Source organism: Ahaetulla prasina, chromosome 2 (assembly GCF_028640845.1).
Source record: "Ahaetulla prasina isolate Xishuangbanna chromosome 2, ASM2864084v1, whole genome shotgun sequence".
Classification (NCBI taxonomy): Eukaryota; Metazoa; Chordata; class Lepidosauria; order Squamata; family Colubridae; genus Ahaetulla; species Ahaetulla prasina.
Genome location: NC_080540.1, coordinates 39,661,541 through 39,949,898, shown reverse-complemented (window position 1 = coordinate 39,949,898; position 288,358 = coordinate 39,661,541). Strand labels below are relative to the sequence as shown.

Sequence of the window (288,358 nt, the reverse complement as noted above, 5' to 3'; positions counted from 1 at the left end):
TGAATAAAATGTCAACAAGCTACAAATTATCTAATCCGTGGGCAAAAATTACAGGTTTGCTTACCATGGAAGATTTGAAACTATATGCAAAATCATCTAGCAAGACAACTGATTTTAGAATCAGTTCAAATCTTTAGTTGCAACATCCAAACAGAATTTGGAATGGAAATAGTAGTTATTTACAAGAAAGGAAAAAATGAATATATAGATGGAAAGACACTATCAAATATGTAGAATTAGAAAATGTTACAATCAAAGCTAAATTCGAAGCTTGTAATACTTGGGCTGTAATGTAATGCTACACAACAAGTCTTGTTAACTTTAGACATGTAGGAATAGATGCTTTAGACCACAAGAGATGAAAATTTGTGACAATATATCATGCAGAACACCTTAAAAAGTGATACAAATTGTTTGTATTTTCCAAGGAGGATTGGTGTTATGGTTTGCTGCATATGAAGCAGACAGTGGGGAATAAATTCAGAGATTTAAATGACTACACAGTAATAAGCCAAGAAAGGTGACATACAAAACTGAACAATTCCAACAGCAAATGAAAAATTGGAAATATAAACTTGTATATGGTCCATACCTGAGAGAAACTGAAGAATGATGAACAACAGCAAAACTTGGCAATAGCATCACATTGCAGCCATTGAGGGGAAAAAAAGCTTTTATATATGCAGCACAAGAACAGGCACTAGCAAGACATGCCATAAAAATGAAAGTCCAAAAATGAAAGAAAAAGAAAAAAAGAAACTGTGGCAAATGTAACTTTTGCAAAGAAAAAAATGAGATTGTTGACCGCCTCATAAGCGGTTGCAGCAAAATTGTGCAGACAAAATGTATGATATTGAAACTGAGGCAAAAAAATTCAGTGCACAAATATACTAGCATAAAGTTGAATCATAAAGTTGAAAAAAGTGCTCCAAAATGACATGAAATTTTTAATGGGATTTCCCAATTTATATGAACTTGCATGATGCTGGACATTACAAAACAACAGCAAGTTTTAATTATAGTTGTAGCAATATCAACAATGTTATACATTTTCTAAATAAATATGCATAAATAAATAACAGCTACCTTTGGAGGGTAGCTCCAAAGGATCTAAAAACAATGGTAAAATATGAGGACTGAGCACTGAAATGTAATTTAATTTATTCAATTTAAGCACCTTGCAACTCCAAAACAACTTTGGGTGGCTCAAAATAATAATAAACAATAATAAAATTATTATTGTTTATTATTGTAAAGTTGTTATCCAATATGTGTAATTGGAGACCAAAGAAATAAAAAATAAACAGAAAGAACAATTGCATAAACATACAAAATACAACTTACAAGGGCTCCATTCTCCCTAACCCAAGAAGCATTTTGGAGCCCATGACTGTCACCATAGATGTCCATGAAATAAAGTCCTTCTCTTCTATAAAAAAATCTCTCAAAAAAGGGGAACCTCATTGGCTGCCAGTGCATGATTATTTCTTGTTGCTTTTATCCATTACCTCAGCAGATCAAGCAATTAAAGTAGAGCCTCTGGTCACAACCAAAATTTGTTCCATAATTTTGGTTGCAAACCGATTTGGTTGTGATCCGAACCTAATTTTGGAAATTTGGGCTTACAAAGAAATGGTGCGGAAACAGGAAATCAGCCACGGGGAAAAAATGTAGATTTTTTTTGGTCAGAACTCGATTTGGTAGTCTTTCGTGGCCCACTGGCGGCCAGTGGAGCAGACAGCAGAAGTCAGGCAGTGAGGAGTTTGGAGAGGAACTTGGGCCAGTCCTGGAAGCTGGGCAAAGCTCGGACGAGGGCTCTGCATCGGAATAGAGAGGGGGCCAAGGCCATCTGATAGTTATGTGCAGCCTCTGGAGTCTGACAACAGCGAGGCAGAAAAACAGTGGTAGCCTCTTCCCAGTGTGCGTATGCGCAGAGCTGTCAGATGACAAAAACTATTAAGAAAACAGGGTCAACTTGGGAGTAAGGCTTGGAGATGATTGGCCCCTCCCATAAGACATAAAAGAAGAGCGAACGGGACGTGAGCTTTTGCAGGAAGCAATTAGTTCATCTGGCTGATTCAAGATTTGAAAGTTTAGTTTCTGACTCTGTGCCGTTTGGCCTTGTCCTGCATCTGGAAATCAGCTTTCTGGCAGCATTCCACATGAGATAGGTGGGTTTTGATAACCATCCTCTGAAAGACTGTTTATCAAGCCTTGCGGACTGTAAATGAAAGTAATTTACAGCTGTATAAATTAAAGAGGTTTTGCAGGACTAAGATTGTGCTTTATACTTACTAAGGAAGCCTAGGTCAGAACATTGTCATCAGAAGTGTTCGTGAGCAGAGGTTCTACTGTAGCTTAAAGACTTGTGGGCTTCAGCTCCCAGAATTCTCCAGCCAACATAGTTGGCTAGGAAATTCTGGGAGTTGAGGTCCACAAGTCTTCACTTTGCCAAGGTTCAACCTAGCTCCTTTAACCTTTTCAGTGTCTAGACTTCCCTGAAGTGAAATTAAAGGAGAATCTTTATTCTCCTACAATTTACAAACTTTAATATAAGGAACAAATCGGTTGATATTTATTTCTTTATTGCCCCTCTATGACAATAAATTCCACAGTATGAACGAATACATTATTTTTTCACGTTTTTGAGGAAAAAGGACAGGTGGGGAAGAGAGAAGTCCTTGTCAAGGAAACTAAGTTAAAGTGCTGCACCCAATGCCAATACATATTGCTACATATACATACACACAGAATGTCACACATAGAGAGATAAGCTGTTTAAAAGACCTGCAATGTATCCATTGCAGTATGTTCAGCCAAGTTTCTAGGCCCTTTGACTCCGGGTCCCCTTGGAACTGTGGGGTATGTATGTGGCGATTTAATATCCTGCAGCTCCACATGTTTGATTGAAGTGTTGCACTTTGCTATGTCCAGCTGTGGAGACAGATGGGGAGGGGAAAAAATAAAATTTCTGAACTTTAAAAGATATACCACCTGAGAACCTAATGGGGAGAGAGCAGAAACTGTAATGTAATAGAATATTTTATCTCCCACAAAAGGCTTGAATATTGGGAAAAACGCCATTCCGTGTAGGGTAGTTTGGCTGGGCTTCCTGATATTCTGTTTGGCGCAGTAACAAAATGCCAATGGCACTTTTTCCTTGGATTCAGACCGAAGCAGGATTTTACATTCCGTTATGCCAGATGGTTGCTTTCCATTATGTTACAGTCTAAGTAATAGCAAGGCTAACTAACCGTCCACAGAAACTTTGCCAATTACGGCATTTTTAAACTCAGAAGTTGCTGCCGTACGTTAGAAATTCATCCCCTAAAATATTAGCACTCTTAAAATTATTAAAGTCATCATTATGCCCAGTTGGCACCTTGACAGTCTTGTGAGAAATATAATTCTGTGGTTTACATATTGAGTGTTTTAATATGGCAGTTTAGACTGAGGTAAAACTCCTACTTCCTCTCTCTCTTTTATTACTCCAGGCAATCTGGGTTACATTTTCCTTCCTGATTGCCTATTTCTAACTCTCTCTTTGCATCGTGTCAGGGGGTAAATAAGTGTCAAGCTCATTGATTTCTGAAAGAAGAAGGAAAATGGCATAATTTATTGGTCCTACTGCGCTGGTATTGCTGATTGTTTGTTGTTAGGTGCCTCCTATGGCAACCTTAAGAAGGTGGGAGGAACCACGATTTCTTTTTCTATTTTACTTACTTTAAATATTCAGTTTTAAAGGTTTTATCTGATGGGCAGCTAGAATATTTTAAAGCATGGAAGTTTTTTTCCCCACTGCTTTTTCTATATGACACACTGCACTATTCTCTGAAAATGTCCATTTTGAATGCCCTAAGGCAACCATTTTATGATAGGTTTGTATTTGAGAAAATTGTTCCCATTGCCAAAACGGTGGCAGTGATTTATAATTGGCAGTTTCATATCAACCAAATTATTAGAAATATATTCAGGAATGTTCAGTGCAGGAATATTTAATCTTTTTGTTATGAATGGTCTTCCCAAACACACCGTCAGCTTTATTTTGTCATGTAAAATATATGCCTAGCTCATATTATATATGTGTGTAACACATTGTATATAAATGACATGTAAAATAAATTCATTTTATGGATGAATTCCATCAGTAACAGAGTTCAATAGCAAATAACAATTAAGGAGTTGTTTAAACCTAAAGTCCTCATAGCTAATGCTGTGTTCTTAGTGATAGGATCTGGGATGAAAGACTAGGTGTCGTTTCTATAATATTTTGAAACACTAATTTATAGTGACAGAGGTGTTCAAAAATGTATGTGCTGATCAGAAAGAACCCATTTCTTTCTCCCCAATTCTTTTCATCAGGATTTTTCATCAAGGGTAGTAGAATTGACAAGAAAGAAAAATGACTAGTATGTGTAGGTGTGAAACTGAAGTAGATATTATTCATATGTGTCATGGTGAGTTTTTCCAAGTGGGGGTCATTACTTATTTATTCATAGTTAGACTGCCATCTCTGGATGGAAGCATCTCTGGGTGTCTGCATAGGAAAAAGAAGAAAAATGAAGCCTTCTCTGTCTTATGGCAAAAGGATACAATTGGAAAAGCCGAACCTTTGGAGATCTCCAAACGTTGATATTATATAGTAGCTTTTTAATCTATCAGAAGGAGAAAATTATTAATACTGAAGAGCAATCATACTAACGATGCCATTCATTTTAACCAGCTGTAAATGTAAATGATGTAAAATAACGTTTTATGTTAATATCCTGTCTTCATCTATGGGTTGGGGAGGGTTTTTTTTGGGTGGGGGTTGAGTCTGGTCTCGTTACTCAAATGCTCAGTGCATCCTCTGATTAAAAGAAAATGGTAAAGGTAAAGGTTCCCCTCACGCATTCGTGCTAGTCGTTCCCAACTCTAGGGGGCGGTGCTCATCTCCGTTTCAAAGCCAAAGAGCCAGCGCTGTCCGAAGACGTCTCTGTGGTCATGTGGCCGGCATGACTCAACGCCAAAGGCACACGGAACGCTGTTACCTTCCCACCAAAGATGGTCCCTATTTTTCTACTTGCATTTTTTACGTGCTTTCGAACTGCTAGGTTGGCAGAAGCTAGGACAAGTAACGGGAGCTTACCCCGTTACGCAGCACTAGGGATTCGAAACACTGAACTGCCGACCTTTCGATCGACAAGCTCAGCGTCTTACCCACTAAGCCACCGCATCCCATATGAAAAAGAAAATGGTACACCCAGCTTTAAAATTATAGCAATAGCACTTAGACATATACCGTTTCATAGTGCTTTATAGCCCTCTCTAAGTGGTTTACAGAGTCAGCATAATTGCCCCCAACAATCCGACCCCTCATTTTACTGACCTCAGAAGGATGGAAGGCTGAGTCAACCTTGAGCTTGGTGAGAATCCAACTGCTGGCAGTTAGCAGAAGTAGCCTGCAGTAAAGCATTCTAACCACTGTACCACCATGGTTCCATGAGTTATAGGAAATACAGTGGTAAGGTTGTTGTTGTTTTGTTGTTGTTGTTACTTTTGGGCCTCCCATGCATTTTAAAGAATGATATCTGTCATCCATTCGTTTTTAAAGTCTTCCTTCAGTTTTTATGTAATGTTACATTCTGCCTTTATCAACCTAGGCTGGGAAGGTGAAGTTAAGCCATGACATGACTTCGCAACTAACAACAAAAAAAATTTGGGGTAAAAAGTGTCTGAATTTCTCATGCTGTAGCCTGTCCAGTTTTCCTATCTATTTTTAGCACACTTTATAAAAACAGTTAAGAAAAGAAATTCTCAAATGTACCACACTGTACTATTTGTTGGCCATCTTGTAGAGAGAAAAATAATTATCCTTTAGGATTGTTGAATCACACAGCTGGGTAAATACCCAATGCATTAAAGTAGGTACTATTTTTTACATTTCCTACAAATATCTTAACAAGAAGAAGTATCTTTTGGTTCAGGTATTGGAGTTTGTGGGTGAAAGATAATTATTAAAGTAGAAATAATATTTCTGGTGTTCTTTTTTGAGGGTAGACAGGAAAGATAAATAGCTGTTTCTTAGGCCCCTATCTGCTGTTTCTTACCTAGAGACTCTTAACCTCTTTACTGCAATGTGGATATATACTTCATTTCAAAGTTTACTACACCTCAGGTGCTGTGTGTGGAATATGCGTGCTCCCATTCTGCTTTTTGTAACCGCAGTATAGCTCACAGTGGGAAAATCCTCTAGGCTGAGCTACTCTGAATACTTTCATTTCTCTTTCTTAGCTCTAGGAGCGATTTGGAACCATAGCAAAATATTCGCTTCTGGGTTTCCTTTTAAAAGCACCACTCAAATACTGGTTTAAGATACCTGGGCATCCTTCAGGCTGACAACCTCAAGCACACTGAAGTCAAGAAGAAGGTCAGAAGTTAATACATCATAAGAGCAAGTTTTAAAGTCCAAACTCAGTAGAGGAAATACCATCATGGCAGTTAACAGCTGCACAATTCCATACATTAGATACACAGCTGGTGTAGTGAACTGGGCACAAAAAGAACTAAAAGCCCTGGATAAGAAGACCAGAAAAATAATGACAATGAATCATTTATTTATTTATTTATTTATTTATTTATTTATTTATTTATTTTATCACAACAATATATATGAGTATCATACAAAAGGTTATATAGTATATAAACATATATGAGTAAATATTAGGAGGTATAAGCATATATATATATAAGAAGAAGAAAAAGAAAAACAATAGGACAGGAATGGTAGGCACGTTTGTGCTCTTATGCATGCCCCTTATGGTGATTATTATTATCATGCCTTTCATCCTCACACTGATATTTACAGGTGCTACTTACCAAGGAAAATAGATGGGTATGGAATGGTAGATAGAAGAAAAAAAGAAATTGGAAGAATACCTGAAGGACAGCGAAGAAGGTGCACTGAAGCTAGTAAACCTTGAGGGCTTATTGAATACTTAAGAGAATAAAAAAGAGGCCCACAAGAAAGACCAAAGGAAGAATGGAAAATAGACATGGCAAGGCAACATATTACTTGGCTAATACATAAAAAATTAGTGGACAAAGGAAATAACAACAAGACCTGACAATGCCTAAGAGTAGGAAAGTTGAAGAAAGAGACAGAGAGGCTAATTCTGGCTGCACAAGACCAGGCCTTAAAAACAAATGAATACAAAGCCAGAATTGAGAAGACAGCAAAAGAAAGCAAAAGCTGCCTCTGAAAAGAAGCTGAAGAAACAGTGGACTACCTATTGGCTGTTTCAAGAAAATCACGAAGTCCAATTACAAACAATGGCAGCATGGCAAAGTAGCAACAATGGTGCATTGCAATCTCTGCAATAAATAACTATTTGCTGCAAGCAAACCTGATTCTACACAAAGTAATAGAAAATGAAGAAGCTTAAGTGCTCTGGGATTTTAGGATTCAAACATATAAGTACCTGCCACATAACATCTCAGACTTGGCAATTATCAATAAGACAGTTTTTTTTTAAAAAAATCGATATTGCAGTACCTGAAAACAGCAGAATGAGAGAAAGTTCTGGAGAAAAGCTCAAAATATAAAGACCAAAATATAAATAGAACAACTATGGCAAAAGTAAGCAAAGATAATACCAATAGTAATAGGCAACTTGGGTGCAATCCCAAAACAACTGGGTCACCCCTTGAACACCATTAGCATTAATTAAATCACCATCAGTCAATTGCAAAAGGCAGCTTTACTTACAACAGCTTACATCATTAAAGCTTACTTTAATACCATCAAATAACACTGCTTGTCCCAGATCGTTGGGAAGGACTCAATAAATGGACAGAAATGCCAACTCCAGTCTAAACAGCTGGCTGGCTGTGCAACAGATCATAATAAAATATAAAATTTATATTCCGGTGAATCTATAATATTTGGGAAGCTGCTAATTCTCTCATTCGGTTTAAGATTCTTTTTCCCAAAAGTATATATTCCCCACTACTATCTAGTGTAGATTTTGTCAACCTGATGCCCTTTGATGATCCTTAGTCTACAAGGGCATTGAATCCAATATATCAGAAGGATAACAGATTGGGAACAGCTGCTATCATGTCACTGAAACACACAGAAGTGTAGAGCATAAACTGGAATGGATAGATGGATGGCTCTGATAAATGAGTCTAATCAGTCTTCCCCAATCTGATGCCTCTCAGGATTACAACAGCCATACATTTTCCAGACTAACAAAGGTAGAGAAAGATCTTTCCTGATATTCTCTCTTACAATTACATTACATAAACCAGGAGAGTGTGAGTTCTAGTTTCTCATAAGACATGAAAGATAGCTTCATAACTTTGCATCATTAGCTTTCTCTCAATCCATCCCACCCAACTGGGTTATTGTGGGGAAAATAGGGGAAGGAAGAAGTATTAGCTATGTTTGCCACCTTAAGTGATTTGCTAAAATAATAAACGTGAGATATTAAATAAATAAATAAAATTATATTACAATTTAAGGGAGAAATCACATGATCACAACTGCACTTTCTTGCTAGAAAGAAACAAAATTGCTTGTCTCTTTGTTTCACACCCTGGGATCTTATTTGCTTCCTAGCCATTCCTGCCCTTTGAAATACTAAGGTGCCTGTTTACTGACTTGTACACATCAAAAACAGTGTCATTCTACCACAGCCCAAGTTTGGGAGCCGTTAGCGTGCTACGCAACAGCTTACTCTCTTGAAATCCCTTTCTGTTCAATCTGTCTGTATGTGGTAGTGGGGAAGGAGAAAAAACAAACAATCACTGTCTCATTTCCCTGATCCTTTCCCACTGCTGGTGCAATTGTATTGCCTTCAATGTGTAGAAGAACAAACAGCTTATTCTCTTGAAATCTTTTCCTCTTCAATTTCTCTATTCTGAGGATGGGAGGGGGGAGACAAAGGAGAGATTGCCTAGAGAAATTTCTTGTTTTCTCCTTCCCGGAGTGGAGAGAGATATAGGCCATAAAGCTTTGGCTGCTAAGATAGGAAATCCTAATTTCAGGCTGGAGGCCTCCAAAACTATATAGCCATGGCTGCAATTCTTAAAATCAGAAAGTAATGTTATCACTTTAACATTAACTGTGCCTGTCCACATAGTTGTAACTTGATGAATGAATGTTTGCTGTATTTAGTTTGAAAGCGTGCATGTGTGGCGTTTGAGTGTGTCTCTGTGTGTATTCCAGAGGTCGGTTTCAGCAGGTTCTGACCAGTTCTGGAGAACCAGTAGCGGAAATTTTGAGTAGTTCGGAGAACCGGTAGTAAAAATTCTGACTGGCCCCGCCCCCATCTATTCTCTGCCTCCCAAGTCCCAGCTGATTGGGAGGGAATGAAGATTTTGTAGTAACCTTCCCCTGGATTGGGGAGGGAATGGAGATTTTACAGTATCCTTCACCTGCCACACCCACCAAGCCATGCCACATCCACCAAGCCACACCCATAGAACTGGTAGTAAAAAAATTTGAAACCCATCACTGGTGTATTCTTTCTGTTCAATCATGTCCAATTCTCAGAGACTGCCTGGACAAGAAGCAATATAAAAATGATATATAGTAGGTAGTTAGCCAAACCCTGGAGAAATCAGAATGCTTTTCAATTGACAGAGGGAAAAAATGACCCCATCATGGTGAAGGAATCCTATGGCAAATTGCAAATTTGTCTGATTTATGCCTTACTTTTTCTCCTTCTATAAACATGCAACATGCTTATAACATGAAACCAAAATGCAGAGTTCAAAACAAACATTAAATCAGTGACATGAAAAATGGATGGTGAATCAAAAACTTGGCAAAGGACTTTATTGTACCATTTCCTATGTAAGGGCCAAACAGGAGGTGAATATTGTTCCTTAGGCCTCAGGAAAAGATCTTTTCCTCAGACAAGAAAGTTGCACGACATTAAAAACCTGCAGAGGAGAAGCCATTCTAGGAGTGATATGGAACTAGCTTTGAATTCAGTTGGCATAGCAGTTCTTCCAGTGCTTATAACTGCGGGGGAGGGAAAACCTTTGAAACACCAATCAACAGGAAGTGAACTGCTTCATCTTGATCAGGAAGTGTTAGCAAGCTTATGGGTAAAAGTGGAGCCACTAGTTACAAAGGATATGGGAGAGCATCTGGTTGGAAATTATGGATGCATAACTATATTTATTATTGAGTTGCATCTATTAACGTATTAATTTATATGCCTTGTTATTTTTCTTCTCCTGGCTCTGTCCATATTGTCCTTTCGTCTCCATGCACTTTTCTATTTTTTCAATGAAGCTCTTAGCATTAAAAACTATACTCACCCAAAAACAATTACCCAAACTTTTTAAAAAGCTGAGTTTCATTTTCTTTTCCCAATGTTCATCTTAACAGTCTTGGTACTGAACCTTTTACTTGTGTTAAGAATAAAATCATGACTTTTTGGGGGGGTTAATATTTCTATTTGATTTTAATAAAACGTAATAGAAACACACTAGCCCCCCTTAGACAGAGAATAGCAGGAATATGATTTCTTGATATTACTCTTTTTGCCTCTTATTAAGGGATAGCTCACAAGCACTAACTCAGTCTGCGGTGCTGTATTTCTACAGTAGAAGGGCGCTCTATCGACAATAATGGAGCATAGTCAAATAAATCATTTAATGGTGTAAGAAGGTAAAAGCTTCTATGCCACCCTTGCCACTCAGATCACTTGACCTTGATCATCCCTGACCTGTCAGTAATCCCTAAGCAGTAAAACAAAAGGACAGCTTTCCTATCTTATTTATTTATTTATTTATTTATTTATTTATTTATTTGTCAACAAGAACAAAGAAACAAGTAACAGTATAGACATAGACATGGACACATGAAAAAAATGGCTCAAAAAAGGCAAAACATAGCCATAAACACATAGAATGATTACATATAATTGGGAACAGTAGGACAGGGATGGTAGGCACGCCCCCTTAGGGACCTCTTAAGAAACATGAAAGGTCCACGGTAGACAGTTTAAGGTAAACTTCCATTGAGGACCTGTATACTGCACGAATCAAGAAGAGGGCCGTGAAAATATTTGCAGATCACTCGCATCCTGGACATAAACTGTTTCAACTCCTACCCTCAAAACGACGCTATAGAGCACTGCACACCAGAACAACTAGACACAAGAACAGTTTTTTCCCGAAGGCCATCACTCTGCTAAACAAATAATTCCATCAACACTGTCAGACTATTTACTGAATCTGCACTACTATTAATCGTCTCATAGTTCCCATCACCAATCTCTTTCCACTTATGACTGTATGACTATAACTTGTTGCTGGCAATCCTTATGATTTATATTGATATATTGACCATCAATTGTGTTGTAAATGTTGTACCTTGATGAACGTATCTTTTCTTTTATGTACACTGAGAGCATATGCACCAAGACAAATTCCTTGTGTGTCCAATCACACTTGGCCAATAAAATTCTATTCTATTCTATTCTAAAAGGTATGGGGATTAGAGAGACTAACAACAGGATCAAATAAAGTGTTCCAGACATTTACTACTCTATTGCAGAAGTCATATTTCCTACAATCAAGATTAGAGCGAATTACATTGAGTTTGAATCTATTGATAGCCCTTGTGTTATTATGGTTGAAATTAAAGTACTCATTTACAGGTAGGATGTTTTGGTAAATAATCTTATGAACTAAGCATAGGTCGGTACATAGACAATGTAGTTCGAGGCTATCCAGACCTAAAATTTCAAGCCTGGTGGTATAGGGAATTTTATTTGGAATTTTTTTATTTTTTATATTGACACTTGAGCTGAAATTGACTAAGCACATCTGTCCCTGAGAAATTAGCCAATAGAAAATAACATAAATAAAATCTTAAACCATCCCTTCAAGATATGGAAATTCTTCACATACACACTAAAGATTCCCCAGATCTGGTCCCATCACCCAAAGCTAATACTTGGAAGCGCAAAATAGATGAAGATCATTTAAACCATCTCGTAGATGAGAAGATCATATTTCCTCCAGATTGGGCGCAGCTCAACCTCTTTCTCTGAGACAGATTATGTGCATTAATAAAACCTGAACTTTCCTATAAATATTTCTAACTTTGCTTTTCAGTGTGTGCCTACTGAGCTGTTGGTTTTTGCTGTCAAATAAACTGCACTGCTTCTACAAGCAGGTGTCCTGCATTCATTGACCTGACCTGGAATGGAGTAGAATTTTCTTCTAATAATTGCAAGAGCAGAATTCCCATAAACTTTCAGGGCTTATTTTCTTCTGTTAGAATTTCATATATGTTCATATATGTTCATATACAGTAAACTAATTACTGTTATTCAAAGCTTTTCTTAAAGGCATATTTACCTATTCTGTTTGCTAAGTATACTAATAAAGTGTCCCTCTAGACCAGGGGTGTCCAAACTTGGCCCTTTGAAGAATGGTGGACTTCAACTCCCAGAATTCTCCAGCCAGCATGAGCTATAAACATGAGCAAGTTGCTTGCTGGGGAATTCTGGGAGTTGAAGTCCACCACTCTTCAAGGGGCCAAGTTTGGACATCCCTGCTCTAGACCCTGCCAGCTCTTTATATTTATTAGTTTTCCTAGCAAAGAAAGGTCTAACTCATTAAAGTTTCTAGGAAACTAATTTTTGCTGTATAGGTATTTCTAAGCATCAGTATGCTTTTGCTGAGTTCTCATTATCTTCTAGGTCTCCACCCCAATTTCTGTGATAAAGTAATTCCTGAAATTGAACAATTAATAAATAATGATCACATCTGCATGAAGCATAGGATATACTTTGTAGATCTCTTGCAACAGAAGCAAGTTGCAGTAGTTTGCTGGTTCCCTAGAAGTTTGCAAAAGGCTCCAGCAAAAAGAACAGTTTTTGATTTATCATTAACAGATAATTAAATGAGGTTAGTAGTGAGAAGAGGGGAGGGGAGTTAGGAAATGCAAATGCAGAGCAAGTGAACCAGATATGGAGGTTGACTTTGTAAAGGATAGTTTTAGAAGGTTATTGAACAGTGTCATCAAGCTATATATTCTTCTTCTGTTGTATTTCCAGTTTGATTTGAGATCCATACAAGGAGCTCCATTAATCTTAGGGCTCCAATGTTCTGAAGAAGAATGAGGAGGAGCAGGAGGAGGGTGTGGAGGAGGAGGAAGAGGAGAGAAGAAGAGGAGGAAGAGGAAGAGGATCATTAATGGTATATATTGAGCCTTGATTTAAATAATTCCAGTTTTTTAAAAAATGAAGTAGGTGAAGCCTAACACATATAGAAATAACTAAAGCACGACAAATAAAATATGTCTTAGTGACATTCTTTGTAACCTGCCAAAGCAAATCAATTCCACATCTACTCTAAAGATGCATATTAGCTCCCATGCCAAAAATGACATATATTTACGTGCTTCACAGTCCACTCCTTTACTTTGCAGAAAAGCAAAATCTTCCTTAAATTGACTTTAAACTGACATGGCACCAAGCCAGAAGTTTAGGGAAGGATGTCAAATACATTTATTGGAAACAGCCACCAATAAGAGGGGACCCAACAACTAGGATTCTGACAGTGTCCCAATCTATTATAAAAGAATGTTTTATCAGTCTGGCTGATGTTCAAAATATAGCTGTGAGTCTACAAAATGGTTGATATACACACTGTGTCGATACATACACTCCTGAGGATTCCCGTATAAAGTTAAATGTTTCTGACCAATGTAGTATATAGAACAGTAGTTCTTAAACTGAAGGTAATTTTGGCATATCCTGGGGTAATGGAGCAATTTGTAACTGCTTGTTTGTGAGTTAAGGATCCAGTATGGACCTACTGCTGCCAAGATGCTTGTGGAAAACAACAGAATCTATTCTTTTTGTGGAAGTAATGACATTATTTGAAACCACAAAAAGGGGGGTAATTGGGTTAAACAGTTTACAAATCAGTGGTATAGTGATTAAGGTGGGAAGTCCAAGGAAGCTTACTTTCTTTTCAATGCAACCTACTACATGCCATTTCTTTCTGGTGATAAAATTAAGAAAAAAAACCCCACTTCATCTCTAAGAAGAAAGATGGGGTGTTCCTGGAACAAAATATTTTAATTTTTCCACATTTCTTAATTTGCATACTGAATTTGTGAAGTGGAACTACTGTAGTAAGTCTGTGATAACACAAGCATTCTTCCTTGTGTCAAAAACATGAATTTAAAGGTTATTTTAACCGTCCATTGTTTCCTCAAGCTAAAATCTGGGCATTGTATACATACTTATATTTTTATTTATTTCAAAGCCATTCAAGTAAAACACACACACACACACACGTATGTGTGTGTGTGTGTGTGTGTATAGATATATATATATTTTCTGAGGTTTTCACGGGTGTTTGTATGTAGGTCTTTGGTTATAACTCAGACTAATCTGAGCACAACCAAGCCCCCACCCAAACAGGACACACCCCCAGCCAATCAGAGCACAAAAAAAATCCATCCAATCAGAGCACAGCCAAGCTCCCACCCAATCAGTTCAAACCCCCACTAGCAGTTAAAAAGGAAGAAACAGCTGCAATCACACATTGCTCACAGAAGCACGAAGCTGAAGCCTGAAGATGATGAATGAGACTTCATCAAAACGTCACCAAGACACTTCCAATTTTACGCGGGAGAAAACCCGAATAACCAAAGACCTACACACACACACACACACACACACACACACACACACATATATATATATGTATATATATGTAGGTCTTGGCGTATTCGGGTCTTTTCCTGTGTAAAGTTGAAAGTATCTAGGCAACATTTCGATGAGGTCCCACTCGTCATCTTCAGGCTGTTGCTTTTGGCTTCCTGCTTGTGCTCGCATTAAGTTATGAACTTCACATTAACAAATGTGGTGAGAAAAGTCGTAAAACGTAAAAATCCACTTAACACATTTCTCACTTAACATAAAATTTGGATTCAATTGTGGTAATAAGTTGAGGACTACCTATGTAGGTCAAACCCAGCAGGGTATACCAGAGGGTGGAGAACCGCAAGGATAAGGTAAATGTGTCTTTACGGCCTTACACATTAAAGAAATTTTGTTTCAGAAAACAGCAGTAGGCATCCAACCCAAGATACTCAAAGGAAGCAGAGTGCACTGACTCTTATGGTCTATGACACCCAGATGGCCTGAGGCTCCCTGCTGCCACAGTGGCTCATAACACACTTGTGTGATTTAAGGCTCTTTCAATGTTGCACCGAATAGAAAACTAGCATTTAATAAAAAAAAACATAACTCATTTACCTGGAAAGCAGGACACTTCATTCTATCATAAATTCTCCTGATCATCTGAAAAACAGAGAAGTAAATAATATTTTGTTTTTACTTGCAAGAAAAAAACAGCAGCAACGTCAGGCCTGCCTCTGTTCAAAACCCAATAAAGAAACCCCCTGACTCCATTGAAGTAGAGAAGGGGTACTTTTACTGAGTTTGAAATGATAGCAGCGAAAGCAAGGCAAGATCTGATTCAAAAGTTACAGGTTGAAAGTTTCCCCAAATCCTTGCCCCCAGGGTTCTATGCTGAGTGTCCAATCAAGGTCCCGCATAATGTCATGTGAAGCTCATCTTCAGGTATTTCGCCCATCTGCAGTTCTAGGACAGTTGGCCTTGACAGGGTATAAACAACTCCACTCAGCAATGCAGTAATTTTTGAGAGCAAACCTCCCTTTTAGTTCACATGGGCCTTCAACTCACCAACTCACTTCCCCATCCCAAATGCCATGCCTCCCCCCTCCCCATTATTATGACAGCCGATAGCAAGCATGCATCAAAGGAAAGTCCCATGCTGGATATCCGGCTAAGGAAGCAGCCTCATCTTGGATGCACTTTTGGTACAAAATCACCTTCTTCCACTTGCATTTTTCATGCAAAATTATGCCACTTAAGCTAAAGAAAACTGCCGTGGGTTTCTGAAGATCCTTAGGATCTGTACCAAAGTGTTGAGGCAAATAAAGGATTTTTCCAGATTGGTATTGCCTAGAACTACCAAACAGAAGAAGTTTGTGAGCTGTTCTACTTTTATGGATTTTCTGAGGCTATTAACAAAGGAATTGTATTTTCTTTTCTTGAAGGCTAGCAGAAAAAGTCCACAACAACGCAAAAGTTTCAGAATATTTATCAATAAGTGGCATTGCTTTTATAAAAAAAAAAACTCTTCAGAAACTTTACAGAAGTCTCTAGCCTACTTGTGCTTCCAACTTTAACATGCTGTACCCAATTGAGGCCTGAACACCAATTTAAAAATGATTTATGGAGTTTTTCTAAGGTTGAATATTCCATGAAGCCTCAAAATAGCATGAGCTTGTGGGGAAGTTTCAATGATTATTATTTGGAGGATATTGTCTATTGGAGCTAAAATATCACAGTCCAGGATAATATGAGTCAGAGGTATAGTTTCCTAAATATATCATTTAGGGCAACCAAAGATGTATAAAGGACAATAGAAATGATGGATGAAGCAAGGAAGTAAAAAGTAACTTCCAAAAAGTACAGTTCAACTTAAGCACCATCCTAACATAACCTACTATATATACTAGGATTTGTGCAAAATTTTGAAAAGGCTGGGGTGCTTCAGTTCAGCGCATGTTCACATGAAGCATTCCTTCAAAAGTGCTTCACAGAATAATACAGGGCTCCCATCCCGCACTTTTAAAAGTGTAAAATAGCTGCTATTTTATTTTGCTCTGTGAGGCCTCATTCTGCAATTCTGGTAGCTGAAAAGAACTACTAGACTCAACTAGACTAGACTACTACCAGTAGTGCTTCCTTAATGACCATAATTGGAGCTGGCAACTCCATTGCTAAGCAATGTGGTCATTAAAGGGGGGGGGAAATCACATCACTATAGCTGCAGTTGTTAAATGAATCACCTGTGGTTCTTAAGGGAGACATCACATGATGGCAACTTGTGACTTTGCTGCCAGCTTCTCCATTGATTTTGCTTCTTGGAAGCCTGTTGTGAAGTGTGACTGTGGGATGCTGTCACAGTTGTAAATGTTCGCTGGTTGCAGAGTGCCCAAATCTCAATCACATGACCTTGTTTCAGGTCATAAGTGTAAGGACTCATACAGTTACTCTTTCAAAGCTATCATAACTTTGAACGGTTGCTAAGTGAGTAAGTGTAACTCCTGGACACAATGGGGTTGACAAGGGGAATCACATCTCATCTATACTCTGTAAAGATAGTCATATCATCTCTATAGTGCTTCCTTAGGAAAAAGGTAGGCCAGCTAATGGTTACAAGAATTGGGTATGTTTAGTCTAATGAAATGAAGGACTAGGGGTGACATGATAGCAGTTTTCCAATATTTGAGGGGCTTCTAAAGGATGAAAAGGTCAAACTATTTTCCGAATCACCAAAAGGCAAGACAAGAAACAATGGTTTGAAACTAACCAAGGAGAGAAGCAACCTAGAACTAAGGAGAAATTTCCTAAAAGTGAGAGCAATCAACCAATGGAATAGCTTGCCTTCAGAGGTTGTGGGTGTTCCATCACTGGAGGCTTTCATAAACAGATGGACAATCATTTGTTTGAAATGGTTTAGAGCAGTGGTCAAATTGGAAGCCAATGGGCCAGATGCAGGCCACGCCCACCCCAGCTCTGCAAAGCCAAAAAATATTGCGATATGTCACAATATGCCATGTGACACAATCGAGTTTGGCACCCATAGTTTAGAGCATGGGTAGTCAACCTTTTTATACCTACTGCCCACTTTTGTATCTTTGTTGGTAGTAAAATTTTCTAACTGCCCACCGGTTCCACAGTAATGGTGATTTATAAAGTGTATTGTCGTCTGCGCATGCCTCTCGCGCATCATGGATTGGGTTGGGGGAGTGCGCCGGCTACCAGCTCTGCTTGTCTGTTACAGCTGGGTGGTGTGGAGGGAGATGCGTGAGCTATTCTGGGACGAGGCTCTTTTGTTTGCGGTCGCACTATAGCACCATTTAGTTTCACTTACGTAACATGAACTAAACTTATGCGTGGGCGATACATATAATATATTTTCAGAAATTTCAATTGTCACGGGTAATTTTATGAAAACCTAACGAAAATGTTTTTAAATAATGCTATGAAAATTTTTTAAAAAGTCAATTAAATTAAAAAAAAAAGGAAAGTGCTTCAGTATCAGACAAAACCCCTACCACCCACCATGAAAGCTGGAACGCCCACTAGTGGGCGGTAGGGACCAGGTTGACTACCACTGGTTTAGAGCCTCCTGCTTGAGCAGGGGGTTAGAATAGAAAACCTCCAAGTTCCCTTCCTACTCTATTATTTTATGTTCTATGTTCTATAAACTCATTATTTAAGTACGGATTATTATCTAATAGAAATCCTAGAGAATGACAATGGTTGGAAGAATTCAATGCTTTGAAGATGTATAAAATATATTTTACAAATAAAAGATGGATTGTGGAAACTGAAAATCACTCAAGGAGAACTGAGCGTGGAATGGGATGGTATTTCTAAAAAAGAACATGTTGGACCATGTTAGACCACTTCTTACATCAATATTGTGCTGGCCAGTCGCTAGCTTGAACTTATTTATGCTGAGATGGTGCCAGTCAATAATGTGCAGGATCCCACATATGGCTTAGGGGGTGAATGTTAACTTTTATGACTCCTGTTGAAAGCTACTTTATAATTTCTTTTTTTAACGTGTCAAGAGTAGCCTCTCCATGGTTGGCTTTGGAGTGGCTGAAAGCCCTTTAAGGAATTTGTCTTCAGTGAACCATCAATAATCTGACATACTATCTTAGCCAATGTCTATCTTGTGGATGCTGTCCTGGGTGATTTGTCTTCTCCACCAGATTCTAGACTAACATCTTCCCTCTGCACATGCCATTTATTTTGTATTTTTTCGGCACTTCCTTAAATGTGCCTCCCATGGGCAAGCTGAAGGTAACATTCAAAGACTGTCACATTTTGCTCTGCTATAAATGACATGCGTGCTTTAAAAAGGGAGCAAGAAAGAGAAAAAAGGAAACAGCTGCAAAACTAAATACAAGGGTGTACCTAGGGTTGTCCTTAATTATTAGGAACACAAATTATGTGCATTGATTCATAAAGCAGAACAAATTAAACTCTAGATGTGGGAGACATCTGTATCAGGACAAACAAAATTGGTTGCATAAATTATCCTGTTTTGCCAATGATCTTGCTCTCTCTCAAAATGTTTAAAATAGCTAAAGTATTTCTGTAAAATACAAACAGTCTTATTGGAGAGTTATCAAATCTCAGACGAGAGAGAGAGAGAGAGAGAGAGAGAGAGAGAGAGAGAGAGAGAGAGAGAGAGAGGAGTCCTGTTCTTTCCATCCTGACCTCTCAAGCTGATGGGGAAGATCTGTAAGCAAGTTTTAGTCCTCTTTGGTTAAATGTAGTTCTGGGGTTCCTGACTCTGCAAAGCTGCTGCTTGGAATGAGTCGCCCTCTATCTTTGTTTACAACTCCTCCCTCCTGAGATGCTTTTAACACCATTGTGATACAGCAATAGGAAATCAAGATGACAGCTAAAATAGGTAAAAGGCATCACACGGAGCCATGGATCAGGGCATTGATCTTCACTGGATGCCTGACTTATTCATTACGTTTTGAAATTTCAGTTTTGTATCTTGTTTGGGGCTTGTTTACATGGCAGAATTTCTTCTTTTACAACAAAGATATATTTTTCCACTTTTTTTGTCCACTATTGACATGCCTGGGGCTTATATAAATTTAAAAATGGCTTTATGCAGTCAGTCCAAGATGGATCTATATTGCTCTGTGTCCCAGCTCAACACAGAGTGTCACAGGGTGGCTCAGAAGCAACAACTACATTTAAAGCTTTATCACATGTGAGAGAGAAACATACCCACCCACCTAGAGGTAGACCTTGACTTACGATCAGAATCATTGAGGCCAAAATCGCTTTGCTAAGTGAGACAGTTGTTAAGTGAGTTTTACCCCTTTTTAATGACATTTCTTGTCCTGGTTCTTAAATGAATCACTGCAGTTGTTAAGTGAGTAACACAATTGTTAAGTGAATCTGGCTTCTCCATTGACTCCATTGACTTGTCAGAAGGTCACAAAAGGGGATCACATGATTCTGGGACATCCAACCATCATTTATATGAGTCAGTTGCCAAACTTCCCGATTTTGATCATGTGACTAATGGCGATGCTGCAACAGCAGTAATTGTGGAAAATGGTCATAAGTCACTTTTTTCAGTGCTCTTCAAACCATCACTAAATCAGGGGTGTAACTTGTAACTTCAAACCGTCACTAAATCAGGGGTGTAACTTGTAACTTCAAACCGTCACTAAATCAGGGGTGCTATTCAGCAGGTTTTGACAGGTTCTGGAGAAACAGTAGCGGAAATTTTGAATAGTTCGGAGAACTGGCAAATGCCACCCCTGGCTGGCCCCAGAGTAGGGAGGGAATGGAGATTTTGCAATATCCTTCCCCTGGAGTGGGATGGGAATGGAGACTTTGCAGTATCATTCCCCTGCCATACCCACCAAGCCACGCCCACCAAGCCACACCACGCCCACAAAACCACGCCCACAGAACCGGTTCTAAAAAAAATGGATTTCACCACTACACTAAATGAACGGTTGTAAGACGAAGACTAGCTGTACTTATTCAGCTTGGCATCTACTCATTGGTGGGATTCAATTAATTTAACAACCGGTTCTCTGCCTTAATGATTTCTTCCAACAACCAGTTCACCAAACTGCTCAGAAAGTTAACAACCGGTTCTCCCGAAGTGGTGCGAACTGGCTGAATCCCACCACTGCATCTACTGCATGAAAGCTACCATATGACTATTTTTTTTAAAGAAGCCACGTTTTTTTTTTTTTTTTTTGTTTACATTTATACCCCGCCCTTCTCCGAAGACTCAGGGCGGCTTACAGTGTATAAGGCAATGTCATAGCTAAAGAATCCATGTAATGTTCATTTGAGAGAAAGAAAGCATGGCATCAGACAACCTAGCAATTGATGGGAAGAGGAACCATTCTCTCCACGAATGCTGTGAAGGTGAAGATTAATCTATGCTGCCCTTTGCTGAACCCAATAGCATCCCAATACCAGACGCTGGAGTCTCCATGCTGTGTCAGCTTCTATCATGCAGGTAGTGAGTGAAAAGCTATTCAAGGATGGTGTTATGAAGCCTTCATGAATTATGCATCTTAAACAAACTTACTTGATCTGAAGCACTCGAGTGGAAGCCTTTTAGCTAGATGCTGGCCACAGGAGAGCTCAGCTACAGATCTCTGCCAGGGTATGCTAACTCTTGGACTGTCTGACGCCGTCTCTCACTGTTCGTTTCATTTACTTCCTAGCACGTGCTACTCTGCAGGTCCTTTTTCCTCCTCTTTTAAAACTCCCCTAGATAAAACGAACTTCAGTCTCTTCAGAAGTTACAAGCCCTTCTTTCTGCTGAAGCTTTGTCTTTCAGTGATGATTTTGTATGAAGAAAAAAGCCCCTATGGGGTCTTTTTATAAGGATTCCACAAAGAAATATATTTTGGGGTCAGTCAAGAATGTTTCCTCTCTTTCCTTAGGTCCACTGGAAGAATATAAAACAAACAAACAAAATGTGGCTTGTTTAAATTATTTCTCCCTTTATGAAATTATTAGCCATGAATTGTCTTTTTGAGGTCCAAACTATATATTACTATAAATCAGAGGGTTGACCCTAAAAACTTTTATTTTATGTCCTTTTCCAAATAATATTTGAAAATGCTTCATCCAAATTTAACCACTGTAAGATCATTCAGGAAGTTCTCTCTTTCGTATTGGTTCTGTGCTTTTCAGTAAATTATAATATGCTGAAAAGGCATTATTTTGGCTGGATTATCACAAACAGAGACTCCAAATCATGTCAAATAGTTGTGACCAGTGGTGGGATTCAATTTAACAACCGGTTCTCTGCCCTAATGACTAGCTGGGTGGGTGTGACCATGGTGGGCGTGTCCAGGGGAGTGACAGGCAGTACTCGGCCTCCTGCACCCCCCTGGAGCAAAAACGGGTCGCGGGGGGATGTCCTGCACCCCTGCATCCTGGTTTGGGTCTAGTAGGACTCCCTGCAGCCTAGGAGCAAAAATGGGCCCGGGGGGGCACACCATCCGCTGCCCCCATTTTGGGCCTAGGCAGCTTCCCTGAAGCCTCCTGGGAGCAAAAGCGGACCTCATTTTGGGCCTAGGGGGAGTCCCTGCACTTACCTGGAGATTCCTGGAAGGGGCGGGGAGGGGCAGAGCCAGCCAGCAATATAACTACCAGTTCACCCAAAGCCAGCCTGAACCAGCTAAATCCAACCACTTAGACTCACTTAGAATAATGTGTCAAATTCTGGGTGCCAATGTTCAAAAAGTACAATGAGAGAAACAGCAGGTTCAGAGTTGGGCTACCAAGTCAGTGTGGCATCTGGAAGACCTATGTGGAAAGCTTAAAGAATCTGGGTATATTTCATCCCACAAAAGTGATGACTCTAGGGAGATATGAAAATAGTCTTCAAATATTTGATGAGTGGCTACATTGAGTGAAAATTTTCTATTTCTATGACAGCTACTTCCCTTGCAAAACAAAATCAAAGTATAGCACAGCAATCACCGATTACAGCAACTACAAAAAGGGTCATATTCTACTCTGTAAAAATCTAAAGTCCACGATGAAAGAAAGAGACATTTTATTGCCTATTGCCTATCTATGAGAAACCTTTGCAAATATAGTTTTTATTTTGTATTTTTAAGTTTGCATTTTACCTGTTAAGCGTCTCAGTTATTTAATAGATCAAGACAGTGGAATATAAACAGAGCACATGAATGAATGCATAAATGAAGTCAGCTGTCCATATTCTGGACACACATAATTGCTCCAATTTGTAGGATATAAATAAATGGGAGCCTGGCAAAATTAAGGCTGCAGTCTTACCAATTCTGGCTCAAGGTTACAAAAGAAGACAGAACAACAGAGTTGGAAGGGTCCTCGGAGGTCATCTAGTCCAACCCTCTGCTCGAACAAGAGACCCTATACCATTTCAGACAAATGGTTGTCCAGTCTCTTTTTCAAAGCCCCCAGTGATGGAACACCCACAAATAGCCTTCCATTAGTTAATTGCTCTCACCTTTAGGAAATTTCTCCTTAGTTCTAGGTTGCTTCTCTCCTTGGTTAGTTTCCAAATATTGTTTCTTGTCTTGCCTTTTGGTGATTCGGAAAATAGTTTGACGCCCCTCGTCCTTCAGAAGCCCTTCAAATATTGGAAAAGTGCTATCATGTCACCCCTAGTCCTTCTTTTCATTAGACTAGACCAGTGATGGCTAACCTTTTTGCCATCGCGTGCCAAAAGCACCCTCCCTTCCTCTTTCCTAAGGAAGCACCATAGAGATGACATGTCTGTCTTTACAGAGTATAGATGAGATGTGATTCCCCTTGTCAATTCCATTGTGTCCAGGAGTTACACTTACTCACTTAGCAACCATTCAAAGTTATGACAGCTTAGAAAAAGTAGTTTCTTGTCTTGCATTTGGTGCTTTGGAAGGAGTACCTCAAATATTGGAACAGTGCTATCATGTCACCCCAGTCCTTCTTTTCATTAGACTAGACCAGTGATGGCTAATCTTTTTTGCCATCGAGTGCCAAAAGCAGGGGGAGTGCTGGGGAGTTGTGAGCATGCATGCCCACATCCATAATTCTATGCACCCTGTCCCCCGCGCATGCTCGTATGATCCGCCCCCCCGCACTCTCCCCACTTTTGGTATGTGATGACACAGTGGGCCTGGTAGGCCCGCTTTTCGCTATCTCCAGGCTCTAGAGCCTTTCTAGGAGCCTGGGGAGGGTGAAAACGGCTTTCCCCACCCCACTCAGAGGCCCTCCAGAGGCCGGAAACAGTGTGTTTCCTGACTTCTGGTGGGCCCAGAAGGCTCAAAAATCAGCTGGTCGGAGCTGAGGACATGTGCCCACCAATATGGCTCCACGTGCCACCTGTGGCATGCATGCCATAGGTTCACCATCACGGGACTAGACATACTCAATTTCTGCAACCGTTCTTCGTATGTTTTAGCCTCTAGCCCCTAATCATTTTTGTTGCTCTTCTCTGTGCTCTTTCCAGAGTTTCCAGGAAGCCATTCAGGGTGGCTTACTCTATTTGCCTTTCACACACAAAAAATGTTTTTTTGTTGCTGTCTTTCATACTCATTCAAATTAACATAACATAACATAATAACAGAGTTGGAAGGAACCTTGGAGGTCTTCTAGTCCAACCCCCTGCCCTGGCAGGAAACTCTGAAAACTCAGAAAAATGAAGTGACAATCTGTGTAAGCAGATGATGTTTGGGTTCTGTGACCTGAACAGAAGCGATAATCACAGAAGACACAGAAAGAGGGAGAGAGAAGAAAAATTCTACTTTTTTGGACACTACCAGAGGTGGGTTTCAGTGGGTTCTGGCTAGTTCTAGAGAACCGGTAGCGGAATTTTGAGTAGTTTGAAGAACCGGTCATAAAAAATCTGACTGGCCCTGCCCTCATCTATTCTCTGCCTCCCAAGCCCCAACTGATCGGGAGGAAATGGGGATTTTGTAGTATCCTTCCCCTCTAGTGGGAAAGTAATGAAGATTTCTTTCCCCTGCCATGCCCATCAAGCCACACCCACCAAGCCACACCCACAGAATGAGTAGTAAAAAAAATTGAAATCCAACACTGGACACTACATACAGTATGCTGTATTCTGCCACATCATTTTAATACAAATTTCAAAAGGCAGGAAGAACCCAACAAATATTTAATTGTCAACATGTACTCAAAAGCCAAACTAACTTTATTGAGTGCAAATGCATCTTTTTTTTTTTAAAGAACAGAACAGAACAAAGGAGTGCAGTCTGACCCTTTATGCTCCCTCCTTAATAATTTCTTTGATCAAAAAATCCCGGAGGTACTTTATCAGTCTGCTGAAATATCTTCTTTGGCACGCAAGCTGTGTCTCCTTGCGGAATAGAATGTAGTGATCAGTCAAACACCAAAGCTCTGGTATTTGTGTTCTTTTAAATGATTGCTTCTCTACTCCTGGCCTTTCTCTAACTTCCTGATTGTCCTTTTAGAGTTCTTCACTTTTCCTGCTTTTAATAAGGACAGTTAATCCATACCATCTCTTCCAAGCAATACTTCTCAGCTAATGGGCTGGTTAATTAATAAACACTAGAACAGGATGTCCTTTGCTGCAAATAATTTCAGTGAAAGTTCAGAAGAGTTTAAAACATTTCCCAGCCATGGAAAGAGAGAGCTCAAGAAAGAGTCAGATCAAAACACCCAACCATGGTTGAGACTTGGAGCTATTTTTACTTCTTCTGAAGCTGCTATTCTCAGGTTCAGCCTATTTTGCAAATAGCTACTCACAGGCAGAGAAATTCTTCATTTCTTTCTTCCAAGTCTTCTACATCTGTTGATGAATGTGGACTTGCTTTAGAAAAGACAAGAGAAATTTAGAGTTCCCCAACAATTATATCTTGATATTTGCACGATGTAATCCAACTGCTCCATCACATGGACGTTTGCTACCTTGTATGTAGTGTTTCATAAAACTGACCGTACTGAAAAGTACTCAGTTGGTGATTCTTTCTTTCCTATGGTCATATAAAGTGGTCCGTGAACACCATGCATACCAAATAAAGCTCTGTATTCCTCTTTTTTCAGAGCCTGTCCCAGGGGTGGGTTTCAGCAGGTTCTGATCAGTTCTAGAGAACTGGTAGTGGAAATTTTGAGTAGTTTGGAGAACCGGTAGTAAAAATTCTGACTGGTCCCGCCCCTGTCTATTCTCTGCATCCTGAGTCCCAGCTGATGGGGAGGAAATGGAGATTTTACAGTATCCTTCCCCTGGAGTGGGGTGGGAATGGAGATTTTACAGTATCCTTCCCCTGCCACTCCTGACAAGCCAGCCCACCAAGCCATGCCACGCCCACCAAGCCACACCCACAGAACCAGTAGTAAAAAAATTTGAAACCCACCACTGTCCTGTGCCTTCATGATATAAATCTTCTGAATTTCTCCTTTCAGCCTTTACCAATTAACACAAAGTATTTTCACAACAAACTTATCAGTTTTTTAAAAAATATATTTTTATTATTTACATATAAATATAGTGAATACAATGTGACTGTCCTGGCATTTCACTTGCCATGAAAACCAAGGTGAAGACAAATAACATATATACTACTTAAACAGTGCTAGTGTTCTACAATTATTTTTGACCATCATATTCATTCTAATATAACAATACATATATAGTATCTCATTCCAGGTCCGCCTAGCCTGGAATGAGATACTTTTTTTCGTATTCCGACTTCCACCTCACACTTCTAGCCATTGATAAAATCTGTTCTATGTGTCATAGTATTCCGTCTCTCCTTTGTCTTTTGTTTTTAACATTAGTCTATCCATTTTTGCACAGACTAGTATCTTCCTTATTATCTCCTCTTCCGAAAGGGTGTTTTCACTTTTCCACTGCTGCGCATACACCATTCTTGCTGCAGTCAAGATGTGTAGTATTAGGTATATTGTCTCTTTATCATAGCTATCTGTTATAATGCCTAATAGAAATAGTTCTGGCTTGAACTCTATAGGTTGTTTAACCATTTTTTCTAACTACATGCAAATTTGTAACCAAAATTTCCTTGCTTATTTACAGGTCCACCACATATGGTAGTATGTGCCTGGTATTTGTTTACATTTCCAACAATTTGGGGACATGTTGCTAAAATTTTTAGCCAATCTTGCCGGGGGGAGATGCCACCTATAGAACATTTTATAAAGATTCTCTTTATATGATGTGGGCAATGTCATTTTCCGATTTTGCCAATTGTCCAAATCCAAAATATATCCAAAATATTATATCCAAAAATTTTAACCCATACAACTATTGTCTCTTTAACTTCTTGTTCTTCCATTTTATAATCTAATAGATATTTGTATAATATCCTTTTCAATTTGTCATCGGTCCCCACTAATAATTTGTCTAATGCTGTTAATTGTCTATAAAAACCACATGTTTTCACATCCTTCATGTAACATGATTGTATCTGCAGATATGACTACCACTCAAATTTCACCCTATGGTCTTTTAATTTTAATCTGATTTTCAATTCACCCTTCTCATTTAATATATCCTTATAAGAAACAATTTTGTTCATATTTATAAGATTTGGGTGTATCAACATTTCTAAGGAGTTAAACTCATCAGTGTTAATCACAATAATCAATATGAACTCTTAATGCAATTCATAACAATAATTGCAGCTCCAAACTTATTTGGAACAAACATTTTATTTATTCAATGTGAAAATTCTACATCAGATCAGTGATGGGATTCAAATAATTTAACAACCGGTTCTCTGCCCTAATGACCAGCTGGGTAGGTGTGGCTCAGTGGTCATGTGAACGTGTGGACGTGGCCAATTCAACGTCACTCATGTCGATGGGTGCTTCGCCTTAGCTGTTACAATGTAATAAGGGTAAACCAGAGAGGCAGTTTCTGTAAGCAGGGGAATAAAGATTAGGCTAGAAACACCACCAGAATGTTTCCTTCCTGCCTGCCTTACAGGATTAGCCCTGTAAAGTGAAAAAAAACAAAATAAGATTTCTTCCAACAACTGGGTCTCCAAACTGCTTAGAAAGTTAACAACCGGTTCTCCCGAATAGGTGTGAACCGGCTGAATCCTACCACTGCATCAGATGCATGCAAAGATTTGACACTCTGAAGAAGGCTCTAAAAGGTGTTTTGTTTTGTTTTTAATTTGAATTTATATTCCGCCCTTCTCTGAAGACTCAGGGCGGCTTACCTTGTGTTAAGCAATAGTCTCATCCATTTGTATATTATATACAAAGTCAACTTTTATTGCCCCCAACAATCTGGGTCCTCATTTTACCTACCTTATAAAGGATGGAAGGCTGAGTCAACCTTGGGCCTGGTGGGACTTGAACTTGCAGTAATTGCAAGCAGCTGTGTTAATAACAGACTGCATTAGTCTGTTGAGTGGAAGGAAAATGACCACCAGAAAGGTGTATGGACTCAATTACAGTGGTGATGAGTGCACCATTGGAAAACCTGAAGAACCAGGTTAGGGGACAGATAATCATGGAGAAAATCTATCTACATGGTCACTAAGAGTCAAGCATGACTTGATGTCACATAAATAATCAGGATGAAGAATAGTAAATCAGTCAAGTGTGCTGGAAGAACTACACTATCCCAAATAGAACCTAGGGACAATTTGGAGTTTCTTCTAGACACACAGCTCCTGTTCAAGGAACAGATGTGAGATATGTCCAGGGAGGTCTTTGAATAAAATTTGTGTTGTGGGCCCTGTATGTTTCTTCATGGATTGGAAGAGCTGCTCAGTCAATCATACCTTGGTCATCTCCTGAATGGACTATTGCAATGCGCTTTACATAGGGTTGCCCCTGAAGAATAGTCAGAAGCCTCAGCTGGTAAAAATGGGCAGTCTTCAATCAGTACATATACTTCTCTTCTCTGCAAGCTGCATTAATTGCAAGTTTTCTGCCACATTCAGTTCAAGATGCTGATGTAATAGTATATGGCAGGGCTATAAAATTCCTGGCTCATGGGCTGGATGTATCATGCACTGGCCATGCCCACACCCGGTTTAGTGAAGGAGGAAAAAGTCCCAATATGTCACATGACAATGCCATGACGACATGAGTTTGACACCCTTGGTATATGGGAATGACCTTGAGGTGGGGTGGGGGAGATTTGACAAGGGAATGGCCAGATAAGAGAGGGCATAGCCTGCAGATGCATAAGAGGAAGAGAATAATTCAGAAAGGTTCTCCCTAACTTATCAGATTGTAGAAAGAGATGGCAAGAGAATTGTACTTTCAAACTTCTAGGATTCTGTTACAATGAAGTTGTAAGGCTGCATTAAATCCTTATCTGGTTTAGGCTTTCTGCCTAGACTAGTTGAGAAACTGACAGCTGATGACTTATAAAGCCCTTCATGGAATAGACTGGGTTATTAGAGAGACCATCTTTCCCTGGTTATATCAATAGCACTTAGATTTATATACTGCTTTGCAGTGCTTTACAGCCCTCTCTAAGTGATTTACAGAGTCAGCATATTGCCCCCAAAGTCCTCATTTTACCAACCTTGGAAAGATGGAAGGCTGAGTCAACCTTGAATCAGTGAGGATCAAATCCCTGGCAATCAGCAGAACTAGTCTGCAATACTGCATTCTAACCACTGCGCCACCATGGCTCCTGCCAGAATAGATCTGCCAAGATAGGCATGTTTGGGGTCTTATGTATTATGGAACGCCATCTGATGGAGCTAAGGAATATGGCTTTTTGTCATAGAATCCTTCTTTGGAACATCCTTTCTCCAATCAGATTGGCCCAGACTCTTCTGATCTTTTGTAATGCCTTAAAGGACTTTGTCATCAGGCTTGGAGATCTGGGTGTGTATATAGAACCTGTAAAGTGATTAGGCCAGTGATGGCTAACCTTTTTGCTGTCACATGCCAAAAACAGGGGGACTGCGGGGTGTAATGTGCGCGCATGCCCACACCCATAATTCAAAGCCCCCCGCACCCCTGCACATGCGCCCTTGACCTTCCCCCACACTGCCCCTGCTTTGGAATGCAACCCAGTGGGCCTGTTTTTCGCCATCCCCAGGTGTCAGAGGCTTTCTAGGAGCCTGGGGAGGGGAAAAACAGCCTTCCCCAACCCCGGAGGACCTCCGCAGTCTGGAAACAGCCCGTTTCCCAACTTCCAATGGGGCCGGAAGGCTCGGAAATCAGTTGGCTGGAGTGTGCATGCATGCTGGAGCTGAGCTAGGGCAATGCTTGTGTGCCCACATATATGGCTTTGCATGCCACCTGTGGCATGCGTGCCATAGGTTCACCATCCCAGAACTAGGCTTTTCTTATGATACCTTCACTATTGATTGTGTCATTTTAAATTTTTTATGTTGTTTTTATGTAGGATTCTTGGGTTTTTTGTTTGTTTGCTTGCTTGCTTGCTTGCTTTTGTAGTTGTAAATACTGTATGCCATGCATGTTTTTTGAGATTTACTTACTTATTTATTTATTTATTTTGTCAAATACATATTAAATTATATATATTTTTTTTATTTACATTTATATCCCGCCCTTCTCCGAAGACTCAGGGCGGCTTACAGTGTGTAAGGCAGTAGTCTCATTCTATTTGTATATTTACAAAGTCAACTTATTGCCCCCCCAACAATCTGGGTCCTCATTTTACCTACCTTATAAAGGATGGAAGGCTCAGTCAACCTTGGGCCTGGTGGGGCTTGAACCTGCAGTAATTGCAGGCTGCTGTGTTTTAATAACAGGCTTCTTACAGCCTGAGCTACCACGGCTATATATACATATATATATGTATAAGCATGAATTGAATACATAAAATGAATACAATTAAAGGGAACATTAGGACAGGGACGGTAAGCACACTGGTGCTCTTATGCACGCCCCTTACAGACCTCTTAGGAATGGGGTGAGGTCAACAATAGACAGTCTTAGGAAGTTTTGGGGATTTTGGGATGAGACCACAAAGTCTGGTAGTGCATTCCAAGCATTAACAACTCTATTACTGAAGTCATATTTTCTGCAATCGAGATTGGAGTGGTTCACTTTAAGTTTGAATCTATTGTATGCTCGTGTATTGTTGTGGTTGAAGCTGAAGTAGTCATTGACAGGAAGGACATTGTAGCAGATGATTTAATGAGCTATGCTCAGGTCATACCAAAGGCGGCCTAGTTCTAAATTTTCTAAATCCAGAATTTCAAGTCTGGTGGCATAAGGTATTCTGTTACGAACAGAAGAGTGGAGGACTCTTCTTGTGAAATATTTCTGGACGCGCTCAATTGTATTAATGTCCGATATGCAGTGTGGGTTCCAGATAGATGAGCTGTATTCGAGAACTGGTCTAGCAAATGTTTTGTATGCTCTGGTTAGTAGTGTAATCTTACCAGAGAAGAACCTACGCAAAATTAGGTTTACAACTCTTAATGCTTTTTGGCGATGTTGTTACAGTGGGCTTTGGCACTTAGATTATTTGATATGAGTACTCCAGGGTCCTTGACAGAGTGAGGGTCATCTAGAAGGTCATGTCCACCTAGCTTGTATTTTGTGTTCTGATTCTTTTTGCCAATGTGTAAGACAGAGCATTTGTTGGTTGAGATTTGGAGTTGCCAATTTTTTGACCATTCCGACACAAAGTCAAGGTCTTTTTGAAGGGTAGCAGCATTTTTGGTAGTGTTAAATAGTTTAACATCATCAGCAAAGAGAATGAAGTTACTTGTAATATGATCAGAAAGGTCATTTATGTATAATATGAAGAATGTTGGTCCTAGAACGCTGTGTTGGGGGACACCGTTATTGACAGGAGCATGATTTGATAGGGCACTGCCTATTTTGACAACTTGTTGTCTGTTTGACAGGAATGCAGTTATCTAATTGTGGAGGGGGTCCCGAGATGCCGTAGGATTTTAGTTTTAGAAGTAGTTTGTCATGTACTACTGAATCAAAGGCTTTACAGAAGTCTATGTAGATTGCATCTATTGCTTTTCCATGATCAAGATTTGTAGGCCATATGTTTTTGCAATGAAGAAGTTGTAGATTACAGGATAATTTTTTTCTGAAACCAAATTGTTTATTAGAGAGTAGGTTGTTTGTTTCTAGGTGTAGGGCAATGGATTGGTTGATGATTGATTCCATTACTCTGCAGGTGACGCAGCATAAAGAGATTGGTCTGTAATTTTCAACTAGGCTGTGGTCTCCCTTTTTGAAGACAGGGATGACCGTAGCTAGTGACCACAGATTGGGAAGGGAGCTGGTCCTGAAAGATTTTTCAAAGATTATGCTTAGGGGTTCTGCTATAACAGTGGAAAGCTTTTTAAAGAAGTATGTACATAGTCCATCAGGTCCAATAGATAGAGATGGTTTCAGTCTACGTAATGCAGAGATCGATGTCTCTGTCAAAATTTGAGTCAATCAGGGAAAAGACAGTTTGGGGACTTACATAATCTAATTGCTGACTGTGCTATCTGTTTCTGACCTCAGTCATGATAGAATGATGGCTTATGAACAAATGCAATCAAGAACTCTCATTTTCTTAACAAGGAGCGCAGTGTGATTTGATAGAGAAGATTTAAAGAAATGACCTTGAAAGCCACGAGTTAAGTCACTCAGCTTTTTTATTATATTTCGGAACAAACGTTATAGTTAATGATTCCTATAAAGCCTGTTAAATTTATGCTTGGTGGGGTTACCATTAGCAACTGCTTTAATAAATCGGCACGAAATCTCTGGTAACAAGAGCACTTTGGCAGAAGTAGTTACATTGTTTGATTGTCAATGGAATGTATTTAGTTGAGTGGGGAGGCAAGTCGATTTACCTGGGTGATGGAAGAGAAAGAAGCCAGAAGATCTGCTGGGACAGAGCTGCAACTGCTAAGAAGCAATAATTAAAGCGCAGGCATATAAATTGTGTTAACTCATATGGCTAAAAGAAGAAAAACCCATTATGGAAAGGTTTATTCCCCAGGTTAAATTTAAAAATTCAGTCTGCATTCTATTTCTGTGCAACCCGTTATAATGTATTCCCTTATACGTGGTATAGGACAGGAGTGTCAAACTGAATTTCTTCGAGGGCCGGATCAGCACTGTAGTTCTCCTCCGCAGACCGGCAGGGAGGGGGGGAGACAGGACAGATGCCTCCTGCAGCACCCTGTTGGCCGAAACAGGGTCCCCGCGCCCCGTTTTCAGCCTGGATGGCCTCCTGCAGCACTTTGCAGCCAAAATGGCTTTTTTGGCTGGCAGGGTGTTGCAGGAAGCCATCCAGCCTGAAAATGGGGCACAGGGCAAGATTTAAGCACCCCACGGGCCAGATGCAGCCTGCGGGCCTTGAGTTTGACACCCCTGGTATAGGATCATCCTATGCATGCATTTATTGATGTTACCTAGTTTGGGTAATGAAACGTCTGCAAGAAAAAGCAAGCTCAGAGAGCACCAAGAACTGTTTGTTTGTTTGTTTGTCAAATTTCTACACTGCCCATCTCACTTAAGTGATTATACTTATGGGGAAAGTTAAATGAATGGATCCTCTTAAGAATTTGTTGAAGGGATATTCAAAGTCTAAGTTGACTTGAAAATTATTGTTTTGAGAACCATTTGCTAACTTATTTACCTACTTACCTTTTGGGTTAAGGAATTTGAGTGTGAAATTAATCTAATTCATTTGGAAATCAGTACCTCTGACCACAATGGATAGTCATAAGAATATGTTCTAATGAGCACTTAGATCTAGTGGATCGCTGATCCTTTGAGTCTCCCACTGGAGAAAGAGAGAAAGAATCTCTAGGTGGCCTATTGATCTGTTCTAAAATGTTGGTGGAACTTCCAAAACAATGAAAGGACAACCAGAAGTTCATGAAAGCACTAATGAATAAAAATCACTTTCCCTCTTTTTTTGCATGACCATTTATATTTCATGAAAATAATTTCTTCCTTTCTTCAGAAGGATGGCTCTTGATATATCCCATTTTATTTTGCAAAACATTTTTCATTTCTTTCATAGAAGAGTGCTGCACTGTATATTATTTTCCAACAGTCCAGATTTATACACTGTGCAGGCCTTACCCTGCTACCATCTCATACTGCCAAACAGCTTATAGAACAAAAATCTGCAATTTCTTAACAGTAACTTGTAAAATATTTAAACAGAAGTGCTAAAATATTATTTTAATGCTCTTAGATGTAATCATTAAACTGCAGATCGGGAAAAAGAATGCTAAATAGCAACCCAGCATATAACCATCTTTTAGACAGTTTGTTAAAGTATCAGTAAATCCCTTAAGTAATCAACATATCACTGATTACTTAATCTAGGCAACCGAAGGGGATGTTAATTTATTTATTTTTTTTATTTTTATTTATAATTACATTTCTATACCGCACCATCTCCCGAAGGACTCAGGGCGGTGTACAGCCAATATTAAAATACACACACCAATATAATATAAATATAATAAATAACACTATTTAAAAACAATTAAAAGCAAATATTTAGTGGCCGAATCACTAAAACGGTCAAAGACCGATTAAAACCCATTAAAATTTCGCTAAAATATGTCTTAGGCTAGTCCCGCTCGATGAAATAATAAAGTCTTCAGTTCACATTTGAAGGCCCGGAGGTCGGGGATTTGGCGTAACCCCGGAGGTAGCTTGTTCCATAGGGCTGGTGCCGCCACAGAGAAGGCCCTCCCCCTGGGGGCCGCCAACCTACATTGTTTGGTCGACAGACCCTGAGGAGGCCCACTCTCCATATCTTTCTTAAATGGAGGGACATGGGCAACTTTATGTTGGCAAGGTATAGTTTCTACTCGAAAAGCCCTGGCTTGCATAGAATAATATTGCATTGGAAATATGAATTCTACAACCAAAAGGGAGTAAAATTGAACTTTGATTGTAATTATGCATGCTGGCCACAATCTGCCCAAACTGGCCAGTTTTGTTCTTAATGCTAGCAGAGAAAGCTGTATGTAATACAGGTGTGACTAAGTCTGGTAATCTAATCACCATCTTCTCTACCTCACTAAAACAATTATATTTAAATTTCTGTTGATCACAATGGGCAGTAATTGGTGATTTTATCTGATGATGATCATGACATATGGAAGACTTGGAATGTGGGGCCTTCCGGCTGAAGTTGTAGCACTACCAGTCATAAGAAATGGAGCTCTTTGTTCCTGTGCTGGCTTCTCCTTGTTTGTGGGCTCCAAAAGGAGCCAAAGCTGCCTTGTAGGGGCAAAAAAGCTAAAGAGGGGCACTCTGAGAGGTCGCAGGAGAGATTGCAACTCTCCTGCTGAACCCTAGAGCTTTTTGTCCTCTATGCCACGGCAATGAGAAGAGGCAGTCTAAGATGGCTGCCACAAAGCTGGGACAGCCAAGGAATATCTAAGAATTAAGCTGGAGCAGAGTTGGTGAACAGTGTCTGAAACTGGGTGAGAAGAATCCTTTTTATTCAAATTTTAACCCCAAAAGAATATCCAGGAAAAGAGAGGCTAATAACTATTTTTAAAAGCAGCAGCAACTTGACACTCTGAGGAACATTTCAAAACTGAAGGAAAAAGAATTAAAATGGAAAAGGCAAAAAAAAAATCTTTAAAAATACAGAAAATTAGACTTTAAAATTAGACAGGTGTTGTTTTGGATAGGCATCTTGAAATGCTTGAATTATCTAATTTAAAAATAAATATTATTTTTACATTGTGGAAAACTGGAAAAATTGGTTAATATTGAAATCTAATCGAGATTCATCCTGCTGACGAAAGGAAGTATAATACGTTCCCAAAATCTTGGAAATACTTGATTACTGGAGACTTAAAGGTGAGAATAAGAAAGACACTATCATTAAAATGACCCCTGAAGATTACAACACAAGACAGGATCTATAGAGGGACTTTTTTTATTATTATTATTTCATTTTGTCACAACAGTATATACAATCATCAACATAAACAATAACCCATCATGAGAGAAAAAAAGTATATATAAGTAAAAGTATGCATATAATACTATAATGAAGGGAACAATAGGACAGGAATGGTAGGCACTTTTGTACTCTTATGCACGCCCCTTGTAGTCCTCTTAGGAATGGGGTGAGGTCAATAGTAGACAGTTTTTGGTTGAAGATTTTGGGGTTTTGAGTAGAGACTATAGAGTCAGGTAGTGAGTTCCAAGCGTTAACAACTCTGTTACAAAAGTCATATTTTCTGCAATCAAGTTTGAAGTGGTTGACATGAAGTTTGAATCTATTGTTTGCTCTTGTATTGTTGCGATTGAAGCTAAAGTAGTCTTTTACAGGAAGGATATTACAATAGATGATTCTGTGTGTTAAACACAGATCATGTTGGAGTCGGCGGAGTTCTAAGTTTTCTAATCCCAGGATTTCAAGCCTGGTGGTATAAGGTATTTTGTTGTTTTCGGAGGAATGAAGAACTCTTCTAGTAAAATATTTCTGGACACGTTCAATAGTATTAATGTCAGAGATGTGGTATGGGTTCCAGATGGATGAGCTGTATTCAAGAATAGGTCTGGCAAATGTTTTGTATGCTCTGGTTAGTAGTGTAGAGTTTTTGGAAAAGAAGCTACATAAAATTAGGTTTACAACTCTTAGAGCTTTTCTGGAAAATTTATGGGACTATCCAGAGGAACAGGTGGATCAATTGTGGGATACAAAGAATTAAGAATATTGGATTTTTTGAGAAGTGTCTTTAGGCTTGAATATATGGTTTTTGGATTATTGACAAAAGAGGGACACAAAAAAATTTAACAAGATGCTTCATCAAGAAGAAATGAGTATAATTTGGGAAGAGATTGTATTATTAATTCAAAGTACAAGGGAAATACTTATGAACCGAGAGCATAGATCTGGGAAATATAATACATAGAGCTGGGAAATATAATACAAAGGACAATGAGTGATCAGAATGCCCAGGAAGAGGAGGAGCCAAATGAAAGAGTAGATGAAAAAATAGAATAGACAAAACAAATGAAACAAGATAATAAGAAGGAGATAATAACAAAAATAATAAGGATTGATGAAATAAGCCACGGGGAGAGTATTCTAAGGGAATTAAAAAAGGAACCGGAGAACCAGGAAGATTTTTCTGGAAGAGAGATAGGGGCAAGAGTAGATATTTTGAAAGCTAGACAATGGAAAAGGGCAGAGAAGGGAGAAATTTTTAAAATGAGTAGTCAAGATGTGGAAGTAGATAGAAATAAAGATCCAAGAGAGGAATATGGGAGGCAAGCTAAGAAATGAACAACTAAAGTTTTTGAAGCGGGTAAGAGACAATGGCTAGAAAGGGAATATGTTTAAATACAGTAGTGGCATAACCAAAAGTTAGAATAGGGATGGAAACTAGAGGGAAGGGGGTTAATAAAATACTCATTTTTATATAATAAGGAGAAGTAATAATAAGAGGGAAAATCAGAATTTGAATGATGGTTTTATCAAGTATGTTAAAATAATATGATGACTAGCATAAAAATAATATATTGAACTATTGAATAACCAAACAATGGAAAATTATAATCCAATATGAATATGTACATGCTGTAGATATTGTAGATAATGTAACAAATATGATTATAATATTTTATTTATATTAAAATGTATGACATGTAGAATATGGTGATTGACATGAAAATAACATATTGAAATATTAAATAATCAAATAATCAAGGATTATAAATTGAATAAGCAAATAATGTGAGATTATAATTTAACATAAATGTTTGTATTATTGTTAGAATTGATTGGCATAAAAATAATACATTGAAATGAAAGTAATTTAACATAAATATGTGTATTATTATTAAAATTATATAAGAGTGTTAAGTGAAACAAATATGATTAATACTATTTTATCTGATAATATTTTATCAGCATTAAAATGTAGGGCATGCAGGTTATGGTGATTGGCATAAAAGTAGCATATTGCAATACTGAATAACTAAATAAAAAAGAATTATAATTTGAATAACTAAATAATGGAAGACTATAATGTAACTTAAATATGTGTACTATTATTAGAATTATATAAGCTTGCTAAATGTAATAAATATGATCAATACTTTATTTGTATTAAAAGGTATGACATGCAGAATATGGTGATAAAAATAACATATTGAAATTTGGAATAACTAAATAATGAAAGACTATAATTTAACATTAAAATGTGTATTATTATCAGAACTATATAAGCTTGTTAAATGTGATAAATATTGTTCTATTTGTATCAAAATGTATGACACTCAGGTGCCATACTGTTCATGCATTGATATGCTTTTAAAAAATAAAAAACTTGGGGAGGGGGAAAGGAAGACTTGAAATGTAACAGGAGTAAATGATAAAAAAATAAATGAATGAAAGAAGTTAAGAAAAAGTAGGTGTCCCGTGTCTCTGTAAAACTGAGCAAAAATAGATTTACTAGAGCGAAATAAAACTGGTCTAATCATATCAAGTGGGGAAGAGGAGGAGGAGGAGGAAGAGGAGGAGGGGGTGAATGCGATAGTTTTAATTATTGTAAAAAGGCTAAAATGTACATCAGAACGTAGAAATTTGTGTTGCTGCAGGTATGTATGAAAGTAGAAATGAATAATTTGGTGATATTTGCATGCACATTCCAATGAACAGTGAGTTTAAGGGGGGAGGTTATACATGATCTGTATGTATGAGATACAAGAGAAAATTATTTTAATAGGTAATATACCTACAAACAAGGTAAATGGGTAAAAAAAACAATATTCACCCATTTAGAGGCTGATGACAGATGTGTATCAGCTTTAAAAAAAAGTTGATTTCAAATACATGGTTTTAAGAATAAATCTATTCATTTGTACACATTGCAAGGAGATTAGTATACATATAAAAATATGAACAATTGTTGAGAGATTCTGAATGTGAAATAGACCAGTACTTGATAAAGCCACACATAGATTTTGGAACAACTGCAGGGAGAAAAGTATGAAACAGTATTAGGGAAAAAAATATCCTAATAAATAAATGTAAAGAAAGAGTAATGTAATTCATTGTGAAAAGAAATAAGTGGCATAATGCTACAGAAATATATGGGTTACACTGATGGGAAGTATGAAAAAGGATGCTTGCTGGAGTGAAGCGAAATGTGATTTTTTAAAAGATGTATGTAAGAGAATGATTACTGCAAAAAAGAGTCTAAAAGAAAACTACTGCATAATATACATAGCGACAAAAAGAGAATTGGAAAGAGCAAAGTCAAAGAGAGGAAGGAATGATGAAGATTAAAAGAGACAGAGAAAATATGAAAAGATTTTGACGGAAATTTTAAAATAATACTTTGGAAGTAGGTGAAAAGAACTAAACAAGAAGACTTCAGCAGAGCAAATGGAATTAAAAATAAATATGACCTGAAGAAAGCGAAGTGAGGGAATGATGAAAAGAATAATTTAGAGATTTTACAGGAATTTGAATGAAGAATGTAATTAGACTGAATGCAATAAATGTTAGTGTTTACTGTGTTTTCCCCAAAATAAGACCAGGTCTTATATTAATTTTTGCTCCAAAGGATGCATTATGGCTTATTTTCCAGTTAGGTCTTATTTTGGGGGGAAATACAGTACTAAACGCCTCCATCTGGTTGACAATCTTAACTGGGGCTTATTTTGGGGGTAGGGCTTAAATTATGAGCATCCTGAAAAATCATGCTATGACTTATTTTCCGGTTGGAACTTATTTTCGGGGAAACAGGATAGTTATAAAACGCAAGTGTAATGTCCTGTTGTTGTTTGATGGATTCATGAATGAATAGACAAGGAATGCTTTGTGATAAAGTTTAAAATGTTTTGGTTTGGAACATGAATACACAGGTATGCTTTGGCACTGTCTGAGGGCCTGAATGAATTGCAGTGAATATTAATCAAAGTATATAATGCAACATAATTATGGATCTAAAAATTAATGCAGTATATCAGAGGCCAAGGAACTGGTTTTGAACCAAGAAACCTAAGTAAAGGAGTGTAGGCTATATATAAATAGGAAAAAAACTAAGGCAAATTATTATTATTGGACTTTTATTGCATGTTTATTACTTTATAAGTAACTCAAGGCAGCAAACATATATAAGTAACTCAAGGCAGCAAACATATTCTACCTCGTCCTAATTTTGCAACAACCACCACCTGTGAGGTGGGTTCCACTGAGAGTGGGTGGCCCAAAGTCACCCAACCAGCTTCAAGGTGGAACTAGAATTCATAGTCTCCCAGTTTTTAGGCCAGCACCACTACACAAACTGGCTCTGAATGGATGTGTAAGAACGATGGGAAAATAGATTAAAAATCACAGTAAATACCTGATGAAAAGATCATATTAGTCAACTACAAACAATGAATATGTGTTCATTCAAATAAAAATGGCTATGTGTAAAAGTACAGTTCTGTCTTCTTTTACACGGAAGTAACAGTGGGGTATGTTATGAAACCATAAAATTATGTGGAATATATTGGCAGTGGTATTTAAGAAATGTATGCACAGTAAAACCAAAATAGGTGGCATCGAGAATGAATGGGGATTGAATACATAAGTGGGTGACCTATATAGAATCAGATTTTTTTGAAGTGGTTTGGTCATAAAGAAAGAATAAATAAGGCTATTAAAGGTAAAGGTAAAGGTTCCTCTCGCACATATGTGCTAGTCATTCTCGACTCTATGGGGCGGTGCTCATCTCCGTTTCAAAGCCAAAGAACCAACGCTGTCCGAAGACGACTCCATGGTCATGTGGCCGGCATGACTAAACACCAAAGGCACACAGAACGCTGTTACCTTCCCACCAAAGGTAGTGTTGTGTCTGCGCCCCCCGAGCTGCCAGAAAGTGACTTGGAAAGTGAGTGGGAAGGGCCATCAGGACTAACCTTGGGAGCACCGGATTCCCTGGCTCAGCTCCAGGAGCCAGAGGCAGGCCAGGTGGAAGAGATAACGAGGCCTCGGTCCCCTGACTCTTTCCCCCCCCAGGCCATGCCTCCAGACCCAGCTGATGGCAATCAGGCCTGGCTGGACCCTAGGTTTCGTAGGCAGGAGAGGCGGGAACAACAGAAGCAGGGGTGGGGCAGGCTTAGGAAGTGCTGAGTCATGGAGCCACACCCCACAGGATATAAAGGCAGCAAGAGCTGCTGTGCCTCTTCATAGCAGGCAAATCAACTGATTAACTAAGAGCTGAAGTACTGCTTGTTCCTGGGTGACTCATCGGTGTCGAGGGAGATAACAGAGACACTTGGCAGATGCTTGTTAGTTTGCTGCCAGAGCTGATAGTGCCGGCTAATTAAGCCATCGCTCGGACGGAGGCGAGGGGGTACAGAACAGGTAGTCCCGATTTTTCTACTTGCATTTTTAGGTGCTTTCGAACTGCTAAGTTGGCAGAAGCTGGGACAAGTAATGGGAGCTCACCCCGTTACACGGCAGTAGGGATTCAAACCGCTGAACTACCGACCTTTCGATCGACAATCTCAGCGTCCTAGCCACTGAGCCACCGCATCCCGGTAAATAAGGCTATTATAGCCCAGCAAATATGCAAAAGACAAATGAATGGGTTGAGACAAAGACATATTTTCTGGACAGAGTTATGATCCTCAAAAGACAGAGTAAAGGGTGAGGTATGAAAAAATTATCATGGAAACAATCTTGGTTTGTAAAGAAAGTTATGAAGTGGAATTGTGAATAGTATTGGTATATGGTTGATAAGTGAGAACTAATTTTGTCTAGGGGTTAAGGCACCAGCCTAGAACCTGAGAGACTGTGAGTGATTATCCTGCCATAGGCATGAAATCCAGCTGGGTAACTTTGGTCCAGTCACTCTCTCTAAGCCCAAGTCACCTCACAGGTTTGTTGTTGTTTGTGGGGAAAATAGGAGGAAGGAGTATTATAGGTATATTTGCCAGTTTGAATTATTTCTAAAATAACTCAAGGTAGGTTACAAGTAAATAAACTAATATTAGTTATATTTCATTTTCTTTTCTTATCTCATGCCTTTAATATTTTTTTTTCGGGGGGGGGGGAATAGTGCTTTTCTGTACTCTGTATAATATTGTTTACTCCAAAAGGAGTAAGGTATGATTACTCATAAGGTATGAACATATGTATAGATGTGTGCACTTTAAGCCAAATGAAATGGGCAAGTAAAAGGGAAACTTACAATTTCAAGCTGCAGGTGGAGGGCCAGTTGTGGAGGGTGCTGAAATCAGTCTGAAGAAATAGTACAAAAGTTGCCAATCAAAAGAGGAAGAACCTCAAGTGGAAATCAGTGGCTTCTGCTTTCAGCTCCAGCTGTGGATATTGTAGTGTGTCAAAAATTGAGGTGAAGCCTCGACATCCTGCTGTGAGGTTTATCATCTAGAGGATCAAGAATGACAAGGCGATTTTCCTCTCCAGAAAGTTTACAAAACTCTAAATGTCTTGTTTATTAGTTTGTTTCACGGACATATTGACATCCCACTTTTCGAGCTTGGCAAAGCTGGCAGGATTTTTTTTTTTTAAAGCAACATAAAAAGTTAAAAAAAAATACTGATTACCATGAACAACATGTATTAAAGTTAAAAATAAAAAGAAACACATCTTTACAGACATCCTAGGCAGTGAGATTAGCGGCATCAAAGCACAGCTTCCAAGAGAAGGAAAATATACCCTCCCCATCGTGTGTGTGTGTGTTTCACTTACCTTTACTACCGGTTTGCATCGTGGCTGCATGCACTTCTGTGCATGCACAGATCACTTTTGATGACATTTGGGTCAGTGGGCAGAGCCTCCCTCTGGTTTTACTACTGGTTCTATAGAACCAGTCGGAACCGAGGGCAACCCACCACTGCTCCCCTTGCCAAAAGGGTAAACAGCTGACAGCAAGAGCATCTTCAAAAGAACATTACCTACACTTCATAATGATTGGACAGATTTGTAATGAGAGAAATGGTTCCTTTGACATTCAGGTCCTTAAACATTTTAAGCTGCATCCAGTCAGAACACTTCTCTTGGGGGATCTTCTAGGATCACTCTGCCATCCTGAAAACTTGTTTGCCATCAATACATAAGTGAGTGACCAACATAAGATAATTTGAGCCTGGTCATTGTGCCTTGAGGGAGAACTCTGGATTAATTTGTTCAATGATCCATCGTTTTGTTTTCTTGGTTATTCATGGAGTATAAAAGTAAGTTATCTCAGATGCAGGAGTGAAATCCAACAGGTTCTGGAGAACTGGTAGCAGAAATTTTGAGCAATTCAGAGAACCAGTAGCAGAAATTTTGAGTAGTTCGGAGAACCGTCAAATACCACCTCTGGCTGGCCCCAGAGTGGGATGGGAATGGAGATTTTGCAATATCCTTCTCCTGCCATGCCCACCAAGCCACGCCCACAGAACCGGTAGTAAAAAAAAATTGGATTTTACCACTGCTCAGATGCCTCCACTCCTAGGGAGTAGTATTGAGAACAGTAGCTTTTAGAACAATATGAATAGGTGGCGATGTGAAATTGTAAATGGGCTAAGAGTTTCGTGATACTATCCATCCACCCATACAGTCCGCTGCTCAGTACATGATCTGTATAATGCCAGAAATAACTGCAGTAATTTTGACAGGATGGCATCCTTCTTCTACCTAAAATCCTCACGGAAAGGGACAGCTCACCTTGCTCAAGCAGTCAGTTCTGCTGTTCTGTCAGGAAGCTTCTCCCAGTCTATTTTCCTACCATTTCCACCCATTATTTCTCCCGCTGTCATCCGGCAAGTGCCCCTCAGAATTCAAGGTAAACAATCTTTTCGAAAACACTATCTTAGCTTTGGCGTTGTCTTTTAACAGTGAAAATATAGGATTATAAATAAACAGAAATATATTGTCACGGTGTACTAGAACACTACAAAATGACAAGCTCGAGAATGTATAGCATGCTATCTCCGTTGAGCAAAAGTTTATGTTACAAGGCCAGTGCTCTGTGTAGCATCTACTGTATTTCTTTTCAGATAAAGAAATGTATTTCTTTCTCTCTCTCTCTCTCTCTCTCACACACACACACACACACACACACACAGAGAGAGAGAGAGAGAGAGAGAGAGAGAGAGAGAGAGAGAGAGAGAGAGAGAGAGAGAGAGAGTGTTCAGCCATCTCAAGAAAGAATACTGTCTCTGATACTCAGAGCTGCTGATTGATTCTTTTTTAATTGCACTGAGAATATTTTATAGCTTTTGTAGTGGGTATTAAAAATTAAGTAAGTTCAGTTAAAGAATAATTTATCTGGTTTGGGGCAGGCAGACGGTCCCTCAAGTAAAAGAACAGACAGGGGACTGAGCCAGAGATATCATATATTAGGCTTGTTTTCTAAAAGCCAAGGCACCTTGGACAATTCTGGAGGGTGAAAAATAGACCTTTGGATGCCATTGTTGCCACTTATTGATCCTATTAACATTATCTCACAGTAAAATGAATGTGGAAATTTCAGTCTTCCAGGAGACATGTAAATGAGGAGGTGAAAAATAAGCCAGAACAAATGGCTTCCTTTGCACAGAAAATGAATTATGAAAACGAAACAATGAGGCGTATGAACAACAGCATGTGTATAACAGAGAATCAAGCATATTAAACATGAGACCGTCCCTTTTAGTTGCAAGGAAAGATCACTGAAAGACACAAATGGGAGTTCCAGCTGAAGAACAAAAGAAACTGAAATGGATGAGTCCTGAAGAACCTTCCCATAAGTCAGCTCCTTTTAGCCTTGCCCCATACCTCTTTATTTCTGTGTAGGTTTTCAATAACACATAAGATTCTTGCTAAAAGAAAAACACTTGAGGAGCAGACAAAAATAGAGCTGGAAAGAAAGGAGCTTCTGCTTTTGTGTTCCACTCTTGGAGCACTTTAGAACTTCTTTTGGGGGTGTTTTGGGGATTATCTTGTTACTGCTTTCCTTTCTGAATGCATCTCTCCATTCATTGTGCTGTATCGTTCTAGACATCTATGGGTCTTCACTGAAGAAGCAAAAAATGTCCTCATTATATTTTTCTCTGAGGATGCATCTGAAGCCAGAGTGTTAAGTGTGTGTCTGCAGAATGCCAGAAAAACAACTTTATAATTATTGTAAAAGTCAAGACACAGCTACACATACAGATACAAACAGAAGGAGGGGCAACTGTTCATAAGTCCTACCTAAAACATTTGCATCAGATTTCTTTTTTCCTTCACAGTTTGCTCAAATTAGAATCTTCAAATATATGTAGACAAAAGAAAGAAGGTTGCCTGGAGCAAATCTTGTTCTCTAATTCTATTTCCATATAATGAGAGCTGTTTTCTATTTTGATATATGAAACTGCTACCATCCAATCTAGTTGTCACCCTAGGTATAGTTCTTTCTGGGTCAGCTTAGGAATTCAAATAATAGCAGGCCGATTCACATACCCCTAGCAGCTTCATTTAGCCCAGCATTTTCTCAACTTTAACAATCCCAAAATGAGCTAGCTGGGGAATTGTGGGCATTGAAGTCCACCTGTCTTAAAGCTGCTACAGTTGAGAAACACTGATCTAGAATCTCAATTTCAGCAGACAGCTAAGTATGCAACCAATTAATATCTGAGGCTGGATCCAGCAGGTATACATTAATATATTAATATCCCAGGCAAAATCTAGCAGGTATACAAAAAGATACTGAAACTCTAAAAAAGAGTGCAGAGAAGAGCAACAAAGACAATTAGGGAACTAGAGGCTAAAACATAAAGAATGGTTGCTGGAATTGGCTATGTCTAGTTTAATGAAAAGAAGGACTGGGGTGTCATAATAGCAGTGTTCTGATATCTCAGGGGCTGCCACAAAGTAGAGGGAGTCAAGCTATTCTCCAAAGCAGCTGACGGCAGGACAAGAAGCAATGGATATAAACTAATCAAGGAGAGAAGCAATCTAGAATTAAGAAGAAATTTCCTGACAGTTAGATCAATTAACCAATGGAAAAACTTGCCTCTAGAAGTTGTGAATTGTCCAACACGGGAAGTTTTTAAGAAGAGATTGGACAACAATTTGTCTCAAATAGTATACGGTTTCCTGCCTGAGTTGGACTACAAGAATCTTCAAGGTCTCTTCCAACCTTGTCGTTGTTATTATCTCTTTTATTCATAAAACATGAAACTCCATCAACTGAACATTTTAAAATGTATCACAAATATCATTGACTGGCGCTGATGGTTAATATGGGTTGCTGCCAGCATCCTAGGTATTGACCAAGTATTGTCGTCGTTGTTATTATTGTTGCTGGTGTGTGTGTGTGTCTATCTGTGTGTGTGTGTGTGTGTGTGTGTGTGTGTGTGTGTGTGTGTATCTGTAAGGAGTATAAATCCTTCCATTCCCCACCATCCAGTCAGAGCTGAAGAAGATTCTTGTATGAGAAGCAAAACATCTTCAAAGAAAAAACAAGAAAGACCAGTTGCCTCCTGAAAAAGCACCTTTGGACAACCATAACCTGGATGACTGAGAATCTCTACAGACTGTCAGATTAAAACTTCCATCATCTCCCAACTACCTGTTTATTGGGAGACGTTAGGTTGAGGAAAAGACCTAATGGTCCTTGGTCTTGCTTCAGTCTCAGAACAACGCCCCCTGGGGGTCAATAATTTCAGTCAGCTAATTGAAACTAATGGGACCCAGCTAGTCTATTTTATTTCGTTTTACTGTGGATCACACTCTATGTTCTAAAATGACATTAGGAGTTTACTTTAAGCTCACCAGCTAAGTTGTATGTTTGACGTTCACAGTCTTTTTTATCCTTGTAAAAATATAGATGTGTTCTCTCTTAAGTACTTTGTAAGGTATTTGAAAGCCCTACCCAATAGATTGCTGACATTCTAGCGTTTGATGTGTGCATGTCTGTGCGTATTTATTGCAAAGAAAGACAGCAGCTAAATATGTGGTCTGTTCAGCCAAGTAACAGCTCAGAGTCAGAGCAAAAGCAATTCTATTTTATTTGATTGGTCCATTTCTGTTCCACAGTGGCTACTCCCATGGGCCAACTGTTGTGTGCACCAGCTGGAAAACCCATGTTTGCTTTCGCCTAAATCATTTCCTCCCCCCCTCCTCCCCCTTTCGTCTCCAAACAACCACCGTGAGGAGCAGTCTTCTTTCAGAGAAAGGTCATGCCTGCCTTAGAAGTCATCCATCAGAGAAGACCATTTATTACTTTGATTTTAAAATGAAACACCATTTTGCTGCAAGCACTCCATGGCTTTATCTAGCGCTGACAACCACACAAGTAAGTGATGTTAACTTGTTACTAACACGTTTTGTGCATTTGGCCTGGGAGAGATTCGGGAGCTAAGAAAGGTCTTGTACAGACACTCACTCCTTTAATAATCCTCTTAATAGAATGAAGGAGCAAAACAGGCTGTGTGTGTGTGTGTGTGTGTGTGTGTTTGTGTGTGTGTGTGTTAAAGCTCGATCATAAACACAATATCACACTTTGAAGAAAGAGAAGTAATGCTCGCTGTTTTCCAAAGGGGAAAGCTGGCCTATGAAGCCCAGCTCTTAAAAGTTATCCAGGTACATCATCTCAGTCCCCAGACTCTTACATGGCTTCCCAAAGGGATTACTAAAATGTTAATGTGACAGGAGTGATTAAACACATGACTGAGAATAATCATATCATATCATATCAATTATCATTTAGATTAGAAGTAAATGAAATGAAATGCATTTTAAAGTTTTGCCCTGCCACATTCATTTAGGCATGGCCTCAGCAGATCTTTCAAAGGCTACATGCTGAGTCTTTTCTTTGCTGCATTGTTTCTTGCTGTTTCTAATGTCTAGGACCCTCATCAAGTCAAGCAACTTTATACATTTGATTAACAAACAAACAAACAAACAATGATTTGAAAAATGGAGCAGGGCATGTCTAGTTTAATGAAAAGAAGGACTGGGGAGACATGATAGCAGTATTCCAATATCTCAGGGGTTGCCACAAAGAAGAGGGAGTCAAGCTATTCTCCAAAGCAGGGGTTTCCAACCTTGGCAACTTTAAGCCTGGTGGACTTCAATTCCCAGAATTCCCCAGCCAGCAAAGCTCTGTTATTGGCCATGACAGCCTTCTGTCAGTGAAAACTAATCACCCCAGCCACGCCTACCCCAGCCACACCCTTCCCGGCCCCCTGAGGTCAAACACGACTCTGATGCAGCCCTCAATGAAATCGAGTTTGACACCCCTGCTCTAGAAAGATGAAAACGCTACTATTCATTTTTTTGAAGCTGCACAAAAGCCCTCCCAGTGGCAATAATTTTTGCATCACCGGCAGACATGATCTTGCAGAGCGTGGGTCCTCATGCAATTTTATTTCTCCCGAATAACAGAGAGTGAGTTGCCATAAGGAAAGACTGATTTGGTTCCAAAATATTTAGTGCAGAGTGCTTTCTGATTGCCAGGCGCAAGCAGGGTTCGTTTTAAGACAGGATCGCTTATATTGCAATTATTGTGGGTTTTTTTAGCTACTAAGAATTCTTCCACATCTGCTTTCTCTGCTCTGATCCCAACATCTCACTACTTCGTTTTTTGATGCCATCATCCCTAACCTTTTCCTTCAGGAGCTATAGCAGATGATCCATTGTTGTCGTGTCCCACTCCTCCGCTGACGGCCGGGTCAGGGAAATCCGAATCAGGCTTGCCTCTGCAGCTCTGCCCAAAGTCCTAGCAAAGTCCTCAGAGCAGGCAGGAGACCAGTAAGTGACTTCAGCAAGATAAGTTCGACTTTGCCTGACTCAGAGACTGCCAGAAAGCAGATCCTTTATATAGGCCATGGGGTGTGGTTCCATGACTCAGCACTCATTAAGGCCTGCCCCTCCCTTCCTTCTGTTGCCTCCGCCTATCCAATCTTCTGATGCGAGGGTCACTCCAATCAGCTGTTGTTGGAAGTAAACTTTCCTCAGGCTCACATGCTGTGGAGGAGGGGGAGGGGTCTAGCTGCTCCGTTTGCCTGGGCATGGAGCCAGGGCTGGGACCGGGAGGTGCCCCCTCCTCTGCAGCTTGTCTGGGCATGGAGCCAGAACTGGGGCCGGGAGGCATACATTCCTCCGTGTTCGGGAGCAGATAAGCAGACCCTGGCTGCGGTGAGAGCGGACAAGACACAACAATTGTTTTCATCTTCTCCAAAGGTAGTTCTCTACCTGGATTATCTCACACTGATAGCTTTTGTTCCAAATGTCATTGTTTTCCAAACCAGATCAATTTATCTTTTGACGGGGCTAATGCAAATATCTCAATGGCTATTGGAGGATACCAAAGAGATAAAGATCTTCAAGAACTTGTTCCTGCCATCTCGCGATCATCCAGCAATGATACAAGTAGTCCTTGACTTACAACTGGTTGCTTAGCGACTGTTTGAAGTTACAGTGGACCTCACAGTAGTGTTCGCTTAACCACTGCCACAAAAATAGTCATAATGAGCCATGGTGGCGCACGGTTAGAGTGCAGTACTTCAGGCTACTTCTGCTGACTGTCAGCTCCCTGCAATTTGGCAGTTCGAATCTCGCCCGGCTCAAGGTTCTCCAATCTGATTGGAGAAAGGATGTTCCAAAGAAGGGATCTGATCTCCACTGGTTCAGGATGGACTCAGCCTTCTATCCTTCTGAGGTGGGTAAAATGAGGAGCCAGACTGTTGGGGGCAATTATGTTGACTCTGTAAACCACTTAGAGAGAGCTGTAAAGCAATGTGAAGCAGTCTATAAGTCTCAGTGCTATTGCTATAATTCAGATCTGTCATGTAGGACCATCAGTATTTATGTCCATAATGGACAAGGCCCATTGTGGATGTAAGTCAAGGACTACCTGCATAGTTAGATGAATTTCACTCCAGGTCTTAATCATCAGTTTGTAAAAGGGAAAACAAGACTATTATTCTGAGTAACCAATGGTCCTGTTACATTTATTTGTACCCCTGTTAAAGTTTGATGCATTTCCAAGATATTGGTTACATAGCAGCTCTGAGAAATATCCAAAAGTGGAAAACAAAACAATATAAAACTATTTTCAAGACAATCTCTTGAGAAATTTGCCCACAATTGCTAGTTTTTTTCCAGTCTTCCTTTCTTTTGGCATCTTGGAAAAATTAGGTATCTTAATACACCCACTGGCAATTTTTCACCTGAGCCTCACTTTGTGCCCAATCAATCACTTTGCAATTTCTGACTTTGTCTGCATTATAAGAGTCCTATTTTCACACAACTGGGCAGATCTTGAATGAGATCTCCCAAGGGTTGAATGGGGGGGAAGTGTTCCACCACATAAATTACAGCCTCTCTCATTACCTTTTGCTGTGATATGTCTCCCCCTTAAGAAAAAATGAAACTGGGAGGAAAAGCATTGATACCTGGCAAGTAGAGAGATACTAGGTTGATGTTTGGGAAATTGTGGTGAATAATGTTTGTGATTATGTGCTTTTCATAAATGAATGAATGAATGAATGAATGAATGAATGAATGAATGAATGAATGAATGAATTCTGTGTTCTTCTCCACCAAAACTATCAGTGATTCTATAGGGTATGTCACAGAGGTGCTTTTTCAGGAGGCAACTGGACTTTCTTGTTTTTTTTCTTTTGAAGATGTTTCACTTCTCATCCAAGAGGTTTCTTCAGCACTGACTGGATGGTGGAGAATGGAGGGATTTTCATTCATTCATTCGTTGCAGACAGCTGGTAATTTGCATCCCTTTTGAGGGTCCTTGAAGCACTTGGAGGTTTATTATCTGTGTGCTCAGGGTCACCTGAGTAGGGCTCCTGGTTCCTGTAGTCTGCAATTTTTTCCCCTCTGGAAATCCATTCCTACTCACACACCATTCAAAGAGTGTTCATCCCAAATTGTACAGCTAAAAGCCTAGATAGGAATGGATTTCCAGAGGGGGAAAAATTGCAGACTACAGGAACCAGGAGCACCACTCAGGTGACCCTGAGGACACAGATAAACCTGCAAGTGCTTCAATGACCCTCTAAAACAGTGGTTCTCAACCTTTATAGTGCTGCGACCCCTTCAATACAATTCCCCACAATGTGGCGACCCCAACCGTAAAATTATTTTTGTTTTGAATTTATCGCGCCTGAAGCCGTATTGGCTAGCGATCTGAACTGCTTGCGATTACCTTGAGGACGGAGGCATTAAAGCGGAGACTCCTCCCCTATTAAGTTTATCACGTCTGAAGCCAGTTTAGGCTAGTGATTGGGAGTGATTGCAGCTGGCTTGAGAGGGAGACATCAGAGCAAAGATTTCTCTCTTTTTTAATTCATCGTGCCTGAAGCTGAATTTGGCTAGCAATTTGAAGAACCTGTAGCTGGCTTGTGGAGTCAACCATTGGAGCACGATTCTTCAACTCGCAAGTATACTTCCCATATTTCCGATGGTCTTAGGCGACCCCTGGCAAATCGTCATTCGACCCCCAACGGGGTCCCGACCCACAGGTTGAGAACCGCTGCTCTAAAAGGATGCAATGACCAGCTGTCTCCAAGGGGTATAAATCCTTCCATTCCCCACCATCCAGTTAGAACTGAAGAAGCTTCTTGGATGAGAAGCAAAATGTCTTCAAACGAAAAGACAAGAAAGTCCAGTTGCATCCTGACATCCCAAAAGCATCTTTGGGACAGCCATGACCTGAATGGCTGAGAATCTCTACAGATTTCTATTGGGTATCATTTTTTTAAAAAGGTCAAAATGGTAACCTTGATGATGTAATTAAAGCTGTATCTATTATTAATCTAACACGTGATGCATATAAAACTCAGGCAGAACTTGGATGTTCTATCATGGACTCCTAACTTTTTTGACCACCTTCTGCAGCCATACCTGCAGACAACAAAGGAAAATCTCAGATTTCTGCCTTTCTAACTGATACTCTGCATGTCCTGGCTGCTGAATAGGATCAATCCTTATGGGATGGTTTTGAAACATGTCCTAGCCCTAAGGATCATAATGTTAAACGAGCTCTAATCCATTGTTTCAAAAAATATAAGACGTGTATTCTTTACGAAATGGAAACAGAAGGATATAAAAGATTACTGGCTAGGAATATTTACAGAAAGCTACCGGAGCAATACCCTTATTTTAAATACCTTTCATTGGCTTGCAGGTGAGTTTCTGGATTTTAAAAAATGGCTTAGGGCCATGATGGCGAACCTATAGCATGCATGCCAGAGGTGGCATACAGCACCCTCTCTGTGGGCACGCCAGCAGTCGCCCCAGTTCAGCTCTGCCACGCATGCACCCATGCCTCCCACACCAGCTGTCTTCAGGTCTCTGCCGTGCATGCGTGTTGGTGGGGTGCATGCATGTGTGGGATGGGGGAGACATGCATGCATGGGGTGGGGCATGTGCAAGGGCGGGGCACATGCATACGTGGGGGTGGGGCAAGTGTGGGGGCCATTCATGCATGCTCAGGGGGTGCGCATATGCACGGGGGCTGATGCATGCTTGGGGGCCGCACACACATTGCATTTGGGGGGTTTGGGCATTCGGTCTGGAAAAGGTGAGCCATCAAAGGCTTAAGGGGAAAAAAAAGAAGTTAAATTTTGGCATGTAATAGATTTCAGTCCTTTTTACAGAGAGAGAAAGTTGTTACTGTAATGTGCTTTAATTATGTTGAGAAGAGTATGTTTAATCCTGACTCTGACCAGGATCCTCGTGTTTTAATTTACAATATGCTAAGAGAGTCTCAGCCCATCTTAAACAGTATCCCTTTGAACTATGGGTGAGACCTATAATTTTATTTTACACTGAGCTGTCTTGTAAAAAATATTATCTTTCTGTCTATCTAATTAAAATAAAGATGTAATAAAGAAGTTACAGTTTTAATTAGAGCATAGATCTTAAAGCTATTACAGCTTGATTAATAATCCTTTAACAAGAGATGAGGAATAAAAGGTTCTAGTCTCGTGAAGAATCAATAGGCATTACTCAATTATGCTAACAGAGTTATACAGAGTAATCTGTGTCCCAATTAATGACTTTTCTTGTTAAAATGGCTAGTGGAGTTAACATTTATTAATGAGTCCTGATTTGTTTGTTTGCTCATGTTTAAACGCTGCTTGAAGCAAAACAAATACATTTCAAGAAGCATAGTAGGATGAATGATGTGTGTATGTATGTCTTCTCCTTTACATAACGTCAGTACGCCAGTTTAAAATATGGTTCAATAATTTCGCTTTTGTGTACCACAGAAGCAATGGGCATGCCATAAAGATATACATCAAGCTATTTATTTGAAATTATTGTAGCCCAGGGGGCAGAGATGTGTCTGCCACTGAAACCTGACAGATCTCGTTCTGCCATCTTCATAGCAATAGCAATAGCATTTAGACTTATAGACCGCTTCATAGTGCTTTGCAGCCCTCTCTAAGATGGAATGGGACATTTAGACTCTGGCCATTGGCTGCACCTTCTTTGCCCCCAACTATCTGCCAGCTTTCCTCCTCTGCTGGCCCTCACCTGGAGATTTTCATTGGCCATTGGCCCTCTGACTGTCTGCCCCGGGCCCTTTGTCCCTGCCCATTCACCCAAACGCCATTTGTCCCAGGCCTTTGGCTGCAAAGTGCTGTGGGGGCAGCCTTTTGATGCAATATTTTTTAAAAAAGAAGTACTGTGGCTGCTCCACAAGTTTAAGGCCCTTGCAGATCTGTCACCAGGACCAGAGAGAGGGGGAGTAACAGCCACTGGGGACACTGGGGGGCAGGCAGACAGGTGAGAGTGTGTTGGGGGGGCAGGAAGGGAAGGAGGGGTGCTTCAAGGGGGCTTCACAAAGATAGCTTGGCTCGCAACTCAGTCAGATGCAATGAAAGAGGGGAGGCGAAGCAAGATCAGCATGACTTCTGGTGTTGCGGGGGGGGGTTGGGGATTGTACAAGTGAATGACAAGGCTGGCACTGCTTCTGGTGTTGCATGCGGGAGGCTGAGTGGGGTGGGTCATGCAGGTGAATGGCAAGGCCACACTGCTTCTGCAATTGCAGGGGGCCTGGAGGAGGTCATGCAGAGTGTGCTGGAATGAAGGGTGAGTGGCAGAGGGCCAAGGGCCATTCACCATGGAGAATGGCCAGATGAGGTCCAGCGGAGGAGGAAAGCTGGTTGTAAATGGGTTGAGACGGGTGGCTAGAGGTGAAAGAGATGCAGCCAGTCCATATCTAAATGTCCTAAACCCCTCTAAATTGTTTACAATGTTAGTATATTGCCCGCAACAATCTGGATCTTCATTTAACCAACCTTGGAATGATAGAAGTCTGAGTCAACCTTAAGCTGGTCAGGATCGAACTCCAGGCAGCAGGCAGAGTTTGCCTGCAATACTGCACTTTAGCCACTTCAACACTAGGTTCCTAAGTCTTCTTCATCCACCTCTATACTTTAGTTCTGGAGTATTTCTGTATAGTTATGTAATTCTAGTTATGTTGCTATTATCTGTTCTTAAATGCTATTAATCTGCTCCATCTTGAATCATATTGGGGCAGAATATAAAATCCCTCTTTCCCAAGAATAAGCTTTTAAATAAAAGGCTACATTCCTCTTATTTAAATATGGTTACTAGGCTCAAGTGGTATTTGAACACACTGTACTCAAACTGAGCACATAAAGCCCAAGAAAGAACAAATAATTTTTATTATTATAAAAGCATCTGGAAAGGATATTAAAAAATAGGTTAGCTATACTCAAATTATATACCAAGGGTCCTAAACTATGGCTCATGGGCCGGATACGGCCTGCCAAAGCCATTAATCTGGCCCATGCAGGACCACGAGTCTGCCCGGCCCACATTGCCCAGCCCAGCCCCACCCTTCAGCCGAGTGCAGGACTTACCTCTGCAAGCCCCATGGGATGAAATTGGAAGGTAAGGCCAACATTTTTGGTCTGCAGAGATGTTCTGGAGGCAGGGGAGGTGAAAAACAAGGCATGCAGACAGCCAGGAGGCCAAAAATGGGCCATTTTAGCCACTTTTTGACCAAAAAACATGCCATTTTAGCCCATTTTGGCCTGCAGGGACATTCTGGATGGTAGTAAATATCCACCATCCTAAGAAACCCCAAAGACAAAATTGAGTTAGAAAATCAAGGAGTATATGAAATCCCATGCACCGCCTGCCCCACCACATACATCGGACAAACCAACAGAAGAATAAGTGCACGCATTGAAGAACACAAGAACTCAGTCAAAAAAGAGGAACCAACTTCTTCCCTGGTCCAACACCTTAAAGTCACAGGACATGATATTGACTTTAAAAAGACCAGAACTATCGCCAAAACTGAACACTTTAACAACAGAATAATCAGAGAAGCCATCGAGATAGAAAAACGCCCACACAGCATGAACAAACGAGATGATACCTCCTGCCTACCAGCCATTTGGAAACCCGCTCTTATTGACAAACGAGTCCCTAACATGAGGAATGACACCAGACCCACACTCACAAGGTCCACACAGGATGTCACCACCGCACATCCACCCAGAAAGCAGACCCAAACCCACACTGATCATGAAGCATGACCAAGGACCAGAAGTCAGACCGCAGCTGCAACATTATCCATTTCAAACCCCTCCAATCCATACATGCAGCAGACTGACACCCACTATGAAGATGTAGCACGACCACGAAGCCAAACAACAGCAATGTAGCTCACCAGCTCAAATCCCCCTGCAACACAGACTAAACTGAGCACAACCAAGCCCCCACCCAAACAGGACACACCCTCAGCCAATCAGAGCACAAAAAAACCCCATCCAATCAGAGCACAGCCAAGCTCCCACCCAATCAGTTCAAATCCCCACTAGCAGTTAAAAGGAAGAAACAGCTGCGATCACACATTGCTCCCAGAAACACGAAGCTGAAGCCTGAAGATGACGAATGAGACTTCGTCGAAACGTCACCAAAACACTTCCAATTTTACGGGGGACAAAACCCGAATAACCAAAGACCTATACACACACAGACACAGACACAGACACACACACAGACACAGACACACACACACACACACAGAGGAAGAGAGAGATACAGAGGAAGAGAGAGAAAGATAAACAGAGGGGGAGAGAGAGAACAATAGACAGAGGGAGAGAGAGAGAAAGAGAGACAGAGGGAGAGAGAAAGAAGAGACACACAGAGAGACAGAGACTTGTTGCTTGTAAGCTCCTTGGGGCTGAGAAGAATTGCTGCAAAACTGAGTTTCCTGAAGTGGACCACTAGACTCCTAAACAACTGAAAAAATGATCTAGTAAAAAGAAAAGTCAACCATAAGAGCAATATGCAAAGAAAAGCAAAAAAACCCACCCCCAGGAGCAAAACAAATTAAAGTTTAATTTGTGTGCATTATTTAATGGACTGTTAAATTGGCCACGCCCACCCAGTCACATGACCACCTATCCACGCCCACCCACCCAATCCAGCCTCTTGTTTAAACAGTTTGAGGACCCCTGTTATATACTATATACTATATGATTTGCAGTATACATCCAACCTAGTCTTCTATCAATCTAAGGAAACTTTTTCTGGATTTTAATCTCTGATGAGCATTTGGTTATAATGTGTTAGCTCTTTGGTCCATCTTGTCTGATAATGGCAGCGCAATTATATTCTTGAGATGATCTCCTTGCAAATGCAAAGGCGTTCTAAAAACTAAGGGTAAAATATGTGCTCTACCACCTCCTGATACATAGAATCATGGGTTTCAAAACCCAATGTGCATTTTGGTCAGTTTTAACTAAAAATGACCTTGTCTAAAATAATTGAGTAGAAGTCTTTGCAACAGCTTCTTACATCGTTGAAAATTCAACTCAAAGCAACAGAAGCTTTCATCTATCATTTCATCTGTTTTTGACTCTTCCCCCTTTGTTTGGTCATTTCCAAATGTTTTAGCAAGTCAATTGTGGGCAGATGTTTTTTTGTGTGTGTGTTGCAAGTATCTCATTTTCTGAGCAGCCTCCTTTAAATCAAATATTGGTGACCTACAGGCCATTCTTCAAGACACACTTATGCTCTGCAAAATCTATGATAGATTGCTTGAGAACTGCCATGGCTAATGCGCATACTAATCTTTTGCAATTCAGCACCCTCGTTGCCAGCTGATTAAGTACCTTGGAAACTAGTGTGGCCAATGAACTTATGCCTCCCCCCTCCCTCCCTCCCTCCCTAGATCTATAGGTAATTTCTTTGAGCTGAGGTAGAGATTTCATTTATAATAAACAGTCTGGGTAATGACTCTCACTGTTAACTTTATGTGGTTTCAGTTTGCAAGATGTGAATGAAATATATTCTCAACTTCTGTCTGGTATGAAGTTTCTGTTAAATGGAATTCTGCTCCTAACAATAATCAATGGCTGTTGATGTACTACTGCCCTTGTGTGAAGAGGCGGAAGATTCTGAGCCTTGGCTGCAGAATCCCAGAGTGGTCCTGTATTATTTCATTTGCCATCTCTTGACCTCCAATTCTTATTTTCTGAAAGAGTATAATGAAGATTAGCAAGGTCAGCTTTTAAAAAGGAAAGCTGAATACCAAGAGAGTGATGTGGCACAAAAAACACTGGGAATTTTTTTTTTTTAAATCATGGCACCTCCATTTTAAAAACTCCAAATCAGAGATGTTTAATTTCCAAAATTTAGACTCGATTGTCTTGGAACGTTGCAATGTGGATTGTACTTAGAATATTCTTACATTTTTCTGCTTGAATCATTACCGAAACTAAACATTGCCTAAATAATTAAACTCTCCATATTGTCTCTAAAAGAAACTCAAACCTGGGTAAATGCCAATGGTAGGTTTTCTTACTAGCCTTTAAAAAATTGTATTATTTCTTTTTCTTGTCATGTCTTGTTCAAATTTGTAGGCTGAGTGGCCTACAGCTTCAGTTATGGGACTATGGTTTTCTTCAGTCTCAATATAGAATGTTGGAATTAATGAGAGGGCAGTAGTAGCTGTGCTGCAAAACGTCCAACAACCACCAATGGCAGCAAGAAGAAATACAGGAAACATTAGTTCTTTGCTGCCCCCTAGCAGTGGCCTGAGGTTTTTCCAGTACAAATGAAAAGAACTGAAATCAGAATGGAAGGACAGAAAGTAAACACGAGTCCTTTGTCATATTGCTTACTAGCACAGAGTCAAGCTTTGTATTCCCAATTATTCATTCTTATCAACAATATGAAAGGAAGGACATATTCCTGTGCTAGATCACATTGTAACGCAACCACTTCAACAGGACCTGCCAATGATTCCCAGGTACCAAAATCACAAACCCTTGCATTCCAAAATCAGAAAATTATTTATCTAACCATTTCCTCTTTCCACTCCCTCGCCTCCCCCGCTTACCACAGTCTAGCAGTCCCAGAAAGATTAAATGCTGTTTATCTACTGTTAATGTCACACTCCATTTAATAGCTCTCCAGGGATCATGAAAAAAATATCTACATGCTATTGCGCCCCTTTTTCCCTCCCAGAAAACCCTGCCTACCAGACCTAATTAATGTGTCTCACAGTTAACAAAGGCACACTTACGATTATTAGTCTAATTAAAAGGATTTCAGCAACTGCAGTCATCCCCTCTCGCTTCCTCCCAATCCATCTTGACATATGCAAGTCAAGTAAATTAGACCTATTAATCACCATTGGTACCAATGATATACATTCTTGGAGCGCTGTCACGTCTCTGAAAGTAAGACTCTAACAGCCCTCATTAAGTCTAATTTTGTTTCTCAATAAAGGCTAATAAATACAAATGGTAACATCACAATAAAACATTTAATTATTCAAGAATAGGTATGGAATGTGACAATTAGTATTCTGCTGGGTTGTCTCTGTTTATGCAGTAATGGACTCAAGGGCTTTCTAGTCAAAACAGAATCTTCTGGAACTTCAGCTGATTAGAAGAAATTGATTATCTCAAGAAATACAACCTCTTCTGGTTTGGTATAGGCCATGCAGAGAGAGAGAAAAAACCAGGATTTTTATGCGCTAAACAATAAGCAAAAATAGCAGTTGAAGGCCTCAGGGTAATAACATTGATTACAAGCAAGAGCCATAAACTTAGTTTCCTAGTTATAGCTTCTCTTCCAAATGAATGAGAGTCAACAATACAACTTCTGAGGGCCGCACAACACCCATATGATCTTCAAGGGACATCCACAGGTACTCTCCAAGTAAAATGTTCCAGCAAAAGGTTGCACCGAAATTTTACAACATCATACAACTGTGTGATATTGAAATCTTGTTCTATTCTGTGCATTGGCACATTCACCAATAACTTTGGTGTTGGGAAAGGTTCCTGTCATGTCCCACCCCCACTCCGATGAACGAGTCAAGGAAGTCTGTAACAAACTTGGCAACGAAGCCTCTGCAGCTTGCCAAGTTCCTTCGAGGTTTATCAGGGCAGGCAGGAGTCCAAGTTGTGACTTCAGCGATAGGGCCCGGTATCAGCAAACTAGAGAACACTTTGGAATGCTAAAAGCAGGTCCTTTATATAGGCTGTGGGGTATGGCTCCATGACTCAGCATTTATCCAGGCCTGCCCCACCCTTCCTTCTGCTGGCGTCGCCTCTCAGATCTCCGGAAGTGAGGGTCCACCTACTCTGAATTGTCTTCAGCTGGATCTGCTGTCAGCGTCTGAGAAAGGGAGGGGTCAGAGGGAGTAGGCCCGGGTAATTCCATCACCTGGCTGGCTTCCTGCTCTGAAGGCTGAGCCAAAGGAACACATGCTGTATGAGTGAGGTTTATTGGGCTTCTCCTTTCACTCCTTGAATCCTCTCCGGGCATGGGGCCAGGCCGGGGGCTGGAGTAATGACAGGCCGTTTATCTTCATTATCAGACTCGGAGTCTGATAAAAGGCCCGGTTGGAGACGGGAGGGGCCCGGCTGAGGAGAGGAGGGAGTGCGAGTCACAACAGTTCCTGAGAATACCTCGGACACTCGAGATAACAGAGTGCATCACTGAGCAAATCAACCAAGAATTTTTTTTCAAGGCAAAATGACCAAGCTCAAATTACCCTACTTTAGACCAGGGGTCTCCAACCTTGGTCCCTTTAAGACTTGTGGACTTCAACTCCCAGAGTCCCTCAGCAAAGCTGGCTGAGGAACTCTGGGAGTTGAAGTCCACAAGTCTTAAAGGGACCAAGGTTGGAGACGCCTGCTTTAGACAAATGAAGTAAAGAGATCTCTGAAAAGGCGCTAATGCTGGGAAGGGAAAAGGAGAAGAGGATAACCAGAAGTGAGATGGATGGTCTCAGTTAAAGAATTGCAGAGTTGGAAGGGACCTTCTAGTTCAACCCTATGCTCAAGCAAGAAATCCCACATCATTCCAGACAAATGGCTGTCCAATCTCTTCTTAAAAACCTCTACCCACAATATCTGGAGGCAAGCCATTCCACTGATTAATTGTTCCCACCCACAGGAAATATCATCTTAATTCTAAGTTGGATCTCTCTTTGATAAGTTTCCATCCATTACTTCTTGTCCTCCCCTCAGGTGCTTTCAAGAATAGGTTGGCCCTCTCTTTTTTGTGGCAGCCTCTCAAATATTGACAGACTATTATCATGTCACCCCCTAATCTTTTTCTTTGTTAGACTAGACATAGTTTCCGCAATTGTTCATTGTATGTTTAGCCTCCAGGTCAGTGGTGGGTTTCAAAAATTTTTACTACCGGTTCTGTGGGTGTGACTTGGTGGGTGTGGCGTAGCTTGGTGAGCATGGCAGGGGACGGTTACTGCAAAATCACCATTACCTCCCAATCAGCTGAGACTTGGGAGGCAGAAAATAGATGGGGGTGGGGCCAGTCAGAATTTTGCTACCGGTTCTCCCAACTACTCAAAATTTCCACTACCGGTTCTCCAGAACAGATCAGAACCTGCTGAAACCCCCTTCTGCTCCAGACCCCTAATCATTTTTGTTGCTCTTCTCTCCACTCTTTCTAGAATCTCAACATCCTTTTTGTCAAAACTGGTCACCAGTGGATTGGTCTTACCAGTGCATTGATGCATTCTAGTGCACTGGTCTTACCAGTGCATTGATGCATTCTAGGATTGCATTGGTGTATACAGTGGTGATGAGTGCACCATTGGAAGACTTGAAGATCAAGTTAGGGACCATGTACGAGACAGATTGTCATAGAGGAAATCTATCAGGTCATTAATAGTCTACCCTGACTTGATAGCATGTAAACAATCACATGGGTTCAGGGGTGATTTTATAATCTGAGCAACTTGTTGCTGTACCAATGCAGCAACAGGCTGTATCCTTGTCTTAAAACATTCTGACTATTGTAATTCTGTGACATGAGTTAATTTGGATAATCTCACATCCCAGTCCAACTTTCTAACAATTCTTTGTGAAAATCTCTACTAGAGTAACTATGCTAGAAATTTGCTATATGCTTCTGTGATTCTATAGCTTCTGTGATTATTGATTCTGTACTTCCAGATTCTGAGTTCTGGTTCTGGCTTCTGCTGTATGGTATTGTATATAAAGACATTTCTTATATAAATGAATCCTGCTGAATTATTTACTTATGTGCTGATTGGATTGCTGCAAACGCTAACAGTTAATTACATGCAGAGTTACATACTAATTTCCTACTGCTGTACATAAGAGACCCCTAAAGCATCTTAGAATTATCAGAGTGATTGAAATCCTAATAGTTTAATCTCTGGTGTGGGAAATATTTGTATGTAGTTCCATAACCATGATCAGAACAGAAACATAAATTAATTCCATACCTTTATTAGAACTGAACCTACTTCAGAACTTGTTCAGAAGATTGCTTAATTCAATGCACAAATGTCAGTCCAGAACCTATTTGCTATTCATTGAAATAGCCTATATTTTTTTCAGACTTCTGTGTAAGTCACACACACACACACACACACACACACAAAACCCACAGTTGCAGCTGCTTCAAAGAGTTGATTCTTTAAAGCAGCCATGATTTTTTTCAGATTCACACAGAAGCCTGCAAGGAGCGAGGAGGCGGGGAGTGTTGCAAACAATGACTAGCAGAAGTGTGCTCCATGCTTCTTTTGAATTATTTTCACAGTTCACATCTTTAGAGATTTTAAAATGTTATTCGGTTTTAAAAAATGGAATTCAGAAAAGAGTTTTAAGCAGGGAAGTCACTTTTTAACTTAAGTACATTTGTGAATACCAATTCTTTCTTCAGAAAGACTTCATTGATAAAATGTGAATGCAAATGTAAGAGAATGCATTGCTGAACAAATCACGTTTCCCGCTTCAGGTTGTTATGTATCTTATGGGAACTAAACAGCTTAAGAGAGGGATTAATGCTCAGACAATACCTGAATTTGAAAATGTGTTTCCAGTGTACATGCCTGACATCTTAGCATTCTAACCTTTGTTAAAAGGAAAAGCCTTGGATATCTCATGCTGGGATAAATACTTGAATAAAAATAGGGAATTATGTAATTCAGCCTCCATAAGCAATTAATACTTAGAAAACTGGAAAGATCCTCTTGTTCACAAGAAAAAAGAACAAAAACGAGACATAGAAAATCTGTCCATAATTGAGAAGGACTGCAGTTTGAGGTCAAACGCAATTGCCAAGAAGACTTTATGCATAATTCTTGGAAGTACATTTTTTTTTTCAGGACAAAACAGATTCTTGCAGTTTATAGGCATGAATGATAATATATTTTTGAAATGCGCGGCTGAATTAACCTGAAATAGTATGAATGCAAATAGCCAATCAACATAATAAATGTTGTATAGAGGTAATTTCTTCCTTCACTAAGTTTTCTCAACCAAGGCTTACCCTATCTGGAAAACTTGAAAATAAATTAAATATAATGAGAACTAGATACTTGCTCATAGGGAATACCTGGTTTAAGGGCTCATTAATCACTAGTTTAAATCCTAAATTCCCTAGTCATCTTAATTAATGGTATATTGTTGACATTTTGGACTCACTGTAGAAGCAAAAATGAGGTTTTGCTGACCCTGTTTATTAGGTGTTGTTTTTAAGGAAAATAAGTTGTCAATTTAATTTAGATTTCCAGAAAAATAACTGTGTTTGGAGTCCCTCTGCATTATGAGGCCTCCCTATTTCATTGATTTTCTTGGGTCATTTATGCCTGCCCTCTAAATTCATAGAATAGATGTCTTCTTTGGTTATGTCCATTTATGTTCCTACTGATACAGCACATCCTGCACAACCATCTAATTATGGCAAAGCTCAGGCAATTCTTCATTTGGAATAAACTACAGAACCTGAGATGCAAGCAGGTTGGGGTTCACTACCTTTCAGATGCTGTGCCCCACATGATTTCCTTTTCTTATTCTTTACCGTATTGCAGTTGTTAACCAGCACAAGAGAATGGATATATAAGAATAGAATAGAATAGAATAGAATAGAATAGAATAGAATAGAATAGAATAGAATAGAATAGAATAGAATAGAATATTTTTATTGGCCAAGTGTGATTGGACACACAAGGAATTTGTCTTGGTCATACGTTTTCAGGTACATAAAAGAAAATATACATTAATCAAGAATCATAAGGTACAACACTTAATGATAGTCATAGGGTACAAATCAGGGGTGAAATGTAAAATTTGTTACTACCGGTTCTGTGGGCCTGGCTTGGAAGGGGATAATGTGACTAGGTGGGCGTAGCCAACTTTTTTTTTCTTTTAAAAGCATTTTTTCTACAACTTCTTCGGCCGAAGAGGTTGTTAAAAAATGCTTTTAAAAGCCTGTGATGATCAGGCAACTCAGGTGGGATCGCCAGAGGAAAAAACCTTTTAAAGGATTCTGACGATCCCAGCTGAGTTGCCTGATCACCAGAACCTTTTAAAAGCACTTTTTCTACAACTTCTTTGGCCGAAGAGCTTGTAGAAAACATGCTTTTAAAGGGTTCTGACGATCAGGCAACTGAGCTGGGACTGCCAAAGGAGCTTTTTAAAAGCTTTTTTTTTTTTACAATTTTAAAAAAATGCTTTTAAAGGGTTCTGATGATCCCGGTGAGCTGCACGATCATCAGAGGCTTTTTTTTTTTTACTTTTAAAAGCATTTCTTCAGCTGAAGAAAAAATGCTTTTAAAAGTAAAAAAAACACCTCTGATGATCGCGCAGCTCAGCTGGGGCGGGGGGAGGGCAGGGATTTTTGCTACCGGTTCTCCGAACCACCCACCACCATCCCTACCGGATCAGGCAATCTGGTCCGAACCAGGAGAATTTCACACCTGGTACAAATAAGCATAAACAAATAATAAATGGCCAACATATTCAAAACTAAATGGATAATCTCAAGGTACTTGAAAAAAGCACATGCAGACAAAACACATTGACTAAAAAACAATATTAAATCAAAATACAGTAAAAGGTTTGCTCAGGCTACACAAAGCAAGAAGTTATTTGAAGGTGCTTTTTTCAAGAGGCAACTGGTCTTTCTGGGTTTTTTTTTGAGGACGTTTCACTTCTCATCCAAGAAGCTTCTTCAGCTCTGACTGGATGGTGGGGAGAACCATCCAGTCAGAGCTGAAGTAGCTTCTTGGATGAGAAGTGAAACATCCTCAAAGTAAACAAGGAAGTCCAGTTGCCTCTTGAAAAAAGCACCTTTGGGACAACCATGACCTGGATGACTGAGAATCTCCATGGACATTTGATGGAAGTGTGTTTCTGAGGGATACCTAATACCTGACATTTATAATATGACAACAATAATTTATTGTTTATCAATTATGATAAATTTATCATAACTTATCACAATGTGTGATAATCTATACAGGATGATAATCGCTGATTTATTATAATTTAATAAATTGTTTGGTACAATTAGATTCCATAGGGATATTTAGGGGGGGGAACATAAAACAGCAAGTTATTTGCATCCCAGTGCTCAGATAAAAAATGTGTCCATTTCAGGAAAAACTACAAATAAGCACGTTAGATAGTTTTACTAATTTAATGGTCTAAAAATGTGGGGTTTTTTCTAAAATTGCCCAATCCTTCACTTTTATGTCTATGCATTTCCCTTTTTCTGTTACTTTATAGATTTGCCAGGCCATCCCACAGCAGCCATTTTTTGAATGAACTATAGCATAGGTTCAACCTGTCAGACCTGGAAGCCATCTTTCTACCTTTTTGCCTTCAGGCCTGCCACATATCCTACTGTGGGAAATTGGGAGCAGGGATTTCATAGAGGGAAGAAGATATGTAGTCATAATAAAATTCTTTATAGAAAGTCAAGGCCATGGTGCCCTGCAGCTGCGTTGAGAAGAATGAGGAGTTTCCGGACGATATCTGATTGGACGTGTGGTGGAAATGTGGGAGAAGGGCAAGGTCTTGAACTTTATTTTGGGTGTGGAAAACCCAGAAACTCTCAGATTCAGGTTTTCCCAGATGTGCCAATATGACGTCTCTAATAAAAGTTAGCTTTGAGGAACTTCAGGCCTTGGAGTTTGATTTCGTTGGGGGTGTTATTTGGAACCTTGACACAACCCTCCCAATGCATCCCCCAAGCCCAAATAGGTCCTAAGTTATTTTGACAGCCATTTTATTGCCACTATCCAATTATCTGAGTTATTAAGCAAAGGGCTGGATTTCGTACTCTACACCTTGGCATCATTTCGTTTCCTATTAACAAGATCCCATAATGTTGGTGTCAGCATTACACTGCAAGATCCTGTCCTAGGCAAGGCAATGCTAGGATTGATTCAACTGCAGAGAAGAAGGTTTCTTCTTTCTTATAATGCTGGCACCAAAGATTGTATTGCTCTTTGCCTTTCCCCGGCACCCTCTTAGTCCCTGGGCTACTGGTGACAACTCTACAAGGAGAAAATTCTATCACCTGTGAAATGGAAGAGGAGCCAGCAGATACTAACAATCTCCAGAAGTCATTCCTGAGCAATTTCAGTCCAATTGTTTCCTCTCCAAAAGAGCTTTTTCAGCCTCAGAAGTAAAACGTTTCCCTTAAAAGAAGTACCCTTTTCACTTGACTGTGTAAAGACTTTTTGTTCTGACTTCCACCGGGCAGAGGAAATCAATATGTACTTTAGATGAAGCCCTAAGGACACCCCCCAGAAGAATTGGGCCAAAAGGTATAATTATGAAGCTGTTTGGTTTTATTTTCTTAGCTCCTGCTGGCTGGTTTCTTGGACAGCTTCTTCTTAATGTTGAATATCTCCATCCCTCCACACCAGGAAGGTGGAAATCTAACCCGTGCTAGAATATCCAGGTCAAATAAATCCTGTGCCAATGGTTATTTAATTCACTTTATTATTCTTTGTAGGCAAATATATCATTTCCAATATTATTCATTTGTTTGCAAGCACATGCAGAGAAAGCAAAAGCTCTCCAAAATGAAAACAAGAACAAAATGTGCTATTTTTGAAATATTTAATGACTTCAGTTCCAGGAAGAAAAAATGTAGATGATTTCGTTTTGGTATGATTGGTTCAAGGCAGCAACAATGCTCTGGACATTTCACAATTTATTCGAAAGTGGAATGGAAAGTAATTATGAAACACCAATCCATTTTTTCTTCTTTCTTATGAAAATGAATTTCTTGCGAGAACATGGAATACAAATTTAGCTCGTTGTTTTCAAAACTACAGCAACAAGTGTTGGAGTCAGGCCTAATCCTGCATGAAACAAAACCACTAAAATCAAACTTAATAAAGATGGGTTGAGAAGATTCCATTGATAAAGACTGGATCTTACTTGACATAACAGGTCTTGACTTTACAAATCTAGAGCACATCGATTGTTTGTGGGTTTTTGTTTCATTAATCACAAAACTTTTATTTTAGCACCACTATTTATTTTTTATTTATTTTGTTGAATACATATTAAATAATATATATAAGTATAAGCATGAATTGAATACATAAAACGAATACAATTAAAGGGAACATTAGGACAGGGATGGTAGGCACCCTGGTGCTCTTATGCACGCCCCTTACAAACCTCTTAGGAATGGGGTGAGGTCAACAGTAGACAGTCTTAGGCTAAAGTTTTGAGGATTTTGGGATGAGACCACAGAGTCTGGTAGTGCATTCCAGGCATTAACAACTCTGTTACTGAAGTCATATTTTCTGCAATCTATTCTGAATATTTTTTGACAATTCATTTGCCAAACTCTTGAAAATAGGCACCTACTGGATTATATTACTTGAAGGACTATTTCTTTCACAGAGTCTCCATCTATCAGGTGAGGTTATGTAGAGTGGGCATACTACATGTTTCATTGTCTATGAAGAGCCTCAATCTTCAGGTCATAGTTGCCCCAAAGGTGCTTTTTTTTTTTTTTTTCAAAAGCCAACTGGACTTTCTTGTTTTTCCTTGAAAATATTTTGATTCTCATCAAGGGTGAGAAATGAAATGTCTTCAAGGAAAAACAAAGAAAGCCCAGTTGCCTTTGGTGGGGGGGGAAGCACCTTTGGTACAAGTTTCATTGGTCAAACAATGACAACATACAGGATCCAGGGAAAACCATTCCCACCACTGAGAAGAGACATCCTACCAGAGATCCATATTGCTTCTACCTTAGTGATCTTCTGAAGACTATTAAAAATCTGGTTGTTTACCCAGGCTTTGGGATAAGGTAGTTGTGAAAAGAAAGTAACAAAAATTGTCTCTCTGTCATAGGAAGAAGTCATCCATGAACAGAAGATCATGATCATATAAACTCTGATAAAATCAGCATTTTGCATTGTATCCAAATTCCAGGGTTTAAAATTTGACTCTACACACCTGCGCAGATTTTTTTCATAAGAAATGCCGTCATTACCTATGAACTTTTACATGTAATGATGTACCGTATCCTAACTCAGCCATTCATACACCCATATCCATCATACTATTTTCTTTTAGAGTAAGTAATACTATCCAAAGTTCATAAAGAGAATAAGCAGTAGCAATAGCACTTAGGCTTATATATCAATCTGTAGTGCTTTCTCTAAGAGGTTACAGAGTCAGCATATTGCACCCAACAATCTGGGTTCTCATTTTATCGACCTCGAAAGGATGGAAGGCTGAGTCTACCTTGAGTTGGTCAGGATCAAACTGCTGGCAGTCGGCAGAATTATTGCAGAATTAACCTGCAATACTGCATTCTAACACTAACCGATAAGAAGCAAAAAGAAGAAAATAAAAGAAAGGAATAAGAGAAAATATAAACAAATTATCCAAGCTACTTTATACCATATCCAGGATATCTTCCATATTTGTTCATCCTTGCAAACCATTTTTTCCACAAAACCATTCACAACTCCATATACTATCTTTTGTTCTTTAATGTTTTGTTGTATACACCAAACTTTCTCATATACGTCTCTCAATAACCCTTTGAATGGCAAAAATCTGGTCTGCACGTCCCTTCCTAGAATTAAATCAAACTGCACATTTCACTTTTCCTCTCATTGTCCCCATAGAATGGAATGGAATACTTTATTGGCCAAGTGTGATTGGATAACACAAGGAATTTGTCTTGGGTGCATATGCTCTCAGTGTACATAAAAGAAAAAAGATACATTTATCAAGAATCATAAGATACAACACTTAGTGATAGTCATAAGTTACTAAATAAGCAATCAAATCATACTAGGAAACAAATAAAACAATAAAAATTGTAAAGATACAAGCAACATGGTTATAGTCATAAGTGAAGAGGAGATAGGTAATAGGAAAAATGAGAAGAATAATAGTAATACAGTCTTAGTAAATAGTTTGACAGTGTTGTGTGAATTAGTTGTTTAGCAGAGTGATGGCATTCAGGGAAAAACTGTTTTTGTGTCAAGTTCTTTTGGTGTGCAGTGCCCTATAGCGTCATTTTGAGGGTAGGAGTTGAAACAATTTATGTCCAGGATGTGAGGGGTCTGTAGATATACTTTTTGTACCTTTTCAATCAGAATTCTTTCAAACATTTCCCAAGGCACACTTAACAAACTAATAATTGTCCTGTTGTTTTTACACTTGCTCTTACTGCCTTTTCTTTTGTTTAGCCTGGCAATCTATAAAAGGACAAAATTCATAGCTGATGTGCACACTCCAGACAATATTTTGCACTAGAAATGGAAACACTTAGAATCTTCACATTCCCCAAAAAGAGGAAGAAATGTTTTGGAACTCGTGAAATAGTAGTCCCTCTTTGCTGTTCATCAAAGCAATACAGGTAATTTTATTTATTTATTTATTTATTTATTTTGCCACACAGTATATATGAGCATAAGCATGAAATAACTATACAGTATATAAGTATATATATATAAGTATGAGTATGTAATAACTAAATTAATTGAGTATAAAGAAAGGAGACAATAGGACAGGAACGGTAGGCACTCTTGTGCTCTTATGCACACTCCTTATAGATCTCTTAGGAATGGGGTGAGGTCAATAGTAGACAGTTTTTGGTTGAAGATTTTGGGATTTTGGGAAGAGACCACAGAGGTATACCTTCTCAGGTAGTGTATTCCAGGCATTAACAACTGTTACTGAAGTCATATTTTCTGCAATCAAGATTGGAGCGGTTAACATTAAGCTTAAATCTATTGTGTGCTTGTGTATTGTTGCAATTGAAGCTGAAGTAGTCTTTGACAGGAAGGACATTGTAATAGATGATTCTATGAGTTAAACTCAAGTCATGTTGGAGACGGCGTAGTTCTAAATTTTCTAAACCCAGGATTTCAAGTCTGGTGGCGTAAGGTATTTTGTTGTATTCAGAGGAGTGGAGAACTCTTCTTGTAAAATATTTCTGGACACGTTCAATTGTATTGATGTCTGAAGTGTGGTATGGGTTCCAGACAGTCGAGCTGTATTCAAGAATTGGTCTAGCAAATGTTTTATATGCTCTGGTTAGTAGAGTAGTGTTTTTAGAGAAGAAGCTACGCAGGATTAGGTTTACAACTCTTAAAGCTTTTTTTGCGATGTAGTTGCAGTGGGCTTTGGCACTTAGATCATTTGAAATGAAAACTCCAAGGTCTTTAATAGGGTGTGAGTCATCTGTAAGGTAATGTCCATTAAGCTTGTACTTAGTGTTTGGGTTCTTTTTCCAATATGCAAGACTGAACATTTGCTGGTAGAGTTTTCGAGCTGCCAAGTTTTAGACCATTCAGATACAAAGTCAAGGTCTTTTTGAAGGGTAACTGTATTATTGGTGGTGTTAAATAGTTTGACATTGTCAGCAAAGAGAACACAATTACTTGTTATTTGGTCACAGAGTGTTGGTCCAAGAATGCTGCCTTGGGGAACGCCACTTTTGACAGGAACAGGATTTGATATAGCATTGCCAATTTTGACCACTTGTTGTCTGTTTGTCAGGAAAGTTGTTATCCAATTGTGGAGGGGTCCTGAGATGCCGTAGGATTTTAGTTTTTGGAGAAGTTTATCATGTACTACTGAGTCAAAAGCTTTACAGAAGTCTATGTAGACTGCATCTATTGTTTTGCCTTGATCAAGATTAGTAGTCCATATGTTTTTACAGTGGAGAAGTTGTAAGTTACATGATAATTTTTTCCTGAAACCGAACTGTTTATTAGAGAGTAGGTTGTTCGTTTCTAGGTGGAGGGTAATGGATTGGTTGATGATTACTTTGCTGGTGACACAGCATAGAGAGATTGGTCTGTAATTTTCAACTAGGCTGGGGTTGCCTTTTTTGAAGACAGGGATGACCATGGCTAGTGACCAAAGTTTGGATAGGGAACTGGTCGTGAAAGCTTTTTCAAAGATTATGCTTAGGTTCTCGACTTATGACCACAATTGAGCCCCAAACCTGTGTTGCTAAGTGAGATATTTCTTAAGTGAATTTTGCTCCATTACGACCTTTCTTGCCATAGTTGCTAAGTGAGTCACTGCAGTTGTTAAATTAGTAACACAGTTGTTAAGTGAATCTCATTTTTCCATTGAATTTCCTTGTCAGAAGGACACAAAAGGTGATCGCATGATTCCCGGAAAAACTACAATGGTCATACATGTAAGTCAGTTCCCAAGCACCTGAATTTTGATCACATGACCATGAGGATGCTGCAGAGGTCATAAGTGTGGAAAACGGTCTTAAGACACTTTTTTCAGTACTATTGTAACTGTCACTAAATGAACTGTTGTAAGTGCACTTAATTTTTTTTTCAGTCTTCAATGCTATTTCAAGGCCTCAATTTATCAAAGTTACTGAGACTCTTAAAGCAGCTATATTTTTTTTCTTTTCAGGATTGCATAGTGGCCTAAATAAAGTTACTGTCGTGTCCCACCCCCCACTCTGACGAACGAGTCAAGGAAGTCCGTGACAAACTTGGCAACGAGGCCTCTGCAGCTTGCCAAGTTCTTTCGAGGTTTATCAGGGCAGGCAGGAGCCCAAGTTGTGACTTCAGCGATAGGGTCCGGTATCAGCAAACTCAATAAGACTTTGCTTGACTCAAGGTTGCAGTGCCAAAAGTAGGTCCTTTATATAGGCTGTGGGGTGTGGCTCCATGACTCAGCATTTATCCAGGCCTGCCCCTCCCCTCCTTCTGCTGGCGTCGCCTCTCAGATCTCTGGAAGCGAGGGTCCACCTACTCTGAATTGTCTTCAGCTGGATCTGCTGGCAGCTTCTGGGAAAGGGAGGGGTCAGAGGGAGTAGGGCCGAGTAATTCCAGCACCTGGCTGCCTTCCTGCTCTGATGGCTGAGCCAAAGGAACACATGCTGTATGAGTGAGGTTGATCGGGCTTTTTTTTTTTTTTGTTTACATTTATACCCCGCCCTTCTCCGAAGACTCAGGGCGGCTTACAATGTATAAGGCAATAGTCTCATTCTATTTGTATATTTTTTACAAAGTCAACTTATTGCCCCCCCAACAATCTGGGTCCTCATTTTACCTACCTTATAAAGGGTGGAAGGCTGAGTCAACCTTGGGCCGGGCTCGAACCTGCAGTAATTGCAGGCTTTGTGTTCTAATAACAGGCTTCTCTATTGCCTGAGCTATCCCGGCCCGGCTTGTCCTCCCACTCCTGGAATCCTCTCCAGGCATGGGGCCATGGCCGTGGGCTGGAGGCATGACAGGCCTTTCATCTTCATTATCAGACTCGGAGTCTGATAACAGGCCCGGTTGGAGATGGGAGGAGCCCAGCTGAGGAGAGGAGGGAGGACGAGTGACAACACTTACAGTGCTTTAATGACTAGCACAGAGGTTGTTTGCTTTCGGTTGCTAGACATCCAAAACACATTTTATGAGTTCTTTTCAACACCAATTCTGATTTCTACAGAGAAGATAAAATACTTGTTTGGGAACAAAACATCTTTTGGATAGTCCTTGACTTACAACCATTCAGTTAGTGCTGTTCGAATTTAGAACGGTGCTGAATAAGGTGACTTATAACCAATCCTCACATTTACAATGGTTGCAGCATCTCCAGAGTCACATGATCAAAATTTGGGCACTTGGTAACCAGCATGTAAACCCCAAAAGACAGTACTGACCTGGTTCCAAAGTTCTGATGGCCGCTCACCCTTCCTGATCATGTACCTAAATTTTGGGCACTCGGCAATCAGCCTTCATTTATAGCTGTTTGCAGCTTGTCCAGTCTTGGGACTGCAAATTACAAAGTTTTTGCCAAAAAACAAAAAAAACACCGTTATAGATTTTTGACAAAAATGTCCCATAGCAAACAATGGGTTTGCTTAACAACCGTGGCGTTTGTTTAATGACTATAGCGGTCACTTAATGATCATGGCATTCACTTAACAACCACTGTAAACAAAGGTAATAAGATCAGGTTGGTCAAAGGCCACTCAGTAATTGATTTCACTCACATGGGCTTTTTTTTTAAAAAAATATTGACTGCGAGCCCCACAGGTGAGGAAATCGTACTCTTTCATTATGCTACTTGCAGCAAGGGTGGGAAATGGCTTTACATTTGAATTAAGAGGACACAAGGCTAATATGAAGCAGTTTACAAGGCGTCTGGGCAGCAATCGATAAAGTCACCCGCTGCTTAAAAGAAAATTACATTCAATCACTGAGCTCAGCCTCCGAAGCCACCCCTTTAACAAAGGAAATCACAGAGGAGGGATGCTGAAAGAGAAAGGCGGGATTCTCCATGCCTTTCAGAGGCAGCAGGCGGTGGACGCAAGAGGCCAACCTGAACCCACAATTCTGTTTGTCACTCCTGGCTGATAAAGAGAGGAGAAAGAGGAAATGAGTCACGAAGAAGCTACGTTCGTGCGCTACAGCAATCTGGGCAGCAGCAAAACTAACTCCAGCAGTTACCTGGATTTTTGCAGCCCAGATAGGATAGGTGTCAAGCCCACATTGTCATGTGATATATCACAACTTTTTTCCCCTTCACTAAAGTGGGTGTGGGTGTGGCCAGTGTGTGATGCATCTGGCTCACGGGCCGCGAGTTTGATACCCCTGGTAGACCTATTGGAATAAATAAGATAACCACGCTTTACTCCCAAGGGACTAAATTCCTTGTGGGGTTGATATCTCTGTAAGCATGAGACACCCTGTTCTCTTTTTGTTTATATGCCACAAAGCTGGCACTGGGAATCAGAGCTTGGTGATTGCTAAGGCTTTCACCCAGGAAGCTTAACACCAGAGGTGGGTTTCAGCAGGTTCTGACCAGTTCTGGAGAACCGGTAGCAAAATTTTTGAGTAGTTCGGAGAACCGGTAAATGCTACCTCTGATTGGCCCTGCCCCATCTAGTCTCTGCCTCCCGAGTCCCAGCTGATCAGGAGTGAATGGGGATTTTGCAGTAACCTTCCCCTGGAGTGGGGAGGGAATGGAGATTTTACAGTATCCTTCCCCTGCCACGCCCACCAAGCCATGCAACGCCCACCAAGCCACACCCACAGTAAAAAAATTTGAAACCCAACACTACTTAGCACCAGCCCCATTGCCTGCCTGCTTTCATTTGCAAGCAGGAAGATCAGCCCTACCTGTTTATGTTTACCTTTCTGTTTGGTACTGGGAAGGCAGGGATAAATGATAAGGACACACAACCAGGCACTGGAAGTAGCCAGGTAGAAAAGCCACTCAAGAAGACCAGTGAGGTATTATCAAGGCAAAGATGCTCTCAGTTTAGACATGAATTCTGGTGGCCACGTAGACACAAACATGGAGGTTTTTTGGGAAATATTGAAGCCATCTGCCCTTTTCAACTATTAATCAGAACTGTCCTCTTTAGCTTCTGGATCAGTCATACTCAGTCAGGTAAGTTGAAGCTGGCATATCCATAGCTTATTTGAAAAGCGTATGCATTTCATACAAAAGAGCCCAGATTTGGTATAGAGACTAAGGAAGATAACCTGGATATCCTTTCCTGTTTCCTAGGAAAGAGGGTTAAACATGTTTATGTCTGAAGAAAGAAGGTAATATTCAGAAGCAGCTTAGGTAGGGATCTTCCTAATTCACTGGGATGTAAGAAAGACAAAAAGTATAGAATAATCAAACTTGCAAGATTTTATTATTATTCTTACAATTAAAAAATATTATTTTTATTATTATTGCAGCCAATCCAATGAGAGTGATAGTAATCTTCCTCTGGTATAAATTTTCTGGTCTGGTTTACCTAGTGAGGTGATTCCATGACTAACAGCTGCAGTAAATCGGGTAGAAGGGCTGAGAACATTTCAAAGAGTGTCCACTGGATAGGAGAGGTGAATAGACATTCCTTCTCATTTCATTCAACCACAAGAAGCTGATATTTCAAAAACCAAGATGCAATCGTTCCAGCAAAAGCGATACATCAATAATAAAACACAGGATTGTATTTAAGGCGGTACAAACACAAAGGCTATTCGTACAATGGAAAATTTCCATTCGTATCTCTCCCACATCCCAGGCATTTTTTGAGAATTTTAGGATGGACAGGGGACTTCTCGAGATAACAGGTCTCTCACAAAGAAGGGAAGGAGTAAAGAATTATCCTAGACTTTAGGGCAAATGTCCTTGTGCAGATGGTGCATTGGATTCAATTTTGTAAACACTGTGCTAATAATAAATCAGAAGTAAAGTCCACTTCAGTGACAATTTTGAAATGTGCTGAGTTATGTTAAAGTTTATTCAGTGACTCCAATACTCTGGAAATCACCTTTGGAAATGAAGCATCTGAATCAATGTTAATCATCTCTAAAGAATAAAGATGTCCTTTCGCTTAACATGATTTCCCCCCCAATATTCTCTTTTTGGTCAATCCACCATTTATTTCTCTCTTGCCCAACCCAACCCTAACTTGTAAACAGAGGATGACAAAATGGCCCAATTAAATGCATCAAGTTATATAGGCTAAATCCGAATTTAGAGATTTGTAGCGGACATAAACTTCCCGTGAGACATTCTTCTTATAAAAACTATAAAGAGAACAGAATGATGGCATAAAAATCAATCCACTTTCATGAAAGAGGCCATTCATTAGGACAAGATAAAAATATATACTTCATTCCCGTTTACAATCGTTGAAGTTTATGCATGCTGGAGCTAAGTGAAGATTTTCAGATGCACAGAGACTTAATTGGTCTTTAGTTCAATATTTGGGGGGCGGGGGTTCTTAAGAAATATAGCTGCAATTTTAACTGAACTCTTAAGAGTCACGGCAGTTTCTAAAACTGCTAGCATGGAATAATCTTATGGTGGGTTGCATGTGTGTAGCACAGTTTTAAGCAAGCAAACAAGCAAGCAATAGTTGTTGATTAAGATTGTGGGTATCTAAATTCTTGCATTTCTGGATCAGATATAGGAAACTTGGGGCTTTCCAAGTATTTCTGAACTTTTAAGACTCAGAAATCCCTACCAGCATAGCTTGGAGAGAGGAGCAGAAAGTTTTTGTTCAGTTACAGTTTCTGGAAAGGTACAGATGCCCCATCTGTGCTACAAATCAAGGCAATCAAAAAGCCAAAAAGGAAACAAAATGGCTAACAAAAAGGAACCATCAATACTGACAGGACAGGCCACTAGTATATAAACAAAGAGAAAACATCACTCTCTTTTAGCACTGATGATGTAACCTAGTTGGGTAATGAAAAGTCGGCAAGAAAGCCATCAATCTCAGAGAGCACCAAGGACCCCACAAAAGGCAGTTTCATGTACAAAATGATGAAGGAAGCGGTAGGTTGCATAGAGCGTTGTGTGAAAATAGAAGAGTATAAATTCCTGCCTTCAATAGCTGTTAATGGCTACTAACAATTTATTGACAATGGCAGTGCTTTATTAGTGCACTCTGGATTTGCCAGTGCAGTATTTTTCAACCTTGGCAACTTGAAAGTGTGTGGATTTCAATTCCCAGAATTCCCCAGACCACATGCTGACTAGGAAATTCTGGGTGTTGAAATCTACACATCTTCAAGTTGCCAAGGTTGAGAAACATTGTGCTAGAGAGTAGCTCAGAAGTCTGAATGGCTGCATGGGACTTCTAGTCTCCCTATTCCTTATGTACAGGAAGTTGCTTTTGATTGATGTATGTGTTTATTACTGTGACTTAACTTTTATGACTATGATTCAATTAGGAGAAGAGCCAGCATGTGTACAATCAGAGTCCTCATTTCCAGATGACGCTAAATCTAGCCTTCCAGGACAGAAAGGAGGTTGCCAAGATGTGCAAAGGTAGGATTTCCAATCCTGCTGAATTTTTCCTGATCTTACACTTAAAGAGCATAAACATAAAGAAAGGTCACAAATTCATTTTCTGATGCTGCCCCCCCAAATGGCATTGCCTGGAAAAGGTTTCAGAACATCTCCTTTAGACAGTGGTGGGATTCAAATAATTTAACAATCAATTCTCTGCTCTTATGACTGCCTGGGTGGGCGTGGCCAGGGGTGGGTGACAGGCAGCACTGGGCCGCCTGCACCCCCCTGGGAGCATAAACGGGCTGGGTGGGGGGCATGCCGCACTCCACCTTACCCCATTTTGGGCCTAGGAAGCCTCCCTGAAGCCTCCTGGGAGCAAAAACGGGCCATGGGTGGGCGCAACCCCACCCCCGCGCCCCTTTTTGGGCCTAGGAGGCCTCCTTGCACTTACTGGGAGCCAAAATGGGGCATTCCAAAGCAGCTATTTTGCACGCCGGTATGAAGCCCTGCACATCTCTCATACATACTGCTCATTGTGTCAACAGTGAACAAATGCAATTCATTTCAGAGATGACATTTGGTGCTGTCGGAACATGTAGCTGGTGCTGCTATGTACTGTGAGCTGAATATTCAGATTGTGTTTATTGGAGATGATTGCCCTTACTTAAGGCCTAGTCACCTCAATCTTTGAGTTGCATATTAATGCAGGAACTTTGCAGCTGAGTGCGTGTTTGGAATAGTCAATGAAAGTAGGAAAATACGCTTTTTAATTTGTTTCCTAGGTAAACATTTGACATGAGCATATCTTCCTTTATCTGATAGACAAGGTAAGGATTAAGGGTTCATAGTTAAGGCTTGTGGGATTAAACTTCCAGAATTGCCAGCCAGTCAAAGGTCCTAATAACTAAGAAGGCTGGAGTAATAATCCCAGCAATAGTTTGGTGTAGTGGTTAAGGTGCTGGCCTAGAAACCAGGAGAGTGTGAGTTCTAGTCCTGCATTAGGCATGAACACTGGCAGGGCTACCTTCTCTCTGAACCCAGCCCACCTCACAGGGTTATTATTGTGCAGAAAATAGGAGGAGGAAGGAGAACTAAGTATATTTGCTGCCTTAAGTTATTTATACAAATAATAAAGGCAAGATAATTTTTCTAATAATAAAAAACACATCTGAAATGCATCAGAATAGTCATTTTAGGTTAATGTGAAGGGGATAAGGAGAAACAGGAGACAGATATAAGTCTGTAAAGATATTCAGTCATCCAGATCATGGTTGTCCAAAGGTGCTTTTTCAGGAGGCAACTGGACATTTTTGTTTTTCTCTTTGAAGATGTTTCGCTTCTCATCCAAGAAGCCTCTTCAGCTTCTTGGATGAGAGAGAAAAATAGAAAGAGAAAAAACAAACAAGTTGTCTCCAGTTGCCTCCTGAAAAAGCATCTTTGGGACAAAGAGACAGATATCTAAAATCACATGAAGATAGAGAACATGTTTTATTCCTCTCTAACAAGATTAGAACTCAGAATCCAAATATGGAGGAAATTCAGGATGAATAAAAAAAGAAAGTACTTTTACACAAAGGGCAATTAGATTATAGGTAATATGCCAACAAGATCAGAAAATCAGACTCTCAATGGCTGGACTGATTATTGCAATTTACCTCTTGAATTATAGGAGGAATGTCTTAAATAGGAACTATTAAGAAGCAACAGTGGGAGGGAACTATTGATTCCACTCTTCATTTAGCTTTCTGAATTAAAGTGATTGGCCACAATGCAATAGGATGCTTAATTGTGGACCTTGGGCAAAAATATAAGTGCACTCATTAAAAATAATTTACTATCCCAATCCTGGATATGCTATTTGTGTGTGCAGTGATCCATGAGCGCAATTCTGATTCCTGCTAGAGGGTTTGAACCCCATAAAATAAGAACTGGCTATGTACATCTAATGATTCCCTATAAGGATGAAACTACTGTGGTCATATACTGCCTCCCGATGATTGATTTAATTGGTGAGAAGTGAAATTCAGGATCTATATTTCTTCCTACACTCAGCTCATCTTTAATCACTGACATCTCTAATTGCCAGAATCTTATGGAAGAGGGATGGCGGTTCAGCTTCAGATTTTGCATTTTAGGAAGTTATCCTTTATTAAGTCAAACCATTTCTCTGTCAAAATATGTGGAACTGATACTGAAGATAGTTCAGAAACTTCAGTTAGCAACAAAATACTGCAGAAAAAGTTAGAACTGGGGGATATAAACATCAGCCTATTTCTTTGTGATTTTTACTTGCTGCTACTATATTTAAGGTTCCGTTTATTGATTGATGTTCTCCATGAAGTGTCTTGGGCAGCTATCTAAATTTGTTAAATAAAATTTTAAAATCCATCACCCCTGGAACTGATTTCATCCGTGTTGCTTCTTTTTATCCTCTTCTTCAATTTCTTTTCAGGTCCCAATTTCAGATGTTGGTATTAACTTCTAACACCCTTCATACGATCATATTATCAAATGACCTTTTCACATTCCTACTTATATCCTAAGGTCAACTTTAAAGGATCCTTTCTTGGTGTCTTCACAGTCTTTTGCAAACTGTCGACTTTGACAGTTTGCAAAACAACTAGCAGGAGAGCAGACACATTGCAAATACATATTAAAAAACCACTAGGAAAAGATTGAAAAAAACCAAATAAGCTGAAAAATAAATTGGGTTCTAAAAAGAATCTAATTGTTGAGATTTCCATAACTATAATATGTTAATTTCCTCTGATATTTTCTAATTCCTTACTGCTGTTTTTATTATCTATTTAATAGTTTTATTTTATCTTGTTTATTTTGTATTTTACCATGTTGTCAGTATTAATTTGCTTAATTGTTTTTAATTTTATTATAAACTTGTGGGTTTTTTAACAGGGAACAGTATATTGATTTATTCAGTTTTTTTAATCACCATCCAGCTCTAATATGTATAATTTTTATATACACTATAAGTATATAATTTTTTTAAATATTAAACAGCTGTCAGATCAATATCCTGAGGGAGCAGATATGCATCGCAGCAAGGCTGAACTTGCATCACAGCTTAACTAGAGTTTTAATATTAACAACAGAAATTAAGACAACAGCAAATGCTTTTATAAAACGAAACTTCTGCACTGCCAAGGTATTGCGGGGTTGGTACAAGGTTACTGGAAAGGCAGGTTAAACAGCCTTTTTTGGCAACAGATATATATTTGCTTTGTGGGAGTTAATGTGAACTTTGGAGCCACTTGAAACCTTTGTACTACTCTTGAATCAGTTTCTGCAGCCACGTGATCCGAGGAGATCAGTTCTCTTTGGCAATTCAGCCCAAGTTCTACCTGGGCTGAATCACCTTGACCCTATTAAGGAAAGCAGAAGCACCATGCGCAGTTTTAGAATGTTATTTCCATTGGCAGAAACACATGCTTTTCTCTTAATTTTCCTGTGTTCTCCCTCCTCCTTGCGAAGATTAAGCTGCCTGATAAAACCCCAAATATTTCAGACTGGGCAAAGGAATGGTGCCCTCCTCTCAATGTTGAACGCCTACGTTTTTCCCCCAAAGCACGACATGATAAACACAGCATGAATTATAAACATGAAAGAGGATGAGATAGTGATCAGATATCTTTGGTGTGCCTCTTTCTCCTGATGAAAGAAACACGAGTTACCTTGCATGCTGTTTTCTGCAATCCAACATTGGAAAGAGTGAGGACAACTGGGTTGCATTGAAGCAGTTGCTCAGGACTGTGGGAGAGTGTAGGGGAAAAAAGGGTGTAGAATTCTAGAATTCTAAAAGCTGAAAGCTTAAGAGACCTAGAGATGTAAGTAACAATAAATATTGTAGGATTCCAAATAATGATACAGATACTCCATCAACTAACCAGCTTCTCCCATCTTGGCACCCTCTTGGTGGGTCATTTTTCAATGCCAAACATCGCCAGAATCAAAGGCAAAAGAAAGCAAAAACAAGGCTGTGTTCATACCACTTGTTCATTATGAGTCTTATAAAAATAATAATATTTTATAGGATATAAAAAAATAAAGTCAATAAAATAAAAACTCTGGATTTGAGAGGAACTGCAAACAATCCTATCTTAACACAGTCTGACGATCTGCTTCCAAACAAACCCACACAGGATTATGCCATTAGAAATTAAGGAAAGACTGGGGAGAACTTGATATTCATTCATTCATTCATTCATTTTCTATAACTTGCCATCTCAGTCAATGACTCTGGGCAGCTTAAAGGAGTCCCTAGGGATTTTACTGTGGTGGTGCTCATCTCCATTTCCAGGTCATTGAGCCAGCGCTGTCCAAAAATATTTCGAGAAACACTTTAAAACAATATGGGATTATTTCTTGATCACAAACAGAATTTGCAACCAGGCCTACTCTTCATTTAAGTTTTTAAATTGCCATAGAAATCTTATCTTCTTACTCCTTGTGTTGTATACTGAACTTCATATAGTCCCTCACTCTCAATGGTACTGACTCTGAATTTTAGTACTGACCTTTCTAAGGACAGCTGTGACAAAATTATTGCCATTTCTCATTGAACTGTGCATGAAAAATGTTCATGGAAAGGATTATGCTTTCTTTTTTTAAAAAAAAACTCCTTTCGTTTTATGGGGGGGAAAGAACAGAAAATCATGTTGCTGACCTTTCTTTGGTCTTAATGAGGTATTTTCAGAACAGGAAAATAATTATGATGAAAAGAGGATGTCTACTTGTATTTGGCTGCAGGGTGATTTCATTGTGGAGGGTTTGATAGGAGCTACCTTTCATATATTAGAGCAATACAAATATGTCTATGGAGAATGCCATTATCCTTGGTGATATGTACAATACATTAAGTCATAGCAGCTAATCTAAAAGCAAAAAGCTAAGCCTGATTAGTATTTAGATGCGAGACCACCAAAAAATACCAAGATCAGACAGGAAAGTCAAAAGACATATTGGAGAAAGGCATTCACAAAGTACTTATTTATTGTTGCTAAGAAGGGCATTAAAGATTTAGCATTTTCCTTCCTCAGTATGATTGTATTGGGTAATTTTTTCCCCAAAACTTTGTATTCTTTTGTTGACTGATTCTGTTTTTGATTTCCATTTTATTGGATTTTATTGCTATTTTATTGATGATGTATGCCAACCTAAGCAATGGGTGGCTATAAGAATCAAATAAATAAATCAACCAGCACAAAATATATATCTATGTAGTCACCAAGAGAGAAGTTCAACTCAAGGAGATTTTATTTAAGTATATTAAATGGCATTGCTTAGTGCTTGAGGAACATTGTGTTGATATTACCATCCCTTGATTGAAATTGAATTTATTTAATGCTGAGATTGATCTAACTGCTGACACAGAAATGGATGGTTCACTTTTGAATGAGGCTATCAAATTTTATGTCAATAGCATCATTTTCCAGAAATAACTAAGTGTTACACACCATTTTCTGTCTCTGTGGAAAAAAAAACCACAAGTTTAAAGTTGCGTTGAAAGTTAGAATCAAATCTTGACTGCTGCTACATATTGTCCAGGTGCTCATCCTTAGCATTCATAGTTAATTTTAATATTACATATTTTGTTTTCTTCTCAATACCCAGCCCCTACAAAACCAAACAGAAATCACACCTGGGCCAAAATCTTTACAAAAATCATTAAATCCTGAACACTCATACAAAATTGCATTTCAATTTTGCAATGTTCAAGAGAGAGATTGGATCATAAGAAAAAGGTAATACTAACTGGAAATGCTGGGGATTATATATATAACTGTATATTATCTGTATATAATTACAAATTCATACCTGTGTGAATTGACCTAAAGCAAGGGGCAATTTGGCCACTGCCATTTCTGCTGTTACTATAAAAAGCTAACTTAGCTTTGCAATTAAGGATACTATCTCCCACTTCAGTTCACAGTAAGATCGCAAACCTTAGCAACTACATTTTTAAAAGAAAAATAATACAGGTTGATTTCATCATCTGCATTAAACACATTCAAGAGGCCTTGCATAACCATCTGTTTAAAAGATAGGTACTTCATCTGACACCTTTAACTAGATTTGTGGCCCTCACTCCACTCCTATGTAATAATCAAAATGATTAGCATTTAACTACTCTGGGAAAAACTGGTTAAATGAAGTAAATTGGATGTTTAAAAAGCCAAAGGTCATGTAATGAATTAAAAGGCAAAGTTCATATACCAAGGAGAATGTCTAAGACAGCACAAGATTGAACTCTAGTGGTTCTTTTGAAACATTGCAAACAGCTTTGAGCATTGTCTCCCAAGAACAGATATTTTGCTTTCCAGCTCTTGAGGAAGACATCAAACTAGTAGTCAAAATGCTTATGGAGAGGAGTAACATATGTTTTCCAAAATAAAGGTAGTGAAAGAGAGGTTTTCTAGCACTAGACAGAAATCCTCTCTATTCGGAAATCAAAATCAAAGATGTCTGTGTTTCATTCAGGCCCTGATGTCTTCCTTTGTTCTTTCCAGGTGATCAAAAAACAGTATTTCCCCCTTGCATGCATATTAGATTAACAGCTAGAGGGGTTCTTTAATTCCTCATCCCCAATTTTATTGACTCAACTTGAATGAAATAAAGGCATGCCTTTATCTACAGCTTTCAAGCTTGTGAGTTGTTTATTGTACTGATATCGTTTTCCCAAGAGCTGTAGCTACCTTATACTGGTACAGGGATGTCTGCAGAGTGTAAACTTTAAAAAAAATCCAAAATGGCAGCCACAACAGTGCAATCAAAGCAAGTGACACACATAAATGAAGCAGTGGAAACGTTTTGAGCTGAATAGCAAGGTTTACATCTGCTAGCAGCCCAGTCAGTCAGTGTCATTTGCCTATGAGTTGCCCAAAATTATGCTACAAATATACTAATTGTAGTGACGCGGGTGAGACGGCTGAGGGCGGCCTTGGTGACATTTTATGGGATGAGTTTGACCCTGTGGCTCCCGAGGACATGGACAGGTTGTTGGGTAGGTTGAATGCCACCACGTGTTTACTGGACCCGTGCCCCTCCTGGTTGGTGCTGGCCACTCAGGAGGTGACACGAGGCTGGCTCCAGGCAATTACAAGCGCTTCCTTGGTGGAGGGAGTCTTCCGCCGCCTTGAAAGAGGCGGTGGTGAGACCCTCCTCAAGAAGCCTTCCTGACCCGCTGTTTTAGGTAATTATCGTCGTCTCCAACCCGCTCATGCTAAGGTTGTAGAGAGTATGGTGGCATATCAGTTTCTACACCTGGATGAAACTGTCTATCTAGACCTGCTCCAGTCCGCTTCCGCCCGGTTACAGCACTGAGACGGCTTTGGTCGCTGGTGGATGATCTCTGAGGGCCAGGATAGGGATGTTCCTCTGCCCTGGTCCTGTTAGACCTCTCAGCGGCTTTTGATACCATCGACTATGGTATCCTGCTGCGCCGATTGGGGGATTGGGAGTGGAGGCACCGCTTATCGGTGGTTCTCCTCCTATCTCTCCGATCGGTCGCAGACGGTGTTGACGGGGGCAGAGGTCGGCCCGCGCGCCTCACTTGTGGGTGCCGCAGGGTCGATCCTCTCGCCTTTTGTTCAACATCTATATGAAGCCGCTGGGTGAGATCATCAGTGGCTTCGTGTGAGGTACCAGCTGTACGCTGATGACACCCAGCTGTACTTTTCCACACCGGGCCACCCCAACGGTTATCAAGTGTTGTCCCGGTGCTTGAGGCCGACGGGTCTGGATGGGGAGAAACAGGCTCAAGCTCAATCCTCCAAGACAGAGTGGCTGTGGATGCCGGCATCCCGGTACAGTCAGCTGAGTCCTCGGCTGACTGTTGGGGCGAGTCATTGGCCCCGATGGAGAGGGTGCGCAACTTGGGCGCCCTCCTGGATGAACGGCTGTCTTTGAAGATCATTTGACGGCCGCCTCCAGGAGAGCTTTTACCAGGTTCGCCTGGTGCGCCAGTTGCGCCTTTCTAGACCGGGATGCCCTATGCACGGTCACCACGCCTCGTGACGCCTCGCCTGGATTACTGCAATGCTCTCTACATGGGGCTCCCTTGAAGGGCATCCGGAGGCTGCAGTTAGTTCAGAATGCGGCTGCGCTGGTTATAGAGGGAGCCCTCGTGGCTCTGTGATGACACCTATCCTGCGCAGACTGCACTGGCTACCTGTGGCCTTCCGGTGCGCTTCAAGGTGTTGGTAACCACCTTTAAAGCGCCCATGGCATAGGGCCGGGTTATCTACGGGACCGCCTACTGCTACCGAATACCTCTCACCGACCTGTGCGCCTCACAGAGAGGGACTCTCAGGGTGCCGCCAGCTAGACAGTGTCGCCTGGCGACGCCCAGGAAGGGCCTTCTGTGGGGCTCCCACCTCTGGAACGAACTCCCCAGGACTCCGCCAACTTCCGGACCTCCAACCTTCCGTCATGAGCTCAAGACGATTTATTCATCTGTGCAGGACTGGCTTAGATTTTAAATTTAGATTTTAAATTTATAGATTTTAAATTTACAGGGTTTAAATTTGGTTTTAAGATTTATATTTATATTTTTAATATTTGGCATTAGAATAAGTTTTTTAATAGTTATTTTAATTGTATATAAATGTTTTATGTGCCTGTGAACCGCCCTGAGTCCTTCGGGAGATAGGGCGGTATACAAATTTGAATAAATAAATAAATAAATAAATAAATAATTCTAGGCCACAGGCCTATAGTATATTATACTAGGCCAAAGGCCTAGCAGAACAGACAGGTTTTACAGGGCTCATTTGAATGAGGGTAGGGGGAAAATGGGTATTTCAGAAGAGATGCTATTCCATAGACCAGGTGCCTCTGGTGGCTCAGCAGACTAAGTCTGTCTGTTATTAACACAGCTGCTTGCAGTTACTGCAAGTTCACGTCCCACCAGGCCCAAGGTTGAATCAGCCTTCCATCCTTTATAAGGTAGGTAAAATGAGGAGCCAGATTGTTGGGGGCAATAAAAAGTTGACTTTGTATATAATATACAAATAGATGAAGGCTATTGCTTAACACAGTGTAAGCCACCCTGAGTCTTCGGAGAAGGGCGGGATATAAATTCAAATAAAAAAACAAACAAAGAATGCCCACTTCTGGAGTCCTGGATGCCACAAGAAGACTCAAAGCTGTTAACTATGTTGAATCAAATACAGGAGTATAGGGGACAGAAAAGTCCCTCAGATAGCTATTGGGGTCAATGTCATGTAGGGATTTATAGGTATAGCCATCACCTTGAATTGTACATGGAAGAATACTGGTATGGCATGCTATAATAGTATAAATACAAAGACGGTTAGGGGACCGGAGGCTAAAACATACAAAGAACAGTTACAGGAATTGGGTATGTCTAATGAAAAGTACTAGGAATTACGTGATGGCAGTGTTCCAATATCGAAGCAGTTGCCACAAAGAAGAGGGAGTCAAGCTATTCTTCAAAGTACCTGCAGGCAGAATGAGAAGCGATGGATGGAAACTTAAGGAAGGAGAGAACCAACCCAGAACTAAGGAGAAATTTCCTGACAGTTAGTGGCCTGCCTCCAGAAGTTGTGGGTGCTCCAACACTTGAGGTTTCTAAGAGCTTGGACAACCATTAGTCTGAAATGGTATAGGGTTTTCTGCTTAAGCAGGGAGTTAGACTAGTCCAGAGGTCTTCAAACTTGGCAGCTTTAAGACTTGTGGACTTCAACTCCCATTCTGGGAGTTGAAGTCCACAAGTCTTAAAGCTGCCAAGTTTGAAGACCTCTGGACTAGATAGAAGACCTCCAAGGTCACTTCCACTTCTTGTTATTCTGTTAGTATGCACTAAAATGCCTGTGCCACCACATTCTGTAATTTGTATCAGCTGTAGCTTCTGAATAGTGTTCAAAGGGACTCCTTTGCAGAACATGCTTCAACAATTTCAACGCAACAAAATTTGAGTGACTATCTGGAGGGCCTCTCAGTCCAGAAATGGCAGTACAATTGGCACACAAGATGTAATGTTTGTAAGAATGCTCCCTTGCTATTTTTAAAATTAGGTATGGTGCCATCTGTGTGAACCAGTAATAAGAACATGGGGTCTTTGTTCTGTTCCTTGAATCCTGGTCATAATAAAAGAAGCTAGCATTTCATTCTAGTGTTGTCTACTACTGAAACTCATAAAGAACACCAGCGTGCTTTTTCTTTGATGCTTGCATAACAGCTGTTGTTTTCTTTGAAGTCTCTTAACTGATATCTGCCCAGGTAGCAACATTAATTGATAAAAGATCTGCAAAGGCTCCTTTCTGTTAGCACTCAGAAACATTTGCATAAAGAGGGGAAAAAAGATTGATGTATACATTACTCTATCAGGTATATTCTACTTCTTAGACTGTTTCTGTGTGTGTGGTATGCGTGTGAGTGCCTATGGATTGCATTTTTATTAAAGTCAGGCCATTATGTCCTAATGCAACAAATGTAGGATCATCAGTAACACTCTAGTACTGACAGAACCACCACTATACAGATTACACAACTCCTGGGAAGCCATTTATAAACTACAGCTGGCAACCATCGAGGGGGGAAAAAAATACTCTACTTGAACAGCATGTATACATTAGATGGTGAAATTTCATCAGATGAGGAAGATAAACATTATTTGCCAGTACACCTTCGCCTCAGCAAGCACTAAGATTTAGAGCTACAGGAGGTTTAAACCCCCTATAGGGAAACTGTATTTACCTTCTTGGAGATTCTTTTGAAATGCTTTGATTTCCTGTTACAGATCGTATCTGATTTTGATTATTCATTCTATGCAAATACATCAATTTTTCAGTCGCTTCAGACGTGATGAGTACACAGTGAGTATCCTAAGAGTAATTAAACATTACAAAACATGGAAAGAAATCTCCAGTAAAAAGAAAACTTGCGGGGGAATTTATAAGAGGGTTTAATTTGAACAAGGATACTCAAAACCCAGAATTAATTTTGAATATTACAAAAATATTCCAAGCAGTTAAAAATAATGAGAATATCAACAAATGTGTAGGGAATACATTTTCCCATTTTGGGATAAGAAGACAAATTCAAAAACTAAGAGCAGCTCTTGCAAATTTTAAGCCAACTGGGATTCTAACTATTATTGTTATTCCTCATGGCAAAAGTATTTCATAAAATTCAGCTTCTATGTTAATTAATTTCATAACAAAAACCTTCACCATAATAAAATCCATAGTTGCATTAAAAGTATATTTCATTTGTAATAACAATGTTTATAATTTGTAGAGTTACATAAAACTGTTCTGGAAAAGACTCAGTGGAATGAATATTTCGCAAATAAGATTTATTATAAAACACATAATGGAGTTTGTTTTAGTCATACTATAATAATAATAGGGCAAATTGTGTTAACCAACTGCACTAGAACTATGGGCTATTCCTCACTTGTACCTATCAGTGGTATAACATTAATCTTAGATGGTTGACTCAGCTTAAAGGCTGCTCTGCTGAAAGATGTGGGACTGGAGAAGAAGACGGAGTAAAATGGTAGATATCAGAAAATAATAACAAAGAAGCTTGCAGAGAAAGTACTGGAAATTCTATTATTGAGGCCTGTATAAACAGACATTTCCATCTGTCCTTACTTCCTAGTTGGAACCCAGTTCATTTGTCAAGCACTAAATGAATCGATGTATGAATTGATGCAACCACTGCATCAGGGCTGTGGTTGACCTGAATGGGTGGCTGTGGCCAACTGGGTGGGCGTGGCCAGCTTGATGCCACTCCCCAAACTGCTGGCATGTTTCCTCTTTGCATTGGGTAGACCACATCGAAGCCACGTTGGCCTGATCTTTCCTCTTCACACTGGGTAGACCAGGATGGCCACGTGGGCTGGATCCAACCATATCACAGACCAGATCTGGCCCACGGGCCTTGAGTTTGACACCCCTGCTCTAATGTAGTGTTTCTTAACCTTAGCAACTTTAAGCTAGGTGGACTTCAACTCCCAGGATTCCCCAGCAACAATTACTCGCTGGGGAATTCTTGAAGTCCATCCTGTTTGCCAACACTGCTCTATTGGAAATCCTTGTTTAGTGGTAAGGAAGGAGCCAGTCTTCCCAAGTGAGGAATTAGCTGTTTGCTGAGGCTGGGATGCCCATTCAATCTGCTGGTGGAAAGGAGAATAACAAGTCTCCAGTTACTGCTGTGTATCCCGTTACCGCTGCGTATTACATTTGTCTTCCTTGCTTTGAATATTTTTTTTAAGAATTTTTCTTTAGCATGCTTGGCTTGGACTACTGACACACCAAAGAGTGGAGAAAGAGGAGAGAGAGAAGAAAAAACTGCAGCAGGTTTTCTTCATCTTTGGAGTCTAATGTTTGTTTGCTGGCTCTCTGTCTACAAGGGACTTTGCCACATCTTGATAATCACTTTTTTGTTTCTGCAATGTCCTCATAATGTTGACTTGGTCTCTGTCCCAGAACATACCTTTCTTAAGACTTGGGGCCATCTGTGCCATACAGGACATTGGGCAGCAATTGTTCTTCAATAATTTTGATCTGCCAATCTTGTTGAATTGCACTTGTTGCAATAGCAGAGGGATTTTTTTAAAAAAACTGGGATGGATTGCTCGCCCAGTATCCAATCTTGCTCTTTTCTGGTCTGAATATAGGGCTGGCAATGATAGAAACCATACCTGAAGCAACTTTAAGTCATCCTTTAAAGATTCTAGCTTTAACAGAGTGGAGGAAAATAAATTTTATGCTGAACAAAGAGTGGTAAAGATTTTTTATCATGGATATATGTTAATTCTCTAAAATTGCTTAAAAAAACCTACTGAATCATTTTTTTCATATTTGGTGGCAATGTTGTGCATTTCAACATTTCTGGAAAAGGATTTGAACTAAAATGAAGCAAAATTTAACAGCTGAATTCCCATTTTAACCTGAAGTAGCCTTATTAAGGCTACTTAACATATTCCTCCTAGCTATACTGAATTAGCTTTGTATATGTTAACACAGGGTATTATATGTTTCTCACAGAAAAGGATGTCTAATTCCCTCTTAACCAACATTTAATTAACATAGGACACCAACTCTGGTCTATAACTCAATATAAGGATTTGAACCTCATCCAAAATTTGATTTTTTTTATGTATACAGTGAATATTTCAGTCCTATGGGATATTTAAAGTAAAACAGATTTTTAATTTTGATTGAATATATTGTCGTTTATGATTTTATTTGGTGATTTATACTTGTTGATCATTATTCTTAATTATCCTTGCTTGAAGCTTAATTACGATTTTAGTCATTTTTAAATGATATATTCAATCATTCAAAATTAATTTACACCAGGAAACTACTATCTCTTTGATATTTTAGGTCCCTTTTGGTTCATTTTGCTTTACTCTTTTAATCTCTTTGTGTGCTTTTTTTATGTATGTTTTTTTCCTCAAAAGCTTAATAAGTAGGGGTGGAAAATCAAGATTATGGCTTTAAAGAGCTTTCCCTCTTCTTCCAGCTTAGATTTTGCAGTGGATTTGATCTGCACACTTCACTGATTCTTTGGCAGCTGATGCAGCCAGGGGCCAGGATCTGCCCAGCTTTTATCAGATACAGACCTCCACTAACATTTTGGCTTGCAAAAAAAGGAAGGATAACACTTATCTGCCTGTGTCATGCCATCTGGTATATTCCATAACATATAGCATATTCTACATGAGCACCTTGTAAATACCAGTATTTATAAGAGCTCTGTACCTAATTTCAGAAATAGACCATCTGAAAGGTTGTAGGCATGAAGGAGAGGTTATCAAGAGCAACGGAAAGCTTTTTGCTCTGCCAGTTCCAGTCCCTTAGTAGTTGCCCCTTGTTTGCTAGGCAACTTGTCAAGAACATAAACCCACCATTTTTAGCATCTTCCTAGTTTTGGATCTCAGAACTCTGGGTTCAGCCTGACCCAACTCCAGGGCCGCAACAGCTGCAGCCGCTTCAGCCCCATGATCTATAACCTCCCTTCTTCAATTCCTGGGTCATCTGATTCCAGGAAGGCTTTGTGTTCCTCCACATAGGCCGTAGCCTCCGCAATTGTACTGATTTTTTCGTAATGCCCTCCCGGAAAATCATCAATCCTCTGGCATCAGCCATCTGAAGCCCACTCCTTCTGGTACAATTTGCTTGACAAAAATAATATTTCTTTCTTTTTCACGCACCTGTCTGGGAATCTGCCTCAGAATGGCTATCTCCTGCCCCTGTAAATCAGTGCCCCACTCCTATGTTTTCTAAGAATTTCATCTCGCCTCTTCTCACAAATTTGACATGAACCTCTCTGGGAACTGCATGCGTGCGTGCATATTGTAATTAACTCTATAAACTCGATCCACATCCCAATTCATGAAATCAACACCTCTCCCAAGAAATTCTCCCAACAATTTAGTCACAACATCTCTCAAGTCTTCTTGGTCCACTTCTTCCAAATTTTGAAACCTAAGGAAATAAGACATTTTATCCATCTGTAGTCCAAGCACAGCATTGCCTGTCGCCTCCTCTCTTTCTGCACTGCCCGCATCTCACCGTCCAGACTTTCCACTTTCTGCTTGTTTTCTGCTGAGACTTGTTGAGTATCCTTTAAATCCTTTTGGATAGTCACAATTTCTGCTCTTATTTCCGTTTGGCCTCTTTGCAAATCATCCAGTTTCTTGTCCATATTAGATAACTTTTCCAGAATTCTCCATCTCTCCAGCAGTTGGTCTCTGACCTTTGCCATTTGAAAAAAAAGAATCAAAATCCTCAGGCAAGCACAGTATCCTTGTAATTTCCTCCGGATCCACCAGGGGCACTCACAGGAGCAACGAGTCCAGAGTACAGTTAGTCAACCAGGAAGTCAAGGGAAGTGATGTCATCAAAATTCTCATAGTGAAGGCGGAAGCTGGACGCCACCACTGTTCCCCAGAAGGAGGGGGCCTCAAACCTTCCCTCCTAAATTTCTCCATCACCTCTTCTCCAGAGCTCCACAAAACCGTAATCTTCTTATTTTAAGTTCTCCTCTCTCCAGAATAACTCGTGCTCCTTCCAACCGCAGGGGAGAAAACCCCCGCACCGGAGCAGTCCACCACGCCACCGATATTCCTTCCTTCCTTCTCCTCCTCAATTCTTCTCCGCTCCTGTTCACCACCAGGCTGCTGCAGTTATAAATCCAATGCCCCGGTGTCACCGGGCACAGCGGCCCAGGCGACGACCAAAATAATGGCCGCGGCCTGTGGCCTCCGAACCCCGCCGAGCCTAGGACGCGCCAGCATCGGTCCCCACAGTCCTGTATGTCGGCTGGGAGACCCCTGGCGAGCCGTCCGTGCGGCAGGTGTCCTTTTCGGAACACCTGGCCCCTGGGGGCCTCGGCGGCGGCCGGATTCGGGCGCTGGAGGCAGGAGAAGCCTTCCAGACGTCCGTTGCCGCTGGATACCGGAAGTCGTCCCAAATACATCAATTTTTCAGTCGCTTCAGACGTGATGAGTACACAGTGAGTATCCTAAGAGTAATTAAACATTACAAAACATGGAAAGAAATCTCCAATAAAAAGAAAACTTGCGGGGGGGGGGAATTTATAAGAGGGTTTAATTTGAACAAGGATACTCAAAACCCAGAATTAATTTTGAATATTACAAAAATATTCCAAGCAGTTAAAAATAATGAGAATATCAACAAATGTGTAGGGAATACATTTTCCCATTTTGGGATAAGAAGACAAATTCAAAAACTAAGAGCAGCTCTTGCAAATTTTAAGCCAACTGGGATTCTAACTATTATTGTTATTCCTCATGGCAAAAGTATTTCATAAAATTCAGCTTCTATGTTAATTAATTTCATAACAAAAACCTTCACCATAATAAAATCCATAGTTGCATTAAAAGTATATTTCATTTGTAATAACAATGTTTATAATTTGTAGAGTTACATAAAACTGTTCTGGAAAAGACTCAGTGGAATGAATATTTCGCAAATAAGATTTATTATAAAACACATAATGGAGTTTGTTTTAGTCATACTATAATAATAATAGGGCAAATTGTGTTAACCAACTGCACTAGAACTATGGGCTATTCCTCACTTGTACCTATCAGTGGTATAACATTAATCTTAGATGGTTGACTCAGCTTAAAGGCTGCTCTGCTGAAAGATGTGGGACTGGAGAAGAAGACGGAGTAAAATGGTAGATATCAGAAAATAATAACAAAGAAGCTTGCAGAGAAAGTACTGGAAATTCTATTATTGAGGCCTGTATAAACAGACATTTCCATCTGTCCTTACTTCCTAGTTGGAACCCAGTTCATTTGTCAAGCACTAAATGAATCGATGTATGAATTGATGCAACCACTGCATCAGGGCTGTGGTTGACCTGAATGGGTGGCTGTGGCCAACTGGGTGGGCGTGGCCAGCTTGATGCCACTCCCCAAACTGCTGGCATGTTTCCTCTTTGCATTGGGTAGACCACATGAAGCCACGTTGGCCTGATCTTTCCTCTTCACACTGGGTAGACCAGGATGGCCACGTGGGCTGGATCCAACCATATCACAGACCAGATCTGGCCCACGGGCCTTGAGTTTGACACCCCTGCTCTAATGTAGTGTTTCTTAACCTTAGCAACTTTAAGCTAGGTGGACTTCAACTCCCAGGATTCCCCAGCAACAATTACTCGCTGGGGAATTCTTGAAGTCCATCCTGTTTGCCAACACTGCTCTATTGGAAATCCTTGTTTAGTGGTAAGGAAGGAGCCAGTCTTCCCAAGTGAGGAATTAGCTGTTTGCTGAGGCTGGGATGCCCATTCAATCTGCTGGTGGAAAGGAGAATAACAAGTCTCCAGTTACTGCTGTGTATCCCGTTACCGCTGCGTATTACATTTGTCTTCCTTGCTTTGAATATTTTTTTTAAGAATTTTTCTTTAGCATGCTTGGCTTGGACTACTGACACACCAAAGAGTGGAGAAAGAGGAGAGAGAGAAGAAAAAACTGCAGCAGGTTTTCTTCATCTTTGGAGTCTAATGTTTGTTTGCTGGCTCTCTGTCTACAAGGGACTTTGCCACATCTTGATAATCACTTTTTTGTTTCTGCAATGTCCTCATAATGTTGACTTGGTCTCTGTCCCAGAACATACCTTTCTTAAGACTTGGGGCCATCTGTGCCATACAGGACATTGGGCAGCAATTGTTCTTCAATAATTTTGATCTGCCAATCTTGTTGAATTGCACTTGTTGCAATAGCAGAGGGATTTTTAAAAAAAAAAACTGGGATGGATTGCTCGCCCAGTATCCAATCTTGCCCTTTTCTGATCTGAATATAGGGCTGGCAATGATAGAAACCATACCTGAAGCAACTTTAAGTCATCCTTTAAAGATTCTAGCTTTAATAGAATGGAGGAAAATAAATTTTATGCTGAACAGAGAAGAGTGGTAAAGATTTTTTATCATGGATATATGTTAATTCTCTAAAATTGCTTAAAAAAACCTACTGAATCATTTTTTTCATATTTGGTGGCAATGTTGTGCATTTCAACATTTCTGGAAAAGGATTTGAACTAGAATGAAGCAAAATTTAACAGCTGAATTCCCATTTTAACCTGAAGTAGCCTTATTAAGGCTACTTAACATATTCCTCCTAGCTATACTGAATTAGCTTTGTATATGTTAACACAGGGTATTATATGTTTCTCACAGAAAAGGATGTCTAATTCCCTCTTAACCAACATGCTTTAATATGCAAAATAATTTTAAATTGACAAACATTTAATTAACATAGGACACCAACTCTGGTCTATAACTCAATATAAGGATTTGAACCTCATCCAAAATTTGATTTTTTTTATGTATACAGTGAATATTTTAGTCCTATGGGATATTTAAAGTAAAACAGATTTTTAATTTTGATTGAATATATTGTCGTTTATGATTTTATTTGGTGATTTATACTTGTTGATCATTATTCTTAATTATCCTTGCTTGAAGCTTAATTACGATTTTAGTCATTTTTAAATGATATATTCAATCATTCAAAATTAATTTACACCAGGAAACTACTATCTCTTTGATATTTTAGGTCCCTTTTGGTTCATTTTGCTTTACTCTTTTAATCTCTTTGTGTGCTTTTTTTATGTATGTTTTTTTCCTCAAAAGCTTAATAAGTAGGGGTGGAAAATCAAGATTATGGCTTTAAAGAGCTTTCCCTCTTCTTCCAGCTTAGATTTTGCAGTGGATTTGATCTGCACACTTCACTGATTCTTTGGCAGCTGATGCAGCCAGAGGCCAGGATCTGCCCAGCTTTTATCAGATACAGACCTCCACTAACATTTTGGCTTGCAAAAAAAGGAGGGATAACACTTATCTGCCTGTGTCATGCCATCTGGTATATTCCATAACATATAGCATATTCTACATGAGCACCTTGTAAATACCAGTATTTATAAGAGCTCTGTACCTAATTTCAGAAATAGACCATCTGAAAGGTTGTAGGCATGAAGGAGAGGTTATCAAGAGCAACGGAAAGCTTTTTGCTCTGCCAGTTCCAGTCCCTTAGTAGTTGCCCCTTGTTTGCTAGGCAACTTGTCAAGAACATAAACCCACCATTTTTAGCATCTGCCTACATTCATCTAACCCTGCCGCAGCTGTTAGAAAAAGTGATTGATAGTTTCATCTCCACTAGCAGATGACAATTGGCAGGAAGAAAAAGATGCCAGGGAAATCAACTAATCCCTTTCTTTAAAATGCCTTACAACAAATCAGTAGGAACAGAACCATCCACTGACTTGGTTGTAGCAGAAAGAGACACCAGCAGCGGGGGCCCGCACAATTTATACCACCATTTTTTTAGTCAGCCCAAGGATTGATGGTTAGCACTTCAGCTCTGCCTTGAGAAACGGTTGTGCAAAATATCTTATTAGGACAAAGAATCACTTGGAACTTTTAGCTTAGCAGTTATTCAAATATGTCTTTTTAAAATTAGAAATAGTAAGTACTTTACAACAAATACCTTATTATTATAGCAATAACAATAGCACTTATATACTGCTCCGTAGTGCTTTACAGTCCTCTCTAAGCAGTTTACAGAGTCAGCATATTGCCCCCAACAATCTGGGTCCTCAAGGATGTAAGGCTGAATTAACCTTGAGCCCGGATGAAACTCTTGGCAGTGGGCAGTTAGCCTGCAATACTGCATTCTAACCACTGCACCACCATGACTTCTATGATTATGGTTAGTGACAGTCAGCCAGATGTTTACACTGAACTTGGCATTTCTGTCCATCTATCATCATGTCCTTCTTAAAGATGTGGAATTGTCAGACGTTGGTGTCCAATAATACTAATGCTATTGTCACAGGATGTGAGCTGTTCTGATTCAAGATGCCTTTTGCAATTGACTGGTGGTGATTTTTTTAATGCCAATGGTGTTCAAGTGGTGCTTCCAACATTTTGGAATTGCACCCAAGACACCTATTATCATTGATACTATCAGTGCTTTATTTTGCCACAGTCGTTCTACTTCAATTTGCATGTCTTTGTATTTTGTGATTTACCCCAGTTCTTTTTCTTCTATACTGCTGTCTTCAGGTACGGTCAGGTATCTAGATTTTTTTTTCTTATCTTTCTTTTCAACAATTGTTAAATCTGGGCCGCTATTTGGCAGGTATTTGTCTGTTTGCATTCTAAACTCCCAGAGCACTTTAGTTCTTCATTTTCTATTATTTTGGCTATTTTGTGGTTTTACCAGTTCTTGCTTGCAGGCAAATGTTATTGACTGTTGATGCAAAGTAGAATCCTATCATACATATATGGCTAGGTATAAGATTCACTCCTTTGGGAAGTGAGAAATTGGGGTATTCCCTTTTTTAATCTGCAGTTCCCATATGCTAAATTCCCTAAACTAACTCACTGATATTTTGGCAACTATGGTTGATGGGGTCCTTTAAGGGTTTTAATTTTGCCAAACCCACCAGATAAAAGTCAGAAGTAAAACAGAATGATTAACTCAATGCTTAGATATGAATATTGTTCTTTTTTTAGATAAGTGCATTATATTAAGTTCTTGCAGGCTTTGGTCTCTATGTGTTTGTTCAAATCAATGGACGTGTCAATATTCTGAAAAGGCAACTGGACATGTCTCTGTGAGTTCACTTTCAGCAAGCATATCTTACTATTTTATTCTATGTACAAGCTTACCTTCAAATACAAAGCAAATAAAAATACCCTGAAAGAAAAAAAAATTTTTTTACACTTCGCTGAGATTCTTCTTATAGAAACTTTTTGCAGAAGTGGTATTTTTTACTGGAATGTTGAGGAGCAAATCTTGGATCTTCCAGTGTAAAAAGTGCTGTGGGTTGCTGTGCGGTTTTTTTTAAAAAAAAAAAACCTTTATTTTCTATTATACAACATTTCTCTACTCTTCTAGTTTTGCTACAACAGAAACAGGAGTACAGGTCAAAAATTCAAGTATAAATGATCCTAAAAAATTTTTTTTTTCATCAGCTAGGACAGGTATACTCTCAGTTCTTTGGTAAAAACAAGATAAGGCTTAGATTTGCTGTAAAGCCAACTCTAAGTAATTGTCATGTATCCATATAAAATGTGACTATTTTAAAATCTAATTTCATACTACAGGTAGTCCTCGACTTACGACCACAAATTAAGCCTTTGCTAAGCAATTTCCTTAAAATTTCCTTTGCTAAGCAAAGCAGTTGTTAAGTGAATCATGCCCCATTTCACAACCTTTTTTTGCTATGCTTGTTAAGTGAATCGTTAGTCTTTAGGTGAATCATGTGGTTTTTAATCTTTTGATCTGGCTTCCCCCATTGACTCGGCTTGTCAGAAGCTTCCTAGGTATGGTTGCAAATGACAATCACAAGGCCCTGAGATGGTGCAACCTCTGTAAATACATGCTGGTTGCCAAGCAACCGAAATCTGATTATGTGACTATGGGGAATGTGTAAAAACTGCTCATAAGTCACTTTTTTCAGTGAACGGTCATTAAACAAGTGGTTGTAAGTTGAGGACTACCCTGTATATTTGTAGTCACTTTAAGGAACAATTTTTCATTCAGAAAACTTCGAATTAGATTTAAGGTTCAGTTGGGAGGTTTGCCCCATTCTTTAGTCCATTCTCATCATTCTTCAAAGGAGCTGTTTCATTAACATCTTGGATTTTTTCTACTGCTTTTAAGTTTCCTTCATTCTTTTCTGTCCTTGCATCCTCATGATCTTTCTTTTCTCCATCTTCCTTCATCTTTTTCTTCTCTTCTTTTGCAAGCATTCTGTAGTTGTAGTAATTCATGATGAAGAGGAATGTCCCAGCCAAGACCATCACTGCCCCGCATTTAATGAACATGTATTTGTAGTCTCCAAAGGTGTCAATAAGAGTACCTGTGAATAGAGAAATGACATCTTAATTATTAGTGACACTTATTGATCAAAATAGAATAAAGCTAAGCAGATTCCAGGCAAATTTTTACTCTAGATTGCTAAAATTATTAGAGAAAATGGTATCTACTTAATCCCACAATTAAAGATGGGCTTTTTTAAAAATAAGAAATATCAGCAAATCCTAGGCTAATTTTGAATCAATATTTTGCCACCTTTTTCGTCTTGCAGTACATGCATTTCATCCTCCAAATTAATGTGCAATCATGGTTTTCTTTGACCATTTTCTTGTCCTTGAGATACTGTGCATTTAATAACCACCATGGTGACAATTTATTGAAAGCATGGTACTTAATTATTCTAATGTCTAATCAAACAAACCATACATTTTGTAACAAAGATGAGATGCTTCCAGCTTGGGTGGATAAAAATACTGCACCAAGGAGCAACATAGCCCACGTTCATGCTTTAATATGGTGGCATTAGCAAAAACATCAAACAGAGGCTAATTGCAGCTATTCTCAATTTCTGCTAATCAGGATGACCTTAAGATCTGCAAAATACATTTCAATGAGAGTTTTAATGAGAAGAGTACTGGAAAATTCAACAGTAGAAGAGTCTTTCCACCTCTTCCTTTGAGAATAAGAGAAAGTCATAAAACACACCAGGAAAAATTACTTAGTCCATTAAAGCAAAACCCAGTAGTAGGTTGTTAAATGCCAAAGAACCAATCAATTTACCACTTATTAAATAGGGAGCAACATACTGAACTCATATCGCAAACTATTATAAAGCACTTTCTAGCCTCATTAACAGTCTTCAACAATTAGCCCTAATCTGCTTCTTAAAACTGCATACTGAAGAAAACATGCATGCTGACCTCTCGCTCTAAGACAGGAAGAAAGAAGCGGAAGTCCTTGCATTAAAAAAGGATAATTGAATAATAAATGTTTTTTGTAAAGACATTGAAAACTGAGGTTCCTTTTCACTTTTTTGACAATTAATGGTCATCTGGTATAAGTTGAAGTATCATCATCCACGGAACATCTGGATTTCAACGATTCTCATTTACACCACATGTATTTAAGTGTACAACTTTTTGTCCAAAGCCATTTTAGTTCCACTACAGTCAACAGGGTTAAGTCAAATTAAATCCTGTGGAGCAATTATTTTCTTAACAGCAAACCACAATAACTTAATATAGGTTGCAGTAATTTTGAACCTGCCACACATGGTCCTTAACTTCCTCGATTCAATAATACTGTTCTTCTAAAATAGAAACAACAGATACATTCTATATCTAGTACTTGTGTAAGGATTTAAAATCTAGCTAAATCATCCTAAAATAATTCAAAAGGAAATGGGCGCATAAAAGCTGTTAAGCAGTGGATTCTCTTTTGCTGGCAGTTTTCAGAGATGATTTAATAGATTCCTGCAATGACCAGAGAATCAGATAAGCTGATCTGTAACACAAACGTTCTATGATTCTAAAGTGATGCTGTTACCAGCAGTGATCTCCAAAAATTTATTAAGAAAATAAACATTTACCTTTGTCCCGGCTGCAGCTATTTCATCTTATCTTAGCAATATCCTCTGATAAAGATTTCAAATGTTTTATGAAATTGCTAAACGTGTATTAAATATGTCTTCAGCACATGAACCAGGGGTGAAATCTACTTACCTTCCTTACTGGCTCGGAAGTGCACGTGCCACATGCATGTGCCACATGCGCACACAGACCTTCTGTGCATGCGCAGAAAGTAAAAAACACATTACTTCCTGGTTAAAACCAGGAAGTAATGACACCCGGGCGGGTGGGCGGAGCTTTGCTCCACCATCGCTACCGGATCATCGAACTACTGGCCACAATCATTACAATCCAGTCCAATCCGGGAGCATTTTACCCCTGATATGAACAGTATTGCTATAAATATTCACATATTTATTTGAAAGGCGCCCCGAGATATGTTATCAGTGAGATAGAAGGCATCTCACTGTAATCAATAAAAATAAATGAAGTGTAAAAATCTGAATGATTATTAGATGGTCATGAATAATTAGAACTATCCATATATTTTAATGTTACCCATTTATTTTAATGTTATCCCAAAATCTAGATTTTTGCCATTCAGATGGTGAACTATATCTGTGCAGTCCTAATCCAATACCTTAGCTATCTGAAGACTGGTTTTATCTTGACTGCTGCTGGTTTTAATCTTATGACAGCTGTTTATTTGTATAGTTTATCTGTTTAACTTTATATTAAGAATAATTAACTATTCAGCAGTACAGAAATATAATGAATGAACTGAGATCCTATTTATAAATCTACTAAATTCATAAATTTACATGAATATATGATGTTAATCTTTATCCAAAATCTAACTATTAACTTGCCAGCAAAGAAATTTGAAGTTTTGCAAGGCATAGAACATTTAGTTAGCAAGGTTCGTCCAAACTGATTTTTAAGCAGCCTTTGGGTAGTTTTAACAGTTTAGTTCTGCAACATCCATTTTAATGAATAAAAATTCCAAGGGAATGAATTTTCTTGTTGAGTGATAGTTTTATTCCTTGAGGCATACTTCTGATGAACCTAGTTTAAATGAAATTTGAAAACTTCAGAGAATGTGGAATTGATCAGGACAGTGCAGAATCAAGAAATCAGATCTTAAGAGTAGGAGGGAAAGTGTTAACATGTAAAGCTTCTTCCTTGAAATTAAAAGTAATGATTGTTTTTTAAATTGCTGAGCAGACTAATGGAAAAAAAGAGCATAAATATTCTTACCGCCAATAGGTGGCCCAAGTAATATGGTGCAACATTCCACTATAGTCACTAGTCCTACAGCACTTGTGAAACGGCTGGCACCAACAAGATCCATGAGAGTTTCAAAGAGCATTGCACAAACCATACCAAAGGCCAGGCCAAAAAAGATAGAATAGATGACTAAGCCCATGTAACTCGTTGCCAATGGACACAGCAGGTGGCAAACACCATTAAAAGCTATGGAGAAGCTGAAAAAATACTGAATCCTTGGCCTCACCCATTTGCTATTTGCAATGATCCCAGTAGCTGGCCTGGCTATCATGTCAACTATTGCTAGAATGGAAAGGAGAAAAGCTGCTGAATATTCATCAATCCCACGGTGCTTTGCGTAAGGAGCCAAAAAGACAATCGGTGCAAAAAATCCTAAAAACATCAGCACGTTCCCTATCAGATAGATCAGGAAGCCTCTGTGTTTAAAAAGCGAAAAGTCAAGGAACTTGTTGATGTTTTCACAACAATCTCTGTCTTCCTCTGTATCTATATCCTTGTCCCCCATTTCAGCAATGCCTTCATCAGGTTTTCCTCTTATGGCCTCTTTTGCATCTTTGTTTTTTTGCCTCTTGGGTGTTGGTCCAATTGGTCTGAAGAGGGCTCCAGCTACGCAGCAGTTCAACAGAATTGCCCCAAGAATAAAAAAGCTCCCCCTCCATCCAAAAGTGTCAAAAAGGAACTGGTTCAAGGGTGCAAGGGTGCAAAGCATGACAGGACTTCCTGCCATGGCAAGTCCATTTGCAATGGGACGTCTTTTCAGGAAATACTTCCCAATGATGATTACTGAAGGCTGGAGGTTCAGGGCAAGACCAAGTCCTGTAGTGAGAGAATAAGAAAGAGAAATGTTACCTCATTAGGATTAAAAAAAAAACATGCTCTATTATCATAGAATATAATCAATTAAGGGAGCTCCAAATAGTTCTGCGGCAGGAGCATATTACTAAATCTACTTCGTCTTAACTCAAGATTTCTTAGTGGTCTACATGTTTTGAAATTATGGATCCCAAAAATCCACTCAGCATCACCAAGTCTTGGAAGGTTGGCCCATTTACCAGTCAAATATTTTTTAAAACCTATCTGCATGAAAACTGATGTGCAGATTTATTTTTAATAAACTTTTCAGAAGTAAACAATAGGTTTGCTAACAAAATCTGTAACCAGAATCTATACGCAGTGGTATTTTGGACAGCCCTATCTGAAGAATAAACTGCTGTGAAAAGGGCATTATTTTAAAGTCATGACAAGAGCCAGAAATACATATAAGTGGATGAACATTTTATAGGAGAAAGTTCATGACTGTGCTTTGAAAACAAAGGAAATCGTATCTATTTTCTGACTCTATTATAAATCATGACCAGCATGTGAAATAAAGAGGTCTGGCAGCTATTCTTGCTCATTTCTGAACTTGTTCTGAAAAAAAATAAATATTGTCATAGAGGATTTTGAGAATATGGTAGTTAGGAAATTAAATAAGTTTTATAACTTCTTTTAAATGAGAATAGTGCATTCTTGATTACACTTTATGCTTTGGTGCCACTGAATACTAAGTGCTTATTTTTTTATTTATTTTACATTTATGCTGCTTTTCTAAGAAGAACCCCAAATAACATACCAATAAGGACAACAAACTGATGAAGGAAATGGTGGAAACCATCAAAATATACTACTGGAGAAAGAATTTCTCTGCCACCTAAACTCGCCTGAACCTGTTCATGAACATATATGCCAAAGTGTTCACTCCACCAAAGTAAATCTTGAAGGAAAGTGGGGGCTCTGGAGAATTATATGTATGTTTTTGGTTCTGATTCTTGTTTGACTCTTGAGAGTCTTCTCTTGGGCTTTTGGCAAAGTGGCTTAATACAATATGTGATCATAAGAGCTCAATATTACTCTAGCAGTGCCTCAGTATACAACAACATGGTCAGAATATGGCACCATGGTCATAAGTAAATGAAAACTATCAGGTATCTCTGGGGTCTTCTCTTGGGACATATAAGTTCTGTAAACTGGGCTGTGTTGGCGCTAGTGGTTAGAATGCAGTATTGCAGTTTAATTTAGCTCATTGCCAGGAGTTCGATCCTTACCAGCTCAAGATTGACTCAGTCTTCCATCCTCACGAGGTCGGTAAAATGAGGACCCAGATTGTTGCGGGCAATATGCTGACTCTATAAATTGCTTAGAGAGGGCTGTAAAGCACCGTGAAGAGGTATATAAGTGCTATTACCATAGAAATGAAAAAAAAATTACCTGTGATGAATCCAGCACAAATATATAGTTGAAAAATGCTGGTGCAGAATGCTGCTGAAACCATTCCTATGCCACATAGTAGCCCTCCAAATATGACCACCGGCCGACTACCAAAACGATTCACCAAAATACTGCTAAGGGGACCTTAAAAAAATGAAGGGGGGGAAGAGAGAATGAATCATTTTTATAAATATGTCTCTAATGTGACATACTTTAAACATTGATAGGTTAGATAGGTTCTTAAATTCTTGAATCAGAATAAGCATTAATTAAGGTGTAGGAATGTCTCCCAGCTGAGTAGGAGAAGAAAGATGCTTGTACAAAGTCTGTCAAAAACGGCATTTTTGGAAACATTTGTTTATGTACCTAGCTAATCCAACCAATAGCCATACCATTTGAAAAGAGAAGATAACATTTGACACAGGAACATCTAGAAAGAAATTGGAGGGAAGGGAGAGCAGAGGAAAACAGGAAAGCACAGCTTAGCAGTATCGTTATCATATGATGCATAGTTACATGCAGTGACACAGAAAGATCAGAGAAGATTGTAGCATCTGATGGTGGCTAATGTCAAGAGAGAGAAGGAAAGTGAGGGAGGGAGGGAGGGAGGGAGGGAGAGAGAGAGAGGGAGAATGAATTGTGTCAGACCAACAGTATTTTTCATAGGTTTATGACACCCAGTCTTTCTATTTCAAATGCAGTCAGAGCTTGTCTTTCCATTTGTAGGCCAGAACAAGATATATGGGTAAAGACATGAATTCAATGTTGATTTTTTTCATTAGGGCTCAGTATCCTAACTGCAAAACTCTAGATGATTATAAATGGTAATAGACCATTTCTTTGCTGACAGCTAGTGATTGCCTGGGTTTTTAAAGGTCAGATCTGATAGCCATAACAGAGTATTGCCCAGAGGTTAGCGCAAAACATAAGATAACATAGGAACGATCATAATTCATTATAGAAACACAAGTATGTTTTATCACAAAGATAATACAATGTTTACTACTAGATTGCTAGATGCATTAGTCTACCAAGATGAAAACAATAGACATTAAACTCTAACTGATCTTTTACGATATACATTTATATGTAATAGAGATGCAAAAATGGATGGATAGAGATTATATCCATAAATATACAGAAAAAAAATGTTAAAAGTGGAAATGCAAGACACCCTGTCTTAATTTCTTTCAAAGCTCAAATGTGTTTTGGAAATATGCAATGATAAACTATAACAGCAAAACCTAACAAATGCTAGGAAGATGATATTATGAGCATTTCATATTCACTTACCTTTGGTGCACGTATTTTTATATAGAAACGGCATAGACAAAATCTGAATGTTCTTAGCTTTGTGACTTCATTGAGCTCACTCGTGCTCTTCTAACCATATCAAAACAATGCCTTGCTAATTGTTTATGAGGATATAGCCTCAAGATGCAGATTTTTTTTCTTGGCCTGCCCTACAGTTAGCTTAGTGTTTTCTGTAGCTGTTCCTCTTTTCCACTAACGCTTTTTTGGTTTCCAAGTTTTGCTCATATGGCTTCAGTCAGGATTCAGTCCTGGGCTTCTTAGTTACTACACAAGTCTAACATACTTCTGAAAGAGCATTATATTATCTGGTTCTTTTCGATCAGGATTCAGACCTGAGTCTGCAATGAAAATAATATTGGTCATACTTCTGGGTGACCTCTAGCATGGGCAGGATGGGGGCAGATGGCCCTATTTCACCTCTTAGCTGTTTTTGATACTATTGACCATGATATCTTTCTGGATCAGCTCAGAAGGTTGGCAGTGGAAGACAAGATATTGTTCACTTCCTTCTTTCAGGGTCAGTTCCTGACAGTAACGATTGGGGAGGAGAGGACTCATCCTCACCTTTACAGGGTCTGCTACTTTCTCATGAAATTATGATTTATGGCTATGTTTATTAGAAAGAAAATAGATAATAGAAAAATAATAATAATTTTGTAGTTATAGTTACATTAGCTGTAAAGCTAAGGTAATTTCGTAATTATATTTCCTTCAAAGAACATTGAAAACTATTTTCTATTTCTCTTTAGTCTTTCTTTTTACACTTTTTGTCTTATTTTCTCCTTTCCTTTCTTTATTTTAGTTCTGCTAAATTTTATTTTTTCGAAACTCTTAATTAAAATATTAAATTTTATATTTAAAAATAAAATAAAAGATCTGAGGGACCAGGTTATGGATAAATTCTCTCATCATGGAGAGAGAATATATCTATGTGGTTGCTAATAGTTTGACACTGAATTGATGACAGATAATAATCAGATCAACAAAAAAATCAGAAGAGCCTACTTTTCATCCAACCTTAAGAACTGGAAGAATGAACATTCATGAAGCCATGAAAAAAGCCCTTTCTGTAGACTTTTTATTTCTAATATAACTCTTCATATAATCTATCAACTGAAAGGATATATTTAAAATATCTGATGATGATTTCAGGCTAAACTGGATGGAAGGCACCATACAATTCTTTAATTTTAATTGCTATTTTAAGATTTTTTGGGGAGGAAAGAATTAGCGTTCTTACTCTTATAAGAGAATTTATTGCCTCAGATTATATTTTGGATTGTCCTTCATTGTATAATCTCTGCTAAGTGTCCCCTTACTTTTTATGAAAGGCTCTAAAAGGTGTTTAAATGTCTGCTTCTTAATTAAGAAAGCAAGGTGAGAATGAAAGCAGAAGAAACAGCTGGCAAGGATCTTCTGGTATACTCATAAAGCTGCTCTTTACTTGACTTGACCTTGCTGAGGAAGTGATGGTTGTGTTGATAGGTTCCCATGAAACATTTCAGAGCTGAGGAAGTGGCCTCAGAGGTCTAGTCAACAGCTGCTGCAAGTTTTTATCAATATGGCCTGCAGCTTTTAAAACATGGGAGGAAGGGAAACCACCGGAGAACAATCATTACTAGTTGCTACGTGGAGTCAAACAAACAAATGCCTGGCTCCTTATAATAGGGAGCTTGGAAGACTCTGCATTGGCCCTTCTATCTATTAAGGACAGCTGTCTGCCTGACTTGATGAACCAAATGCAGGATTTTAAGAACAAATATCTCAGTCATCAAATTAGACCAATTATTTTCTTTTAGTCTCCAACCCAAGTGGGAAAAAACAATCATGTATGCAACTTTGGCAATATTTTAAATGCTGTCCATTATTTTCTACATATTTTATGCATCATGTCTCTGCAGACAAAATGGTTGGGGAAAAACCACAGAAAATAATAGCAGGCTTCTGATTTTTATGCTGCAATTAAATTATGAAACCGAAATTACCAAGAGGAGACACAGTCCAGGGATAGACCTCACAATTTTCATATGAAGTCTGTGTATACAAATATACATCAACCACATTTTAGACTAATGCCTTACATCAGGGGTGTCAAACTTGTGATGACACGTTATCACGTGATATATAGCAACTTTTCCCCTTTGCGGGATGAGCGTGGCCAGCATGTGACGCATTTGGCCTGTGGCCCGTGAGTTTGACAGCCCTGCCATACATGAACCCAATCCATGTGATTTGGGGTTGAATAAACCAAAGTTAATAACGGTGTTACAAAAACTAAATTGTTGGGAGAGGCAGATGAGTAGAACAACCAAAGTTTGACTATAGGGAATAATGAGCATGTGTAAGAAGGTGAAGAAATAATGATGTCAATTTTGACATTAGACAAGAACCAGAGATAAGAATGTTATCTGCCATGTAGCTTGCAAGGCACATTTGACCTAGTAACCTAGTGTCCAACAAAAGGACAGCTTTTGTGATGATGAACTACAGTTGACAAAGAATGTAAAGGAAGATGGAACAGGTCAAAAACTCCTAATACATGCACACCACTATGTATACAGGGCACTCGTCTTTTCCAGTCCCTGTACATCACTTAATCAGAGTATGAGGCAAGTGAATACAAATGTGTGAGTAATGCTTACATAATTGTAAGCTTTTGTAGGTTTATAAAAACCAGGAATAGGGGATGCTATGGCTTCTATACATATCCCTGGACTCTGGAAGATCTTTGCAATTTATTGAAGAACAACCAGAGCTATGAGAGGTAGTCCATATCTCTATTCCCATTGCTCCTGCATAAGAACATAAGCAGCGCCTTGCTGGATAGTTCAGCAATCTGTTCTAATAGTGGCCAACCAACTGCACAGGAAGTCCACTAGTTTTCTAGTCACCCTGCATCAAGGTTAATAGCCATAGATCCCCAAGAATTGATCCAAATTTCTTTTGAAACCAGCCAAGCTGGTAGCCAGTGTCAAACCTAATGGTGGTAAATTCCAAAAATTAATTACGCAATATGTAAACGTACATATATATGCATGCATACCTGTATACCACAGTCATGTCTCTTCTAAGTCACTTCCTTTCTAAACATGTTGGAAGAAGAGAGTGTTCCCACAACCTTGGAGGAATTGAATATACCTATGTGGACGGCAGCCAATTGCTGCCTGGAACTTTTAGAGTATGTGTGAGAAGGTCTATTGATAGGAATCCAGTTGAACTTCACCCACTATATTTTTATACCTTTGTCCTATGACATCATATAACAAGCCAAAGGAAATAATGCTTGTGGGGAGGAATCAACATAGACCCCAAAATCAGGTATGTTCTACCTTGAAAAACAGTTTGAAATGATAAATTATAGCTCTACAATCCAAGCAAAATTAAGAAAAGTTCTTATATTTATTATGGTATGTTACTTCAACATGGCAGATAAAGTGTTAACGCTTGAAGGTTGCCTAGATCAGGAAACATTAAAGCTAAGCTTCTTTTGAGAGAGGCTATATTAACAGTATTCTAGAAGTCTGGATGTTGGACAAGGGACATGGTGACTCAGCGGCTAAAACACTGAGCTTGTTGATCGAAAGGTCGGCAGTTCAGCGGTTCGAATCCCTAGTGCCGCGTAACAAGGTGAACTCCCTGTTCCAGCTTCTGGCAACCTAGCAATTCGAAAGCATGTAAAAAATGCAAGTAGAGGCTAAATGTTGGAGATGCGATTGTGAAGATGCCACTTATTACCATATATGGTGGACTTGTAAAAAAGTTAAAGCATTTTGGATTAAAGTATGGTGGATCATGCAGAATATTCTGAAAAAGAAGATTAAGTTTACTCCACAGTTCTTTCTACTAGGAATAATTATGGATTGTACAGCTATAGAGACTAAATTGATTTTGAACTTAATAACAGCCGCGAGACTTTTGATTGCTCAATATTGGAAGAAAGAAGAATTACCTACAATTGAAGAATGGACACTCAAAGTATCAAATCTGGCAGAAATGGCAAAAATTTCTGCTTACTTGAAAGACTATACACAAGAAAAATATATTTTAGAATGGAAAATGTGGATTGATTATATTCAAAATAAGTATCAGATAAAAAAATATCGAATAGCATATGAGTAAATTTAGGAAATATTTTGTATTAGATATATTTCTGAAGGAGAGGGGAATTGAGAGTGTGATTATGTGTGGAGTGACTAGAGATTATAATTTAGGAATTATTTTGGATTATGATTGTTAGTTTTGATACCCTGCATTTTGTTCTGGGAAGTGGGGGAGGGAGGGGGGGGGGGGATTGGGGGGGTTGAGGGTAGAGGATGGAGTGATGGTTAATGTACAGGGATTATTGAAGATGTATAAATATAATTAATGTAGGGTCGGGTCTGCCCAGTTACCATTTTAGAACGGTGGGGAGGGAGAAAAGAGGAGAGGTAGGAAAGAGGAGAAGAAGAAGGAAGAGGGGTAGAACAGGGAGAAGGAAGGTGTAGGGTGAAGGGAGGAGAGCATGTATATAAGAGAAGGAGAGGAAGGTCTGGAAAGTAGAAGGTAGAAGAGGGAAGAGTGTTAAAAAGCGGGGTGGTGACTGGGCAAGCCCGACTAATTGTATATAACTGTACATTGGATGAGCTGTTTGATATGATTGTAAAATTAAACTTTTTTATGAAAAAAAAAATGCAAGTAGAAAAATAAGGACCACCTTTGATGGGAAGGTAACAGCGTTCCGTGCGCTTTTGGCGTTTAGTCATGCCAGCCACATGACCACGGAGACGTCTTCGGACAGTGCCGACTCTTCAGCTTAGAAACGGAGATAAGCACCGCCCCCTAGAGTTGGGAACATCTAGCACATATGTACGAGGGGAACCTTTATCTTTACCTAGAAGTCTGCTTATATTGCATTGAATCAGGGAGGATTCAACTTGATTCTCTTCCTGATACTATCTCCTTTCCCAGGGCTGAAGGAATGTTTCTGCCCTTTTTGTTTCTGTAACAACTTCTGAGTATTCCCATCAAGGTTATCTCTATGGTTAATGTCAATACAGATGGCAACCCTCGCTTTGTAGGGAATTTTCCCAAACATGAATGTGCTTATTATCAGAATAAGCTTCAAGCTGTAGATGAAAGATGATAGTAGAATGTTACTACTACAAAGCATTCCTTTCTTCTTGAATTCTCAGGTATCACTTGGCCAAACTAAGCAAGTAGATGCATGCATTTCATGAGAATATTGCTTAAGCAATTGTAATTAATAAAACACTTGAAGATTCTCTGGGTACCCTTGAGTATTTTCAAACTGCATAAGCTCCTGAAGTTCAAATCTGTAACACAGGGTAAATGTGATGTGCACATATAGCCAAATGCTATTAGAATAATATTTGGTTCGTCCACCAAGGGAGGTTACAGTGACCCTGCCTTGGATAAATGAATGAAGCTCAAGAGAGTATAAGGCAGCATCATATGATCATTTTGGCTGGGTTCATACATCATGACAAGCCATCGCTTGTTTTAATTATAGTATAATGAATACGCCACAAATGGCTAAATTCATACATCAAGCTAAGCCAAAGTAAACAGATGTTTAATTGAAGAATAACTTTCCATTTGGGGCTTCAGGTATTTCCTATGTAGGTTTTTAATCACAGGAATTCATAGTTTTATAAATTCATTGTTTAAAAGTATTTATTATTAGCTGCCCAGATTTTGTGGAAGCTGGTTGCATACAAATCATTTAAAGCAATATACTCTCAATGCCGCTACACCTGAACATTTGCATTTCATTTTCATATTATTTATTGAGCCAGTATGCTCTGACAATGGATCACAGAACTATGAGATGAGCCAAGAATCCATTCCTATGACAACAGAGATGACTTTCTGATGCATAAAACAATGATATGGTGTTTCTCAAGTGCCATTTACAATATTGCCCTAAACAGGACTTCTCTTCCATGCCATGAGTAGAGGAATAGAACTGACTTTGAGAGTTTAGAATTTGCCAGAGCAGGAATGATAGCTAATTTAGACAACAACTGACACTTAGCATCAAGTCTGAGAGCTACAAAACAAAGGGGAGTTTATTAGGTCGTAGGAACAGTAGGAAAAAGAAAAGCTAGATTTTTAGAAATCATTGAAAACTTTTACTGACAGTGAGCAATTAATTGCTTAAAATGGCTTTCTTATCTAGCTTATTTAACTTTTTCGTACTGAGACTCTGGATAACTTTTTCCAATTTGTACAGGGGCTTGAAACTTGGGTTACAATTCCATCTGATCTTTAAGGATTGGAGGACTCATCTCACTATATCATTTGAGCTATACATTCAAAAGAAAGTCGTTTTAATAGAACTGTTCTTGATTCGGCGCAGGGAAAACAGGAAGGACCTGTACTGCTTTGGAAATGGCACATATAGCCTGTTTCACATCATTAATCTTGATTAATTTGCCATTGTAGCTTAATAAAGTATTGTCATACAGTAACTCGCCCATCCACTGTTGAACCAATTTGACTAAAACATTTGTAATGGGTAGCAATCTCTTAATTTAATGTATTTTTTTCTTGATGTATATTTTGAATCTATTCTTGAATCTGAGGAAAAACTCTTACAAAATTAGGTACCCTTTGCTAATTCATTTTAAGTATTACCTAAGCGATTATGCAAACTACATCACTCTAGCCTATCTTATAGGCAAAGTTGAATGAGAACAAAGTTCCTACAAGGATATTTGACCTGTGAATAACTATAGTGTAGCTGGAATGCCTTCTCTGTGATTCAGAAAAAAATCTCTGGTCAGCAGCTTCTAACTCTCAGTGTAATGTTCCCCTCAGCTGATTCCACTTCCACTTCTAGAAAGATTAGGAGATTCTGAGCAACCTGAACAAGTCTCTGAGAGGAGGCTGCATAAATTCCATCTTAGTTTTTCCCACGCTGGTTATCCACCAAACATGTGAACTTCAATTCCCAAAATTCTCAGCAATAGTCATGCTTGCTGGGAATTGTCATCCATATGTAAGAATCCTGTCCAACTAGCCTCATGGTGTGACTGGAACAATTTGGAACTGAACACACTCAAAACCGTAGAAATGGTGGTAGACTTTAGGAGAAACCCTCCCATACTTCCACCTCTTACAATACTAGACAACACAGTATCAACAGTAGAGACCTTCAAATTTCTAGGTTCTACCATATCGCAAGATCTAAAATGGACAGCTAACATCAAAAATGTCATCAAAGAATGTTCTTTCTGCGCCAACTCAGAAAGCTCAAACTCCCCAAGGAGTGCTGATGCAGTTCTACAGAGGAATTATTGAGCCTGCACCTCTGTAACTGTCTGGTTTGGTTCTGCAACCCAGCAAGACTGACACAGACTTCAGAGGATAATTAGAACTGCAGAAAAAATAATTGCTACCAACCTGCCTTCCATTGAGGACTTGTATACTGCACGAGTCAAAAAGAGGGCTGTGAAAATATTTACAGACCCCTCATATCCTGGACATAAACTGTTTCAACTCCTACTCTCAAAACGACGCTACAGAGCACTGCACACCAGAACAACGAGACAGAAGAATAGTTTCTTCCTGAACGCCATCACTCTGCTAAACAAATAATTCCAACACTGTCAAACTAGTTATTAAATATGCTCTACTATTAATCTTCTCATTGTTCCCATCACCCATCTCCTTCCACTTATGACTGTAACACTGTTGCTTGTATCCTTATGATTTATATTGATATTGTTTCCTGATTGCTTATTTGTACCTATGACTATCATTAAGTGTTGTACCCTATGATTCTTGATGAACATACCTTTTCTTTTATGTACACTGAGAGCGTATGCACCAAGACAAATTCCTTGTGTGTCCAATCACACTTGGCTAATAAAAAATTCTATTCTATTCTATTCTATTCTATTCTATTCTATTCTATTCTATTCTATCAAATACAAAGGGAGAATCTCAATCCATGAATTCAACACATACATGCTACTCTAAAGGTTTTGAGAATAAAATGGTTACCAAATCTTAATAGAACACGAATGGTTTATTGCTGCTGAGCTCTATCCTGGAACCTCAGATTAGGCTAACAGTCTTGATGCGTATAGTGCGTATAGTCAAAGCTATGGTTTTCCCAGTTGCAATGTATGGCTGTGAAGGTTGGACCATAAGAAAGGCTGAGCGCCAAAGAATTGAGGCCTTTGAACTCTGGTGCTGGAGAAGACTCCTGCGAGTCCCTTGGACTGCAAGGCAAACAAACAAGTCAGTCCTAAAGGAGATCAACCCTGACTGCTCTTTAGAAGGCCAGATCCTGAAGATGAAACTGAAATACTTTGGCCACCTAATGAGAAAGAAGGACTCACTGGAGAAGAGTCTAATGCTGGGAAAGATTGAGGGCAAAAGAAGAAGGGGACGACAGAGAACGAGGTGGCTGGATGGAGTCACTGAAGCAGTAGGCATGAGTTTAAATGGACTCCAGAGGATGGTAGAGGACAGGAAGGCCTGGAGGAATGTTGTCCATGGAGTCGCAACTAACAACAACAACAACAACAACTGGCTGTTTAACTTGGATAGGCTTTGCTTCCTTGTCCAAATATTTATTATCTTATCTCTATCTATGTCAGCCTTCTCGGATAAGCCAGGCAGGAAAGACAACCAGATGAGCCATATCTATTTTGTTGTAAGTTTACATTAACAGAATCTTGCAAGTTTAAAGTTCAAATGTCCTACCTGCCACATTTACCATAATTGCTGGACCCATTAGGGCAGACTTTCCTAAGTTTTGTTCTTTGACTGTTAAAGCAATTGCAATTAAAACCTCCTGCCTCTCTTGTCTGATCGTTTCCTAGGCAGCATCTCCTCTCTCCTTTCCTCAAAGTTATCTATGCATTCCATTACATCCTCTTTCGAATCATGCTTTCAACTTCACTCAAGGTTCTGCTTAAATTATTGACTCGGGGATTCATACATTACACTAAGTTGTAATGTGGGAGTTTTAATTATTTCCGTCATAAATATTCTATCTTAGATAAAAGATTTGCATGGCTCCTTCCAATTCCTGAACATATTTGCAGTCTTCCGATTAAACTAATGCATTATTTAATTTACACCGTGTTTATAGTTTACTTTGTAAACTATTTATTTACATTCTACTAAAATTATTGGAGCAAATATTATTGCATTAGCAGCTTTATCATAGTGCACTCTCATCTGGGTCCTTACAACCCAATTTCTATATTTGTGTATAATTGAATTTGTCTTTTGCCTGATCAGACTGAATGTGTTTCCAGCATTTGTATTTGATTTCTATCAAAAGGTTTTTCAGAGATGCATTCTGTTTAAGTAGTTACTAAAGAGTTTATGCAAGGATTGGTTTTAAGATATAATTCTTCCTCTGTCCAACTCCAATCCTCCTTGGTAATGAGATCATCTTATGAAACTTCTTTGTGGACAAGTCTCTACATAAGGTAGACTATTGCAATCATTTCTGTGAGCAGAATGGTACACTTTCCAGTCTTTGGAAATTCCAACAGAAGAGAATATATGTAGCTCAGGGTTGAACTATGGAGTCCACGGTGCCCTCTGAGCTTGGTTGTTTCCTTGTAGACCAGTAGTGGGTTGCTACCGGTTCTCCCGAGTTCGCAAGAACCGGTAGTAAACATTTTGAGTAGTTCAGAGAACCGGAAGTAAAAATTCTGCCTGGCCCCGCCCCCAATTTATTGCTGCTTCCCGACTCCCAGCTGATCGTCTAGAAGGAAAAAATCAAGACTCACTTGTTGAAGAAGAGAGAGAAAAAAACAAGACACCATCCCTTTAAATTGAGAAGCCAAGAAGGCTCCCAACTGATTGGCTCGCTTCTCAGCCAGGAGATCGCTTGGCAAAGAAGGGGGGGTGGAAATGCTGTCGTTTTAAATTGACAGAGCTGGAAGCTCCTTTCTGGGTCAACTGAACAACAAATTGGATAAGAGGAGGAATTCTTATATGGTTCAATGTTTTTGAAGTTTTGGGGTTTGTGCAACATGGGCTTTGTGTTTTTAAAAAGGTTTGGGCGATTTCCATTGTGAAGTATCCTGTCTTGAATGAGTTTTCTGCCTGCTTGTAAATGGAGCCAAACTTCCGGCTTCCACTTTCTATGATCTCTGCTTACAAAGTTTCCTTTATGCAGCTGGCAGGAATGTGGAATTCCAGGCAGGTTCTTTGCTAGCAGCTTGATTATTCCTTAATTATCTGGGATATTTTATTTGGGAAATGAAGAGGGGGAGTTTGATTCTTTCCCAGAACAGATTAGTGGAATGGGGAGGAAATTGGGATTTTGAAGTAACCTTCCCCTGGAGTGGGGAGGGAATGGGGATTTTAGGCTCGCTGTCAAACATCAGCCATAATACTAATGATGCCTCCCACCGACCCGTGCGCTCTCACAGAGAGGGACTCCTCAGGTTGCCGTCGGCCAGGCAATGTCGGCTGGCGACCCCCAGGGGACGGGCCTTCTCTGTGGGGGGCCCTACCCTCTGGAATGACCTCCCCACAGGACTCCGCCAACTTCCTGACCTTCGGACCTTTCGCCGCGAGCTGAAGACCTATTTGTTCACTTGCGCAGGACTGGCATAGGATTTTAGATTTATATGGTTTTTAATTTTATATGGGTTTTATCATTTTAAATTTTTAATCCTGGCCAACTGAATAAGTTTTTTAATTGTATTTTAATAGTATTTATATTGTAATATTAGTGATGCCACTGACAAGTTAATGAGCTACTGTCATCTCTTCATCACAGACACGGCATAGCTAATAACAGTGGATGGATATTTTTTCATCCAAAAAATGTAGAAGCCGGTGTTTCATTAGGAACTTGCTCAGGAACTAAAAACTGGTTTTAAGATGCTAATTTCTATGAATCTATGGTTTTGGTGCTCTTTAGGTAAAGGTTCCCCTTGCACATACGTGTTTGCCGACTCTAGGGGGCGATGCTCATCTCCGTTTCAAAGCCGAAGAGCCAGCGCTGTCCAAAGACGTCTCTGTGATCATGTGGCCGACATGGCTCAATGCCAAAGGCGCACAGAACGCTGTTACCTTCCCACCAAAGGTTGTCCCTATTTTTTCTATTTTGGTGCTCTTTAGTGATCTGCTTATCTACTGTGAGTTGCAACTACAATCTCAGGCTTTATTTATGTCTCAGTTAGAATAGGCTTTCTGTATTTGCCACTGCAATTTATAATAAACGTTGGGTAATAAACCTATACAGGTTTGAGTATATAGAAAATATTCAAGGTCAGTTGCCTACTAAACTTCCTAAGTGTAGTGCAATGACCTACAGGCCAGAAACTCATCAGTTGAGAAACTGCTGTCTGAAGAAAGGGTTTGTTAATATCACAAGGATAAAAAGTGTTTCAGGGATATATATTCCAGAGTTTATCCAATACTTTCAAAGAATAAATAATGAAGGCCAGTAATTAGGAGATCTTTAGAGTGTCTCAGATTAACGATATTTCAAATATTTTGGTACATATGTGGGCATACTGAAGACACAGATATTAATTTTGTAAGCCATCCAGAATCACCTCATGGGTAGATGAGGTGATTAATTATATTAATTAATTAATTTGCTACCTTAGAGGTTTTCTGCTTGTCTGACTCAGACAGATGAGGATTCATACCTATCAGGAGGTAAAGCAAGAGGAGATATAGTGGCAAATGTTGTCTGCTAAAACTCCCTTTCTGTGGGCAATCTGCACTCTAAAATTAGGACAATCCCACAGAGTTGTCCAAAATAAATAAATAAATAAATAGTTAGCAAAAACTGCTCCTTCTAACTTGCAAAAACTTTGACTTGCAAAACTATCGTTGTCTATTTTACTGAATATATCAATGTATTGTGATTGTTATTGTCTGCAACAAAACAGATAGCTACAACTTTTCCCAAGACTATAGGTTGCCTTCCACTGCTGCTGCAAACCTTAGAAAAAATGGGTTTAGGGTAAGATGTTGCAGAGATGTATTCTATTTATATTCCTTTTTGTCAGAATCCAAAGCACAACACAGTCCTAATAAAAGCACATTCCTAAAATATCAAAGTATTACTTTACAGGGAAAGTCTACAGTCTTATTTGAAAGTAGCCCTGGTCAACAAACATCATTAAGCTTGGTGTAGATTGAAACAAATATATAATTAATTTCAGAGGAACAGCAGGAACAGCACGGGAAGGGAAGCAGGAACAGAACATGTAGAACATCAGCTGCAGTGGTTTTGATCCAAGCCAATTTGTTTCTTTTCTCCTTTATTTTAAAAACAAAAACAAAACTACACTCAGAATCTTACAAAAGGAAGAGGGACAGAAAGATTCCTGGATGGGTGGACTAAGAGCAATGGGGATCAACCTCAGAGAGCTGCTTCTGGGATATCCCCACTATGGAAGCCATTTTGAAAGCAGACAAGCCTATTCCATCACACTCCATTTTTGTCCCAGGCAGCCATTGTGTAAATAACATTTAATCAGTGGAATATCTTGCCTTCGGAAATCATGGGTGCTCCATCATTGGGGGCTGGACTAGAAGACCTCCAAGACCCTTCCAGCTCTATTCTATTCATTTCACTTCTCGTTCAAGAAGTGAAATGAATAGAATAGTGGTTTAAGGGGAATGGAAGGATTTGTATTTTTACAGTCATCTGATTGTTGGCACTCTGAGGATCAGTCATTAGCTCTCTGAGAGTTGTTGAGGTCACTTGGGGGTTTATTTGCATCCTCAAAGGCACCTAAATCAGAGTGCAAATAGGTATGAAACCTTCTTGGGACTGTTGAAAAGACTATGTTGCAAACAGGTGGTGTAATATCTCTCCCCCTCTGCTGAGGGAAGACTGTTCAATTTTGACATAGATGGCCTCTTATCCTTCTGTTTCAAACAGAAGAGTGTTAACGACCAGATGACTGCAAAGAATATAAATCCTTCCATTCCCCTCCAGTCAGTTAGAACTGAAGAAGCTTCCTGGATAAGAAGCTAAATGTTTTAAATATTTTTTTTAAAAAGTCTAGTTGTATTTTGGAAAAAACACCTTTGGGCAATCATGACCTGGATGATTGAGACTCTCCATAGACATTGTAAAATAACATTCACAGTGTGTTCTTTAGATTCCAAACTTATAAACTAACCCTAAGAAAAAGGTTACCTGTCTTTTTCTAGGAACTAAAGATAATTGTCTCATTTTAAATAGAACAACAGTGAAGTGTATACTTTCTGAACTCAGGTTAACCTTCAAAATTGCATGATTATAGTAAAGAGAATGCATATTTAATTATTCATGTATTAACTGCAGCTAGAATTGTATTTGCACAGAATTGGAATAGTAAAGAGATCCTTACTGATGAGAATGTGATTAGGAAAATATTAGAATGTGCATAAATGAACAGATTAATGCTTGCAATTAAGGAGAAAGAACAAACTGAATATTATATGAGATGGGAATTATTTTATCAATGCTTAAGAGAATAAAAATGGAAGTTGGAAACAAAAGGAGATTGAAGAGTAGAAAATATGTTAGGATAGGGATGTAAACAATATGATGATTGTTATTATTATGACTATTAGGATTATTATGCTTAATATTATTATTTTATTCTTATTAGAAAATACGTTAAGAGGGAAAAATGAATAGGTATACTATGTTCAATGCTACAATGGTAAGATCAGAGAATTAATATCAATGTAATGAATGCTGTTGTAAATCTTGATGGTTATTGCACAGAGATATTTGTACCCAGACAACACACTGTTTAAGGAAAGATGGAATGTTTATATTAAAAAAATAAAAATTAATTTAAAAAATTGCATCATCCATTAATTCCTTTCTTTCCAATTCTTTACAAATGTCCTCACTTTACTGGTCAGTTTTAACCAGAATATTTTTCTGTTTCTTAATATGCTTAATTACAGCTACATCTCCTTCAACTGAGAATTATCGTATTTTTCAGACTACAAAACACAACCTTTTTGTCTCCCAAAAGGGAACGAAAATGTATGTGTGTCTTATAGACCAAATATTGCTGAAGTCCCGCCCACCTGCCAGCCATTTTTTGCCCTCCACATGCCGTGTTTTCGGGACTTTTTTTGGTGTTTTTCAGGTCTTTTTTGGCCCATTTTCGAGGTTTTTTTCAGCCTGTTTTTGAGGCTTTTTTGGCCCATTTTGGGGACTTTTTCAAGGCATTTTTGGGGCTTTTTCTGGCCCAATTTTGAGGCTTTTATTGGCCTGTTTTTTGAAAAAAAAACAGGCAGAAAAAAGCCTTGAAAATAGGCCAAAAAAAGCCTCAAAAACGGCTCCAAAAAGCCTCAAAAACAGTCCCAAAAAGCCTTAAAAATAGGCTGAAAAAAGCCCCGGAAACAGGCCGAAAAAAGACTGGAAAAGGGCTGAATAGAGGCTCGAAAAAAAGTAGGCCAGAAACTTTTTTGTTGTTGTTTTCCTCTTCTAAATTTAGATGCATCTCATAGTCAGGTGCATCTTATAGTCCCAAAAATACAGTAGTATTTCAAATTCCACTTGGGGTGAATGCTACAGATTGAAACAACTTCAAGAACATAGCTCTTCTGTTCCAAACACCAAATAGAGACAAAACTGAGGGGAGTTGATATTCTGTCCATGACTCAGAACCTCTGTAATGAGGATCAGAAAGAAATTATGAATAACAGCACATTTAAGAGGTCTACCAATCAAAACTATTATTGTCAGAATATCAAAGGCAGCCAAGCGTTAGCTAACATAAATCAGTGTAAAATCACATTACTAAAAGCATGTTACTGATATACAGCATCTGGTCATAAAAGTTACTTTTCTCCCAAATAATCTATCTGAAATAAATATTTTCATTGCTTAAAGAAGTCTGTTACTGAAAAATTGTACCACAACTTTGCATATTCAGTTTTACGCAGATGGAAATATGTTAATATTTTGCACAGTCATTCCCATACAGATGGAAATTTATCAATAATGAGGCATCCCCTTCTGTCTTCATTTTATGTAGAATTAAGATGGTTTATGGTTTCATATATGATATTAAGAAAAGGCACATGATGGAAAACTGTTCAGGAAAGAACAAGCAGAAACTCACTGGTTATTTCTAATGAAAAGTTTGATCTAAAATTTGTAAGTCATTGTCACAGGACTTTTTGTTTTTTATTTCTAACACGTATGTTTAATTTTCTGAATTTAAGTAGTATGTTTGTACAGCTGCTTACCTTAGAAAAGCGTGATTCTGGGCAATGTACCACAATTAATTAAAAAAGAAAAACCAATACATTTATAAAAGCTGTCATCTTTTACAAAAACTATAACCTTCTCTGGAGGAGATGGGCAGTTTAGAAATAGGAAATATAATAAATAAAGCCTATAAAAGCACATGAACAATGGAGGAGGGTGCTAACTGTAATAAGAGAGATATTGCAAGATCTCCCCAGTCCCCCACATCTAAACCATTCAAAGATGCAGGTTATCCTTCATTTAGAGTCACACCTGGCATCAGAGTTTCCACTGCTAGGCAAGAGAGTTGTTAAAATGATTCACACCTGACATTTTTGTCATGTTTGTTAAGCAAATCACTACAGTTGTTAAGTGAATCATGCAGTGATTAAGTGAATACAGTTTCTCTCTTTGACTCTGTTTGTCAGAAGGCAACTGGGAAGGTCGCGACGGGCAATCACGTGACTCCAGGACACTGCTGTCATTGTGAATACATGCCAGTTGCCAAGCGCCCAGATTTTAATAAGGTGACAGTGGGGATACTGTAATGGTCATAAGTGTGAGGAGCAGTTGTAAACCACATTTTACATTGATGTTGTAACTTTGATCAGTTGCTAAATGAATGGTTGTTAAGTCGAGGAGTACCTGTAGTCACAGAAGTGGATATGCCTCCCCCATTAGATGTCCTCCAGAGCAGGGGTCCCCAACCTGGTACACACACGCACAGCACCACTCACGTGAACATCTTGGGGGATCGCAGCTCCACTCTCACAAGCATCGTGGCCACTCGAAGCCCTGCTCACACAAATAATAGGTGTGCCTCTTCCCCCCCTCCAGGTTGCCAACCCAGAAAGGTTGGGGAACTTTGCTTTGGAGGCATTGGAAATTCCTAGACATTTATAAGATTTGGAAAACCAGAAATTACCTACTTGTTACCTATTTACATAAACTATGTTTTATTGATTGTCCAAGTACTCAAAGCACGTCAGCTGTATCCAAAGTGCTAATAACAGGAGGCATATTAGTAAGGTTGTACTCAATTCGGTCTCTGGGTTTTCCTTTTTTCCTGTTGACACTCCTTCCAGCATTTCTGGTTTAATGCTAATGTAGCCTGACAGCAATACAGCCATATAGGCAATGGTCAAGAATGCTATGGGACCTGAATGCATCACATACCTCAGGAAGTCTATTTGCGTAGCAAATAGAATAGAATAGAATTTTATTGGCCAAGTGTGATTGGACACACAAGGAATTTGTCTTGGTGCATCACCAACAGTAATATAACTCTGCCCCCAGCTCAGAGTTCGATCCTGATGGGCACACTATAAAAAAAAGATGTTGAGATTCTAGAAAGAGTGCAGAGAAGAGCAATCAAGACGATTAGGGGACTGGAGGCTAAAACATATGATGAATGGTTGCAGGAACTGGGCATGGCTAGTGCAGTGAAAAGAAGGACCAGGGGGAAATATGATAGCAGTGTTCCAATATTTGAGGGGTCAAACTATTTTCCAAAGCACCTGAAGGCCAGACAAGGAATAATGGATAGAGATTCAATCTGGAAATAAGGAGAAATTGAGAGAGCAATCAACCAATGGAACAGCTTCCCTTCAGAAGTTGTAGGAACTTCATCACTGGAAGCTTTCAAGAAGAGAATGGTGTGCCATCTGTCAGAAATGGTGTAGGGTCTCCTGCTTGGGTGGAGGGTTGGACTAGATAACCTACAAGCTCCCTTACACCTCTGTTAATCTGTTAATCAAGGTTCACTCAGCTTTCCATCCTTCCGACGTTGGTAAAATTGAGGAGCCAGATTGTTGGGGTCAATATGCTGATATTGTAAACTTCTCAGAGAATGCTGTAGAACACCTTCGGCCAGTATATAAGTCTGAGTGCTACTGCTATATAAAGTGACTGCCAATACAGTACTGGATGATGGACCTCTTAGGTCACACAGTATTCAATAAGATACTGAGGGGGAAAAAACCTGAGATCTTTCAAAATGCCAACAGTATTTATGATGCAGCCATATTAAAAACCTTTGGGACTTCCAGGTACTGATGTTGCCATACAGGAAAATAAATCTGAAGCTGCAAAGATAGAATTACAGTGGAAACATAGAATGTAAGAAGCATGAACACAAGAAAACTCAATATAGTAAAAAATGAACTCATTCTTCTACATATTATGTATCAATGAATTGAAATGGACTAGAATTGGGCAGTTTCTGTCAAAAGATTATACCTGGGACACAAAGAGATGTGCTTTCAAAGGCATTAGAGATACAGCAAAGACAGTACAATGGATACAATGCAGTATTGTATAAACACTATCAGTGGGGCTTTGCAGACAATTTAAGTTATCTAAGTTTATATCACAACCACTGTAAAAATGCTTAATTTTCTAGTCAAGTGCGATCTGAAATTCACAGAATATGAAAGAATGATGTGGTGCTTGTGAATGCAGCGTGGCATAGCAAACTTGGAAACAGTAAGGAGGAAAAGTCCATTATCATCTTTGGTAATGATTGGAGTAGTACTGTCCCAGACAGACTTGGTGTGTAATCTGGGGCTTCTCTTGGATTCATGACTCCCCAGACTCACAACTCCTGACTTCATATTGTACACCAGATACACCCATTCCTGGACCCACAGTTACCCATGCCCTGGTCATCTCTTCTTTGGACTGCTGTAATGAACTCTACTTGGGGCTGCCCTTGAAGAGTATGTGGAAGATTCAGTTGGCTCAAAACACAGTGGTCTGCATAGTTTTAAACAAATCCAAATTTGCACATGTGTCAATCAATTTGCTTCTATGTACAATTCAAGCTGCTGATTATCACCTTTAGAGCCCTACATATCTTGGGGCCAGGTTATTTGAAGGACCGCCTCTTCCCAGTTACAGGAACTGGAGTAGCAGGTTGGGGACAGATCATTCTGGAGAAGGTCTATTGATCTGACTGTTAAAAATATGACACTTGATAACACACAATCAGTGCTAAATCATGCATGCAAAAAGTGTTGACTATTAGCCACACAAGCTCCTTCAAAGTAGGCAGGGGTCGAAAAGATGGCTTTTCCCATAAGTTTTAGAAGAATTTTAAGAGACCAAATCAGTATTTGGCATACATCTAATCTGTTAAAAACTCAAGGCTGGGATAGCTCAGGCCATTAAGAAGCCTGTTATTAGAACACAGAGCCTGCAATTACTGCAGGTTCAAGCCCGGCCCAAGGTTGACTCAGCCTTCCATCCTTTATAAGGTAGGTAAAATGAGGACCCAGATTGTTGGGGGGGGCAATAAGTTGACTTTGTAAAAAAAAATATACAAATAGAATGAGACTATTGCCTTATACACTGTAAGCCGCCCTGAGTCTTCGGAGAAGGGCGGGATATAAATGTAAACAAACAAAAAACAAAAAAAAGGCCTCTCCCAGAAATTTGCACTCATTTTGTGTCCAGGCTCTGCCTGTTTTTCATATGTGACCCTCACTATGCTGTGCAAAGCATTGTGTCCTTCAAGCCAACAGGCACTGCCAATACTCAAACTTCATATCTAAAAATACAATTGCTGTAAATTTCCACTTTCTACTTTTTCCCATTCTCTCTGTAAGGAAGAGCAAGCTTAGACAAAGGAGCAGGGTTCTCATGTATATAATAGGAGCATACTTGGAAAGAGTATGAAGATCTGAATTAGTTGTTCTTTGACCCTTTGTTACAACACAAATACTGCAGAGCGAAATCTACTTTCAAGGACAGCTACTTGTCATTGGCTCAGAGTAAAAGTTCCTGTGGGGAAGGAGGAGGAATAAAATACATATCACTCTTTATTCTTTTACATGCTTTATACACGCAACAGCCTATTATACGTGAAACTATATTGATCCAGTTTCTGAAGAACACTGACATGACAATATGTTTCATCAAACATTAACCCTGCAATTCTGTCTGAATTGGTGCAATCCTATCTGAATTAGTGACTAATCACTCTAAAATAAATGGTATTCTTCCCTTTCACAGAATTATAATACATATCTACCTGTATCTTGCAACTTCATGATACTGGGTAATTTTTTTCAATGTTCAAATGATTAGCAGAAATACAGAATATTAAATATTTAAAAGTAAAAAGCATGAGAAAATTAAGTCTTCAGAGGAGATTTGAAAGATACAAGTTTCAGAAAAAGACCATTAAATGATGCCTATTTGTAATTATTTAATTTAAATATATTTCAGTATCATCAGTGGATATAGAACAATCACCTGTAGCAAGATGATAGTACTTTAAATTCATGTTTCTATGAGGCGCTATTTTGCAAATTTTTATTTCTATTATCTTCATTCATAATGGTTCTATAAACTGATTGAACACTACCTCATGTGCAGATGAAGAAAGAAACTGAACACAAGCTAGTCTAATATAAAGTATTATACATTTTCATGAGGATAGAGTGGCCTTAGTGAATGTCATGATTCATTAGTTAGACGTTGAGAATTCTGCCTGCACAACTGAAAAATCAATGCAAAAACACAAAGTGATCCTTTAGAAAAGTAGTTCAATACTCCAAAATTTTAAGGACTCTTCAAATATACCTGCAACCAGATAGCACTTGACCTGTGTTTACAAAAGGAGACCCCTCCAGCAGTATCTGGGAGATAGCATCCTTCTCTTGCAATCACACTGAGTTACCCATCTTATATTGCTGCACAGCAGTATATCATTGATTTATATTGCTTTATAACTCAGGTTATAAATTGTTTAGAATGTATAAAGGCACTTCAAATTTATAGTGTGATGTGAACAAGAAGAAACATTTCATCATGTTTTGTAAGATGTGCAAAAAAGCTTGAAAATTCTGGATTCAAATGCATTCACTGATTCAGAGGATTTTAAAGATTAATATACAATTGAGAGCAGAAGTTATTATTTTGGGATCAATGCATAAACAGTTGGAAAAAAGTTATGGAACTTTATTCCCATACATAATAACTGCAGTGAGATTATTGTATGCACAAAGATGGAAAGATTTAGCACTACCCACAATGGAAGAACGGTTGGTGAAGTTAACGGTACTTTCTGATTGACTGAATTCTTTGATCAGAGAAAAGACAATATTTATGTTAATGGTGATTGCAAATACCACTTTTTGCATGAAATAAAAAATATAATTCACTTATGATTTAGGGTTTTGATAATTAGACAGGATAAATTATAGAAAAAGGTTATGTTGTGACCACCACAGAGCAAGAGATATAGCTATAATTGTACTTATAACTGCTGTAAAATAAATCAAAAGTAATGTTCTGTATCTGTTTTCTTTTCTGATTTTATTTTTTTCCATTCTTGCACATTTAGCTTTTTTTTTTTACTTTGTATGAATTTATATTCATTTTAATCTTTCTTTTTAAGAAAAATGTTTAATAAAATAAAATAAAACTTAATCATTTCCCAGCATTACTACTGCAGCAAAGCAAACACGAAACATCTTGCACCCAACCTGATTACGTAAGATCAGATTTGAAGAATTCAAATATCTGGTTGAACAACTATTTCATTTTGGTATAAACCAGTACCATGGACTACTATGACTAAGCACAATGTACCTGCCAATTTCAATAGCGTCCACAGTTTAATTTGGGGATAATTAACTTCTACAAGTCAAAGCCAAATCAACAGATTACTCTCTTCTACTTACCTCCACCATATGTAGCAGCCAACATAATTGAAGAAACCCATGCAATCTCACTGTATGATGTACCAAAGAAATCCTGGATTTCTTTGAAGAAGATTGCTATTCCTTTCGGGAAAGCATATGAAAATCCAATGGAAATGAATGCTCCAAAGACCACTGCCCATCCCCATTGGCCATCTGGAGGGGTATAGGCCAAACCCGTGTCTGCTGGAGGTGGCATGGCAAGACTAAATTAAGTTCCTGTAAGCACTTTTCTGGAAACCCTGAAAAACAAAGTGCACACCCATAATAAGCTAATGACACATTCTCATAATTAGCTTGTTACTTTGGCATCTCTCTCTCTCTCTCTCTCTGCACTGTATTTCTGAATTGTGGCAGCTCCTCTAATACACAAAACAATTGCTAGAGATATCTATAAACCTTATTTTCCAGAAATCATTTACTCTGCAGTATGCATCGGACTAGAGGTATTGAATTGTTTCTGCCCTTCAGCTAGCTTCATGTAACTTTTGGGATTCTCAAAATCTTAAAAAATAATCTCCAAGAACATGAAGTGATTTATCTGTGGACTTCATCTCATGCTTTCAATGCAATACTGTATTTCTATTTACATCCCATATAATATCTCAAATGACTACATTGTAGTCATAATCACAAATTAGTTAGAACACCTTCTGACACAAATCACTGGTTCCCCCCCCCCTCTTGGTGCCTTTAAGTCAGCACTGATCCCAGGTGACTCTCTGGACAAGTACATTAGGTTTTCTTGCTCTGGTTTTTCAGAAAACGTGACTTGCCAGGATTTGGATTTCTTCCTCAAGGCTAAGAGTGATTGGCCCCAGATCATCCAGATGGTTTTATGCCTAAAGTTGAACTAGAACTCCCAGTCTCCTTATTCACTTTGATTTTTAGAGCACATGAATCCTGCTCAAAGACTGAAACTCATCATACGAATAAGTGCCAGGGATTTAAAACATAATCGGAACTGTATGAAAAACTAACCTATAAGAGTAATTTTAACATCAGGTGCCCATATAACAATACAATAAAAAGTAAGTGGCACAGAAATTATTCATCAGCAAACAAATTAATCATTAGCTTTTAAAATAAATTGAAATGCCCGGGCAAAAAGGAACAAGAAGGCAAATTATTAGCAGTGGTAATAACTCCCATAGGATGGCAACATTTGACAAATATTTGTATTAAGAAATAAATGATAAGTAATAAATTGTTGTGCTGCTTCCTAACCATTAATGCTCTGATATTAATCAGGCACTTGGTTAAACGATACAATATAGAAAACTTGGGAATAATTATGACTTTTTCCAATTAACCCTTCCACAGAAAATCTATCGATGTAACAAAAATGCCATCCATATCAAGGAGTCTTTCAGAACAGGGGCAGGCAAAAACTCTTTCGGCTATGTGTCCTGCTCCAAGCTCCCTAAGATGCTCCAGATAATTCAGTTTAATTTCCAGAGGTAGACTACATTTTTTTCATCTCTGCCCAAAAAAAGTGTCGCTGATAATTCAATTTTCATGAGGGAGTATCCTGAAAACAAGAACCAATTTAATAAGATCCCTCTCATCCCAATTCAATAGCAACTCACGCAGTCTTAAATATTACTTCTATACCGTGTCCTGAAGAATATATCCAGCTGATGACAGGCTTATAATAAGTTAAGACGTTGTCATGGTTGTCACTGTGGCCTGAAATCTCAGTTGGCGGCAGCAGGGGAAATGAAATATTTTGGGATAAATGCCTTGTGGATTTTTTTTTAACTCTGTCACATAGATTAATACGTGAGTTTGCTGTATGATTTTCCACTTTGTTTCTTTGTGAAGTAGCTAATTAAAAAAATTCAAACATTCATTCGCCATTGGAAAACTACACAGATTTCTTATTGATGGGGGAAAAAACCCATCCCTGGCCCTATTTTTGTATTAGACTGCATACTTATGCAAACAAAATTAAGAGAGATTTATTCTATCCACATAACTGCAGTAATTAAACTTGCTAGGCATTTCTCCTGTAAGTCCATAATTTTCCATCTTGCCCTATGGAATGAGGGAAAACATCATCTGAACTCTTTTTTTATTTTTTTAAAAAATTTAAAAATATACATCAATATCAATACATGAAAAGTGGGACATCTGGGTATCATTCATTTGAATACAAGTAGTAATGATAGTATTAATATTATTTGCTATTTAAATCATACTTATATAATTATAATAATATTCTTATACATGCCCTGTTTCCCCCAAAATAAGGCATCCCCTGATAATAAGCCCAATTGGGCTTTTGAGCGCATGGAGTAAGACCAAGCGCTTATTTCAGGGCTCAAAAAAATATAAGACAGGGTCTTATTTTGAGGGAAACATGGTATTTGTATTAAAATGTGAGCCTTCGTTATTTAATTGTTCAACATTTTATCTGACCTCTGATGTAACATCTTTTAGGTATTTGGAGAGTGACTATTCCTGTCATCTCAATTTCTTCAATTTCTCTTCATGGGCCTTAGTTTCTAAATCTCTTAATTCTCCTTTCTACTCTTCCCCAGGTTTCTTTCAGTGTGCCTTACCTCTCAGGATATTAGCTATCTCCCCCAGGTTTGTGTAATCTGGAAATTTAATAAACATTTGTTGTACCTTATTTAATTATAAACAAAATGTTAGAGTATGGGGCTAAATACTCCACTTGATACTTCTCTAGGGTTTGGCAAGTATTTTTTTAAATAGAATTTTCAATCCAGTTATGCATCCACTTAATTATCATGCTATCCAGCCCACACAAATTGATTTATTATTATAAGAATATATTTTTCTTCCATTGAACAACCCCAGTTTGCTCTACATGTTTTCTTGCTGATATCTTGTTATATCTAACCATCTTATTTAACTGGGTTATCCAGGCTTCAGCTTCAAACATTTCTAGCTTTGACTATTGAAATAGGATCCTCTATTCCCATGATGGTGAATCTATGGCATGTGTGCCACACGTGGCATGTGTAGCCATATCAGTGGGCATGCGAGCTCATTTTTGGGCCTTCTGGGCCCACCAGAAATAGAGAAATAGGCTGTTTCCTGCCTCCAGAGGGCCTGGGTGGTGGTGAGGAAGGCCCGTTTTTCTCTCACCTGGCTCCAGAGCCTCTCTACGAGTCTTGGGAGGGCGAAAATTGCCTTTCCCACACACACACCCGAGGCCCTCCGGAGGCCAGAAATGGCCTGTTTACCAAATTCCGGTTGGACAGGAAGTGACTTTTTTGCTGTCCCCAGCCTCCAGATCCTCTCTAGGAGTCTCTGGAGGCTGGGGACAGCAAAAAACTTCACTTCCTGTCCAACCGGAAGTTGGTAAACAGGCCATTTCTGGCCTCCGGAGGGCCTCCGGGGGGGGGGAGTTTTTGCCCTCCCAAGACTCATAGAGAGGCTTTGGAGCCAAATGAGGGCCTACCGGCCATTGTGTCCCCTCCCCCCTCCTGGCATGTGATGGCAAAAAGGTTAGCCATCACTGCTCTATTTTTTCTCTCATTTGTAATAAACAAAAGGAGTGCTTAAATAAGTGCAGGAAAAAATACTCCAAATATATAAAGAAGCAGTTAAACAAAACAATGGTATGATAAAACTTTGAATTGTTAAGTTTGATGGAAAAATATTTGATATTATTTGCATGTTTAAATAATCTACATTTAAAAATTGGGCTGAGTATCTCTTGGTTTAATATTTTCTTTTTTATTTATAACTTATTTGAACCCAAGAGATGCAAAGAATTATCCATTCACATATGATATTGCTCAAGCACCAAGGCCTGTCATGAAAAAAAGTCTCTCTCTAGATGTCTATGGAGATTCTGAGTCATGCAGGTCATGACTTGTCCCCAAGGTATTTTTCAAAAGGCAATTGGACCCTCTTTGTTTTTTGAAGACATTTTGCTCGTGATCTAAAAACTGAAGAAGCTTCTTGGATGAGAAGCGAAACGTCTTCAAGGAAAAAACAAAGAAATTACGAGATTAAAAATGATGATTGCCTTACAAAAATATTGTACAAATTAAGTTTTCCTGTTTTTTAAAACCTGCTTAAGAGCACAGACATCTATTTCTAATTACCTTGATGAAAAAATTGACACCAGAACTCAAAAACTCAAAAATCACAAGTGTATCATGTCATCACAATGACATGATACACTTCCATCAATAGTCCTCCTGCCCCAGTTTGGATGCTGAACTTTCACTATATTTTGAGGTCACTTTAGTTGGATGTTTGGGGCTTTTTCAATGCAACAATTCATTTCAAAGGATGTGGCTAAAGGGTTTGAAACATGCTCTTTCTAATGAGAATGATTTAACAGAGTTTCCAGAAGGTCTTTTTTTGTAAAAGCGGGCTGAAAATACCCTATTTTTGGCATGTTTACAAAAACCGTCAACTTTACACTCAATTTGTAAACAATTAGAAAGCAGTAGGAGAATGAAATTTTATATTCGAAAACCTTGTGTGGCTAAGTTATTACGCACAAAGTTTCATGTTTCTCATACCTTTCCTTCCAGAGATATAAAAAGCCAAACTTTAACCTTTTTTTCGAGCTGCAATATTTTTAGTTTGCTCCAAATTATCTAGATGGAGATCGCTCATGAGAATGTTTTTATTATTTTGTTTCATAGAGCACAAAAAGTTGTATAAGATGGCCAAATTTTGTTTCTCTGAACAAAATATTGCCAGAGATATTCTGTCTCAAAGTTGCTGGAACCTCAGAGTCATACTGTGGAAGGCTGCTGTATGGGGGTCACACAAATGACTGTATCTCCACAAGTATTGCATTGGCACACGTAACACTTTTTACCATTGTTCATTGGGGACATGTGTGCATGTTCACACAAAATTTCATCAAAAGCCGTGAGCAGGGCACTTTTCTGCAATCAGACCACTTGACATGGAATGACCCAAATGCTATTAATTAACTTCATAATGAGTTATTACTTAAGACCCAAAGGCCATGTTAAAACTAGTTCTGAGCCTCTAGGCAACTGCTCCTGAACAAAGGGAACTGACCAAAGATGCAAATCAAGCCGAAACCTGATGCAATCAATTGGTGTTTTTCCCAAGGGCTGCTTCTATTGTTTTTTCTTCATACTCATATCTAAACATCTGTGCAAATTTCATCAAAGGAAAATGAAACGTGAGCTGAATATTGCTCATGTATAGCTAAATATTCATGTTTAAAGAAGTGTTTGGCAAATATAAAAAAGACCTGATTTTCACGCAGTTACCTGCATGTTATTTATGTTATTTAAATATAAGTAACTGAATAGTAAGACACAACAGCGAGTGGCTGATCGCAACACAAAATTAAACAAAGTAGGGCCTGCATACTTTTTGGATGGGAGACCACCAGGAAAAGCCTTGTGAGGCAGAATGGGAAGTTGAAAAAAGCATCCTAGAGGAAGACAATAGCTGACTGCATCCATAGACAGTTAAAACTATTTGGCTAGTTTCCAGATTCTAGTTTTACTTTCTAAAATTGAAATCAATATGGGTCATGATCCTCAAATAATAAGATTTTTTTGTACTTCTAGAGCTGGCATTCTTTTGGAGGAACACCTACACAAAAATGCACACAGTCACAAGCTGCCTTTCTTTACATACAATGTAGTTTTATACCAAAACAGGTTGCAGTTTTGGCTTTCAAATGCTACACTGCTATATAGGGGCGTGTCATCTGTTGCCTGCATTTGGAAACTAGTACACAGGTAGATTTAACCAAGTAAAACAAGGCAGCAGCTTATGCCTCTCAGTGATCCTGCTTCTACTATGCAGCCCAAAAGCAACACATCCTTCTCTTTCCCAGACTGAAATACTCCTTGCCCAAGTGCCAAGAAAAAGAAACACCACACCAGCATCGCTGAAAGGCATAAACTATTATTTATTTGTTTTTTATCCTGCCTTCATTCTTTTTATAAGCAACTCGGGGCAGCAAGCATATCTAAGACTCCTTCTTCTCCTTATTTCCCCCCCACGACCACCCTGTGAGGTGAGTTGGGCTGAGAAAAAGCGACTGGCTCACAGACACTCAGCTGGCTTTACAATTATAGAATAACAATTGGAAGGGACCTTAGAGGTCTTCTAGTCCAACCCCCTGCTCAGGCAGGAACCTCTATACCATTTCAGACAAATGGTTGTCCAATCTCTTCTTTAAAACTTCCAATGTTGGAGCATTCACAACTTCTGGAGGCAAGTTGTTCCACTGATTTATTGTTCTGTCAGGAAATTTCTCCTCAGTTCTAAGCTGCTTCTCTCCTTGATTCGTTTCCACCCATCGCTTCTATTCCTGCCCTCAGGAGCTTTGGAGAATAGCTTGACTCCCTCTTCTTCTTCTCTTTCATGCCTAAAGCAGGATTAGAAGTCGCTGTTCCCTAGTTTTTAGCCTGGTGCCTTAACCACTACTAAACCAAACATCCCTCAGGCGTGATGGGCACATGCAACTCTGTAGCAGATGACGCCGTCAGAGGCTGAATCTCCTGAATGCCCCTAGCCATGGTAACAGACCACGCTGACCGTGAAACATTTCCCTTGTTTCTCGGGACACACCGAGTACACATTTGTAAACGCGCGCTCTTGCACACCCATAGGACACGCTGGCAGATGACGCGCCCCTCCGAGCTCCACGCGTGTGTTAAAAAGCGCCCCAGCTGCCTGCGGAAAGGCTTCCCTCCGCTTTCCCTGACTTTGAAACTGCGGGGAAAGTTGAGCGACTTTGGCGCGCTTTTCCCTCCCCACCTGCCGCAGCTTCTGCTTGGAGCCGCAAGCAGGAGCTCTTACCTTTTGCTTCAGGCCAGGCAAAAAGTCTGCCTGAGAGCGTTGGGGATACGAGGCGCTCGGGGGGGCGGAGACCTGGATAGGCGGAGTTTTAGGCGGGAAGAACAGGGAATCTCCCCCCACCCCCATTCTCGGCCCTACATCTGACGCAAGAAGTGCGAGCTCCTCGCGGTCTTTCGCCTCTTTGGGGTGAAACCTTGCCCGGGTCGGCGCGCGCGCCCTGCAGCATTTAAATGGGCGCGCTCTGCCTCACGCTGCCCCGGGGAAGGCCTGGCTTTGCTTTCGGGGACTTCACTGAAGGCAAAGCACCAGCAGGGACACCCCCCCCCCCCGAAATTAAGGCGAAGAGCGTCTGTATGGAGATTTTCAATCATCCAGGTCACGGTGGTCCCATAAGTGCTTTTTCCAAAAGGCAACTGGACTGGACTTTCTTGGGTTTGGTTTGTTTGTTTGTTTGTAAGCGTTTCGCTTCTTATCCAAAAAGCTTCTTCAGTTCAGAACTTCTTGGATGAGAAGCGAGATGTTTTCAAAGAAGAAAAACAAGAGAGTCCAATTGGCCTTTTTTTTGGGGGGGGAGGGGAAGCACCTTTGAGATCAGCATGACCTGGATGATTGGAAATCTGCATAGAGAGGCTCTTCGCTTTAATTTCTGGGAGTCCCCTGCTGGTGCTTTGCCTTTGGCTTCAGTGAAGTCTTGCGGCCTGCTGTACTTTCTATACCAGTGTTTCAATTTGAAACACTGACACAAGTTGAAGATTCGTGGTGTTGGAATGTAAACACCTTACGCCAGTTTGACACCTCTGCCTCGGTATTGAGAAATGCTGTAAGAATAAGTTCCCTTTGAGAATGAGAAATGTCTTTTCACCTCATTTCCTGGTTGGTTCCTCGGATGGGGAACTATCACGAGAAGCAAAATAGTAAAACCAGAAGCAATGCCAATAAGGACTTCCAAATTTTGGAATAAAATATAGACAGCAAAGATTTAGCTGGTTCTATATCACACTTTGAATCAAGGATTAAGTGTGGATCTTCAACCTTGGCAAGGATCTAAGTTGGGTCTTCAACCTTGGCAACTTTAAGCCTGGTGGACTTCAACTCCCAGAATTGAAGCAAAGCTGACTGAGGGATTCTGGGAGTTGAAATCCACCAGGCTTAAAGTTGCCAAGGTTGGAGACCCCTGTTATAAATAATCTGCAGTGGTTGCTAAGAGTCCACAATGTCTTAATTATGGAATAGTTATTGATTTTTGAGAAACAAAAGATAACCATGTTACCTTCTTTACATTAAACAGAGAGTTCTGGCCAATTCTGGCTTTCCTTTTTAAGGTGTATGAATTCAACTTCCAGCTTTTTTTTTAAAGTTGATTTGGAGCCATTTGTGGGCTCCTGGTAACTGCCTGAACAAATCCCTGCAGTTTTCTTAGCAAGGTTTTTCCAAAATAGCTTTTCCTTGCCTCCTTCCTAGAGCTGAGAGAAAGCAACTGGCCAGTTGGCTTTATACCTAAAATGAGACTAAAACTCATGGTCTCCAATCCCTAGCCTTAACCATTACCCTAAAGTGATTCTTGAATTTTTTTAAAAATTTTATTTGCATTTATATCCCGCCCTTCTCTGAAGACTCAGGGCAGCTTACACTATGTCAAGCAATAGTCTTCATCCATTTGTATATTATATACGAAGTCCCCCAACTTATTGCCCCCAACAATCTGGGTCCTCATTTTACCTACCTTATAAAGGATGGAAGGCTGAGTCAACCTTGGGCCTGGTGGGACTTGAACCTGCAGTAATTGCAAGAAGCTGCTTTTAATAACAGACTGCATTAGTCTGTTGAGCCACCAGAGGCCCAATACAGTAAATAACTCTGCTTTTTATCTGTTTGGAAAATTGGGACAACAAACTGAAAAAAATAAAGGAGTAGCCTCCACAGTCCAAACCCTGAAACCAATGTGGTTGTATTATAGTTCAGCTCAAGTTCCAAGGATAATTTTTGAGGTTCACAATAAAATAAAGAAAACTTTTAAGTGAAAATATTGCACTACAGAAAGATGATAGTGATAACCACAATAATGGTTGTGATTATCTATAACTATCACAATGATAGTTATTGCTATCACACAAGTAGGTATTACTTGTGTGGTAGAAAAGAATGACATTTCTAAATACCTAAACATCTCTAGAACTAAGGATCATGGAACCTCATATTTTGAAACTGATATTGGCTTTACTCTGCTCCCAGAAGTTTATGGAAAAGACAACTGGTGAACTGCCTAGAAACAGTTATAGACATATAAATTATGTAAGTGAAACATTAATCACACTAGAAATCTAATACTGCCACAGTCAAATGTAGAAATCTATTGTGTTTTAACAAATAAGAAAAGTGGGGAAGGAAAGTTGAAAGGAAAATTCAAACTCCTCAAATTACTTCAAAATATCTTGGAATTATTTAAAATCACAGAAGTTACATATAGAATGTAGGCTACCAGTAAAGATTACTGGTTAGGAAAGTTATTGTTACAATAAGAACTGATGTCATTGGTTAATTAAAAAAAAATCAAAGAAAATCTTTAGAAAAAAAAATCCTTTAAAAAATGGAAATGTTGGCCAAATGTTGGCCATAAAAAGGAACATAAATATGCATAATGGAAGGAAATGTTGAACCAAGTGACAGATTCAGGGGCAAATTCTATGATTCCCTGAAGGATGCAAAACAGAACTTTAAGAAGAATGTTATTAAGGCAAACATTACTAAATTATTTCAGGAAGGAATTCTGAAGAACTTAGTTAACGGTATCTTTAGGATCTCACTGCATCACCAGGCAAGCTTGATCTTTTGGGGTCATGCCTTTAATGTCACAATGCGCACCAAAAAGAGGTGGGCCTTGCATTGCAACATTGCTTTCATCACCTGGACCTTGCTTTACTCATTCCACAGACATACGGTATGGTGTTGAACTTAGATAAATACTGTTGTATCAACAAATGAAGCCACTCTGCAATTCTTGCATTAGGCAAGAGATTGGATTAGAAGATTTTCATTTTCCATTTACTTTCCAGTCCTTTGACTCTTAGATTTTACTGGCAAACAGAAAAAAAATCACTGTGTTCAGTTGATAGCTGTCAAACTCTTAAAGAATTTATCACGCGAAAATTGCTCCTACCCAGCCCCATGTAATTGTAAGCCTCAATACAACATGGCTGAAAACGTGCTTTATAGTGATAATTTTTAAACAATGATTGGATGGCAGGAAGATCTACTAAATTACACATCACTTAGAATAATATTTATTCCAGGCAAATTGATACAAAATACCATTGTTGTGTTTATTTGAAGCAGATATGGCTATTATAAATATTCAATTCGTGAAAATGCTTCTGTCTGAATAATCTGCTTCTGTGTTTCCGTTTTTCCCCACCTTTGCTCCAGTTTTCTAACCTGTGGATTGTAAGAATAAACAAAGACTATTGAGAAAGCTCAAGCTTTCGTTTATCATTGAGTTGAGTCAGGTTTACCTTTCTTACTAGTTAGATGAAGGGTCATATAGCAAAAAATTTTTACAGATAAAATGACTAAGCATTTAAAAGGCTTTATAAAGAAGCATCACTAAAGATAAATCCTGTCTCACTAAGTACCAGGCATGTCAACAAATATGTAGATAGCGGTGGTGGGAGAAATTATTTATTTAGTTTTCCAAAAAGCTTTTGACAAAATCAGATTTGGCAATTAGGATAACAGAGGATAGGTCCTTTTATGGATCACTGTTCTCTAAAGCTCATCAGTAGCAGCCTTTGGCCTTCCATTTTAATGAAATCTTCCTAGGGTAGAGCAACATATGTGCACTCATAAGCCTTCACATCGAAAAATGACATTGTCCTTTATTCCTTACAATTGGGCGAGCATGATGGCTCAGTGGTTAAAGATGCTGAACTTGTCAGTTGGAAAACTGACAGCCCAGATTTGAGACCCAAGCACAGTGTGAAGGGGTGAGCACCCGTTATTTGCCCCAGGTCCTGCTTCCCTAGTGGTTCCAAAGCATTGCAAATGCAAGTAGATTAATAGGTACCACTTTCAGTGGGAAGGCAATTACTTTCCATGTATCTTTGGCATATAGCCATGATGGCCACATGACCACAAAAATTGTCTTTGGACAACACTGGCTCCCTCAGCCAAGAAATGGAGATGAACACCTTGCCCTACAGTCAGACACAACTACTGTAGACAGGGAAACCTTTGCCTTTTATTCCTTGCAATTATTGTTAACAAGCCAAGAAAAAAATAACATTCTGGTCCATCCAGGAATAATCCAATTGGTTGGCATGAAATTTACTTAGGCAAGCCAACAGCTCAAAGCTCTTCCCGCTTTGTGCCTTGTAGGACTGGTATACTAGTCTTAGCCAGCATAAACCCATTATGTAAAAAAACACAACTTCATTTTGCTTTTAGGTGCTTAAGTTAACTTTCCCTTTCCTGTTGCAGATAAATGAGCTAAAAAGTTTTGCATATCAGCCTTATTAAGTAGGAAATGAAAGGTCATTTTAGTAATGAATCGACCTGGGATGACTATTCTCTGCAAGGCTGAGAATACTTTGTTGCTTGTTGCCTGTTGCTTGCTAATGATTGTGCGCCTTTGTTTTCCAAAAGTGAATTAAAACTATGCCAATTTGTGTTAAAGCTAGTGTTTGACCATTTGCTTAATGACCATTTTTCATACTTATAACCAATGCAGCATCCCCATGGTAATGTGACCAAAATCCAGACACTTGGCAACTGGCATGTATTTATGACAGTTGCAATGTCCTGGATCATGTGATCACCGTTTGTGACCTTCTGACAAGCAAAGTAAATAGGGAAGCTAGATTCACTTAACAACTGCAGTGATTAACAGCTGTGGCCATAAAGGTCCTAAATGGAGCAGAATTTCCTTAACAACTGTCTTTTTTAGTAACAGAAATTTTGGGATCAATTGTGGTCGTACGTTGAGGTCTCTTGATTTGTATTGGAGGCTCTTGATTTGTAATGTAGTCCTGAGGGTACACCTGAACTCGCTGCACAGAATAAACAGGTTGCAATTTCCCATCTTGTGTGAGAATTGGCTTCTTTGCAGCAGGGAAAATTTGGCCTTAGCTGGGCCAGTCTGGCACCTTATCTACTTGCGGAAAAGTGAATTCACCATTTTTCCTTCTTGGGATCCAGAGTTTTGATGCTACCTGAGGATTAAAACAGCCCTACCATCTTCTTAACTGGAGAGTTTGTTTTATAAAAAGAGAGCTGAAAGCAAGCAGGTGTCAAGAAAAGAGTTACGCTGGAAGACGGAAGAATAAGATAAAGAGCTTAATTTTGTACAGCAAAACAGCTTTGCTGGGGGGGGGGAACAGATACAGGTTCTGCACATGTGTTCTATACCCTACTAAGAAAAACATGTCAAAATAAATATGCTAAAAAGCCAAAGCCAAAGCCAAAGCATTTGGGATACATGGTACACCCTATCTGATGTTTCCTCTACGACAGGGGTGTAAAACTCAAGGTGCTTAAATCTGGCCCACAGGGCTGGCCTTGAAATAGCAAAGGACTGGCCAGCAGTGCCTCTGGCAGCCAAAATGGGGTGCATGTGGTCATATGCAGCCCCCACCCAGCCCGTTTTCAATCTGGACAGCCTCCTGCAGCACCCTGCTGGCCAAAACGGGGTGCAAAATGCCCGTTTTGGCCAGCAGGGTACTGCAGGAGGCGTTCATCCCATCTCTCCCCACCCACAGCCGGCCCATGTAGGAGAACTACAATGCTGATCTGGCCCTCGAAGAAATCCAGTTTGACACCCCTGCTTTAGGAGGTGCCTCAAGCATCAACGGGTCTAGCCCACTTGATTTGGTATACATCAGACAACCTAGAGGGATATTGGATATACAGTAATTAAGAAAGGTGGCATAAAAAGCTCAAAGAACGTTGTGAAATATATTCGGTGAACATTAATAAAACAGTACAGAAAAACATTTGATAGCTGGTATGTTTTCCTGACAATAATCCAAAATAATCAGTACTGTCTTGTTGGAAATTATATGTGCTGTTTCTTAATTTTATTTATTTATTAAATTTATATGCCGCCCTTCTCACTATCTCAAGTAACTCTGGGCAGCTTACAATAATATAAAAACATAGCTGTAAAAACATTAAAAGCGTTAAAATTAAGATTAACAATCAAATAAAAGGTTAAAATCAAGACCATGAATGGTATGAGGCTGGACTATTGTGTATATATGTATATATAGAATGTAGTGTGTCGTATACCATTCTAATGGCAGAAAGCGAAGAGGAACTAAAGAGTCTCTTGATGCGGGTGAAGGAGGAGAGTGCAAAAGTTGGCTTGAAACTCAACATTAAGAAAACTAAAATCATGGCATCTGTCCCTTTCAATTCCTGGCAGACAGATGGTGAAGAAATGGAGGTAGTGATAGATTTTATTTTCCTGGGCTCCAAGATCACCGCAGATGGGGACTGCAGCCAAGAAATTAAAAGACGCTTGCTCCTGGGGAGGAAAGCTATGGCAAATCTAGACAGCATACTAAAAAGCAGAGACATCACCCTGCCAACAAAAGTGCGTATAGTCAAAGCTATGGTTTTCCCAGTTGCAATGTATGGTTGTGAAGGTTGGACCATAAGAAAGGCTGAGTGCCAAAGAATTGAGGCCTTTGAACTCTGGTGCTGGAGAAGACTTCTGCGAGTCCCTTGGACTGTAAGGCGAACAAACAAGTCAGTCCTAGAGGAGATCAACCCTGACTGCTCTTTTGAAGGCCAGATCCTGAAGATGAAACTGAAATACTTTGGCCACCTAATGAGAAAGAAGGACTCACTGGAGAAGAGCCTAATACTGGGAAAGATTGAGGGCAAAAGAAGAACGGGACGACAGAGAACGAGGTGGCTGGATGGAGTCACTGAAGCAGTAGGCATGAGTTTAAATGGACTCCAGAGGATGGTAGAGGACAGGAAGGCCTGGAGGAATGTTGTCCATGGGGTCACGATGGGTCGGACACGACTTCACAACTAACAACAAAGTGTGTAGTATAGAAAAATAACCTTTGTTGTGAAACTGACACATAATTACTGATTACTGCTAGGAATTTCTTCATACTAGATCTGTGATGGCGAACCTATGACACGTGTGCCAGAAGTGGCACATAGAGTCATCTCTTCGAACACAGCAGCTGTCACCCATTGCTTTTCTAGGTTCTGGTCTTCGTGCACGCATGCGTGCCAGAAACCGGAAGACCAGGTGATCACCGTGCCTGCACCTGCTAGAATCTGGAAGGAACTGCTCTTCCAGTTTCCGATGCTCCCATATGTGCCAGGGAGCTGATCTTCCAGTTTCTGGCATTCCCTTCCCCCCCCCCCCGCCCTGCCCAAAACACACTTCTGTTCGATACTTGGTGCCAAAAAGGTTTGCCAACACTGCACTAGATAATCTGTAAGTATTAAATCTGGGTTTTTATAGTTTCATTATGTTTTCAACCAAACATACTTCCACAGTAGCTTACAGGTTATGCAGAAACATCACCTTCAGGTTTATCATCTAAAAACACTTTACAAAAAGTGGGGAGAAGGAGAGGGGGGTTCTTGAAACAATTATCAATAACCCCCTCTCCTCACCAGTTCTTAAAACAACTACCGTGGATGGAAATAGTCCAGATCACCTGATGGAAAATGGGTAAAATACTTACTTACTTACTTTTACTTACTTCTCAATAGTGTCAAAGAAAAGGTTGTTTTCCTCTCCATTTCCTTGCTATCCTGTCTGAAGGATTAGCTGAAGGTAAGCCTTTGAACTCTGGTTCTGGAGAAGACTCCTGCGAGTCCCTTGGACTGCAAGGCGATCAAACCAGTCAGTCCTAGAGGAGATCAACCCTGACTGCTCTTTAGAAGGCCAGATCCTGAAAGTGAAACTGAAATACTTTGGCCACCTAATGAGAAGGAAGGACTCACTGGGGAAGAGCCTAATGCTGGGAAAGATTGAGGACAAAAGAAGAATGGGACGACAGAGAATGAGGTGGCTGGATGGAGTCACTGAAGCAGTAAGTGTGAGCTTAAATGGTCTCTGGGGAGGTAGATGGTAGAGGACAGGAAGGCCTGGAGGAAAGTTGTCCATGGGGTCATAATGGGTCGGACATGAGTTCGCGACTAAAAACAACAAAGCAACATTATAGAGCTTGGGAAGACATCTGTCTAAGCAGATATAGGGTGGTGAAGTCTGCCCATCCAAAGCCATCAGGTAGGTAGATAGGAATGGACTGATTTTAATCATATACAATCTTGCCAAGCAAAGGTGCCAAACTATAAATGCTTTTTAAAAGTGCTTCAGCGTCACTGAAAGAAATCCAATTCCCTTACAGCTTCTTTGGCATCACAGTTTCCTATTGCTTCCTATCTTGAAGGTTTTGAAGTCTATAATAATTTCTCCATTAAACACAGACATTTATTATATTCAGAAATAATTTTGAATTCAATGCCATCTCAGCCCTCGAGGAGATAAGACAGAAAAAAAATGGTCTTCTTTTACAAATATTCTCAGGAAAAGCAAACAACTTTTCCATTTGGAGAACATTATTTCTGTTGGTGATATGTGCAGACAGACACTTTATGTATGTTTTATATATAAAGAAAACCTCTCATTAGATTTTAAATCACCTTAGGCTAGAATGCTCTGTTTCTCTTAAGCATAATCATGTTATTTGGCGTTTCTGAGCTTGCCAATAATCAGTTCCTGGGCACAATTCAGATTGCTGCTTTTGGCTTATGAAACCAGGTTGGTACAAAGATATCTTCAGAATTAACTGCTCCAGTCAGAGTTGACTTGTTGAAGTTACTCCTAGGAAAAACCTACTACACAAGTGACATGGGGAGGTCTGAAAATCTTGCTTTTCTGTCTCAGCAGCACCCACATTGTGGGATAACCTCTCCTTAGAAGTGAGACTGGGCACTATGTAATGGCTTTAGAAAACTAGTGGAAACTGAGTTTTTCCAGAGTGTTTCTGGGGAGTGCTACTTTGGGTGGTATTCATTATTTAATTTGGTTTGTATATATTTGTTGATGGGTGGTAAACTGTGGTTTTATTGCATGTTTTCTATGTTTATAAGGGTTCTCGAAACATTTCATGGCATATAAATTCCATAAACACATACTAAAGTTTATAATGAGCATTCCACAGATGTCTGAAATGAATTTCAAAACTTCTGTGCAAGTTATCAGTTCTTGTAAGGACTATTTGTTCCTAGCCCAACTCAGATGAAAACAGCTAACTATCCTTAACTGATTGTGAAAAAAGGTAAGCAAAGTTAGGCTTAGTATTTGGTTGGGAGATCATTAAGAAATCTCAGACCTATATTCTGAGAAGCTGAAAAAATACTCCAGAAGATGGCAATGACAATCTCTCAGTATTATTGTCGAGAAAAACAACAACATATTATTGAGATGTCTTGGTAGTAGAACTGAGCTTAATTTTAAAAAAAGTTCCAGCAAAACTCAAAACTACTTCATGTTGCAGTATGGATGTCTTGCTTTTAAAGAGAAGCAAGATCTTTTTTTTAAAAAAACCCTGCAATCTTCAGGTATGCGAGCAGTGCAGTGGATCAGCAGCTAAGACACTAGGCTTATCGGTTGAAAAGCTGGCCCAGGTTCAAGACCTGAGTGCCACATGACAAGGTGAGTTCCTATCCTCACTCCAGTTCCTGCCAATGTAGAAGTTTGAAAGCATGCAAATGCAAGCAGATAAAAAGGTACCACTTTGGTGGGAAGGTAACAGCGCACTGTGACATTATGCTGGCCACATGACCGATGAAATGTCTTCAGACAGTGCTGGTTCAATGGCCATGAAACAGAGATGAGTAAAATCCAGAGGGACTCCTTTATCTTTCCTTTTTTCTTCAGATATGCACATAGTTGTACATTTGAGCTTACAGTCAAATCAGATCAAAACCCACAGAAGACTTCCAATAGTCTTCTGGTTGCACTGAATACTAACTTGAGAGTTTGATTTATGTGGCTACTATTACTCATCAATTTATTTTACACCAGGATATCCAAGTTCTTACTGTAGAACAAGAACACTGGATAACATTTTTTTTCAAAAGTTTTGCTTCCCGAAAAACTTTTGGTGATTATAACATAATAACAGAGTTGGGAGGGACCTTGGAGGTCTTCTAGTCTAACCCCCTGCCCAGGCAGGAAAGCCTACACCACTTCAGACAAATAGGTATCCAACATTTTCGTTAAAATTTCCAGTATTGAAGCATTCACAACTTCTGCAGGCAAGTTGTTCCACTTATTATTTGTTCTAACTGTCAGGACATTTCTCCTTAGTTCTAGGTTGCTTCTCTCCTTGATTAGTTTCCACCCATTGCTTCTTGTTTTACTCTCAGGTGCTTTGGAGAATAGCTTGACTCCCTCTTCTTTGTGGCAGATCCTGAGAGATTGGAACACTGCTATCATATCACCCCTTCTTTTCATCAGACTAGACATACCCAGTTCCTGCAACTGTTCTTCATATGTTTTAGTCTCCAGTCCCCTAATCATCTTTGTTGCTCTTCTCTGCACTCTTTCTAGAGTCTCAATATCTTTTTTACATCGCGGCGACCAAAACTGAATGCAATATTCCAAGTGTGGCCTTACCAAGGCATTATAAAGTGGCACTAACACTTCACGTGTTCTTGATTCTATCCCTCTGTTTATGCAGCCCAGAACTGTGTTGGCTTTTTTGGCAGCTGCTGCACACTGCTGGCTCATATCTAAATGGTTATCCACTAGGACTCCAAGATACCTCTCACAGTTACCACTATTGAGTAAGGTACCACATATACAGTACCTGTGCATTTTTTTTTTGCCTAAATGTAGAACCTTACTTTTTTCACTGTTGAATTTCATTTTGTTAGATAGCGCCCAACCTTTTTTTGATAGAGACCCTCAAACTGAACACAAATACAAATTCATAATGATTGTTATGAATATCCTATCAAACATAGGAAGGTTGAGAAATATGAAATTAACTTTTAATGACTATAGTGCATTTGATCATATAAGGTTTCCAGCATGCTACATGAGGTCTTCAAAAAGATCTTGACTTTGTGTCAGAATGGTCAAAAACTTGGCAACTCCAAATCTCAACCAGCAAATGCTCTGTCTTACACATTGGAAAAAAGAATCTAAACACTAAATACAAACTCAATGGACATTACCTTACAGATGACCCCAACCCTATTAAAGACCTTGGAGTTTTCATATCCAATGATCTAAGTGCCAAAGCCCACTGCAACTTCATCGCAAAAAAGGCTTTAAGTGTTGTAAACCTAATCTTACATAGCTTCTTCTCCAGAAACACTACACTGCTAACCAGAGCTTATAAAACATTTGCTAGACCAATTCTTGAATACAGGTCACCTGTCTGGAACCCATACCACATTTCAGACATCAATACAATTGAATGTGTCCAGAAATATTTTACAAGAAGAGTTCTCCACTCCTCTGAAAACAACAAAATACCTTATGCCACCAGACTTGAAATCCTAGGTTTAGAAAACTTAGAACTCCGTCGCCTTCAACAAGACCTAAGTTTAACTCATAGAATCATCTATTGCAATGTCCTTCCTGTTGAAGACTACTTCAGCTTCAATCATAACAATACAAGAGCAAACAATATATTTAAACTCAATGTTAACCGTTTCAATCTTGATTGCAGAAAATATGACTTCTGTAACAGAGTTATTAGTGCTTGGAACACACTACCTGATTCTGTGGTCTCTTCTCAAAATCCCCAAAGTTTTAACCAAAAGCTCTCTACTATTGACCTCACCCCTATTCAGCAGCTCTTTCCTTCTGATTGTCATTTGTATTCAGCGTCCAGTATACCTTATTGCAGTGTCCAATAATAATCAGCCAGCATTGATGAATTCCAATTGACTTGCAAAAATGGTAGCATTTTTCCATTGTAGCAATGTCCTGGTGAAACCCTTTCACCTTGTTCATCACTGACTGCACCTAGATTAAATAACTCCAAGTGTCAATGCAGGAAATGAATCTTCAGTGACATTCTCCACTTCATGGTCTTATATGTTGTAAGAAGTTTGTCAACCAACTGAATGTAGTTTGATGCTCTATAATTGCCAATAAAATTCTCAACTACCTCCTTGAATGTTTTCCAGGCCATTTTCTCTGGCTGCACTAGCAAATCCTTGAATTGTTTGTCATTGATGACGTATCTGATCTATGGACCAACAAAAAGGTCTTCTTTAATCTTGCCATCAGTTATTCTGTCTCACATAACAAAACTTCACCTTCCTTCTTCAACACTTTCACAAAATTTGAAGTTGTTCTGGAATCAAATTATTCTGGAGGAGCCACTTCTTTTTAATGTGATGGGACTTTCTTGCACAGCTGTCCTAGTTGCATATGTAATAACAATACTTGGTATATCCTAGCTGTATTCCAAGCAGCAAAGCCACTACTTGTGACTCACTACAGATATTCTAGATATGCTTCAACAACAGTTCCATGTTTCATAGGTTTGTTTTATGTGTGCAGCATAGCCAACAGGTACTGAAGGGTATACATTGCAAAAACAGATTTCTATAAAACATAGCATATTACAGGCTATTTTGTGATTAGCAGCCAAAGATTTATAGGATACACCCAAAAATGTTCAGGAACCAAATGTTTGTTTTCGAAACACAATAAAGGTGATTCATAATTCCAGAAAAATATAACAAAAACAGTATATACAGAGATTATATTGGTTGCACTTTCAGAAGGAACTATTTATTTCATACTGATAAATTATTCTGGAAAAATACAGAGTTTGATATTGCTTTCAACCCCTTTGGGACAAGTGTGTGTTAATTCAGCTGCTGCTTTGGAATGCTGTCCTACTTAGCTAATGTTTCTAGCTTAGTATCGCTTTACTAAATCTTTTATTTTCTCACCTGATTATGGAAATCTCAATAACTTGATTACTTTTCTCTAAAGCAGGGGTATCAAACTTGCATCATCATGTGATGTATTGGGACTTTCCCCCCCCCCTCCGCTAACCAGGTGGGGGTGGGGCCAGAATGTGATGCATCTATCCTGCGGGCTGCGAGTTTGACTGCCCTGCTCTAGAGTGAAAAAAAAAAATCCTGTCAATTTGAAAAAAAAAAATTCAGTGGAATGTTAGAATTGTTAAAAACTGCAAGGCTATCTAGCATCACGTTATCGTACCCACATCTTTGTATCAGTGGTGAAATCCAATTTTTTTTACTACCAGTTCTGTAGGTGTGGCTTGGTGGGCATGGCAGGGCAAGGATACTGCAAAATCTCCATTCCCACCCCACTCCAGGGGGAAGAATACTGCAAAATCTCCATTCCCACCCCACTCCAGGGGGAAAGATATTGCAAAATCTCCATTCCCACCCCACTCTGGGGCCAGACAGAGGCAGTATTTGCTGGTTCTCTGAACTACTCAAAATTTCTGCTATCAGTTCTCCAAACTGCTCAAAATTCCCGCTACCGGTTCTCCAGAACCTGTCAGAACCTGCTGGATTTCACCCCTGCTTTGTATGCATTTATGTTGCAAGAATATTTCATGTAACATATAGGCAATAGTCTCCACATGTTAAATCTGACCTAAAAATTGAAAATGTTGCAAATTATCATATTTTCTGCTCCATAAGATACACACACACCCCCAAAGTGGATGGAAATGTCTCTGCATTCTATGGAGTAAATGTCGCAGCCGGGCCGCAGCAGTGAGGTTCTTTTATAGTGCTGAACCCTGCTGGAGTGCAGAAGTCAATAGGCAGAGCTGGCACATGAGAGGACGCCTATCTGTGGTCCTCTCAGACTCTGCCTTTTGCCCTCATTACACTGCTGCTCCATATTCGGCGCTCCATATGCACAGTGAGACGGCACTGCAGATTCATTTTTTTTTCTTCTTTTCCTCCTCGAAACCTAGGTGCATCTTATGGTCTGGTGTGTCTTATGGAGTAAAAAATACGGTAAGCTTACAATAGGGTTCAGTTTGGAGTAACCAGAAGGATAACTATTTCTTATCTATTATTTATCTGATTTCCAGAAATCTGTACATCATTCTTTTCAATAATATGAACATCAATATCAGCCCATACAATATTCATTGATTCACATGGTGTTACTGAACAACCACTTCACAGAATATAATATTCTCTACCATAACCAAACTTTTAATGGGTAGTCCTCTACTTATGGCCATGGCTGGAGAAGACTCCTGCGAATCCCTTGGACTGCAAGGTGAACAAACAAGTCAGTTCTAGAGGAGATCAACCCTGATTGCTCTTTAGAAGGTCAGATCCTGAAGATGAAACTGAAATACTTTGGCCACCTAATGAGAAAGAAGGACTCACTGGAGAAGAGCCTAATGCTGGGAAAGATTGAGGGCAAAAGAAGAAAGGGACGACAGAGAACGAGGTGGCTGGATGGAGTCACTACTGAATTTAAATGGACTCCAGAGGATGGTAGAGGACAGGAAGGCCTGGAGGAATGTTGTCCATGGGATTGCGATGGGTCGGACTTCGCAACTAACAACAACAACAACGAGCAGTTGTTAAGTGAGTTTTGTCCCATTTTATGGCTGTTAAGCAAGGTATTGCAGTTGTTAAGTGAATCATGCAGTCATTAAGTGAATCCGGCTCCCCCCCCCATTGACTTTGCTTGTTGGAAGCCAGTTGGGAAGGTTACCAATGGTGACCACATGATCCTGGGACATGCCAGTTGTTAAGGGCCTGGATTTTGATCATATGACCATGGGAATGCTACAAAAGTGATAAACTCTTGTAAGTCACTTTTTTTTAGTGCTGTTGTAACTTCCAACAATCACTAAATAAATGTTTGTAAGTCAAGGACTATCTGTATATTCATTTTTTATAGTATAAAGTGCATAGGGTCCTAAAATATCTAAATGTCTCAACATCTTTTTTACATCATGGGGACCAAAATTGGATGCAGTATTCCAAGTATGGCCTTACCAAGGGGCCTCTGTGGCTCAGGCTGCTAATGCAGTCTGTTATTAACAACAGCTACTGCAAGTTCAAATCCCACCAGGCCCAAGGTTGACTCAGCCTTCCATCCTTTATAAGGTAGGTAAAATGAGGACCCAGATTGTTGGGGGCAATAAGTTGACTTTGTATATAAATATACAAATAGAATGAAGACTATTGTTAACATAGTGTAAGCCGCCCTGAGTCTTCGGAGAAGGGCGGGATATAAATGCAAATAAAAAAAAATAAAGTGGTATTAATACTTCATGTGATTTTGATTTTATCTTTCTGTTTATGCAGCCAAGAACTGTGTTGGCTTTTTTGGCAGCTGCTTCATACTGCTGGATCATATTTAAATGATTGTCCACTAGGACTCCAAGATCCCTCTCACAGTCACCATTGTTGAGCAAGGTACCACATATACCTGTGCATTGTGTTTTTCTTTCCTAAATGTAGAACTCTGAATTTCATTTTGTTAGATAGTGCCCAATGTTCAAGTCTGTCAAGATCCTTTTGTATCTTAAGCCTATCTTCTGGAGTGTTCCTGCTAGCTTGGTGTCGTCTGCAAATTTGATGAGTTCTCCATCTATCCCATCGTCCCCATCCTGTAAAAGTTTAACTTCTGCTTGCATTACTAATTTTGTAATTGATTTGGAGTTTTGGACATTAATTTCATATTTGCAAAATTTCCAAAATTAAGAACTGTTTTCATAAAAATGTTTTGATGCTTTGCGTTGTTCTGTGATGGCTAATTCTATACCTCTGTACAACATTTGAACTAATATTCCTCTCCACCATTTTTATCACCCGTATGCAATATAATTTCATTTTAATCAGGGGTGAAATTCAGCAGGTTCTGACAAGTTCTGGAGAACTGGTAGTGGAAATTTTGAGTAGTTCAGAGAACTGGTAGCAGAAATTTTGAGTAGTTCGGAGAACCAGCAAATACCACCTGTGGTTGGTCCCAGAGTGGGGTGGGAATGGGGATTTTGCAGTATCCTTCTCCTGGAATGGGGTGGAAATGGAGATTTTTGCAGTATTCTTCCCCTGCCATGCCCACCAAGCAATGCCCACCAAGCCATGCCCGCAGAACTGGTAGTAAAAAAATTTGAAATTCACCACTGATTTTAATGTATGCCAATTAATGTACATTCAATGTGACAATAAAGCTATTCTATTCTATTCTATTCTATTCTATTCTATTCTATTCTATTCTATTCTATTCTATTCTATTCCATTCCATTCCATTCCATTCCATTCCATTCCATTCTCAAATCATTTCTGTCAATATTTTTAGAGCAATGATGAATAGCAAGGGAAGAAATGGACATCCTTGCTTTGAAGCTGTACTGAAAATCTACAGAGAAGATGCCATTTGACCATGAACGTCTGGACACATGCATTTGACTCAGCCTTGGAACTCTTCTCTGGCGTTGATTTTATCCAGTAGAGCCAACAGAAATTGCCTTTGCAAATTGACAAAGGCTTTTTCCACACCCGAAAAGATTAGTGCAGCTTTCTTCCTTTCTTTATTTCTGTGTTCTCTTATATTGATTATGAACCTGCTATTGTCCTTTATATTTCTCTTTCAGATATAGCCTGTTTGATCAATATGTATTATATCTGAAACACATTTCTACAATTGATTGTAAAAGTTTTATAATCTATATTCAGTAGCAAAATTTCTCTATATAACCTTGGTTTCTTTGGAAAAATTTCCTTCTTTGTAATCAGAGTTGTGTATGCTTCTTCCCTGGTTGGTGGCATTGTCTTTGTTTCTTTAAGATCATCCATCATTTGTTGATAGTTCTAGCAGATCCTCCTCAAGTTCTATGTAATAGAATTGAGGACCTGTATACTGCACGAATCAAGAAGAGGGCCGTGAAAATATTTGCAGATCACTCGCATCCTGGACATAAACTGTTTCAACCCCTACCCTCAAAACGACGCTATAGAGCACTGCACACCAGAACAACTAGACACAAGAACAGTTTTTTCCCGAAGGCCATCACTCTGCTAAACAAATAATTCCATCAACACTGTCAGACTATTTACTGAATCTGCACTACTATTAATCGTCTCATAGTTCCCATCACCAATCTCTTTCCACTTATGACTGTATGACTATAACTTGTTGCTGGCAATCCTTATGATTTATATTGATATATTGATCATCAATTGTGTTGTAAATGTCGTACCTTGATGAAGGTATCTTTTCTTTTATGTACACTGAGAGCATATGCACCAAGACAAATTCCTTGTGTGTCCAATCACACTTGGCCAATAAAATTCTATTCTATTCTATTCTATTCTATTCTATTCTATTCTATTCTATTCTATTCTATTCTAATATTGAATTGTTGACCCATTTGAACCTTGTATTTTTCCTAATTTGATTTATCTTAGTGGAATCTTTGTTTCTTGGACAGTTAAGTACATATTTGCCTGTGCTGATCACTGAATTAACTGATAGCTGACTTTTCAATATCTTTGTTCATTGTGGCTTCATCAATGATAATTTTAGAATATAATTCTTTAAAAAAACCTACAAGTACTTGAATGTAAAATCTGGATCTTTATTGTTGATTTTGTCTGTGTTTGTTTCTTTTTCCTAAATTGATAAATTAAAGCATTTCTTGGTTAATTTGCATGTTCAATATTCTTCTGTATGGCAGACTTTATTTTCTACTGTAATTCTTCCGTTTCTAATAAATTGAATTCTTGTTTAGTTTCTTGCAATTCTATCTCTAATTGTTTACTTGGGTTAGAACTTTCATACTTTTGTTCCTGTTCTCTTATTTTTGCACCTAATTGTTGTTGTTTTTTAAATTTGTGTATTCTCTTTTTTTGTTTTGCTTCTAATTTAACTGCAGTCAGTAAAATGAATGTATTACCAAAGATAAATTATTTGTTCTAGTAATGCTAGTTAGCAGTTTTCAAAAGAGCTTTATAAGAATGGCAAGAAATTATCAGCAACTTTATGTGAAATGGTAAAAGGCCAAAAATTAAATTTAAAAAATTATCTGATTCAAAAGACTTGCTCATCCAAATTTTAAACTTTATTATAAAGCAAGTTGCTTGTAATCGGTAATAGAATGGATGATGTTCCAAAATAGTAGACTTGGCCTAGCTAATAGACTTTACAGAAATTTATGTTACAGAGATACAAGAGGAGGGGGAAAAATTAAAAGAATATATTATCAGACAAAAGTTAATAAGAGCATTGAATCAATAAGGAAAATAGCTCAGTTTCACATCAACCTTGTTAGAGATAATTCCAGTAATAAAAATATAATTATATATAATTATATATGCAAACATGGCCTACTCAAATTTAATGAATTGATTAAAGACACAGCAAAAAGAATTCAGTGAAGGCTGGATCAGGTCATGGAAGGATATGTTTGATATGTTTACTTATTGTTGGAAGGGTAAAATCTAATCTTAAGAATGAGGCAGGGATATAAAGAAAAAAGGCAGAATTTAAAATACATACTCAAAATCAATACTATCTATTAGGGCATTTATATAAACTCTTATTTAGATATGACCCAAAGAGAGAACTAATTAAAAAACTGTATTATAAAATGGATGCAAATTTTTTGAAGAAGCGGTCAGAACATAACAGAAGAAAAACTATGGCCCAAATCTATGAAAAGTATTCCAAACTGCAATCTAAACGAAAATTGGTACAAAATGTTTTACAGATGGCATACAACAATAATCTACAGGTTATTAAGTCATACAGTAATAAAATGATGGAAATGTCATGAAACAGAGAGGTTTTCGGGGGTTTTTTACCTCATGTAGTGGTCATGCAAAAAACTTCAAAAGTACTGGAAAAGTATACAAAATGCAGAAAATTTTGGAAGTTAAATTTGAAACCGAATCGCAACTTTTTTTTACTAGGTATAATACTATAATAACAAAGTAAATATCATAATTTATTGTCAGGTGCAAAGGATCACAACCATACATTTAGTTGCCGTTTAAAAAAGGCTTTATTGCTCACACCTATACACAAGAATCTAAAGTTCAGTACTAATTTGGCATTAGATAAGGGTCAGTGGAATTCAAAACTTAGATTGTTTGTGGTAACTTAAAGATTCTAAGCTGATGATGTACCTAACTCCATCCCCCAGCTCTACCGGTTCTTCTCCTACATTTACTGATATATGCCCAGAGCAGTGAGAGCAAATTTTGATCAATACTAGAGAAAAAATTCAATTGTGATGCTATTGGGAACTTAAACTTGGAAAGCATGAAGCAATGGCAAAATTTGAATAATAAATTTGAATAATAAATAAATAAAATCAACAGCATACCCCGAGTGAAATTTAAGCATATTCAAGCAAGAATGGTCCCCATATATACAATATTTTTGTTTCTTTTTTCTTTTTTAATATGCATAGACAATAACAAGTACAAACAGCACAGTGGAGACTGTAATATTAAGTATTAGCCTTCAGACAGAAACTCATACTATCTAACAAATAATTTAAAATATATTGTTGTGTTTCACATTAGATGTAAAATTTGAACAACTTCATGTTTAACGACATTAATATTTTAGAAGTTATAGCTAATATTGATATTATTTTCCTTTATCATTAAATATTTGAATTACCTAAACATTAAAGTATTCATAATCTCCAGTCAATACTTTATATTAGTACCGAATTCAAAGAATCTAATGTATTTCTTGTGTACAATTTTAAAACTAAGAAAGGCAAGATTTTTGTTTTTCAGTCTGCTGAGTTGAATTGAAAAATAGATGTTTTTAAATTTTGTTTTGCAAAATGAGATTCACTCTTTTACTTTGGAAAAACCAAGAAAGAAGGAAATGGTTACATCTCACTCACCTCCGCCATAAGTCGTGGAGCACATAATGGATGATACCCATGCAACCTGACTATAGGATATATTAAAAACAGTCTGGAGTTCTTTGTAGTAGATTGTCAAAGCTTTAGGGAAAGAGTAAGCAAATCCAACTGAAAGGGAGGCTCCAAAGACAATCATCCATCCATATCCACCATCAGGAGGTTTATAGCTCAAGTATTTGCTAACTGGAGAAGACATGGCCAGGTTACAGTTGACAGCTGAAGACAACTAGGAAGAGAAGTGAACAAAATGAATGATTTTCTCTTGAACCTCATCTCACTTTTTATAAAACATTTAAACAAACTACATAAAAAGGATATTTTACAGATAAAATATGCAATCATGTTCTCTACAGATAAAAACCAAAGTGGACAACATGCTTGAGAGTTTACTTCTGTTTTTGCTATTTTAACAGATTCTAGAAGATGCCACAGCTGATCAGTCACAAGCAGGAAAAAAAATATTTTAGATCAAATTTTTTTCTCCCATTTGTTATATTTTAGTTAATACATTATTATCTACATATATTGAAAAAAAGCTCTAAGTTAGAAAGTACAGGAGTGATCTCAACTTCATAACATAAAATTTATGAAAGTATTTTGGATTTGCACCCAAGGCTTTTAGAGGTATATACTGTATGATCCCTACACTTCAACTCACTTCAATATATTCTTTTGCAGTGGTGTACTAAGCTGGATAATCTTGTCCCTCCTTCATGAAAATCACTGCTTTAGCTTATAGGAAACCAAATGTATCCAAATCATAGAAACCAGAACTATAAATGTATGAGAAAGAATCACACAGATTTATCTACGTAACTCCTGGTTAAGGATTCTCTTCACCTTTCTGCTAATTCCCCCACCCTCATCAACTCACAAAGTAGAAATTTCCACTTAGGTTTCTTATTCCCAATCTCCTGCTTTCTCATGTTTAACACTATGAACATTAAGATTCAAAACAAACACAATTAGGGCAAGGGGCTTCTGCCTCATTCACATGCCTAATGGGGCCGTCGCCATGTCTCCTACCTTAAAATGCTGTTCCACTGAAACGTCCTGGGATTTCTCTTCTTCCGTCTTCAGCTCTAATGTGAACTTCTTTTTAAGGGCAAATGCCTTTGTAGAGTTTTCAGACAGCAGTAAAAATGTCTTCTGGGTCTGTAGATCCTGGCTTAAAAGGATAAGCCCATTGCATAAGCAGCAGGTGATCAGATTTTAGGACAGAACACTTAAAATTACAGTGCACTGGGGAGGGTATCAAACAATCTCCAGAAACAACAGCAGAAAGTTCCTAAAAAGTTCCCGAGAAAGTAATTCAGCAATTCTTACAAGGTTTGAGAGACGTTCTTCATATCCTGGTGCCAAGATCTGGAGTTGGATCCAGAAGCCGTAGATGCTATTACAAAACTAATATTTTTTTTTTATTATGTTGTTGAAGTTTTAAAATGGAAATTCTTAGGAGCAAGTACAGGTTCCTCCTCCCAAGTGGTAAGGATGATAAACTGAAAAGGATGGCCGCTTTTGCTTTGACTATAAAGTATAAAAAAAAAAAAAACGAATAATGCATGGATGGGTCTTCTTGTAAAAGTGGTATTTTAGTTCATAAAGATTCAACAATGAATCACCTTTAGTTAAATACGATATATGTTTAAGAGGGCAAAAGAGTTTAAAGATCAACACTTTGTCTCACATCTTTGCCTGCCTTTTTATTGCACTATTGTATGTTGAGTAGCAATTAAACAATTTTATACTATGGAAAATGTGCATGAACTCATCAATCAGAGTGTATACTGTAATAGGAAGTAGAATTTTAATTTTGTATAATAAAACAGTTTTGGGAGAGAGAAACAAAGAGGTTTTGTGTCTGAATTCTGGAAATATTAAGGGGGGCAAAAAACCTCTAACAAATGGAATCAGAATTAGAGAAATCTTATGGCTCTACCCAGATTAAAGTTCAAAGGTGATCAAAAGGGGTTTTATAAATGCTGTAAACCTGTGGACTTAACTAGAAACTGTGAGACATAAGTGCCCAAGACGTCTCTGAAAAGTTCCAGCTTAGCTGTTTTGAGAGAACTTCTAGGAAAGGAAATGATTGTTCCAGCAAGAGTAAATGGGAATAATGTGATTGGTCTTCTAGATTTAGATTTAAAGGTGGACTTCAGCATGCCCTTGTTGGTTAAGGCAATCCCTATGGTGGGTAAAGCGGTCGGTAAGGGAGAACTCAAAAAGTCCCTATTCAGGGCAGGGGTGTCAAACTCAAGGCCCGCGGGCAGAATCTGGCCCATGGGTTGCTTAAATCTGGCCTGCAGGGCCAGCCTGGAAATATCAACAGACCGGCCCATAGTGCTTCTGCCGGCCAAAACGGGCCACGGGGGGGGGCATGTATGGCTCCCATGTGGCACATTTTTGCTGGGGAGGCCAAAAAAATGGTGCGCAGGGGCTTCCCCAGGAACTGTGGAAAGAAAGAACAGAAGAGAAAAAGTGCATGTGTCAAACGCACACCATGATCACTCCCACCCTGGCCATGTCCACCATGACCACACCACCCCCGGTCATCCCCCCTACCTTCCAGGCCCTCCGAGGTCAAATACAACCTTGATGCAGCCCTCAATGAAATCGAGCTAGACACCCTTGCCATGGGGTTTTTTTAAAAAAACTTTTTATCAAAATAGGAAATACAAAGAGAAATTAGAAAAGTAAGGAAAAACTAGAAAGGGGGAGGGGAGAAAAAAATATGATATAAGGAGGGAAATGGAAAGAAAAAGGCACCGACTTCCAACTCTCTTTAGCACAGTAGAAGATAACAACATTACAACTGCAACTTTTTACTTTTACACAACCGTATGTACAAGCCATTTCTATAATGGTAAATATAATTAGCAAAAATAAAATCAAAGTTTCGGGGGGGGGGGGTTCCCACTGCAAGCATGAAATCCAGAAGCCATTTCAAAATAGGAATAAGGTTAGATATATTCTCTTCTTTGGATAAAAGAATCAATTTGACCATCTCTGTTTCTCTTTGCTGTGGAGAATAATAAATGCTTCTGTTAACTCATTAATCTTTATCATTCATATTATATATATTAATGATAAAGATTGTAAATAATATAGATGATTCTCTTAATATAATTCATATTAAGAGAATCCTCTATATTATTTCAATTTTTTTTAACCCGGAAGGGAGAAAATTCAAATCTCTCCTTCGAGTTTATCCTCATGGAATAAATCTTTTTCTTCTTACTGTTTTCAAATTTAATCAATAGTATTTTAGAAACTTTGGGAATGATTCATCATTACATAAAAAGACAGAAGACATGAATTTACAAACTCATTTTATACCTACAAAGCTATCTTAAAAATTCTTTCAATACATATATCAAACTTATAAAAATCCATCCTAACTAATTAAGTCATTAAATTTAAGTCACTCCCTCCAGTTTATCTTCATAGGATGAAATCTTTTTACTCTGAGGGATGTCTATCAAGTCTCTTTTCTTCTCAGCCTACGCTGTAGATTAACCTGGAGCAAATCCTTATAAAGTTTCCTTCTCTAAGATGACTATCATATCTTTTTTTCTCAGTGTTCTCAACGTTGTTAGTATCCACGAAGAAAAAATTCCAAACTTGAACTCTTGAAAATTGTTAATTCCCTTGGCACTCTTGTTTCAGTTGCACTGGGAGGATTATAGTCAAACCATCATCATAATAAAAGCTGATGTCAGAGTTATCTTAGAAAGGTTCAGTTAGGTTAGTTGCATTGTCCAGCATTTGTAGAGTTGACACAGTGGGTTGATAATTTTCTACACCTAATTGTTCTACATATTCTTTTTTTTAATATCCTCTGTATAATCAGACCCTAACTGATTTATAGTAAAAATGATTTTCTATATTGAATTTTCAAAAATTTCCTTGACTCCAGTTCAGAGTTAACTCCAGTTCAGAATCAAGCAACTTCATAGCTCCCTCTAGTGATCAAAGAATATTATTTATTTATTTTTTTCCTTTTTCTATCCAACCAGAGTTCATCAAAAAGTCCCTATAGTGAATGTCCAAAAAGAAGTAAAGAGAATTAAGAAGATGCTCTTCGTAGGGACTGTACCAAAACTCCTCTTTCATCTTTTTTGGATGCAGGCTTCTTGCAGATTGTTGCAGCAACTGGATATGTCTAGTTTAATGAAAAGAAGGACTAGGGGAGACATGATAGCAGTGTTCCAATATCTCAGAGGTTGCCACAAAGAAGAGGGAGTCAAGCTATTCTCCAAAGCACCTGAGGGTAGAACAAGAAGCAATGGGTGGAAACTGATCAAGGAAAGAAGCAACCTAGAACTAAGGAGAAATTTCCTGACAGTTAGAACAATTAATCCGTGGAACTTGCCTCCAGAAGTTGCCAATGCTCCAACACTGGGTTTTTAAGAAGATGTTGGATAACCATTTGTCTGAAGTGGTGTAGGGTTTCCTGCCTAAGCAGAGGGTTGGACTAGATGACCTCCAATTCTGTTATTCTATTCTATTCTTCTCATTGGGATTTATTTTCTTAGATATTGGGAGTTAATGAAAGAACCAGATGAGAATGAGGAGAGTAAGATGCCGGTTAGTGGAATCTGCATAATGCAGATAAGCATAGAGGTCAATCAATAGAGAATTTCTTTCTTCCTGGGGGTAGGGGGTGTTAGCACAATACAAGAAGAGTAGCCTAATTGAGAAGAAAGGAAAGGACTGGGAGAAGCAACCCATGTTTGAAGAAAGAAATGGAATCTTACATTGGGTCAGAGCACATCCCTTAGCTAAAGAAAAATTGAATCAATCATAGTGCCTCAAAAGTACAGAGAGCTAATTCTCCATTTAGCTCATGAGAATCTCTGGTCAGGACATTTAGACATGGATAGGATATTATATAGGATGCTAGAGAGAGTCTAATGGCCAGGCATTACCAGAGATATCAATTACTCCTGCAAATCATGTCCAGAGTGCCAACTGGTCTGGCAAAAAGGGCCACAAGATTATTTATTTATGTATTTCTTTTCATTTCATTTTGTCAAGCATGTATTTTATGTCAGATACAAGTGTAAACATAATTATAAATACATGTAAAAGATATGAATAAAAGAAAACATTAGGAGAAGGATGGTAGGCATGCTGGTGCGCTTATGCACGCCCCTTACAGACCTCTTAGGAATGGGGTGAGGTCAACAGTAGACAGTCTAAGATTAAAGTTTTGGGGATTTGGGGAAGAATCCACAGAGTTGGTTAGTGCATTCCAGGCGTTGACAACACTGTTACTGAAGTTGTATTTTCTGCAGTCTAGTTGGTTTACCATGAGTTTGTATCTATTGTGTGCTCTTGTATTGTTTTGGTTGAAGCTGAAGTATTCATTGGCTGGTAGGACATTGTAGCAGATGATTTTATGTACTATGCTTAGGTCAGACCGAAGACAGTGAAGTTCTAAGTTGTCTAAGCCCAAAATTTCGAGTCTGGTGGCATAAGGTATTTTGTTGCAAGTGGAGGAGTGGAGGACTCTTAGCACCACTAGTGAGAACCCTGGTAGTACCAGTATCATTTACAAAAGTGGCAATGGATATTGTGGATTTATTCCCCAAGACAAGACAAGGACATCAATATATTCTTGTCCCATGTGATCATGCAGCCTGATATCTCAAAGCAGTACTTCTTTGGACAACCACAGCCAGAAGGATTGCTGAAAAGTTAGTTCAGCTTTTCGGTTTTTAACAGATTGGATTACAAATTTCCATGAGAAACCAAGTACCACACCATTGAAAAGGAAGCATTCGCTTTGAGGGTCATAGATGTCTTTAAAGTATATTTATCAGGCTGGAAAGTACAATTGTACCAATAGAAACAAATATTTGTAGCTCAAAGTTGAACTGAGGGATTCTTGGTGCTCTCTGACCTTGGTGGTTTTCTTGAAGACGTTTCATTACTCAAGTAGGTAACACCATCAGGGCTAGGGTTAGCCCTGATGATATCACCAAACACCGATGATGTTATCTGGTTGGATAATAAAACATCTGCAAGAAGCCAAGCTCAGAGGGCACCAAGGATCCCACATTTACAGTTGTAACAGACTGTCAACCATTGACATGGATACAACAGATGAAAGACTGTAATCCATGAATTAAACAGTATCTATCATTGCAACCCTACAAGTTCATTATCTAGCACAGTGTGCACCAACTGGTAGTCCGTGGACCACTGGTGGTCTGCGAGAAAATTTTGGTGGTCCGCAGAAAAATTATTTACATTTTTTATATTGTACTAAATCCTCAAACTACAGCCCCTGGGACGGATACTTCCAATGAACACTTGTGTTGCTGCAGAGAGTCTAGCCCTTTGGGGTCTTTTTGTGTGGGTCGGAGGGGGACAGAAATTCCAGCGGGGTCTGCTTCAGCCTCCTGGTGCTTTGGGTGAAGGCTGGAGGGAAGTGCCGCTGGTGGCAAAGAGCCAGAGGACCTTGTTCCAGTGGGACTGCATCATGGCCTGGAACTGGCTGATCATCTCAGCCCACTGAGCCTCCAAGCACTGGTACCTGGTCTTGCACTCCAGCAGATCTTCCCTCTGCTTGGAAAGCCTATGCTCGTAGTCCTCAGTGAGGTGCTTCTGCTGAGCCTCCTTCTCGGTTTGAGAAGCTGAGCCAGCTGTTTTGCCAACTTTTTCTTGTGGTGGCTGCTTAGCTCCAACAACTGCTTCCTGTTGGGGCCCTAAGAAGCCCTGGCGGGGAGGTAAGGAGTGGCTGGGAGGGGAGGGGTGAGTAGAGGTTGGCGAGGCGCCCCTCGACATGAGTGACATTGAGCTGACCATGCCCACCCAGTCGCATGACCACCTAGCCATGCCCACCCAGGCGGTCATTAGGCAGGTCATATTACTAGTCTGTGGGATTTAAAATTATGAATTTAGTGGTCCCTGAGGTCCGAGAGGTTGGGGACCCCTGATCTAGCACAAAATGTGGGGTGAGGGGAATAAGTTTGCAAATTTAGTGTCACATCAAGAAAAAGAACAGAAACAAATAAAGAAATGGCTAATGAAAGTTGTGTGACGAAAGCACCAAGAAAATATCTTGTTACTTAAAAGTAAGTGGATTGAACGGGCATTTTTTCTCTCTTTCCTGGGAGCAGAGTTTTGATATTACCTAGGTAGAAGGCTTAAAACAGCCCCACCCTCTCAAAAACTGGAGTCTTTTATAAAAAGGAAACCAAAAGCACTCATGTGTGTTGGTATGTCAAGAAAGTTTAATTTTGTACAAAAGTACCAAAAAACCCAGTTTGAGGAAAAACAATTACAGTCCTTGTGTCTTGTTATGTACCATATTAAGAAAAAACCCCTAACAGAAAACAAGTGGATTTTTCCTCAGAATAAACAAAATAAAATGCTTCACTTGTTTGCTGCATCCCACAGGCTGCTTATATAAAACAGAAAAATAATGGGATGTTTTCCATTACTCTGAGATACAGGCCTATGGGGGTTTATCATCCCCAAACAGTTGTATCAGATAAGAACCATGATTCAGTCTAAACAAGAATACAGACCCTTGACGATTATATTCTGAAGTTTGGACATAATCTTTTTAATATAAAGATATACTTATTTCTAATGAGCAGAATCCTAGAGTTTTGTTCCAGATTGTGTTCTAAAATTACTTTTACATTTAGATGCGATTTTTTTTCCTATCCTAATTTGACTTGCAAAAAGGGGTGTTCCATTTTTTTATTTACAAAAATGAGCTCCAACAAGTTTATGGAAATTTTTCACAGCAAGATTTCCTGGTTGAGAAAGGATATTTTATGCATATCACTCCACCACCTCCTAAGGCAGTTTGCTCTATTCTTGGGGAGCTATTACTTTCCAGATTTTTTTCCTGGTACCTAACCAAAATACATTACATACATTTTAATTTGTATGGCATATTTGATAGCTGTTTTTTCATAAACGTTTTTCTTTTTTTTTAACATTTTTTAAAAATTTAAACAAACAAACAATACATCCTTAATCATTCAATGTTTCATCTGAGTACATATTTTATATCTTCTACTCCCTCCTCCATCATTTTCATATTATATTTCTATCATATCTTTATATTTTCATTTAGATTGTTACATTATTCTTCCCAAATTTCTTATGTTTATATTTTCATCAATTATCTAAATTTTTATATATATATCTTCTCTAACCATTGATATAATTGCCCCATACTTTAAAATATTCTGATTCTTCCTTTTCTTTAATTACCAATGTTAATCTATTCATTTCTGCACATTCCAATATTTTCTTAATTACTTCTCTCTGCTTTCCAGTTTTACGCAAATACAATTCTCGCTGCAGTTACAACATGTATAAACAAGTATTCTCTTTACTATATTTCTCTGGCAAGATACTCAATAGGAACAGTTCAGTTTTTAAATCAATATGTTATTGTATCATTTCCTCTATAATCGTTTTTCAAGGCTGAACATACTCAGTTCCTCCAATGTTCCCTTGCACTTTTTCTCTTCCAAGTTCCTTATCATCTTGACTTCTTTCCTCTGAATATATCGCAGTTTCGTAATGCCTTTCCTAAAATGAAGTAATATTCTTATATTCATTGGCCTGACCAATGCATAATATAGAAGAATGAAGATTTCTCTCTTGACATCATATTTTAGTTATACTGTAGACATCTATTGATGTCAGGTTGCACATAGAAGAATAACGATGTCACCATTTTCTCAAAAGTAAACTGATTTTGCAGATGCTTTCTTCCATGGAGACCTTGTGAAGCTTAAAGACATTTCTATTAATAATGTAATGCCACCGTTTTGTGCTTTCACTTTCAAGATGGATGGATGGATGGGGTAGGAGATAGGTAAGGAAGGAAGGAAGGAAGGAAGGAAGGAAGGAAGGAAGGAAAGGTAGATGATAGATATGATAGATAGATGATAAATAGATTTATTTATTTATTTATTTATTTATTTATTTATTTATTTATTTATTTAATCAAATTTTTATACCGCCCTATCTCCTGAAGGACTCAGGGCGGTTTACAGCCCGATAAAAATACAAATATAATACAAGATAAAACACTAATTAAAAAACTTATTGAATTAGGCCGAAATTTAAAATTACAATTAAAATAATAAAACCCCGTTAAAACTAAATTTAAAATTAAAATTCTAGTCCAATCCTGCACAGATAAATAGATGTGTTTTAAGCTCGCGGCGAAAGGTTCGAAGGTCAGGAAGTTGGCGGATTCCTGGGGGAAGTTCATTCCAGAGGGTGGGAGCCCCCATAGAGAAGGTCCTTCCCCTGGGTGTCGCCAGTCGGCACTGCCTGGCGGACGGCACCCTAAGGAGTCCTTCCCTGTGAGAGCGCATGGGTCGGTGGGAGGCAATCGGTGGCAGCAGACGGTCCCGTAAGTAACCCGGCCCTAAGCCATGGAGCGCTTTGAAGATAGTTACCAAAACCTTGAAGCGCACCCGGAAGGCCACAGGTAGCCAGTGCAGTCTGCGCAGGAGAGGTGTCACATGGGAGCCACTATCACTATAGATGATAGTGAGATGGAGTAAGAAGTAGGTAGGTAAGTTAGTAGATGAGAAAGAAGGAAGGTAAGTAAATATAGATATGATAGATGCTAAATACATAGGTGATAGATAGGCTAAGAGGTAGGTAGCTACTAGGTAGGTATACTATACTAGGTAGGTATATTTATATTCTTCTGCGCATGCGCGAAAATGGAGGCTTGGTGATTCTCCGAGGAACGGTGGGGCAAGACATCCTGATCTAATGCGGCGCCCAGATCTGCCGCTGGGCCGGTTCTGCCCCCGACTTCAAGTTAGAACACCTCGGCGACCGAATGAGGCCTTTGGGCCTCGGGAAAAGTCTCTGGTCGCCGAGTATTGAGTCGGGAGGCGAACGGCGTGTGGCGGCGTCCATTTTGGGCGCGTGGGGGCGGCGGCTCGGCCTCGGCACCTCGGCTGCTCGGCCTAGTCAATTTTGGCTGGAATAGCCGAGGGCCGCAACGAAAGGTCTGTTTGCTGGTTGCTGGCTGGGGGGCTTCCTGGCGACGGCGGGCTATCTATCTGGCTGGGGGGCTTCCTGGCCTTCGTCGGCGCGTGGGGGCGGCGTTTCGCTCTGCCCTGCCCCAGCGTCCTGGCCTGCTCCGGCGTCCCGGCCTGGTCTGTTCCAGGTTGCCCTCGTTTGCCTTGATATTTTGGCCTGGACCTCGTTTGCTGTCGGGCGGCTTCCTGGCGGCTTCCTGGCAGTGGCGGCTGCCCATTGGTTTTTTAGGACTGTCATCGTCTCAGCTGAGATTTACCTATCGGTGAGGGGGTTTCTCCCACAGCCGATAAGGTTTTTCCATCACCAGCTGGATTCCCCAATGGCGGCAGCTATGACTTTTCAGCAACGGGGGTCTCTTTTACGGCGTTTTCTGCCACCCTGGCCGTTCTCTGTTGATCTTTGGAACTTTTGGCTGCCCGGACAATTCCAGCCTTGCTTGAGGACGCTGGTAGGGAAGATAGAAGTGGATGCAATCCTCGGGGATGAAATCTGGTTGGACTGTTCCGGAAGAGCTAAGATGGGGCTGTGCCATGTGGAGGGACAGAGTGATGGTGGCGACAACGGAATTGAAGGGACGAGGAAGATATATTCAGCAGGCTGCGCCAACCCCTACTGTGGTCCGTATCATCTTGGTCCTGTGTGCTTTGAAGTGGTCTGTGACTGTCATCTATCAGACTATCTATTGTTATTCGACTATTGCCAGGACTTCTGCCTGGATGACTGATTGTCGAATCTCTTTCCATCTTGCACCAGGCCCTAAAAGGACCTAATTAAGCTGAAATAATTTTTATGTATGTACCATCTTTATTGATCAGGATCAATGCCACCTTTTAACCTCCTTTTCTATGAGATATTCTCCTTTCGAACTTTTTCGCTTGCGAGATTCCCCCGCCTCGCAAGAATGGCCCTCCACGTTATCGAGGGCCTACCTTAATGAAGGGTCTTGGGACCCAGAGAGGTGGCATGCGGCCAAGAAGAACCTTTGGGGATTTTAAAATAGATTTTTAAATAAGGGTTTTTTAAGGGGGGGAGGGATATGACGGGTGGGAGAGAAAACCCGTCAGGGAGGGAGCCAGTCCCCAGGCCTGTTCGCGGCATTACGACATCTGGTTTGAAAGCAGAGGGGGAGGGGTTCGTTTCAGGATTAGAGGGTCGTTCAATCTGTACGGTAAGTGGGAGAGGCAGATATGGCGGAGGGGGGGGCGTATCGAGTGTTGGGAGCACGTGCTTGCTGTTTGAAAGCGATCACGTGCTCCGGCCCCTCAGTCCCTACCCGTTCCTCGGGTGGCCATGATCCTCAGAGCCTGGGTTTTCGATTGATGTTATGTAATGCTCGGTCCGTGGTTAATAAAGCTCCCCTGATTTGTGATCTTATTCAGGGGGAGTCCGCGGACCTTATGGGCATTACGGAGACCTGGTTGGGCCCAGAGGGGGGGGTTCCCCTTGTCGAGTTGTGCCCTCCAGGTTTCCGAGCATTTCATCAACCGAGGGCCCAAGGTAGGGATGGGGGGTGGCGGTTGTTATTAGGGAAAATCTAGAGCCTAGGGAGGCCACTGTTCCTCAGATTGCCGTTGTGAATCCCTCTTTGTGAGGTGGGGCCATAGGAATCAGTTGGGTTTGTTGATCACGTACCTGGCTCCTTGCTGCGTGACTACAGCCCTACCCGAGTTGCTGGAGGTACTTGCCGGGGTGGCAGTTGAGACCCCCAGACTTATAGTCATGGGGGATTTCAACTTGCCATCGACCGGCTTGTCATCGACTGCAGCTCGGGAGTTCCAGGCTTCCATGACGGCCTTGGACCTGATTCAAGTAAATGATGGCCCTACGCACATGGGGGGAGGCACACTGGACCTACTTTATATCTCTGGACAGTGGTTAAATGATCTGGAATTAGATGATTTAGTAACAGAACCGGTGTCATGGTCAGATCATTTTCTCCTTCGCCTGGACTTCTGAACCGCCACCCACACTGCAGGGAGACGGAGCCAATACGTTGGTTCCGTCCCAGGCACCTGATGGACCCCGAGAGGTTCCTGACGGAGCTTGGGCCATTTCCTGAGGATCTGGCCCACGGCACGGCTGAAGAACTAGTTGCAGCCTGGGAACAGGCCGCGGCTGGGGCTTTGGACCGTGTCGTGCCTTTGCGGCCTCTGACCCGGCGCAGATCTCGTCCGGCCCCTTGGTTCTCCGAGGGGCTGAGGGAGATGAAACGCCGGAGAAGACGCCTAGAGAGTACTTGGAGGTCCAGTCGTTCCGAAGCTGATCGGACACTAGTTAGGTCCTATTCTAGGACCTACCTAGTGGCAATGAGGGAGGCGAGGCGTTCCTACGCTTCCACCCTCATTGCGTCGGCAGATAACCGCCCGGCCACCCTGTTTCGGGTGACCCGCTCTCTCCTTCATCAGGAGGTGCGGGATGACCCTTTGCAGGGATGTGCCGAGGAGTTTAGTGGTTATCTATACGATAAAATCGCTCAGCTCCGGGATGGTCTGGACCGAAATTGGGATGATCCAAGCGAGAGGGAGGAAGCACGTCTTGTTGAGTCTGTTTGGGATGAGTTTGATCTTGTGATTCCCGAGGACGTGGACAGGTTGTTGGGGAGGCTCCACGCCACCACATGTTTACTGGACCCGTGTCCTTCCTGGCTGGTGCTGGTCACTCAGGAGGTGACACGAGGCTGGCTCCAGGGGATCATCAACGCTTCTTTGTTGGAAGGGGTTTTCCCTGCCGCCTTGAAAGAGGCGGTGGTGAGACCCCTCCTCAAGAAGCCTTCCCTGGACCCAGCTATTTTGGGTAATTATCATCCGGTCTCCAACCTTCGCTTTGTTGCGAAGGTTGTAGAGAGTGCTGTGGCGCGGCAGCTACCCCAATATCTGGATGAAGCTGTCTATCTAGACCCGTTCCAGTCCGGCTTCCGACCCGGATACAGCACAGAGACAGCTTTGATCGCGTTGGTGGATGATCTCTGGAGGGCCAGGGACAGGGGTTATTCCTCTGCCCTGGTCCTATTAGACCTCTCAGCGGCTTTTGATACCATCAACCATGGTATCTTGCTGCGCCGGCTGGGGGGATTGGGAGTGGGAGGCACCGTCTATCGGTGGTTCTCCTCCTATCTCTCCGACCGGTCGCAGACGGTGTTGACAGGGGGGCAGAAGTCGGCCGCGAGGTGCCTCACTTGTGGGGTGCCACAGGGGTCGATTCTCTCGCCCCTTCTGTTCAACTTCTATATGAAGCCGCTGGGTGAGATCATCAGTGGCTTTGGGGTGAGATACCAGCTGCACGCTGACGACACTCAGCTGTACTTTTCCACCCCAGGCCAACCCAATGAAGCTGTTGAAGTGCTGTCCCGGTGTTTGGAAGCCGTACGGGTCTGGATGGGGAGGAACAGGCTCAAGCTTAATCCCTCCAAGACGGAGTGGCTGTGGATGCTGTTGGAGGCGAGTTATTGGCCCCAAAGGATAGGGTGCGCAACTTGGGTGTTCTCCTGGATGAACGGCTGTCGTTTGAAGATCATTTGACGGCCGTCTCCAGGAGAGCCTTTCACCAGGTTCGCCTGGTTCGCCAGTTGCGCCCCTTCCTTGATCGGGATGCCTTGTGCACAGTCACTCATGTGCTCGTTACCTTCCGCTTGGATTATTGTAATGCTCTCTACATGGGGCTCCCCTTGAGGTGCACCCGGAGGCTTCAGCTAGTCCAGAATGCAGCTGCGCGGGTGATAGAGGGAGCTTCACGTAGCTCCCACGTAACACCACTCCTGCGTAGACTGCACTGGCTGCCTGTGGTCTTTCAGGTGCACTTTAAGGTTTTGGTTACTACCTTTAAAGCGCTCCATGGCTTAGGGCCTGGGTACTTATGGGACCGCCTGCTGTTACCTCATGCCTCCCACCGACCAGACGCCACACAGAGAGGGACTTCTCAGGGTGCCGTCCGCCAAGCAATGTCGGCTGGCGGCCCCAGGGTAGATCCTTCTGTGGGGCTCCTACCTCTGGAACGAAGCTTCCCGGCTTACGCCAAATACCTGACCTTCGGACCTTCCGCGAATTAAAAACACATTTATTTATTCGGGGCTGGCTTAAATTTTATTGGTTTTAAATTTTTATTATTAATTTTAGTGGGTTTTAGTTTTTATGTTCCAAAGTTTTAGGCCAATTATGTAATAAGTTTTTTAATTCGTATTTTAATTGTATATTACATTGTTTGTTTTACTTGGCTGTACACCGCCCTGAGTCCTTCGGGAGAAGGGCGGTATAAAAATTGAATAAATAATAATAATAATAATAATAAATAATAATAATAAAGGTAAGTAAGTACATAGGAGAAAGAGAAGATAGGTAAATGAGAGGAGAAAAAGAGACAGGGGGAGAGAGAATAGAAATAAATAGAGGAGAGGGGGATTTTTAAAAAGACATAAACCCTCACACAATTAAAGGAAACTCTGTGGGCAAATATTATATTGCTTATCCTTGTACTTGAGACAAGATTTAAACATTGGTGATATTTTTTTATCTCCACCTTTCATCGCCCAGATTTTAATGATTTTGCCTCATGAGGAGTTCTTGGAACTGCAAAAGATAACTGCTTTTAAAGTACAATTGGCTTAATAGAGATAATGTCCCAGCATGGATTTCGGATTATAAATGGTATTGAAAGCCCTGGATTTGAGAAGGTCATTCAGAAAGACTCTTTACAAAGAATCACAAAAATCAGCATGCTTTTGAAAGATCCCAGCAGAGAAAAAGAAAGAAGGAGCTTCAGTTTATGGAGGTATACAAAGAATGATTAGATTAGGAACAATAGCAACTGAAGACCACGAAAGGCATAAAGAAGAAACAGCCTCTGACTATCATAGGGACTACACAGACCAAGCAAGAAAATATTTGGATTTAGCTAAAAGACAATGATGGGTCATGAAGACATGAAAGCAAAGGTCAGGAGTAGATAGGAGTCAAGGAGCTAAACAAGAGCCCAGGACAGTCAGTTTTGCAATTGAAATTATGGGTTAGACGGGTGGGAAGAAAAATGTACACAAACGTATAGGGAGAGATAAAAACCCAGCGGACAGAACAAGGTAAGACATGACAAGTAGCACGCGTGCTTGGCTGACAAATGTAGATAGCTAAGCAGACAATGAGAGCCAGTTTGGTGCAGTGGTTCATCATGATAAAAACCAGGAGTTTGTAAGTTCTAGTCCTGCCTAGCACAAGGCCAGCTGCATGATCTCAGTCTAGTGCCTCTCTCTTTCAGCCCTAGGAAAGAAGCAATGGCAAACCACTCCTGAAATCTTGCTGAGAAAACTACAGGGACAAATTATTCACGCATTGAACGCTGGCCACATGGACCTTTCTGGGATCACACCGCGCAGTCTAGCAATGAAGTGTCTTGCTTTGCTTCCCTAACACAAGCTCTGTACCATTCATCCATGCAATGTGGCTGCTCAGAAAAGGAAGGCCCAGCAACACAGCGGTCTGCCCTCCTTCCCTACCTGACCTTGGAGATCTATGAAAAGTAAATGAATAACAGAATAACCAAGTTGGGAGGGACCTTGGAGGTCTTCTAGTCCAACCCCCTGCTCAAGCAGAAAAAATCCATTTCAGACAAATGGGTTTCTTAAAAGCCTCCAGTGATGGAACATCCACAATTTCTGAAGACAAGCTATTCCACTGGCTAATTGTTCTCACTGTAAGAAGATTTTTTCCTTAGTTCTACGTTGCTTCTCTCTTGATTAGTTTTCATCCATCGTTTCTTGTCCTGCTTTCTGGTGCTTTGGAAAATAGTTTGACTCCCTCTTCTTTGTGGCAGCCCCTCAAATATTGAAACACTGTTAGCATGTCACCTGTGGTCCTTTTCTCTAGACTAACCATATCCTATTTCTGTAACCGTTCTTCATATGTTTTAACCTCCAGACCCCTAATCATCCTTGTTGCTCTTCTCTGCACTCTTTCCAGAGTCTCTACATCTTTTTTTATTATTACTATATGGTGATCAAAACAGGATGCAATATTCTATGTTTTTTCCTACTAAAGCTTTACAAAGTGGTACTAATACTTCATGTGATCTTCAGTCTATCTCTCTGTTAATGCAGCCTAGGATTGTATTGGCTTTTTTGGCTACTGCTGCACCCTGCTGGCTCATATTTAAATGCTTATTAATTAGGGCTCCAAAATGAGGTGGGCCCAGGGGTGAAATCTAAAAATTTTCCCTACCGATTCTGTGGGCGTGGCTTAATTGGTGGGCATGGCTTGGTGGTCAGATGGCTGGGTGGGCGTGGCCAATAACAATAAATAATAAAAATAATAAACAAAGTATAAAAAAACAATAAGAGGTACCAAAAACCAACTTTCATACTTTACACACACACACAACACAACTGACTCACACATAATGTAAAAGCAGCTGCACTTCACACTTCACATAGCCACAAAAAGCTCAAAAACCAACTTTCACATTTTACACACACACAACACAACTGACTCACACACAATGTAAAAGCAGCTGCACTTCACACTTCACACAGCCACAAAAAGCTCAAAAACTAACTTTCACACTTTACACACACACAACACAACTGACACACACACACACACAAAATGCCACATACAGCTTTCTGAGATTTTGTGTGTTTGTGTAGTTAGAGTGAAACACTACAGAAACACACCAAATCTCAGAAAGCTGCACAAATATTTTATTTTATTATTAAGGTTTGTGGACTTCAATTCCCAGAATTGCTCAGCCAGGAAAGCCAGCCAGCATTAATCACTCAGTGATGAAATAGATTAGCTAAATTAGATTAGTTCTGTCTGGTGCTGAAAATGAAACTTGGGGCTTTCCGGCTGCGAAAAAAGCCATGAGGTCGATCAGTAATCAGGTAAGTGTCTTAGACTCCTTTAAAAGGAGTTTTTCTACATGTTTTCTACAGAAAACATGTTTTTTAAGGTTCTGCTGATGAGGAATTCAGGTGAGATCCCCAGAGTAGCCTTTAATATTTTTTTTAAGTTTAAAGGCTCTGCCGATCTCAGCTGAGGGGCGGGATCCTCAAAGGCTTTTTTTTTTTACTTTTAAAGGCATGCTGAAGCAAAACATTTTAAAAGTTAAAAAAAACCCTTCTGCTGATGGTGCGGCTCAGCAGAGGCGGGGGGGCGGGGCCAGGGATTTTTGCTACCGGTCCTCCGAACCAGCAGCCGCCATCGCTACCGGATCGCGCGAGCCGGTCCGATCCGGGAGCATTTCACCCCTGGGTGGGCCCCAGTGGGGTAGGAAGTAGATCCAAGCCCTGTGGGGACCCAGCATGGAGAATGGGGGCAGAAGAAAGGCAGGGGAGGCACTGCAGCATCCTTGTGGCCAGTCGTAGGGGCAAACAACCATGGGCCTCTGCAGTAGCTATAACTTCAGGACCAGGTTGTAAAACCAGGAGTCCATTGTGACATCATTAAACAAGGACTACTTGTATTAGATTTCCAATCTATATGACTTGGGCAGTGTATTGAATAAATAATTTACTTGACCACCCATCTTATAGACTCCAAATCTGGACTCTGAATGGCTAGCACACTCATAGTAAAAACATCGATACAATAAAAAACAACAACAAAAAACACAGGAAAGAATAAAACAGAAAAGCAAATAAGAGCCCACTAAAGAAACCTTCCCTTTGCAAAATATGAATCTATAATGTTTGTGGAGTAAAATGCAGCATAAAATGGTGACAAATCATTTGATCCACAATAGAACAAACTGTGTGGAAAATTGAATGGTACAAGACCACACTTGGAATATAGCATTCAGTTTTGGTCGCCACAATGTAAAAAAGATGTTGAGACTCTAGAAAGAGTGCAGAGAAGAGCAAAAATGATGATTAGGGGACTGGAGGCTAAAACATTTGAAGAACGGTTGCAGGAACTGGGTATGTCTAGTCTGATGAAAAGAAGGGGTGATATAACAGTGTTCCAATCTCAGGATCTGCCACAAAGAAGAGGGAGTCAAGCTATTCTCCAATGCACCTGGGGGTAGAACAAGAAGCAATGGGTGGAAACTAATCAAGGAGAGAAGCAACCTAGAACTAAGGAGAAATTTCCTGACAGTTAGAACAATTAATAAGTGGAACAACTTGCCTGCAGAAGTTGTGAATGCTTCAACACTGGAAATTTTTAAGAAAATGTTGGATAACCATTTGTCTGAAGTGTTGTAGGCTTTTCTGCCTGGACAGGGGGTTGGACTAGAAGACCTCCAAGGTCCCTCCCAACTCTGTTATTATTATAAGACCTTGAAGATTTGGCTTGTCGTTGAGGCCTTTCGTTCTTTTTCATTTATGTCTACCTAGTCCAGAAGATCTTTTGCTATATTTTCAAAACTATTATCCTTCCAATTAGGAGGCAAATTATTTAATTTCCCCAGTTGAGAAATCCTCACAATAAGTGTTTCCCTGAAAACAAGACCCTGTCTTATATTTTTTTGAACCCTGAAATAAATGGTTGGCCTTATTGCCATGTGCTCAAAAGCCAGATTTGGCTTATTATCAGAGGATGTCTTATTTTGGGGGAAACAGGGTATACCAAAATCCCAAATCTAATTATCTGACTAGCTATTTATGAGCAAGAAGGTTGTAAAGAATATCTGAGAACTTTGAGTGTTTGCCTACTCTGAATTTTTGACTAAAAGCTCGAAGGGCAAAGTCTAACCTGCTACTCCTGTGTTTTCCAAACATCCATAAGAAGTAGGAGTTACTTTGTGCCCCTTTACTCTGGGAAAAAGCAGTTATAAACACCCTCTGTTTCTTTCCTTTTTGAATCTATTTGATTAATTGATTAATATCCACTATCATTCAAACAGGCATGTAGTGCATAAAGCCAACCTTGACATGTCAAAAGCAAAGAGGCCGAGGTGGCTCAGTGATTAGAGTACAGTACTGCAGGCTACTTCAGCTGACTGCTAGCTACAGTTCAGCAGTTCAAATCTCACCAGCTCAAGGTTGACTCAGCCTACCATCCTTCTGAGGTGGGTAAAATGAGGACCCAGATTGTTGGGGGGCAATATGCTGACTCTGTAAACCACTTAGAGAGCGCTGTAAAAGCGCTATGAAGTGGTATATAAGTTTAAGTATAAGTATAAGCTATTTCTATTGCCTTTCATTTTTTATTCACCAAACACAAATTTTTCCACTCAGTATATGATTAATTTTATTTGATTGGGATGGAGGCTGAGCGGCAAGGTGGCCTAGTGGTAAAGATGCTTGCCTCCCACTCGCAAGGTTGAGAGTTCAATCCTAGTTGAGTGGCAGATGTTCCCCTCCTAGGCACAAAGAAAAAATATCTGTTGCGAACTCCACGTGGTGTCAGGAAGGGCATCTGGCCAGTAAATGCTCTGCTTCATCTAATTGTCCTGACTCTACCCCTAATTAAGGGATTACAGGATCATAAAAAGGGAGGGTTTTTTTAAATTGGGACAAACACTTAAAATACATTTGTCTGTCTTTTTCATCGTATATACACAGCTAAACAGTGGACCCAAGTCTAGGATTGCTCTTTTACAGTGGTGAAATCCAATTTTTTTTTACTACCAGTTCTGTGGGCATGGCTTAGTGGGTGTGATGTGGCTTGGTGGGGGTGGCAGGGAAAGAATACTGCAAAATCTCCATTCCCACCCCACTTAGGGACCAGCCAGAAGTGGTATTTGCCGGTTCTCCAAACTACTCAACATTTCCGCCACCGGTTCTCCAAACTGCTTGAAATTTCCGCTACCAGTTCTCCAGAACCTGTCAGAACCTGCTGGATTTCATCCCTGCTCTGTTTTCTGTTTATTGTGTTAAAATGTGCTACATATTAATTGTATCAATATATAATGATACAGGAGGAATTCCATTGGAGAGGTATGGAATATGTTTTTCAGATATTTCCAGTGGTGCAAATCAACTGTTGATAACCATGATGTAGAAGAGTATTCTGACAGCAGCCTGCATTTATGGATCTACTGGATCTAAGTTCTTCAACCTACTGGGCTGCAAAATCAGGACGTTTGCACAGGATGGTTCGGACAGAAAAGATAACCAGGGAAAGAAAATGGACAGGTGCAAACACATGAACAGACACACATATGAACACATCTGGACAATATAAACCAAGAGGCTTTGGAAAGTGGTGGAAATCTTTTACTATAATTCCCTCTCCACTCCCACACTGTGACATGTGTATGTTTTAAGATAACACTGTTTCTTTCCAATTATAGTTAGAGCTGCAACTATAGATTTTTTGAAATTGCTACTTTTAGCTTTATTTCTACTCTTGATAGCCACAAATATATATGATCTGCATGCTCTAATAATACAAATCAAGAAGCACAGAGGAAAAATAAGATTACAATTAAATATGAAGAAGTCTAAAACTGATAACAATCGGTACACAACTAGTCTTAAAATTGATAGCGAAGATCGCTGTGGATTAAGTCTGAGGAAGCTACTTGGATAAGCAGGGACACATTTTGAACCAACAAGAAAAGATGTCCAGTTTTTTTTGTTTGTTTTTTAGCAAGATGGTGTATTAAGAGAGGGACCTCCTCTGAATTAGGAGAATCCTGATGGACTCTAGAATACAGGATTGTGTCATTTGGATCCATGTCACTATCATATTATCTGAGTGGATTAGCTATTATCAGTTCCTCCAAATATATTTTGTTAGGCTATTAGTGGGGAGATTACTAATAGCCTAACAAAATATTTAACCAGTAGGAAGCTGCAAAAGTTAAATTAACTAATACTGATAAGATATACTCTTCCAGAGGCACAAATTGATACACTAAGTTTAAAACTTTATGGAACACATTTCTCGCTCATTTTAACAGATCTTCACTAGGTTACCCACAGATTCACAGATGCTGATAAGGAAACTGAATGATCCATTCTAACTTAATATTCTCCCATATTTTAGTTTGCTGCCCAAGCACCATCTAAAATTAGCATCCCTGTAGGATGTTTTGCATCATCAAAGATTTCAGAGATGATTATATAAATGGGCAGAGTGAAGTTGGCAGAGCTTTCATTTTATGTTATGTTATAATGTAATGTTATCTCTCTGGAATCAGTGGATTTACAGGGATCTGCTTCATCAGAGATGATTTATTATATTTATGATGGGCAGCTAGGAAGGCTCCCTGCGAATCAGGATAGAGAATGCTGGATGGGGATTTCTGGGAGTTGCAGTCCGCACATCGTAAAGCTTCCAGGTTTGAAAAAACACTGGTCTAAAATGTTGGCAACTTCAGCAGCTTCTTGCTTATGTTAAGCCTTCGAATCCTACGCAAGTTCACACCATATTTCTGTTCTGTTTCCCTCCCCCCAGTACTCCCAGCAAAGAGTCAGTCAGAGGCCTTCTTTTCTCCTTTTATTTACATAGATATATGTCCTGGCCACGTCTACCCATGGGCCTGCCAAGTTTCTGGAGATAACGAGGAAATTACAGATAAGGCCAGAATTACTCACGAATATATTCTTCCCTCCATTGATAGAGTTTGCCTGCGCAAATTCATTGCTTTGTCCAAGACAAAAAACCAGGAAGTCCCGCCTCCTATTTATAGTCTCTGCAGATGTCACTGCATGACAATTATGACTTGGCTTTATCCCAACACTGCTTCTGCTGCACGCGCCGGTCACGCCTGCGCAGTCTTGCATCACTCCAAAACTGTTCTTGGGGCGTTGCCAAATCAGAAGAAGGCTCCAGGGAATCAGACCTTGCCGGCCCCTCCTCCTCCCTTTGAGTGGGTGCCAGGGAGGGAAAGGGCTCAAGAGAAGCAGGGCTTGCCAGGTCTTCTCCCTCACTTTCTGAATCATCCAAGTCCAGGAGTCCAGGTCCAGGAACCTGGGTCACAACAATTTCTGTCTTCTCCAATGTTCTATCATCTTATGCCTGCTCCACCAATTGTTCATTATAAACTGAAATGGCTGATTGCCAGTATAAGGTTTTTTTCCCCTAGTGGAAATGTTTGGTCTACTTGTGCTAGCAGTCAATCAGTTTTGTTAATTTCTGGTTATTTGTAACCTTCACTTACTTGTACTGATCAATCAATAAACCCTATAAAAATTGGTCCTCGTCTAGATAATTGTAGGCTGTCCATAAATTCTGCTCTGCTTCCTGGTCCATATTAAACTATTCCATGTCTAATCTCCTCTTTTCCCTTTTCTTATTTTTTTTTTAATCTGCTGATGCACTGAGCTGTTCAATGTTTATTAATTACAAGATCTGTTTTCACTTGCTTATCTTTTGTTTCGTACAATCACTTGAAGTGGTTGTGTTGCGGTTGCTTTTTATTTCACCCGTGGGGGCTTTGTTTTTGCTTTATTAGTGGAAGAGTTTACAAAAATAAAAATATTTTTTCTTCTGTATCTTCTCCCTCCCCAACCCTTTCCCCCTCTCCCTGCTCTGCACAAACAATTTGTTTTTGGTATCTTTTAGCCTTGAAAACGTCTGTTGACAACATGTTATCTCTGATGGATTAATAGAGTTATAAATACCCTTCTATGATTCACTCCCACGGTCAAAGTTTTTCAAGATTCAGGAACAGGTAAACCATATTTAAAAACTCAAAAAAGGTGATTCAAAATGGCACTAAGAACTTTTTCATCATTATCATTATCAAAGCAGCTTATTTAAAACTTACAATTTCTTGCCTTTATTATGATGGGCAGCAGAAACCTTGATTAAGGGAGTAATTATTGCTTGCTGTTTGGGCCTCTGCCCTTATTAATTTCATTTGCAACAATAGCTATACATTGTTAATACACAGATATTTGTTTACAAATTTGGAGTACTCGCTTCAAAGGAATGGACTGAAGTGAAATCATTCTCTTTAACTTCAGTTTCTTCTTTCTTCCAAATCTGCTTTAAAGGCCTCCCCACCTCCCAGTTTGGACCGTTGTTCTACCTTTCTCTAATATTCATTTATCTTTCTTCTTGTAACCTTACTTTTACCTTTCTCAAAAAGAATATTAATTTGACCCATTTTATTATTAGCAGTCACTAACTGAGCATAAACTGAGATTAGGCTGTTAGCGAACAGTTTTTACTTATTAAATCCAAATCAGAATCCAAATGGAGTAATATTGCCTTCCTCCTTTTAACTGACAGAGCTCATTATAAATGTTTCTGTGTAAATATTGTCCACTCTTTACTTACAACTCTCCTCTAACTGTGATAGCTTTTCATTATCCCCATCTATCTCAGCACATATCAGATGACAGAAAAGTCAGAAAACTCACTTGTTGGCTTTTGATGAGATAGTTCCTCTATTTTGAACGGTGTTAAGAGCATCTGAAATTTGTCTGCAGTTCTGATCTCTTCCTGAAATGTTTCTTTGGCTTCTTCTTAACTTTATTGCTTTTCTTTGTGCTTTAGTTATTTGTATTTTCCCCTCTTCATTCAGGCAGGCTAATTCCTCCTGTATGTTACAGCAGTAAAAATAATAAGTGTGCTATCTCTATAATAAGCAGCAATGAGTCTATAGAAAGAGGCAATAAATAGATGAACGATAACAGCTAGTTTAACAGCTGGATCAAACAAACACGATACGGAGCCTGAAAATGGTACACTGTATTTTTCAAAAAGTTGCATTCAATTTGGAAAACATTCACTGTTATCTTTAAGCCAGTCCCATTAAGTGATAATTTGAAACAGATAGGAACAAAAGTCTGCCTTGCGAATCAATGCTTTTATTGCGAAACAGAGAAATTGCTAGGACTCGGTTGACTGCTTGGTAGCTAAAAGTCTGTCAACGTAGAGAATTTTCTCAAAACAAGGCGACCCCGCAATTTAATTTAATCAAAGCCAAGGTAACAAGCCAGGTTTATTTAATCAACTAGGCTGTGAAGTGCGAATACATAAAAGAGATCAAGCTGTTACCAACTTGGTCAAATGATGGAGTTAGACAAGTATGGCCAACCTTTATCCTAAAACTCGTATTATTTTTAATGATTCCAATTTATAGTGTTATACAGCAACAAAGGAAGTCCATAGCAATTCTTAAAACAAGAAGACATTCCCCAGCCCTAATGCTTCATACATAAATTCAAATTCCCTAACAAAACTAACTGCTATTGGCTGGAGAAGCATGAGGTAGCAAATAGCAATAGCATTTGGACTTATATATGCCTCACAGTGCTTTACAGACCTTTCTAAGTGGTTTACAGAGTTGGCCCCATATTGGCCTCAACAATCTGGGTCCTCATTTTACTGACCTCAAAAGAATGGAAGGATGAATCAACCTTGAGCCTGGTGGGATTTGAACTGCCAAATTGCAGGCAGCCAGCAGTAGCCTGCAGTACTGCACTCTAACCACTATGCCGCCGAGGCTCAAATACAGGTAGTTGTCATCTTACGACCACAACTGAACCCAAAATTTCTGTTGTTAAGAGAATTTTACCCCATTTTATAACTTTTCTTGACTCAGTTGTTAAGTGAATAACTGCAGTTGATAAGTTAGTAACCTGGTTGTTAAGCGAATCTGGCTTCCTCATTGACAAGGTCGCAGAACATGATCACATGACCTTGGAACACAGCAACGGTCATAAGTATGAACTAGTTGCCAAGCGTCTAAATGTTGATCACATGGTCAAGGGGATGCTGCAATGGTTGTGTGAAAAACGATGTCACTTTTTTAAAGTGTCGTTGTAACTTTGAACATTCACTAAATGAACTGTTGTAAGCAGAGGACTATCTGTAACACCAAAGATGGTGAAAATTATGTACTCCAAATTTCAATGAGGCCAATGTGAAGTTGTTACCAAGTAGTATTCAGTGTTGGGTACGGTGAAGATGCAGAAGAAGCTCAACATCATGTCTGATTTTCTTTATTTGCACTCTTTCCTTTCTTCAGCCATTCCCCGAAAGAAAATATGCATAAAAAGAATTCACACTTAACCTATCAACCTTTTCTAAAGGTAACTTACAGTAAGTGAAAATAATAAAATCTGCATAGACAACCAAGCAGACTTCAGTTCCATGGCAGTGACTGGGAGTCGAAAATGTACAGTTTAGTTGTCTTTAGGCTACAAAATCAAAAGAAAGTTGGAACAAAGTTCCTTCCCTCACAAAAGAGGAAAGCAGCTGCTTCCTTTTTGTCAAAAAATGGGACCAGAATATTTAATTCACACTTGAAATTTCTACCGCAAGAGTCATTTTAATATTTTCATTTGATCTTATCGTTTTTCTGCATTTGATTTCCTGTATTCCGTGCTATCTTAAAAACACTTGGGGGAAATGTTTTTTTTTTGTTTACATTTATATCCCGCCCTTCTCCGAAGACTCAGGGCGGCTTACAGTGTATAAGGCAATAGTCTCATTCTATTTGTATATTTTTTACAAAGTCAACTTATTGCCCCCCCAACCATCTGGGTCCTCATTTTACCTACCTTATAAAGGATGGAAGGCTGAGTCAACCTTGGGCCGGGCTTGAACCTGCAGTAATTGCAGGCTACTGTGTTCTAATAACAGGCTTCTTAACAGCCTGAGCTATCCCGGCCCAGCAGTATGTAATATTAAACATATATGTAGTATGTCAATATTACTACAGGTAATCCTGGATTTACAACAGTTCGTTTACTGACTGTTCAAACTTACAATGGCACTGAAAACAGTAACCTAGGACCGTTTTTCACATTTATGATCTTTGTAGCATCCCTATGATCATGTGATCAAAATTCAGAAGCTCAGCAACTGACTCGTACTTAGAACCGCTGCTGCATCCCAAGGTCATGTGATCACCTTTTGCAGCCTTTCCACAAGCAAAAATCAATGGGGAAGCCAGATTCATGCAACAACTGTGTTACTAACTTATCAACTGCAATGATTCACTTAACAACTGTGTCAAGAAAGGTCATGAAATGGGACAAAACTCGTTTAACTAATGTCTCACTTAACAAAAGAAATTTTGGGCTCAATTGTGGTCATAAACTGAGGACTACCTGTATTTACAATCGTTCTCTAACATTTTTCTTCCAAAAAAATTCAAGGGAGATAATCTCTGAAGCCCTTGGTTCCATGGACAATGCAAAGGCCATTACATTTTTCAGGTTTGCAAACCTTAGGCATTGGTTCTTCCAAAAAAGAGGAGGGCAGCAATTTTTTTTTTTGCTGCAATACTCACTGCTTTTCCTCAGAAGTTAATCCTGGGTTGAAGAAGAACATTTTGCAACAGGGTGATTTACAGCAGAGAAGACAGTCAACAGTGGGAACAGTGGGAATAACAATTCCTCTCTGAGAAATGATGAGTACATTTGCATTTGCATATTACAACTGTCCAAGGTAGGAAAGAGAAGATCTAGAAAAAGCATCATTTGATATTTGATGACATGGGCCAAGTCATATGAATCCAATTCTAGCCCACCATTTCCCCTAAGAACATCACTCTGAACAACTCATTAATTGAACTGAGGAATGCTTTCGAAAAAAGTTTTGAAATGTTCTTCAGAGTCTGAAAACTGAAGAAAAAGGAGGAAGATGGGTCGTTAGTAGTTGTATGAGACAGATCTCAAGAGATGCAGTCCTCACACCTTAGCCAATACAGATGTTCTATAAACCTAAGAGAAAAGCAAGCAAGAGCAATGGAAACAACTGCATTTGAACAATAGGTTTATTATAAGAAAATTAACATGACATTACATAAAATTGCAAAATTGTGCAATTATGGCAAAATGTTTAAAAATCCACGCATTTGCCCTCAGAGGACTACAGTACTTCTTTACTAGCATACCTGAGCACTGAACATCTGATACCATTTCTAAACAGAATTGGGAGCTTTCTGATATTACACAAACCACACATACTGCATACAGAGAAGAGCTGGCTTGGCAGGTTGGGAAACAACCCACCAGGTGGTAGTCCAGCTGCACAGCCTCGCTCCACTTCCGTGGGGCAAGTGCAAGAGCAAGATTGTGATAAATATGCAACAAATGTGCTTGGTGGATTCTGCCTTTAAAACAACAAATTGTGGAATTAAAAACTGAGAATGTTTTCCATGTCTGTTTTTAAAACGTACGTTAAATAGAAGAGTGATGTACCAGAAAATAAACTAAATAAACAAAAAGAACAACAAAGAATATAAGCAAAAATACCAAATGCAACAAATGAACTGCTTAGCACAATTATGGGGACTTAGGTCCATCTGGTCTCACATACTGTGCAAGGTTCTTTCAGAATTAGATTACTCAGAAAACAAGTTTATACAGGAAATTTCCTATTAGATAAGTTAGAAGCATGTAAACAACTAAATTCCTCAGTTAATATTACTGTTTAAATAATTATTCATGCGTAAGACTCACGGTATTTCACCCCCTGGTAAAAATTTCAAGATTTAACTCTCAAGCACTGTAGTCCACAGCCTCTCCCCTTCCCCCTCTGAATGGTTAGACAAAGATTTTTATTTAGTGCAGATTAAAAAAAAAATGAAAATTAAGAGCAAACCTACTGCAGAATTAACCACAGCATATTCTATTCCTATTCATCACATGACAACTTCATTTGCTAACAAGCTAAATTCTTAAATTTCAAGTCCAATTGACACTTCTAAATAAATACAGAAGATTGTCAAAAAGCAGCAATGTGTTTTGTAAGGTTTTTGAAAATGACGTAACACTTTTTTTTGCAAAAAATAATGCAACATTAAGGGGAGGGTGCTTCAGAAAGTTTGCAGCTAAGAGGCTTACAACAGCGCAAATACAGTCAAGTAAATAATAAAAACAATTAAATGTATGATAACTAAACAGTTTTATACAAATGCCAAAGAAACCATAACTCATTTAAAAATTCAGTCTTGGCAAATACACTTAAGACATCAAAGCCTTAATCATCCATGCAGAGAAAACCTAAGCTCACTTCTGAAGTAGCAGGTTAGTGCCCTACCATGTTGAACTATAGCTTGAACACACTTAATTCAGCTTGGAAATTAATCCTACAGCATCCAAGGAGCATTTGTTACTCTTTAATCATTTTCCATTATTACTTTCCAATTATAAGGATAAACTATACAGCCTTACACTCCTGAATGAAAACAATGTAGAGCCAACCATAATATGTAGCACCAATTCCTATCTCTAGTTGGCAGCAAAGAGGCCAGGGGTCAGGATTAGATACCATAGACTATGCAGTTTTGCATTACTGGAATTTCCCAACCTGAGCACTATTGAGACAAGAGTCAAAAATGAAGTTATCACCTGTCATAACACTAAGTAATGTACTAAGTAATATACCAACTGCAAGTATCTAGCATGTATTCTTGGTATCTTAATGTGCTTAAGCAATAATAATGCAAGAAACATACACACACACCCACACACATCAATGTCTAGACTAATGTACCTCCAGCATGGTATATGAAGAAGCCCAAAGAAAAAGCTGCTTGCTGAATCTCTGGAAAATGAGGTATGTAACAGAATGAGGCTTTTTTATCCATTTAGTTTCACAGTAATGTTTTCTACATATAATATTGTGCAAGACTGAAAAGATACAAAATCAAGTGAGATAATATTTATCTACTGGGGAGTGTGAACCATATTTATCAATCTGTGGTTTTAAATTTACTCCCTTAACTAAAGGTTGATTGATCTGACTCAGTCAAAAGTAGAGACCCATCATAGAAAAAGGACAATTTATCATTTAAAATGAGCCTTAAGCTGAACCAAGATGAAAGTCAAGTATCTTTCTTTCTTGAGGATCAAGGTTACTCTAAGAATTGCCAGTTAGCAAATGCATTCTCAGATGTCTCAACACTACCTAGGGATGAAAAAAACAATAAGAATTCTAAGTTATTTCAAATATGAAAGCAGAAATGTAATATAAAAAGTTCTGGACTCTATTTTTCAATTCCACATGTTTTTATGGTAACTTCCAAAAATAACTATCCTAGGACTACAAAGAAAGCTCAGTAGTGCAAACTATCACATTACTCCAGAAACAAATGGAGCTGGACGTGCTTTTACATTGTTGAATTGGAGTGTAGGGATATATTTTCGAGTAACATCTCACCAACAACTCATGCCAAATTAGCAATAGTGGAAACAATGAATACATTAGTTTGCTCTACAGTTATAAGAAGGCCCAATATTACATACTCCCAACAGCTACCTATAGCAATGCATTCTAATACATTAACTAGAAGTTTATGGTCACCTATGTAGAACTGTTTTAAGCTATGTTGTCAAAATTATTAGAGAGTGGACAAAACAAAGTGCCTTTAGCGCTTAACTTTCAAAGATGGAACTATTTCCAAAAGGCCATTAAGACTATCTATATGTTATATAGGAACCAGTAACATATAAGATATTTAAATAAAATAGGTGTCCACGCACAAAGCAGCAAGTGTGTTTAAGATTCAAGACATTAATACTACCCACTGCCTCGCATAGCAGCTCCCCTTTTGACCTATTTTGGACTTACAAATATGAAAAATGTACTAGCACCAATGGGTTTGAGCCCTTTATGGAGTGACCAACATATTCAGCTGCTTTTGAACCTCTACATTTAATTGGCAAAAATAGCTCTCCTAATACTAATAGAAGATTAAGGAACTTCTTAAAATTAAAATTAAATCTACAGAAGAGAAGCAATGTAGCCATCTGAAGTAGGGCAGCTCTTTCTCAAATGGGACCTTGTATTCTCCTGTGATTTTAAATCCATTTCTTTAAAGCTGTGCATAAGATTTTAGACACTGCTCAACAAACTGTAGGTTTCAATGAAGCCCTATGTGAGGAGGTGACACAATCTCTATGATACAAATTATCTCTGCAAATTTGAATGCACACTATTTATGTGCAGCTGTTTATCACATTGCAGAAATTCTGCAATGAAAAAATGGGATTTAAAAATCCAAAAGCAAGACTAGAAACACTTATGACTGACAAAAGAAAATATTTGCAATCTGTTGTTTCTACCAAAGGAAATGTTACAATGCACTTGGTTAAAGAAACATCCGAACCTCCCATATTCACAATAATCTTACTTTGAATCTGTAAACAACTGCACATCAATAGTAATTATTCATTCAACTTTGCTCTGCAGAAGGATGTTGTGAGTTTTGTAGTATGTAGAGATTATGTCACCTTTTCTTCATTTAGGGACTCGTTGAAATAAATTAGTTGCCTAAACGTTCACAACTAACCGAAGTATATAAACTTCAAATATTTCAGTACCGTTTCAATAAATGGAAGAGGGCTGGGTATTTTTTTTTTAATTTACTGTCACCAAATCGAAAATAACAACCCATCAATATTGCCTCAGATTTTACCCGTATTTAAACAAGAAGTCATTTCAAGCTTGGTCTCTTCACCTTTCCTATTCATATTTAATTTGTTCTCATTATAGTGCATAGTTACCCAATCCATCTTCTCTTTCTTTTAGTCAAACTGTCGTTCTAGATAGAATATGATCAAATGAGAAAATGTTGATAATTGCACTTTGTAACCCATTCCATACTCTGCAGGAAAACATCCACTAAAAACCTAAAACTAATTCCCTCTCCCCACTGCAACCTTTAAAGAGCACCCATTCCCACATATATGTAGATATATATATATATTTATATATGTATAAAAAACCCAAAAGCTATCAATTTCAGCTCGCATTAAATACTGACAGGAATGAATTTTTCTTAAAAACAGATGTTTCTGGTAGCATGGAACACCAAAGTCACTAAGGCCTTTTACCAATGAAAGGGAAAGGGGAGAGGAGTCAAATAACTTTCTGAAGACACTGTGGATACAATTTAGCAACAACACATTCAAAATGACGTCCAAGGTCCCAAAGCTTATCTGGAGTTTCATACACTTTCTGCCACTGGTCATTAGCTTCATCGTATTGATAAAGAGAATTTTTCCTGCTGGTTCTGAAGACATGTTCTTCAACTGTGACTTGAGTAGCTCGAACAAACAAATTAAGTTTATTTTTCAAGACAACAAGTTTAATATATGGATTAATTGACTGATCACATGGGAAATCTTTCTTTCTAGTCCACTTGTTCAATTCAATGTCATAAGCCTCTACAGTAAACATGCGTTGGTGGTTTCCACAGGTTCCAGCAATGTAGTAGATAGAGTTATTGTAGACAGCTGCCAAACCCTGGATCCTAGGCACAGTCATCGGAGTCAAGAAACCCCAATAATCTTTTCGAGGATCATAGCAGAGGAAGAATTCTCCTAAGGGACAGAAAGGAAGGGAAACTAAAATGTAAAGAACTTGCCTTAAGACACTATTAAGCAACCTCCAAAAGAAATGGATTAAGATTTCTACTTTCCTCAAAGCAACTGACCCAACAATATTAAGAACAATTTCTAATGAGCTATTCTAATGAGGTACTTGTGCATCATATAGAAAATTAAAGACTTGTCCTAAAATATTTCTCAAAACAATATGCAAAGCAGAAAATATTTATTTACTTACTTATTAACTTTGTATACTACCAAATCTTATGACTCAGAAGTCTCTAAACTTACAGGGTTGTAAACCACATCTGTAATTTTGAGAACATTATGGACATCCTTGCAATTGTGGGCAAAGCCAATTATAATACATTCATTCACTAGAAGAAAAGCCATTTTATTTTACTACAGCTTTCAACGAGAGCAATGTAGAACCATTTTCAAACGAAGGAGAAGGTCTAAACCACTTTGATAAGTCAAAATTAAACAGTAATGTTTGAAAAATACATTTTTAAAAAAATGTTAAATTAATAAAAATTTTAATATTGAAGTTCTTTCTAATGAGAAAAACCAAATAAAGGCAGCCTTGGGCATTCTGGTCCCAAAATAGTTGTTACTATATAAATGACTGGGTGAACAGGTATGGAATGTTTTCTGAAGGGATGTGTGTGTTTGTGTATGTGTGGGGAGGGGGCACCTTCACACCTCTTAAGAGGGCATTCACTGTCACTATGAAGGCCTTACTTCTGGCTTCAAAATGTGAGCCAAACTCACCAGTTGGTCCACAAGTAGAGTCACCCAGCTGATTTTTATACAGGAGTTTGATGGTACAGAGGGAGACCATATTTTAATTAACTGAGTCCTAGGCAAAACTGGGATTGCAGCTCACAGGAAACCAGTTCAGTGTATTTCAGAACTTCTGATATGGACCCCCTTCTTTAGTTATATCTGTTCTCTGTACAATTCTTCATAATTTTCAACGTATCTCTCTCTACATGACAAGCACATTGCAGTAATAACCAATCATACAGTTGTTAAGGCACAGACCCTAAGAATAGGCTATCTGTGTTCAAGAAATATTGTAGATGATGTATCAGCTAAAGCTAAGCATCAGTCCTTGTTATTAAGGTCACCTATGCCTCTAATGCCAAACTGGAATGAAAGACAACCTATATACCGATTCTTTCAGGTTGCACTACCTCATCCAATACTGACCATCTTCCCATCTCTGGGCTTGAGGATCACTTCAGTACTTCCGTTTTATCCAGACTCAGCTGCAGTTTGTCATTCCTCGTCCTAACTGCAGGCAACACTCATGCACCAGTTCAACCTCTTCTGATTCATGTGGGGGGGAAAAGCCAGGGCTGAATGCCATCAGCATAATGATAACTCCAGATCTCTATAGATGACCACCTCTGGCAGTCGTACGAATTAAAGAGGAGCCAAACAGCTACTCTCTGGTTATAGTCCTACACGTAGGAATGCTAACAAAGTACCATCAGTTTGAAACCCACTGAGCCTCTCCAGTGATGTGCCATAACCAGCTGTTGAGCGATTCAACAGAGTCAACATAGTAACACTTTCCATGTCTCTCTTTTGAAATCAGGGCAACCAAAACTATTGCTATGTTATTCAGAAGATGACATAAAATGGATCAGAGAAATGTAGCTGAATAGGCATCCTTTTCAGCAACTTGCCAAGGAACGGAATATTTGCAACTGGATGGTTTGTTTACACTCCCAAGGTTCAGGAACAGGCTCTTCAAAGCAGTCATGCAACCTTCAGGTTAAAAGGCAGTGATTCCTCCCTGGAGGCATGCAAGCATACTCTTCCTCCTGGAACTTAGCAATCACATTGAATAAGGGCAGAGTTAGTTAGCCTATCCCTCTAAGTATCTGGCTGCAGCAAAAAAACTGACGTTACAATCTCCTCGCAGATGCAAAAATTCACACGAACAGCAGTAATTGTGGCAATAAATTTAAAACAGATGGTCATATGAAATGACTTCTCCATTTTGGCTGTCTTTTTGTAAAATAAATGACGACATGGTGTAATATGTCATGTGTTGTTGTTCATTTGAGGTTGTACTTACCGACTTTTAAAAACTGCTAAGGACCAGTTGATTTTTACTGTGTTCTGATACGTAAAACCATAGAACTCAAAGAGTATATGCTTTCTTTTTCACATGACTATACGTTCAGTTCTTTTCTCTAAATGCCCGACAAATCTATCCCAGTTGGCCATTGAATAGTCAGTCAAACCTTTTTAAGGACAAAACTTGAGTAGCCTGGTCATAAAATGAGAAAACCATGCTGGGGACAATGTGAATGCAATGATGGTGGAGAAGCAAGATCTCTTTACCACTACAGGAAAGTTTAAAATCCTGACGTGAACTCTACTGAATTCACTATAAGATCCGTGCTTTAACACCCAAAATTGGTCAATAAAGTGAGGAGAAAGAATAGCAGAAGTTTCACAAAATTTGATCTATAAGCTATCTACATATAAGTTAATAAAACACAACAAGTACCTATGGCTTGTTCATTAAAATGTTAACAAAATAGCAATAGCACTTAGACTTAGAATACTGCTTCATAGTGCTTTACAGCCCACTCTAAACGGTTTAATACGCTAACAGTGTCCTCATTTTACCGACCTTGGAAGGATGGCAGTCTGAGTCAACCTTGAGTCGATCCGGATCAAACTCCTGGCAGTGGGCAGTCAACCTGAAATACTGCATTCTAACGACCATGACATCACAGCTCATCAAAATAAATATTATATTTATAAGCTTTTAAAATTCCAGTCCATTGGAAACATCAACCAGTTTTATTAAAAACAAGTAGCTCCCCACTGAAAACATAAAGTAATGAAGTGCAAAATCCTTATATAATCCTGCCTATAGGTCCTTCTACAATTTAATTTTAATATTAGTGTAAGCTGTATACTTAAAATATTTTATATAACATCAATGCATTTCACATCTGTATCAAGCCATCTTTTTTTAATAATTAAGATACTTATGCATATTCACAGGAACCTTCAGCTTTATTGTCTTCTATATTTACCTTACACCATCAGATTAAACCTCTTATAGCCTGTTCCACTAGCATTTAGCCAAAGATAATAAATATTCACTTCTCTAGGGAGAATATATTGGTTCCAGACATGCAACTGCTAATCCAGAACCCATATTATTCAGCAGATCCTAGCTTTAAGACTATATTTTTTGTACCTCTACAGAAAAGTTGGCACATGTACATGAGCCAACTATCACCTATTCAACACACCTGGATGTTAATAATTTGGGGAGGATGAGTCAGAAAGCATTCAGTAGAAACCTTTCCATTTATTGTGCAAACAGCATTTAAATGTTTGGTACAAATAATAGAGAACAAAATAATAGTTCAGTTGTAGAAAAAAGTCTTTATCTAATTTGGTTTACTGACTTCATGAAAGCTGAGTACTGATATTATCACAACAACTGCAATTTTTATATTGTGTCTTTTAAGATACAAATCAAGTACGTGGTTTAAAGCAATACTTTAGAATGTTTCCTACACCTTAATTAATGGTAATGACCATGTGAGGAGGAAAGGTGTCCAGTAGAAGCAGGCTTCTAAGATGTCTTTAGATTCAGACAGTCATGTGAAAGGTTTGCAAACCAAATATGCAAGTTTTTAAGCACATTTTTTTAAACAAAAACAATTTGAAGACTGTTGGATAAGCTCAACTAGGAATATGATATGAGGATGAGGACATTTATCTCCTATCTTCACTATAGTTCCATCCGAATTCAGTCCTGACTGCTATTCATAATTGAAGGAAATATTAACTAGTGCCAAATAGGAGTTTCCTTTCTATGCAAATAAGTGGTGTGTATATGTAGGTGTGTTGGGAATGGGATGATGATAATAATTCAGATTAGGTTTGTGGTGAGAGCACAGGGTTAATGCTCTTTGTATCAGAAATCTGAAATTTTGTGAGCTTCTTGCTCTCCTCTCTTTTTATTGCTAATTATTAAATATATCTGACCTTCAATAGTCCAAAACATGGACTATTGGCCCAAACTGTGCTGGCTGGAGAAAAAGTGCTGCCTAAAAGTAATTAAATTCCTATGGTTGAGAAACACTGGTCCAAACATTAAGAAATTTGTAAAGAAAAAGTAAGATGATGGAATATCACTTTCAGAAGTAGAACTATGTATAATACCTTTAAATAGCATTCAATTATACCCCTGTCAGTGGCTCTCCCTATGGCCTACAGAGTTAAGTAATTCCTATTGTAGGTTATATCAGAACATCTCAACAGCAAGCCAAAATATAACATGTATAAAAAACAACTGATATGCACCAGAGCATAATTTACTGTACCTCTGCCTGTACTATACGACATGAATAGGACCATCCATCCTGTATGGTACAATTAGCAGGAAAACTACCAGCAATGTTCAAAATCTAATGAAATTACTCTCTTCTTCCAATACTTCATTTGTCAGTGCTAACTTCAAATCTCACCATATCCCCCCACACAAAGCATCTTACCCTGTAAAACATAGATATTGTCTTTATATTCCACAGCATTATGAAACTCCATTGCTACAGGCATTGGACAGACAGCTGTCCAGCAGTTCTCTCGACCATCATAACATTCCACAGATTTCAGGGAGTTGCGCCCATCTCCTTCATAAACTCGACCACCTATTGCGTACAGTTTACCACAGCAATGAACCAATTTGCAACCTATCCGGGCACGAAGCAGCGGAGATTTAGGGATCCATTTATTACCGGAGTGATCGTACAGCCAAAAATCACTTTCTGCTCTATGGTCTATGGAAACCTCACTGCTGCTTGGTCTGTATCCTCCAGCAATGTAAATGTCATTGTCAGGTGAGACGAGAATTCCAACTTCTCTTAAATCATTAGGCGGTTTGCATAGTTTGAACACTCTCCCTGTAATGGAGTCTAAACAAGGCACTGTTTGTTTCTTTCCTGAGTGTTTGTGGGCAGCATCAAAGCAGATGATCATTTCCGAAGCAGTCATTCCAAGCCTCTGGGTATAGCCATTGGCACCACTTTGTTCTTTCTGTACACAGTTTTGGGCTATAGCCTGTGCAAACATGGGAGGAATATTCTCTATGAATGCTTCATCCAGCAGGGGCATACGGATGCATTTGGCAAAAATTTCTGGTAGATGGTCTTCTCTTTTACTAGGCTCATGCTCAAACCACCTTATAATGCTTTCGTAGACATGCTCTTCTTTGTCAACATTTAAATCATTGCTGTCCAATATGCTTACAAGTTGGTCTTTCCTCAAGTGGAGAAATTCTTGTTCTTTGGTGACACTCAGGAACTTTTTACGAATGTAATCTTGCGATCTGATTTTCAATTCCTGATGTCCGTAGTGATCAGCAAAAATAAAAACTCCAATGGAGTTCTGTGGGTCCAAGTGACTGATCATATATTTAGCACACTGATCCTGAATGGAGGGGATCTGGAAGATACTAGCTGCAGTGAACAAAGCTTGGACGTTGGCCTCTGTCAATGTTATTTTGGAGGTATATGCGTAGTTCAGTACTAAATGCATGGATTCTGCTTCAACACCAACAATCCGAACCTCTTTCTGGGTACTCTCAGTAAGGCCACTAGTGAACATAGATCTATAAAACGAGGATATGCATACAATTAATAAAAAAATGTACAATTAACATATTAAGCATCATTTCAACTGTTATTAATACTCAGACTTATTTTTCTTTGCAAAACATATTAGACTTTAAATCAGTCAGCAGAATCCTGACTTTGTTAAGATATTACCATTAGATTTTTAACACATCTATATTAGTTGAGAGTTACAGAACACTTGCTTATATGCATGCTACTGCTAAAAATAAGGACTGCAACATGGATAAACAAAATGCCTTTTGCAGCCACTAAGAGAGAACTGCCTGTCTGGATTTTCTATGTACCTGTTTCCAACAATCCAGACTAAAATGTTTGCAGCTCCTGCCTCAATAAATTCAGTGTTTTCTTACATTTTTTATAACATGGAAACAAAACTTCAGAACAGCTACATCATGATTATCTGAAGAGTTGTTATTAGCAACTGGCTTATCTATACCACAAAGCACAGACTTGGCTTGGTAAAAGTCATGAGAATTCTTGAACAAGAAAATCTTTTTAACCCTAAAGAATTAAGCCACCACCCTAGAAAGATTTACCAATTTAAGTCCCACCGAATTCTAAAAAGGCTTCTAATGAGATATGTATATGATTATAATACAGGTGTTGAAGTAAACAAGCACCATAGTTGTAGCAGGTTGGGATGAATTTTGATGTGTAGTACAGAACAATTCATATTATTTAAAAACAACTATTCAGCTGTTTTTTCTTTCTTGAAGTGACTCAAACTGCGCAGTTTTGTGATTTAGTAACTCTGGTCTGACAGATTTCCTGGTATTTTGCTATTTTGGTATTTTGACCACGGTCACTAAACCCTGCAGCTCAACATTGCACAATAAATACAAGTGTGAAAGCTTATTCCAGTATAGACTGGTTCAATTACTGAGTTCAATTGCTTTGAACTCAGAAGTATGGGGGATTAAATTATTGGAAACAGATTACATCCATATTAATATTCCTTGTATAAATAGCACTTGTAGGAGGTACTATAATGGATGGTTCAGATTTTAAAAATTCCCACTGTCACATTATTTAACAGAATAATAGAATTAGAAGGGACCTTGGAGGTTAAGCAGAAAATCTCAAGCAGGAGATCCTATATCATTTCAGACCAATGGTTATCCAGTCTCTTCCTAAAAACCTCTTGTGTTAGAGCACCCATAACTTCTGGAGGCAAGTTGTTCCACTGTTTAATTGTTCTAACGATCAGGAAATTTCTCCTTAGTTCTAAGTTGGTTCTCTGATTAGTTCTCATCCATTGCTTCTTGTTTTGCCTTCAGGTGCTTTGGTAAGATAAACTATGCAAAATGGTTTATCTTGATTTAGAATATTTTTTTGGACATCAAACCAAAACAGGGCATCCATTCACAAGAATATTACTCAGGCATTTCACACATACCGTGGGTGTTACTTGTGGCAACTATTTAGATTATTTATAGATTTTATCATTCTTACAGTGTTTAATGCATATCTGCACTTAGTATAGAAATGTAACTAACAAAGGAGAATATTTGTAGCTCAGAGTTGACATGAGGAGTCCTTGATGCTCTCTGAGCTTGTTTTCTTGCAGTCGTTCATTACTCAAACTAAGTAACATCACCCGACTGATGATGTTACCAAGTTTGAGTAATAAAACATCTGCAAGAAAACAAGCAAGCTCAGAGAGCACCAAGGACTTCTCAGAAATGTAACTTTTTATCTCTCCCCTTATGGAGAGAACAGTAATTTGGATAAGAATTTATGTTGCTAAGTAATGTTGCTAAGTTATCATAAAGCATGATGTCACATAACTGTGTCATGTAATGAAGACAATCCCAGAACTTTCTGCTGCTTCCTGTCATTAACCAAATTCCACCAGTGAAGACCCATCCCATACAAGCCATTCTAGGCTTGGTCCCTCCCAACCCCAGTCTCAGTTTTTCCAAGGTAAGGAACCCCCTTACCCCCAATTGCCCCCAACAATTATTTCCCCTCTCTGCAAAGCTCCAGTGCTGCTTACTACGTTGAGTCTCAGGGACATGCCCCTTCTGCTGGCACGGATAGTACAGACCAATTCTATCGGGGTGAGCCAGTTCCATATATTTATATTTCCAGATATATTTATACAACAATTATTTTAGAAGAGAAGCTTGCATTTGCACCTTCCCGGCTCCAAGTGCCTGCCAGCATGAGCTCTGCTTTGGCTCACTCCTTTCTTTTCTCTATTGCTAATCCTGGCCTTTTCCAGTGATGGTGCCTGCAAGTGCCAAAGTAATGATGATGCCAAAGGCATAACTAGAAGTCCCACAGACCTGATTAATGTACTGGATCGATCTGAAGAAAAGATACTTTCAACTCAATAACCAACTGTATGGCAAGAGGTTCATATTAATCTCAAATACTCTTTCCTGTGGCTGCGTTAGGAAACCCAAGCACATTAAATGCTATTCTTTGCTTATCTGTTATATTTGAGTTTTAAACAGTCAATTGTAATTTCTAACAACTTTCTAAGCTGGGAAAGGGGAATAGCAATTTGACTTATTATACAAAATTCTGTCATGTTATAAAATATGTGAAAAGCCCATTTACAATACAAGTGATCCAACTTCTTGCAAGTTGTCACAAATTGTAGAAATATCCAAGACGCCCTGCAAATAGATTTGGAAAAATAATTATAGACCCTGAACATTCAGAAGTCAAGAAATGAAGCAGTTAAAAATAGCCAAACTACTCTGACGGTTTTAATTCCTACATTAGTTGGAAATAAAAGAATACTAGTATATGTTAGAAAACAGACTGTTCAAATGAATTAATCTGTTGCCCATTATGTCTCTCACACACAGATAAATACCAGAACAAAAATACATTACTTACAATACAAATAATACACTAAAAATAAAATATTATATACCTAAAGTAAGGACTGATTGCAGCAAGGACATTTCGATGACAGGAAAATGTTTTCCCATGATCCACTTCTACCACAATATCTGTCAGCTGTCCTTCATCGTACATCATTTTGAGCTGTTGGAGAATGCTACAAGCATGAAAGGGATCCATCCCACCAATGGCTATGCTTGAAGAAGGAGTTCCATACATTGTTTGGGTAAATTTGCTTTGTTCTGGTGAAAAATTGAAATAAATGAACTTGAGAAAGAATGGCACATATTATGATTGATTCCCATGGATCAAGACGTGAACCGCATTTTTTTAGATGTGAATGCTGGAAAATATTCTGTACACCAACAAAAGTAGAGATATCTTCCCACAGTTTGCCAAATAATACCTCATACCCTAAGCATTTGTTTGAAAAAATTATCTGCACAATTCAAATTTCTGAATGTTGAAAAAACACAAACCTCAGTACAATGCTAGGATATCTCTTCAAGATTATACATGGTAAATATTATTTTTAGCAATCTTCAAACAAGAAAAAACAAAAACCAATTATATTAGAGGACATTGCATTATTATTTTAAGAGCCTTACTTTATATTCTCTTGCTTTTGTGTGTTCATTATGTTCTGACTTGCAACTCTTTTCCATAACAGAGTAACAGAATAACTGAGTTGGGACCTTGGAGGTTTTCTAGTCCAATCTCAAGGAAACCCTATACCATTTCAGACAAATGGTATTGAATTCCCTTCTTAAAAACCTCCAGTGTTGGAACACCTACAACTTCTGGAAACAAGTCGTTCCACTCATTAAATGTTCTGTCAGGAAAATTTTCCTTAGTTCTAGGGTGCTTCTGTCCTTGATTAGTTTCCATCCATTGCTACTGCTTCTGCCTTCAGGTACTTTGGAGAATAGGTTGATCCCCTCTTCTTTGGGGCAGCCCTTTAGATATTGGAACAATGCTATCATGTCACCCCAGTCCTTCTTTTCATATAAACTAGACATACCTAACTCCTGCAACCATTCTATTTTAGCCTCCAGTTCCATAATTATCTCTGTTGCTCTTAAAGTCTCAACATCTGTTTTTATATTGTGGCGACCAAAACCGGATCCAATATTCCAAGTGTGGTCTTATCAAGACATTATAAAGTGGTAATAATAATTGATGTGATCTTGATTCTATCCCTCTTGTTAATACATTTTAGGATTGCACTGGATTTTTTGGCAGCTGCAGCACGCTGCTGGCTCATAGTTAAGTGATTGTCCACGAGGACTCCTGTCTATCTAGCAATTTGAAAGCATGCAAATGCAAGTAGATTAATAATACTTTAGTGGAAAGGTAACAGTGTTCCATGTGTCTGTGGCATGTAGCCGTGCCGACCACATGACTACAGAAAATACTGGGAAAACACTGACTCCCTTGGCCAAGAAATGGAGAGGAGCATCACATCCCAGAGTTGGACACAAATGGACATGGAAACCTTTACCTTTAACTTTTTACCAGTAGGACTCCAAGATCCCTCTCATAGTTACTACTATTGAGCCAGGTATCACCTATTCTGTACCTGTGCATTTAGTTTTTCTTACCTAAATATAGAACCTTACTTTTCTCACCATTGAGACCAGTCTCAGCATTTTATTAAGATAAGGTCCAGTGTTAAGTCTGTCAAGATCCGTCTGTATCGTGAGTTTATCTTCTGGAATGTTGGCTATTCCTGCCAGCTTGATGAGGAGTTCTTCTACTTGCTCCTCTAAATCATTTATGAAGATGTTGAAGAGTACTGGGTCTAAAGAGCCTTGATATGCCCCATTGCGTATTTCCCTGCATGTAGATGCAGTTCCATGTTGAGCACGGTTAGTCAGCCAATTATGAATCTATCTGGTGGTGATGCTGTCTAACCCACATTTTTCTATCTTATCAAGAATATGTTGTGGTCTACTTTATCAAATGCCTTACTGAAGGCCAAGTAAATCATATCCACAGCATTTCGCTGGTCCAATGTGACTAATTTTGTCACATTGCCAAGGAATGCAATAAGTTCACCAATTTTATCAGAAGAGTATCTTACTGATGCTGCACTTTTAAAAACACGAAATAGGCTTAAAACAATAGGATGCATATGAGAAAACTAGTAAAAACAGTAAATTTCAAAACCTTTTGTTGAATCTGCTTCAACTTTCAGACTTCAGCTTTGAGATTTGAGTGTCTTTAAAGCAACTATTTCTATAATTATACAGGGGTGTGGGGGGGTGGAATGTCTGATTTTCTTCTGCCCGCATGCAAGAGTGAGAAAGTATTGTTTGTTTGGTTAATTATGGCTGATAACAGCTACCAGAGGAAGTCTTAACCAATTAGGCGACAAATATTGTTAATACTTACAGTAATTGAAAAAGGATTACATTATTTTCTAGAATAGTGCTGTAAAACACTTGCTAAAGAAATCAACATTAAATCTCACTATCACAGATAACTAGTGTACTGTTTCCAGTCTTTCTTTTTTCAATAGGATTTTAGAGCTAATGATAACAACTCAACTCCAAATTTTCTTCAGTGAAGCAGATTGCAGGAAGTACTCCAAGTTGGGCTTGCACCTGATTTGACAATAGGACTTTATTTATATTTCATTTTTGGACCACCCATAGAGTAAGGCTAGGAATTAGCCAAAAGAAAGAACATTCTATATACCTCATGTTATCTCACTGAAATACTATTTAGGGTCTAATTCTACAATTATTATTTGTCTGATTGCTCTCAAAAAGTAAAAGGGGGTGTATACCCAGATTTATTACAATAAACATATTAATAGGTCCAATGTTTCTATACTTACAGTACTTATTTTTAACTGAAATAATCAACATGCCATATAAATCCTCATAAATCAAATTTTTAGTGGAGTCAAGACCAATTGGAAGAGGATGTTGGGAGGATGTTGAGAGATAGATAAATAAATAAATCTCCCTTTGACTTAATGTAAAATGAAGCACATTCAAAAAGTACCTAGAAACTAGAGTTTGGAACTCATCATACTGCAGATTCATTTGATGGTCTAAGCCTTACTGAAATTCCTTCAGAATACTGTGATCTTTCTCTATTCGCTCACCTATGACTCAGTGTAAAAGGATTTCCAAGTTACTTTTTAAATACGCCACATCTTAAAGACTTGAGACAAAAATAAAGAAAATACTGATTCTCATGGGTAACTTATTAGTATTAGGGGCTAACAATTATTTAATCTATATTTATTTATAATACATTTTATATACTACTATTTCCTAAGACACAAAGCACTCTTAGGAAAGAGGTGGTAAATAATAACCAAAATAACATAAAAAGTATAAGGTATATAATAGATAAATAACATGGAAATTCAAATAAAAATACAAAATTAATGAATAATGATCATGACACCATAAGCACCCAAATATTTTGTGAAGTAATAGCTTCTTAACAGCCCTCCTAAAGGTCAAGAGGTCAGTCACACTCTATACTCCAAAATACAATGTGTTTCAGAGTTTGGAGGCAACTATAGAGAAAGTGCATCACTAAAAACCCCAGACTCCTTAATGGTATATATTAATTTATTTATATTTTCTTGTCTTGCTTATTAGGATCTCAAGAGAACGCTTGCTGAAAATTGCAAGCACGGTAATTAGATGACCACTTGGTCTAATCCAACAGGGTTATGTTAATTCTCTAAACAAAATATGTTTTCAAAATAAATATTTCCATCCAATTTTTTTATCAATGCTTGTAAAGATACTTAAGTGGTAGATACATTCAGCTTTTTAGGATCAATTATCAACAGTAAAGTAACCAGCAGTTCAGAAATATGCTACAAAGTATTGATGAAAACCTTGTAAAAGTCTTGTCCACACCTATAAAAGTCAAAATCATGCATGGTTTTTTTCTATGACACTTTATGGATATGAAAGTTGAAGGATATGGAATAAAGAGTGTGTTGAACTTCAGTGTGAAAGATGACTTCCAAGAACGGATAGCTGTCCTGTCCCCTAAATTCAAACAAATAGATCGTAGAAGAAAATTAATCACAATTCTCACTTGAGACACAAATGATCAGCTGAAACCATCTTATTTGGGACAGAACTTGCTTTGTGAAGAACTTGCTTTTCTGAAAAGGTCTGTATCTGAGAAAAGGGAAAGAAAACATAGATAACCACCGACAAGGTGGATGGACTTAGTTACAGTGATGATGAGTGCACTGTTGGAGACTTAAGGGTCAGGTTTGGAACAGATTATCCTAGAGAAAACCAGTGTTTGTGGTTACTAAAAGTCAACATCAACCTGACTGTACATAATGTATGAATTACAAACGATACATTTTCTATGTTCTTTGACAATGTGCTGTTAACTCTAAAGGACATCTCAGAAGTGGCTGATGCAGAGATGTGAAGGAGAGCCTATTCTGTGTGCATGGAGCACAAGATTGCTGAAGGTTGCTGAATTTACAAAATACCAAGATGTTGTATTTGATAATGATTAACATTCCTTTATTGAAGATGGATAGTTACTTATTTCAAAAGAAGGACTTAAAACTTCTGTCTTCTGTCCCATCTTTAAAACCTCTCTGTGATCCAAAAAATGCTCAAATCCACATATTCAGTTCTCTAAAGTAAGAATAGGACTGTATTCCTATTAAAAGTAAGCTATCATTTTGGGTATGCTGTTGATTCTCATCTATCCTCATCTATTAGTCAATTTGTTAGGGTAGTTTTAACAAGAATCATGTATGATGTGAACTGGTAAAATATGGTAAGCATTATTTATGCAGTGTGCTCTATAAAACGCTATCTCAGGAAAATGCCCAAATATGTAATTGGTAAACAATGCAGCAACTAAGCTGCAACATACAAGGGATCATATACCTATATGGAAAGAACTGTACAGGCTACCAAATATTTCTTGGCATTATTTAAAACTATTGGTTCTAACTTTTAAGGCCTTATGTGAGTCAAGAGGATTTTATCTTGCATTAATCAGAGAACATGAAATGCTTTAATTTGAGAGTTGTGTCTGGCATTGTCTTCTCAGAATTTAGAAAATATTTTTGCCTGATAAATGGTTAATTAATTTTGGTGTTGATTTTATGTCTTTGGCTTTTTATTTATTTGTTAGCAGTTTTGAACATGCAACATAGATGATAAAATAGTAACAGAATAATACATCAACTCTTAGCACATCACCAGAAAAAACACTAACCTTAGAAATATTTCAGAATATCTGGCAAAATGACAACCAAGCAGTATTTCAATATAAAACCTGTTTTGGTGGTAAAGAAATGAAAGAAGCCAGTATTCCAAGAGAAGTCAGATGACGTGCTTGAGGATTTTACAAATCAGGTTCTGTTGCTTTTTAATCTAGTACATACATTCTGGTAGTAAATACATAAAGGCAAGATACTCTCAGGTGAAGCTCAACACCTGGTAACCAATTTTTGTGGTAATCTTATGTTATGGAAATTTCAGTAAGAAAATCCTTTAGTAAGGAGGACTTTCTTACTGAAAAAACAAAAACAAAAAATAAAATAAGAAAAAGTCAAGTATTGACCTACTTGTTACAACAAGGAAGGCTAGAATGGCACTTTAGTGGGAGTATTTTATACTTTGCTGGTTTGCCTTTTGGAATTGCATAGAATGCCTAAGAAATGTGTGAACTATTAAGCATTTCATACTCTAACATCCCATTTTTGGCATTCTCTAAGATTTCCTAGGCATTCTACAAAATGCCTAACTTTGATGGTAACAGAAAAACCTCTATACATATTAGCTATAAATGTATCTTCTTCTAGGGGTTCAGGAGAATGCCTAATTAGAAAGGCATGTAGAAAAGCAGGGACAGACTCTCTCTCAATCCCAGACCTTCCTTGGCTAAACCACAGAATCTGAAAGGGAGCTGAAGTTTGCCCATGTAGATTTGCTCAGTAAAGGGAAGCCTGGGGATTAAGGGGACAGGATGGAGATAACAGAGTTGTGGGGTAGAAGAGTGCCACCAATCTCCTCTCTTTTAACCCCACTTTCCTCCCCCCCCCTCATGTGCCTTCAGAACAAAATCCAACTTCTCTCTCAACTCTCCTATTTGTAAATCGTGAGATTAAAAAAGGGTGTAAGTGTGTGTGTGTGTCTGCCTGAATCTCTCATTAATTTCCTGGTTTCAAACATGATCTAATTAACCCTCTTGAAACTTCTATCAGAGAACATGGCTTCTAAACGCCTATTTCAACTTCTTCGTATCTCTGATGACGTTCCATTCCAAAAACAAAAGGCTTCCTCTTTCAAAATTACTGTATTTTCATTTCTAGGGAGAGGAACCTGCGGTTTGCCCAGGTTACTGAGCTACAACTTCAGGGCAACCATCAGCCATGCTGGCAACAGGTACTCCCCGCTGCCCTTCGTTGTGTTGTTGTTTTATTTTTTGGGGTGGGTATTTGTCCTCTAACCCAAATTTAACACTTCGGTGCTAATGGGACTAAAACAAACCAGAAGCCCCCGTCCCCGCCCTTCCTCCTTTCAGCGTCTCTCGAAGACCAAGTGCCACGCAAAACAAGGCTCCCTCGGTCGATTAAAAAGGTTTCTAGTCCTCAGTGAGCGATGAAAGTCTGTCAGAAAACGCCTGGTTACTTCTGAAAGAAACGAACCCCCCGCCCCCGCAATCTGTAGCCTGTCTTTCCCTGGATGACAGCAGCCTAAAATACCACCCCACCACCCCGAAGTATTATCGTAAAAGCCTACAGCGACCACCCTCTATATTGAGGAGGGGATAGGGTTTTTTTTTTTTTTGAGGGGGGGCGGTCATTAACGTTAAGCAAGAGTTTGAAAGAAAAGAAGAAAGCGCCCGGCCTCCCTCACTCGAGCCGCCCGTCCCCACTCTTTGTAGGACACCTCACAAAGAGGGTCGCTCAGGTTCCCACGAGAGGCATCCCGCCCGACTCTCTTCTTCTTCCTCCTCCTCCTCTTCCTCCTCCTCCCGAGGGCCCACCGCCAAGGCCTCGAAAGCCCCCTCGCCCCTCCCTCCCCTCCCCTTCCCCAACCGCCTGGAGGCTCCAGCCCGCCGTGCCCACCTCCTGTGGCAGCCATACTGCAGGGGAGGGGGAAGGCGGGCCTCAAGAGAGTCTGCCGCTACCGGAGGAGAACCGCCGCGGCTCCCGCCTTTCCACCTCCGTCGGCCGCAGAAAAACGCTGCCGCCGCCTCAGTGGTGCTCGCCGCCTCTGTCGGCTCGGCAAAGAACGCCCCACGAGCGCTAGCCGAGCCGGGATTGGCCAGCGGAGGCTCCCGAGAGGTTGCCGGGAATTGTAGTTTTATTTTCCCTTCAGCCATTTCCACCCCCCCCATACACACACACCTCCGAAGGTCCAGATGTCAACGTCCCGCGAATTGCACACTGGGAGTTGTGGTCCTTTCAAGGGCAAGCTTCTGTCCGTCAATGAATGCTCTGTTTCGCAGGGCTGTGATTTCTCTGCTGCTGCTGAAGTCTCCATTCAGGACCGTTCTTAGGGCGGGGTTTTGGGGTTCGGGGAAGCGTGTCTCTTAATGTCTATGGGGATTCTCAGTCTGGGCTTGGATGGTCCAGTCAGAGCTGAACAAGCTTCTTGGATGAGAAGCGAAACGTCTTCAAAGAAAAACCAGAAAGTCCAGCTGCCTCTTGAAAAAAAGCACCTTTGGTTTATTTATCTCTTCTTTGTCTCTGGCCGTGCTAGCTGCATCATGAGAAGCACCAGGTTGTCCTCCACAATAATGGAGGGACGATGGACTAGGTAAGGAGGGCTCAGGATGTCCTTGGACCAGACCCAGAGCAAATTGAAGAGGTTTTTTTTTTTTTTTTTTGACAACCAAGGGTGGGTTGGCTAGCCAATGGTTGTACTGCTATGCCCTCCATGCTACTTAGATTTAGGAAATGGGTCATTGCTGAGTATCAGCCACTTGCCTTAAACATTAGACCAAGGGTCTCCATACTTGACAATTTTAAGAATTGTGGACTTCAACTTCCAGAACTCTTCAATGAATCATGCTGGTTGGGGAATTCTGGGAGCTGAAGTCCACAACTCTGAAAGTTGCCAAGTTTGGAGAACCCTGCACTAGACCAGTCATTGGCCATTCATTGATCCAAATGGCTATCTCATAAATACCTAAATATAGAACCATAGAGGAGTCTCCAAGAAACTTTTCTAGCCTTCCCCAGTCAAATATCTTGAAGTTCAGCTATCATTTCTATTCAGCCCACCCAGCGGGAGTTGAAATCTTACACATTTGAAGGACACCAAGTTGGGAAACCTATTTTTTTTTTTGTTTTTTTTTGTTTACATTTATACCCCGCCCTTCTCCGAAGACTCAGGGCGGCTTACAGTGTATAAGGCAATAGTCTCATTCTATTTGTATATTTTTACAAAGTCAACTTATTGCCCCCCCAACAATCTGGGTCCTCATTTTACCTACCTTATAAAGGATGGAAGGCTGAGTCAACCTTGGGCTGGGCTCGAACCTGCAGTAATTGCAGGCTACTGTGTTCTTAATAAGCCTTAATAACAGGCTTTTACCAGCGTGAGCTAAACCGGCCCCTATTTGATCTATCTGATGACTCTTTTGTCTAGGAAGAACAGTGATTAAGTCTTGTTGGAAGAAATGTCCATCTGGGTTCAGTTCCAAGTGGGGAAAAAGACACTGGAAACATGGAGATTGCTTGGAAAGATGGTTTAATGGTGAACAGGATCACATGGTTTGAGTTCTCTAGCCCATTGACAAAGGTGGGGGGAGGAAGCTGCAGAGAGCTGCTTTGTCCTTAAAACATGTTTCTCCATTTCTCATCCAGGGAAACACTCCATGGACCAACACTCTTCATATTATACATTAATGATCTCTGTGACCATATTATAAGTAATGCTGATGATGTCAAACGATTCAACACCACCAACAATACAGCTACCCTTCAAAAAGACCTTGACTTTGTGTCAGAATGGTCTAAAACTTAAGGGGCGTGCATATGAGCACAAAAGTCTTACTGTTCCTGTCCTATTGTTTCCTTTCATTATATCAAATTAATATAGTTATTGCATACTTTTGCTCATATATATGCTTATATGATATGTGGCTATTTTATGTTGATGCTTGTGTATTCTGTTGTGACAAAAAAAAACTTGGCAACTCCAAATCTCAACCAGCAAATGCTCAATCTTACACATTGGAAAAAAGAATCTAAATACTAAGTACAAGCTCGATGGACATTACCTTACAGATGACCCCCACCCTGTTAAAGACCTTGGAGTTTTCATATCAAATGATCTAAGTGCCAAAGCCCACTGCAACTACATCGCAAAAAAGGCTTTAAGAGTTGTAAACCTAATCTTGCATAGCTTCTTCTCCAGAAACACTACACTACTAACCAGAGCATATAAAACATTTGCTAGACCAATTCTTGAATACAGCTTGCCTGTCTGGAACCCATACCTCATTTTGGACATTAATACAATTGAGCGTGTCCAGAAATATTTTACAAGAAGAGTTCTCCACTCCTCTGATTACAACAAAATACCTTATGCCACCAGACTTGAAATCCTAGGTTTAGAAAATTTAGAACTCCGCCACCTTCAACATGACATGAGTTTAACTCATAGAATCATCTGTTACAATGTCCTTCCTGTTGAAGACTACTTCAGCTTCAATCGCAACAATACATGAGCACACAATAGATTTAAGCTTAATATTAAGCTTAATATTAAGCTGGAGGGCCAGCCATTCTGAATCCGATCGAACACTAGTAAGGTCTCATATTCAGACCTACCTAGTGGCGATAAGAACGGCAAAATGTGAGTATTTTTCCGCTCTTATTGCATCGGCAGATAACCCCCCAGCCGCCCTGTTTGGGGTGACCTGCTCCCTCCTTCATCAGGGAGCTCGGGAAGACCCCTTGCAAGGGCGGGCTGAGGATTTTGGACAATATCTGCACGATAAAATCACTGAGATCCAGGATGGTTTGGACTCTGATTGGGTAGATTCGGACGGGATGAAAGACGTAGATCTTGAGGATATTATCTGGGAAGAGTTCGATACTGTGACTCCCGAGGACATGGACAGGATACTGGGGAGACTGAATGCGACCACATGTTTATTGGACCTGTGTCCCTCCTGGTTGGTACTGGCCACACAGGAGGTTACACGAGGTTGGCTTCAGGAAATTGTCAACGCTTCTTTGATGGAGGTTGTCTTTCCTACCGCCTTGAAAGAGGTGGTGGTGAGGCCCCTACTCATGAAGCCCTCCCTGGATCCAGCCGTTTTAGTGAATTATCATCCTGTCTCCAACTTTCGTTTTGTGGCGAAGGTTGTTGAGAGTGTGGTGGCACGACAGCTTCCCCCGTACCTGGATGAAACTGTCTATCTTGACCCATTCCAGTCCGGCTTCCGGCCTGGGTACAGCACGGATACGGTTTTGGTCGCGTTGGTAGATGATCTCTGGAGGGCTCGGGACAAGGGTTGTTCCTCTGCCCTGGTCCTATTAGATCTTTCAGCGGCTTTTGATACCATCAACCATGGTATCTTGCTGAGACGGTTGGAGGGTTTGGGAACGGGGGGCACCGTTTTTTGGTGCTTCTCCTTCTATCTTTCTGACCGGTCTCAGATGGTATTGGCAGGAGGGCAGAGGTCGGCCGCGAGGCACCTCATGTGTGGGATGCCACAGGGATCGGTTCTCTCGCCTCTTCTGTTCAACATCTACATGAAGCCGCTAGGCGAGATCATTCGTGGTTTTGGGGTGCAATGCCATCTATACGCTGATGATACTCAGCTGTATATTTCCACCCCTGACCACCCCAACGAGGCCGTTGAAGTGATATCCTGGTGTCTGGAGGCCGTGCGGGTCTGGATGGGGAAGAACAGGCTTCGACTCAACCCTTCCAAGACTGAGTGGCTGTGGATGCCGGCATCCCAGTACAGTCAGCTGACTCCATCGCTGACTGTTGGGGGCGAGTCATTAGCCCCTATGGAGAGGGTCCGCAACTTAGGCGTTCTCCTGGACGTACGGCTGTCTCTAGAAGATCATATGATGGCCGTCGCCAGGGGAGCCTTTTACCCTTCCTTGACTGGGATTTCCTATGCATGGTCACTCATGCCCTCGTCACTTCCCACCTGGACTACTGTAACGCTCTCTACATGGGGCTCCATCCGGAGGCTCCAACTGGTTCAGAATGCAGCTGCGTGGGTAATAGAGGGAGCAACTCGAGGCTCCCATGTAACATCTCTCCTGCGCAGGCTGCACTGGCTTCCGGTGGTCTTCCAGGTACAATTCAAGGTGTTGGTTACCACTTTTAAAGCAGTCCATGGCGTAGGACCGGGTTATTTACGAGACCGCCTGCTGCCTCCAATAGCCTCCCATCGACCTGTGTGCTCCAATAGGGAGGGTTTCCTCAGGGTGCCGTCAGTCAAACAATATCAACTGGCGGCCCCCAGGGGGAGGGGTTCTGTGGGGGCGCCTGCCCTCTGGAATGAGTTGCCTCCAGGGATTCGTCAGCTCCCTGACCTCCGGACCTTCAGACGCGACCTAAAGACCTGGTTGTTTCATCGCACAGAGTTGGCCTAATTTTAACTTTAATATGGGTTTTATCATGGTCCTATTATAGTTTTAATTTTGTGTCGACCGCATTGAATTAGATTCTTAATTGTTCTTAATTTTTATGTAATTTGTTTTTTATCCGGCTATAAACCGCCCTGAGTCCTTTGGGAGAAGGGCGGTATATAAATTTAATCAATCAATCAATAAAATAAATAAATATGAACCATTCCAATCTTGATTGCAGAAAATATGACTTCAGTAACAGAGTTGTTAATGCCTGGAATGGACTACCAGACTCTGTGGTCTCTTCCCAAAATCCCCAAAGCTTCAACCAAAAACTATCTACTATTGACCTCACCCCATTCCTAAGAGGTCTGTAAGGGGCGTGCATAAGAGCACCAGCGTGCCTACTGTTCCTGTCCTAATGTTCCCTTTGATTGTATCCAATTTCATATAGTTATTACATACTTATGCTTATATATTTGCTTATATGTCGTATAGTTATTTCATGCTTATGCTTATATATACTGTTGTGACAAATAAATAAATAAATATTCTGTCTTTTTAACATTTTCTAAAATATTTCATTCTTCTGGTAGGGGGGTGGGTGCTAACTTCCTACAATCCTACAGTCTATTACATATCAGTCCTACATCTTGTAACAGAAATCCAATCAGTATGTTCAAAATAGAAATCATAGCATAGGTCACTCAGTAAAAAGATGTGACCATTATGCATTAGGACAAAAAGTTTTGAAGGGATGCTTCAGTTTTGACAAAGATGTCTTTGAATGGCCGCATCAAAAAGATTCATGAATCAAAGTTCAATATACTAGTGAATTGAATCAGATGACTGAAAAGCATCTTACAAGTTCAATAAATAATTTGATTCTGGGATTGTTACAAGCAACATACAGCACTGCAACTTTACTTTTTTATTTGAAGAATGCTGGAGTTGATGAGTTATCTGATACAGATATGAGTTGCCAGCTAATGAATTTTATTTTCCAAACAAACCCTATTATAAGGTTCTTAGACTTAGAATAATTTTTTTGCAACATTTTTTTTATTTTATAAACAAATAATACATAATCAACCATTCAGTGTGTCATCTAGGTACCTCTTTTGTGACTTCTTACTCCTCCAATCTTCATCATTTCTTAATATTTTGAATTCAATTATTATAACATTCTCCCCATATTTTTATTAATAATACATTATGTATGTGTGTGTGTGTGTGTGTATATATGTATGTATGTATGTATGTATGTATGTATGTATGTATATGTTTTCGTAGGTTTTCACGGATACAGGTATGTAGGTCTTGGCATTTTCGTGTCAAGATTGAGAGTATCTTGGCAATGTTTCGACGAGGTCTCACTCATCATCTTCAGGCTGGTGTTGTCGTGTCCCACTCCTCCTTTGACGGCCGAGTCGGGGAAGTCCGTATCAAGCGTGCCTCTGCAGCTCGGCCAAAGTCCTATCAGAGTCCTCAGGGCAGGCAGGAATCCAAGGTATGACTTCAGCAATCCAGATTAGACTTTGCCTGACTCAGAGAATGCCAGAAAGCAATCCTTTATATAGGGCATGGGGTGTGGCTCCATGACTCAGCACTTATCCAGGCCTGCCCCTCCCTTCCTTTTGTTGACGTCGCTCCATTCTCCGGAAGCGTGGATCTATCCATTGCATCGTTTCGTCTCCAGCTGTTGGTAATCCCAGCTCGTGGCTGGCTTCAGGTGCACAGGCTATCGGAGGGAGGTTTGTTTGTTCGGTTTGTCCGGGCATGGTGCCAGGGCTGGGGGCTGGAGGCATGCCAGGACATTCTTCTGTACTATCATCGTCCGGCAGGAGATAAGAGGGGCCCGGCTGCGGCAGGGGGGGGGGCGAGCGAGGCACAACAGGTGTCTTTGGCTTCGTGCTTCTCGAGCAAAGAGTGGTCGGAGCTGCCGTCTCTCTATAAATACTGGTGGGGAGGTAGGAAGTGTTGCTGTGAGCGGGTTGGTTGGCTGTGTGGTTGCATCCTGATTGGTAGATGGAGTGAGTGTTTGCAGATTGGTCAGCTGTTTTGTAGCATCCTGTGTGGGTGTGGTCCTGGTCTTTTGTTCCTGAGCTTTGGTGTTGTGGCCTCTGAAGTTCTGTGATGTGATGTCTTGAGCAGATGGCTGTGATGCAGCATCCCGGACCCTGGTTTCGCTCTGAGTCCGAGGTCCTGTTATGTGTTCCTGGTGTGTGTCAGCCTGCTTTGTGTGAAGATCAGAGGGGGGCGCAGCAGCCAGTGGTGCCAGCATGGTCTGGCTTCTGGATGGTGGTTGTGTTTCGTCTGTGGGATGGGTTTGGGTTTGGCTCCCCACCTCGACCAATCTGCAAACACCCACTCCATCTACCAATCAATCCCTCTGCTTGGAAAGCCTATGCTTGTAGTTCTTAGTGAGGTGCTTCTGCTGAGCCTCTTTCTCGGTCAGATCCAATTTGAACTGAGCCAGTTGTTTTGCCAATTCTTTCTCGTGGTGGCTTCTTAGCTCCAACAACTGCTTCCTATTGGGGTCCTAAGTAGCATGGGCAGGCAGGCAAGGAGTGGCTGGGAGGGGAGGGAGGTGTAGAGGCCGGCGAGGTGCTCCTTGATTTCAGTGACCATGTACGTGTATATATCCAAACTATACTGTGTTGTTCCTCTGTGTCATATAATATATATGGGTATATATACATAATTTTGTATTTATTTATTTTGTGATGTTTATGTAATGTATATTGGAGGTGTGACCCTTTGAGAACTGTGTGCAACGAAATTTCATTTTAATGTATGCTGATTAGTGTACATTGAAAGTGACAATAAAGCTATTATTCTATTCTATTCTATTCTATTCTATTCTATTCTATTCTATTCTATTCTATTCTATTCTATTCTATTCTATCAGGCAGGATTAATGACCTTTGAAAACTTCTATCCATGCTATTTTATTTCCATTCTGTCAAACAATGGAACCACTGAAGGCATTTGATGTTTTCCCTGTAAAGCCTATGCATGTATCTTTTCCCCCCTCCAAACTGAATCTGGAATTGCATATTCCAAGAGCCCAGATTGAATTGCTTTGCCCTGGAACCACAAAGTCAGAATGAGTCATGCCTCTCTCCAGTTCAAGTTGAATCAGGGTTGATTTGCATAGACTTATTAAGCATTTCTAACCTTCTTTGTTTATTCATTAATGGTTAACTACAGCACGCTGTCTAACTGAAGAGAGAAATCTTGGTTGGTGCCATTCTGGGTAGTTACCCCATTTTAAAAATTAAGCACTGAACCATCCAAGTATGATCATCAGCTGCACGAAACATTCAACTCCTCTGAGCATCACAACAGGGCTCTCTTTCCTCTCGGAGAACAGCGCCAGCCTTTCTTACCAATTACTAGTAGCAGCCAGGCTGCTTTCGATTATAATACCCTCTAACACGGGAATGATAGCAACTCTGATGAGAGAGCTGTAAAAGAAAATAGACCCTCACTTCTGCAAATCGATTCTGCAGGTTTCCAATTTCCCCATTCAGTATTGCTATGGGCTGTGAAATTGACCAGAGCTGTATAAAAATGATAGTAGAGAAAGAGAAGGAGGAGGAGGAGGAATGGTGGGGCTCCCACCCCTAGTAACAAATGACATTCCTGACTGTTTGTCCTGGTCAGCCAGTGGATCCTTCTTCCTCAAAGCTTTCATGATGTCAAAGCTCCAGAGGTAGAAGCCAGCTGGATTAGGGGATAAAATGAAGCAGTGGAATGGCAAATGGCATCTACTAGAGATATAACCATTCAAATGTTCTATTTCAGAAAGGGAACTTTTTTTCCAGCGCTGCTGGTTTGTTTTTGCTTTTTGTTTTTGTAAACTTTTCTTTGTGCATAAGAACAACAAATGCTGAGATTTTGTTTCTCTGTCCTCCCCTCCTTCCTTCTGTTGGGAAAAATGTCCATCTGGGTCAGGGGAGAAATGCTCCCGGTTCGGACTGGATCAAGCGATCCGGTAGCGATGGTGGCAGGTGGTTCGGAGAACCGGTAACAAAAATCCCTGCCCTCCCCGACCATGCCCAGCTGAGCCCCAGGATCATCGGAGCCTTTTTTTTTACCTTTTAAAAGCATTTTTTAAAACCCATTTGGCTGAATAGGGTATAAAAATGCTTTTAAAAGGTAAAAAAAGGCTCCGACGATCACAGCTGAGCTGCACAATCATCAGAGCCTTTTGGCATGTACTGCATGTGCGTGCACCTCACATTTGCACCGCACAGCGCGCATGTACAGTCAGTGAACCGGTAGTAAACCAGTTCAGATTTCACCATTGATCTGGGTTCAATTTCAAGTGGTCAGAAAGACACTGGAAACATGGAGACTGCTTGGAAAGATGGTTTAATGGTGAACATAGTTTGAGGTCCTGGGCAAAAAATAGCACATGGATGAGAGAGGGGGAGAGATTTATACCCTCTCTTGGGCCACGCCTTGGAGCTTCCTGTTCTTGTGTAAGGAATGTACTCTGATTGGTTGTCAGACTCCCAGGCCTGGTTGAATCTTGCTGGGCGATGATGTAATGAAGGGGCTTTGGGCAATTCCTATTATGGTTTAATGGCTTTGTCCTGGTTTGGATCTTGAGTGAGGGCTAATCCTATCATGTCCTGAGGGGCATGTCTTTTATATTGTAAATAAGCTGGCCCAGCCTTTCTCTTGTAGATAAGTTGGCACCAAAATATATGCTGGGGGGGAGCAGGGAGTGGCGGCTCTGAATTTATCTTTAGAAACATGTTTCTCCTTTAGAGAAAATATAATATTCTGTCTTTTTAATATTTCCTAGAATATTTCATTTTCCTAGGAGAGGGGTGGGTGCTAACTTTCTATACTTCATTCTCAAAAGGGGCAGGGACCATCCACCTGCCCACGTGAAGGAACAGAAGAAGGAAACAAAAGCAAACATCATGCTTCAGCACCATCGGGGATCTCCAAACCTGGCAACTTTAAGACTTGGGGACTTCAACTCCCAGAATTCTTCAGCTTCAATTCTGGGAGTTGAAGTCCACAAGTCTTTAAGTGAACTAGATCAAGCATGTCCAAAATGGCCTCATCTGAATGCATGGGAATTCATTTTTATTTTTAGCCAGCATGACTAAATCCAAGCTTCTCGGATGAGAAGCGAAATGTCTTCAAAGAAGAACCAGAAAGTCTTGAAAAAACACCTTTGGGACAACCATGACCTGGATGACTGAGAAACTCCATAGACACTTCTTCCTCTAATGTTTCTTAGAAAGTAAAAGGATGTCTGGAGCATGATGTTTTGTTTCCTTCTGTTCATGCCAATTTCCTTTAAATAAAAAAGATGGAGAAGGAGGAAGGTATATTTATTTATTTATTTATTTATTTATTTATTTGTCAAACATGTATAAGGTAACAGATATAAGTATAAACATGATTATGAATACAGGATATGGATACAAATAAATGGGGACAGTAGGATATGTAGGACAGTAGTAGGCATGTTGGTGCACTTATGCACGCCCCTTACAGACCTCTTAGGAATGGGGTGAGGTCAACAGTAACCAGTCTTAGGTTAAAATTTTTCGGGGGGTTGGGATGAAACCACAGTGTCAGGTAGTTGCATTCCAAGCATTGACCACTCTGTTGCTGAAGTCATATTTTCTGCAATCAAGTTTGGAGCGGTTTACCTTAAGTTTGTATCTATTGTGTGCCCATGAATTATTGCGGTTGAAGCTGAAATAGTCATTGACAGGTAGGGTGTTGTAGCGGATAATTTTGTGTACTATGCTTAAGTCAGACCAAAGGTGGTGTAGTTCTAAATTGTCTAAGCCCAAAATTTCAAGCCTGGTGGCATATGGTATTCTGTTGTGAACAGAGGAGTGTCTCGTGAAATATCTCTGGATTCACTGAATTATATTAATGTCTGATATACAGTGTGGGTTCCGGACAGATGAGCTGTATTCGAGAATTGGTTTAGCAAAAGTTTTGTATTCTCTAGTTTGCAGTACCATATAACCGGAGTGGAAGCTTTGCAAGATTAAGCTAACAACTCTTAATGCCTTTTTGGCAATGCTGTTACAGTGAGCTCTGGTACTTAGATCATTTGAGTACTCCAAGGTATCTATCTTACTTACTTACCTTGTAAATTTGAGGAACAGCAAAGCTATCAACAGCTGTACTAGTAATGTTATTTGTTTTATTTTAGTTATTAAATTTATTCACTGCCTATCTGATTGTCTTCTGACTCTGGGTGGCTTAAAATAAAATGCTACTATAAAATATTACAATTGTAAGATAATAAATACATTAAAATTAACTGTTGTGTGTGTGTTTGTGAGAAAGGCTAATCGTATGAAAGGAAGCATTCTTCCAATCTTCTTGCTTGGCACATTTTTTATTTTTATATGTTCTGAGTGGGTCTGGGTTTTTTAAAAAATTCCTATAAAAGAGAAATAGTATGTGTGTGTACAGATATGCATAGCCACACTTACATGATTGAACTATGAACCATGAAGTTGGTGTTGACTTTTAGCAATTGCATAGACTTCTACATGATAATCTGTCCCAAACTGGTTTTTGGGATCTTCCAACAATGTACCAATTGTTGTTGGGATAATATCCACCACCTTGTTTCTGATGGTCGTCAACTTTATTTCTTTCCAACTTTCCCAACATATAAGAAAAGCCTTCTCCAAAAAAAAGCCAGGTCTTCTTATATTATTTAAAACACAGTTTGGCACTCTGATCTTAGTACTGTTTTCTGTTTAGTTTCATGAGCAAATGACTTCTATTTTTGACTCGGTGACCTACCACTCATAAGAACCATTTTGTATAGTTCCTTCTGTCTATTTTGATCTATTTGGAGAATTTGCTGTAATTTTTCCACAGTGCAGTTTTTTTGTTTTTTGTTTTAAACCACAATGGAAACGTAGAGACCAAATAGTGAGGTCTTGTGGATGTTGGATTTGGTCCAAGAGCTCCAGATTCAAATCATACTCCTCTGCAAAGCTAGCTTGGTGATGTTAGACTAGCTGCTCAACTAGACTGAAGAATTTTAATTCTATATGGTTTGGAAGAGAATATTTGTAAGCCACCCCTGGGTCGGTTAAAAATCTAATAAATAAATTGTGGCCTCAATTTGCAAAAGAGAACATCTACAAGATATCCTTTTACTGAAACAATGCCTTTCCACAGTACAGTCTGTCTTTCATCTCTCTTTTGGAATGTTCATTTGATGATAGGCCAAAAAAAAATAAAAATCCAATCTTGGCAGAGGTTTCATGTTGCTGCTTCAGTGAATTATAATAACAAAGTAGAACTCTTTGGTTACTGGTTCCTCAGGATGTCTTTTTGGCTGATAGAAGTCAAGTATTTATTCATGCAAAACAATGCCCTGGAAACTATAGCCATGATGTCTGAAATGGTAACATTTACTAATAGCTTATTTTCTTGCAGCCTATAAAAACCAAAGATAAGCTACAAAGAGATCTGGTTATGCCAACAGGTCTAGGCCAGGCCAGGCCAAGTTCAAAAATGCCAAGGAATTTCTAGAAGCCTGACACTCTGACAAATCAGCCGTCAATAGACACATGGACATTTACAACATCTATAGACTTTGCAAAAGAGACAATCAACCAGCCCAAAACAGAGCAAAAAGACTCCTGCACCTCTCCACCAATAATCAGCACCTAGATCAGTATAAATTAACTCCAAGGTTAACTTCAGACCAACAATCAAGCAAATAATTCCCCAATCAAGGCACTGCCAAAGAGCCATCAGGGAACAGCCCAACCAAAGAATCTCTAAAACCACCCCCATCCACAAGTCATCAGAATATAAACTGACAGCAAACAGCACTCTTTACTAGCACTAGTGATGTTACCATACCTAGTTAGGGTAATGAAACATCTACAAGAAAAAAAGCAAGCTCAGAGAGCACCATGGACCCCACATTTTAACCCTGAGCTACAAATATTCTCCTTTATTGGTATTGATTTGTTTTTTGTCACAACAATATACATAAGCATCACAAAAAATGATTATATAGTATATAAACATATATATGAGGAAATATAAGGAAGTATAAGCATATATGTATAAGAATAAAAAACAATAGGACAGGAACGGTAGGTACATTTGTACTCTTATGCATGCCCCTTATAGTCCTTTTAGGAATGGGGTGAGGTCAATAGTAGAAAGATTTTGGTTAAAGCTTTTGGGATTATGAGAAGAGACCACAGAGTCAGGTAAAGTGTTCCAAGCACTGATGATTCTGTTACAGAAGTCATATTTTCTGCAATCTAGATTGAAGTTTAAATCTATTGGTTGTTCTTGTATTATTGTAATTGAAGCTGAAGGACATTACAATAGATGATTCTATGAGTTAAACTTGGGTCTTGTCGAAGGCGACGGAGTTCTAAGTTTTCTAAACCTAGGATTTCAAGTCTGGTGGGATAAGGTAATTTGTTGTTTTCAGAAGAGTAGAGAACTCTTCTTGTAAAATATTTCTGGACAGGTTCGATTGTACTGATGTCAGAAATGTGGTATGGGTTCCAGACAGGCGAGCTGTATTCAAGGATTGGCCTAGCAAATATTTTATATGCTCTGGTTAGTAGTGTAGTGTTTTTGGAAAAGAAGCTACGCAAGATTAGATTTACAACTCTTAGAGCCTTTTTTGCTATGTAGTTGCAGTGGGCTTTGGCACTTAGATCATTTGATATGAAAACTCCAAGGTCTTTAACAGGGAGAGGGTCATCTGTAAGGTAATGTCCATCAAGCATGTACTTAGTGTTTGGGTTCTTTTTTCCAATATGTAAGACTGAGCATTTGCTGGTTGAGATTTGCAGTTGCCAAGTTTTAGACCAAGCAGTTCGAAGATCAAGTTCTTTTTGAATGGTAGATGTATTGTCGGTGGTGTTAAATAGTTTGACATCGTCAACAAAGAGAACACAATTACTTGAGATATGGTCACAAAGATCATTTATGTATAGTATGAAGAGTGTTGGTCCAAGAACGCTACCTTGGGGAATGCCACTCTTGACAGGAACAGGATTTGATAGAGCCAATTTTAACCACTTGTTGTCTGTTAGACAGAAAAGCAGATATCCAATTGTGAAGGGGTCCTGAAATGCCATAGGATTTTAGTTTTAGGAGGAGTTTATCGTGTACTACTGAGTCAAGTTTTGCAGAAGTCTATGTAGATTGCATCTATTGCTTTGCCTTGATCAAGATTTGTAGTCCATATGTTTTTACAGTGGAGAAGTTGTAAGTTACATGATAATTTTTTTCTGAAACCAAATTGTTTATTAGAGAGTGGGTTGTTTATATCTAAGTGGAAGGTAATGGATTGGTTGATGATTGTTTCCATTACTTTGCAGGTGACGCAGCATAGAGAGATTGGTCTGTAATTTTCAACTAAGCTGGGGTCTCCTTTTTTGAAGATTGGGATGACTGTGGCTAGTGACCAAAGTTTGGGAAGGGAACTGGTAATGAAAGCTTTATCAAAGATTATGCTTAGGGGTTCTGCTATATTAGTGGAAAGTTTTTTTTAAGAAGTATGCATATAGTCCATCAGGTCCAATAGATAGCGATGGTTTCAAGTTATGAAGAGCTTTTCCAACATTATCTTCTGTGAAATCTATATGTGTTAAGTCGTACTCATTGCTGGTACGATTGGGAATGTCGAATATGTGTCATTACTGTTAACAAAAACTGAGCCAAAGAATGAGTTAAAGAGGTTTGCTTTAACTGTTTCGTCATTGCATTCTTTGCCGTTAGAATCTTTTAGTGGTGGGATGGATCTTGAGTCTTTAAGTTTATTGTTAACAAAATTATAAAAAGCACAATTGGAATTTGTGCGCAGAAGGTCCTCTTCCTGCTTGGTGTGGTAATTTGTGCATTCAGTTTTTATTTGGTTGCATATACTTCTGTAGCGGTTTTTGAAATTTGCTACATAGCCCTTTTTGTTTTTTCTCCAGAGGGATTTTTTTTGAATTGAAGCTTTTTTATTGATATGGGTAATTTGCTTTTCCTGATCTTGGTGGTCGTTTGTGGTACGTATAGTTTAATGACTCTATTGATTTCAAGTAGGAAAACTCTATAGTGGTCTTCAGCAGTTATACAGGTTGAGAATAGATTTTGCCAGTCCAGAGATGAGAGATCATTGTTTATAAGGTCATAGTTGGCTTTTTTGAAGTTGTAGTTAGGAATACTATTGTTATGACTATTTATGTAAGGGCGTATATTGAGATGAAAGTCAATCATGCAGTGGTCGCTGTTGGAAAAGGGTTCTTTTATTTGTAGTCCATAAATTGAGTTTGTGTTGTTGCAGAAGATGAGATCAAGGCAGTTGTTGAGTCTTGTATTGTTAGTTACAAGTTGTTCAAGACCTAGGTTTGTAACAACGTTGTATAGTGTAGTATGGATTGGATCAGTTGTACATTCATTTGTTATCCAGTTAATAAGAGGTAGATTTAGGTCATCCAGGAAGATGAGAGGATATGGGTAAGAGGTAGCCCATGTTAGCAGTGAGGTTAACATATTTGCATGAGTAATGTCATAGTCAGGGACTCTGTAGCATAGTAAGAATCGAAGTGTGGTGTTAAGGGATAGGTCGCATATAATAGTTTCAGGAAGAGAAAGTTTGTGTGCAACTTGAATGTTTTTTAGATTCAGTGACTTTTTGTAAAAGATAGCCACTCCACCACCTCTTCGGTTTTCACAATCTGATCGATAAACTTGATATTCTTTGTTTGAAACAATGGAGTCAGGGAGGGATGAGTTCAGCCATGTTTTACAAACAAATACAATATCAAATGTACCACTGTTTAATAAGAGGATAAATTCAGGTAATTTGTTAACAATGCTTCTTGCACTTATCAATTTGCATTTAAGATCTGTAGTGATTGGTGTTGAAGAGGTAAGGGGCATGCATACCTAGTTTTGGATGTTAGTTGGTTGAAGGTTATGTACAACAGGTGGTTGTATAGGTGGTTGGATGGGTGGATGGATGTTTTGGGTGGTGAGTGTTTGGATGTTAGGTACTTGACTGTTTGTTGAGATGGTTGGTTTATTGTGTATTTTGTATTAGGATGTTTTTAGTACAAATTTATCCTGGGCTGTAATGCTCTGTCTGGGTAAATGCATTGTAATAAGCAACTTGAAAAACAGAGTCACATCTTCCAAATCCACCCCTCTGTCCCAGCTCCAATCAAAATCCTGGCACATCCCATTACTTTAAACTCTGAACTTTTTATTTCAACGCCCTTGAATTTTACTTTGGGAAACATTCTTTCATATCCTTTTCGGAAGAGTACTTTCATATTTGCTCAGCTCATACATTTTATGGTAATAAGCAATGGGACTCTGCACTATTCATTTTCTACTCAAAAGAGTAGGTTTACAAATTTGAAACAGCAGAATAAAATATCCATAAACCAGTGGCATCTGTAGTTTATAGTGCATCTTCTTCTTCTTTTTTTAGAATTAGAATAGAATTCTTTATTGGCCAAGTGTGATTAGACACACAAGGAATTTGTCTTATGTGTATATGCTCTCAGTGTACATAAGGAGAATAAAATACATTAATAATAATAATAACAGAATTGGAAGGGATCTTGGAGGTCTTCTAGTCCAACCCCCTGCCCAGGCAGGAAGCCCTACACCATTTTAGACAAATGGTTATCCAACATTTTCTTAAAAATTTCCAGTGTTGGAGTATTTACAACTTCTGCAGGCAAGTTGTTCCACTTACGATTTGTTCTAACTGTCAAGGAGTTCTAAGGAGTTCTAAGGAGGACATTTCTCCTTAGTTCTAAGTTGCATCTCTCCTTGATTAGTTTCCACCCATTGCTTCTTGTTTTACCCTCAGGTGCTTTGGAGAATAGTTTGACTCCCTCTTCTTTGTGGCAACCCTGAGATATTGGATCTCATGTCTCCCCTAGTCCTTCTTTTCATTAAACTAGGCATACTGAGTTCTTGCAACCATTCTATGTTTTAGCCTCCAGTCCCCTAATCATCTTTGTTGCTCTTCTCTGCACTCTTTCTAGAGTCTCAACATCTTTTTTACATCATGGCGAACAAAAATGAATGCAATATTCCAAGTGTGGCCTTACCAAGGCATTATAAAGTGGTATTAACACTTCACGTGATCTTGATTCTATCCCTCTGTTTATGCAGCCCAGAACTGAGTTGGCTTTTTTGGCAGCTGCTGCACACTGCTGGCTCATATCTAAATGGTTGTCCACTAGGACTCCAAGATCCCTCTCACAGTTACTACTATTGAGCAACGTACCACGTATACGGTATCTGTGCATTTTGGTTTTTTTGCCTAAATGTAGAACTTTACTTTTTTCACTGTTGAATTTCATTTTGTTAGATAGTGCCCAATGTTCTAGTCTGTCAAGATCTTTCTGTATCTTCAGCCTATCTTCTGGAGTCTTGGCAATTCCTTCCAGCTTGGTGTCATCTGCAAATTTGATTTCCCCATCTATCCCCTCGTCCAAGTCATTGATGAAGATGTTGAAGAGTACTGGGCCTAAAACAGAGCCTTGGGGTACTCCACTGCATACTTCCCTCCATGTGGATATAGTTCCGTTGAGGACTACATGTTGAGTGCGGTTGGTCAGCCAGTTACGAATCCATCTGGTGGTGGTGCTGTCTAACCCATATTTTTCTACTTTATCTAGTAGTAGGTTATGGTCTACTTTATCAAATGCTTTACTGAAGTCTAAGTAAATTATATGGACACGTTCCTCTGGTCCATTAATTTTGTCACTTTGTCAAAGAATGCAATAAGATTAATCTGGCATGATCTGTTTTTGACAAACCTATGTTAACTTTTGGTTATTACTTTGTTTGCTTCTAGGTGTTCGGTGATTCGTTGCTTGATTATCTTTAATCAAGCAACATTAATCAAGAATAAAAAGATGCAACACTTATTGATAGTCAAGGTTGCTAATAAGCTATCAAATCATACTAAGAAACAAATAAAAACCATATAATTGAACGATAGAAGCAACATGGTTATAGGAATAAGTGGGAAGAGATAGATACTAGTAAGGAAGAGAATAATAATAGTAATACAGACTTAGTAAATTATTTGACAGTGTTGTGGAAATTAGTTGTTAAGCAGAGTGATGGTATTCAGGAAAAAACTGTCATTGTGTTTAGTTGTTCTGGTGTGCAGTGCCCTATAGCGTCTTTCTGAGGGTAGAAGTTGAAACAATTTATGTCCAGAGTGTGATGGGTCTGTAGATATTTTCACAGCCCTCTTTTTGACTTGTGCAGTATACAGGTCCTCAATGAAGACAGGTTGATAGCAATTGTTTTTGGGGTTTTTTTGCAGTTCTTAAACACTTTTAAACACTAAAACCATTGTATCATCTATTTTTTTTTAAATTAATCTAAATCTTATATGAAAATTTCTGTTTTCAGTATAGATAAAAGGAGAAAATTTTTAAATATAGAAATTATTTAAAATTGGTAGCCAGCAACATCATTCCACTCTATAAACATTACAATAAAACTCTGGTTTTAGCTATTCTAACTGGAATTTTTTTTAACCAAATCTATATCCCCATCAAACGTATCATAATATTATTCTCATTGAGACAAGTGATGTTTCAAATGCTTTTGACTCTTCCCAGACAATTGTTTTGATCCAGAAATCTGAGTATATTCAATAGAGCAATATAATCCATGTAATTCTGTCTCCTGAAATTAATTTAATTTTACTTATGAAATTTAGAAGGCTACCCAACTTCAAAAGACTCTGGCAGGTTACATACAATAGAAATCAAAGGAGAAAGAAAAGAATAATGTACATACCACAAGATAGCAACTAAAAAAAATTCTAAATCAAATGCAGCAGAGAAAGCATGAATGCGTAGAGATGTATGTGTTGTCATTTTATAAGTGTTCTTCTATATTGTGAACAATATAATTAGTAAAGTACACAAGAAGCATGTCGTTCCCATAAAATAAGTAAGACAAACCATGCCTAATTTTCACATGGTGGTTATTGAAACTAGAGATCCAATAATTTAGACTGGTTTGTTCATTATGCTAAATCTGATGACAAAGCGATGATAACCCCACTTGTGACCCAAAGCATCTTCATAATGTTGTCCACCTATCATTGAAACATGTCTGTTTGCAGACATATATGACACTACATTAACATTATAGTTATTTTGGCTCAATGATACTTGCACAACTGGAAGATATTACAGTTATTGGTAAGTAATGAAGCAAGATGGCTTAGAATGATTTAGGAATACAATAAATTGAAACAAAAAATAAGTACCTGATAGTAGAAATAAAATAGATTTCTTTTCATAGTTTAAATCAATATTTTTCAACCCTGGCAACTTTAAGGTGCATGGACTTCAACTTCAGCTATGCTGGCTAGTGAACTGAAAATAAATTAACAATATAAAGAAGTGTTTCTACATTATGTGCAACTGGATTGACACTGGGTAGTTTTCTATATAGATTGAACATTTATAGGAACCACAGTCCATCTGCTAAAATTATAGATTTTAGCAAATTTATAATTATGGAAAAAGCATATTAGAGAATAAGCAGGCAAAAAGTCTGAATATGTACTATAAACAACTGAGCTCTTTTAAGATGGATTGTATTGTTAGTAATATTTAATAACAATGGTTTTAATAGTAGCAGTAGTAGTAAGAATATGAGCATTCAAACACTGCAGCCTTGTGGATTCATAGTAGGATACCAACAAGGGAAGGGGAAAAAATGACTTGGCTGAGATTTAAATATATCCTGAAGTGGAAAGACAGATCAGTTAAATTTCATTATTGGCTTGCTCTATTTTCATTCAGTGCCACAGGCAAAATTCATGCTTGGCTCAATTTCTATGGAAGTTAAATTTGGATCAGTCAACCATTCAAAAACCTACCTGATGAAAACTTAGGGAAATAGCCAAATAACACACTGTATGTGATTATTAATTAAGTCAAAGGAATTACAGCCATGAGATAATCTTCCAATGCCTGGAAATAGTCTTCAGGTAATGGTGGACAGGTTGAAAACAAAGAAGTGCATTTCCTCTTCAGAGATGCTGCCAATTTGGAAGGGGCCTCCCACCTTTCCTTGGCTAGTTTAAAGAAGAAACAAGTCCCATGAAATAAGGCAATCACAGAATTAGAAAGCTCCAGCCATAAAGCAATGGGTTAATAAATAAAACAAAGTTTGGGATTTGTGTAATTAGAAGGGATTGCATTAATAATGTGTTTCAGATCATTTGATCTGAAATGAAAGGGGATAAGAGAGCACTTTCAAAAATAAAAAGCATGACTTACATGGGCAGCTTAACTGGTTCTCTTGCCTTAAAGGCATTGCGGTTAGATGTTAAATGCACAATTATTTGTCTTTATCTGGTGGGAAAAGGTAGAGATTACCTAATTAGATTCTCAAACAAAGAGATGCATTTAATAATCTAAGCGTAGTTCCTTCTGGTATTATCTGTGTTCAGGACCTCAAAAGAGGGGCAACCTCTGATTCATTCTTCTTTTATTATTGTTTACAAACAACATAACAGAGGTGGTATTCAGCAGGTTCTTACCAGTTCTGGAGAACCGGTAGCAGAAATTTTGAGCAGTTCGGAGAATGAGTAAATACCACCTCTGACTGGCCCCACCCCTATCTATTCTCTGCCTCCCGAGTCCCAGCTGATTGGGAGGAAATGGGGATTTTGCAGTAACCTTCCCCTGGAGTGGGGAGGGAATGGAGATTTTACAGTATCCTTCCCTGCCATGCTCACCAAGCCATGCCAAACCCACCAAGCCATACCCACCAAACCGGTAGTAAAAAATGTTTATATATATAAGTTTATATATATATATATATATATATATATATAAATATATATATATATATATATATATATATATATATAGGTCTTTGGTTATTTGGGTTTTCTCCCGCGTAAAATTGGAAGTGTCTTGGCGATGTTTCGACGAAGTCTCATTCGTCATCTTCAGGCTTCAGCTTTGTGCTTCTGGGTTTTCTCCCGCGTAAAATTGGAAGTGTCTTGGCGACGTTTCGACGAAGTCTCATTCGTCATCTTCAGGCTTCAGCGATCACACATTGCACCCAGAAGCACGAAGCTGAAGCCTGAAGATGACAAATGAGACTTCGTCAAACGCCGCCAAGAAACTTCCAATTTCGTGGGAGAAAACCCGAACAACCAAAGACCTACATACAAACACCCGTGAAAACCTCAGAAAACATATATATATATATATATATAGGTCTTTGGTTATTCGGGTTTTCTCCCGCGTAAAATTGGAAGTGTCTTGCCGACGTTTCGACAAAGTCTCATTCGTCATCTTCAGGCTTCAGCTTCGTGCTTCTGGGAGCAATGTGTGATCGCAGCTGTTTCTTCCTTTTAACTGCTGGTGGGGGTTTGAACTGATTGGGTGGAAGCTTGGCTGTGCTCTGATTGGGTGGGGGGGGTGTCCTGTTTGGGTGGGGGCTTGGTTGTGCTCAGATTAGTCTGAGTTGCAGGGGGATTTGAGCTGGTGAGCTGCATTGCTGTTGTTTGGCTTCGTGGTCGTGGTCGTGCTACATCTTCATAGAGGGAGTCAGTCTGCTGCATGTATGGGTTGGAGGGGTTGAAATGGCTAATGTTGCAGCTGCGGTCTGGCTTCTGGTCCTTGGTCGTGCTTCATGATCAGTGTGGGTTTGGGTCTGCTTTCTGGGTGGATGTGTGGTGGTGACATCCTGTGTGGACCTCATGAGTGTGGGTCTGGTGTCATTCCTCGTGTTAGGGACTCATTTGTCAATAAGGCGCGTTTCCAAATGGCTGGTAGGTGGGAGGTATCATCTCGTTTGTTCATGCTGTGTGGGCGTTTTTCTATCTCGATGGCTTCTCTGATTATTCTATTGTTAAATTGTTCAGTTTTGGCAATAGTTCTGGTCTTTTAAAAGTCAATATCGTGTCCTGTAGCTTTAAGGTGTTGGACCAGGGAAGAAGTTGGTTCCTGTTTTTTGACTGAGTTCTTGTGTTCTTCAATGCGTGCACTTATTCTTCTGTTGGTTTGTCCAATGTATGTGGTGGGGCAGGCGGTGCATGGGATTTCATATACTCCTTGATTTTCTAACTCAATTTTGTCTTTGGATGGTGGATATTTTTCGGTTTGTGCAGAATGCTGTCTTGATGTTATGTTTGTGGAGGATCTTGCTGATTCTGTCTGTGGTGCCTTTTATATATGGGAGGAGGGCTGTGCCGTTTTCTTGTTCTCTGTCTTGGATTTTAGTGGGGGGTTCTTTTTGGATTAGCTTGGTAATCTTATTTCTTTGGAATCCATTGGATGTTAGTACGTTAGTGAGAGTGTGTAGTTCAGTTTTTAGGTGTTGTTCGTCAACACGTTGTTGTTGTTTAGGTCAACGTCAACGTCGCCAAGAAACTTCCAATTTTACGTGGGAGAAAACCCGAATAACCAAAGACCTACATTCAAACACCCGCGAAAACCTCAGAAAACAAATATATATATATATATATATATGTGTTTTCTGAGGTTTTCGCGGGTGTTTGTAAAAGTTTCCAAAAACCTGCCCTTATTGACAAACGTGTCCCTAACACGAGGAATGACACCAGACCCACACTCACGAGGTCCACACAGGATGTCACCACCACACATCCACCCAGAAAGCACACCCAAACCCACACTGATCAGGAAGCACGACCAAGGACCAGAAGCCAGACCGCAGCTGCAACATTAGCCATTTCAAACCCCTCCAATCCATACATGCAGCAGACTGACACCCACTACGAAGATGTAGCACGACCACGAACACGAAGCCAAACAGCAGCAGTGCAGCTCACCAGCTCAGATCCCCCTGCAACTCAGACTAATTTGAGCACAACCAAGCCCCCACCCAAACAGGACACACCCCAGCCAATCAGAGCACAAAACCCCATCCAATCAGAGCACAGCCAAGCTCCCACCCAATCAGTTCAAACCCCACTAGCAGTTAAAAGGAAGAAACAGCTGCAATCACACATTGCTCCCAGAAGCAAGCTGAAGCCTGAAGATGACGAATGAGACCGTCGACGTCGCCAAGACACTTCAATTTTACGCGGAGAAAACCCGAATAACCAAAGACCTACATACAAACACCCGCGAAAACCTCAGAAAACATATATATATATATATATATATATATATATATATTTGTCACACAGTATATATAAGCATAAGCATGAAATAACTATACAATATATAAGCATACATATAAGCATAAGTATGTAATAACTATATGAAATTGGATATAATCAAAGGGAACATTAGGACAGGAACGGTAGGCACGCTGGTGCTCTTATGCACGCCTCTTACAGACCTCTTAGGAATGGGGTGAGGTCAATAGTAGATAGTTTTTGGTTGAAGCTTTGGGGATTTTGGGAAGAGACCACAGAGTCTGGTAGTGTATTCCAAGTATTAACAACTCTGTTACTGAAGTCATATTTTCTGCAATCAAGATTGGAGCGGTTCACATTAAGCTTAAATCTATTGTGTGCTCATGTATTGTTGCAATTGAAGCTGAATTCCTTCCTCCTCCTATTTCCCCTACAACAACAACCTTATAAGATGAGTTGGGCTGAGAGAGAGTGACTGGCCCAGAGTCACTCAGCTTGATCACTGGATTGAAGCATGTCTGTGATCTCGTATGGCTACTTGATTACCTTGGGTTGCTGTTTGTTATCATAGTTGCCGATCCTCTGGGTTTAGTTCTAGCTGTTTCAGGAAAGCAAGTGGCAAAAGAACCTGCTTCTGCCTTTTATCCCTGCTATGAAAAAGATATCTGAGCTTGGGGTAGGCCATAAACAATTTTTCAAATTCAGGGACAGGATTCTTCGATTTAACCTGGATCCTTATTTATTTCCTTCATTTGTGTGATATACATGAAAAGGCAAGTTAGGAATCATCAATTTCCTCATAGAATGGGAAGTTTCTGAAGATATTTCAAAGCCTTTTAAAGAGTAAACTGACTGCCTCAGCCTCAAACTCCAATTTGTAAGAATATCTGTTAAGCCTTGCTTTTCATCGCAGCTATTTTTTAGAAAGATTTTTTAAAATTATGAACAGCAAGAAACAGGCATGCTGAAAATCAAAGCAGCTGTATCTAGCATGTTTCTTTCCAAGAATGGTAGTAGTTTCATTAATCTGGTAGGGGTTTCTGGGAAATAAAAATGGCAGACTTTTGCAGGCAATGCTTGTATAGCATCATAGAACCCTAATGTTGAAAATGTTCATAAAGGGCATCAAATATGAACCTACCCCCAGTTGCAGGTAGCTATGTTAAGACATACACAAATGTTTCTGCTTCAAGAAGAGGAATTCACCATCTCCTTAAATATTCTGAAATAGCCATCTACCCAGATAAAACTATTGTTGGAAGAAATATCTTTTTTTAAAAAAAATTATTTATTTTGTCAAGCATATATAAGCTAACAGGTAAAAGTATAAATATAATTTGAATACATGAAAAGAGTAAGAGTAAAAAGGAATATTAGGACAGCGACGGTAGGCACGCTGGTGCACTTATGCACACCCCTTACAGATCTCTTAGGAATGGGGTGAGGTCAACAGTAGACACTTAAGGTTAAAATTTTGGGGGTTTGGGAAAGAAACCACAGAGTCAGGTAGTGCATTCCAGGCGTTGACCACTCTGTTACTGAAGTCATATTTTCTGCAATCGAGGTTGGAGCGGTTTATCTTGAGTTTGTATCTATTATTTGCTTGTGTATTGTTGTGGTTGAAGGTGAAGTATTCATTGACAGGTAAGACATTGTGGCAGATAATTTTATGTACTACGCTTAGGTCAGACTGAAGTTGACGTAGTTCTAAGTTGTCTACGCCCAAAATTTGGAGTCTGGTGGTATAAGGTATTTTATTGCGGGTAGAGGAATGGAGGACTCTTCTTGTAAAATATCTCTGGACTCTCTCAATTGTATTTATATCCAATATGCAGTGTGGGTTTCAAGTTCAGTTCCATCTTGTTTAATTCCAAGTGGGGAGGAAGACACTGGAAACACGGAGGCTGATTGGAAAGATGGTTTAATGGTGAAGCAGAACTAAGCGTGTGTGATTCTGGGTAGCTGACCACATGGAGTGGAGAGTGAGGGTTATTTATACCTTCTCTTGGACCTTGCCCTTGAGCTTCCTGTTCCTGTGCAAGGGCATGTATTTTATTAGTTTCTGTCAGACTCCCATTGGGCTATGCAGGGGTCATAGCTGATTTTGTAGGTTATCTGAGTCAAGCTTGGTTGAAGCTTGGGCTGATGCAATGAAGGGGCTTTGTGGTGCAGTTTCTATTGTGGCTGAATGTCTTTGCCCGGAAGGATAATCCCATCGCTCTGGAGCTGAAGGTCTTTTGTTTTGTAGATAGGCTGGTCTAGTCCTTCTCAATGGGCACCAAATATCTGCTGGGAGCTGAAGCTCTCAGTTTCTGTCTTTAGAAACATGTTTCTCCTTTATAATATTCTGCCTTTTTAATATTTCCTAAAATATTTCATTCATCTAAGAGGGGTGGGGGCTAACTTTCTACACAGCCATCTTCTAAATTCCACCTAGAATTCCAAATGTGCCCACAAGCTCAAAATGGTGGCCTGGCCCATTGTAAATTAGTCATAGAATTCCTAAAATTTTCCATGTCCAGCTTACGTCCTTTCTGTCCTTTAGTGGCAAGCACTAAAATACACCATCACCAGATAATCCTGGATTTACAACTACAAACAAACCCAAAATTTCCGTAGCTAAGCAAGACAATTGTTAATTTTTGCCCCATTTTACAACCTTTCTTGCCACAGCTGTTAAGTGAATAACTTATTTTAGCGCATGCACTCAAAAGCCCAGTTGGGCTTATTATTATTTTTTTATTATTATTTCTTTTTGTCACAACAGTATACACAAACAATTGTCATAGATAAAACAACATATCTTGAAGAATATATATATGTGTGTGTGTGTGTGTGTGTGTGTGTGTGTGTGTGTAAAAAAAATATGCATCAACTATATTAATTTGATATAATGAAGGGAACAATAGGACAGGAACGGTAGGCACTTTTGTGCTCTTATGCATGCACCTTATAGTCCTCTTAGGAATGGGGTGAGGTCAATAGTAGACAGTTTTTGGTTGAAGATTTTGGGATTTTGAGCAGAGACTATAGAGTCAGGTAGTGAGTTCCAGGGAGGTCTTATTTTATGAGAAAGAGGGTATAATCAAAGATAAGTTCTTTGCTTTATTCAAAATGCCTTGGATCATTCATTTATTAGTTATTAAGTTATTAAGTTAAGACATTAACACAGTTAAGAGAATTTGGCTCCCCCATTTACTTTGCTTATCAGAAGGTCATAAAAGGGGAATCACGTCACCCCGGGACATTGCAACTGTCATAAATATGAACCAGGTGCCAAGCATCCAAATTTTGATCACATGACCATGGAGATGCTGCAATGGTTGTAAATGTGAAAAACAACCATAAGTCACTTTTTTCAGTGGTGTTGTAACTTCTAACGGTCTCTGAATGAACTGTTGTAATTTGAGGATTACCTCTACTTCAGTGCAACAATGAAAGGCTGCATTGGCTCAATTACTTTAAGGCAGGGGTCTCCAACCTTGGCAACTTTAAGACTTGTGGACTTCAACTCCCAGAATTCCTCAGCCAGCAACTATGGGAGTTGAAGTCCACAAGTCTTAAAGTTGCCAAGGTTGGAGACCCCTGCTTTAAGATGAGAAGATTCACAGGGTCATTTGGTAATGGTTAGGAGGTAGCCATGAATTAAAAATTGTAATTATCTGTGTATATGCAACTTGGGGCAAGGTTCAATAAGGCAAAACAAATGAGCTTTCTTTAAAAAATTCAAAAAAATAATCAATGTAGATTGCTAAAACTTCTATAAATGAAGGATGAATGAATAAAGAAGAATGCTTTCTTCCATGCTGGGAAAGTTCTTCTCCCTTTCAAAGCCTTAAGACTCAGATCATAAGCTCCTGTGGAAACTTTCCAGACTCCATCCATTCTAAAGATGGCTGAATAAACAGAAATCAAACCATGAATCTGTTTAATCTTTGTTTGCTTACCATTTCAAATATCCTTTCACATTTGAAAGCAGTTGTTTTTCCTTTTTGAAAATGTTTTCTTTTAAAGTGCCAGGTGTCTCAAATGCTTTGATGAATGCCTCTTGTCTTAAAACTGCAAGTAAACAAAAAAACCAAAAAAAAACCAGGGCCAAATAAAACATTAAGATACACGTAAACAGACTGGATTATCTACTGAGTATTTTCCTGAGCAGGGGTCTCCAATCTTAGCAACTGAGCAACCTTAGCCAGCTTTGCTGGCTGAGGAACTCTGGGAGTTAAAGTCTACAAGTCTTAAAGTTGCTAAGGTTGGAGACCCCTGTTCCCGAGCATTCACAACAGGGAGTCTGTTATCCATAATCTGGATGAAATAGTTCCATGGAAATATTCTATACAACTTTATAGTGTAGGTATAATTTGAAGGCAGCTTCATTCAGTGTTGCTGAGTGTGGGGTTAATAGATCTTGATGATCTTGATGATTCTGCATACAATGTTCTAAAGCAAAGCTGGCTGGGGAATTCTGGGAGTTGAAGTCCTCCAGGCTTAAAGTTGCCAAGGTTGGAGACCCCTGTTCTAAAGGGGGAGTTATATGTAATCTTTGAGGAACATGTTGCTAGGTTTCCATATGGATCTTGATACGATATGGAGATGTTTTTTGGAGTAGATGTAAAGCTTGCATCTAGCCTGCACAGATGATTCTGCAGGAGATCCTCCTCTTGCTCCATGGTTAGTAGTTAAGGATCTTAATTCAACTTTCCCTTGATTTATACTTGTCTCTTTTTCTTGTTTAATGGTGCAATCTCACTTAAAGAGCTTGGTAATGATCCAAACACCAAGGTATAACTATTTATATGCAGGGGTGTGTCTCCTGCAGGCAGAGATAGAACGCGGTGATTATTATCCCATTTTGTAAACTTGTTTTGATATCATCAAGGTGCTATATTAAGTTAACTTGCTCCTCCTGAGAAGTGATAATAAGGGATTGCGTAGAATCAAAATTATTTGTTTCCTTCGGCCTGATGCATTTTGTTTATAAAGAATATTATGCAGAGCAATGTTTTCAGAAATGGCCTTGGATATACTTGCCTTGGTTTTGCCTTGGCAAGTTTCCCAAGAGTCAGGGGTACAATATTTTGAAATACTCTAGAGTTGGCACAGTTCCACTGCTCTGTAGAAAATCTTGAGTCTTAGAGGATTTCCGGGTAATACTAGTTGTTGAAATGACAACACAAACGTCTTACAGCCTTGGCAGTATGGGAGCAATTATCAGGTTCCCAACAGAAGGAAAAGAAAGACACAAACCTGGTTTGCTGATGCCTTCTTTATTACTTCTTGGCACGTACTGACAATCAATGAAGAACTTCTTGTTAGGGATACCGGTCCGTGTCCCTGCCACCTTTTATGACTTACACACCTCTTACCCATTTGTGCTCACTAACCCAATCATGCTTGCAGATTTACCCATGTGACCCAGAAATACAGACATATCCCTTTTAACCAGCATCCGCCACACCATCTCCCCTATCTATTCATTCTTTGACCAGGTGGCAATGTCCTACGAAGGGGCTCATTTCCCCCTCCATCGTTCCCAGGGTATAGAGGGGCCAAGGAGGGTTTAAAGGGGCTAAGGAGAGCAGCGCCTGCCTCCCCTGCAGCTTTGCCACTTTGGCTGGTGATGTCATCAGATGTTCAGTGGCCGCATAGCTTCCCGGCAGCATGGTTGCCCTCCCCAGGCCATCCAGAGGGCTCCTGGTGAGTGGTCAGGTGAGAGATGGCAGAGGAAGGCGGCTGAGGTCTCCTGGCACCTTGGTGAGTTCTGCATGGTGGTGGCTGTGCAGGCATATGTTGGGTGCATCCTCCCTCCCGAATGGCAGCTCCAGGCCGGCTGGCATGCCGGAGCTGACAGCAATGGTATCTCCCTTAGTTGGGCTGGTGTTGCTTTACACCTTACTGTAATAACTATGACAGAGACATTTTTTTTCGTATTCTATCTTTGATTACAGTATTTATGTGGATCGTTTCTATATGTAACACAACTTTCTTCAGTTGAAGTCCATATATTGCATATGGTCCTTTAGAACTAAACTTTGAATTTTGCTTATCAACTGCACATAGTGCTTACATTCCTAGAAATACTTTTCTCTCCTGTGCTGCTATTCTCACCAGCTTCCTGATGCATAATCAATCAAATCAAATCAAATCATAATCAAAACAATAAAATTAGACATAAATTGGCACAAGGTAAAGGTAAAGGTTTCCCTCACACATATATGCTAGTCATTCCTGACTCTAGGGGGCGGTGCTCATCTCCATTTCAAAGCCAAAGAGTTAGCACTGTCCAAAGACGTCTCCATGGTCATCTGGCCGGCATGACTAAATGCCCAAGGCACACAGAATGCTATTACCTTCCCACCAAAGGTGGTCCCTATTTTTCTACTTGCATTTTTAAATGCTTTCGAACTACTAGGTTGGCAGAAGCTGGGACAAGTAACAGGAGCTCACCCCATTACGCGGCACTAAGGATTCGAACCAATGAACTGCCAACCTTTCGATCAACAAGTTCAGCGTCTTAACCACTGAGCCACTATGTCCCCTTTGGCATAGAATGTAGTTAAAAGGTCCTTGGAATTATTTGAGTTCTAATCTCTCATCAAGGCAGATTTCCTCGGACAAACCCTGACAAATGGCTGTCCAACTTTTGCTTGAAAAGCTCCAATGATGGAGATTCTGAATTCTGGGAGCCAGCTCTATTCCACTGCTTAATACTCTCATGGTCAGGGCATTTGTCCTTGAGTTTGGATTCTCCCTTTATAAAACTTCCTTCCACTGGTTCTTTTGCTCTCTTTGCACCATGGAGAATAAATCTATATTCTCTTCAGACCTGAAATCCACATTCAGTTCTTCAAGTATTGGAAGATGGCTATCACGTACCCCTCAACTTTCTTTTCTTTGAGGCCACTGAGTTCTTTAAGGCCTTTGAGTATTCTTCATAGGATTTGGCCCCCAACTCTCTCGTTGTCTTTGTGTGAACTTTGTCCTTTTCTCACTCCAGAGAGGATTCCTTAATCATTTAGAAAATCTACACGAATAAATAAAATTGATTCCCTGCCCGTGAAGAGCAAGCAACCTGAGTGCTAGTTCATCCCAGAACCACCTGAATGTCCATTCAGTGTATAACATGTTGCAGAATTTATTCAGTGTGTGCCCTTTCAAAAGCCAGATGCCCCAATCATCCTTTATATCACAGGTTATATTAGACTTTTTTGCCACCATTTTCTTTGGTCAACTCAACACAGTTTATTTACTTAATACTCCCACTTCTATTTTCCCCACCACAGCAACCCTATGCGGAAGGTTGGACTGAGAGAGAGTGACTGGCCCACAGTCATTCAGCTGGCCTCTGTGTTAAGGGAGGACTAAAACTTAAACTGACATTCATCTCTCTCCCCCTCCCCTCTTTCCCTCTCTCCCCCTCCTCTCCCCCTCTCCTGATATTTTTGTTCCCTGATTTTGAAGCTTTTTTCTGTCAAATTATTTAAAATGTAAAGTATTTTTTAAAAGCTATTAACTATTACTGTAGTTTTCGGAGTATGATACGCACCTTAGTTTTTGGGGAGGAAAATAAGAAAAAAGCTGATTGGCAGGGGGATTGGCCTCCCGGAATACCCCCAACCAGCTGTTCCCAGAGGTGAATTTTAGCAACGGGTTCCTTGGTGAGCTCTGTGCCTTGCCTTTTTTGTGTGTGTGCTTTTTTTCCTGCCTCTGAAAGCCTCCGAAACAGCTTCAGAAAAAAAAGCCTCTGAAACTCTGTTTGGGAGCTTCTTTTCTGAAGCTCTGTTTGGAGGCTTTTTTTCTGAAGCTCTGCTTGGGAGTTCTGAAGCTTCGTTTCTGATGCTTTTTTCAGCCTCTGAAACCTCCGTTTGAGAAGCTGGGTGGGGCTACATTCGGCGTATAAAACGCACCCAGATTTTCACCCTCTTTTTTGGGAGAAAAAGGTGCATCTTCTACTCCCAAAAATACGGTATTTCTGTTTGTTCTGTTAGCTGGTTTGTTCTGAATGACTTATTCTCTATTCTGCATAGGATTTCCTAAAGGGGAAGTTACATGTAATCTTTGAGGAACATGTTGCTAAGTTTCCATATGGATCTTGTTATGATATGATATGGAGATGAAAAAATGGGATTGATTGTCTAAAAAAATGTTCTCATGCTTTAAAGCAACTTGATTCTGTGGTTAACAAAGGGAGTTTGGAAAGAACCCTGTATTTTGGAACAAACACAGATTAGGCACACAGTCCAATTTCTACACAATCCAGTTAAGCTGATGGGTTGCGAGGAAAAAAAAACACATTCAGTTAGGAGACTTGTTGTGCTTTGCAAAGCCTTAAACATCTGCCTGGTGTGAGGCTTATTTCCCTTTGTTCTGTCTGAAGATGAATTGCTGGATTAGTTCCACTCCAAAAGTTCAATGCATAACTAAACATACCTATGATGACTTGAGGATATCCATTCAGTGGGGAACTTTGCAACTTAATAGTGAACAGGAATAAAAGGAACTCCCTTGTGACTCCCTTGTGCACCCATGTGTAAAATCCTGAGCTGTCATTTCAGCAGCATGTCAGTGTGTCAGCAGCAAACCTGCTTCTGGCAAGCTGCAATGATAGAAGGAGCCACACTTCTTGCAAAGGAGTTTCAAACAATATAACAATTGAAAGGATTTTTTTTTCCTTTTTGGCAGATATTGGCTTTGCAAAATGTTTGGATTTGTATGGATTTTGTTTTGGACAAGGCATCCCAGTTGGGAAAAGTTGACAGAAACCAAACATTTAGTTAGTATCAGTTAAAAGGTTTAGTTAATGTTTAGTTAAATTATCTTTTAATCTTATTTAGTTTTAATTTTTTAGAGTTTCATATAACCACCTTTGTACATGTGTTATTTTATTTTATTATTGTATATTGCAGAGTCATTTCCGGGGAGATGGATGGCCATATAAATTTAATATTTATTATTATTATAAAAAGCCAACACCAGCTAAGGAACTGGAAACTAAGATTTCACATTGCTGTATATATAGCAATGTTGTATGCCTATATCTTTAAATGTATGCATATTTATCTTTTGTATAACCTTCCTTTTCCTTTAAGAAGACTTCAGTGCAGGTGTCACTGTATGCAAATATTCCAATCCAAAATGAAGAAAAATATCAAATTCATAAAGTATTTCTTATCCCCATGACAGAAAAATCAATAGACTGTAAGTCTGCTTTGGAAATAACTTCAGTTAAATATTTCTGCCAAATTCACATGCGCCCAGAAAGTTCTCTAGCAAACTTGTTGTTAGTTGTGAAGTCATGTCCGACCCATTGCGATCCCATGGACAATGTTCCTCCAGGCCTTCCTGTCCTCTACCATCCTCTGGAGTCCATTTAAGCTCACACCTACTGCTTCAGTGACTCCATTCAGCCACTTCATTCTCTGTCGTCCCTTTCTTCTTTTACCCTCCATCTTTCCCAGCATTAGGCTCTTCTCCAGTGAGTCCTTCCTTCTCATTAGGTGACCAAAGTATTTAAGTAGCTCATAGCTACTGAGTCTTCGGAGAAGGGCGGTATAAAAATACGAATAAATAGCTACTCAATAGCTCAAGCTTCATTGAGCTATGCAAGCCCCTTCGCCATGACAAGGCAGTAATCCATGAAGGGGCTAACAAACTTACATTACACTTATTTTTAAGTAATTATATGGAGGATCATGTTCTACAGATAATTCTTGACTTATGACCATTTGTTTAGAAACCTTTCAAATTTACAACAGAGCTGAAAAAAGGGGACCTTCGACTGGTCCTCACACTTATGATTAGCATGGTCACACTTACAGCTTATAGCTTGGTCACATGATCAAAATTTAGGTGCATGGCAATCAGCACAATCACCATTTGCGACCTTTTCCAGCCAGCTTCTGAGAAGCAAAAGCAATGGGGAAGCCAATAGGATGGTCTGGTTTGGAGATCCTCAATCTTTCCAGTTTTGCATACTGGCAGGGGGAGGGGGGAGGAGGGAGAGGGAATGGTTATGCATGAATGGTAGGCGAGCATGTGCTCATGCAGCTCCATTTGTGTAAATGGAGGGCTTCTGTGGCCTAGTCCTGGGCCGCAGCCTGGCAATTGTTGATCCCTGCTCGAGTTGGCGCTATCATCTAACCACTCCTACTAATACAAATATTTTCGTAACATTGAACTGCAATCTCTGTCCACCAGAGTGTCTTTGGTGGCTGGCAGAGAATGAGTCAAGAACAAGGAAGAACAATATATTCCTTGTAATAGCATTCAGGTAACTAATCACTGACTAACCATGAAAGGGTTTCTGTCACAACATATATGAATAGGAACATGATATTAGCTTTATTGTGGGCTGAAAGGCAAATGTCAAGATTTTATACAGCTTATGTGTAATACAATGCATGTACTGCATGCAGAATATATAATGAACAAATATCATTTAGAAAGTATTAGTCATATGTAAGATCCATGGAGTGCGACTTCTGATATATATATATATATGAATACAGCTGGGAATGACAAATCACATAATGAAAACATTATTTAGGAGCGACACTTCATGACTGGGAAATGGGTTTTTGGGTTTTAATGTCTTCCCCATTGAGCAGAAAGCTCTTGAATTTCTCGGCTTCAGAATAAGCGAAGAGGCTTTCCGAAAGCCCAATGAAACCCACAAAGGAAAAAAGGGGAAAGCAAAGGACTGAAGCTAGAATCGGAATCATGGAAAATGCATCTCAGAAGCACTGGGAATTGTTTTAAAAAATACCCTTTGATTAGAATAGCAACAAAAATGCTAATCTGCAATTTAAGAGGAAAGCTTCCAAAGTAGCTCACAAATAGCATGAATTATTCAGAGGCAGGTTATTATTTTTTCCTCTGTTATTTTGCATACGATTGAAGCTTCAAACCTGGCACAAATGCACAAATTCAGCTTAGTGCCGAAGTGGGAAGAGAGACATGTAAGAGTCTCTAGCATGGATTTTCAATTCTCTTTAGTCCCAATAAACTAGGGTAGTTTGACCTTCTGTGAGCTGCTCCACTTCGACTCTAATTGGCGCTTGCTTTGATTTATGCAGCTGTAACGTAAGTTCAAAGCGGAATCTCTTTTTGTATTTAGGGTGATTTAATCCAGCATCAGGGAAAAGCAATAATGAGGGACAGAGTCATATTAACTTTCTTAAATCACTCTCCACCACCAGGTTCCAAATGAGGCTGAGGCGAACCAGATTTAGTGCAGGCTTTCCCTGTCCAGGCATATTGAGACTACAAGTTCCAGAATTCCCAACCCAGGTGAAACAAGTGAGTCTTTTCAGAGTCTTGTTGGGTCATTGTGCATGAAGGAGGCATCTCTAGAGCTAGAAGGGACATCACAGGACTGTGCAATGTTTGTGGAATGCAAAAAAACCCCAAATAATTACATCTTTCAGGACATCTTGCATTATAATAATACATAGATCAGCCCTTCAAGGTAGGCCATGCCAAAAAAAAAGGCACAAAAAATACTAGAACTCTATTTCTAAAGCACCTGAGGGTAGAACAAGAAGCAATGGGTGGAAACTGATCAAAGAAAGAAGCAACTTAGAACTAAGGAGAAATTTCCTGACAATTAGAACAATTAATAAGTGGAACGACTTGCCTGCAGAAGTTGTGAATGCTCCAACACTGGAAATTTTTAAGAAAATGTTGGATAACCATCTGACTGAGATGGTGTAGGGTTTCTTGCCTGGGGGTTGGACTAGAAGGCCTCCAAGGTCCCTTCCAACTCTGTTGTTATATATATTATATATATTTTATTGGTATAGACTGAATAACAGGGTCTTGAAAGCCTAACAGCAATTTCTCTTCACTCAAGGTGGGTCAAGCTTACATTTCTTTCTCAAACTTTTTTTTCTAGGGCTGAGCTCATGTTTTATTAACAGTTGTCACTTACCTTTTTCAGGGTCTCTGTGCTTCTCACACTATTGGGACAGAGATTAATTTACCTTGGGTATGTGAGTTCTTTAAGAATGTGTGACGGAATCATATAAAAAGCTTTGGATCTTTTGTGGATATATTGGTGGGAACCTGGAATGTGTAATGCATTGTGGCTGACTGTACAGGTTCTTTTAGTAGATAGCAATATCAGAGCCGTTAAGGACCTTGCACCACAATTATCCAAAAGCCAGAAGAAGAGGAGAACTTCCAACCATCATGTGTAAGAATTTGGATAGTTATTCCTGTGCATCTGATGGAGTCCAGATTGTGAAATGCAGTTTTTGTGCTCAGTCTTCAGTGTCACCACCCTAATTAAATATGATGGATCCAGGCTGACACACAAACATCTGACCTTACAGGAAAAACCCTGGCTTTCCAAAATCCTAACAATCAAGGCAGCTTCTCAGATTGAATTATTTGTATTGAGAAGATGTGGAGATGTGGCTAACTTTTCTAGATTCTCTCTTTTGGACTATGTCATTCTCATTATTTAGCTCTCTAGATCCCTCCTTGCTTATGACAGAATCTTCTTCTTTACATAAAAGGCATTATTACCAAAGAAATTGGATATCAGAACAGAGAATGGTAATATTCCAGAGAGCATGTAGCAGCAGTTGACTTGACTGATTTCCAATCTTGACTCTTATGAAGAAATCCAGAAGACAGATAAGGTAGATAGATGTACTGTATCAGCTTTTCAGCCTGGCGATCATCCTGGATTAATAATTATTTAATTAAATATTGTTAATTTAATTAACATATTGTTGTTGTTCTTATACTCTTGGTGACTCATTGAATACCTGCATGATTCCTTCTCCTGTTACTTTCCATGAACCCTTTTTAGAGATAGAGGAATACACATTTCCAAGTATAATCTGTGTACATGCAATCTGTCTCATTTGTAACCTTCATATGCATAACAAACCAGTTTCACCCTCCCTTACCCATCACCCCACCTCACTTCACCCCAGAGTAACTCCTATATCAGTCTAACCATTCTGTACATCTAATGAAGTAATCTGCAACTTAGGTCAGGGCAGCTTCAGGGTTGACAGTGACACTTATGCCCTTTAACAAAATTTGTTAGATGGAAAAGTCATACCAAATTCCTCTTGTTTTCCTTTTACTCCAACAGACTAACGTTCTCTCCTTCTTTGTTGTCTACATTTCCAAGAGAGAGTGATCTTGTAAATCACAGTTTCTCAAATCAAAACAAACCCAACCCTCATGGCCATGTGGTCAGTAAAATTTAGTAAAATTAATTTACTAAACATGTAAACTCAATTACAAGAGCTAATATTTTGTATAAGCACTAACACGATACCGCTAGAGCAGTGATGGCTAACCTTTTCCAAAGCATGCGCATGTGCACACACAGGACCGAACCCCCAAAATGCAATGTGCACGCAGCCCCTGCGTGTGCCCTACCCCCACACATGTGCACATGACCCCCCACATATGCCCGCCCCCATGCATGCACACATGCCCTCCCCCCAATCGCCCCGCCCCCCCACACCTGCGCAGCAGAGACCCGAACACCAGCTGGCTGGCAGGAGGTGTGCGCACATACGCTGTGGAGCTGAACTGGGGCCACGGCTTGCGTGCCCACAGAGAGGGTGCTGCATGCCACCTCGCCATCACTGCTCTAGAGAATTTCAAATCCCGGATTTAAAAGACTTACTACCCTCCCACTTTTTACATTAGCTGAGAAACGTACAATTAACGTTTCACGGTTTTCACACTTCTGACTCTTTATTACCTGAAGCTCTTCCAATTTGCATTTTTTTTTAAAAATTGCAATGCTCAGCATCTTGAAGAGGATTGGTTAATGCAAGGCTAACATTTATCTTTTTTTTTTCTCCAATACCCCATTGCCATTCTGTGCCATGATGCTGTTTCTATCTACAACACAACCACCAAATAAATTGCAACTATACTTAGCACCCTGCAGACCTTCCCAATTGAAACCGAAGGAAGTGATTGTGCCTGACTCTTTTGCCCCCAATGTATTTGGTTTCTGATGTAAAAAGGCCAGTAAGACTGTCTTGAATTAAGCTTCTGCCTCTTGAATAGAATGTGTAAGCGAGCTCATTTTACTGCAAGTACAAATACTGTGATGTCTTTACACATTTAGTCTGGGAACTATAGGATAATATTAAACCCTCTACTGACACTCTTAATTAACTTTTCTGCTCAAGACTGCTAACAGAGATTGGACTGTCTACATCGTTTGCTATTCCCTTAAACCGGGGGAAAGAGGCAGGTTACGCTGAGGAGAACATCAAAAGAAAATCACTTGTTTTGAACTTTGCTCAGTCAGAATGTCATGCTAAAAGAAATGCATATGGGGTGGTGAGGAAGAGAGAGAACACTTTGCCACAAAATATCCCTAGATAAAGCTTCCGATTAAATACAAAGCAGTCAAGTCAAAATTATTGGTGATAATTACTGTAACTCAATTAGGTGCAATAGCAAATGCGCTTCCCTTAAATCACTTTCCCGAGTCTCCAAGGAGTCACGCAAGCAATACTGTACGAGGTTCATTTAATCTCTAACGTCGTAATTATCACTACTGACGAAAGAAAACTACAACAAAGCAAGGGAATAAATTTAATAGTTCATGTTTTAATAAACATTTTACGGGTAACCCAGTTAGTTTAGAAGCACTTAATTAATCTCATTGGTTTTGCAGAAATTCTTGGCTGCGTGTGACTTTATGAGAAAATGCTATGCTTCCATCACTTCCACCTGAACATCTACACTCATTAATTGTGATTCAGATATATCTCTGTTCTTGCAATCCTTTTCTCTGTCAGCTGTTGGAGTTGGCTTCTAAGCACTTATATCAAACCAATGCACCTTATCAAAAAAACCCATTATTTACAGCATGTTTTGCTCACATATATGTTGTTTAGATTTGTTATGAGTGCCCACCTGAGTAGACTTTATAAGACAACCTACCTTAGATTGTAGGGAGACATGTGAGTTACAGTAAGATTATTTTAGTGATTTGCTGACAAACAAATCAATGGCATCCAATCAAATTAGGATCAAAACTACTAGAATTCCCAGTAATTTCACCATGCTGCTGAAATTTGGATACTTGAAGAACACTACTGGAAGGTATTCAATGGGCTATAAAGCTCATCCTTATTTCATTGAAATTGCAATGCAATGTCTTTGGGGCACTGTTTTCATTTCATCCTCATCTTACAGCTGAAGTAATCAATCAGTAGTAGTAGTTGTCTTTCTTCTTTGGCATTATCATTGATAGGATTACTGATGCAGTCTGAGGGGATGTGGCCAACTTCTATTGGCTGTATTAAATTCCTGTGGATGTGTCCACTCCCATTGACCTATAAGATATAATCATTTTGCTCTGAGATGCGGAAGGACCCTTAAACTACAGAGAGAGGGAGGGAGGGAGGGAGGGAGAGAGAGAGAGAAAGAGAGAGAGAGAGTGAGAGAGTTTGCTGGCCACAAGCCCAGTAGTGGACCCACTACCAGTTTTATTATTCACTTGTAGTACCGGTTGAGGATGAAACTAATTTGTTACCAAACGCTTTCTTTTGCTTCACCATATGCTGCTCCTCCATATCTGCCAAGTTATTTCATAATACAGGTTTAGTGTGCTTTCAGAACAAATGATCCGTGTCAAAGAGCTGCCCACGTTAAGGACAACACTTCCTCCTTTCTGTGACAGAATTGGACCTGACTCCAAATTTTAAGCCAGCACACTTTTCTGCCACCCCGAGTACTGTCAGATAGCACTTTTCACAGACATATCTGACTGTCTCCACACACCCTGTTTTGGCTCCCAGGTAAGTGTAGGGAGGCCTACTAAGCCCAAAATGAGGTGCGGGGGGTGCAGCACAGCCCCCTTGGCCCATTTTTGCTCCTAGGAGGGTGCATTGAGGCTTAGGTCCAAAACAGAGCATGGAGGGTGTGGCGCAGCCCCCCACGGCCCGTTTTTGATCTCAGGAGGCTTCAGGGAGGCCTACTAGGCCCAAAATGGGGCGCAGGAAGCCGAGTGCTCCTGTCACACCCCCTGGCTATGCCCACCATGGCCATAGCTACCCAGCTGGTCATTAGGGCAGAGAGCTGGTTGTTATATTATTAGAATAATTAGTATAAGCCACTGCTTATACAGTATAAGTTATTTGGAAATCACTTTGTACAGATGTGATGAGAACTACTAATTTAGTGAGCTTTTAAAAGGTAGTTTTGATATTTGGTTCAGTCTATCCGTTCTGGTGGATAAGAGCCGCGGTGGCACAGTGATTAGAGTGCAGTATTGCAGGCTACTTCTGCTGTCATCAGTTTGGCAGTTTGAATCCCACCAGGCTCAAGGTTGACTCAGCCTTCCATCCTTCCGAGGTGGGTAAAATGAGGACTCAGATTGTTGGGAGCAATATGCTGACTCTGTAAACCACTTAGAGAGGACTGTAAAGCATTGTGAAGTGGTATATAAGTCTAAGTGCTATTGTTATATGATGGCTATATGGCACCCATTGGTAAGCAAGCAATAAGCTGTCCAACACCAGTTGGTAGTTAGTAACATGGTGAGAAGTGGATTTTCTTCAAGCATTAACTTTGCTTAAATCTAAATGAGGTTCTTTTCTTCTTTCATTGATACCTATGCAGCCTACCACCAGTATGTGAGGGCTTTACATGTTTGTCATTCATGTTTTGCTTGACAGCTTCCAAAAACATGGGAAATCAATTATGTGCATTTGGTTGTTTCATAAAGGATCTTCTAAATTCTTATCTACTGTATCCTTTTTATTTCCAGCCACAGGTGATCCACGTACCTACTTTTCTGGCAAGAAACAAATAGACGTAACTCTCATTTTTGGTAAAATAATAATTTGCTTGTTCCTAAATTTATACCTGCAGCATATTCTGCAACTAACACTTTTATGATTGCCCTCCCTTTTTAATTTGTTTTATTTATAATATGGTTAGATTTTTCCATCCACTCTTTTTGCAATCAATCATGTTTTTTAACTTTCATGTTTTTTCTCACATCTCCTAAGTTAATAATTTTTCTCTTGACCCAGAAAGAAAGAGGCTAATGGGAAGTCTTCTGTAATCAATCTGAAAACTAATAAATATTTTGAAACTGTCATGAGCACAACTTATGCATGTAATTGTAAGAGAAATGAATGAACTACTGACTAAAGACTTTTAAGTAAGTTTCTACAGCTGATTCACTTTTAAAGAAAAGGGATAAACAATATTTTAACCATAGATATGTTAGTATATTCTCAGAAAATAGTACTGAAGATCTCTAATCAAATTTAACCTGTTTTATGGGACTACACTAGCTTTTATATTATTTTTAATTGCATCTTGGTTGAAATAAATCTGGTGGGAAAAAGCAGAGATTTTACCATTACCAGAGGTAGTTTTCCCAATATTTATTTGCTCTGGCAGTGTGTGAGTTGGTGTAAAGATATATCTATCTCAAAAGCCTTACTTTTGCAACTAGCTCAAATTTGTTTGCAGGATGAATAATATAAAAATGATGAGGACAATGCCAAAGAACTGGGGGGAAAGCTTTTCTAAGAAAAGGCTGCCTTGAAATTAAAGAGTGTGTGTGTGTATCACTTTTAAAAGAAAAGAGTTAATGTTGGGGTTGTTTGAAATATCAGTAATGGAAACCCAAGATAGGGAGGGGAGGGGTACCATTCAACAAGTTCCAAAGACATCATCTTTCCTTCTGTTTAAAGATGAACTATAGAAAAGCAGCATATTTTATAAAGAACATCATCCTAGTTCTTTTTCTTAATTCCACAAAAGATCACCAAAGTTCTCCACAACAACAAACAAATACACTTTTTTTGAAAGCAAATAAATTCATGCCTTTGATAGAACAGAAGGAGAAGAATAATTAAATGCCAAATTTTGGTTGTGTCCTGCCAGGGTTGTTCACAGATTACCTATGAGAGAATATAGCCATCACCACCCCCCAATTGGAAAGAAAAGAAAACCTCTAAAACCAAGGCAGCTGTATCGATTTTTAAAAAAATTAATACTTAGCTTTAGGCCTGCCTTCTTGTGCAGTAGAATCACTACTTAGGATAAAGGCTAGGATTGCCTCTGGAGGAGAGAAAAGCTCAGATCCTGCCTAAACTATTTTCTGAGATCAGATTTGGATTAAATTTAATACCTAAAGATGCTTTTCCTTGGACTAAAAAGTCAAAATCAGTTTCATCCCAATAGGCAGAGAGACAGAGCTCCATAATGAAGATTACTCTTCTATTACATTTGGAATGAATTGCAGTTCTTCAAAAAGACTGTGGTAATCGATCAGTGTTGCTAGTTCTCCTCAAAGAAAAATAAAGCATTTATCCTAATTTGGCAGTATTCTGTTATACATATGACCGCTGTGTGGTCCTTTTATAGAGATAAAGATCTATTTGTAGTCTTGAGAACAATTCATTATCATTGTCACCACACACACGTAGCTGAATAGAAGAAGGAAGGGACTGTTTATAGTACATCACACCAAAGTGGCTTTCAAAGTACCCCCTTTCAAATGTTTTTCACAAATCTAGTAAAAAAAACACCACAGAGTTGAAGAGAACAGCTGAGATCTTCTCTTAGAAATTAAGACAGTAGTTACCCTGAAGAGACGGTTTAAAAAAAGATATTAAAAAGTATAGTGGTAAGAAGACAAAGAGTAGTAGGAAAGAGCTTTAGTTTAGTTTAGTTTAATTTAATTTAATTTAAATGCTAAGCATGACTACAGAACAGGCTGCAACAAAGAAGCAGCTTTGGACTTTAAAAGCAGGTTTCCCTCAGAGAATTCACCTTTAACTTCCTTTGCCTTGAAATATGTGTGTTTTGGACATTAGCTTATTTATTGAGGGAGGGAGTTCAAGTGAAGTCAACTGTTTTTTGTTCACCTTCGTACTTTGTTTTTATAGTTGAAGTGAATATTTGGTAGCCTCCACTCCCATCTCCCTGAAGAAAAAAAAAAAAGAAACCCAGGAGGTCTATTAATAGAACTTTACATTGAATAAGGGTCTTCATAACACAATCTGAATCTGTTGAAATGCTTTTGTTCCATCCTGAAAAGAATTTCCAACTGGCTGTCTGAGCTTTGCTTTTTTTTTTTTTCATATTTGGATATTTTCTTCAAAAGCGTTGTGCATTTTTATGAGTTAGAGAATCTCCCCAGGCCCAACGGAGTCTGCGTTTGAAGACTGAGATTGTTAACCTTTCCCTTCAAAATAGTGAATACGAACAAGTCCTAAAGGAATGTTTGCTTTTGGAAAGATCGCAAACACCAAGAATATTTTCACCTCAAAATGTTCTGGTTCTAGCTATATTTTTTCTCAGGTGTCATGATGACTTAGCATAATTACATTTTCAAAGTGAACAATCAGAGATGTATCTATTGGGGATTGAGTCTGAACCTAATTGCATTTATAATAAAATCTTTCCAGATTTGCAAACTCTGTTCAGGAATGAGGAGGAATTGAAAGTACTCTGCTGCCATCTTTGGGGCATTTGAGGAAACTCTTGTTTCCAAAGTTTTATTACTATTAAGTAGATGGTGAATGAATGAAAACACAATTGTTTTATTTTTGTTCAGCAGATTAAAGACTGGTGTATCTTCCTCCAAGGCAAACTTTATAGTCTCATGCATTGCAACCTATCTTCTCCCAAAAAAGAAGATTTTATATTCTTTTTTGTAGTCTATTGCCCTCCTAAATTGGTGGGTATTTTAAAATATGTGAATATCTTACAGTCACAGGATCATATATCTCTTCACAGGAGACAATGACAATGTAGCTCGAATGCTTGTTTGTCAGAAAGCAATCCTGACAGAAGTAAATTGCATGAATGCAGCAGGATTTTTCAATATAATGGAAAGGACTCCTGCAAAGCACCGATATCTAAAACCTATCATCAGACAAATGAGTTATGTCTGTCTTGTAATGTCACTGTAGCTATCTTGGCCGAAAAAGAGCTAACAGGAAAGTACATTTCCATTTTTATCTGTGAACTTTACAACAGGCATATCCATGGCCGTGGAGAATCTTCCTCCAGTGTTACAGAACTATGAACATAAAGATAGATGAGGACATACGTTTTCTTTTCCACCAAAATGAACAGGAGTGATAAATCAGAAGAAATGTTTAGCACAACATAGAAATAACAGAAACAGCAGTTTAGTTACGTAAAATGTTTTTAACCTTCTGAATGTCTCCTAGATTTGAGTGCATTTGATTTTTTTATAATTATTTTACTCCACTTTTCTGAAAGGCTTACAACATAAAACAATGCAACAATAAATATTAGAATTGATAAAATTCAGTGATCCCATCCTTAACAGCATGAAAAAAACAGAAAGCATTTTCTGTTGCAATTCTGTAAAAAAAAAAAAACTCAGAAGATAACCATAGGAAATGAATACATTTTTAGAATCTCCAGATGAATGGACTTAATAAATTAGTTGATAAAGTTCCAGAGATGTGAGGCCACTGCTGTAATAGTCATACTCATTGCCTCTGCCAATCTGATTTATCTCAAAGGTAGACAAACAAGAGTCTGTTTGATAGATCTTATGGTTTAGGGCAGTGATGGCGAACCTTCTCGGCACTGAGTGCCTAAACCGGAAAGTGTGTGTATGTGCGCATGCCGGAGCGCCAGAAACACAAAGAGCAGCTGGCCGGTGCGCCAGCACCTGCATGCACACCGGCCACCTGGTCTTTGCATGTGCTGGAGCACTGGAAACCTGAAGACTAGCTAGCCGGTGCGTGCATGCCTGTTTTTTGGGTGTTTTGGGGGCCATTTTCAGGCCATTTTGGGGGCAGGTTTCAGGCTGTTTTTCGAGCCGTTTTTGGCCCTGAAAATGGCCTGTTTTTTGGCCATTTTCCGGGCTGATTTCAGGCTGTTTTCCGGCGCCCGCAAAGAACACCTGGCCGGTGCACATGTGCGTGCCAGAAACCAGAAGAGCAGCTGGCAACGGTACACGTGCCCACAGAGAGGGCTCTGTGTGCCACCTCTGGCACATGTGCCATAGGTTCGCCATCACAGGTTTAGGGAGAATGATATGATTCTAATGTTTAAAGCTTAGTAAATGAAGAATGACTCTTCTGATTGCTTTAGAAATGTTCTGGAAATCAGTGCAGCTGGCACAGTGGGCTCCATTTCTAAAGGGTCTTTAAAATCTGGCCTAATTCCCGCTTAATCTTCCTGATGTTGTGTTTATGCCTCAGCTTTGCCTGGAAGCATGTGCTTCACCAGTGTGTCCTTGGGTTCCCTCCAATAGTCTGAATGTTCACAGGAGCTCACCATTTTTATATGATTTTTGGCAACGTCACCCAGGATTCTTATGCAAGAATCATGATACTTATATTATATACGCAGAGACACAAATCAATGACCAATAAGTAGGGATCATTTAGCAATTTAGCAGATGTGGCAGGCTGCCAATTCCTTCTCTAGATTATAATGGGTCTTGAGATTTTTGGTTTCATATTTCGATTTGCTCTATACCAGGAGTCTCCAATCTTGGTCCCTTTAAGACTTGTGGACTTCAACTCCCAGAGTCCCTCAGCCAGCAAAGCTGGCTGAGGAACTCTGGGAGTTGAAGTCCACAAGTCTTAAAGGGACCAAAGTTGGAGACCCCTGCTGTATACTGTTCTTGTTATGTTTCACACCCAACAATCCCACCAATGCACTTGTGTTTAAATTCTGTTTTTGCATTCAACCATTGTTGTCAAAAACAGTATAGAGCTCTGTGGGCACATGCGCTGCTCTTCTGGTTCCTGACAGGCACATTTGTGTCAGCCAGCTGGTCTTCGCGGTCGCCAGAGCAGCAGAAAACAGCCAAAAACCAGACTGTTTTTCAGGGCATTTCTGGGGCGTTTTTAGGCCATTTTCGGGGCTGTTTTTGGCCCAGAAAATGGCCAGAAAAACAGCCCCAAAATGGCCAGAAAAACGGCTGGAAAATGGCCCGGAAAACAGGGCCAAAACCACCCAAAAAACAGGCATGTGCACGCCATCCAGCTGGTCTTCAGGTTTCCGGTGGTCTGGCACACGCACATGCACGCACTTGCATGTGTGTTCTGATTTGGGTACTTGGTGCTGAAAAGATTCACCATCATTGGAATAGAGCCTTTTCACATCCTATTCAAGCAAGGAATAAAATAAAAGCTACAAATAAAAGAATGGTGGTGATTTTATCCGCTTCTGGGATTTCATCTCATAGCAAATTCAGCTTCAGTTAATAAGAAGCAATCTTCAGAAGTTGCACTGGACTATGCTATTTAACTATTCCATTAAAAATGAAAACAACATTCAAATTAAAATGCCCGTAAGATATGAAAGGAGATAAAAGGAAGAAGGTGAGAGAATGAAAAGAGACCCACACACACCACTTCCAGGAGAAGACATGAAATGCATCAGTAATTTCTCATCAAGATGCAGTTCGCCTAACTGACCATGACAGATAAAAATGAAATAGAAATTTCAGTATCAAATAGAAACACAAAAGAGAGGTGACCTTTGATCAGATGTCAGCTTGTACTTTTGACAGGGAGATTTGCATCCAGAGAGAATTTATGCTGGACGCTTACGATGAAAGTTAAACTCCAGCATGTAAAGAAAAGATGAGGTCATTTAAAAAAAAATACCCTGGAATGTAAAAGCTACAATTTAGGGCTTGTTTTAAAGTATTTGAGATCCTTCTATAGAAGTTAAAAAGTACATTGTGATATTGAGCAACTAAGCTTAAACCAGATTTGTTTATTTAGAGTAGATATATTACTCCAAAAATAAAGATTTGCACGTTTGCAATTTCAAGAGCATTTTTGAACCTTCTCACAATCGCTACAAAAAGGCTTTCCTGTTCATAAAAGGACTGCCATGTTGAGCACGGTGACTTGGTACCATAAATCAAATTTAAAGTTGCTCCTCACCTTTATTTCTAGCTTCACCCAGCATGCTTTCCTCTACCACTTCTTACCTATCATTTTGGAAGCAGTAGAGTGTAGATCCAAACAAGCATTAGACAGGAGCCAGTTAGTTTGATGGACAAATATACTAACAAATCAGAGAAATATCCAAGGGAACAGACTCCCTGAACTCATGGCAGAGACTGTAATACAGCATCTGGCAACTAGAACACTCCAACACATATAACCAAAGCAGAGGTGGGTTTCAGCAGGTTCTGTGAGAACCGGTAGCAGAAATTTTGAGTAGTTCGGAAAACCGATAGTAAACATTCTGACTGGCCCCACCCCCATCTATTCTCTGCCTCCCAAGTGCCAGCTGATCAGGAGGAAATGGAGATTTTGCAGTAACCTTCCCCTGGATTGGACAGGGAATGGAGATTTTACAGTATCCTTCCTCTGCCACACCCACCAAGCCATGCCATGCCCATCAAGCCACACCCACAGAACTGGTAGTAAAAAAAATTTGAAACCCACCACTGAACCAAAGGTATGGATCCAGTATGTAGATACACTTTTGTCATAATAAAAAAGGAATAACTAGAAAAGATGCATGAAACAATAATAGCATCAAAACAATAAAATTCACAAGAGAAGAAAACAATAACACTATCCTTCCTAGATAGCCTCATAAGCAGAGGAAATGGTGAAAAATTAGAAATACAAGTCTATCGAAAAACAACCTATTCAAAACAAGTGATCCATTACCAAAATAACAACCCAATCTCGCACAAGAGGAGCTGTGTAAGATCATTATTCATAAAGTGCAAATACTCTGCAACAATCCAGAGCACCAGAAAAAGGAAACAGACTACCTATACATCTTCCAATAAAGTGGAAATAAAAAATTGCCTGACCATTCAAATCACCACAACACAACCAACACAAGCTATGAAAAGGATAACGTGATCATACATCAAAACATCTCAGAAATAGCCAAAAGACTTTATTATTATTATTATTATTATTATTATTATTATTATTATTATTATTATTATTATTATTATTATTATTATTATTATTATTTAATTTTTATACCAGCCTTCTCCCGAAGGACTCAGGGCGGTTAACAGCCAGATAAAATACAGTACAATACAATACAATAAAATCAATTTAAAAAACTTATTCTATATGGCCAATAATTTAAATTATAAAATACATAATATAAAACCCCATTTAAAATCCAATTTAAAAAACCCATTTTATGCCAGTCCTGCTCGGAAGAATAAATACGTCTTCAGCTCGTGGCGAAAGGTCCGGAGGTCCAGAAGTTGACGAAGTCCAGGAGGAAGCTCATTCCAGAGGGTAGGTGCCCCCACAGAGAAGGCTCTCCCCCTGGGGGTCGCCAGCCGACATTGTTTGGCTGACGGCACCCTGAGGAGACCCTCTCTATGGGAGTGCACTAGTCGGTGGGAGGCATATGGTAACAGAAGGCGGTCCCGAAGATATCCCGGTCCTAAGCCATGGAGCGCTTTAAAGGTGGTAACCAGAACCACACAGCATAACTGTAGTCCTCAAACCAACTAGAAGCCTTCAAAAGCATATTAATTAAACCAAAAGAGCCAGCAGCTTAAAAAGAAAAAATAACAGGAGTCATTTACAACATAAAGTGTAATGTTAGTAATAGCTACTATGTGGGAGAGACAGGCAGAAGACTAGCAGAGCTCATCTATGAACACTAACTAGCAGTCAAAGATACTATGAAAACACCTTAATCTCACAACACAAGGATGGAATTAAACATAGTTTCAACTTGGAAACTGTAACCATCCTAGATCAAGCTGAATCAAAAATAAATAAAATAAAATAAAAATTAGGGAATTCCTGGAAGCTCGGCATTCAGATAAATCAGCCAACAGATATAAACTATATTGATACACCATTCAAAAGAGATAATAAAAAGCTAAGACAGATAATAAGGATTAATTAAGCAGGGATTAATAGCAGACAAATAATCAAGCAGAAAACCCTAAACAAAGAACTACCAATTACCCCTACTGGCAGGACAAGCTAGTGAGAGCAAACCTTACATTCAGTAGCACTGATGTTACCTACTTGGGCAATGGAATATCTGCAAGTTAACAACCCACCTCAGAGACCTCCCAGGATTCTACAATTTAACCCTGAGTTACAGATATTCTCTTATATTGGAATGTTTCTAAGTAAAAAATGATACTAGAAACTGAAGCTTTGCGTTTGTTCTCTTATTTCTACCCATCCGTCTTTCTTTGTTGCTAATTATATAGTTGTATTTTTCATTGTTGTACTTTTTCGTTATTTTATTGTTCTATTACCTTCTGTTTTGTTTATACTCTTTTCATTTTTCCTTTTTTTTTTTTCAGAGCAAAATTTTTTATTTTCCATAATAATTCCCACAATTTGACCAGTGTACAATACAATCACTTATCCAACAATCGATCCTATACTCAAATTATACTCCATCAGGGCTGCTCGACCACCACTCCCTCCCTTAATCTCATTTTTCCTTTTTATTGTTGTAAGTAGTCTAGAGTAGCCCCATGGCAAAATAAGCAGCAAATAAATTAAAGAAACAAACAATAAAATAATCATCCCCCCAAAAATATCAAATTAGATGGGGCAGAAGCCTAACAACCATCAAGGAAAGTGTACCCACACAAATTGCTGCACAAAAGGGAATGTACTGCTGATATCTTAATTATCAGATTAATTGCTACTTTATATAAGCTACGTTTTGGCCTCACATCTTGGGGAATAGTATAATGGCTTGGTAAGACTACACTTGGAATACTGCATCCAGCTTTGGTCGCCACAATGTAAAAAAAGGTATGGAGACTCTAGAAAGAGTGCAAAGAGCAACAAAGGTGATTGGGGAACTGGAGGCTAAAACATACAAAGAACACTTCCTGGAACTGGGTATGTCTAGTTTAATTTTAAAAAAAGGACTAGGGGTGACATGATAACAGTGTTCCAATATCTAAGGGGCTGCCACAAAGAAGAGGGAGTCAATCTATTCTCCATAGCACCAGAAGGCAGAAGCAGCAGCAGTAACAGTAAAAGAGTTGGAAGGAACCTTGGAGGTCATCTATTCCAACCCCCTGCTCACGATCCGAACTGCCGGATGAAAACTAATCAAGGACAGAAGCAACCTAGAACTAAAGCAGAAATTTCCTAATAGTTAGAACAATTAATCAGTGGAACAACTTGCCTTCAGAAGTTGTGAATGCTCCAACACTGAAAATTTTAAAGAAGACATTGGACAACCATTTGTCTGAAACGGTATAGGTTTCCTGCATGAGTAGGGGGTTGGACTAGAAGACCTTCTAGGTCCCTTCCAACTCTTTTATTCTCTTCTGTTTTGTTTTAATGCAGAGAATTCCAATTTGGAGGATGTATGTTCACAGCCTATCTTCCCATGACATAGAGACTAATTGTAATAATTAAGAATATTTTATGAACATTGAATGAATCTGAAAAACATGGCCAATACCCTGAATGAGACAGTCTTGATATAGACAATAATCTCCTGATATTGTGTGTCATTTAAACTGTGTCTATATGAATGACAATGCAAACCAACTCAGTCAAGGACTCTGGAGGCAAAGCTTAAATGTATTGCCTTACTACAATCCCTGCCCAGACTAATGAATCATAGCAACTCAAGAGGATTGTAGCTTATTAAAAACCTTTACACAAACCATCCATTCACTATTGTTTGTTATGAATTCAATGATTAGAAGAGAAAAAACTAAAATACCAGGAGGAAGAAAAAAAATGAAGGGTGGGGAAGGGTTATTCCAAGGAATTTTAAAGCAATGAAATGCAAGAAAGATGGCTAAGGAAACAAAATGATACAGATAAGCAAAATGAAGGACATATAGCAAGCATTACAACTTAGTATGTAGCATTTTAAGAAATGGGTTTCAAGCCAGGACAGCTCCCCAAGCTTCAGCATCTTTAATGTGTGAATTTCAATTTCTAGAGATAGAATCACCTTGGCTCCAAATAGTTTAACTGCTGCAGGAACAAAATTGTTACCTTTCCAATTTACATATCTAATTATCTCATTTGTGGTCCTCTGTGTATGAGATTTGTTGATTCCAAGTGGAGGACAAGTGGAAGGTGAATCCTTAATATTTAAAGCACTTGATATGCTCTGTGTGAATTTGTTAATTTGCCATTTATATTGGCAATTAGAATATCTTTTTGTTTAGCAGGGCCACATCATTTTGGCACAGCAATGCAACTTTGCCTTTATAAAGAAAAATACAAAGCTTTAGAAGCAGGGGAGTCCAAATTTATGAAATCATTCTCTGTGCTCCTTGCTTTACTCCCAAGGCTCTATCAAATTGTGAATCAGAATTTCCTTCCACAGCCACCTTTCCTTCCAGAAACATTTTGAAAGTACTTCTTCAAATACTTGCTGAAGATAACTATGGAAGTGATTCATTGGCCCACCTATTGACCCAAATTTTCACTTATAGAAACAATGAATTTAACTCTCCATGGAACATCTGTAAAAGCAGGGGACTGGACTAGAAGACCTCCGTGATCCCTTCCAACTCTGTTATTTTCTATATAACCAGTGGTTTTTTTATTATTATTATTCTGTGGCTTGTCAGCTGAAGAGCTAAAAATGATGGATCTGGAGTCCCAAACGGTAACTTTCCATTAGAAGCTGATCCAAAGTTTGAAATTATAGTTGAGAGAATTTTTGTCACACCCCTTTTATTACATCTTATATTTTACATCGCCTAGATTCCTAATTTTTTCCCCACAGAAATGGTCCCTCAAATCCTCAGTCACAATATCCCAAAGTCTTTAAATTTCATTTTAAATTTTCATTCAAAACATATTAGATACATGGAAGACAATCATATTAGCTATAGTTCAATTTCATTAAATTTAGATTTTGTCCTAGTTATTGCCAGTTTGCAGAATATGTGTTCTAAGATCCACTTGGGAGCAATAGAAGAAGTGTTTGTAAATAACCTATGCTTTGTAAGGTATGTTTTAAGTTATATAAATCAGTGTAAGTTATACTTAGGACTTACTTGCTTTATACAATAAAATTTAAAAAATATGACATAATTGAAGTAGGTGATGGGGGATGTTTTAAAGCTGTATAGAGATTACTGATATCTGGAGGCCACAGATTCCTTGCCTCCTAAACTAAGCCAAATAGATTTAAGAGTAGAAAAAATCAGCACTTGATTTTGCATAAAATTCACATATTGGACGTGGAGCAAAATCCCAGCTCAGCATGAAGTTTATTGGTTGACCTTGTGCCAGGGTCTCTCACCTGGTTTAAACTACCACAACAAGGCAGCTGCAAAAATGGAAAGGAACAACCTGACATATGCCAATGTGAGTGGTTTTTTTGCCCAAACCACAACAAGCATATTTTGTGTTCTGCTTTCAGCTGAATGAAGAATGAGCTAAAATGATTTACATTGGAATTATATCAGCAATGGTCAGAGAAATTTCATGTTGTTTTCCTTTGAAAAACAATTCTAGTCTCTTCAGTAAATAAATCACACGCTGCTAATCCCCGTGCAGGCAGGATTGAATAATGAGCTATGTGGCTTTTTGACAAGTGATGTTCCAGCTTACATATACCAGTTCAGATTTTCCCAATTGCCCTTGCCAGTCAGTGCATGTTTTGGCTTCATTTCTCTGATGCAAATTCCTTAGAGCATATGCAGCCTCCCAAATTACCTTTCCAGAGATAGTGTTTGCAAAGAGTGCCTTCCGAAGGTGATGCGGAGCCTAATCATTAAAAAAAAGAACTTTAATTTCATCTGGCATCTTATACTCCAAGCCAGCTTGGCTGGAAATTGGAAATCTGCCACAGTACCTGTCAGTACCAGTGTTTATTGCAGAAATACCCTACAGCTGGCAAATACCAAATTGCAATCTCACACAAGAATTATTGCTTGAACAAAAAAAGAAGAGAATGAAGGATGACACCAGAAAGTCTGTGTGACTTCCAGTGACAAATGGTTTATTGGAGGTCCAGACCTAATGACACCGACTCTTTAGCACCTGAGGACCTATTGACCACAAGGAGCAGAAGGGTGTAGATAGAGAATGTCTCCTCTTTGTGAATCATTCTGCCTGCTTTTTAGGAAATCACACATCAAAGTCACTTCCTTCTGCCTTTCTTTCCAGGCACCCATCTCAAAGGTCTTTGATTCTTCTCCAGGTAGGATGTACAATGCCATCCCTACAATGTATTTCTTGTAAATAAATCTCCTTTCTGCTATGTTATAAAACTAATAAAGGAGAATATTTGTACTCCAGGGTTGAAATGAGAGGTCCTTGGTGCTCTCTGAGGCATTTCATTACCCCAACTAGGAAATTATGGAATGGGCTCCTCTGAAGGTATGTCAAGTAGGGCATCTGAGACATCCTAACACATGTTTCTGCCTGTCTTACCATCTTGGCTGCAACAGAGAGGGAGCCATGTCTGCTGCAGCAAAACCAGGAATTCAGTGGCAGATTAAAGACTCACAAAGTTCTTCTTGATTCTATTTATTGGCGTACACATTAGGAGAACAAGCACCATTTTGTCAGAGATGTAAGAGAAGAGAAACAGATCATACAAACATGCACACTGCAGCATTTGGGGGAGGTCAAAAAAAGGTAAGAAAGCAGTCACAGCAGGATGTTCAAAGCCCTTTGAAGGTTCATCAATGCTGGGCAGATATACAAGGTAGCAGAGCTACAATCACACTGTTCTGAGCCCACCAGTGGACACAGATTAATTTGAGCTATATTAAGCCATGGTAAGCAGTGTGTTCAAGCACTTACCTCAGTTAAGTTGGATAATATGAAATCCACAGGACTAAACTTGATTTCCACTGATAAAAATTTTACTAGCAAAAGCAGGAGATGATAATACCCCCTGCTTCACGTATTACCATGTGTTCTCTCAAAACCTGTACAAAGGGAGCACAAAGATTATGGTATATAAAAAATACAGTGAATTAGAGTAAGAAGACATCCCACTTATTTTCATTTTGAATGCAACAGGCAATAAAAATTCCCTTTTTATGACTTTGTAGTCCCTATTCGATGTAGAGTTGAGGTAACTTGATGGAGTTGAGCATTTTTTGGCAGGATCCCTTCCTGATGCCTATGCAGCATTCACAACAATTATTTTTTTCTGTCTCCCTGTAGGAGAGAAACATCTGCCACTACTTAGGATTGAATTCTCAATCTTCTTTGTGGGAGTCAACCATCTTCACCACTAGGCCACCACCCCAAATAGGGGCTACAGGATCATAAAAAAGGAGTTTCTGGAGCAGCAAATGCAACATGCAGTAAGGTTATGCCAATATATTATAAGAAACCATTAGACTCAGTCAGAGTTGTCTGTGAATGTTAGTTAATTAGACATCTAGATAGACATCAATCACTATATTTCATTTGGGATTCACTTAAGAACTTAAAAATTCTATTTTCATTTGGACTGAATTAGTAGCAGCCTGTTTCACTTTGAGGTGCAATAAATACAGTCCAGTCCTGTCTTAGGCTATCCTGATTATAATTATATATCAAGCTATAATTATAACAAGCTATAATTATAATTTCTTTATTTCAACCAAATTGGATAAAATTAGTAGGGCCATTAAAAATATTTAAGTTGATAAAAGCATCCCAATTTCAGAGAAATATATTGAACTTTTATTTATTTATTGGGGCGCTATTAAATGATATTTGCAGGGAAGGTTGCCATTTCAAGTCAAAACATGAGATTTTTGCCATCTTAAGTGTTAATAAATATATTACAAAGCCTTGGCCAAAAAGTAAACAGTGGACACACTTCTGTATTATCCACTGTAAGCTGCTTTAAGTCCCCTAGTAGGAAATAAATAAAAAAAATTATGTTATAGAGTTCTCTGCACAACATTACACACATACAGTACGTAGATAGATAAGATACTGTATCTTGCAGTCCACTGATAAATGGCTTTTAAAAACACAAATATGCATTTCCTGCAAATATTTAATATGAATAGTTTTAGTTTATGCAAAAGAAGTGGGAAAAATGAAGGATCACAATGTTTAAAAAGTCAGATGTATATGTTTGCCAGGCAAAGAAGACCAGAACAGCAGGATTACCAACTGTAGTGGTGTCCACGTTTAAACAAATGAAACTTTGCTCATCAAATTATCGGAAGAAAGTTATTACAGTATAAATATCAAATAATTTCATTACAACAGTTTCATTAAACAGACTCTGTTGGTTTAAATTAATCTTGCATCTTTCATAAACCCATAACCACAGAATGTACAGTATTACATTTTGCTAGTGCCTTATTACACCATTTGTCTCTAAATAAGTTTAGCCTAAAAAAGACATACCATCTTGAACAAAACCCAGGTCTACTCAAAGAGAGTTAGTGTGGATTTCTGGGTCCATTTATATTCCTGAAAAAAATTGTCAAAAAGTTCTATTTCTCTGAACTTTTGTGTGGTTATGAGTTTCAAAACTATCATACTGAACAATTAATCAGTGGAACAACTTGCCTCCAGAAGTTGTGAATGCTCCAACACTGGAAATTTTTAAGAAGATGTTGGATAACCATTTGTCTGAAGTGGTGTAGGGTTTTCTGCCTAAGCAGGGGGTTGGACTAGAGACCTTCAAGGTCCCTTCCAACTCTGTTATTCTATTCTATACTTTTTTTAAAAAAAATTCCTGTCTTTCTTCTAGGACAGAGCTATCAAACTCATGGTCTATGGGCTGGATGCGTTGTCAATCCTGGAGGCCATATTTTTCTTTGGCTCTTCAGAGCTGCCACACTTGATGGATAGGCATGCTGTAGGAATTGGGAGGGGGGTTTGGATGGCGACAAAGTGAGATGTATAGCTATAACAACATTCTTTCACTGGGAGTCAAGGACGTTCAGCCTACACCTGGAGAGGCGTGACTGGGAACCAACTTCACTGAGGATGGTGACCTGATTGGACCATGTGATGGACATGTGGTGCAGGGGAAGGGACTTTGACTTTCCTTTGGGTGGGGTAAACCCGGGAGACTTCAGATTTGGGTTTTCTCAGATATGCCAATATGACATCTCTAATAAAATGGAACTTTGAGGAAATGCCTGCCTTGGAGTTTACTTTGTTGGGGGGTGTTATTTGGAGCCCTAACATGCATGCATCATGCGCTGGCCACACCCATGCCTGGTTTAGCGAATGGGGGAAGAAGTCATGATAAGTCACGTGATGCCGCCATGACGATGCGAGTTTGACACCCCTGTTCTAGGAGCTCAAGTTTATAGCAGAGGTGGTCTCCCCTCATATTAACGCCACCAGAAAAAAAATGCCTATGAAGCAGGTGAGGTTAAGAAAGCCTAACTGAGCCATGAACTTCATAGTCAAGAGAGACATTAATCTGCTTGTTCCTAATTCATCATCAACACCTTAATTAATACAGTATTATTAGCTCAGGTTTCATTCTTTTTTTCTCATAGCATATATTGTTCTTCTGGATTCTTTGATATTATATGTAGCATCAATTGACAAACATAGACATTTATTTACGTAACTCTCAGCTCCCAATCAGAAAAGGCAAGTGCCCTCAAACATCCTGGTTCTTGACATGATTTATACAATTTTTACCTTTTTGAAATGTTATAAGGTTGTATCTGATAATATTTTTTTTAAAAAAAATAAACTTTAATTATAATATTTTAACGTTAATGCTGTATGTTGTCTATATATTGATTACATTGTACACTACCCAGAGCCCCCTCTCTGAGGCAGAGGTGGGTGGTTAAGAAATAGGAAATACAAATATATTTTATTTTATTTATCACATTTAGGAGATGCTCATCTCCCTCACAGAAGGACCCTGGGTGGTGTCCAAATAAAACACCAAAAACCATATAAAACGTTACATAACATAAAAACCGAATATAACAATTTAAAATAGGGAAAGAATAGTTAAAAATATGACAGGACTAACCAGCCCCAGGGCTACTGGCTTTTCTATCAGCCCCAGAAATTTTAAAATGCCATTAATTACCTCCATCAAAAATGTTGCTGGTTTAAATATTCTAGTTCAGGTTTTATGCATAGACCTTTTACCACACAATAAAAACCCATGAAGGTTGGTTGCAGCATTCCCATACCATTGTCCACACTGTTTCTGGCTGCTGAGAATTGCAACATCTGGAGGACCATAGGCTTTTCATTAATTATTGTATATGTTTTCCCACAGCAATTTTTAGAAGCCTATCAAGAATTCCCTACAAGCAGAGGTGGGTTTCAGCAGGTTCTGACCAGTTCCGGAGAACCGGTAGCAGAAATTTTGAATAGTTCGGAGAACCGGTAGTAAAAATTCTGACTGGCCCCTCCCCCATCTATTCTCTGCCACCCAAGTCCCAGCTGATCGGGAGGAAATGGGGATTTTGCAGTAACCTTTTCCTGGAGTGGGGTGGGAATGGAGATTTTATAGTATCCTTCCGCTGCCACGCCCACCAAGCCACATCCACCAAGCCACATCCACAGAACCGGTAGTAAAAAAAATTGAAACCCACCACTGCCTACAAGGCATCCTCCCCCCCTCCACCTCCAAAATCTGAGTACATTGTAAATCTGCTTTATTGATCCTTAAGATCTCTTTGGTACATTTTGCCTTCTGTTTTTTTCCCCACATTCCTCTCCCACAAAATGCAAAGTCTTATAAGGTTTTTTCTTTTTCTTTTTTACTTTCCAAGGACTGGACAACTATAGCATAGCAAAACTGAACACAATGCTTTATTGCAACACACACTTTTCTTAATGGCAGACTATCGTTCTGCGTTAATTCCACACTTCTAGGACTTGACAGGTAAATATATCTTTCATACTCAGTCATTTATATTCACTCTATCAAAAAAAAAAACCTTGCAAAGTCTATTAATTAGCATTCAACCTTTGCCTTTTCCCAAGTTGTTGCACTAGTTGGGATGAGCTGCTATTTCGGTGTGGTTGCTCCTTTTCTAGCTGCTGCCGAGCTCCAGGCAGGCCTCCCACCAGTTTATACTGCTCACCATAATTTATGGTCTTGGCAGCTGACTGATAGTTATCTTATCTGCTTATACAGCTAGTCCTTAACTTATAATCAAATTGGACTCAGAATGGCCATAGCTAAGGAAGACCCTTAAGTAAATCACGCCCGACTTTAATACCTTTTTTTACCACTGTTGGTTTTTTTTTGGTACCTGGCTTACGCTGGGTACTGGATCTCCTCTGAGGATCACTGGGTGCAACTCCATGACCAGAGGAAGTCCATACCATGGAGTCTCTAATGAGGCCCCGTGGTGCCATTTTGGACACCGCCCCTTTTGGAGCCATGCCCTGGACAAACCTAGGACCAGCACCAATGGTGTCTTGAGGGGTCCAATCCCCAAGAGAGGCCAGGGTTCGGTTGGACTGCCAATCCCATCAACAACCCCCCCCCCCCCGAGGAAACCTCAGGCAGCGTGGGTGATGGTACCTAGGCTTTCCTAAGAGATCTGTAAGGGGCATGCATAAGCGCACCAGCATGCCTGTCTACCATCCCTGTCCTAATGTTTTCTTTTATTTATATCCTTTACATGTATTTATAATTATGTTTACACTTGTATCTGTCATAAAATACATGTTTGTTGAAATAAATAAATAAAATAAAATAAAATATAATGTGTCTGTTTGTTTCTAATTAATTGTAATGCAGACAGTTTTGATAATGACCTCAAACCCTGGATTCCTATAGAAGACATACCTCTCTCCTCGAAACAATAGATTCAAGCTATGCAAAAGAAATCTGTCTCTTCAAACAACGTATGTAATTTCACTCTGTTGTAATGACTCTTGTAAGCAGAGGTTGGAGGACTGATTAGTGACTTACAGGAAATATACTGTTGTGCCTTGCCCGCCCTCCTCTCCCCAGCCGGGCCCCTCCCACCTCCTGCTATCTGAGTCAGAGTCTGATAATGAAGAGGAATGGCCTGGCATGCCTCCAGCCCCCAGCCCTGGCACCATGCCTGGACAGAATGTCAGGAATGAGCAAACAAACCTCCCTTCTACAGCGTGTGAGCACGAAGCCAGCCACGTGCTAGAATTGCCGGCAGCAGATCAGGAGGATGGAAAGTCACAGTGGACGGATCCCCGCTTCCGGAGAATGGAGAGGTGACGTCAGCAAAAGGAAGGGAGGGGCAGGCCTGGATAAGTGCTGAGTCATGGAGCCACACCCCATGGCCTATATAAAGGATCTGCTTTTTGGCATTCCTTGAGTCAAGCAAAGTCTCATCTGGTTTGCTGAAGTCACACCTTGGATTCCTGCCTGCCCTGAGAACTCTGACAGGAATTTGGCAAAGCTGCAGAGGCTTCGTGGCCACGCTTGATACAGACTTCCCAGACCCGGCTGTCGGAGGGGGAGGGGGACACGACACATACATTCAACTCTCCAGAGGTGGAGAGAACCTGCTGAAATTTATTGTTTCCAGTACCTTGAATACTCAGGGATGGATTTTGAAAACATCCTCAGCAGCTAAAACCAAGAACTCAAAGTAACAGTCAAAATAAAATGCCTAATCAAGGAAGTCATCTGAACTGGCAGAGCAATTTGAGGCTTGTTCTCTTCAGCAGTCTCAGTAAGCCATCAGGCTCAGCTGCAAGCAATTCTTTACTTGAGTAGTCTCTGGCCCCTTCCTTCCCTCTGAGGAACAAGCAATCTTTTCTCTGCTTGGATAATGAGCTGAGACCACCCCAGAGAAGGAGTGAGCCAGGGAGTTTGTTTGTACAAACAGGACAATCCATCAGATTCTTTCCTCCTCTTGATCTCTGGCATGTCCTTCAACCTTCTTCTCCAAACTCCCACAGCTGTTCTTTCACCAAGAGAGTTGGAGAAAAAGGTTAAAGTCTAAATGGCATAGCTCCTGGCCACTTGAGAGATCTTCTGTCTCCTATAGTATTTCCCCAGCCAATTTCATCAGCAAGATTAGTGCCCTCCTTGTTCCTTTCATTAAACATCACTATCCATTGGGACCTCAAAAGTGTGCCTTCTCTGCAGAAATGCATATCCTCTGGAATGAAGTTTTTCATGGACTCAATCTAGCTCCCATCCTGCTGATGTTTTAAAGGATCTTTAAGACCTGGATGCCCAGATGTTCTTTGACCCTGAAGAGCAAAGTCTTACCACACACCCTCTGAAGTATCTGGGCTTCTATGTTATCCTCTCTAGCTCTCTGTTGATAAAACTTCTTTGCAATCCTGCACAGACACAAGATTGTCTTACCACACACCCTCTGAAGTATCTGGGCTTATTTTGTTTGTTTCTGTCTACTTTTTTTTACTCTTCCTATCTTCCTTTTTTGTCTACTGTTGTGTTTTTCTTGGAGGTCTTCTAGTCCAAATGCCTGCCCAGGACAGGAGTCCTTATTACATCCCAGACAAATGGTTGCCCAATCTTTTCTTGAAAACTTCAGCAATAGAACACCTACAACTTCAGGAAGCAAGTTGTTTCGTTGACTAATTGTTCTCACTGTCAGGAACCTTCTCCTTAGTTCCAGGTTGGATTTTTCTCTGATGAACTTCCACTCATTGCTTCTTGTCCTGTCTTCTGTGCTTTGGAGAATAAATAAACTCTCCTCTTCCCTGTGACAGCTCTTCAACTATTGGAAGATTGTTATCATGTCACGCACACACACCTCCAAGCCTCCTCTTTGTTAGGCTGAACATACATAGTTCCCTTAGCCATTCAACATATGGTTTAACCTTCAGTCTCTTTATCATCTTTGTTGCTCTTCTCTGCACTCTTTCTAGAGCCTCAGTATCCCTTTTTGTACTGTGACCAAAACTGGTCCAAGTATTCTAAGTGTGGCTTTACCAGTGCAGTACTATCACTTCTTGTGATCTTGATGCTATCCCTATTTTGATGCAGTTCTGTCTTGCATTTTTTATTTTTATCTTTATTTTGTCATGTTTTATCTGTAACCACCCAGAATTGTTTGGAGACAGATAACATAAATTTAAATCAACATCACCATCATCACTGCAGCCTTTCTGCTAACAGGCACTAGGCCTGTCAACACACATAATTGCTATTGTAGTTACTCCAAAGGAGGTTGGTGCTTTCCACTTCACCATGCAGACCTTCTCAGTAGCTTCAAAGCATAACTTGCAAGGCCCAAATCTTGAGTGCATCCTGCAGAAATGCTCCAATGTTTGCTACCACTGTTTAACTTTTAGCATGATCAGAAAATTATCCAATATATGAGGGAACACCTTACTGACCTTAATCTAATTGTTTTAAATCAAATTAAATTTGACATGATGCTTTGAGTCTCCTCCCAACCTACCATTCAAAAGCCAACTGCAGTCCTCAACCTAAAAGCAGATGTTTTAAAATATGGTGTATTGTACCTATTGTTGAATAAGCACATATATTTATTCAGAATATTATTTAATCTGTTTCTCTTTTCTGTATGCTCCTGTAATTATTCCAAATTGTCAAGGCCAATTTAGTATCCTTCTATGTAACTTTGGATTGGCACTTCTCCACCTACATTCCCATAATACAGTACACAGTTCCAAATGTTCCATAGATTTTTTTCCCCTAGAGCAGGGGTGTCAAACTCAAGGCCAAGGAGTCAGAGCCGCCCCGTGGGGTACTTAGATGTGGCCTGTGGGGCCGCCCTGGAAACAGCAAAGGAGTGGCCTGCAGTGCTTCTGCCAGTGAAAACAGGCTCCTGAGCTCCATTTTTGGCTGCCACAGCTTCCTGCAACCCTCTGCCAGTGAAAACGGAGCTCAGGAGGTGTGTTGAGGCCACTACAGGCGTCCCCGACAGGAGTGACATTCAGGTGGCCACATCCATCCTGGCCATGTCCACCCTGGCCCCGTGAGGTCAAATACAATCCTGATTGGGCCCTCAGTGAAATCGAATTTGACATCCCTGCCCTAGAGGATACAAAGAGAAGGGGAAATAAATAAATGACTTTTATTTATTTATTTATTAAACAAATGTATATAGCCATCCGCCTCACAGTGATTCCAAGTGGCATACAATATTAAAAGTCCACACTTAAAAATCCACAATTTAACCCTTCGTCCCGCCTCCCATCCTTTTGCATAATAAATTATCATCTTGTGTCTGTGCAGGATTGCAAAGAAGTTTTATCAACAGAGAGCTAGAGAAGATAACATAGAAGATGGCTGCTGGTCCTTTTAGGCTTGGTTATTAACCCTCAAAGAATTGTTGTAAGAATAAAATGGAGGGGAGGGAAGAATTACGTACACCGCTTTACAGTGTATTTTGCAGTTTCTCTGTTGAATTTCTGGCAACTGAAATATAAAACAGTAACCACACAATCATTTATGCAGCTACACAGAAGAGCCAGTTAGTTCAATGGAACTGGCTCCCAGGGAAGGGAAGTACATGATTGTACATTAATTTCTTTGTGGCATTTTCCCTTTTCCTTGGCATTTGCTGAATTTGTGCAGCAGTTGGAGCATCAGCATCAACATTCAATTTTGCAATAAAATGCCTAAATTTCTGAATAAAATTTATAAGGCTACCCAACGCAAACAGTATAGGCAAGATGCAGCATTAAAAAGGATAATAAACCCCCCAAAACATATAACATTAAACATCAGCAATATAATATAAAATATAAAAACTCTAGGCATTCTCATGCTAGAGTTTTTGTGCAAAATGGAAATTACTGACAGGGACATCCTCTGGGAACCAAGGAATAACTTCTAGAGCAGCATTTAGGTCAGTGTCAACCTAACACTGAACTCAATTTCATTGAGGGCCGCATCAGGGTGTGGGGGCACGTGACCAGGGGGGGCATAGCCAGCTCAACATCACTCATGTTGGGGGACGCCTGTGGCGGCCTGAGCTGCCAGCAAAAACGGGCTCCAGAGCTCCATTTTCGGCTGCGATGGACTCCTGCAACCTCTGCCAGTGAAAACAGAGCTCAGGAGGGCCACATGTTTTTGCTGGCAGAGGCACCATGGGCCGGTCCTTCACAGTTTCCAGGGCAGCCCCATGGGCCTGATCCAGCCCCTGGGCCTTGAGTTTGACACCCCTGATTTAGGTGTTTCTTCCCTTGGCAACCACCATTGTGGATGAAAATAATGAATTCTATTGTGTTTTGAGATTAACAAACTGGAGAAAGCTACTTCAGCTTGAACATGTGATATGAGATTGAGATTTGTTTTGATTTAAATCAAATGTAAGAAAGAAAATAATAGCACAAAATCAAATGTGTTTACTGCTTTTCACCTGGTGACTGCTTATACCGTAGGTAAGCCCAGCACAATTCTAATTTGAATTGTGCAAGTCGTAGTATTTCCTGTGATACTCTGTGGAAGTAAAAGCTGGACTTTACAGAAGCAAGATAGGAAGAATATTGATACCTTTGAACTTTGGTGTTGGAGAAAATTCCTGAGAATACTGTGGACAGCCAAGTAAAAACAGCAACAACCAAACTGGGTCATCAAACAAATCAGCCCAGACTTCTCACTTGAGACACAAATGACAAGGCTCATGTTATCCTACTTTGGACACATTAATGAGAAGACTTAACTCTCTGGAAAAGGCTCTAATGTTGGGAAAGGAAAGAGGATGACCAGCAGCAAGGTGGATGGACTCAGAGTAGTACACTGAGATGGGATACTTGGGAAAAAAAGATTATGGAGGCATTATCATGCAGAAAAAATCTATGTTTGTTTCTAGAAGTTGAGACAACTCGACGACACTTAAGTAAGCAAGCACAGCACAACATTTATTTTCCCACGTCCCCCAGTAACAAACTGTGGAGTAAGGTGGGCTGAGAAATAATGACTATCTAAAAGTCACCAAAAGCTTTTGTGGCTAAAGCTAGACTAGATCTCAAGTCTCATTGCTCTTAGTCCAAAACTTTAACCATTTTACCACACAAGGATCTTCTGTTAAAGATATTCCATGAAAATGAATTCACTATGCATATTTTGGACTGGCCACTTTAACCTGGATCCAGAAATAGACTGATATCTAGTGTAGATGGTAAATAATCATAGAGTCATCAAGCTGAAAAGGTCCATTTAGGCCAAGCAATCGCTCCTACTCCGTGCAAAAATCCAAATTAAAGTATCCCCAAGAGAATGCTGTCTAGAGTCTTTACATGTCCTGTAATGGGGAATATTTTTTTTAGTTAAGTAACTGGTTTCACTGTTACTTGTCCAGAAAGGGCCAGTTGTTACTGGTCCAGAAAGGGCCAGTTGCACCCCTTTCTGGACCGGGATGCCCTATGCACGGTCACCCACGCACTCGTGACATCTCGCCTGGATTACTGCAATGCTCTCTACATGGGGCTCCCCTTGAAGGGCATCCGGAGGCTGCAGTTAGTCCAGAATGCGGCTGCGCGGGTGATAGATGGAGCCCCTCGTGGCTCCCGCATGACACCTATCCTGCGCAGACTGCACTGGCTACCTGTGGCCTTCCGGGTGCGCTTCAAGGTTTTGGTGACCACCTTTAAAGCGCTTCATGGCATTGGGCCGGGTTATTTACGGGACCGCCTACTGCTACCGAATGCCTCTCACCGACCCGTGCGCTCTCATAGAGAGGGTCTCCTCAGGGTGCCGTCAGCGAGGCAATGTCGCCTGGCGACGCCCAGGGGAAGGGCCTTCTCTGTGGGGGCTCCCACCCTCTGGAACGAACTACCCCCCGGCCTTCGTCAGCTTTCGGACCTTCCGCTGCGGGCTCAAAACATACCTATTTAATTGTGCAGGACTGAGCTAGATTTTAAATTTATGGGTTTTAACTGGGTTTTATTTTTTATATTTTAAAATACGGGCTTATAGAATAAGTTTTTTAATTGTTTTTATAGTGTATTTATGTATCTATGTGTTTTTTAAGTGCCTGTAAACCGCCCTGAGTCCTTCGGGAGATAGGGCGGTATATAAATATGATTAATAAATAAATAAATAAACTTTGCTTTTAACATTAGAATATTTTTCTTAACACTCATCGTGCAATCCTACCAAAAGAGGTAAATCCTACTTTTACCTCATTCCTCCTTCTCCTATTCCTCCTGAGTACCAAGTATTGTGAGGATAGATTATTGGGTAAAGTGCTTCTGTGTTGTTCCCAACTTCATCACCTCCTTCTTCTGGAAGATACCATCAACAAAAATGTTTGAAGGAACATTTTTATATGAACCCAAGTTTAATACCTCAGAGAATCTGTTGGTCTCTCCAGTTCGCATTGAGCTTCAGCCTGTAACATCTCTTACCATTTCTTAGGAGGTTTGGAAATGCTGAAAGCTCTAGTCTGGAACCCCTGGAAGGCCACAGGCTCCTTTACATTTAGACTAGAAGTTCAACGAAGGCTCATCATTCCTTTCTAGAAGTAATTTTCGCTATAGCAGCCTGATCTTAGAATCCTTTATTCTCCTTTTGTGGCACAGGGAGATCTGGATATTTCCGGATGACTGGTATGAGCGGATCTCAAAATGATTACAGGCCATGTCTAGACCAGATAGTTAACTAGTCTTAGAATTCATCCGTTTTTTTCAGAAATACTTGTATTTCAATAAAAGAGGCAATACCTATTTCAGCATTACATTCTTTGATTGTGACAATTGCAAACGAGGGAGGAAAAAAGCAGGCAAATCAGAGAAACACAATTGTAGAGATCCAATACAGGAAAATAGGCAAACACTGCAGGCTACATTATGAGGCTTTTTACAGTTTGCCTTCAATAGATTTCCTCATCTGTTTCAATATTTGCATTGAATTCGCCCTCTTCTTCTAAGCCACAATCCTAAAATTGAATGAATGTCATTAGCCTGGTACAAATGCTGAATTTCATTTTTATTTCAGTTAGAGATTTGAACAATGGCAATTAAAAAAAATAGAAAGTGCAAAAAAGAAGTAAAAATGGAAAGAAAAATGGAAAGAAAAACAAGAATATGGTAAAGAAAAAGAAAGGAAATATATAAGGAAGTGACCGATTTTATATTTTTTCTGGGGTTTTTTTGTTTTTTGTTTTGCATTTATATCCCACACTTCTCCAAAGACTCAGGGCAGCTTACACTATGTTAGCAATAGTCTTCATCCTATTTATATATTTATATACAAAGTCAACTTATTGCCCCCAACAATCTGGGTCCTCATTTTACCTACCTTATAAAGGATGGAAGGCTGAGTCAGCCTTGGGCCTGGTGGGACTAGAACCTGCAGTAATTGCAAGCAGCTGTGTTAATAACAGACTGTCTTAGCAGCCTGAGCCACAGAGGCCCCTGTTTGATATTCTTGATCTTTAATCCCTTCAAATAATGTTATAGAAGATTCTTTCTTTACATTTTTTTTTCAAGATATTTTTTTTTCAAAATATTAATAAGTCTCTTCTGTAAATCTAATGTAGATAAGTTATCCAGGTCATTCTTTTGGTTTGTTATCCCTTTTAATTTTTAAGCCATCAGCCAATTTCATTTTGTACAGTATATCCTATACAGCATCTTTTCCCAATATAATTCCTGTAGCCTATCATTTTTAAATCCACTTTCAAATCAGTCTCAATCTTGTCTGGTAAAACATATTCTTGTTCCATAACACAATTTAAACACAGTTTATCTATAATGGCAGACCTTCATTGTTTATAGATATTTATAGATGGAGAGGGTGCGCAACTTGGGCGTCCTCCTGGATGAACGGCTGTCTTTTGAAGATCATTTGACGGCCGTCTCCAGGAGAGCTTTTTACCAGGTTCGCCTGGTGCGCCAGTTGCGCCCCTTTCTAGACCGGGATGCCCTATGCACGGTCACTCACGCCCTCGTGACGTCTCGCCTGGATTACTGCAATGCTCTCTACATGGGGCTCCCCTTGAAGGGCATCCGGAGACTGCAGTTAGTTCAGAATGCGGCTGCACGGGTGATAGAGGGAGCCCCTCGTGGCTCCCGCGTGACACCTATCCTGCGCAGACTGCACTGGCTACCTGTGGCCTCCCGGGTGCGCTTCAAGGTTCTGGTAACCATCTTTAAAGCGCTCCATGGCATAGGGCCGGGTTACTTACGGGACCGCCTGCTGCTACCGAATACCTCTCACCGACCCGTGCGCTCTCACAGAGAGGGACTCCTCAGGGTGCCGTCGGCTAGGCAGTGTCGTCTGGCGACACCCAGGGGAAGGGCCTTCTCTGTGGGGGCTCCCACCCTCTGGAACGAACTCCCCCCAGGACTTCGTCAACTTCCGGACCTCCGAGCCTTCCGCCGCGAGCTTAAAACATATTTATTCATTTGCGCAGGACTGGACTAGGTTTTAAATTTATATTGATTTTAATTGGTTTTAGTATTTATATCATTTTTAATTAATTTGGCTTTAGAATAAGTTTTTTAATTGTGATCTTAATTTGTATTTATATGTTTTTATTGGCCTGTGAACCGCCCTGAGTCCCTCAGGAGATAGGGCGGTATACAAATTTGATTAAATAAATAAATAAATAAATAAATATCCTTCAATACATCCAATGTTAAAGAATTTTGCTCCATTCTGTATTAGCAAGTCAAATTTAAACATTTATCTTCTTTATTTGTAGTGTTTAGTTCTTTCTTGTTGCCTCTGGTGTCCAACCTTCAAAGTCTCATCCTATCATTTTTAAAGAGTTCTAAACTGCATTTTCCCATAGGAAGGAATCTTATAATTAATCTTAAAATCTTATTTCAAATCCATCTGGACCCTTAGTCCATTTGTAACTTTCCAAAAGTAATATTCTAATCACCATTTTATTTTTATTTTTATTTAAAAAAACATGTTAAGTCTTAAAACTTTCATTTAAAACTTGTTTTGGTATTGATTGAAGGAAACTCACCTGGTGCTGTAAAACTGGTAGATACAAAGATTCCTAATAGCTGAAATGCAAAGCATTTTCTGAAAGTAATTAGAAAAGGAAGTGTGCAAACTGCGTGCCTATAAAGGAACTGATCAAAAGAGCCAATATAGTCTTGAGCATCAACAGAGGTACGATGCTGAGATTGCAGGGAGTGATAGTTCTACTCTGTGCTCCTCTGTGCAGACTGCACCTGCAATAGTCTATCCAATTTGTGCTACCAAGTAATAAAAAAGATGTGGAGAACCTGAAAATAATGCAAAAAAGAGGAATATTGGAGGACATTGAAGGACATGGTAACTAAATCTTATAAGGCAGTGTTTTTCAAACTTGATAACTTTAAGATGTATGGACTTCATCTATCAAGTTGGGAAACATTGCTATAATGAGCAGTTAAAGGAACCAAGTAAGTGTAGCATAAAGACAAGAAGGTTCAGAGGAGACAAAATAGCAAAATAACAGAAGTGGAAGGGACCTTGGAGGTCTTCTAATCCAACCCCTTGCCCAGGCAGGAAACCCTACACCATTTCAGACAAATGGTTATCCAACATTTTCTTAAAAATTTCCAGTGTTGGAGCATTTACAACTTCTGCAGGCAAGTTGTGCCACTGATTAATTGTTCTGTCAGGAAATTTCTCCTTAGTTCTAAGTTGCTTCTTTCCTTGATCAGTTTCCACCCATTGCTTCTTGTCCTACCCTCAGGTGCTTTGGAGAATAGCTTGACTGCCTCTTCTTTGTGACAACCCCTTAGATATTGGAACATTGCTATCATGTCTTCCCTAGTCCTTCTTTTCATTAAACTAGACATACCCAATTCCAGCAACTGTTCTTTATATGTTTTAGCCTTCATTCCCCTAATCATCTTTGTGGCTCTTCTCTGTACTCTTTCTAGAGTCCGTCTAGAGCACTCTTTCTAGAGTGTAGCCTAAAAACTAAAGGTTAAGAGGAGGCATAGCAGTCTTCGGTTAACACAGGGAACAAGTGTAGACAAGCACCAATGATTGAAAGCTTCATATAAATCCAAAATCAGAATAAGGCCAAATTTCCTAACTATGAGAGTTTTTAAACTTGCCTCCAGAATTGTGGGGCCTGCAATCCTGGGTCTTTAAGAAAAAATTAGACAGGTGTTGGAGATGAGCTGAGAATTCCTGCCCAGGACTGGAGGCTGGATTACAAGAACTCCCAGGTTCTTTCCAACCCTATGATTCTATGCTCTTGATTGGGCTCCAAAGCTAAGTAAGTTTGGACTTACAGAGTTTCCCCGAAAATAAGACCCTGTCTTACATATTTTTTGCCTATATCTTTTGGGGTGGGGGTGGGGAGGATGTCGTCTACTGACTCACCTCACTTGTGTGCATTGCCCCCAGCCTATCAGAGGCCTTCAGGAACTTCTTTGTCTGGCAAGGCCAGGTAAAGGACCTTCAGGAAAGTCCTTTAGGAAAGGCCTCTAACTGATAACAGAGCTCCAGATCAATCCGTAGCTCTGTTATTGGCTACAGAGGCCTTCAGGAAAGCTTTGCTGGCTGCAGCAAAAGAAATGGGCGGAGGTGTGCGAGGCCTGGCTGCATCTATCCAAAGATAGGTAGTAGGGCAGCTCCACTCCCCACTCTATCTTAATTTTTACCTGGGCACCTTGTAATGGGAGGGGTCTTAATTAGGACTTATTTGGGGGGTAGGGCTTATAGTGGGAGCACATGTAAAATCAAGCTAGGATTTATCTTCTGAGTATGTTTTATTTTCGGGAAAACATGGTACTTAATTCTTTTTTTTGTAATTTTTTTTTATTGTTAACAAATATACATACATAAAATCATCATCAATCCAAATACATGTGTCGGTGGGTTGATCCCCAATCCTGTGTGCCCAATTAATTTATCTATAGTTACATATTATCAATCTGATATGTATCTCAACTATAATCAAATAATTTCTTATTAATTATAACATTTGAATTTCTCCCTTAGAATCAGTTTTCCAAATTATTATTGTACATCTTCAAATCCATTCCTTAAAAACAATTATATAATTTAAACATTTCCTTATATTCTAACCTTTCTTAATTCACTTTAACATAATTCCCCTTCTAACCATTCATAAAAGAGATCCCATATCTTATGGAATTGTGTATCCTCTTGTTCTCTAATTTCTAAAGTCAATTTACTCATTTTTGTGCACTCCATCATTTTCCTAACGGTACTTAATTCGTGAATGGGACACTTCAGGGAATTTCAAGATTTATTTATTTATTTATTTATTTTATTAGATTTTTATACCGCCCTTCTCCCGAAGGACTCAGGGCAGTGTACAGCCAAATAAAACCCACAATATACACATTAAAACAAGATTAAAACCGAACATATTACAAAGACGGCCAGAATTTAAAATAATTTAAAACCCTAAAATATAAATAGCCCCAATTAAAAATTTAATAAAACTTTTAAGCCAGTCCCGCTTGAATAAATAAGTGCGTTTTCAGCTCACGGCGAAAAGTCCGAAGATCAGGCACTTGACGTAAACCAGGGGGAAGTTCGTTCCAAAGCGTAGGAGCTCCAATAGAGAAGGCCCTACCCCTGGGGGCCGCCAGCCGACATTGCTTGGCGGATGGCACCCTGAGAAGGCCCTCTCTGTGTGAGCGTATGGGTCGGTGGGAGGCATAAGGTAACAGCAGGCGGTCCCGTAAGTACCCAGGCCCTAAGCCATGGAGCGCTTTAAAGGTGGTAACCAAAATCTTAAAGCGCACCCGAAAGACCACAGGGAGCCAGTGCAGACTGCGCAGGAGTGGTATTACATGGGAGCAACGAGTTGCTCCCACTATTACCCGCGCAGCTGCATTCTGGACTAGCTGCAGCCCCCGGGTGCACTTCAAGGGCAGCCCCATGTAGAGAGCATTGCAATAATCCAAACGGGAAGTGACAAGAGCATGAGTGACCGTGCATAAGGCATCCCAGTCAAGGAAGGGGCGCAACTGGCGAACCAAGCGTACTTGGTGAAAGGCCCTCCTGGAGACGGCCGCCAAATGATCATCGAACGACAGCCGCACATCCAAGAGGACACCCAAGTTGCGCACCCTTTCCGTTGGGGCCAATAACTCGCCCCCAACAGTCAGCTGCGGTTGCAGCTGACTGTACCGGGGTGCCGGCATCCACAGCCACTCCGTCTTGGAGGGATTGAGCTTGAGTCTGTTTCTCCCCATCCAGACCCGTACGGCTTCCAGACACCGGGACAGCACTTCGACAGCTTCGTTGGGGTGATCCGGGGTGGAAAAGTACAGCTGCGTGTCATCAGCGTACAGATGGTAACTCACCCCGAAACCACTAATGACCTCACCCAGCGGCTTCATGTAGATGTTGAACAGGAGGGGTGAGAGAATCGACCCCTGAGGCACCCCACAAGTGAGGCACCTTGCGGTCGATCTCTGCCCCCCTGTCAACACCGTCTGCGACCGGTCGGAGAGATAGGAGGAGAACCACTGATAAACGGTGCCTCCCAGATGATGATAGGTGAGATTGGGAAGTCTTTAAAAAACCAAAACAAAACAAACAACCCCTTGGAATAAATTAGCAGGGATGAATTATTGCTACAAAGCAACTTCATGTATGCATCCAAAAAGCCACCAGCTTGTCTTGGGATAACATTTATGTTAATGAAAGATTAGAGTTTTAGCCTTTTTAGATTAGCACCCTATGTTCAGAACAGCAATCTGAAAGATTCTCTCAGTTGCTTTTTTCAGAGTCTTCCAAGGCAGTTCCTATTAATGAAGCAAAAGCTGTGGTATTGCCAGTTCTGATTGTGTAGAAGAGTTAAGCAAAAAGAGAAGCGTGTATTTTTTATTATCTTATCTCTATACAAACACATAGACATATAAACAGTCGGATTATTCAACTTTCAGATGCAATCATTGCTGCAATGTTGACATTAAATCTGACAATTTAATGAGTTGTTTTGTCTGATCCAACCCATCCCTTCAAGGAATAAATGTCAATAAATAGCTCTAAAATTGTGAATAGAAAATAAATATGATTTCTGAGTGGAAGGAGCGGGATAAATGCTTTATAAAAGCAATGATCATGGCTCTAGGTTTATGTCACCACCCAACTCCTAAATGACTCTGGGCAGCTCACAATATCAAAAAGAAAACACATAAAAACATAATGCAGTACAAATAACCATATTTGTCATATTGACCCACCTTTGCAAATGCAGACTTGTGCCTGCTTGTGATCTGCCTCCTGTTTAATCCGCTTCCAACTCTGTAATCAATAACCAGTTATTTCAATCCAGTGATAATTTTATGCAAGGGTTAGGGTTAAAATGAATACAAATATTTTTTGTGCCAGGGGACCTACCAAAAATATATACATCCTGAAAGCCAAGCTCCAGGATGAAGGAAAAAAATCCTTCCTGAATTGTATTATCTTAGCCTCAGACAAAAATCACCTTTTAAAATATTTCATGTATACTGGAAATAAGTATATTATCAAAACACTCAAAATATAGTATTTTGTCTAAAATAAAACACATAATATATAACTATGTCTAACTGTATCTAAGCCTTTGCCAGCTTTAACTGTTCATCTGATTGCCTGTAAAGGGTAGTCCATAATGTAGCCCAGGATTACACTAGTGTCAAACTCACAGCCTGAGGGCTGGATGCGACATGTGCTGGACACACCCATGCCCAGTTTAGTGAAGGGGGAAAAAGTCCCGATACATCACGTGATGCCACTGTAACGACATGAGTTTGACTCCACTGGTCTAGCCTTTAAGTCCTTGCTGGGACTTAATTGGAATTAATTATAATGAATCATCCCTGTGAGAAAATGCCTATATTTTGAATTCTTTTTGTATAAATAAGACATTACAGTAGCAATAGCAATAGCACTTAAATTTATATACTGCTTTTCAGTGCTTTACAGCCCTCTCTAAGCGGTTTACAGAGTCAGCCTGTTGCCCCTAACAATCTGGGTCTTCATTTTACCCACCTCGGAAGGAGGGAAGGCTGAGTCAGCCTTGAACCTCGTGGGATTTGAACTGCCAAATTGCAGGCAGCCAGCAGTCAGCAGAAGTAGCCTGCAGTACTGGACTCTTAACCACTGCGCCACCATGGCTACAAATAGGACTCCAGAAGGAAGTAAAGATTACAATTAAAATTTTGTGTGTGTTTGTGTGTGTGTGTGTGTATTCGAATTCTGTAGTTCAAATTCTTCAGTTTTGTGGTTGAAGATCTGCATATGGTGTGTGATCTGCATATGGCAGGGCCAGCTTAGTTTAAAGATGATGAGGGATAGACCGCCAGAATTTCATTTGCACAAAATTGGAAACAAAGATTTGCTCCATCAAATACGATGGTTATAAAAAAGGTGCTAAAATGCACAGAAGCAGATAAATTAACAATGGAATTAAAAGACCAAGAGGAAACGATATATTACGAACCATGGAATACATGGTATAACTGGTTGGAAAAAGAATCTAAAATTAATGTATAAATGTATAAACATAAGAGAAGACATTATAGAGGAATGAAATAGTTAATGTGTATAAAATGTATATGTATAGAGTTGGTTAAAAGATAAAATAAATATTACCAAAGATGCCGGTATCGGAAAGCTGTAAAAATGTGACAAAGATGTTAAAGATATAAATGCTGAATAAAAATTATTTTTAAAAAAGATGATGAGTGTTAAGTTCGGGAAGTAACGAGACTGGAGACCAGGGTAGTGACAACAGCTCTTTAATATAGGGTGAACCCAGCAACCTGGCTGGGAAAAAACATCCCTTTATATACTGTTTAACCGGCGGCTTCAACCAATCAGCAACGTGCTTGTTTCCCGCCAAAATATTTAAAGATACATAACACTCCTCCCCTCCCAGAAAACACTTTACCACTATTTACATATTATTTACATGTTATTTTTCGACGTAGTCACGCAAATAACCTGGGCGTCTCCTGATTCTTTCGGACCTGCGCGGTTCAGTCCTGGGTGGTGTTTTGAGCTGGTCGGAGGGGCTGTTTTCTCCTCCCAGCTCCCTCTCTAGGCCATCGGGCCCTGGATTACTTGCAGACTCTTTTTCTTGGCCGTCCGGCCTTGGATTACTTTTTGAGTTTTCCCTGCTGTTTCCATCGGGAACCTGATGGCGTCGCTGGACCTCCGGGACCTCAGCTAAGTCTTGCGCCTCCCCCGGGTTATGGTCGGCTGTGGGTTCAAATAATGAATGGTCATGATCTGTCTCATTTAGCTCGGGTTGTTCAGCTATTCGTTTCCTTATCTGATCTATGTGGCGCCTCCATACTCGGTTGTCTTTTAACTCAACTAAGTATGATTTTGGACCGGTTGCTTTTATGATGTGCCCTGCTAGCCAACTTGGGCCGTCCCCATAGTTGCGGGCCCACACTTGGTCGCCTATGCCCATTTCTCTCGTTTTTTCCAGTTCCCCCTTGTAGCCCTCTGGTGTGTAATGGGGATTCAAACGGTCAAGTGGGCACCGGAGCTTCCGTCCCATCAATAACTCGGCTGGGCTTCTGCCTGTAGCAGTGCTGGGGGTTCTATGCTGAATGGCCAGAAAGAAATCTATCTTTGTCTGCCAGTCTCCTGGCTTGAGCCTGGACAATGCCTCCTTAGCGCTCCGGACGGAACGCTCTGCAAGGCCATTCGACGCAGGGTGGAAAGGCGCAGAGAGGGCATGTCTGATGCCCTCATCAGCCAAGTATTCCTCAAACTGGGTTGCCGTGAATTGCGGGCCGTTGTCGGAAACTAGCGTGTCAGGCAACCCGTGGGTTGCGAATAGGTGGCGCAGGGCTGCGATTACGGCCTCGGCTGTCATGGATTTCATGAGGATGATCTCCAACCACTTAGAGAAGGCGTCGACAACCACTAGGAAGGTTTGGCCGTGGAAGGGGCCAGCAAAATCAATGTGGATTCTCGACCAGGGCCCTTGGGGTTTTTCCCATTCCCTGACAGGGGCCGTTGGGGGTAGAGGTCTGGACTCTTGGCACGCCTGGCATTTTCCTACCCTCTCAGCAATTTCAGAGTCCATGAGTGGCCACCACACATAGCTTCGTGCTAGCCCCTTCATCCTTACGATCCCTGGGTGACCCTCGTGGAGGAGGTCCAATACCCTTCCCCTCAATTTCTCCGGGATTACCACTCGATCGCCCCATAGCAGGCACCCCCCTTGAGCCGAGAGCTCCTCACGCTTTTTTACAAATTCCTTAAACCGTTCGCCCGGCGCAGCGGGCCACCCTCTTTGTACCCAACCGAGTACAGTCCTCAACGTAATGTCCCGGTATGATGCCCGAGCCACTTCCTTAGATGTGACTGGGCCAGAGTCCAAAGAGTCAATAAGTAGGATGGGCGTCCCCGGAGTGGGGTCTTCGACCGCCCCTGGTAGTGGGCATCTGCTTAACGTGTCCGCATGCCCCACTTCTTTTCCCGGTCGATGCTGCAGCTTGTAAGAATAAGCGGCTAAGAAAATAGTCCATCGAGTCAATCGTGGCGAAAGTGCCACAGGCGTTGGTGATCGCCAGCCAGTATTCCTAACAGCGGTCTGTGGTCAGTCACAATTTCAAAGTCTCGCCCAAAAACATATTCGTGAAACTTTTTTACCCCTGACACAATTGCTAGCGCTTCCTTATCTAACTGGCTATAGTTCCTCTCTGTGGAGGACATCGTTCTGGAGTAGAAAGCTATGGGGGCTTCTGTGCCGTTTGGAAGTCTGTGGCTGAGCACAGCCCCCACCCCGTAAGGGGAGGCATCGCAAACCAGCAATAATGGCAATGAGCTATGATACTGGATGAGCAGGCTATCGCTCGAGAGCAGGTTTTTTACTGCTTCGAAAGCCCTACTTTCCGACTTTCCCCAAGACCAAACAGTATTTTTCCCTAGAAGCTTATGCAGCGGTTCAGCAACGGTCGCTTTGTTTTTTAAAAAAACCGCGTAAAAATTCACTAGCCCCAGGAATGCCTGTAGCTCTGTTTTGTTTTTGGGCGCTGGAGCCTTTCTGATTGCCTTGACCTTGCTCTCAGTGGGGTGAATTCCTTTCTTGTCTATTAGGTAGCCCAAGAATTCGACGGATTCTACCCCTATCTGGCATTTGTTCACTTTAACCTTTAGTCCGGCTGACCGGAAAATGCCCAGAACCTTTCTCAGACGCTCCCCCAATTCCTCTACGTTTTCTGCTGATATCAATACATCATCGAAGTAGGGAACTACCCCTGGGAGCCCTTGCAGAAGTCGTTCCATTAAGTTTTGGAACAGCCCCGGTGCCACACTCACCCCAAATTGTAATCGGGTACACTTGAATGCCCCCCTGTGAGTTACAATCGTTTGGGCCTCGGCTGTGTTGGCGCCTACGGGCAGTTGTTGGTAGGCTTGAGCCAAGTCTAACTTTGCAAAGACTTGCCCTTGCCCCAAAGAGTGCAGCAAGTGTTGCACCACGGGAACCGGGTAAGCGCTTTTCTGTAAGGCTTTGTTTAGCGTCGCCTTGTAGTCAGCGCAGATTCTAATTGACCCATCTGGTTTTACTGGGGTGACGATTGGCGTCTCCCACTTTGCGTGATCGACTGGCACCAAAATCCCCTGATTTATGAGCTTATCTAGCTCCTTGTCAATTTTAGGTTTAAGGGCAAAAGGGACTCTCCTTGCCTTTAACCTAATGGGAGCTACCTGGGGGTCTAAGTTGAAGGAAATAGGGGTCCCCTTGTACTTGCCCAGGCAGTCCTTGAAAACATCTTCGAACTCGTTCATGAGTATGTCTTTCAGGTTACAGTCACTTCTGTAGATGCCAGTCACTCCCATGCCCAGTGCACGAAACCAGTCTAGTCCCAACAAACTAGGCAGGGTCCCTTCGACGATCGTGATGGGTAGGGTCTTCTTGTGTGGTCCGTACTCGACTCGGACAGAGGTGGTCCCTCGAACAGGGATGCGATTCCCTTGGTAGTCGTGGACTCGTAGCCGTTGTGTTTGCAGGTGGCGCTTCGCGACTGATGGCAACGACTTTGCCAACGTGTCCCAGGACATGATGGTGATCGCTGACCCGGTGTCCACTTCGAGTCGGCACCGTACTCCTTCTATTTTGGGTTTGGTGAAGATCTTTTTCTCCACCCGGGTTGAGGCGTGGCCTATGACCACAGTCGTTTGGTTCGAATTCGCGCCCTTTTTGTTTGAGCCAATCACGGGTCGCCTTGCCGATCCCGCGCTCTGATTGGCCGATTTGAATTTTCGGCGGGAAGGTTGGGGAGCTCGACAGACTTGAGCTAGGTGCCCTTTCTTCTCACACCGCCGACATGTTGCGTCCTTGAACTTGCAGTGTTGGCGCTGGTGTTGACCTCCGCAACTTCCGCATTCGTCCCGGTCTTCTTTGCCGCGCTTCTCGGTTCGGCAGACCCCTTCCTCATCCTCACCGTCGGATTCGGTCTGGATCTCTTCTTGGTGCACCGGGGTTGACTTTGTGCTCGCCTTTGGTGTGAGAGGCTTTTGCAGGGTCTCCGCCGCTTGGGTGGACATTTCATGCGCTCGGGCTTCGTCCAGGGCGTTCGCCAGCGTCAGATTGCTTTTCGATAGCAGCCGCCTCTGCAAACGCATGTCTCTGACCCCCCTGATGAGTTGCTCCAGCAGCACCTCATCCAGGTCTCGGTACCCACAGTCTTTGGAGGCTTTCCGCAGGGCGGCCATGTAGTCGCCGATGGATTCGCCCTCTAGCTGTCGGCGCTCTCCAAATTCAAAACGCCGCACGTATTTGGACGGCGTTGGCGCGAAATGGTTTTTTAGCAGGGTTTGCAGAGTTTGCCACGATACCGATTGTACCGGCGTTGGCTCTGCCAGGGCTTCCGCGATGTCGATGACCTCGGGACCGCAGTGGCTCAAGAAGTATGCCCTTTTGCGGTTGTCTGGAACTCCTTGCAGTTCGTTGGCTTCTAGAAAGCTTTCGAAACGGGTCATGTACGTTCCCCATTTCTCTCTAGCTGGGTCAAACGGCGCGGGCGGAGTGTAACTGGCCATCTCCGCGTTCCTGCCCTGTGTTTGCTGGGTTCGGTTCTTCCGTGCTTCAGCTCGGTTCTGGTGCTCCTTAGCCTCGAAATCCCACCTTCGTCGCCAGTGTTAAGTTCGGGAAGTAACGAGGCTGGAGACCAGGGTAGTGACAACAGCTCTTTAATATAGGGTGAACCCAGCAACCTGGCTGGGGAAAAACATCCCTTTATATACTGTTTAACCGGCGGCTTCAACCAATCAGCAACGTGCTTGTTTCCCGCCAAAATATTTAAAGATACATAACAATGAGGGATGATTTTCTGCCTTTCCTCATTCATATTTCCCACTACTAGTGCATTGCAGCTTGGTGCATGGAAAACCACCACTTGCTCATTCTACTCTGCTGTCACAAACCCTACCTATTGGTTGGGATGGTTGTAAACCTAATCTTGCGTAGCTTCTTTTCCAAAAACACCACACTACTAACCAGAGCATATAAAACATTTGCTAGACCAATTCTAGAATACAGCTCATCTGTTTGGAACCCTCACCACATCTCTGACATCAATACAATTGAATGTGTCCAGAAATATTTTACAAGAAGAGTTCTCCATTCCTCTGAAAACAATAAAATACCTTATCCCACCAGACTTGAAATCCTAGGCTTAGAAAACTTGGAACTCTGTCACCTTCGACAAGACCTAAGTTTAACTCACAGAATCATCTATTGTAATGTCCTTCCTGTCAAAGACTACTTCAGCTTTAATTGCAATAATACTACAGCAACTAATAGATTTAAACTATTAACTATCAACCGCTTTAATCTAGATTGCAGAAAATATGACTTCTGTAACAGAATCATCAGTGCTTGGAATACTTTACCTGACTCTGTGGTCTCTTCTCATAATCCTAAAAGCTTTAACCAAAAACTTTCTACTATTGATCTCACCCCATTTCTAAGAGGACCATAAGGGGTGTGCATAAGCGCACAAACGTGCCTACCGTTCCTGTCCTATTGTTTTTCTTTTCTTCTTCCTATATATATATATGCTTATACCTCCTTATATTTACTCATATAAGTGTTTATATACTATATAATCTTTTTGTATGATACCTACATATATTGTGACAAAATAAATAAATAAAAAATAAATAAATAAATAAGTCTGTGGGTTGGTACACAACATGCTGCTCTAGGTTCGGAAAGATTTTAACCACATTGAAGCAATCATCTATTATTTTCACATGGTGAAACTTCTCAACGTCCTAATCTTGAAAAGGCAAACAAGAGCTTTTTGTTTATCCCGGCCACTTTTCCTCAATCAAGCAACCATCCGTATAAAGCCCAAATGCCATCTAAAGGGCTGTTGTCTTTTTCTTGCCACAATACAAGTGCAACACATCTCACTCATTAGAAGCCAACCTACTCGGTTCCCATTCACAAATTCCTTGGGCCTGAATTAATGCCAGAGAATTAAGTCTCTGTCAAAGGAGTCAGTGATTAAAATTGAAACCTGGGAAGCACTCTAGCCATGCAGTGTGGGCAGAGACAATAATGTTTTGTAAGAGGTTTTGTTTGATGTGTAATGACGGGAATGAATCATTTTATGGAACATAATTGTGCTTTGTTATGTAAACTTATGTAAAGCCTGCCTTATGTGACCTTTTTCAATTAGGAACAAATTGTTTAAAACTATCTACTTTCTGGAGGCCTCTGAATTGCAACCCCTGGGACTTGGTTGTCATTTGTCCCTGAGAAGACTTACAGCTGTAGTGCAGCAGGAAGAGAGAGAGAGAAAGAAAGAAAGAGGGAGGGAGGGAGGGAGGGAGGGAGAGGGGGAGAGAGAAGCATTAAAATTTGATTTCACTTCCAATAAGTTTCACTGGGAAAGTCTCAGGATTCTGTGTAGAAAGAAACAAGATGCCCTTTAACATTCTTTGTCATTCCTTGCTTTATGTCTCTTCATGGCATTCAAGAGAATTGGACTTTTTTATTTTTTTTATTTTTTTAAAATTTATTTATTTTATTTGTTTGTCACAATAGTATATGTAAGCGTAAGCATGAAATAACTATATGATATATAAGCATATATATAAGCATAAGTATAAAAAAAGAAAAACTATACGAATTGGATACAATCAAAGGGAACATTAGGACAGGAATTTTGTGCTCTTATGCACGCCCCTTACAGACCTCTTAGGAATGGGGTGAGGTCAATAGTAGATAGTTTTTGGTTAAAGTTTTGGGGATTTTGGGAAGAGATAACAGAGTCAGGTAGTGAATTCCAGACATTAACAACTCTGTTACTGAAGTCATATTTTCTGCAGTCAAGACTGGAGTGGTTCACATTAAGTTTAAATCTATTGTGTGCTTGTGTAATGCTGCGATTGAAGCTGAAGTAGTCTTCAACAGGAAGGATATTGTAACAGATTATTCCATGAGTTAAACTCAGGTCATATCGAAGGTGGCGGAGTTCTAAATTTTCTAAACCCAGGATTTCTAGTCTGGTGGCATAAGGTATTTTATTGTATTCAGAGGAGTGGAGAACTCTTCTTGTAAAATATTTTTGGACTCACTCAATTGTATTAATGTCCGAAATGAGGTATGGGTTCCAGACAGGCAAGCTGTATTCAAGAATTGGTCTAGCAAATGTTTTATATGCTCTGGTTAGTAGTGTAATGTTTCTGGAGAAGAAGTTACGCAAGATTAAGTTTACAACTCTTAAAGCCTTTTTTGCAATGTAGTTGCAATGGGCTTTGGCACTTAGATCATTTGATATGAAAACTATTGAGAGGTAGATGTTTTTTAGGTTAGTGCATTGTCCTAAGGTGTGAAATTCAGATAAAGAGATTATTACACTGAGGTGAAAAGTTAACTGAAATACATTGGGGTTTCAAATCTTTTTTAGCAAGAACACATGTTTGGAAAGATGTCATATTACAGGTAGCCCTTGACTTACCACAGTTTGTTTAGTGACTGTTTGGAGTTCCAACAGCACTGAAAAAAGTGACTTATGACCAGTTTTCACACTTATGCCCGTTGCAGCAACCTCATGGTCACGTGATCATAACCTCATGGTCACGTGATTCAGGTGTCTGGCAACTGACTCGTATTGATGACGGTTGCAGTATCCTGGGAGTCATGTGATGACTTTTTGAGATCTTCTGACAAGCAAAGTCAATGGGGATGCTAGATTCACTTAAAGACCATTTTACTAACTTAACAACTGCAGTGATTCACTTAGCAACTGTGGCAATAATGGTCATAAAATGGAACAAAACTCAATGATTCATTTAGCAACAGAAATTTTGGGCTCAATTGCGGTCGTACGTCAAGGACTACCTGCTTTCAAATACAAAACGATCATTTGCTAGAAGACAGGCTCCTCATCATCTGTTTAGCCAGCCAGATTTATTTTATTTTATTATTTTAGTTCATTATTTCCTGGCTAGATGACCAAACCTGCTGAGTTTTCGTTATGATGATGATAATGATGATGATGATGGTTTGCGCCAACTATCTGACCTTCGGACCTTTCGCCGGGATATAAAAATTTATTTATTTATCCAAGCGGGACTGGCTTGATTTTTAAATTTTTCAAATTTTTAATTTTTAGTAATTTTATATGGGGTATTTTAGGTTGGGTCAATGTGATGGTTTTAATTTGGCCATTATTGAATATGTATTTTAATTGATATTTTAATTTTGTATATTTAACTGTTTTAACCTTGGCTGTACACCGCCCTGAGTCCTTCGGGAGAAGGGCGGTATAAAAATTTAAATAAATAAATAAATAAATAAACTGGCCAATCAGAATGGCCATGCTACTGATAGATTGCTCTTTGTTTGTGACTGTTTATTCCACAATTTCAAAAGTGCCATCTGTACAATTGTCTGTTGCAGTTGATGTTAAAAGGGCAAGAATAGCAGCATAATTGTTTATTTTTAGAAATGGTTCAAGGGAGCTTTGTTTTGAAACTTATGAGCAGCATGTGGTTTTTTAATGAATTCTTATTTTAGTTTTTCTACTTGGTGGAGGGAAAGGGGCTTGTGAATGTTTTATCTTGGGTACTAAATTCATGGATGCTTTGCTCTTGGAAAGCAGGGGAAGAGTGCAAATTTAATATATTGATTTCAGTAATTAATCAATATGCCACACATCTATGGATTGAGGTGATTGTAGGAAGCTTCATATTGCTTTTTTGCCTTAAAAAAAGATACAATTTTCATCATGTCACATTCAGTTCAATGACTTTATGGATGCAACAAGCAGGTTTTTAGCAATGACAAGAAAATCATTTGTATTGCTTTCTTCAGAGGTTTTTTTCAATGTTTTTAGGAAATAATATCCTTCACCTAGCTCTCTTGGTTATTTGCATGCACACTTATTATTTCATAAAATAATCCATATTTACAGCAGGTGGTAGTACCTATCTGAATTTGGCTGATGTCAGAAAAGCTAAATAGGACAGGACAAATTTATTCCTACTTGGATGGAAGGCCCACAGAAAATCTCAGGACTCTAGCAAGATTGAAACATTCCCACCCTGCGGAAAAAAGTCCCAACTCTCAGAAAGAAGGAATATTAAACCAGTATATATTATTGCCAAGAAAATAATCTAGAGAGAACTATAGATATATGAATAAAACATTATCTAGCAAATATTTGCCATGGTGAGCCACGGTAATGTAGTGGTTAGAATGCAGTACTGCAGGCTACTTCTGCTGACTGCCGGCTGACTGCCAATCTCACCAGACTCAAGATTGACTCAGCCTTCCATCCTTCTAAGGTGGGTAAAATGAAGACCTAGCTTGTTAGTAGGCAATATGCTGACTCTGTAAACCGCTTAGAGAGGGCTGTAAAGCACTGTGAGGCAGTATATAAGTCTAAGTGCTATTGCTATCAACTCACCAGCATTATAAAGGATTTTGGGGTGTATGTAATGGGATATGGAGGTGGTCATGGAGAAAATATACCACTATCATTAATACATTAACATTCGGAAAACAGGAAAGCATGAGAAAGAAACTCAAGATGGTGTCCCCTTAACACTCCTTGCTATCAGAGGCAAAGGAAAGTAAACTCTGCCAGGTTTTCAAGATGTTTTCATTATAGCCTATATTAATACAATAGTGTTTTCTTATGAAATTTTGAACTGGTCTGTCTGAAAGGAATGTCATGAATGGCGAGGTGTGGATGTTCAAGCTTTTTTTTTTTTTTTTGAGGGACACGGGCATTTTTGTTTGCTCTTTTTTCAATGTATGCAGTCTATTTTAGGGCTTATCATAGGGCTGCAGAAATTGGGATCTGAGAATTACATGATTTTTAAGTGATATTCTTCTCCCCAAACTAAATTTTGTGTATTTTAAGATATTTAAAAAAAAAAGAAAATTAATGAAACACATATAATAATTTGTTGCGTTAAATTTAGCAGCAATTTATGAAAAGGTTGGGGAGGGGAACCTTACCAAAATCTTTGACTGCTGGTGCCTCTGGTTGTGTAAAGGTAAAGGTTCCCCTGGCACATATGTGCCAGTTGTTCCCGACACTAGGGGGGGGGTCCTCATCTCATTTCAAAGCTGAAGAGCCAGCGCTGTCCAAAGATGTCTCTGTGGTCATGTGGCCACCATGACTAAATGCCGAAGGCACACAGAACACTGTTACCTTTCCACCAAAGGTGGTTCCTATTTTTCTACATGCATTTTTTCATGCATGCATTCAAACGGCTAGGTTGACAGAAGCTGGGACAAGTAACGGGAGCTCGCCCCATTACATGGCACAAGGGATTCGAATCACTGAACTGCCAACCTTTCGATCAACAAGCTCAGCATCTTAGTCATTGAGCCACCACGGCCCTTCTGGTTGTGTACCTCATGCTTATTGTGATATTTGCAGCACTTATGGCCATGAAAATTGGAGGTTGTATACAAAACCAGATTGCATTCCCTGTTCTGAGACTGACATATACCTGTAATGTTGATGAAACTGAATGAGTTTCAACATCCTGGTAATTTTTTTCCCTTGGAAAAAAAATATATTTGTAAGTATATACTGTACCCTTTCAAAGCTGTAAATCTGTTGTCATGCAAGGACTAAATCAGTGGTGGGTTTCAAATTTTTTTACTACCGATTCTGTGGGTGTGGATTGGTGGGCATGGCATGACTTGGTGGGCATGGCTTGGTGGGCATGGCAGGGAAGGATACTGCAAAATCCCTATTTCCTCCTGATCAGCTGGGATTTGGGAGGCAGAGAATAGATAGAGATGGGACCAGTCAGAATTTTTGCTACCAGTTCTTTGAACTACTCAAAATTTCTGCTACCGGTTCTCTAGAATGGGTCAGAACCTACTGAAACCCACCTCTGGACCAAATGCTTGATGGAAGCTTCTGTAAAATCAGCAATTTACCTTCTATTGCAGCCATGTATGGCAGATGCGATAGGATTCCAACTCTTGGAATTTCCACTCAGCAGGCTGGCAGGGAGACATAGGAACTGTAGGCCCAACTCATTTTGGAAGGGAACCAGACTGAAGAAGGATTTAATGCTTGCTATTCAAATCTTCTGTACATTGTACTTACTAGTTCATTATTCCTTGAGAGATGTTACTAAGTTCTGCTCTGACAATTAAATGGCTATTGTTATTAACTAAGGAATGAAAAGACTGAAATGTGTGGGATAACCTTGAGCAAAATGAACCTGCCACCACGAGTCACCATTTGAAGAAACACCATAACATTTTATTCATTTATTTATTTATTGCTGATTAATTTATGTTGTTCCTTACCAGAGTTCTGATCGTACAGTGAATAGTCTCAAGTTACATATTCACATTCTGCTTTCCTGCTACTTTCTCATGGGAACTGGGCAGTAATTTCAGGCTTGGAAAACTGCAGATGCAAGAAGTATTGAGTTTTACAATGTCTGTGGAAGTCCAGAAATTAACAAAAGAACAGTTCATCAAATGAGCTTTTCCTGTGACAGCTGTTTCCCAGCAGATCCCTCCAGGTATGCTAGTGGATAATTCCCATCACTTTCACATCTGGCTGGTGGGCCAGATGGAGAGACTTGCCTTATGCTGAAGATTTAATGTAGGCTCCATAGCACTGCATAGTCAGAACCCTTTACATCCTTCCTTCCTACAGTTCTTTCCTTTTCAAGATTAGGATTTTGCTGCACACAATGTCGTGTCCCACTCCTCCGCTGACGGTCAGGGAAATCCGAATCAGGCGTGCCTCTGCAGCTCTGCCAAAGTCCTAGCAAAGTTCTCAAGGCAGGCAGGAGACCAGAAAGTGACTTCAGCAAGATATGTTAGACTTTGCCTGACTCAGAGAATGCCAGAAAGCAGATCCTTTATATAGGCCATGGGGTGTGGCTCCATGACTCAGCACTTATCCAGGCCTGCCCCTCCCTTCCTTCTGTCGCCGCCGCCTATCAATTCTTCTGAAGCGAGGGTCACTCCAGTCGGCAGCTGTTGGTAATTGACCTCCCTCAGGCTCACATGCTGTGGGGGAGGGGGAGGGGTCTAGTTGCTCCGTTTGCCTGGGCATGGAGCCAGGGCTGGGGCCGGGAGGCATACTAGGACATTCCTCAGCGTTCGGAAGCAGATAAGAAAGCCCCAGCTGCGGTGAAAGCGGGCAAGACACAACACACAATTGCCTTTCAGTGGTTTGGATGAAGAGCTTTCTCTATCATGGCTCCCCTCTTTTAGAACTGTATTTCTCAATCTTGGAGACTTGGCTGGCTGGAGAATTCTGGGAGCCGAAATCCTCCATGTTTAGGTTTTTCTAAACCATTGATGTTGGCAAGATTCAGAAGCATCACTTTAAAACAGGGGTCTCCAACCTTAGTAACTTTAAGGCTTGTGGACTTCAACTCCCAGAGTTCCTCAGCCAACTTTGCTGGCTGAGGAACTCTGGGAGTTGAAGTCCACAAACTTTAAAGTTACTAAGGTTGGAGACCCCTGTTTTAAAAGGCCTTTCCCCAGAGGTGACAATGGCTGTGTCCTGATAACTTTGTGATAAATGATAAAGTAAAAAAGTAAAAACTTTGTAAAAAATGATCCTTTTGGATAGTCTACAGGTAATTCCTGGACTTACAACCACAACTGAACCCAAAATTTATGTTGCCCTTTCTTGCCACAGTTGTTAAGTGAATCACTACAGTTGTTAAATTAGTAACACCGTTGTTAAGCGAATCTGGCTTCCCACTGACTTTGCTTGCCAGAAGGTCACAAAAGATGATCAAATGATACTGTAACTGTCATAAATACATACCAGTTGCCAAGCATCTGAATTTTGATCACGTGACCCCAGTTCTGTGAAAAATGGTCATAAGTCACTTTTTTCAGTGCTGTTGTAACTTCAAATGGTCATTAAACAAATGGTTGTAAGTCAAGGACTACCTGTTTTGGGACCCAGATTGTGGGAAATGTTCTTTTGAGGGATTTGGCAGAAGGCCCTCAACTTTACACTCTGCTATCAAAATATCTAAAGGATTGTTTTCTGCTGTATTAAGCTATCCAGCTACTGAATGAAGGTACTCATCCTGCTGTCATCTATGGCAACCCAGTTATAGAAATCTTCCTTCTCTAAGGGTTAGTATCACCATCTTGTTGCCAGTTAAAAACTTTAACTTGCTCAAGGCTTTTAACATTATGTATATTTGAAATGGATTTGGTGTAATTTATATGGGATTGTTACCTTGGAAAGTACTAGGAAATCTGGAAAATTAAAAAAAAAAAGATTTTGGAAGAAGGCAATAGAAAATTTTCTTTGTATTGTTCCAGAAATTCTATGGATGGACCTGTGTGGTCACTAGGAATGGAACTCAATTTATATAGAGTTTATGTCATCCTGGATTTTAAATCTTGCATGCTCCAAGCATTTGCAATTTTATTTCTCATTACTGTATTTTACATTTTTGGGTACTCATGGCTGAAGAACGGTTAATAAATGCTTCTCATAAATGAATCACTAAAATGTGTGCCATTTTAAACATTGTTCCCTACTAAATTCACACACGATCTTGGAAATGTGGCAAGCGTCCTGATGCTCCATTACAGCAAACACAGCCTTTGTCCAAAGTAATTCTTAAGATGCAATGCATACACATGGTCTTTTCGGCATAATATATTCCAAGAAGGCAATCTGTATATTTGCCAGCATTTCGTCACTTCAATCAAATAAATAACTTCTTTAATAATGGAGAAAGGTGCCGTGTAGTATTCTGGCAAAGTGTTTTCTTTCCAGGAGGTGGCACCAGCATATTGAGCAAGATTTTAGACAGCTCCCCCCCCCCCATCACCAAGTATTGACACATTGCTGCTTACTGGCGTGCAATGTACAATGGATACATTTCTCAGAAAGGAAATGCAAAACTAATTATTTAATTTCAGTAACGCTTTAGGGAACTAGATGTGAATGGGATTTAGAACACAGAAGGTAGAACAATAGGGCTGGCAGGGATCTTGATGGTTTTCTAGTCCAGTCCCCTGCTCAAGCAGGAGACCCTGTACCACTTCAGACAAATGGTTATCCAATCTCTTCTTAAAAACTTCCAGTGTTGGAGCATTCACAACTTTGGGAGGCAAGTTGTTCCACTGATTATTTGTTCTTGCTATCAGGACAGTTCTCCTTAGTTCTAGATTGGATCTCTGTTTAATGATCTTCCACCCATTACTTCTTCTCTTGCCGTCAATTGCTTTGCTCTCTTCTCTGTGACAGCCCCTCAAGTACTGGAAGGTTGCTATTGTATCACCCGTAGTCCTTCTCTTTGTTAGACTAGACCAGGGGTATCAAACTGGTGGCCCATGGGCCAGATGCATCACACACAGGCCATGCCCACCTCATGTCTGCGAAGGGGGAAAACGTCATGAAACATCATGTGACAGAAACGTGATGCCACAAGTTTGACACCTGTGGACAAGACAGTCTAACAATAGATAGACATTCCCTTAATAGTTCATCATATGGATTTAGCTTCTTGACCCCTTATCGTCTTTGTTGCTCTTTTCTGCACTCATTCTAGGGTCTCAACGTCTTTTTTGTATCATGGTAACCAGAAATGGATGCAGTATTCCCAGTGTGGTCTCATCAGTGCAGTATAAAGCAGCATTATCATTTCATATGATCTTAAAACTATCCCTCTGTTGAGGCAGCCTAGGATTGTATTAGCTTTTTTTGGCAGCTGCAGCATACTTCTGGCTCATACTTAAGTGGTGGTTCAGTAGGACACCTAGATCCCTTTCACAATTGCTCTGTTGAGCTTCATGTTGGAGTTTTCTTGCAAGGGTTTGGGACCTTCCTTCTGTCTGGATGCCCAAATATATCTGACCCACTCACCACACTGAGACATTCTCAATGGAGCATATTTTAAACAGCTGCACCCACAAAGCAGAGCACAGCTCTCAGATCTGCTGTGATGGGTTTCTTTTACTTTAGAATGCAAAGCCAGGTCTCTCTCTGAATAGGTGTATTGGAAATAATCACTACCATTACCACCATCAGAGCCCCGTATTTCTACTTAATTTGCCTCTTCTCCATGGATTTCAAACAGTGGAATATTTTAAGTGGAATATTGCCCTGCCTATAGTGGAGGAATTCCTAGAGCCAAGTTGCTAGTAACTAGAATTTGATTTCTGCATATTTGTTTCTCTGTGTATGCCTGAAGGAGAGTCTGTAGAGATTCTCAGTCATCCAGGTCATGGTTGTCCCAAAGGTGCTTTTTCAGGAGAAGAAAAGAACCTTCTTAGATGAGAAGTGAAATGTCTTCAAAAGAAAAAAACCAAGAAAGTCCAGTTGCTTCCTGAAAAAGCATCTTCGGGACAACCATGACTTGGATGACTGAGAATATCTGCAGACTTTTAGCTATACAATTTGGGATGAACACCCTTTAAATGGTGTGGGAGTAGGAATGGATTTCCAGAGGAAAAATTGCAGACTTCAGGAACCAGGAGCACTACTCAGGTGACCCTGAGGACACAGATAAACCTCCAAATTCTTCAGCAACCCTCTAAAAGGATGCAAATGACCAGCTTGTCTGCAAGGAATATAAATCCTTCCATTCCCCACCATCCTGTCAGAGCTGAAGAAGCTTGTTGAATAAGAAGAAAAACGTCTTCAAAAGAAAAAATAAGAAAGTCCAGTTGCCTTCTGAAAAAACACCCTTGGGCCTGAAGGAGAGATACACATATGGAACATGCATATATATGAATTGGCTTCTTTCTGTCACAGTATGAATGTGTGTGTCTCTGTATGTGTTATAGGGACCAGAGCATACAGATTAGCCATAGGAGAGCCCAAGGCCAGCTGGTTCCAGAAAGGCAGAAATGTTCTATATATAAAGGTTAGTCAGATGCCCATTTTTAAAATTTTGCTCCTAGAAATGTCAATGTTTCAGCTTTAAATACACACAGGATGTCATGTGGTAATATCAATAAACCTGGGGAAAGCAATAGCTTAAAAACATGTAAGCAACAGCTAATAAATATTTGGTCAAGAAACTAGATCAAAATCATCTACTGTATATCGGAACAGTGATAACGAATCATCTGATCTCTCCTGAGTTGGTAGTGATCTAAGGGATGGGGTGGAAGTGTAAGAACAGACCCTTAGCAAGTTTGCTTTGGGGTGGACAAGATCCCTGGATCCCACTGATAGAGGCCACTGTAAATGACTTATAATGGCCACAGTATGATACTGGCATGTTGAATGTTGGGCTGGGCAGTAATTAAAATTTGGAAGCAAAATGGTACTTCTAAGTACATGGGGAGGGCACCCTAAAACCTATATTCAACCTCTGAAACCTAACATGTCTTTTCTTGGGATTATCTTGCAGTTGTAGAGGGTAATAACTGAATCCAGGAAAAAGATCTAGCTACTTTAAGGGGTTGTAACCAAATACTACATTTACATATCAGTTGTAAATGACTTGTGTTTTTATTGAAACATATTTAAAATGCTTTCACTGGAGGACATTGGCAGCTTTGGAAATTCTGGATACACTCGGTGTCTGCTAAAGGTCAAAATGTATTACTCTTTCTGTCTTATTTAAAGCCTGAAGTGTTTGGTAGAGAAAGCAGCAGTTTTCATATCAAATGATCTAAGTGCCAAAGCCCACTGCAACTACATAGCAAAAAAGGCTCTAAGACTTGTAAACGTAATCTTATTTATTTATTTATTTATTTATTTTATTCATATTTGTATACCGCCCTATCTCCCAAAGGACTCAGGGCGGTTCACAGGCAAGTAAAAACATATATGTACAAATTAAGAAAACCATTAAAAAACTTATTCTAAAAGCCAAATTATTAAAAATTATTAAAAATAATATAAATATTAACACCAATTAAAACCCCTATAAATTTAAAATCTAGTCCAGTCCTGCGCAGATGAATAAGTGTGTTTTAAGCTCGCGGCGGAAGGTTCGGAGGTCCGGAAGTTGACGGAGTCCTGGGGGGAGTTCGTTCCAGAGGGTGGGAGCCCCCACAGAGAAGGCCCTTCCCCTGGGTGTCGCCAGACGGCACTGCCTAGCTGACGGCACCCTGAGGAGTCCCTCTCTGTGAGAGCGCACGGGTCGGTGAGAGGTATTTGGTAGCAATAGGCGGTCCCGTAAATAATCTTGCGTAGCTTCTTTTCCAAAAACACTACACTACTAACCAGAGCATATAAAACATTTGCTAGACCAATTCTAGAATACAGCTCGCTTGTCTGGAACCCTAACCACATTTCTGACATCAATACAATTGAACATGTCCAGAAATATTTTACAAGAAGAGTTCTTCACTCCTCTGAAAACAACAAAATACCTTATCCCACCAGACTTGAAATCCTAGGCTTAGAAAACTTAGAACTCCATCGCCTTCGACAGGATCTGTGCTTAACTCATAGAATCATCTATTGTAATCTCCTTCCTGTTAAAGACTACTTCAGCTTTAATTGCAATAATACAAGAGTAACCAATAGATTTAAACTTAATGTTAATTGCTTTAATCTAGACTGCAGAAAATATGACTTCTGTAACAGAATCATCAGTGCTTGGAACATTTTACCTGACTCTGTGATCTCTTCCCATAATCCCAAAAGCTTTAACCAAAAACTTTCTACTATTGACCTCACCCCATTCTTAAGAGGACCATAAGGGGCGTGCATAAGAGCACAAACGTGCCTACTGTTCCTGTCCTATTGTTTTTCTTTTTTTCTTCTTATATATATGTATATGCTTATACCTCCTTATATTTCCTCATATATATGTTTATATACTATATAGTCTTTTGTGTGATGCTTATATATATTGTTGTTGTTAGATTCGGGCAATAACGAGGCAGGAGACCAGATGAGTGACAACAGCTCTTTAGTTTATAGTGAACCCAGCAAACACATGCGGCAAAACCCCTCTTTATATACAGTTCAGGCTGAGGCTTCAACCAATCAGCAACGTGCTATTTCCCGCCCAAGTTTCCCTCCAAAACTTTTAAAGATACATTACACTCCTTCCCTCCCAGAACGCATTGTACCATATTTACATATTTTTAGCATCTTATTTCTCTACGTAGTCACGCAAGTAGACAGGGCGTCTCCTAACCCTTTCGGACCTGCGCAGTTCATTCTCTGGGAGTGAGTCGAGCTGGCCGGAGGGACTTTGAGTTCCTCCCAGCTCCTCCTCTAGGCCATCCGGCCCTGGACTATTT

The 288,358-nt window shown here is 39.6% G+C and overlaps 2 protein-coding genes and 2 long non-coding RNA genes across 8 annotated transcripts; 2 read left to right on the top strand and 2 right to left on the bottom strand.

The window, feature by feature from the left end:
- The first annotated feature begins 46,702 nt into the window (after positions 1 to 46,702).
- On the top strand, positions 46,703 to 117,805 carry LOC131191324 (uncharacterized). 2 transcript variants are annotated; one of them, XR_009153465.1, is made up of 4 exons: positions 46,703 to 46,849; positions 68,540 to 68,709; positions 76,013 to 76,109; positions 114,742 to 117,805. It is a non-coding gene; the product is annotated as an uncharacterized LOC131191324 (long non-coding RNA). The 2 variants fall into 2 exon arrangements; XR_009153466.1 differs by lacking the exon at positions 114,742 to 117,805 and adding an exon at positions 81,702 to 81,725.
- LOC131191323 (monocarboxylate transporter 2-like) lies at positions 96,437 to 131,620 on the bottom strand. Its single transcript, XM_058169354.1, has 5 exons — positions 131,544 to 131,620; positions 124,734 to 124,993; positions 102,525 to 102,668; positions 100,248 to 101,093; positions 96,437 to 97,465 (listed from the first exon to the last, which is right to left on the bottom strand). Exons 2-5 carry the CDS (start codon positions 124,948 to 124,950, stop codon positions 97,164 to 97,166), a joined length of 1,509 nt encoding a protein of 502 aa, XP_058025337.1. The 5' UTR covers positions 124,951 to 124,993; positions 131,544 to 131,620; the 3' UTR covers positions 96,437 to 97,163.
- A 14,015-nt stretch (positions 131,621 to 145,635) lies between these two features.
- Positions 145,636 to 148,841, top strand: LOC131191326 (uncharacterized). Its single transcript, XR_009153467.1, has 3 exons — positions 145,636 to 146,135; positions 146,865 to 146,975; positions 147,862 to 148,841. It is a non-coding gene; the product is annotated as an uncharacterized LOC131191326 (long non-coding RNA).
- A 29,244-nt stretch (positions 148,842 to 178,085) lies between these two features.
- Positions 178,086 to 198,443, bottom strand: KBTBD8 (kelch repeat and BTB domain containing 8). Of its 4 annotated transcripts, none has more exons than XM_058168701.1 (5): positions 198,288 to 198,443; positions 195,272 to 195,357; positions 191,229 to 191,439; positions 187,202 to 188,316; positions 178,086 to 182,654 (listed from the first exon to the last, which is right to left on the bottom strand). In XM_058168701.1, the coding sequence occupies exons 3-5, from the start codon at positions 191,414 to 191,416 to the stop codon at positions 182,191 to 182,193; spliced, it is 1,767 nt and encodes a 588-aa protein (XP_058024684.1). In that variant the 5' UTR covers positions 191,417 to 191,439; positions 195,272 to 195,357; positions 198,288 to 198,443; the 3' UTR covers positions 178,086 to 182,190. The 4 variants fall into 4 exon arrangements, 3 of the variants coding, with proteins under 3 accessions (XP_058024684.1, XP_058024682.1, XP_058024683.1); XM_058168699.1 differs by lacking the exon at positions 195,272 to 195,357 and adding an exon at positions 195,088 to 195,222; XR_009153398.1 differs by lacking the exon at positions 195,272 to 195,357 and adding an exon at positions 195,088 to 195,222 and having other exon boundaries at positions 182,521 to 182,654; positions 185,314 to 188,316.
- Between the last annotated feature and the right edge of the window lie 89,915 nt (positions 198,444 to 288,358).

Bases quoted from the DNA above. Each gene is read 5' to 3' on its own strand.
- LOC131191323 (XM_058169354.1), bottom strand. From the start codon at position 124,950: ATGCCACCTCCAGCAGACACGGGTTTGGCCTATACCCCTCCAGATGGC. The intron at 102,669-124,733 runs GTAAGTAGAAGA...CATTTTTTTAAG, and splicing joins GGCTGCTACATATGGTGGAG to GTCCCCTTAGCAGTATTTTG. The intron at 101,094-102,524 runs GTAATTTTTTTT...CTCTCACTACAG, and splicing joins TTGTGCTGGATTCATCACAG to GACTTGGTCTTGCCCTGAAC.
- KBTBD8 (XM_058168699.1), bottom strand. The intron at 191,440-195,087 runs GTGTGGACAAGA...ATTTTTCACCAG, and splicing joins CATGATTTTGACTTTTATAG to AACAAAGCAAATTTACCCAA. The intron at 188,317-191,228 runs GTATATAATATT...CTCGTTTTATAG, and splicing joins GCAATCAGTCCTTACTTTAG to ATCTATGTTCACTAGTGGCC.